The sequence below is a fragment of the Astatotilapia calliptera genome, chromosome 3, assembly GCF_964374335.1.
Source record: "Astatotilapia calliptera chromosome 3, fAstCal68.1, whole genome shotgun sequence".
Taxonomy (NCBI): Eukaryota; Metazoa; Chordata; class Actinopteri; order Cichliformes; family Cichlidae; genus Astatotilapia; species Astatotilapia calliptera.
This window is the reverse complement of record NC_137424.1, coordinates 65,463,857-65,746,257: the sequence shown is the minus strand read 5'-3', so window position 1 is coordinate 65,746,257 and position 282,401 is coordinate 65,463,857. Positions and strand designations below refer to the sequence as shown.

The window sequence follows — 282,401 nt, the reverse complement described above, 5'->3', positions numbered from 1 at the left end:
TATTTTTTCATCTTTTTCCATCTGATGTGACGAACACTTTGTCCCCTTTACTGCCTATTAGGAAAATATATTTTCTAGTGCTTATTTGCTGTGTATTTTGTTTTATGCATTTAATAACAGGCCAGTATATTAGATGCCACCTTTTAGTTATAAACTGTGTCATAGGTCATTAGATTGCTTAGCAAGTCTGAAACTGTGCAGAACAGGAAGCTTTGTGCAGAGTTGCAGAGGACATCGTCTATTTTTATGCTGGAAAATCTAGAGAAATTCGGGAGAATGGTGGCTCCAGGAGATTTTCGGGAGGGCCACTGAAATTTGGGACTCTCCCGGAAAAATCGGGAGGGTTGGCATGTATGCATATTTGGTGGTGTTTGTAATGTGACAGAAGAGACAGAAGCTGGGGGATGTTTGGTCATTTGTTCTTACACAGGCTGTTGGGCAATTATATAATATGTTCAACCAAGTTTCCAAACCAAATTTGTGTAAAGTTGCAAATAAAAATAAAAACTCTATAAAATGCCTTTTTCTGCATCTAGAGACAATATTGTGGTTTCAACGCTTTTACTACATGAATAGTCGCATCCTTGTTTCGACACACCTGAATCAAATGAATGGCTTGTAAGCAGGAAATTGCCACACTTGATAGCCTGCTGACGAGGTAATTCAACCATTTGATTCAGCTGTGTTGGAGTAGGGCTGAGTCTAAAAGCTGCAGGACAGTAGCTCTCGGGGACTGAACTTTTTTTTTAAATTATTTGAACATATGTGTATTGTTTGTGTATTTATACACAAACAATACACATATGCTTTCATGCTTTCAATTGTGTAATTTAAGTGATCTAGGTAGCTCTGTTGTGGAAATTCAGTTTAACGCTAGCAACGTAGCTGTTTAGTTTCAGTTTCAACAATTTACTGGACAAAGTTACATGCAAGTTACATGCAAGACAGAGACATTCCTGCCTCTGTCAAACAAAAGTGGAAAATATATTTGTTTTACATTTAATCATAATAAAGAAATAAACTGTTGGTAGATCAACGTTTTACAACGAATCATCCATCAGTAAAAATGTTACTCAATTCCAATACAACAAATTCAACTCTCATATAAAAAAAATCCAACCCTGCAGTTGGACGCAAACTTTCTAATCTGACATCACAAAGTGTTGGGGGAAAACTCTGTAAAAAACCCAGGAGAAATAAAGACACAATGAGACAAAGTTACTTTCTTTATCAAACGTGTACACGGGTGAGCTGCTAAGAACAACTCACCCCATGCACAGTGGCTTGGTAATTTTTATAGGAAAGACAGTGAGAACAGGATAAGAAAATACAAAACAAATAAAATAAACAACTCCATATGTGGCGCTAGTCTCGTCAGCAGAGAGCTGGGAGAAGGCTGTGAGAGATAAAACAATCTAAAACAATATGTCCCAAAACAGTATGTCTTTGCTGAGAAAGTCTAAAAAGATAATTCTAAACTAATCTAACCATAGACAAAGGGCAGACAAAAGGCATCTTTGTACATTTAAAAGAAGGTAAAGAAACATAGAATCATTTTTCCTGTAACATTCCCTCCTGTTTTAACTTATTTTAAATGTATACAACAATTGTCTGTGAAGGTTATTTATTAAGTATCTTAAGCAATTTTCCAAAATCTTCAAAATGTCAGCATAGCAGAAATGGCAGTCATTTGGTCTAAAGAATAAAACAAAAGAAAATAATAAAAAGAAAAACATAGTAAATGAAAATCATAGTAAATGAAATAACAAGTGGAATAAACAAGAAAAAATAATAAAACTACAAAAAATAAAGGATAAAAACCTTATATTTTAAAACGAAAACTTACAAAAAATAAAAGGATGAAAAGTAAAATGAAAACTTTATATTTAAAAATGATGAAAACCTAATATGTAAAATGAAAACTTCAAAAAATACAAGGATGAAAACCTTATATTTAAAATGATGCAAACCTCAAATTGAAAACTTTATATGTAAAATAATGAAAACTTCATATCTAAAATGAAAACTTTATGTTTAAAAGTCAAGACTTCAAAAAATAAAAGCATGAAAACTTGCATAACCTACTAATGTTTTAATCAGTGCATGATCACTTGACAAGTCATTTTTAATCACCACGTCATTTATTAGCAGCTAGTACAAGTTCTCCTCTAACAGAATTGCAACGGGATGCTGGTCTTCTTCAGGCACGGCAACATAAGCAGTCATTGTAGTTGTTATCATCTGTGAAATCATTACTCTTAGGCATGGCAACACACACAACACTAATATGAGCAGTGCTATCATGATGAGACCTAGAAGAAAAAATGGCTTTGCTACAGCAGCCAGCCATGAACCGCTGAACAGCCAGTCAAGCCAGCCTTGTGCTGTAGCTGCCCCAGGTGTGTGGTCAGTGACATATTTTTGCAGAGCGGTCAAATTCTGCAAAGCTTCATAAATGTCTCCTCCAGTTTCGTATCCATCAGGGATAAAAGTGCAACATGTTTCCCCGATCAGCTTGCAAACTCCTCCTTGTGATGCTGTTAGCAGGTCTAGTGTCAGTCTGTTCTGCAGCACCATCGTTCTGATGGCCTGCTGTTCTCCTGCTAAGGCAGTTCCCAGGGTCTTAGTCAAGTTGATGTGTCGTAGCAGAGCATATCGGTTGATCTCCACGTGATCCCGCACCTCGGCAACTCCAATGCCGGGGATCAAGCTCTGTAAGAATTTCACTCCTCCTCCCCAGATGCGAAACTCTCCCGGCACTCCAGTGTCCACTGTAATGCCGAAAGAATTGGGGGAGGCGATGTCCACTTCACGTCTCTGCCGGCTGCTTGGGTGATGTGCAACATTTTGCATGAAGAAAACGTGATCTGATAATTCCACCAGGGCGCACAGACCTCCCCAACCTTCAGGGAGTGACAGATAAGCCTTGTTGCCACATAGGAAGTACCAGTCAGCCAAAACTCTGGTTCCTCTGCTGCTGGGTGCCGTCCGTGCACATCCTGTCTGGTACTGAGTCTTTGTTTGTAGTGGCATTCGGTAGCTGTAGTCGGAGCGACAGTTTAGGCCCATCAGCGTCGTGTTACTGGCACAGGTGGCGTTGATTGAACAGGCCATACACTTCCTCTCGTTCCTTGGTGGGCAGAAAGTGTATATGGACTTACATAGGTGAGTAGGCAGCTCCCCCACTGCCCGCGAGCCATTGTTCATCACACATACTGGCAGTTGTGATGCGTTCAGTTTGTTCAGTAGAATTACATCAGGCAGCGGGTCTGAGACTTGGGGCCAGGTCAGTAGGTAGGTCTGTCCGGAACAGTTCACATTTATGAGTGATGATGACCTCCAGGTTGCTTTTGCTGGGATGCTGTAGTTGGCTTTGGACCAAAGAGTACCGTAGCCTGGATGTGTTGCCAGGCCCAACAGACACCAACTGCGATCTTCAGGTATGCTGTACGGCCACAGGCCAGACGTTTTCCTTTGTCATACAGTGTCTGCCTTTTCTCCATATAGCGTGACTTGTTGTCCCTCATGGAAGCAAAGGTGAGGAGCCCGGCCATGGTCAGGGCCGCTGCAGTTGATAAGAGCCACCACCTCATGACGACGGAACACACCCTCCTGTCGCGAGTAGACCCCCCGGCCAGGAAAGCTGACCCCTCCACCGGGCGAGATCACAACAAGTAGGCAAGCCTGCCGTCAGCTGTGTTTAGATGGCTTCACTGACACGCCTGCAGTGACTCTGATGGATCCAGGATGGTCGTTCCGCAATTTTGCAAGCGGTCGGTGTAGTGAGGAGGACTTGGTATGGCCCCTCCCACCTGGGTGTGCTCCAGTTTTTCCTTTGGAGCACCTTGATCAGAACCCAGTCACCGGGCTTTAGTCTGCAAGACACTGGAGAAACATCATCAGGTTGTTGATTATGTACAATGATCTCTTTGTTTTCTAACAGCTTAGACATCCATTCTGCTAATGTGTTTTCTCTGATTGCTTTGTCTATTGGTTGACTGGTAATAGGCAGTGGAAACGGCCTGCCATGAATGATTTCAAATGGAGTTAGTTTATGGGAGCCTTGTGTTAAGCGCATCCACATTTTCACTAAACCCAAACATTCAGGCCACGGCCTTCCTGTTTCTGCCATGCATTTCCTGAGCCTTTGTTTTATAGTGCCGTTAGTTCTCTCTACAAGGCCTGCGCTCTGAGGGTGATAAGCACAGTGGTGTTTTATGCTGAAACCGAGTGCTTCAGAGACCTTAGTGATGACATCATTTACAAAATGAGTGCCGTTGTCTGACCGTATCAAAGCTGGGATGCCATATGTGGGTATGAAGTGATTGCACAGGCACTTTGCTACTGAAATTGCATCTGCCTTTTTCACTGGATAGATTTCCGGCCACTTTGAGAACACGTCTATAACCACTAGGGCGTATTTTGACCCTTGACATTCGCTTAGTTCAATAAAATCCATATGAATTGTGTGAAAAGGATGAGGCGTTGGAAAACGGCCTCTTTGTGGTCGCAGGTTACCCTGAGCATTATATTTTTGACACGTCATGCACGTTCTGACAAATTGTTTTGCTGAAGTTTCAAAATTTACAGTGTAGAAATGAGAGTTGACAATACAGGTCATTCCCCCCGATGACAAATGCGTACAGCCATGAGTCACTAATGCCGCCATCTTGTGGAGCGATTTTGGCAACACTGGCTTGCCATAACACATCATTAAATCGTTTGTCAGAACTGCATCGTGTTTTAGCCATTTTGCCTGCTCTGCTGTGCTCGCTGCTTTTTGTTCATTTTTCAACACATCCAGTGGAATCTGATGTGTGTTTACTGCCATCAATGTGATGTTTGCCTGTTGTGCCGCCTGTTTTGCTGCTCTGTCAGCAAAATTGTTGCCTGTAGTAATGAAAGAGTCAGTAGGCGTTGTAAGAGGTTGGCATGCTGGTTTGCCAGTTGGTGTAATCATTCCTCTGTTATGCCAAATTTTTGCAAAATGATGCACAGCAGAGAAAACATACTGGCTGTCTGTATGTATGTTTATTAGTTTGTCTTTGTGTATTTAGCTTTCGCGTATCACAGCTATCAGCTCAGCGCTCTGTGCAGGACATGAAGAAGAAAGTGGTTTTGCTTCTATTATTTTACTATCTGTGGTTACTGCGTAACCTACACAATTTCGGCCTGTGCTGTAAGGTCAAATGCTGTTCTCCTAGCTTCCACACTTGCTGATCATAAGGTGGATCTGGGCCTGGAGTTTGTTTAAATCTCAGAATGTTGTGATACTCGGTCGGTTTCTGGCACTCAGGTGTAATACCAGAAAAGAATGGCATGACTGCTATCGTAAGTTTTGTCAGAGCGTCTCTACCTAGCAAATTTACTGGACACGACGGGTCATATATGCATTTAATAAAGCACCTGCGGCCACTTGCTGTGTGTACTAGTTCTAAAAGGGCAGTTAATTGTTGTACAGTTGTGTGGCCTGAAGCTGACTTTACAACTAATTTGTCCTCTACTCCTACAATCTCGTGGGAAGTGACCTTCCTCTCCACGGTTCTAGCAGGCGTTGTCTCTATGTTATCTGCTGTTTCTGCGTGGCTGTCTGCAGCCTTAGTGTTTGTGACTTTGCTCGCCTCTCTGTTCCTGATAGCCACCTGTGGATTAGTGTTTTAGTCTTTTGTCAACAGTCAGCCTTATTTTGAAGTTACAGAAAGCTTCTTCTTTTTTGTTTGTCTTGGTTTGGGAGAATAGATGCAACACTACATTTTCACTTAAGGCAGTTTTAAATAATTTCTAGTTTTTCAAACAATTCATGGATCTCACACATTTCAAACTTTCAAGTTAGGGTTGTTTCCCATTTATACATATATACATATATATATATCTAACTTTGCATTGCTCACAGCTCATAGTTCACAGCTCTAAACCTAGGCATTTTTCAATCATATGCCTAATCACTATGTGTCACTGTGATTCTCAAGTATTGTCACAAGTTCGTTTAAATTCGTTTCCAAAACCAACAAAATAATCAAACAAAAACAAAAAGCATAAACGTGTCAGGACACAAAAGAAAAAAGAAAAATGCTGCCACCCGAACAAGGCAGAAGTCTCCATATGTTGGCTTGTAATAGCATGCAGCTTGTAACATGGTAGACTAATGTGCCTGTGTTAATTCAGCTCCATATTATTGTGTGAAGTTGCACTGGGTTGGGAGTGGTTTTGTGGTTGTCACATTTTTGGTGAGCCAATGGCTGGAATGGGGTTGGACTAATTAGAGGCAGGTGTACTTGATTGCACTGATACACTGGTCTACATATAGCCCACACTACAAACACTGCTGTGTTGTTTTGTCTCTCTGTGCAGTCCAGGGCCTATTATATGCCACAGCCTAAAGGCAGCAGAGTTGCAGAGGCTTGAGTGACCACTGACTATATGCTTGCAGGGTGGTGGGTCTCCAAGGACAACTTCTAACCCTGTTAAAGGCAACATGTGGAGTGCAACTTGGCTGTGTGGCATAGCTGGCTCTGGCCTTGGGACTGTGTGTTTTTATACAATTCTTAAGTGGGACACTGGACTGTTTTATCTTTTATCTCTTGATATATTTTTTGTCAATAAATTATCTTTTAGAATTTTATTGACTGACATCTTTTTGCCCACGACTGAGACGGTTGGTCAGACCTAGAGTCTTTCTTTGGGTGTGTTACAGCAGCTTCTGCTCTAAAAGAAACAAAAAAGAAAAAGAAAAGAAAATGTGGAACATGCTCATCAGCTTAGCAGTGTCTACATATTTAATTCAGCTTCTCAATCCTGTAGTTTTAGCTGTTGTCTACAGGGTTTTGCTTATTGGTTGTTATTATAGGTGTGCTCTATATCTCAGCAATGTGTCATTCTAAGATGATAAGCTTCAAGCTGGTCAAGTGCCTCTATGCACTTCATTAGTTTAGTTATTCTCTGTATTGTCTTCATCTCACATGTCATTACACTGAGTTTCAGCAAACCTTAAGCTTGATGCAGACTACTGCTTAACAATTATTCACCTCACATCATAACCGATTAAGGTGCCTCTTCATATTAATATTATGTCATTGTTAATATTATCCTCTTTGTCTTATATAACAGCAATAGCATATTATAATATTTTATCAGTGTGTACCATTATACTACTACTGAGCCAATTTGTTAGTTAGGATCATCTTATTCAGCAAACAGATAATTTTGAATTCATCCAATCTGCGGTCACATTTGTTCTCTCTGTTGCATGGCGGACCAGGCAGTTCTATTATAATATATTATTTATATTTCATTTTGTATCCATCAAGGGCTTCAGATGACCTGCAGAATCATCCTTTTCCCAAGGTGGAGACAGTTACCTTTTCACACACTGTCCTTGGCTGAACAATGACACAGCCTTAATATACCTTATGTATTTTAGTAAAATATTTTCGTGTGAATTATTTGCTTTATATTCATTTTATACATGCTGGGCATGGTCATCATTGTTAATATCACTTTACAGGTTGTTATCCTTGCTATTATTAATTTCAAGATTGATAATTTCAAGTACTCTAAAGATAATTTCTACTGTAATTTTCCCTTTGTTCATCTTTATTTCGTACTTTTTATATTTATATCTACTCAGTGGGGTCTGTTTTCAACCCTTTTAAACTACTTCAGACTACCTTGATCTCTAGTTTTCACTTAATAAGGGATTATTAAGTTCTTCCTGATATGGGTGGTGCTGCAGATGCGGCTGCAGGAATGAGTGATGGCTTTCTAAAAGGGTTGTGGGAACTGCACAGTGTCTCGTCTTCTGGTTTTACTAAACTGGTAGTTGAGTTCTATTCTTCTGACTGTTTATATTTTGTTTTCTTAAATCTCTCAGTTTACAGACACTGTTTTTGTCCGGCGTCTGGACTTTTCTTTTCTCACCACTGCTCGTCAGCAGGAGTGAGTTTTAATTTCACTTGCTTGATTACCCATCTTATTTATGTATTTACTTATTTTTGTTTAAGTAATATATACACGATACAGCTGCTATCACCTTCACTGGTATTAGAGACGAGAGTGGTTGCTCACACGCCCTTCTACTTTCGGACTATTTCCAAAAGCGGTGTGAACTTTACGAGACGGAACTCGACCGTTCTCTCAACTCACCAGCACGTCAGTGAATAGCAGTAAAAGAAAAACACAGTAGGAGCAGCTCAGTCTCTTATTGGACCGTGAAAATTCAGCTTGCTCCATTAATTAAAACAATACACACACACACAGAGCTCCGACGCGCGCGACCGGAACCCTTATAATAAGGGGAGCTCCCAGAGCTACTTACTCCCTAGACCCAGTCTAGACCCAGCTGGGGGAGCTACCCAGAGCTCCAAAGCTACCAGTCGACGAGCTCCCAGAGCTACCAGTCGACGAGCTACGCTACCAGTCGACGAGCTTCCAAAGCTACCAGTCGACGAGCTACTTCCGCTATTTTAAATTCCCTGAATTCAAAATGCGCTTTTACGCAAGATTGTGTCAGTGTGTCTGTATCTACCTGGTCAGTGTCGCCGGGTCTGGTCCACCTCGATCGGGTCCCACCACCGTGGGTCGCTTTCTAAGACGTTGGCCAAGACTCGAATTTAACGCTCTTGGTCTTTTATCACACACCTAGTATGTGAGCTGTCGACAGGCGAGCAACGTGGACTGGTCACGGAGATGGGACACGATGGAGGCGCTCCGGCTCCGAAGGACCAAGAAATGTTGGGGGAAAACTCTGTAAAAAACCCAGGAGAAATAAAGACACAATGAGACAAAGTTACTTTCTTTATCAAACGTGTACACGGGTGAGCTGCTAAGAACAACTCACCCCATGCACAGTGGCTTGGTAATTTTTATAGGAAAGACAGTGAGAACAGGATAAGAAAATACAAAACAAATAAAATAAACAACTCCATATGTGGCGCTAGTCTCGTCAGCAGAGAGCTGGGAGAAGGCTGTGAGAGATAAAACAATCTAAAACAATATGTCCCAAAACAGTATGTCTTTGCTGAGAAAGTCTAAAAAGATAATTCTAAACTAATCTAACCATAGGCAAAGGGCAGACAAAAGGCATCTTTGTACATTTAAAAGAAGGTAAAGAAACATAGAATCATTTTTCCTGTAACACAAAGTTATTCTGAAGCTGTAAATCTAATTAAAAACTCCCCAAAACTACTATGAGAAAACCCTTAAAAGGTTCAATGAAAAAAGAAAAATTCTTTACATATAAAATCAACAATCTTCACATTTCAGAAACTGGAACCAGCTTTAAATGTTACTAAAATAATGATAAAACAATCAATTCTCTAATCATTGACTAACTGATGAATCAACTGATGCAGCTTCAATATATTGTTGCATTTGACAACCCACTACAGCAACTACAGAATAAAACCACTAACCAGATTGATTAAAGATTTCAAACATGCTGAATATGAAGAGTAGTATAATTTAACTCACATTATCAGCCATAAGAACAAATTAAGATTTATAATGATGTAAGGTATATAAATGTAAGTACAATTTGAATCAATGGGCCACTGAACTTCTCAGCTTCTAAAATGTAAAGCCTCATTTAGAAACTACACAAATATAGTGATCAGGGATCAACATGAACATATCTTGTCTGTCTATTTGACTTTAATCAACTCTGCACTGTCTCCAACTTCAGAAAGATAAAGTCCAGCATGGAGCGGCTGAGTGAATGTGGTCTGGACTCTGTGCAGGAGAGTCATGGTTTCAGAGACGCTGTAGAAAGACAGAATACCTGCTCTGTGATCCAGGTACACTCCTACTCTGAGGACCTGAGAGGAGAGTTCGGACATCGTTGTGCCAAAATTGAAAAATGTTTTTGTAACAATTTAATACCCAAGATTTCTCATTCCATCCAAAACCACATTTATTGAGGCCCCCTGCTCTGCTGATATTCTTGTATGTGACTGCTATAAAAACCATTTCCCCTCTCCACTCCACCTCCCAGTAACAACGTCCAGTCAGGCTCTCTGTACTCAGGATCTGATGGCATGAAGTGAATCTGTCTGAAGATCTAGTTTACCATTTCCCATCTTATTTCTTTTTTGTTTATCAGGACCAATTCAAGAAAACATTTCCATCGAAGACCTCATTCAGAAATATTTCAGAGACGGTTACTCCTATAATGAAACTTTGGACATTTTGGCCTCAAAACATAAACAGAAGATCAGTCTGACCACACTGAAATGTAGATTAAAAAGTTTATCACTGTCCCGAAAAAAAAACATTACTCACCTCGGTGCAATATTAGAAGAGCTGAAGGGACCTGGTCAACATTATGGATACCGTTTAGTATGGCAGACACTGCGTCAGAAACACCATCTTTCTGTGAAAAGGCATGATGTCATGGTAATGATGGCAGAGCTCGACCCATCTGGAGTCCAAAACGCTCAAGGAAAAAGTTTGTATGAAGAGTTTACGATTCACCTGGACATATGACAAATTAAAGCCATATGGTTTGGCTATCAGTGGTTGTATTGATAGCTATTCACGGAAGGTATTGTGGTGGTTTGCAAAGCAACTAACAGCAACCCAGAAGTCACTCAACACTACGTTCAGTGTGCTTCAGAGTTTGGAGTCATACCAGTGTGACTTCGCACAGACTACAGCACTGAAAATGGGACAATGGCAGCAATGCATTGTGCCTTACGATCATCTCATCAGGATTTTTTTGCAGGAGCTGCCAGTCATATGTATGGATCTTCAACAACAAACCAAAGAAATGAAAGCTGGTGTTCGTACTTCAGAAAACAGCAGTAGGTTTTAAATTGTTGCCAGGAACCACTATATTAACCAGATAAAAGTGTGGCTGTAATATATAATCAGTGATTCAGAAGCCTTGCTGTGTATCACACCGCCTTTCCTTTATAGCTTCAATGTGTAGCCATTATGTTACATAGAAGCATTAGATAGAAAATATTAACTGAAATAGTCAATAAAGAAAGTAAGATGAATAGAAATCTCATGGAAAAAAGAAACACTTGGAGAAAGTGCATGTTAGATGGTCATTTGTGGTATAAGAAAATATAACCTAACTAAAGTATCCAAAATGCACGCACTTTACATCAACTCAAGAAACAATTTCATAAACGTAAGAAATAGTAAGGCTTTGAAGCCTGGTGCTTTGTGAACTGACACTATGTTTTTATGTCTCTTTTATAACCCAGTTCTGGATGGACCTTTTGAGTGACATTAGGGAAATGCACCTCTTTAATGGTAGTCATGAACACACGTGCTTGCTGCGCTTCATTTTCATGGCTTTGTTTCAAAGGGATCTGAATGAATGCAAAAGGAAGTGGAACACGAACCTGATTCCCCCAGTTAGGTTGTCCATCTGGTAAACCGGATGTGATGTATTACCTGCCTCATGTTTGTATCACTCTTGTCAATTAAAAATGTGAAAAATCAAAATTCTGTAATTTAAGTAGTTATCACAAAAATGACAGTTTATACCACCTTTTAATCTATGCACTTGATCTTGGTCTGCTCATACTGTATGGTCAAAGCAGACACCACAGTGTTTGCACCACCAAAAATTTGGACTAAATAGCTCTACTTTTTTCACATGTTGATTCCAGTGCTACAATTTATAAAAAGCTGTTTGATATTATCTCCTTAAATGCATGACAAAAATGGGCCAATGTTTTCAGCAACTCAATTGTTCAAGATGGCACCACGAGAGGCAGCTAGTTACAGGAACTCTGACCACTTTCTATTCTATTAAATTCTATTCAATGGTTTTAAGAAAATGCATATGTTCACTTTAAGCATAGTTTTTGTTCCCCTACAGAGACAAGGATGTTGTAGCATTTTCCTGGTATTTTCATAGTAAAATTTTTTCTTGTACTTTTAGGTTGACGTTGACTGCTTGTGGGGGGGAGGATGTGGCAGCACCTGATGATCCTTTATTGTTTGGTCGTCTGAAGAATTCAAAAACTCTTCAGAACTTGGATGTGCTGTTGGGCCATTTCCCTGCTGACAAACGTGCAGAACTATCTGCATTAATTAAAAAGTATCCAACTTTGTTTAGAGACACACCTTCTAAAACAACTTTGATAGAGCACGATATTGATGTGGGTGATGCCAAACCAATCCGGCAGAGGTTCTACAGAGTCTCTGAGGAAAATAAATGAGCAGGAAGTTCAGTACATGTTGGAAAACAACATTGCAGTGCCGTCGTCATCAAGCTGGGCTTCCCCATGTTTGTTGGTTGAAAAAGCTGATAAATCACCACGTTGTTGCACAGACTTTCGTAAAGTAAATGCAGTGACCAAACCCGATTCTTATCCTTTGCCTCATATTGACGACTGTATTGACAGAGTTGGTGCAGCAGAATATGTGAGCAAGTTTGACCTGTTGAAGGGATATTGGCAGGTGCCACTGACTCCCAGAGATCAGGAAATATGCTTTCATCACGCCATCTGGTCTTTATTCATATACAGTCATGGGTTTTGGTTTATGCAATGCTCCAGCTACATTTCAGCGACTCATGAATATGGTTGTTAATTGGCTGAAAGGCTGTGCTGTTTACCTAGATGACGTGGTGGTATATAGTAGCACCTGGGAGGATCATCTGGATCGTATTCGCACTCTGTTTGAACGACTAGTTTGGGGAAATCTGACTATCATCCTGGCAAAATGTGAATTTGCAAAAGCAACTGTGACCTATCTTTGTAAGGTTGTGGGCCAAGGTTATGTGAGGCCGGTTGATGCAAAGGTGTTGGCTATCAAAGAGTTCCCTGTTCCAGTAACCAAAAAAGAACTCATGAGATTTTTTGGTCTGGTCGGTTATTATCGCTGTTTTTGTCAAAACTTCTCAACAGTGGTTGCTCCTCTGACTGATTTGTTGAAGACCAAAGTAAAATTTATTTGGTCTGCAGCATGCCAGCAAGCTTTTCGGGATGTAAAAGTTTTACTGTGCTCTGAACCCGTGCTCTTAGCACCTCGTCTGGATCAGCCCTTCAAGCTGTATGTGGACGCAAGCCACATTGGTGTAGGTGCTGTTCTAGTCCAAGTGTGACAGCCAGTGGGCTGGCCTTGTTTTGTTTTTTCTGTTACCTGTTTCTTGTAGGTAGGTGGAGCTGACCCAATTATAGATGCAGCACACCTGAGAAGGCAGTCCCAGTATATAAAGACATCATGACTAAACCATGGTGGGCTCTCTCTCTTCGCCAAAAAATACCCTTTGTTTTTCCAAATAAGAATATCAGTTGTGACTGTGAGATCAAATAAATTATTTCTGCTAACAGATATTGTGAAGACTCTCTTAACCTCCACCTTAAATGCTAGACACGTGGTTGTATTATTAGCTTTATTAATACAGGTTTATATAAAAAAAAGGAGTAAAAACATTGTAACCAGGTCAGATTTATTGCTAACCTTAACAAAGAGGTGAAATACACTTTGCACTGACATACAAACTGTGTAAAATGTACAATAGCTATGAATATATCTACTCTAAATGCTGAATAGTAGTAAAAATTCTTTCTCAAGCTAAGGATACTAAAAGTAATCATTTAAAATCCCTGACATTTACTTTAGCATAGTAACTAAAACAAAGGCCTTGACCCAACAGACATCTAGCCAATTTTTTTAAACCAACCCTTTTTTTTATAAGAACAAAGACACCGTTGAAATGACAACTATATTACAGTGTGAGGATCAAACTGTAAGTCAATCAATACAGACCAAAACCAGGAGAGTTTAACATTCCAAAGTCCATATCAGCCTGGAACTGCTTATTTATGTCATGCTAGGCTAAGTAACTCCACACTAGTGATGGGTCGTTCGCGAACGAAATGGCTCTTAGAGCCGACTCTTTGATGTGAACGACGCGAGCCGACCCCTTATCGCGAGCCGTCACGTGGGTTTTTTTTTCCTTTCTCTCACCCTCTCTCTCTCTCGCCCTTTTTTTCCCCGCTTCACTCTGCACGTGAGCCTTGTACTTTACGCTGGGCAGAGGGGGGAGGGGCGGTAGTTACACTCAGTAGCACAGGAACAGAGCCAGAGGGAGAGAGAGAGAGAAAGAGAGCCAGGGACAACAACGTCACATTAGAAAGGTATAGTAATCATCCACAACTATTTTCGGTTGCAGATGATAAAGGATTCAGAAAGTTTATTCATGCAGGTCCATATGACAGAGAATATGCATCTTCTTTTTGTTTTCATATTATAATTTATATTTAATTGTGTTGTGGTTTGCAGTGTTTTGTGTTGTTTTCACTTTAAATTTGTAAAAGGAAAAAGCTGAAAATTTAAATAGTTAAATGTTGAAATGTGAATAGTTGATTTTTGTATTATATGATTTATTTATTACATTTTATGTGGAGTGAATAAATAAAAGTATATTTACGGTGGCTCCTAGAGACAAAGCACATACAAACTTCAAATCACGTACGAACTCTGAAGCATGTACAAACTCAAAAACACGTACAAACTCAGAAGCACGTAAAAACTCAGAAGCACGTAAAAACTCAGAAGCACATAAAAACTCAGAACACATACAAAAGACAACAGAAGTGCTCCAGGATGCTGGGCGCAGTGTTGAGCTTTTGTTATCTTGTGGCTACACAAGCCAGCAAGTACCAACGACAGGATTTGGTGTGTGGTAGTAACAGGTAAATTAACTTTTTTTTAAAATTATTTGAATATTATATGAGTGCCTGTGTATACACAAACAATACACACATGCTTTTAATTGTGTAATTTAAGTGATCTAGTACTTTGGAAGTTCAGTTCATGCTACAAATGTGTTTTGGAGTTTGTACGTGTTTTGTCTCTAGGGGCCACCGCATATATTTATATATAAACATATATAAATAAAACCACTTTTTTTTACGTTAGTAATTCCTTTTGTGCATAATTTTATATTATTGTTAATAATAAATTAATTAAAGCAACAAAACAACCCGAAGAGCCGGTTCGGAGCCGAAAGAGCCGGCTCTTTTTAGTGAGCCGAGCCGAAAGAGCCGGATCTCTAAAAAGAGCCGGAAATCCCATCACTATTGTACTGGGCTGTTTGCATTTTCATTAATAAGAGTTTATCTTTATTTGGGTTGAGTTTATTTGGGTGACCGTGGCTCAGGGGGTTGGGAAGCGCATCTGTAACCGGAAGGTCGATCCCGGGCTCTCTGTCCTGGTCGTTGTGTCCTTGGGCAAGACACTTTACCCTACCGCCTACTGGTGTTGGCCAGAGGAGCCAATGGTGCGATATGGCAGCCTCGCTTCTGTCAGTCTGCCCCAGGGCAGCTGTGGCTACAACCGTAGCTTGCCTCCACCAGTGTGTGAATGAATAGTGGCATTGCAAAGCGCTTTGGGTGCCTCGAAAAGCGCTATATAAATCCAATCCATTATTATTATCGCTACAGTTTTCATCCTGTAGATATACTCTCATTTCTGCTCTGACATTGTCATTTAGAAGACCCGTTCTAATGGACTGAAAACATTGACTTTGAACATGTTATTTCTTGTACTTTAGGCTGGAATGGGCACGCTCAGATGCAAAAATAATTTTTTGACGCAAATCCAGCACTCTAATCAGGAACTCAAGTGGTGTTTCATTTGCCCCCTGTGTAACTTTGGTTAACTGCTGATACAGTACTGTTGCATCCGTTTTTGCATAATGGGTTTTTAGAACTTGTCTCAGTCTGGTCAATGTGAGATCTTTTTCCCTTCCAAATAGCGTTTTAACCCAGGACTGATGGCACGTATGACAGCCTCCACGATCTCAGCTTCAGAGTAGCCCGTTTTTAAGCCGCTTTCCATCTGGTGCTCTAAGCCAGCGGTCCCCAACCTTTTTTGCGCCACGGACCGGTTTATGCCCGACAATATTTTCACGGACCGGCTGTTAAGGTGTCACAGATAAATACAACAAAATAAAACTAGTACCTGTACCGAAAAAAAGATTTATTCATAACACACATGAAAAGACCGCGCCTCCACCAGCAAAACCAGCACATCATTTAGCTCCAGAAGCACCGACACTCCTTCATCCTCTCGTTGCAAAAAATCTTCTCATTCAGAGAACTGGCTAATAAGCTTAACGAGACAAAGTTTGACATTGAATGACATCCACAACAACCACAACCCGTACACAGAGGTCGTATTGACAACAACACTAGATGTTCAGTAGATGTTGAAAAACAAACGTAACCTGTGGGTTACAAAACAACCCTTTCAACGGACCAAAAGTGGACATCCAAAAGAATGCCATATAAAAAAACGTCACTCTGATGTAACTTTGGGGGTTCTTAAATGATGGATGCTGGTTGGCTTGATCAAAGTGCCAATCCTGGTACAAAAGAGCATATGTTTGAATTAGATCAGGTCTGCTCCACTCTACACCGATGATGTTGTTTCTTGGAGCTTGACATGGCAGTTACATTTTCTCCAGACTTAGCTGATGACTTTCTTGTCTGAAAGAGGAAATGACACAGAGCAGAGAGATTTAAGGATCAAAGTACAATTGTTCTCTTCTACAGCAGCCAATCAGAGTGAGAGCACTGTCTGCAGATGGTTTTCCTTTCATCCTTTGTGATTCAGTGTAAGTCCTGCACTCTATCTGCAAAGCATTCATGTATATGTAATCCATCTGCTTTCACTACAAATGCACACTAGATCAAGAGCTTCTGTTATTTGTAAATGAAACAAAAAGGCGTGTGTTGCTGCATCTTCCAAACTTCAAAAATCTTTACAGTATTTCCACCACGCTGATGTTGATAGATGTTACAGTGCAGATGAGCAGGCTGATACACTGACAGCTGCTTTAATGTCCTCAGATATTTGAGTATGAATTCATCTCAGCTCACTACAATCACAAAAACAACAAAGTGCTAAATGTCCCAGAGGATTGTTAAGCGTGGCCTTTCACACAGGAACACATCAACAATATGATTTGTTTTTCTAAAGGTCCAACTTAGGGAAAATAAAAGTTCAAAGCAATTGAGCTGTGGCATCTGTGGAAACTGACCCGAGCTGCTCTCCTCAGGACTAGAGAGCAAAATAAATGGCTGGCTGACCGTTACAAGATCGGCTCACCTCCCTATGTTTCAGATCAGAAAGTATGGTTGTCAATGGCCAATGCTCCATCATGCACCAAGTCCAAAAGATTTGCTCCTTGCTTTATGGGATCTAAAATTATGGCAATAAATAATCTGGTGACTGCCTGATTTAACTCATGTCAAAACATGAGGATTCATAATGTTTTTCAAGCCTTCCCAGTCCAGTATGCTGTGTGTGTGTGTGTGTGTGTGTGTGTGTGTGTGCGGCAGTGTCCAGTTTTTCCTGAAACACCACACCACATCTGGCAGTGGAGCCAGTCACACCTGAGGAATAATCATACTCACCTGTTGCTGATCAGCCTCATCAGGAGAGCTACTTAACAGAGTAGCTGAGCTTCAATCGAATAGTGGTGAGAAACTCAGTCAGCTCCCAGCTAGTGTTTTGCAAGTTTCTTTGTTTACTGATCGTCTGTACTAAGGGCAGCCTGTTGTTGTGGAAATAATTATTACAGACACCGGGAAAGTAACACCACAGAACCGAGGACTAAGTACACGAATAAAACATGCAATAAAACATGTCTGTGTTTACCTCCACACATGGAAGATTATTTTCAGCATTTTTTCATTCTTTTACTTTAAAATAAATCCACTGTATGCGACATAGGAATTCATGTTTTTGGGTCCTGCTTTTGAAACTGAGGACCTACACAAAGGCAGAGAATACTTATTTTTAGCTGTTACTTGGTTCTGACCTTAAAAATCAATAAAGGGTCTTAATGCTTTGTCTTTTTTCTTCACAAAAAAGCCCCCATCACATGTTGAGGAGGAAGACAGGTGAATTGTTTAGGCTGTCAATCTCTGATATAGACCACCATAGCTTGATTTTTCAGATCACTGAGATAAGATCACTAACAGTCACACAGTCCATGTGGTGGGAGTGACAATGTCACCAGGCGTTTATGCACCACTCTGCATTTAATTGTGAGTCATGATTCATCTCTGGCTCTCTTCCAAAACATGTCTTTTTACCTTTCTCCCTCCTCTAACCCCCAACCTGTCACAGCAAATGGCTGCCCCGCCCTAACCAGTTCTGTTGGACATTACTTCTTTCCCACTGTTGCCAACATACTTCCTATTAGGGGTTTTCTAATGGTTTTCTCGCTTATCTTAATGACCTTGTAGTACCATATCACCCTATTAGAGCACTTCGCTCTCGCTCTGCAGGCCTACTTGTTGTTCCTAGAGTATTTAAAAGTAGAATGGGAGGGAGAGCCTTCAGTTTTCAGACCCCTCTTCTGTGGAACCAGCTTCCAGTTTGGATTCAGGAGACAGACACTATCTCTACTTTTAATATTAGGCTTAAAACTTTCCTTTTTGGTAAAGCATATATTTAGAGCTGGACCAGGTGACCCTGAATCCTCCAATAGTTATGCTGCAGTAGGTGTAGGCTTTTTACTAATCTCTAGCTCTCATCCCGAGCAAGTATATTGTCCTCTCTTCCTCCTCTCACCCCAACTGGTCATGCCACATGGCAGCACGTCCCTGAGCCTATTTCTGCTGAACGTTTCTTCCTGTTGAAAGTGAGTTTTTCCGTTCTACTGTCCCTGAAGTGCTTGCTTGTAGGGTCTACCTTACAATATAAAGTGCCTTGAGGTGACTCTTGTGATTTGGCGCTATATAAATAAAATTTAATCGGGAGGGCTGGCTGGCATGTATGCATACTTGGTGGTGTTTGTAATTTGACTTGAGTAGGCCAAATGTCTTTTTGATATTGGTTTAATTTTTTGATATTCTAAAAATTTATTCTAACTTAACTGTGTCAAATGGAATAAAGTCTGTTCCTTTGAATACATGTTCCAAGCATTCAATTTCTTTAAAACTCCAATTTGGGAAGTTTGTCATATTATTAATCTGTACTAAAAGTCATGGTTGTTCAGTAGTGATGTGTCGGTCGCGAACGAAACGGCTCTTAGAGCCGACTCTTTGAAGTGAACGACGCGAGACGCGTGTTTGTTTGTTTTTTCTTTCTCTCACCCTCTCTCACACACTTTTATTTCCGCTTCACTCCGCATGCAAGCCTTGTGCTTTGCGCTGGGAAGAGGGGGAGGGGCGGTAGTTACACTCAGTAGCACAGGAACAGAGCAGGAGGTAGTGATGGGTCGTTCGCGAACGAAATGGCTCTTAGAGCCGGCTCTTTGACGTGAACGACGCGAGCCGGCTCCTTATCGCGAGCCGTCACGTGGGTTTTGTTTCTCTCTCTCTCTCTCTCTCTCTCTCTCTCTCTCTCTCTCTCTCTCTCTCTCTCTCTCTCACTTTTTTTTCTGCTGCACTTCGCACCTGAGCCTTGTGCTTTATGCTGGGCAGAGGGGGGAGGGGCGGTAGTTACACTCAGTAGCACAGAGCCAGAGGGAGAGAGAGAGAAAGAGAGCCAGGGACAACAACGTCACATTAGAAAGGTATAGTAATCATCCACAACTATTTTCGGTTGCAGGTGATAAAGGATTCAGAAAGTTTATTCATGCAGGCCCATATGACAGAGAATATGCATGTTCTTTTTGTTTTCATATTTTAATTTATATTTAATTGTTGTGGTTTGCAGAACACGTAAAAACTCCAAAACACGTACAAACTCTGAAGCACGTAAAAACTCCAAAACACGTGCAAAACACAACAGAAGTGCTCCAGGATGCTAGGGGCAGTGTTGAGCTTTTCTTACCTAGTGGCTACACAAGCCAGGAAGTACCAACGACCGGATTTGGTGTGTGGTAGTAACAGGTAAATGAACATTTTTTTATATCCTCCTGACTACCAGGAAAAAAAATGTTGTCCAATCAAAAAAAAATTTAAATCCCCCAATGTTTGTAAGGTAATTAGAAGACTGAAATAATTTTTTTGGAAAAAAAAGTTCAAATTTTTTAGATATCACATGTCCACTGCAGAGGACATTGGAAGGCCAAACGTGTAAAAATGAACTTTGATGGCAAACATTTTCTTCAACTCTTCACCAAGGAGAAGTTTGAACTCAAGGAACTGTAGTGGTTTCTTCCCCCAAAACTGCAAGTCACTGCTATACTGAAGCCACGAGTTGGTGATTGCCAGATCAAAAAGTAGAAAACTGCACATACTGTCAATTTCTGAGTGTGAGGGACCATCCTGTAGAAACTCAACATTCGGCAACAAGGTCCACGTCACCTATATTGGTAGTGTACTCAGCAATTGCCAGTGGACTTGCTACATGGACAAACCTTTTGTTTTTCTTAGACCATCTTGTGCGTCTGTCCTGAGGTTGATTGCCATAGGCAGAGGATGCCATGACAACTGTCCAACCACTTAATGACAGCAAGTTCAGGTCTGAGTACCATCCCTGATGCTCCTACTTCTTTCTTCTTCAAGGGCTTATTCCCTATGATCTTCTTCATCAGACAACTCAAGATCTGGGTTTCCCTCATCAAACTGCAATAAATTTCTTTCTGCTACTAAAAATGACTCCTTTTCTGGTCATTTAAAAAAACAGAACAAAATGGAGGAAATGACTACAAATGTCCACTATGGAGGACATTTTTTAAACACTTCAATACTATACTAAAATTAAGTTAGAATTAAGCATACTATGTTTTAATGTGTTATTAAGAGACTTATTTAAAATATGCTAACAACATTTATAGCTAAAAATTGCTCAATAAGAAGTTTTATGCACTTACTTTTCTTCTTCCCATAAAATGTGCTTGCAGCGATGGCCGCCATGTTCCTTAATGAAAAAACTAAAGTTCCCAAAGCTCCACCCCTTCACATTTGGTATCATTGGAAAGCCCTAAATGTCCTCTGTAGATACCAAAAGGAGGCAATTCTGTAGTATGCAGTGCATGGGAGATATTCAGGTTTAGAAAGGTGCACTACAGAGGACAAATTTGCATTGCTGGTAGTCAGGAGGATATATTATTTGAATATATATTAGTGCTTGTGTATAAATACACAAACAATACACATATGCTTTCAATTGTGTAATTTCAGTGATCTAGGTAGCTCTGTTTTGGAAGTTCAGTTCATGCTAGAAATGTGCTTTGGAGTTTGTACGTGTTTGTCTCTAGGGGCCACCACATATATTTATATATAAACATATATAAATAAATAAAACCACTTTTTTTTTTTTTACATTAGTAATTCCTTTTGTGCATAACTTTATATTATTGTTAATAATAAATTAATTAAAGCAACAAAACAACCCGAAGAGCCGGTTCGGAGCCGAAAGAGCCGGTTCTCTAAAAAGAGCCGGAAATCCCATCACTACCAGGGACAACAACGTCACATTAGAAAGGTATAGTAATCATCCACAACTAATTTCATTTGCGGATGATAAAGGATTCAGAAAGTTTGTTCATGCAGGCCTATATGACAGAGAATAATTTGTTTTCATATTTTAATTTATATGTAATTGTGTTGTGGTTTGCAGTGTTTTGTGTTGTTTCACTTTAACTTTGTTTAAAAGGAAAAAGCTGAAAATTTAAATAGTTAAAAGTTAAAATGTAAATAGTTGGTTTTTGTATTATATGATTTATTTATTACATTTTATGTGGAGTGAATAAATAAAAGTATATTTACGGTGGCCCCTAGAGACACGGCACGTAAAAACTCCAAAGCACGTAAAAACTCCAAAACACGTGCAAAACACAACAGAAGTTCTCCAGGATGCTGGGTGCAGTGTTGAGCTTTTGTTACCTAGTGGCTACACAAGCCAGGAAGTACCAACGACCAGATTTGGTGTGTGGTAGTAACAGGTAAATGAACTTTTTTTTTTTTATATTATTTGAATATATATATGATTGCTTGTGTATAAATACATAAACAATACACATATGCTTTGTGTCATTTAAGTGATCTAGGTAGCTCTGTTTTGGAAGTTCAGTTAACGCTAGAAATGTGGCTTTGGAGTTTGTAGGTGCTTTGTCTCTAGGTGCCACTGTATATATTTATATATAAACATATATAAATAAAACCACATTTTTTTTACATTAGTAATTCTTTTTGTGCATAATTTTATATTGTTGTTAATAATAAATTAATTAAAGCAACAAATCAACCTGAAGAGCCGGCTTGGAACCGAAAGAGCCAGCTCTTTTTAGTGAGCCGAGCCGAAAGAGCCGGTTCTCTAAAAAGAGCCGAAAATCCCATCACTATTGTTCAGATGGGTGTACATTTGCATGGGATTCATGAAAACTAGGTCATTTTTAGAAACTCCCATCATGCTGTCAGAGAGGAGCCGATGTTGATACTTTTAAAGCATTCATGTCATTTAATGTTTGACCTGATAAATGGTAGGTCTGCAATCTATATTGTTGCAAAGTGCTTGTTCTACATCTAGCCAGGGCTCATCTTAGATGGTATTTTTAAACTATGCTAAAATGATTGTAGCCTGTTGGCTAGGAGGTAGTGTTGAAAGTTAGGCAGATCTAGTCCTCCTTTGTTCTTGGTCCTTTAAAGCATTTTTAGACTGATACACGTTGGTGTATCTTTCTAAAGGAATTTATAAATGGTCGTCGGAACAGATCTAAACGTGTCTACTGATTGTTTATTCAGAATAACTAAGAATAAATAATTGAGTCTTGGCAAGACCATAGTTTTTACTGACACAACCCTTCCCATGAGTGATATGGGTAGAGATTTCCACCTAGACAGATCATCTTCTACTTTCTTTATTAAGTGGGATGTGGTTTCATTAATAACATTAATACCTAAATATTTAATATTTCCAAATTGCAGCGGGGTAGAAGAATTTTTGAAGGAGCAATTAATAGGAAGAACTGTTTATCAAATAATATGAAACACTTGAGAATAAGTTTATTAATGTAATTACCTCAGAGAGTGGTTTGTGAGTGTTGGAGAAAAAGTAACACATCCGCATAAAGACTGATCTTATGTTTTACATTTGTGCATTTTTTGCACTTAATTACTGTAGCCTGTCTGATTGCTGCTGTTTGTGTTTAAATAAAATTTGCAAACAGTGAAGGGGAGACAGAAGCTGGGGGATGTTTGGGCATTTGTGCTGTCACAGGCTGTTGGGCAATTATGTAATATTTTCAACCAGTTTATGAAAGAGTCTCCAAAACCAAAATTGTGTAAAGTTGCAAATATAAATAAATGTATTTTTCTGCATCTAGAGACAATATCGTGGTTTCAGTGTTTTTACTACATGAATAGTCTATAAAATTAAGTATTCTGTGTGTATTTGTTGATGAGTGCCTACCTTTAATGAAACCGGTTTGGTCCGGTAGTTCTTTAAGGGGGGTTTTGTTCCAACACAGCTGAATCAAATGAATGGCTTGTTATCAGGCCATTGCCAAACTTGATAGCCTGCTGAAGAGGTAATCCAACCATTTGATTCAGCTGTGTTGGAGTAGAGATGCATCTAAAAGCTGCAGGACAGTAGCTCTCGAGAACTGGAGTTGGACACCCCTTACTTAAAAAAACTAACAGTCCAATTGTGATGAATCTAGGACTGCGTCCACACGTACACGGGTACTTTTAAAAACAGAGATTTTATGTGTACGTTTTTTTTTAAGTATCCCGTCCACAGGTGCAGTTTTGAAAAATATCTCTGTCCAATTTAAATGCAAAAAACACAGTCAAATGTTGTCAAGAACATGCCAGATCCTAGCCCTGTGGAAATGTTGTCCAATAAGAAGTCTAGAAGCCTGGGAGGGAAACAGTAAAGAGGGTTTTATGCAGTACTTCTGAAAAGTTTTTCTTTAATAACAAAAGACAGTATTTTGGCTGGTGTAGACTCACAACTTAGGAATGAACAAAATCCATACAGCAGGCCTAAATTTAACTTTTAAAAAAAATCAAGTTTGTTAAAAACTGACGACGACATCAGTGTGTGAATGTAGAAGTTCACCCTGACGCCTCTGTCTTTCTAAATGGAGGTACAGTAACTTTGTGTGTATATATAAGCGTGTAAAAACTGTAGATAATCAGATTAAATCTCCGTTTTCCTCGTCCACATGTAAAAACTGAGTTTTCAAAAATCTCCACCCCGGCAGGAGTTGATAAAAATCTCGGTTTTCAGTGATTGAAAATGCAGTTTACGTTTTGGACGAAAGATGCATAGAAAAATCTTTTCAAAAAACCCGTGTACGTGTGACCATATTCTACGAGAGGGTGGAGCTTTGATGAAGGATACTCCCTTTTAGGTTTTACTTTCTTTCTCTCTGCCAGCAGTGGCTGAACACGAGAAAAGAAACAGTTTACAGTCTGGTCAGTTAAATTCAATTTTATTTATAGAGGACCAAATCACAACAGCAATCACCTCCAGGGGATTTTGTATTTAAGGATAAAGACCCTACAATAGTACAGAGAAGACCCCAAAAAACAGATGACACACTGTGACCAAGCGTTGGGTGACAGTGGGTAGGGAAAACCTTCCTTCATAAGGAATGAAACCTCCAACAAAACCAGAGAGGCGCAATCATCTGCTGCGACTGGTTGGGGTGAGGGGAAATTCAAGAAATATTCATGGAAAATGGAGCAAAGCACAGACAATGGTAGATTCAAAGGATCTCGGCTGATTTAAAGCTCAAAAACATTCGGCTTTTGAAGCCTACCATACAGCAGCATTATAAGAGAGACACAAAGCTGCCACCAAGTGGTCAAACTGGAACACCGCCATCCATAAGTAGGTAAAGGTTAATTCTTGGACATGAATTGACCTGTGGTTTGGGGAAGGCCTTGAAAGGGATTGGCGTCGGTTCCTGGGCCTGGTTATGGTTATCAGGGGTTCCATGGCCCCTGATCCCCATGTACCTAATAGAAGTGAAGAAGTTACAGAATTGAAAAAGGGAGGAAGGGAGGGTGAGGCACGTAAATGAGAATCAACAGCTTGCAGAACTGGGGGAACCTATCTAGATGAGAACCGGAAGGAGCGTGTTGGAGACGTGGTCCTGCTCTTGAAATTCCGCTACTTAATATCCAATAATTACTTTCCCACACACTTTCTGAACATATTTAAAAAAGAAAACCTTCGACTCATTTTAAACATTTTGACTACAGAGCATTGTTAAAGACTAAGCAGCACCTTGAAACAAAATACACACGAACACACTGAAGCTCACAGAGCCACTGATAAACACAATAATACAAAAAGGTTTGACAGAGATGAAACACATTTTACATGATTGAAGTCTACAGCTCATTCTCTACTGCGTGCCCAGATTGGTATAAATCTTGACCTTGTTCTTTATCAAAAAACAACAACAGCAGCAGCAATAAGTAGCACACCTAAAAGTGGCAGGCCAACTTTCAGTCCAACAGATCCATCCTCCTTCCCTCCATCCTCTGTGTCTCCTCCTGGCTGACCTGCAGGTGAGAAACAGGTGTGAGGTGTCAGCTGTCAGGTAGGTGATGAGTGAAGAACAGAACAGAATCCATTTCCTCTTCAAACTGCTGTCAGACATTATCTACTGCACTCTGATCACATCACTCAGACCAGCTGCTTTCTACAAAGTCTCATCAACAACATCTTTAGAAACAAACATCAACAACCAGGAAGCAGCTTCACCTCTGATCACACACTCAACTCTACTCACTCACCTGGAGGAACAACTCTCAGGGTGATGTTGCAGATGGGTTTGGTCTTCAGACGAACTTTTGTTGCACTCATGAAGACATGACACTCGTATATTCCAGTGTCATTAATCGTCACATTCTTTAGAATCAAAGACACGTCTCTGTCCTTCATCTGTCTGTCTCGCAGATCCACACGGTTCTTAAAGGATGGATGCTGGTTTTCCAGATCAAGCTTCTCATTCCGATACACAAAAACATATTCTGGTACCAGGTCAGCTCTGCTCCACTCTACAACAATGATGGGGTCCGTGTTATTTGGTGCCTGACATGTGAGATTGACATTCTGCTTAGAATCAGCTGTGATGGTTTCCTGGTCTGAAGGAGGAAACAATACAGAGCAGAGAGGTTAAAGGTGAAAATACAACTGTTCACTTCACAGTGAGGACCAAACAGAGATTCCTGAGCTGTATTTCATGTATTTTTAATCATATTTTACATTTAAATCTTAGGTTTTATTCCCTTCTCAAATCAGTTTTTATATACTTTCCTTATTAATCTCACTGCCTTTACGAAAAAGTACTTTGGGTCAATCCCTGTCGTTTTGTATTCATCTGTTTGTTAATGCAAATGACTAATTAGCCAATAAAATGGAAGCAACCAAATGCATTTAGGCATTTAGACATGATCAAGACAACCTGCTGAAGTTCAAACTGAACATCAGAATGATGAAGAATGGTTATATAAGTGACTTTGAATGTAGGATGGTTGTTGGTGCCACATGGGCTGGGCTGAGTACTGCAGACAGGTCTGATCTGCTCACAGTCATCGCTACAGAGAATAGTCTGAACAAGAGGAAATATTCAGTAAGCAGCAGTTCTCTGGATGAAGTGGCCCCAAGCCTCTTCTTCAACGCCTTTGACATTGTTGTAAGTAAAGAAAATGTGTACAAAAACAAAAATGATTGTAATTTCTTTGAGTTTATTGCAGTTTTTAGCAGTTTATGTTGTTGCTGTCGACGTAATACATACAAATTAATAAAATGTGTAACAACATGTAAAAATGTAAAGATAAGCTGTCGTGGACTTTTTTCTATATTAGGGTTCGCTTCAGTCGCAATAAATATCAGGACTGCCAAATGTGTTACTTAGCTACAAGATATAGTCTACTCCATTTCCACACAGCTTCTTACTTCCTCCAATCAATCAATTGTTCTTAGTGTTATTAGTGAGCTGCTGTTATTTTGTACTTACGGGAAAACATGCAGAAAAAAAGCAGCAGAATGCAGCAGAGCGACTCAGTCACTGCACTCATTTTCTCTTCATCCACTTCAAAGTTCAGCTGTTAAAAATCCAAGAATGCTGATATTGTCAGGAAGACAATCTAACACTGTAAATGTCAGGTAACTGATATAAACAGTCTTGCTTTGACTTGAGGTTGAGGGTGTGTGTGCGGTGTAAAGAAACCAGATAGTGGGAAGAGTGAAGCTGAGAGGCGGGAGACACATGTCTGAGCATGAAAGAGAAATAACAGCAAAATAATGAAGTAATTAAAATTTGAGTAAGTGAGCTTGACAGAGCCTCAATTCTCAGCTCAAATGTTTTACATATATCCTCCACAAGTTTTCTTTAACCCTTTAAGACCTACCATAGAACCAAGGCCGCCAGAGCTTACTTTATATTTTTACAGGCTGTAGTGCCATTTAGGGAGCATTTAAAGTTGCTATACATCAATACAACTGTTATAGCCCACATTTTAATAATATGTATGCATTAAGTCCATAGTAACTACATAAATTGCAAAAAAGTGCAATAAACTACAAAAAAATTTAAAATCGTTTTTGTTTTGTTTTTTACATATATTTCTACTTGGAGAAATTTAAGAGGTTTATCCCTCAAAACTTTAAATACAAAAAAGTTGCAAAAAAAGTAGTTTACAACCACAGGAAATTTATTTTGAGTGTCTTCATAGTTTTATTTTTGAGATACACCAATTTTTATATAATGCAGAAAAAACGAAAAACAATCTTATGATGCAAATTTGCAAAGAAAACAGCATGTGCATCAAAATAAACTATTTAAAGCAGTGCAATTTGAGTTCTTAGCATCACAGAAACTATTCAGAAAAGCATAAAGTCAAACATGACTTATAAAAACACCAGTATAGGCTTTTAAGGCCTACAAGTAAAACACTACATTTTCGGCGAAAATGACGTCACTTCTGGTTTCAGGCAGGTAATGGCGGACATGCGATCGTTCGCGCTTGTCGCTACCTGATCCGTACCGGAAACCCGATCGGTACCCCGCATGCGCAAATCTTACATCACTTCCTCTCTTTGCCAGCATTGCGACATTCAATATATTTGAATGATACGGTTAGCGCCCAGTTAGCTCCTGGCATTTCTCAGCAGCTCTGCCTCCTTTTCGACTACCGGGACATTTAAACAATGGATAATCCGTATACAAACAAATTCATGCTTTTCTTCTCAACAGAGAGCGTTCCCCGATTGAACAACAGCGCCGTAAAATAAGAAGAATGGCGCCTAATTACAGAGTTAATAATACAGACTTTGTAATATGTCACGTGAAGATTCCTCAACCAGATGAAGTGTTTACTGACAATTGACAGTGATAGCAGACATCATCATCAGTATTCCAACAATCCTCTCCACACAGACAAGCATAAACACACTCGACTATCACTAATGCATCCCTTCCGAGCCCTGGGGACCAAAAATGGTCCCGCCCCAAAAAGTGCAATAAAAAGATTATATATTCATATTTTTTTCCACTTTAAATTGGTCAGTCTTTTAAAACTACTTCTCCCTGAAATATTCATATAAAGTTTTAATTATATTTTCGTTGTTTTAACCCTTTAAATCCCAGTTTTATTACATGAGCGCCCTGTTTTTTTTTACAAAAAACTAAATATTTTCCAAAAAAAACATTTGAAGTAATATTCAATTGTTATTATAATTAGGCCTTTAGATGGACTAAAGATTGGCACCAACATTCATTTCGATCGCCTTTTTTTTTTTTTTTTAGGACCAGAAAATTGTCTCCAGGCGGCAAATGCTCCTCCTCTAGGCCGAAAACAGTGCATCTTGCCGGGGTAAGTCGCGACGATTACCGGGGCACGATCACCGGGGACCCCTTTTTCCAGCACACACGTCCGATACCACGTGATAACAAATACGTCATTCCCTGTTGACTAAAAAAAAAAAATGCACCCTCTCACGGCCCTAGGGACCGACAATGGTCCCGCCCGATCAGCGGGCCAAGCTGCTGCTGCACCCCGGGAGGAGTGCCTCTCTCGCGGGTATGTGTCGAGCAGCCCCGGAGCAAAGTGGTTGGGTCGCCGCTATTACTATTTTTTTCTAGGAGCACAGTAAATGTAATAAATGGTGATCATGTTTTCACTTTTTGCTTATTAGCACTTATTATTTACTTATTGCTTATTACCACTATATACTATTACCTTGTTGTGTTCTAAAATAAAAAAAATATGAAAATAAAAATACAAGATCACTTTGAACAAGAAAACATTTATTTTTAGAACTATATAACAATGAACATATACTGGAATATTTGGAATGGGGAAAGGTATGAGTGAGAGTGGGGGCTGGAGAGGAGTGAGGGGGAATCGGCTGGGGGGGGGGGATCGGCTGGGGGGCAATCCTGCTCAGGTGGAGCAGTTCCTGCAGGTGGTCAGGCTGTGGTCCCTGCATGTCACGTTCCCACATTTGTGGCAGACGCTGTAGACCCTCTTTCTTTTTCCTCGGCACAGCTGACATTGCCTCCTGAGCTTTGGTTTGATGGCTGCAGAGGGACCGGGAGAAGGATCTGCAGCATCGGGAGAAGGATCTGCAGCATCGGGAGAAGCAGCGGCCTGCGCCTGTCTTACAAACTCTGCTGTGAGGACAGAGCGGGGAAGTCGCTCTCTCCTAGCAATGCATGGTTGCACTAAGGCTTCTCCAACCTGCTCTATGTAGACCCTCCTCCTGTAACCTTTATTTCGCTGCCAAGCTGGGTCCACCGCGGTCCACAGGACATAGCCATTATAAAGAGAAATGTCAAGCAGATGGTGGAAAAGGGCTAACAGCCACCGTCTCGTCCGCCTCCTACAGCTGTAGTCGTTAACAGCCTAATAAAAACACAAAACACACACACAAAAACATTAAACCTACGTATATTTTACACAAGAATATATGAGCAAGAATGAATAAATTTGTGCGCAACTGATGCTGACACCTACCTGATCGAGTTTGTCCACACCTCCCTTGCATCTGTTGTAATCCCTTATTATGTGCGGCTTTCTCTTGGGTCCGTCGCAGATTCCTGGAGTCCGGTGTTTGGAGCTCAACAGGAGCACATTTTTGCCGCGGCGAGGGACGTATGAGACGGCCGTATGCGTGGAGGTGAAAGCAAACACGGAGGAAAAAACTCCTCTCCCCCTTGTCTGCAGCAGTTCTGGCGGAAGCTCGGGCTTGTTCTTCCGAATGGTGCCAACCAGGGTATTTGTTCTCCTCAGCAGCTCCACTGACAGAGGGTAGGAAGTAAAAAAATTGTCACAGGTGACGCTGTGTCCCTGTAGCCCCTCCGTCAGCTCCAGAACCACTCGCATACCCTGGTTGGTCTCAGCGCGCCCAGTGGCTGCTTTGCCCGTGTACAGCTGCAGCCTCCAGGCATAAGACGTCTCCACGTCGCACACCGCCCATACCTTCAGTCCATACCTCCCCGGCTTTATGGGCATATACTGCCTGAAGCTGCACCTCCCTTTGAATCGGACAAGCTGTTCGTCCACGCAAATGTCTTTGTTTGGGAGGAACATCATTTCGAGACGATGGGTCCACATGTCCCAGATCTTGCGAAATGGACCCAGTTTGTCGTCAGAGTGTGTTGGTCTCGCAAGTCTGTCGTCGAATCGCACAGCTCTGGTGATGTGGCGAAACCTTTTCTCCGACATGGTTGCACGAAAAATCACCCGGCCGGATTTCTTGCTCCAGAGGCTGATCGTGGCTTCGTTTCGGGAACGATAAACACCGGCCAGAATTATTAGTCCGACATAGGCACGCAGCTCATCGCTGTCCACGTCCCTCCAGTCAGCCATAGCACGTCTCCCCTGGAGATTGGTCATTGACACGATGTGCTGGATAATGTCATCCGTGAGGAAAAGGGAAAAGCTGGATAGTGGGTCACTGATCCGGGCCAGGGCGTATAAAGTGGGTCCGGTGCGTCCCGTGGCCGCTGGAACGTAGCGGAACGTCTCAGCGTTCGTAGGTGACCACCGTGTTCCATTTTTTGAGATCCACCCTGCTGATTCTTCCTCTCCGCTCTCACTTTCGGACTCCGATCCATATGAGTCGGAACCGGACTCCTGCTCCTCCGTTTCCTCCTCTGAAGAAGTATACGATTCATCCCCCGAGGATGGGGCACTTTCCTCGCTGTCGGGGTCCATGATGAGTCGCAGGGCTTCCTCCGCGTTGTACCGTCTTGCCATTGTGAAAAAGATTACTCCCAGCTACTGCTCATTCTTATAACCACGGTTTTAGTGCAGCTGCACAAACAACCCGAGCTTGCAGACAAAACAAGTCTAATTTGGCTTTGGTATTCGTTTCATATTTGATTTGTTTACATTGCAGGGTGCACTGAACTGCAGACTTCAAAAGGAGAAAACGTTTGAAATTAGGCACACACTCTTTGATTCTGAGGTTAGACACACACTCCTTTATTTTTTTTAAGACACACACACACACATTGATGATGATCCAAACTCATCATTTGAGCAGAAAGACACTGCTTTGAATGTGGGATTTTCCTCTGTAAAACTTGTATTTTCCAGCAGGCGTCAAATGTGAAACAAGAGCGCCACATGATGGACAAATAAAAAAATTACAATTCTAAGCACACACGTCCGATACCACGTGACAACAAATACGTCATTTCCTGTTGACTAAAAAAAAATGCACCCTCTCACGTCCTAGGGGCCGAAAATGGTCCCGCCCGATCAGCGGGCGAAGCCGCTGCTGCACGCCAGAAATGAGGCTTCGTTTCCCGCAGGTCTGTCTAAGCAGCCCGCTGTTTTCCAGCCGGGATCAAATGTGGAGCAAGGGCGCCACCCGGTGGACAAATAAAAAAATTACAACTCTAAGGCCCATAGACCAAAACGAAACGGAAACACAAGTAATCACCAAGACATTAATGGTAATAATTCTGCAGTGAAAAATAGCGTTTATAATGGAAGTCAATGGGCCAAAAATGGTCCCCAGGGCTCGGAGAGGATGTGTATTGTTAGCTTAGCCACTGAAGCTAATTTAAGGAAGTCAGACTTGAATTTTGAAATGAAATTATGCCAAGTTTTTTTTTAGAGGATTTGGCTATATTCCATTCAACACAGTGCAAATGGCTTGTACCTGAAAACCTAAAGGGACCATTTATGGTCCCAGGGCCACACAGGGGTTGTAATGACGCTAATTCAGTTTACAAAAGGGTTCATTCACTCGGTCAGCAGGTGGCAGTATCCTCTTACACTGGGGAGTAAACTGCCATTAAACGAACAGAAGAAGAAGAAAACCCCTGCACATGCGTGGTACGGATCGGGGAGTCCTGATCCGTAACTATCTTTTTATTTTTCGTTTTTGTCTACATTATATTGAAATTTTTCATTATTGGAAACATTTTAAGAGATACTTGTTATTCTTAACAGATACTCTGACCCGTAACTATCGTAAAACGCAATTAAAAGTCATAATTCCACACTGAGATTTAATCTGATTCATTACAACTTACTCCCAATCATTCCCATCATGCTGAAAATAATGTGGACAATCCTGTAATTTGAACAGCCTCGTCAAGTTTAAGGTGGTCTGGGCACACCTAGCACAAAGGAAAGAGCTGTTTCTGATGTTCAGGTTGCTGTGACATGACATCTTCTGCAAGAGATTGAGGATTTTTCTTCTCTTTAAATATATAGCATATACTCCTTTCCACAGCAGCATTGTCCTCACAGGAAGAACCCTCCTGGGTCATCGGTGATGGGGGGGCTGATGATTGTAGCACATTTGACTGGAAGAGGTCTGTCTGTGTCTGAAAGAGATGCTATTTAGCAATGTGTTTTATGAGGACATGATATTTGTGGCTTTGAACAATGCCAGGTCTTCCTCTGCGCATTGTAAGTCACAAATATCTTTCCAAACTGTATTTCAGGCTTAAGTACAGAGAAACATGTCTGTGAAGAGGATGCACCAAAATCTACCCTCACACAAAGTGGAGCATGTGCCATCTGGGCAACTTTCTGTCTCCTTTTCCATGTCGCAGCCTTGGCCTCTCCAAAGAATTTCAGGATCACCATTTCCATCAATATAGCCTCTTGTGGAAATACCTCTTTCACAGTTTCACAAACTGAATACTTTCAAACTGTGTTGCTCCACTTCACAGACAAGAACAGAACAGAATCCATTTGTTGGATTTGTTCCTGATGGGTGATGGGCACTGCCAGGGCTGCCCTTTGTCACTGATTTTGTTTGCAATTTTTATGGACAGAATTTATAGGCGTAGCCAAGTGGCGGAAGGCTTTCACTTGGGTGGTCTCAGAATCTCATCTCTGCTTTTCGCAGATGATGTGGTTCTGTTGGCTTCATCGGGTGATGGCCTCAAGCTCGCCTTGGAACGGTTCGCAGCCGAGTGTGAAGCGGTGGGAATGAGGATCAGCACCTCCAAATCTGAGGCCATGGTCCTGAGCCGGAAAAAGGGTGGAGTTCCCACTCCGGGTCAGGGACGAGTTTTTGCCCCAATTGGAAGAGTTTAAGTATCTCGGGGTCTTGTTCACGAGTGACGGGAGGAGGGAGCTGGAGATCGACAGATGGATTGGTGCTGCGGACGCAGTGATGTGGACCCTATACCTGTTGTGGTGAAGAGAGAGCTGAGTGTAAAAGTGAAACTCTCAATTTACATGTCAATATACGTTCCTACCCTCACCTATCGTCACGAGCTGTGGGTAGTGACAAAAAGAACGAGATTTTGGCTGCATCCAGACTCTTCTCACGGTCAGAGGATGGGCAGCATGGTAGGTAGCACTGTCTTTCTGTGTGGAATTTTCATGTTAGGTAAACTGGTTATTCTAAAGGTGTGAGTGTGAATGGTTGTCTGTGATGTCCTGTGACAGCTGGAGTAGACTCCAGCACCCAGCCCGTGACCCTAACTTGGACAAGTGTAAGCAAATGGATCATCTGAGGATGTTGCAGGAATATAAGCTTACACAAGGTTTTATCCCACCACCCTGCATCAAAAAATAACAATCCTGCTGTTTTCCAGAATATAATGAATCAAAGCCAATTCAATGATGTTCAGAAGCACCAATAAAATATTCAACTGTGTACAGTTCTGGCCAAAGAAATGTGATTTTCTTTCTCTTTTTTCACTACAAGTCAGTTTTTTATGGCAAAAAGATGGCATTTCAACAATCTGGAGACAAAACCTCATTAGACACATTTCTCTCATTAACTAAACCGGTAAAGCTGGGAAGCGGTGTTTCGTCTGAATGTGGTACAGGTGTCATTGCTGATGAAGGTTGGGGTAACTGACAGAAGATTTAGATTTGCAACTGCTTACAGAAATAATGCCAAAAACATATCCCTTCATATCATATCATATCATATATTTTATTTTATTTTATTGCATTCCAGTGTTTTCTAATTTCTGCTACAAAGCTTTGCACTTTTGCTGTAATGAAGCAAATTTCCCACCTGCGGGACTAATAAAGGTCATCTTATCTTATCACTGGAATAAGAAAATCCAGAAAAATCTCTTTGTCCACACTCGCAGGTTTTCCACACATACAAACTGAATGAGGAGCCCACAGCTCTTTTTGGTTGCCCAGTTTCAAAGCAGAACAAGTACACTAAGCTCTTTTTGTATTTTTTGGGAGTAGAGCTTTACAATACAACCTATGCTAAGATGGTTTAGTGGGGTTATTCACCCACATCAGGTTAACTGATCATTCTTAAACTAAGTGAAACATTTTAAACATTGCAGCAAAATGAGCAGGCTTCATGTGACCTACTGTTTATGAAAAACTCAGACACTGCCTGATCCAAATGTCTGCAGGGGAATGAAAGACTGGGGTATTCATGCATAAGTGAAATGACTTAATTAGAAATAAAAGTGCATATTTCACTGGTGCCTTCAAGCACAGTCCTGTCTGGGCTTGAGCTGAAGTCAGTTACTGTATTTTTACTGTATTCTCCCTCTGGTGGCAAAGGTCAACCTCAGTTACAGACACAGATCTGTGTACAGAAAGAAGTTCAGAGTATCTTCAGAGTAACAACTTTAAAGTCATGTTAGTACCAGGGCTCAGTCTGTTTAACTGAAACAGACTGAAACTGAAATCACAGGAAATAAAACCACACAGAGAGGAGAACTCTGAGCAGAAGGTATTATTTAAATAAATAAAAATGTGTTATAACTCATTACTGCAGGCCTGTGTCTGTCTTTATAAGCTCATGTATTATAAATTTACATTTACGTGTATGCTGTTGGTAATCACTGTGCAATAACAGCCATGCACCAACTGTGACAACCCTCCAGTTAGGCAGTGGTACTCTTCACTCTGTAATAAGAGCTTCCTGGGATTGTCTTTAATCACAGATGGATGTCAGAATGGTGACTTAGAGCCAAGCACACTACACAAACATGATAAGAAGCCAGATTTATAAACCTTTTTCTGTCAGACAGTGATAAGCTGTAATTGTGTTTTTCCCTTAGTACTCATTTTTTTTATGAATCCAGGGTTTAGATCAAAGTCTAAATCAGATTAAACATTCAGACAAAAAAAAGACTTCTCACAGCATTATGCATTATATTCAGCTGTTGTTTTCAGTACACAGTAAAAATGAAATGTTACATTTAAAAAATACAAAATAAATGTAGGACACATGTTACTGCAAAACTTTTCATCTGATTTTTAATGGCTCGTGACATTGCAGAGAATAATGAACAAGCTGGACTTTTGTAGTTCAACAAATAAAGGTCAAGGGTTAAAAGTTACAGTAAATTAACATTTGTTTGCACTGGTGGGAGGGTCCTGCTCAGGTTTGAACGCAGGATCAGTGCTGCTAACCTAAATATTATCAAAACGTGTTGCTTCTCTGAATTAAAACACAATTTGCTATCACTGAATTTTCTATTATAACATCACCTCCTGTTGGTTGATGAGCGTGACGACGAGTGGGTTTGACATTCATTGGAATCTTTCCAGTTGTGGGAATCTTTCAAATCCTGAATGACAACAGTGTTGACTCAGAGTTCAGCTGGAAAATTAAAGATAAACATTTTTTTAAAAATTCCAAGACATTTCAGCTCCAGGCAGGTTTTCTACGGATCAAAACTCACCAACAAGAACAAACAGACCAGCTATAAGTCCAACACATGCAATCATGCTTCCTCCATTGCTGACGCCTCCTTGTAGACCTGGAGGTAAGAAACAGGTGTCAGCTGTCAGGTATGTGATCACAGACCTGAGGCCTGTACTATGACATTCACACGCCATCTTGCAGCTGTCTGCTGATAACTCTGCATTCCTTCACACAGAAAACATCCTACAGCAGAGCCTATAATGAATATAAAGTTTGACATTGAAAAGACATCCACAACAGCCCCTTCAGTGGACCAAAACTGGACATCCAAAAAATACCATATAAAACAACATCACTCTGTTGTTGAGTGGGTTTACTGACGCTGCATGATTTTCAATATTTTCTTTACAAGGAAAGATAAAAATCCCAGTTTGTGATCAGTGCCAACCCCATCCCGTACACCCCCTCTGAACACGCTCTCAGCTGAACTGATAAAACCTGGGTAGATGTTTCAACAGACAGTATACTGGGTAAGTTCAACTTTCTTCATAGTACAGTAGACCCAGCTGCTTTCTACAAAGTCTGATCAACAACCAGGAAGCAGCTTCACCTCTGATCACACACACATACTGAACTCTACTCACTCACCTGAAGGATCAACAACAGTCAGCTGGATGCTGCTGATGGGGGGAGTTGGAATATTAAGACTCTGCCGTTGACGGCATTTAACGACACGACAATGGTACGTTCCAGTGTCGTTCGCCCTCACATGCTTCAGAATCAAAGACACGTCTCCACCTTTGATCTCCCCATCCTGCAGATCTACCCGGTTCACAAAGGATGGATGCTGGTTGTCTGGATCAATTCGCTTCTCTCTGTAAAAAAGGACATAATCTGTCCCGAGGTCAGCCCTGCTCCACTCTGCTACGCAGATGGACGAGGTGTTGTTTGGAGCTCGACATGGCAGAGTGACATTCTGTCCGGGCTCAACCGTGATGTTTCTATGGACTGAAAGAGGAAACAACACAGAGCAGAGAGGTTAAAGGGATCAAAGTACGACTGTTTACCTATCCAGCAGCCAATCAGAGGAAGAATCTAAGAGAAAAAGGTTTTCCTCCACACATGCATGAACTCAAAGCACGGCTTTATTAACAGAAAGGAAAAGGGCGATACAAAACTACACTGGGATGAACTAAAACTAACTCACAAGGAGGCACAGGGAAATCACTGGGAAAAGCACACAACACTGAGGGACGACGCGACATGGAACAGAGGGAGACTTTGACATAAATACACAGAAGATAATGAGAGAAGTGGAATCAAACAGGGAACACAGCTGAGGAATTTACACATGACAGGATGGAGAGGACACGAAACTAAAAACACTGACACCAAGATGCGGACCTTAAATGTAACACAGGAAATTTAGAGAGAATACAAGAAACTCAAACTAAGACACTAAACTAGGGCAACTAAGTGAACTTAGAACAAATCATAATAGAAAATCACAAGGACACAAGAAAACTCAAAGTGTAAGATCCTGACACTGTTAATAAATATACTCTCTCGGGAGCGAGTTGTGTGTTTGATGTGCAGTGTGGATATATTTATATTTCACATTTGAAAACAAAGCCACTCTGTAAAAATACCCCTGCATTCAAAATGTTGCTGAAATTTGGAAACATGCATGTGCTAAATCTTGAATAAAAGTTGTCACTGAAGGAAACCTTTTATAATTATATAACATTATGTAACATTTAAAGGGTCTCATTGATATTTAGGGCCATATTTACAAAGAAACAAAAAAACTTGTAGGCTGTTAAAAAGGTTGGGGTGAGAGAAGGAAGACAGGATAAAGACATGCTGTGGAAGAGAGACAGAGGTTAATAACAGATATGATTCAATGCAAAGAGGTCTATTAACACATAGTGAGTGAGAAAGGTGACTGGTGACTGGACCAGGTGAATTAAGAAGCAGAAAGTTAGCGGCCATCCAAGTCTTTATGTCTTTAAGACATTCCTGCAGTTTAACTAATTGGTGTGTGTTATCTGGCTTCATGGACAGATAGAGCTGGGTGTCATCAGCATAGCAGTGAAACTGTATGCTATGTCTTCTAATGATGCTGCCTAAGGGAAGCATGTATAATGTAAACAGAATTGGTCCTAGCACTGAACCCTGTGGAACTCCATAATTGACCTTAGTGTGTGAAAAGGACTCTCCATTTACATGTACAAACTGGAGTCTATTAGATAGATATGATACAAACCACTGCAGTGCAGTACCTGTAATACCTACAGCATGTTCTAATCGCTCTAATAGGATATTATAGTCGACAGTATCGAACGCTGCACTAAGGTCTAGCAGGACAAGCACAGAGATGAGTCCACTGTCAGAGGCCATTAGAAGATCATTTGTAACCTTCACTAAAGCTGTTTCTGTGCTGTGATGAGCTCTGAAACCTGACTGAAACTCTTCAAATAAGCCATTGCTCTTGACGAAGGCGGTCCCACTTTTCTCCTCTCCTCCTCTCCCTTAGCTTCCCTGCTTAGCCTTTTATGTCCTTGTCTAGTCTCGTGTTTTTTGTATTACTTTACCCTGGAACATTCTCTCACAGTCTGTTCTCTAAAACCTAAAAGAGGAATTATGGATTTGATCAACTGGTCCCTAAATGCAATTGACACCCCTTTCTCAACGAGAAGTTTGGGCTTGGGTGAGCCTAAGTGCTGAAGATATCTACCTATTCGGAACCATGGTAACAGGCGTTCTGGCTGATCAGAGCTGGCTTGGCCCTGACTTATCGAAGATTTAAGAAACCCCCACAAGGCTGCCCGCTGGGATTGAAACGATGGGAGAGGCGTGAGTTTCTCAAAATGGGCTCATTGAGTGCAGCATGGATAAGATCTTGGAAAAGCTACGGCTGCTGCGAATATTCATAATAAGATCTCTGAGTGCAGACTGGATTACACCTTGGGGAGGCTCTTTGAGCACAAGAATGACAACATCACAGAACGCAAGTATGGCGAAGCTCACGGCTCTCCAACGGGAGATTGAGAGACCAGTGTTGGACTGTAGAACTGCTTTAAAATTCATATGAGTTGTTCGCACTAAAGTAAAAACCACCATCACTTCATGCGGATACCCTTTCGGTGCCAGCTGCGGTTGCAAGGCTGGAGCCGAACAAAAAACACCCTGATAACGACTGTGTTTAGACTGTTCCTTCCCATTCCATGCAAGGCCACCTGGGTTGGCTGGCAGACTGTTTACTTAGCCTAGCAGGGCGAAGGACACTGTCTCAGCTGAACTCTGGACACGCGCACACATACATATACACTGATATGCACACACTCATCCCCCCTCCCTTTCCAAGCGCCTTCGATGCTTGTTCCTTCCTGGGAACACGGCGGGTCTGAGCCCGCGGTGGAATGGTAGCGCTGGGCAGGATGGCTGCTGTGTTTGGGTCGGATTACTCTTCACCCCCCACCCGACCCTGTGGCTTGTCACGTGTTCCATACTGTTGTGCTCTGGACATTTATGTGCTTTTTTGTGCAGAGGAGTTTTTTTGTTTCCTGTTCTCATGCTATCCTCCCAGGAGCCCAACAAGAGTAGAGGTCTCTTTTTTTCCTCTTGTACTTTCAAATTGTAGTGTATATTTCAGCGTTTGTTTTCTGTAACGCTACCGATCTCCGACCTGTATCCCCATGTGATGTCTGTGTTGTGTGTGTAAGGTCCGGGGGGGGGGGGGGGGGGTGTCCTATTTCACTGCAGGAAGGTTGGAGATTGGCCTATAATTAGCAAAGACTGCTGGGTCTAGAGATGGCTTTTTGAGTAAAGGTTTAACTACAGCCACCTTGAAGGCCTGTGGTACATAGCCGATTATTAGAGATAGGTTGATCATATTTAAGATCGAAGAATTAATTAATGGCAGGACTTCTTTGAGCAGTTTTGTAGGAATGGGGTCTAAAAGACACGTTGATGGCTTGGAGGAAGTAATTATTGAAGTTAACTCAGAAAGATCAATTGGAGAAAACATCAATGGTACTAAGAGTAGCTGTCACGGACCCGGCTCTGGAGGACTCGGGGGTCCTTGAGCAGTTTTGAATGTTGTTGTTATTATTATTATTATTAGTAGAGATGGACCGATCCGATATTACGTATCGGTATCGGTCCGATACTGACCTAAATTACTGGATCGGATATCGGAGAAAAATAAAAAATGTAATCCGATCCATTAAATATCACAAAAGCACCTCACAAAACTTGCAACACGCCATAACTCACCTCAGAACGTTAGCAGTCGGAGCAGTATGCATCACGTGATAGAGCGGCTGTGGCATGCGGGACCCGTCGGTGGTCTGGATAGCATTTGGAGCTTCGCTAGCAACCTGGCATTTCATCTACGACAAAGTTATCCCCGAGAGAAGTAAAGCAAGTGTGTAAGTCCATCTCTGAATGTTTGTAAAGCATTCCCACGTTAAGCTTAACGAGCGACTGCCTCTCGCTCTCCGGCTGCTACTTCAATCGTGAAACTGCTTAAATGATCAGCTGATCGGCTTTTCTGTCGCGAGTCCGTCTCTCATTTGTTTTTGGTCCACTTTGCACCAGAAAGAGGAAACCAGCGGCTGAACAACAGCAGCACGTTTAAGCTTGATCAGCTGTTGTTAGAATTTATTTATTATTACTTTCTACTCGAGGATCTTTTTCTACGTAGCTGACGGCTGGTAACTGTGCAGGGGCGGATCTAGCAAAGTTTAGCCAGGGGGGCCGATAGGGCATTAACAGGGAAAAGGGGGCACAAAGACATACTTTTCTTTCTTATTCTCATTTAAAATGTCGAGCTTTTAATAAATAATTATCTGACACCCAAAGTTTTAATTTGATGTAAAATGAATAGAAATCAATTACTGTATATAGTGATTAAGTCTAATATATATATACCCTAGTAAGCTATAGTACTTTTTACTTTGGGAAGGTACCATCTGTGCAGTCTGCAGGTTTGTTGAAGAAAGATGTTGAATCTATTTAATATTTCTTGAAAAATAATTGATTTCTGTGCATTTTTTTTCACACTGCATCAAATTAAGGTTGATTACGTCGATTAAGCATCATGAGGTGGCGCGTGAGGGGTGGTTCCCTATTTTTTATTTATTTATTTTTGTTGTTGCTGGGAGTTGGAACCCTATTAGTTAGGTTGCTTAATTTTTACGCTAAGTACTCTTTAAAATACCAGAATAGGGAGGATGGTGTAGGTCTAAGTTTATTAGATTGATCAGTATTGCTGAACTATGAAATATTTTTTTTGTATACAGGTATAACAGAATAGCTTTAGTGTAGTTGTTGTTTTAAACTTGAGTATGAACTTGCAGACTTGCAAAATGCAGCAAGATATTTTAAAAAACAGTTTTGTTGATTAAAAAACACTATATCGGATTCATATCGGTATCGGCAGATATCTAAATTTATGATATCGGTATCGGACATAAAAAAGTGGTATTGTGCCATCTCTAATTATTAGTAGTAGTAGTATTATTATTATTTGGTGATGTGTGTGTTTTTCTGCACAATGCTGTGTTGGTCTGTGTTCCACTCGTATGTATAGGCAGGGTGTGGGTGTGTAGGTGTGTATGTCTGTGGGTGTGGCTGGAGGATGGAGCACAGCCACCTGCAGGCCTGATGGATGTGGCCCTGCGGGAGGACTGGCCACACCTTAAGTTTCTGCCACACCTGTTGGTGATCAGGGCTCGTCGGGGGAGCTACTTAGGAGAGTGTTGGAGCTCCCACCGGTGCGGGATCATTGAGTTATCGTACTAAGTTAGTGTGTCTCAGCATATGTCAGTGCTGTTCATATATGCCCGCCGAAGGTTAGTGTTGACGGCTGCTTCTATGGTTTCCCTGCAGGAGGAAGAGTGGTCCAGAAAGGCAGCACGCACGGGGTGTGCAGAAACACAACAGCGGGGAGCACGAGCACAGACGTCGGGGGGAAGCACGCACACAGGGTTCAAGGGAGCAACGGGGAGTTATTGTGTTTACAGCTTTTCACTGTAAATAAAGAGCACTGTTTGCATCGCAGAGTCTGCGTTTTGGGTCCTCCTTTCCCCACATCCCCACGGTCCACCAGCCAGACCATGACAGTAGCTGTAGACAATATTACATCTGTGGGATGATTGTTGGTATTTTTTTTCTCTAATGATAAAAATTTTAGTTGTGAAAAAGTTCATGAAGTCATTACTAGTTAACGTTAAAGGGATTGTTGGCTCAAAAGAGCTCTGACTTTTTGTCAGCCTGGCTACAGTGCTGAAGAGAAACCTGGGGTTGTTCTTCTTTTTTTTTTTCAATCAGTGACGAATAGTAAGATGTTCTGGCTTTGTGGAGGGCTTTCTTATAAAGCAGCAAACTATTTCTCCAGGCTAAATGATGATCCTCTAGATTTGTGACACGCCATTTCCTCTCCAGCTTACGAGTCATCTGCTTTAGGCTATGTGTTTGAGAATTATACCACGGAGTCAGGTACTTCTGATTAGAGACCTTAGTTTTCACAGGAGCTACAGTATCCAGAGTCGTACGTAGTGGTAAATGGCCTGTATTTATATAGCGCTTTACTAGTCCCTAAGGACCCCAAAGCGCTTTACATATCCAGTCATCCACCCATTCACACACTGGTGATGGCAAGCTACATTGTAGCCACAGCCACCCTGGGGCGCACTGACAGAGGCGAGGCTGCCGGACACTGGCGCCACCGGGCCCTCTGACCACCACCAGTAGGCAACGGGTGAAGTGTCTTGCCCAAGGACACAACAACTGAGACTATCCAAGCCGGGGCTCGGATACCTTCCGATTACAAGGCGAACGCCCAACTCTTGAGCCACGATCGCCAGTGAGGAGGTAAAATTATTAACAAGATAATCGACCTCTGTTGGGGTAGCGTTCAGATAGCTGCTCTGCTCTATGTTGGTACAGGGCATTGAAGATGATAACAGTGGGTGGATTATATTCTTAAACTTAGTTACAGCACTTTCAGAAAGACATCTACTGTGATAAAGTCTACTCTCCACTGCTGTGTAATCAATTATTGTAAATGTTATCAGGAAATGATCAGACAGGAGAGGGTTTTCAGGAAACACTGTTAGATGTTCAGTTTCTATGCCATATGTTAAAACAAGATCTAGAGTGTGATTAAAGTGGTGGGTGGGTTCTTTTACATTTCGAGAGAAACCAATTGAGTCGAATAACAGATTAAATGCCATGTTGAGGCTGTCACTTTTAGCATCTACATGGATGTTAAAATCACCCACAATAATTATTTTATCTGAGCTGAGAACTAAATCAGATAAAAAGTCTGAGAAATCAGGCAGAAACTCTGTGTAAGGCCCAGGTGGACAATAGATGATAACAAAAAAAAAAAGTTGTGTCGCGTTGTTGGGGAGATTTGCGGAATTTTCTAAGTTGTGGCAGGATGCTAGATCATGGCTTTCAATGTCGTTTTGAGCATTAAGGCTCTTCCTAGGGCAGCTGCTACTTTCACTTCACTGTCTGCCTTTAACTGATAGTGTTTAATTTTCTCCTCCTCCAACCTTGCTTTTGTTTCCAATTCCTTTAATTTCCACTCAATTTCCATTTGTCTGATCTTGGTTTCTTGTGCCAGTATTTCTTCTGTGGCTTTTGGCTGCAAGTTCAGCTTCTGCTTCCACCTCATGACTGCCAGTAGAATCTGCCTTTGAGTATGCAACCGAACCATCTGGGAATGATGTTTCAGTTTCGGTATTACCAAACACAGAACCATATTCCCCTTTGTTTAACATCACTTGTACTCTTTCCCTTTCAATATTTTCCTGTCGTTTAGCAATGACTTCACAAATGTTAGTTGTAAGCACTGCACAAGCATCTGTTCGTTTAACAATGTCTGGAATCATGGATTGGCTGCTAGAATGGGTTCATAATGCCGTTGTACTACAGCGTGCTTATGTCTTATGTCATGACTGCCATTATTTAGCTCTTCAGGTGAGCCAAAATTTTTAACTTTGTTCTGATTTCTTTAGCTGCCTTCTTCCAAGTGTCATAAGTCATAATAATGCCTTCTCATTTTTCCCAGGAAAAGTACAGTTTAAAACATGTACCTTAATTTTGTCTTGTATCACGCTGCTTCACGCTTCATTGAGAGCTGCATTGTGGCACATGTGAGCCACAAAATTGGGTCTGAGCTGGAAGTGCAGCTTGTGGCTAACTACGTGACAGGTCCCTCTGCTGGACACTACCCATAGCTATGCAGGCTTATATCAAGAAACAAAAACTGACCTTTACAAAAATTATGTTGCCGTTTAAATTCTTCTAAATATTACAAAAATACTTTGTTATAAATAAATAATACATAAGCTATAAATTATTAATTCAAAACATCATTTACAACTTTTTAAAATGTTTATTTATTTATTTTTTGTGTAGATGCCTCACTCTGCAAACCTGATCTTCCTCTCGCATTATAGTTTTTTTTAGCACAAGTTTTAAAGTATCCATGAACACAGACTGACAGGCATTTTCAAAAGACCGGAAAATATAAAACAGCAGTGTTATCGCATATTCACTCCTGCAGCTTAAAGCCTAACAGTTGCAAACACACTTGCGGAATGAACTGGTTTCCTGTTCCAGACCCTGCTCAGACTCACCTGCAGAGACCAGCAAGACGCAGGCAGACAGCAAACCGCAGCAGAGTGACGCAGATGTACCAGCAGACATCTCTCCTCCTTCAGCCTTGAAAAACTTTTAACTTCCTTGATGACAGACGATTTAACCTTCGAGGGGGCGTGTCCACTGATAGAATCTAGAAACAGTGCATGAGGAGGAACAGATGTTTTACATTGATCGGTTGTTTAATTTCTTTAAGATGTTCAAACTTTGTGCCCTTCACTGTTTCTCTGCATGATTAAAAACCTCTGATATCTGTCACCCTCTATGTTGCTGTCTTGAGCCATATGTCATCTCTATATATTTTGCCTCCAAGCAGCCAGACTTTATTGTGATGTTTTAAAGTGGCCTTGAGGAATAGTTCTTCAATCATTCTTCCTCACCATTTTCAGCTGTTGTTGCTTGTTAAGCTACTTAAGACTGACCCTTCACTAGCACGCTGTCGCCAAAACACATTTTTTTTCGCAGCTGCTTAAAACAGATGCCATGATGTTTGCTTAATTGTCTAAGTACTGATGATAATGCAAGATTTTCTTGATTGGTGCTTGCGTTTCAGTAAAACCATGAAAAAAAAACCAACCTGAAATCAGCATGAAAACACTATTTAAAAAATAGCTTTGTCATTTCTGATTATTACAAAAAATAGTTTTGTTGTCCTGTTTTATTCATTTGGGCTGTTTGCACTTTCTTAGCAAACACTGCAGCTGGTGCAGAGGAACCTGCATTCAGGTTTGATGTGCAGCAGTAGAGTGAAGTGCAGGCCTGCAGGTAACATGTAAAAACATATTTGCAGTGTAGTGTAACACTGCGGTGTCACCAGACTTCTGTAGAAATAAAAAGTGGAATGTGTACATGTTATCAGTGGACTCATTGTTCTGCTCCTTGAGATGAAGTCGTGTCTGAACTTGAGCTGCATTTTTCCACTATGGTTTTAAAGTGACTTTTCACACAAAGTCACTTTAAAAGGAAGCTGGCCCAGGCTCATAAAGGACCAGTGGAAGCACGGTTGGCTCCATCCTGTTGGCTAGTTGATCCCCAAAGCCCAGCAGTAAAGCTCAGTCTGGTGTTCTGAGGGGACCATACAAAAGTATAGCCACCAGGACTCCAACAGGAGCAGAAGAGACAGCTGCCAGTTGGCTGTGGGTTACAAGTGGTGGTGATTGGGTAAAGCTGCTGGGACAGGGCTGGATCATCTAGGTAAGGACGTGTAATGTTGAGAGGCCCGAAACACCCATAGAACCCAGGAAACATCACTTATGATGTGTACCAGTATGACCACTAGATGCGCCTTTCAACAGATCAAAGCTCACTGGTGTCAAGTTTGTCAGTGTGGCAGGCAAGGGTAGGACCCGAACACAGGACTCAGAGGAGGAAGTAAATAACTTAAGCAACAGCTCTATTTGCTGTGAAACGGAACTAAAAAATAAAGTACAAAGAAACACTAAAAGAAGCAAACAAAAGATAAACTAGAAACAAGGACTCTTGTAAGCAAGGAACTTGGCATAAACAAGAGAACATGAAAAATGCAGTAACAAGCAGAGGGAGACTGAGGACTTAAATATACACATGATAACGACAGGATGGGAAAAGTAGAAACACAGGAGACACAAATCAGACATAACGACAAAGGGGAAGCGAACCTGAACAAAGTGCATACAGGACAAGAGACAAATCAAAATAAGACTGGAAACACACTGACAGAGACTCTGACACGCAAGCTGGACAAAGAAACTGGGGAGACAAGAGTAAACACGGGGACAAGACTGACTAAATATAGAAGATTAGACAACTAAGGCCACTAATAACAGAAGGCTAACAGAAACACACTTTAAACTTGGCAAATGAATAACCAGGAACCTAAGAATTATAATATTTTTTTAAAACGAACACCACAATGTCCAGAACTAGAAAATACTGAGTCACAGACGTAATGAGACTGGCAGTTTGTGGCTCTGTCTGCTACTCCCGGCACCCAGCAAGGCTGTTTCAATCTGGGACTGATGGGTCTCGCTCCACCCACCAGCAACCCAGAACACGTGCAGAAGGAAGGCTGAGTAAAGGGCAGAGGTCATCGCATCATGAAATTAATCAAAAGAAAGATCCATAGCTGACATCATTACATTTTTATTGTGATTTCTTCAAGATTCACAAGCTTTATTGTCATATACACCAAAAACACAAGTGGTTACGCAGAGCAATGAAAATCTTGCTTTGCCAGTTCCCTTCACAAAACTAAATAAATAATAAATAACAACTAAACCCAAAGTAAACTTAACTCTGAGCATAGAAAATAAAATCCAAAATTTTCTCATCTTTTTGGGAAGAAGAGTCGTTGATGATCTGCTGTGTGTTATGGGTCCATGTGAGATGCTCAATGAGGATGTTGGTGCCGAGGAATTTGAAGGTCTTCACTCTCACGCTGAACAGTTCATTAGCTGATAAAATTAAATGAATCAAACAGAATTCAAATAGACTCTCACACATTTAAGCAACCCCATAACAGAGTCTATGTTTTCTAATCCTTCTTCTACTTCTCTAATACTGATTAAATACATGTTTTATGACCATTTGTACTTCAAATATAAGGGGATTCAGGTCATGCTGTTTCCTCTGGGAGTTAAAGGTAGACTGTGCCGGTGTTTTCATCTGCAGTTACTTTAACATGGCGCAGTGTGTGTTTTGCTTTCTTTGGGACAGGTTCAGCTGGATTGCAGTGCTGTAACGAATCAGAATCAGAGGCTGACTGAACTGACTGTGGATGAAAAGGTTGGATAAATACAGCCAGCAGGGGGCAGCACTCTGACTTTGTTTATGTTTATGTTTATCCTTGGCAAACATAAATAGAAGAATAATCTATTCAATCTATTCATGCTGACTGTATAACACATTTCTTCTATGTGTGTTGCATCTGTACTTCTTGCACTTGTTATATGCATGCTGTGTCTTCCTACACATTCTGGACACACACACTGCAGCTCTTCTTCATGTTGCTGCTGGATCTAGAACACACTTCTCCTGATCCGGATGAATTTTTCAGTGGAATCTGTGATTAAGAGTTTAATGTCCTGCATATGTTGCCTGCACATGAGTAACCATCATTTGTGTCGGCCCTGCATGCAAAACATTGGCAGTCATGCAGGGTGGATCATTCCTTAAAAAATATAATATAATGAAATCTAAACAGGGACTATCACTTTTCTTTAATATTTGTTTAAGTGATGTCTTGAAGCACAGAATATTATATGCACATTTATATACCCAAATATTATCAGTTCTTTGATCTAAGTGTTCTTTCAGAGCGCTGCAGAATTATTGAAAGTGTCAAAAACAAAACAGAGTAAAAAAGTTTAGCATCATTTCTTCACTCACAGCAGGCAACAGCTGACCCCAGGCCTGCGTCTGAGTGCAATGAGTGAAAGAGGTGTTCCTAATAAACTGGCTCCTCCCTCACAGCTGTTTGCAGACTAAAAGTGAGCTCTGGGTGTTTTGTAAATACAGAGTCTAAGCCCGATTTACTCAGTCCTCCTCTATCGTGCAGACACTGATCACAACCTCAGCAGCAGCTCAGCACTGAAATGTGGATTGTCTCCTGCGTCCTCATTGGCTCTCTGGCCTTTTCTTTGCCAGGTGAGTTCCATGTGTGTTCATACTGCCCGCTTCATCATTTTAAAACTTGAAACATGATATGTATTTTTTTATTTTGAAAATGAAGTGTTTATTTAACCTACTGACAGAATTTAAAATAAAACAATTCTATATTAATTTGCATATTTGAATTTTTATTATATTTGCTAGCGTCTGGTATTTTTTTAAACTCTATTTCCTTAAAAATGGTGTAGAAGTCTCAAAAAAATAACAAAAACTTAACTAAGAGTTAAGGAGTTATTTTTCTGAAGGGCCGGGTCATTGTTCAGGACACTCAGCAATTATTTTTATCAATAAATATCTTTAATAATATTAAGTAAAGAACAAATTCAGGAGACAGAGTCTCCAATAAAAACAGGTTAGGAAGCCAGCCTTTGCATTGTTTTCTAACCAGGTTTAGGATTTAAGCCATAAGATTTTAAAAATGCTGGAATAAAGTTGTTTCTTGCTCGATTTCTTGCTTCCTTGCCCATCAATGTACAATGAAGACCATTTGTCTGCTCCAGTGGTCTGTGGAATCTTACAGATCTTGTTTCTGAAGTACTGATTGATCAGCGAGGGGTGGGTTTGGACCTATTTATCACTGACACGAAGATTAGGTCTGCAGCATTTGTTGTCATGGTGAAAGTATTTTAAAATGCTGACAACACTCAAAAAAAGAAGATTTTCTGCTTCAAACAGAAAAAAATATTAATTGAAGACTGAGACCAACTGAAAACCACATAATTCTGTAAAGGTCGATAACAATGAAAGAAAAGACACCCTGGCTTCATGCTTCACTACTTTAACATGTGGACTGCTTTGTGGATGTGACTCATATTCAGTGCTTTCTGTAGAAGCCACAGTGGTTTCTGGTTATAGCTTTCTTTGTTATCTATGCCTTTATTTTACATTTTCTTTCTTTATTACTTGTAAGTAAACATGAGGAGGAAACTGTGTCAGGTTTATCTCACAGGATGTCTGTTTCTGGTTTGGTGGATGGATGCACATGAGCGATTTTCACAGACACTATCATTTCTCCAGGAACATGAGATGCTGTAGCATTTTGTGAAAGTCGCATGACTTTGATAGAAGTGTCATATGTAATCGACCTAGTCTACTTTTCAAGTAGGTATATGCACTGTCACCTCAGTTCTTTTCCCCTTTCCTCATTTTTCTTAGTTATTTGCATATTTGTCACACTTGAATGTTTCACTTTATCAAACAATTTTAATTTTAATCAAAGATAAAATGGATAAATACAAAATGCTTGTGGAGGAATTTTGGTCCACTCGTGTTTGCAGAATTGCTTGAATTCAGACACATTGGAGTGGGTTTGAGCATGAAGAGCCTGTTTGAGGTCGTGCCACAGCATCTCATTTGGATTTGAATCCAGTCCTTTAATGACTGTGTTTGCTTTATTTTAGACAATCACAATCACACCACCACACCTCCACCTACATCTGCCTCCGTCACTCCATCACTCATTGCTGTGTTGTCATCTATGGGATCAGTGTGTGCTGTGGTTTTGCTTATGTTAGTGGTTCTGGTGGTGAAACGATGTGTATGTGGAAAACCCAAAGGTAAGATTATTACATTTTTTAAAAATAATAATTTTATAGATTTATTTTGAAACTTGTAATAACAAACATGTCCAACACTTTTATGTCCAAGCAGTAAAATACATTGCTGTTCATTTTCTTCATTTCAGAGGATGCAGAAGAAGTTAGAGAAAATGTCATCACAGATGGCGTCATATACAGTGAAATCATAACCTCAAATTATCAACAGCAGCCAGCCAGACAGAGCCCAGGTAGTGTTTTATATGCTGAGGGTCCATGTTGCTATCTTTATGGAGTCCAGTGTCACTTTAAATAAGTTACAGGGAAAGTTAAAGAAAAGAGGAAAGGGAAAACTTGATTTAAACATTTAAAAAATTCTCCCCAGAACTCCAGAGAAACTCAGATTCTCACCAAAACTCTCTGAACATTATAACCAAACCCCATCAAACAGCCAGTTCATTATTTCAGATCATATATTTCCTACATTCTTGTGTGTCTTCCTGCAATGTTTGAAAGCTCATTTCAGCTCTCGCCTGGTCTAGCTGCAGTGATGTCCACTGTGTGTATTTATTGTGCAGAGAGCGATCCAGCTGCAGTCTACTCCACAGTGAGGAGGGACGACGTCACTTATGGACGAATCATCATCAAAGACAAGAAAAAACAGTCAAAGAGGAGAGGTGAGGTACAACCACTCTGCTTTGTCACTGCAGACCCCCACAGCTCACAGTGGGGCTTTATCGTGAATCCAGCCTTAGACGCTCTTGGTCTTAAGCTAAAAATTGTTTATTTTAAGCTGAATCTCTTTAAGTTTCTAACTTGCTGTTCTACATTGAAATTCTGCTGCTGTATTTTAAATGGTATCAGGGCAGCTAGAGTCATGTTCACCACATGACCAAAATGACGTGATCTGCACATTTCTTCTCTAACAGCATCAGAGCTATACAAAGTTGCCGATATAGAATCACCACACTGCTGATACTCTTCTCTTCTTTGACAAGTCTTTGTTTTTGGATGGAATTAGACCGATTACTATCGGGTTAAGGCCACACCAAATGAGAAATATCATAAAAATGGTATATTACCCAACATTTTTATTGATCTTCTTCAAACTTCACAACATTATACTGGGCCCTGGGTCACATGAGTCATGATTTCAATACAACATCACAATGAAGCAGTAAATGCATATACTGTATGCATATATATATATATTGTACATATATTTATTAGTTTCAGATTTAGACATTCTTATATTTTGCTTGTTTTACGTTATTGTATGTTGCACAACTCTGCTGCTTGTGAAGCTCGCACACAAGAATTTCACTCACATGTACTGTACCAATGTACCTGCACATGTGATGTGACAATAAAAAGTGATTTGATTTGATTTGATTTGTAAAGTTTCCAAAAATCGCAGTCTGCATGAACACATGTTAAAATCTCAAGTTTATACAGCTTATACAGGGAGTGCGGAATTATTAGGCAAGTTGTATTTTTGAGGAATAATTTTATTATTGAACAACAACAACAACAACCATGTTCTCAATGAACCCAAAAAACTCATTAATATCAAAGCTGAATGTTTTTGGAAGTAGTTTTTAGTTTGTTTTTAGTTTTAGCTATTTTAGGGGGATATCTGTGTGTGCAGGTGACTATTACTGTGCATAATTATTAGGCAACTTAACAAAAAACAAATATACACCCAGTTCAATTGTTTATTTTTACCAGTGAAACCAATATAACATCTCCACATTCACAAATATACATTTCTGACATTCAAAAACAAAACAAAAACAAATCAGCGACCAATATAGCCACCTTTCTTTGCAAGGACACTCAAAAGCCTGCCATCCATGGATCCTGTCAGTGTTTTGATCTGTTCACCATCAACATTGCGTGCAGCAGCAACCACAGCCTCCCAGACACTGTTCAGAGAGGTGTACTGTTTTCCCTCCTTGTAAATCTCACATTTGATGATGGACCACAGGTTCTCAATGGGGTTCAGATCAGGTGAACAAGGTGGCCATGTCATTAGTTTTTCTTCTTTTATACCCTTTCTTGCCAGCCACGCTGTGGAGTACTTGGACGCGTGTGATGGAGCATTGTCCTGCATGAAAATCATGTTTTTCTTGAAGGATGCAGACTTCTTCCTGTACCACTGCTTGAAGAAGGTGTCTTCCAGAGACTGGCAGTAGGACTGGGAGTTGAGCTTGACTCCATCCTCAACCCGAAAAGGCCCCACAAGCTCATCTTTGATGATACCAGCCCAAACCAGTACTCCACCTCCACCTTGCTGGCGTCTGAGTCGGACTGGAGCTCTCTGCCCTTTACCAATCCAGCCACGGGCCCATCCATCTGGCCCATCAAGACTCACTCTCATTTCATCAGTCCATAAAACCTTAGAAAAACCAGTCTTGAGATATTTCTTGGCCCAGTCTTGACGTTTCAGCTTGTGTGTCTTGTTCAGTGGTGGTCGTCTTTCAGCCTTTCTTACCTTGGCCATGTCTCTGAGTATTGCACACCTTGTGCTTTTGGGCACTCCAGTGATGTTGCAGCTCTGAAATATGGCCAAACTGGTGGCAAGTGGCATCTTGGCAGCTGCACGCTTGACTTTTCTCAGTTCATGGGCAGTTATTTTGCGCCTTGGTTTTTCCACACGCTTCTTGCGACCCTGTTGACTATTTTGAATGAAACGCTTGATTGTTCGATGATCACGCTTCAGAAGCTTTGCAATTTTGAGACTGCTGCATCCCTCTGCAAGATATCTCACTATTTTTGACTTTTCTGAGCCTGTCAAGTCCTTCTTTTGACCCATTTTGCCAAAGGAAAGGACGTTGCCTAATAATTATGCACACCTGATATAGGTGTTGATGTCATTAGACCACACCCCTTCTCATTACAGAGATGCACATCACCTAATATGCTTAATTGGTAGTAGGCTTTCGAGCCTATACAGCTTGGAGTAAGACAACATGCATGAAGAGGATGATGTGGACAAAATACTCATTTGCCTAATAATTCTGCACTCCCTGTAGATTTCTGCCAGTTGTGCTCCAATCATATGGGTAAAGATAATAAAATACACAGTTTTCGTATATAATTCTTCAAGATCTTAGGTCAAAGGTTAGGGTCAGATGAATTAGGAAAAAGCTTTAGTTTCCATTCGGTTATCAGTTTTGTTCTCTGTTATGTTACTTTTCATTGTAAGAATTGAACAAAAAGGCTGCCAGTACAACCTGTAAAAACCTGCAGCCTTTTTTAAAAATTGCTTCATTGTGCAGAGAGTGATCCGGCTACAATCTACTCCGAAGTGTGAACTAGTTATGAACAAATTGGCTTCAGAGCAAACAGACCTGCAGGTACAGTTATTCTTCACTATAAAATGATTAGGTTTTTTTTCTAAAAGGTTGAAATGATCCTTTAAAGTGACCAGGAAATGTATCTGTAGCATAAACACAGAGCAGGTCCTGATCTGCGGTTTCTGGGTGAGTAACTATAAGATAAAGTTTGGGTGACAGAAACACAGTCAGCACTCTGCTGAGGCTCATTGTTTCTTTTCCATGAACTACTAAACCTAAGCATTTCCTGCTGGCTTTCTTTCAAATTAAAAGTTAATTTATGACAGAAAGGCTGAAAAACTTTTAATGTGAAAATGCTGGAGGAAGTACTGAGCTTCATTCATGGTGTTTTGACATTGATAAGGACAATGAGTTTTAGAAAGATGAACACCCTGCCCTAAAAATAACATTTATATTATTTAAACTGTCTGAGCTTTGATCAATAATGTTTCATTTTGATGACACTCAACAGTTCTTTTGTTGTTTTGTTGCGATTTAACTGCATATAGGTTTGGTTTTGTACAGAGCTGTGGGTTGAGCTGTGCATGTTTGTGTGCTCAGATTTCCTGGAGCCAGAGGTCATTTACTCCAATCTCCAAAGTAGTCGACCAGTCCAGCCAGTGGAGTCCAGCTGCTCTTCTCGTGTTGTCCTGTGGGTTTCATGAAGATGACTGATGGAAAATTTGAATGGACTGATAAAACATCTGTCTTCAGTTCAGATAGGAAACAAACAAATTAACTGCAACCACAGACTATAACCAGCATGAGCATCGCTGCATTGTGTGAGTTACAAGCAGCAATTTATATGTCAGTTTTCAGAAACCCAATGAACTGTTTCATTATTAAATTAAAAGCATTCTGTGCTTTCAAACTCAAAATCGTGAAATTTGGTTTGATGAAAAAGAAAACATTTCATCATGTTTAGTCAGTTTAAATGAATTAATTGTTTGATTGAAATAATTCAACTCAGTCAATTCAGTTCCATTTGTATGGCAAATAAAAAGATCACAGCAACAGTCGCCCCAAGGTGCTCAAACTGGACAGCTCCCCTGATCCAGTCCAAAAAATTATAGAACCACAGTTAATCATGCTTCCATCAGATAGCATGTATTTTAAATGTGAAACATAGAGACAACGAACACAAAGAAGAACATAGACATGACGTTAGTTTTGTGGTTTATAAAGGCCTTCAGAGTCTGCTGCCATCTACTGCTAATACTGGGTATTAGCAAATGAAAAACTACTTAATGTCTATATGTTGTGATATGTTTATAGTTAGTTATTCAGAGTGAAAATGTTTTTATTGTTGATGAAGGATTACCAGACTGAAAATACATCATATAAACACACATTTTTCTGTATCTCTCCCACATGTGATGAATACCTGTTACTGCAGCGGTCCCCAACCTTTTTTGCGCCACGGACCGGTTTATGCACGACAATATTTTCACGGACCGGCCTTTAAGGTGTCGTGGATAAATACAACAAAATAAAACTAGTACCGGTACCGAAAAAAAAGGTTTAGTCATAACACACGTGAAAAGACCCAGGAAGACCGAGTTAACGATCAAAACAGTAACAAAATAAGGCTGAAAACCGATAAAAACCCTGAGAACCATACATCACACCTGAGCCTCAACTCTCGCGGCCCGGTACCAAACGACTCATGGACCGGGACCAGTCCGAGGCCTGGGAGTTGGGGACCGCTGTGTTACTGGATGAATCTGAACATTCTTTGTTTAAATGTGACTCTTTGTTGGGGCAAAATAAACAAAAGGAACTGAACTGTTATCAAATGTTGTTCCACATTTTGCTTTAAGATAAGTTTCTGGATGACGTCCTACTGCCTGCTGAGGGTAAGTATACATGTAGGTGGGTTGGACATTCTTTCTTTTATTCCCAGTTCTAGGAATGTTTGAAATCTGGGAATGAAAACTAAAATAACTGGAACAGCAGCAGGAGACTGAGCTGGAGGCTGCTGTGAATCCTAAATCTGTTGTTTTTTTATTTTTTTATTTTTGTTTGACGAACAGCAAGGAGGCCACTATCAATCCAGCAGATCCCTTTAACTCCCCTCCAATATTAACCTGTTTTAATAGGCAGTGTTGGGGATTAAAGGAATACATGTACCAGCGTTATGTATTTAAAACACAAAATATGAGTAACTGTATTCCGTTCCATTACCATTTAAATAGGTGATATTCAGAATACAGTTACTTTGTTGAACTAAATAGAATACACGGTGGTCACTTCCTGTTCCATATGTTAGGCTATCCCCTCTCTATGCCTTCCAATTTTGGTTTTTTGGGGTTTTTTTTGTTTTTTTTCCCTTCCCGTTTGGAAAGATGCCCAACGGATTTACTTTACTTTAACCCAGGAGATGTTACCCTTTCCCCTGAGGTGGAGACAAGCAGATCGCCCCCGGCTCAGTAGTAGCAGAGAGGCTCGCATCCCAGAACCCAACCGGACGGCCAACACCTCCGCCCAGCCCTGATGGCTAACAGAGAATGGGGGTGTGTGAAGACCCCAAACCTCCCTCCACCTGCTCGTATGTAGTGTTGCTGCGTGCTGTTCTAAATTTAAAACACGGGAGAGCAGCAGGTGTCAGCACAGCCCCTCCTGGAAACCCTCAATGTCTACATGGATTTAAAATTGAGAAATGGGCACCAGCGCCAGAGGTGATTTTCAATACACAGACTGTCCTCTGGACGCCATGTAATGTGCCCATCCAAAAGGCCCTATATGTATGTGTTATGAGAGTGTGAGTAATGTGGATGTCTAAGTTGTGGAATAAAATTGAGGCACAGGTGGCCAGAAGGGGACAGAGGGAGGACGCCTCCCCTGCACCCTGGTGACACACCTGCACCCCAAGGCCCTGCATGTGTGGGTGGGTGTGGTGGCGCGGGAAGAGGGAGTCAGTTCTCCCTTCTCCAATTTTGGCGATTAAATGCAGTTTAATGCAGGCACAGGTTTAGCTCAGTTGGCTGAGCATGTATGTAGTCATATATCGCAGGGCTGAGAGCGGCCAGCCCATGTTCAAGTACAACCCAGGACTCTTTCTTTTTTTTAAAAAGAAATTATTTTTAAACTCAATTTCAGTTTGGGATTAATACAGTTTCTCTGATTCTGATTACTGTAAATCCAAACAAAACGAGCAATAAAAGCTGTAATGTAAGTGTCCTGTTAATGTTGGTGGCATCAGTTACACAATGGACAGTGCACAGGCAGGAATCCATTTCCGACACCATTTCATAAGAAGAATGGGATGGGCGAAACTTCAGTATCTTCAATGTATTATTGTTGTGTGATTTTTATTACTATTAATGATGAATGCTCGTCACCGAGCTAACATTGTTAGCTGGGTTTGGTGAGGTTAGTTCATAGACTGCAGACTGTTAGGCCGTTTCTCAATACTCATGTACAAGAGTCCGTACTCACCTTTTCACTATTCCAGACTTCGTAAGTTGACACAGGAGTCCCGACTTCCCAAGAATGCAGAGCAACTCTTCTACAATTGGAACGGGAGTGTACTTACTGACATCACAGCTAATTTTAGTTATTTAGTTTAGTTTAGTTTTTTTTTTATTTCACTGCTTTGGAAGTGAAGACCTTAAATGTTTCAAATGAAATGAAATCAACAACAATCAAAATAAGACAACACAAAGTTATTGCTGAGATTCAGTAATACAGAAAATGTTTTCTGTCAACTCTGTGTGACCTTTAAGCAGGAAGCTTCTACCAGGCTGATGAAGATGAAATTAGGCCCAACATTTAAACAATGATCCCAAACACACAACCAAGGGAAGTGTCAACTGGGAAGTGTTCAGCTGGATTTCAGTGAGATTACAGCTGTAACAACATGTATAGTAAACATTTAAAGGGTTCACAGAAAGTCTGTTAGCTAACAAAAGTGATCAAACTGCAGCTCACTTCTGCCAAATACAAAAAGCCACAAACACCCCAAGTTTCAGTTATTTATTTGTAAAAAAAAAAATGTTTGGAATCATGTATGATTTTCGTTCCACTTCTCACGTGTGCACCACTTTGTGTTGGTCTTTCACGTGGAATTCCAATAAAATTGATTCTTGGCTGTAATGTGACAAAATGTGAAAAAGTTCAAGGGGGGCGAATACTTTTGCAAGCCACTGTACAAACTGTTTGGAGTTCTGAGCAGGAACATGCAGTGTAGTCATAGAAGTTATATATATAGAAGTATTCATGTTATGTTAAAGTTATGTTCATGTAAACCAGTGTTTCCCAACCTGTTGGAGCCACGGCACATAAGTCACAAAAAACTGTGTGATGGAGTTCAATGTCGTGCATCCACACAGTTTCTGACCACATGTTAGTGGTTGAAACAGAGAGAAGTCGACAGTAACAAAACCACCTCCAGCTCACTTCCTGCTGTCAACTACAAGAAGACAAAACTTGTTTCTTTAAATCTGTAACACAATTGATAAACTCAGTCCTTTCAGTAACATAGTCATAGTCATTTATTTTACTCTGTCAAAAAGAGCACATGCCTGAGGTTTGGACAGACAGTGAAGTCATTACACAGGTGCTGATGTTTGCTTTTGTGCATTTCTAGAGGAAACCACAACACTGACAGCCAGTCTACATACAAGAATGTGAAAAAGGACGGTTTTGCTTGATGTGACTGTGAGCTGATCTCAGTGTTGGTCTGATATAATTGAGCAGCAGGATGGAGGAAACGTCTCTGCTGTGTCTGCTCTGTAAGCTCACTCTGTGTTTTTCATGCCTCTGCTGTCGTGTTGAATGTGAAACTCTGAACTAACCTGAGTTTAATTTCTCTTTATGAATGGAAAGCATGTCTCAGTAGCAGCACTCCACTTACTCTGATTTGGAACAAAAATCATACATGATTTTTCACTTCACTGTTGGTGGGCTGGTTCAGGTCTGTGAGCCTCATATTTCACACCACTGGTTTACACTGTAATTGCAGATGTTGTTTGGGTTTTCAGCCACACATTTCTTCGCAGACATGTTCATTTTCTCAGGATAGAGCCAATCAAATGTGGGCCACTGTCAGTATGATGGAAGGTTTCTCCTACATCAAGGTCATAGTCAGAGGAGAGCCACCTAAATCTGAGCTTGACTCCTGTTTATTCTATTAAACAGCTTCTATGGTGATCTTAATGTGACTGATGGTAGATTAGTAATCAGTTTTGTTGTTGATCAGCTCTGAATCCAAACCTTTAATTCAGTGAAATGAGCCCCTTTGTGTTTATGACGTGTTATGTCCCCACCCTCAGTCTGTTTTCTTCCTCAAAAGACAAGCAGCCCTGTCACTGAACACAAACGCATCTGTTTTCACCCTAAATAACGTTCAGCTTTAATGAAAAACTCCTCTTTAAACTCGCCGTCAGGATTAAATTTGGATGTTCTGTTCTCGGTAAATCTCAGTATCCTCTGGATATATAGCAAACTTTGAAGAGTCGGATCATCAGGCGGAAATAGCTGCTGGAGCGTCTCAGCTGGACTCACCGTCTGTGTCTGCAGGTGAGTTTGAACTAACATAAGAGGTTTGTTCGTATTTGTTAGATTTGTAAACTTGTTAGATTTGTAAACTTGTTAGATTTGTAAACTTGTTAGATTTGTAAACTTGCGTGTAAGTAAACCACGTGACCTGTCGGCGCTCTCTGTAGATTAACAGTTTAGGAAACCATCATTTCTGCTCAGATTCTGGAGCGCGTTAACAAAACATTTTATTTTTATTTGCTGGCTCCAGAAACCAAAACATTCAGTCAGAGACGGTGTGAGGAGCGGACGTTAAAAACCTTCCGCGCAGACTTTGTGGTTCTCTCTGTGCGCGCTCACATAAAAGCAGGCGTTTTGTTTTTGTGTTGTGCGCGTGAACGACCGTTTGACCGCCGCACACGTCACTGAGAGACAGGATCACAGAGAGCTACAAAGTAAAGCCTTTAAATATACGAGGAAACTGTTGCACTGGTGGTGCAAATAAGATGTGTGAGCAGTGCTGGGCATTAACGAGCAGCCTAATAAGGCTATTTATTCTAACTGCGCACACACTGGAAGCGAGAAAGCGATGTCCGTCACTTTGAACTGTAGCGTGTGAGTAAGACACGGCGCAGCAGGCTTTAAGCTGCAGAGCGATATATGACGGATTGCACTCATCGAACAGATGGAAGATCAAAAGGGCACTTATGTTCAGCTGCTGAGATGAATAAAAGTCAAGCTTTCTCAAGCTGTCAACAAGCTCCAGACTGCGCACCCGGAAGGATTCGTTATTGTGGCCCGGCGACTTCAACCAAGCAATTCTCACGACAGTCACTCCAAATTCCAAATCCGCCTGAATTAAGTTTACAGCAGCTGTACGCCTGCTAATCGGCTCATCTGATCACGCCACTGTGATGCTGCTGCCCGCGAATACATAACTGCTGAAACGCACAAGGTCTGCCAAAAAACTATCAGTCTGGCCGAGTGGGACTGTCTCAGCGCTTGGACAATTTTTACCTTCAAGAAATCTCATGCTTACAAGCTGTTAGACTGGTCACTTTAAACCACTCTAAACTGTAAATTGTAGTTTCTCTTGATCATTTAGACTTAAGCGTAGGGGAGACCGGGGATAGTTGTAACATTTTTGACATTTCTGTCTGTAAAGTGAAGCTCTTTTAAGGTAGTGGATTCAAAATGTAATCCAAAGTATTTACATGTCTCTGCTATTAAATAGTGCAGCTATTTTCTCTGCAGCACAATTACCCATTGCATGGTATGGCCTCAAACACGAAGAGTGAAATGTTACAATTAACCCCATAGTCTGGGTTAGTTGTAACATATCCTGGGGTGAAATGTAACACAATGAAATAAGGGTACTAACAAAACATTAACATGTAATCTTTGTTTATTCAACACATGAATGCACTTAGAGCCATTTATGTAGCTATGTGTGTGACAGAATGCAGAAATCTAGCTTTTGAACATATTCCAACCCCCCAAAAAGACAAGTTATGGAATTTTCTGCAACTGAATATTTCATTAATTTTGGTTGGTCTTCCTTGAGTTTGGCCTCATTGGCTCAGTGGGCATTATAACCTACAACTCTTGCACCAATTTTGAACATAACAATGAAGCTGAAAAAATGTAGTTGTTCACCAGCATCGCAATTCCATTACTTTTTATCCTGGCTTACCTTGGTGTGGTTTGCAAAGTGCTTCAGAAAGATGAGGAAATCTGTTTCTTGCACCCATCCTGACTTATTTCCACTACCAGTACTTCCTACTGGTCCATCTCTGACACAGTGGGCTGCATAATGTATGTGTGGGAACACAAACAGTGGAGGAATTGTGTCGTTAATGGCATTAACCGCATATACAAATGTGACCAGTGAACCTCTCTCTGCTGATGTCGTTGCCCCAACTTGTTTAATATAAGTTAAAGTAATAGTGTGGTAAGTTGTAACATCTGCATTATTATTACAACTAACCCAGACTCCTATAGCCATGAACTAGCTAGCATTACAGCCAACGGCTAAAACATTAGCACTAAAGACTTACACAGAATATATCCCCATAGACATACAAATAACATAATTTAGGTTTGATGAGTTTAACTGCAAAGCAGATAATGCTATTACAAATTGAAATAAAGTAGAAAAACTTACTTTTTGGCATACAAATTACTTTTTTCCATGTTAAATTATCTGTGTTTGACAAAATGTGCTGATTTTTCACATGTGATAGCAGAACTGAATTGGGCATGCACAGGATGAGTCACATCATTTGAAACTTAGCCCTGACTGGAGAAATTGGAAGTGTTACAACTGACCCACGTTACAACTATCCCCGGTCTCCCTATATTTATTTTCTTACTCCTCTTATATATATTTATTTGGTTTTCTTGCACTGATGTAACCAGAGCCTTGTCGTCTTGTCTCTCTGCTGCACTGGGTATAGCAGAGATGACAATAAAGTTTATTTGACTTTGACTATAAAGTTCTATGAGTCGCCACTTCTGTGGCTTTTCTTCGCTTTCTTGATTAAATGGAGATCTAATCGAAAGAGATTGTAAGGCTTCACAATCACACCTGTGGTCATTTCTTTGAAACAAATGACTGAAACCTCTCTCCTTTCCCGTTTCACCGTTGCCCCATTGTCTCATGCATCCAGGAGCAGCTTCTGCAAAGGACAAACCACCGTAAGTTTTCAACTTTTTTACTAACGCTAGTTTTTACCTGTTAATTCATCCAGACCCCCCCACGTAGACGTACACTCACTCATAGACACAGATAAACACCCAACCTCCGTAAATGCAAAACCCATTTAAGCTGCTTAGCAGTAACATATAGCAGCTGCTGTTTAGTTGTTATTGTTTTTTTGTTTGTGGCCCATGCTGGCAAAATGAGTCGGAATGCACGCAGGCTGATTATCAGAATCGGCGAAAGACAAAAATGTGAGACAGCGAATTGGCCGCAGGAGAAATGTTAACAAGGATAATGCACCACCTGCTAAACGTAGCCGTCGTGGACACTATTACAACATTGTTAAAGTGCTTGCAAAAGCAAAATGACAATGAACTCTTGATTTGTCAAATTTAATGTGTTTCATCCTATTTGAACGCTGTTTTTATACATAATGCTTCTCCAGCTTGATCTTATAGGTCAAAGTTATGCCATCTAATGACTAGAAAGCAGTGCACCAGTAAAAGTGCCATCAGCTATGGCTGTTTAAACGTTATCTTTTCTTCCAGCCATCATGATTACTGCATATCATATGTTCAACATTGGGGATTATTATTAACCTCTTACTGTTATGCTATGAAAGCACATGGCATAACAGTATGTGTGTGTCTATCTATCTATCTATCTATCTATCTATCTATCTATCTATCTATCTATCTATCTATCTATCTCAACCAGATCCTTATCAAATTATTTTGATATTATGCTTTCCATATAATTATTTTGTAATTATTCGAATTCATCTGTGTGCTGTGTGTGATTTATGATTTCAGGAATAAACAGAAAAGTCTGGAGGACTACTGTCAGAGAAGAAGTACACCATGCACCCCCCAGGAGGCGGCTGTACTTACTGAGAGCGTCTTATCTATGATTTTAAAAGACAAGAGACCACTTGCTGTGGGTGAGGGATTCAAAGAAATGCTGACCACTTTCCAACCAGGTTACACTCTGCCGTCTAAGCGTCATTTTACAAGCATGATGGAGAGAAAGTATGAAACTTCAGTGGAGAAACTAAGGAAAGAACTAAAAAAGGCCACATCCAAAATCTCCCTTACTACTGATGCTTGGACAAGTCTGGTCACAGAGTCCTACTTAGGGGTAACTTGTCATTTCATTATTTGTTCAAAGACGCCATTGCTGCTGTTTGTATATTATTAATTTTTTGCTATGATTTCCTTTGTTATATTTGTTTTGCAAAACATTTAATTTTTTGTTAAAAACAGAAGATTGTAGTACAATGTTATTGTGGATTTTGTTTTGTGAATGAAGAGCACTTTTTGGCAGAAAGCAAAGTGAATGTTACATTTTGTTTGTTTAAAGACACCATTGTTGCTATTTATTTGAAATGTTTTGTTAACTTTTCCTTAATTTTATATATGTTTGCACATTTCATTTCTTGTTAAATGCTATCTCTATTGTATTGATTGTACGACCTCTACAACTTTATTTTGCAATTTTTTTTTTATTAAAAGGTCTTCAAATGAATAAATTTGTGTTTTTCATTTATATACATGAATTAGTAAATGTGAAATTGCTATACAAGTCAAATAATGGGGAAAAAAATCGTTAATCGAATCAAATCGAAATTGAATCGGATCGAAAAATGAATCGTTAGATTAATCGATGCATCGAAAAATTAATCTCTACATTCATCGATTAGGAAAATAATTGTTTTGCCCAGCCTTAGATTTGAGAAACTGTTCGTGAAGTACATACAGAGAGAGAGATGTGCATGAAGTGTTATTTTATCGTGGTGATATCAGTGATGAGGCCAACTACTGCAGAGTCTTCAGAGAACTTGTGCAAAAATACATTGTAAGCTATAAAAACTTAGTTTCTGTCTGAGTTTCTTGCTGCTGTATTATGAAGTGCTGGCTCTCCACAAGGCTGTGTACTGAGTCCCCTACTGTACACTCTGTACACACATGACTGTGTTAGTTCCCACCCAGACAACACAGTCATCAAGTTTGCAGATGATACCACTGTGGTGGGGCTCATCTCAGGGGGAGATGAGACAGTGTACAGAGCTGAAGTTCAGAGGCTGTCAGATTGGTGTGCAGATAACAACCTGGACCTCAATACCACCAAAACAAAAGAACTGGTAGTTGACTTCAGAAGGAGGAAGTCCGAGCTGCAGCCTGTCAGCATCAACGGGGAGTGCGTGGAAAGGGTCTCCAGTTTCAAGTTTCTGGGTGTGCACATAGACACAGACCTCCAATGGAGCTCTAACACCTCTGCGGTCTTAAAGAAGGCCCAACAGCGTCTCCACTTTCTGAGAATCCTCAGAAAAATGGACCTGAAGAAGGAGCTGCTGACAGTCTTCTACCGCTGCTCCATTGAAAGTGTGCTGACATATTGCATCGGTGTGTGGTTCTCCAGCTGCACCACAGCACACAGAAAGGCACTCCAGAGGGTCATCAACACGGCCCAAAAAATCATTGGACATCCTCTTCCCTCCCTGAAGGACCTGTACAGCACTCGCTGTCTCAAGAGGGCACGCAGCATCCTACGGGACTGCACACACCCAGGACACCGGGTGGTTAAGCTGCTGCCGTCTGGCAGGAGGTTCAGGCTGCTGAGGTCCCGAACAAATAGACTCAAGGACAGCTTTTACAACAGGGCAATAGCCCTGATCAATGTAAATAGCTGACCTGACTGGATACCTCCCTGAACTTTTTAGGGGGGAGGTAACAATGTTTAAAACGATAACAATAATATTTATATTTATAACAAGGTGCAATAATAATTAATGTGCAATAATAACAGTGTGCAATACACATACACTTATTCTTCTTTTTTATACTAAGTTAATATACTGTGTTGTGTTGTTTGTTGCATTGTGATGTGATGTGTCATATCGTGTCGTGTTATTTGTAGTGCCGACGTAGGACAGTTTTTCCAATTTCATTGTACTACTGTACTTTGTATGACTGTGCAATAACAATAAAGAGTTATCTTATCTTATCTTATCTTTGAAGACAGCAGTTACTATTCTCTTCATTTATTCTTAAAACAGAACACGACGAGGTTGAAAGCACCTAAATGCAGCTTGCAGTTTATCTCAGTTATGTCTCGCTTTGATCAAGCAGCATGTGCTAAATCTATCAGCTGACCTATTTTCATGCAAGCTCTTGCTTAGATAAGATGCGTTGTTACCGCATCTGACATGACTGGTACTCGTTTAGTGCTATTTTTCACCATGTACGACACTCTAACAGAGATCAATAGCAGCCCGTCAGTGTCTGAAATCAACACCAGAGATACAGACTAAATGTTGCTTGTGGTAACCCAGGAGATGTCAGAAAAGATTCTACCAAATATGAGGAGTTTGCCTTTTAAAGTGTGTTTAACATGGTAAACTGTGTTTTTTAACCATAACTGTGATTTTTCAGCTGGACAAGCTAAACAGGCCTAATAAGATGGGGAGTTTTTTAGGGTTTCTGAGGAAATATCATCTGTCCTATCACTGTAATTCCCACTGGTATTGATAGATAGGGGATTTTACTATGCAACGATGAGTTGATGTGAGAGTGATTCATGATAATATGTGGGATTTTCACAGTTATGGTGATCAAAATAATTAAAAAATCTTACTCTAAGATGATAAAACATGTTTTTTCTTAAATTATCATATCAACATTAGTAGTTGTGTTCATGTCTAAAATGTGATCCCTGTGTCTAAACGTGATAAGAGAATACCTAAAAATGAAAACAGAAGAATAAAAAGCATTTCCTCAAAGGTTTAAACGGTAAATGCTGCTGTCAGTTCAGCTCAGGATATCACTGACTGTGTGTGAAATGAAAATCATTGACATCAGTCTGACATCAGTCACTGTCTTTTGTGCAACTGTCTTTTGAACTCAGTGATCAGCTGATAAGATGCTTGAACACAGACAAAAGCTGAGGTTAAGCCTGGCAGGCAGCTAGCGGGCCCAGGATTTTCAAACTGATAGCATAGGTGCATCACCTGAAAGTCTCTTAAAAATGTCAGATAAGGTTGAATGACAGTAAGCTTGAGGTCAGAGGTCATGTTTCACGTGACATTTGCGACACTGTGGAATTGTCTATAACTATTCATCTCTTTGTTAAGACTTGGAAAGAAAAGCGTCTGGACTTCTCTAAGTTGCTTGAAGACGTTTCACCTCTCATCTGAGAAGCTTCTTCAGTTCTGGAGTCAAACAGTGGAGAGTCCCAGATTTAAACCCAGTGGGAGTTTCCCCCCAAAGAGGGACAAAAGACCCCCTGATGATCCTTGTTACGACCCCCTCTGCTAGGCGTAAGGGAAGGAGTAAGGCCTCCAAGGCCTCTGGCCGTAACAATCCTCTACCTAATCACATGAGCCAAGGTGTGAAAACAGGTGTGGGTCACAATCAGCCAGGGTTTCAGGTGAGATGAATGCAGCTCTCAAATGAGAGCTGCTCCATCCAAAGTGGGACGGATGCCATCTCTCCTAACAAGACCAGGTTTCCTCCAGAAGGTTTGCCAATTATCTATGAAGCCCACATCGTTTCTGGGACACCACTCAGACAGGGACAAAAGGACCCCCTGATGATCCTCTAATCACCTGAGCCAAGGTGTGAAATTGGGTGTGGGGCCCAATCAGCCAGAGTTTCGGGTGAGTTCATTGTGAAACCTGGCCCCACCTTATCATGCAAATTCCTGAGGTCAGATGGCCCAGGATGTGAGTGGGCGTTAAGGCGTCTGGGAAGGGATCTCAAAACTGGATTATAGATGGCAGAGAGTTGGTGTCGTAAACCCCCGCCTCTGTTCAAAGATGGTCGCTCACAGTGGACATAGATGGCTTCTTTCACTCCTCTTTCAAACCATCTGTCCTCTTTGTCCAAAATGTGAACATTGCCATCCTCGAAAGAGTGTCCTTTATCCTTAAGATGCACATGGACAGCTGAGTCTTGTCCTGTGGAGGTGGCTCTTCTATGTTGTGCAATACGCTTGTGAAGTGGCTGTTTGGTCTCTCCAATGTAGAGGTCTGGGCATTCCTCGCTACACTGTACAGCATACACCACATTGTTAAGTCTGTGTTTTGGCGTTTTGTCTTTCGGGTGAACCAGTTTTTGTCTGAGCATGTTGCTGGGTCTGAAATGCACCGGGATGTCATGCTTGGAGAAAACTCTCCTGAGTTTTTCTGATACAACAGATACATAGGGGATGACAGTGTTGTTGCGTCTGTCTGTCCTATCCTGGTGTCGGATCTTTTTTTCTGTGCCTTATTGCTGACTTTATAAACACCCAATTAGGATAACTTATTTGCTGTTGTCTGTCTGTCCACCTACAGGTACAAAGAAAACATATTCACTCTAAATAGGCTATTTATGCATTTAATCATTCAGTTATTCATTACCATCTTTACTTGTATGAGACAGGTGGAGTGAGACAAGATGAAAATATAAAACAAATATTTTGTGTCTCCGTCTTAGGAAGCAGCCTTACTATGATGTGGATAGCTAACAAATAGAAAGCATCTAGTTCTGCCTTTGGGCCTCATGGAAAAAATATAATTGTTACTTATATAAAAAATATGTGTTCAGATTACCCAATGCAATAGTCCTGTTGTTCTAAGACTGTTCTAATTAAAATATGAGCTCGAATTTGTTGAAGGTGATCCAGCTGAAAAACTTTTCCTGAAAACATTTAAAAGCAGTGGCAAGATGTATTTAAAATCTAATGAAATACAGGATTCGGTTGTTGAACACAAGATTTGAGTAACTAATCTCATATATTTAATTGAAAAAAGAGACTAGTTATTGTTTTTGACTATGAAGATGAAGAATGCTTTTTTAAAATTTGCGAACTCTATTCAGAGCAGACTTGCAAACTTGCACAACACCACAGCTGTTTTACTTTGAAAGAATGTGGGAAACAACACAAACAACTGTGTTGAAACATGAAGAATATTAGTCTATAAAATTGGTTTTAGTAAATTGTGTCATTCAAGGTCCCAGTTGGTTATTTCTTTGTAATGTTTGTCAAGAAAGTCTATAAAAAAACTGTATTTGTTTTGAATCAAATTCATTATTAAAAAGTTGGTTTCAGGAGAAGCAACCAAAACACTACAGATATACATAACACTTTGTCAAAGGGCTGTAAATTAGATTTTGGTCTAAAATTGTTTTAAAATGATGCCAAGGATAATTCAATAATCTTAATTCAGCTCAGCACTGAAAGATGATGATGATGGAAACTATTTCAGACGTGTTATCAATAACAATCTGAGTTTCTCAGACAGCTACAACAAAACGAAAATATGAAACCCGCATGGACTGTTCTTGTACTTTGGCATGTAACAGCAAGACTAAGGTTTGATAAAGAACTTGAAAAGAAGCCATATGAATACTGTAATCAAGAGAGATTTGCTTAGCTTCAGTAGGTTCCAGCATATTTGGTATTAACTCCTCCAGATATTGAATCTAGGAGGTGGCAGCGAGTTTATAACTAGCTGCCTGAATACAACAAGCGCACTGTAGTATACCAAAATAAATACTGACGACTGCCAGTAACTTCCAGTTTTGAGTAGGTGGGGTTAAGAGGGAAATTCTAGTATGGCTTCAATCAACAGGACACCGTGAAAAATCACTAAAGTTTCTAAAAAAAAAAGAAAAAGAGAACTATAATGTGAATTGTGTGACTTGAACACACATTCACATGTTAGCAGGTAGCTCACCTGTGTGTTAACGTCTGGGCGGTGCTTCTCTGCTATATAACAGATGGTTTTGTCTTTCTTTTTCATTCACTCCTTTGTCTGAAGCAACAAGCTTTCAGAGCATTTTAAGCTGGTTTTCTATCGAGATTTCAAAAAAACTAAAAGGTAAGCTGCTTGTCTTGTTCTGCTCATACACAGTGATGACTTTATTACATTTGTTGGTACTTTTGTGGGTGGTTTGATTGGCTGTTTTCAGCTCATATCAGACAGCACATGTGCCCTGCTTCAAGCTGCAGTTGTGATAAAGCATTGCTTTATTTTTTAGGTAGGCTGCCTCTGACTGTGCTTCACTGAGTTTGTCATATTTGGTGAAAACAAAATTCCAGGTTTGTACCTGCCTTGGACTTTTGTGCTACACCCATTCAAGCAGAGGCGCGTCTAAAGTGTGGGCTGAGAATCCTGTATTTCCTTAAAGTGAATTCAAAAACTGACAATAAAAGACAAAACCTGAAATGCAAAGGAAGAAACACTTTTACAGTCACAGTTTTAAACTGTGATGATTTGACCCATAGATTTCTAAAGCTAAGTCTGCAACATCTCACTTTATGACACTTATTGTCTGTAGTGTGTACGTGTTTCTATGTGTCGCTATTCACTACTCTAACAATTTTCACAAGATCCCCAATTCTACTAGCTAACATGTGATCCAAGATTATGACAGGGTTATTCCTATTTCACTCACTTCAACGTAGAAATGTTAAGTTTTCTACAATTTTTATTTATTTCACAAGTGGGCTTATTAAAGTATTAGGAACAATATCTTGGTCCAGCTCAGGATATTATGCTATTACAACTTGTCCAAGTCTCCATTTCTTCAATTTTAATTTTGAAAAAACTGAATCAATACAAACAACAGCGTGGACAGGACGTAACAGTGGTGACAACACAACAGGGAAAGTTTGCTCCTTCAACCACACATTCATCTCCCAATTGTTAGTAAAATACTAGCAAACTTTAGACAGACGTGTAATGAAATGGCACATTATGAAAATAAAGAAAATCATGAGCAGGAATAGTTCCAGATAAATATAACATGGGCAATCGTGGCTCAAGAGTTGGGAGTTCGCCTTGAAATCGGAAGGTTGCCGGTTCAAGCCCCTGCTTGGACAGTCTTGGTCGTTGTGTCCTTGGGCAAGACACTTCACCCGTTACCTACTGGTGGTGGTCCCCATAAGGAGAATCATGTGCTATCGGCTGTTTAAATGACTCGGGTAAAGTTTGTAGCATGCATGCTTGTTGTTTTTGTCTGCTTCCACTTGTCTTTGCACTAGGATGATGTCGGCGTAAATGTGCAGTCATATTCGTTGTGTTCCCACTAGTGCTGTCAGCTTTAAACTCGTTAAAATGACATTAACGCCATAACGCGGCAAATCTCTGTTAACGAGTTACCGCGGATCGCCCTGTGCGTGGGGCTGGACGGCGTCAACACGTTAACAAGCTAACTGCGCTAATGCACTAGTTCCCACAAATTGAGCATTGCGTGGCACATCCGACATACTGTTTTACTTTTGTCCATGACGTGCTTACCATCAGGGTCATACTCCACATGAAAACCAAGATAGTTCCAAACGCCAGATCTGAATTAGGGTGGGGGAGGTTCAATTTCAGGTAGCGTTGAGGCAGTTGCCATGTTGCAACGAGCTTAGCTTCTGTCTTGCTAGCTTGTGCTGCGTTCAGTGGATCTGCGCTCAACAGTGCAGCCTAGGCGGAGTAGTCGAATGCAGATCCACTGAGCTCTCAACACAGACAGCATCATCAGAAGAAAAGTTGATAAAATAAATAAAACATTTTGTATTGTTCGATACATATGCGTACCGAACCGAAAGCACTGTATCGAACGGTTCAATACCGATACGAGTATCGTTGCACCCCTAATATATATATATATATATATATATATATATATATATATGTATATTTGGTTTGGGGTATTTTTGATGTAATGTTGTTATTCTTAACAGGGTATAATTATCCCATTACTTTATAATTCTTTGGCTGAGTGCATTAATAGAGTAAATTCTGTATGATTTGCATAGATTATGTATACCTTTCTCCAAAATAGCTTTCATCAGTGTATAACTTCTCTTTCTTCTGCATTATTTATGCAAAGTAGAAAACCTCGAGATAAGCTTTGTATCAGAAAGCAGCAGTGATGGACATGAGCATGAGACACACTTTGCTGGGGTTATTTTGTAAGTATTTTCTACGAATGGCAATAATTAAAAGAAATGTTTTTCTACTGTGAGAGATGAAGTGCAGAAGTGCTGTTCAAGTGCTGTGTGTGTGTGTGTGTGTGTGTGTGTGTGTGTGTGTGTGTGTGTGTGAGAGAGAGAGAGAGAGAGAGAGAGAGAGAGAGAGAGAGAGAGAATGCGGATTATGATTTTCAGTTTCATAATGTCTCAATTTAATCTTTGCTCTAGTGCTCGCATCACTCTTCTCTGGCAATGCTCAAGGTAAGAAACTGCTTTCTTTTATTTCAGTCTGAGTAACACTCAAATTAACATTTTCTTCGTATTTATATTTTACACATAAAACTATTAATTCTATGTTTCTGTACTATATTTTAAGTTCACATGTTGTTGGTCACATGAGAAAATATTGCACTCAGCCATGAGGTTTGGTGCAGAGGTTTTAGGTTATCCAGCAGAAACCACTGGTGGAGAAACAAGTGCAACCACAGACACATACTATATTCCTAATTGTAGTGATTATCTCACAAATTTAGATTAGGCCTACTGGTATTTCTACAGGGTTCATTTTTGAATAAGAAATACTTCTAACACTGGCTAAAGTGTGCTATTATGACAATGAGACCATACAGTAAGCCTCAGGAAAGATTTCTTCCTGACAGGTAAAGGCTAATACTTGGGCAAAGTAAATATGACATGGAATAAAAAGAAAATAAGAACTATCACAAAATAAAGACTATAAATTTAAGTTGCTTTCATAATAGTTTGTGAATGTGTTGTTGTGTTACAGTTTGTCCTTGACCCAACTAGCCTTCTTACATTTACTTTATTCATACGTTATAAAGATCAGATTTTTTTTTTTATCTCCTAAATGGATGTTTTAATGTGAACAGTTCATATTGAGTTTATTGTTGTCTTTGAGCCTGGCTAGGCTCAGAAACGATGAGGTGAAACGTCCAATGAACACAGGATATTCAGTGTTCATCTGATGTTGCATTGGTTGGATTGCATAATTTTTAAAATGTTTATTCAAGTTATTAGTTTCAGCTCAATGAGTTGAACATTGTGTTTTGTGCTGCTCAGTGTTACTAGCTATTTTTGTTCAAAAACAAAATATCTGAAACAGCTTTTAAAATACAATAACACATCCCAGACATATCAGATTAACTTCCTATTAGTATTAAACTCAAAATGCGGCATGCTGTACATGTGTAGTATTATTGCAAGAAACATTATGATACACGTTTGTCATGTATTTTTTTTCTCCTAATCTATGAGCACATGTGCATGGTTAATTAGTGTGGCAATGCATTTTCTGTAGTTTAATTGTCTTAGTATTTATATTATATTTTCTATATTATTTATATTTTATTATATTTTTTATAGTGTTTAAAAAGAGGTTTCAGATTTGTGAAATTGTTTTCATCAGTAAATAAAACTCACTCAGAAACAAAAAATAATGCGTTATATTATATATTACAATAATATAATATTATAATAATACCACGTTAATGTTCTCTCTCTCTCTCTCTCTCTCTCTCTCTCTCTCTCTCTCTCTCTTGCCCTTTTCCCTAAATACTACTGGAAAAGTGAAGTACCTTTTTGAAACACCCACTGCCATACTGAGACCAACAAGGTATCAGTTACCAATAGGGGGCAGCGTGACACTGAGCTGCTCTGTGGAGGGCTCTGGCAACTGGACGATTTTGTGGTACAGTGCTGCTTCATTTGGTTCTAAAGAAGAGCCTATGACAGAATATGAAGGGAAGAAAGCTATTATTGTATCACAAAGAGGTCTCTACTCCTGCAGAGGAAGAAGTGATTCAGGTCGCCACACATACAACAGTGATAAGGCCATCATTAAAGACACTCGTGAGTTTAGCTATTTATATCGTTGTTATGAAAGTTAAATTCTCTGTCCTTCTTTTTGTCTTTCTGTCAGTAATATTACATTAGTGAAGTATGACATGGAAATAACAATGATGACTTGTGCTTGAATTTGCTATTTAAATTTTTCACTTGTTTCACAGAGTTTGTTTGTAAATTGAAAGATAGAAATTTAAGTACTGTACTGTATGTTCCTGATACATCGGGCTTTCAAGCAGAAGAAATTAAACCACAGCTAACAGATCATCTGCAGAGGAATGGCTTATTTGAAGAGTTTCAGTCAGGTTTCAGAGCTCAGCACAGAAACAGCTTTAGTGAAGGTTACAAATGATCTTCTTATGGCCTCTGACAGTGGACTCATCTCTGTGCTTGTCCTGCTAGACCTTAGTGCAGCGTTTGATACTGTCAAACATAATATCCTAATAGAGCGATTAGAACATGCTGTAGGTATTACAGGTATTGCGCTGAAGTGGTTTGTATCATATCTATCTAATAGACTCCAATTCCCATGATGCATTGAGTTTTTCCTTTCAAGTCAACTTTCTCACTCAGTATGTATTAACAGACCTCTCTGCATTGAATTATATCTGTTATCAACCTCTGTCTCTCTTCCACAGCATGTCTTTTAGCCTGTCTTCCTTCTCTCACCCCAACCGGTCACAGCAGATGGCCGCCCCTCCCTGAGCCTGGTTCTGCTGAAGGTTTCTTCCTGTTAAAAGGGAGTTTTTCCTTCCCACTGTCGCCAAAGTGCTGCTCATAGGGGGTCATATGATTGTTGGGTTTTTTTCTGTATCTATTATTGTTGGTCTACCTTATAATATAAAGCACCTTGAGGCGACTTTTGTTGTGATTTGGCACTTTGGCGATTCTTTAGTGCCTCCTTTATTGCCTACTTCAGTGGAGTTAAGATGCTGACACGCATTTAGACTAGCATGACACTTCACCTGAAACTCAAAGATCAGGCTGGTTATTTATCCCCACAGGAGAGGATGTTCACTTTTGGATGTATTAGTGAGTCTAGGACTTTTTTTGAAGTGAAGAGATTTGGGTTTCATATATCACCTCATAATATAAAGTGCGTTGAGGAAATTGCTGTCATGATTTGGCATCAAGTAAATTAAATTTATTGAATGATGCTTCTGTCTCTTAATTTAATATTTTCTGTGAACAGTTCCTATTACGGCCATTTTGACTATACAGCCCAACTGGACTAGGATATACATGAGTGAAGCATTCACTGTCAGATGTGAGATCCCAGGAGGAGAAGGGACTTACTGGAGCTATGACTGGAGACCAGAAAGGTTCACCACATATTACACAACCAATGAAAGAACATTCTACAATGTTGGTTGGGAAGACAATGGAAATTATCAATGCAGGGGCAACATGGGGCTTTCCTTGACAGAATGGAGTAATGTCATTCCAGTCACTATATCATGTAAGTTGGACAGACATGTCTTACCCATATAAACTGTTTCATCCAAATGATCCTGTCCTGTTTTTACAGTCTGTTGTCCTGTGAGCATGTTGAGTTCTTCTTCACTCGTCTCATTAGTCTGATCTTGTTCACTTGTGTTCTCCAGTGTGTTCATTTTCCCTGCTTAGCTCATGTGTGCCACACACAGGGTACTGTGACATGCTGTGGTTCAAATAACATCAATAAATTTAGTCTTATGTATAACAATGGCAGTTTCTAATTTTGTAGCAATTTACTTCCATCCATCCATCCATCTTCATCCGCTTTATCCGAGGCCGGGTCGCGGGGGCAGCAGCCTAAGCAAAGAGGTCCAGACCTCCCTCTCCCCAGCCACCTCCTCCAGCTTGTCCGGGGGAATACCAAGGCGTTCCCAGGCCAGCCGAGAGATATAATCTCTCCAGCGTGTCCTGGGTCTGCCCCGGGGCCTCCTCCCGGTGGGACATGCTTGGAACACCTCACCCAGGAGGCGCCCAGGGGGCATCCTTGTCAGATGCCCGAACCACCTCAGCTGGCTTCTTTCGATGTGGAGCAGCAGCTGCTCTACTCTGAGCCCCTCCCGGATGGCCGAACCTCTCACCCTATCTCTAAGGGAGAGGCCAGCCACCCTTCGGAGGAAGCTCATTTCCGCCGCTTGTATCCGCGATCTCGTTCTTTCGGTCACTACCCACAGCTCGTGGCCATAGGTGAGGGTAGGGACGTAGATCGACCGGTAAATTGAGAGCTTCGCTTTCACACTCAGCTCCCTCTTCACCACGACTGACCGGTGCAGCATCCGCATTACTGCAGCTGCAGCCCCAATCCGTCTGTCGATCTCCGGCTCCCTTCTCCCATCACTCGCGAACAAGACCCCGAGATACTTGAACTCCTCCACTTGGGGCAGGAACTCATCCCCGACCCGGAGTGGGCACTCCACCCTTTTCCGGCTGAGAACCATGGCCTCAGATTTGGAGGTGCTGATCCTCATTCCCGCTGCTTCACACTCGGCTGCGAACCGTTCCAGTGCGAGCTGGAGGCCCTCACCCGATGAAGCCAACAGAACCACATCATCCGCAAAAATCAAAGATGAGATTCTGAGGCCACCAAAGCGAAAGCCCTCCGCCACTTGGCTGCGCCTAGAAATCCTGTCCATAAAAATTATGAACAGAACCGGAGACAAAGGGCAGCCCTGGGGTCCTTAGGGACTAGTAAAAGTGCTATACAAATACAGGCCATTTACCATTTATGTTCAAAAGTGAACACAGGCCAAACCAGAGTGATGATAAGCTGGCTGTTCACCTGATTTGTGAACCCATCACTTAGCAATGTTATTATAAAAAATAAAAAAATAAAAATAAAAACCTGATTTAAAAAAACCTCCTTCAACAGTTAAACTGCAACCTGTCCTCACCGTGTCCCCTTCATGGCTGAGTCCCGGAGCCTCAGTAACTCTGAGCTGTGAGATTGAATATCCTTCGGAGGGATGGAGCTTTTACTGGTATAAAGCTATTCCTGATTTGGACATAAAAGAAGAGGCCTACAAGTACGAGCTGCTACCAGATGGCAGCGAGACTGCTCAGACTTTGTACATCATTACTGGACAAACACACACAGCAGCATATGTGTGCAGAGCGCAAAGAGGAAGGAACTACTACTACACCTATTACAGTAAACCAAAGTTTGTCTGGTCTGCAGGTCAGTTTGTTTCTGTCTCTTTTTGATAAGCTGTATTTAATGTCATTAATTATTTATATAACCATAAGATCAATTTGCATTTGTGCTCCCTGCATACAAGGACTAAATGTAACATTTTCCCTTCTCTCTATGATCAAGTAAGAATTTCCTTCTTTGGTTCTTTTAACAGATCCATGTGCTTTTACTTGCATTTAAGCTCATGTCAATGCTTGATACTTAGTTTTTATGTGTTGTGCCTGTGCTTTCACTCTTCTATCCGTGTTGTTTTTCAGATCTTTATTCAGCAGCATCTCTCACAGTCGGCCCTGTAGAGCAAAGATTAAGCTTTGACTTTGTCAGACTGACCTGCAAGGGAAACTCTACTTGGTGGAGAGTGAGGAAGTTCCCTGAGAATAGCGTGCCGTATTGCAGTAACGTTTGGAATCTAGGAGAATCCGTATGCACACTCTACACAAAAGCTTCATATTCAGATGATGGAGTTTACTGGTGCGAGTCTATGTCAAAACAGTTCAGCAATGCAGTCAACATCACTTTACAGGGTATGTAGAATATTTTTTGTATCTTATAATGTTTCTTAAATATTTCTCTCAATATTCTGTATGTTAAACATTTTTTTGTGAAAAAATAGGCAAAAATGTAAATGTTATGTTATCTGTGACACCAAAGTAATATTCCTGAAGATTATCATGTAAAAGCTGCAAAAAGGACCATCTGCAGTAAAAGTATTCACAGCACTTGCTCCACATTTCGTTATGTTACTCTTATAAACTTTCCAAAAGAACAACCAAGCAAAAATGTCGGGCCCGATGTCGAGCATTGTGTCTGGAAGAAACCAGGCACCACTCATCACCTGACTATTACCATCCTTACAGTGAAGCATGGTGGTGGCAGCATCTGTGGTGAGGATGTTTTCACCACCAAGAACTGAGAGACTAGTCAGTGTTGAGGGAAAAATGAATGCAGCCACGTACAGAGACACCCTTGATGATAATCTCCTCCACAGTGCCACATCTTCCAACAGGCCGACGATCCTAAGCACACAGAGTTGGATTCAGGACAACTCTGTGAATGTCCTTGACCTCGACAGTTCAAAGGGCTCTGTGAGCTAAAAGAAAGCATGATTAGTTATGCCTCACTTACTGTTTTGTCCAATTTAGAGCAATGCTGGTGTTATTTTATTAGACATATTCAATAACATCTGTATCATTATTTTCTCTTGACGTTTTAGTACTGAGTATGGCTACTAATATATTTTTTTATGTTTTTCATATTTTACTCTGGGCTTGTAATTAGGAAAAGAATGTTTTGGAATTTAAAACAGTGTTGTTTCCAAAAAGGCAGCTGGTTACAGGCTGAATCAGGCGAAATGTAAAAAAAAATTCCCTGGAGCTTAGAGGTTCGGTTTTTATATCATTAGACACAATTGGCCAGAGGGGCCGATGGCGCGATATGGCAGCCTCGCTTCTGTCAGTCTGCCCCAGGGCAGCTGTGGCTACAACTGTAGCTGCCTTCACCAGTGTATGAATGTGAGAGTGAATTAATAGTGGTATTGTAAAGCGCTTTGAGGGGTCCCGAAAAGCGCTGTATAAATGCAATCCATTATTATTTCATTATTATTATTATTTAAAAGCTCTATATAGTTCATAAACCTGCTGTTTATTTGGAAATTATTATTTTTATAGAATAGTTATTAAATAAGCCAGGTCACATATCACATCTTCATGCTACAAGACATTTATGAAATCTATTATTATTATTGCAAATAAGCGTTTTTTGTTTTTGTTTTTTTTTCTGAAAGCCGGCACCAGCTGATCCAGTTGAAACAATATATTCTGACTGTTTTTCAGATTTTTATTCAGGTCCTCTCATGGTGATCCCTGATGATCCTGTGAAAAAGGGAACTTTCGTTAGTCTTAGCTGCAACTTGAGAATAAAAAAAAACTTCCCCAGTGTGGCTTTTTACCACAATAACAAACTTATCCAAAATGATTCCCGAGAGGAGCTGAACTTCTTGGCAGTGTCAAAATCTGATGAAGGTTCCTACAAGTGTCAGTACTCAGGAAAAGAGTCGCCATCACGTTACATGTCGGTTAAGTGTGAGTAGCATTGCAACGTTATTTAAACATGACTTTTTTAAAAACCATCTTAATGTTTGAGAAGGAACTCAGTCCTCATGTATTGCGTTAGCAAATATGTATAGCAGATAGAAATGTGTGCCTGTTTAAGTAAAGTAAACTTACTCTGTTTTATAGTTTATTAAATTATATTTTGTAAAAATGTCTCATATAACATCTTTCAATTCTGTTTGTTATCACACTAGCTGCTGTCGGACCTGAAAGCTCTTCATTTCCTGTCAGAATGAAAGTCATGAATGCAGTCGCCTTCATCCTGGTCAGTACTGAAACCAGTTATTATTACCATTTTAATGTGAACTGAGATGGAGTTAAAAGCCAAAAGTAAAAGTACAGAGAATGTCAGGAGTCCTTGTGGATCTAAATAAAGCATTTGAGAGGGTGCCAAAAGAGGAACTGCGGTACTGCATTTTCTTTGCATGAGGAGGTCAAGACTGATAGAGTGGTATGTGAGAGTGGTGGAGGACTTGTATGAAGACAATGAGCGAGGTGAGCAGTAGTAACAAATGGGTTTAACAATGAGGTGGAATTACATCAAGGATCAGTTCTATTGTTTGACGTGGTGATGGACAGGCTGACTGATGAGGTCAGGCTGGACTCTCTGTAAACTATGTGTGGAGTGAATAAGGCACCACAGCACCACTGATTGTAATTATGAGCCATTTATTTGCATTGGCTGACAATCCCAAACTGCCAGCCGCACATCACACCACAACACACAACAACCCCTTGTGTAGGTCGGTGGGCGTAATTGCCGCGCAGGTGCGTGGGCCCTCCCTGCACGGCACCCCAGACCACGCCCTACCATATACCCCCTTCGCCCGATTGGGCTGGAGAGCCATCTGGCTGAACCTACTCCCCCTGTGACACCGTGATCTGCAGTGAGAGTTGGGAGCAGTTGGAATAGAGGAGAGGTAGAGGTATGGTTTGGAGAGAAAAGGAGTGAATGTCACTAGAAGCAAGACATAGTAACTGTGTGTGGGAAGATGAACATACAAGGAGTAGAGGTCATGAAGGCAGATGGGTTTAAATCCCTGGGGTCAAACATCCAAAGTAACTGACACAACAAAGATCAATCGGTGCCTGTATCGCTTTAAGAAAAATCACATGACCAGGCACATGACCAATAACCCAAACTGAATAGAATTTCTGATGAATCAGGAGGAGAGGAGACTGCTTTTGGTGTTGGCTTATTTATCCTGTACTAAACAATGAAACTACAGAAAAAACAAGATTTTCTCCAGTCTGGGATCATCTGGGATCACAGTGGCCTGAAAGGATTTTTTTCTCAGAGGGTTGGTGTCACTGTGGAGGATAAGAGGGACAGGCTGAGAGGGAGGCAGATAATCTGCTGTGGTGATCCCTAAAGAAGATGATTTGGACTTGCCATTAAGCCTTTATCAACCTTAATGTACATGCAACTCATGGCTATCAGTATTGGTCCACAAACCATGTTCTTAAAAATCAGTTGCTGAGCAAGCAGTCAAACAGCCAACTGACAAATAGATCAAAGTTAAACAAAATTGTAAAGACTTTAAATAATCCAAATGTTAGTGTTTCACTTCATATCAACAGCATGCAGACTCACAGTACGAAAATATTGCATAATTCTGGTTTTAGTTATATAGTTTCCAAATACTTGGTCTTTGCAGTGTATGACAATGTGATATTTATTGAGTCCAATAACATTAAATTAATTGTTGCTGGATGTTTCTTTTATGTAGGTAATGATGCTGTCTATGAATCAGTAACACAAATGGAAGAAACTGGAGAAGGTACTGTATATTTTTTCGAATATTAAAGAGCAATACAAGATGTGAAAGCTTTTTGATTGAAGGATATCAGATTTTGGAGGATTTGGCTCATCATGACAACTTTAAACTTTCTGTCTTTATGTGGATGTTTTACAGGTCAGTGAGGAGAGCTGTAGCCACAAAGCAAAAAAAGAAGCATTTTATGAATCACTGTTGCTCCTCTGCTACACAAATATCAGACACATATCAAACACATGCATATTTTCTACAGTTCGTTTGTTTGAAGATAATACAACTAAATACAGACTTCATAGTCTGTTTCAGCACAAATAACACCATAAATACATTATTCGGGCTCTATAATCATTTGTTTTTTACAATTAAAAAGTATAAATATAATCATTTGTAGTAAGAAAAATCTGAAATATGTGATCTTCAGTGACTGATAATGCATCTGAATAATCTCTGTATAGATTGTGTATAGAGGGTAGTAGCATGCAGTATGAAAAATCTCCTGTGTCTGTCCTTATGACAGCAGAGGTGAAACTGTACAGTAAGTGGTACTGAGGCCAATCAGGATTATCCATGATGATTACAGTTTTTTTTACTAATGGTCCATATTTGATTTTCTACATTTCTGTACCAAATAAATGTTTAAAGAAATTCAGTGGGCACATTCATTTGTTTGTTTATTAATATTGTCTTAAATTTCGCATAGATTAACATGGATTTTAGATTTTAGATTAAAGCCAGTTAAAACAGCCAACAACAACAAACGGAGAGGGAAGAGAGTAAACATTCAAAACAAATTTGCAACCACATTATGAGGAAAGTTTAAACAGAAAGCGTTGTGTAATAAGCAGAGCTGTATTTCAATTTCAGTGATGAAATTGCCATAGCAACTGTTAAGGAGGAGGAGGCTCAGAGGAAGTTGGAGCTTGTTACCATTATGGGCTCATCTGGTCAGAATGTGAATGAAGAGTTATCAATTACTTACAGGCTTCTCGTTTTATTCGAATAAACAGTATTAAAGGACACACATGGACTGCCAACTCTGAAAAGAAACAAAATGTGATTTAAGTCACTCATTAACTTAAAATAATGCGTGAACTCAGGAGACCCAAACAAAAACTCACCTCAGTTGCCGCCCCATGTGGGAGTGAAGAAGCAGTGAGCTCTAGGTGGGTGCAGTCCTTTTATAAGATGTGACAGGTGAGTGCAATTAAGGACAAGCACCACACCCGGTCAAAGGTGAGAAAAGGAAACAAGGCAAACCTCCTTCTCCTACTACAGATTAAGGAGCAAACAAAGACCACTGAGCTGTATCATATGATATATATCATCTTGTATTCATTCATTCATTTGTTATCGTGTGTTGCATTTAAATCTCAATCCTGTTCATAGGATTTACTCTCTCTTCAAAGCACATGGTAACCATGTAGGTATCACAGTTGTTATAATGTATTTAATAATAGAAAACAAAGACAAAGATATTGTGAGCAAAGTGGTAACAACTTGATTACAATAGTCTTAGAAGTATATAAATATAGCACTGCATATGTCATATGTGTTTATAAAACAAACTTTTGTGTTTGGAGTATAGACTGCTAAATTTATGAAGTGAACCTAAAGGCACCAAGAATTGCGTCCACATATTGAAGCACAAATCAGGGAATTTAGTCTTTTGCACTTTGCCCTCTTTCTGAAGCTGGTACACTGTCAGAATATGTGAAGAAATAAAAGAGGTCGAACATGTCGATATGTTGAATATGAACTCAACCCAGAATGCAAATCTGCTAATCAGGCTCCACAAAAAGTATATTGGCGTGTGTTTATTGAATGAGCTGTACCTGCCTGATTTCTCCTTAACCTTAAACACATGCATGCAAAATCAGCGTGAAAAGCATCATTATTGCGGTGCTGTTATTATGTGCATTTCACTTACTGAACAAACAGGTAAAAATCAGCAAAGTCCAGCAGAGCAGCACAGGTACAGACAGCAGTTATCTCTCTTCCTCCAAGTCTGCTAATCACAAACTTTGATTGTTACAAAGTCCTTTGATTCTAGTTTGCAAGAAGCTGGGCTGAGCACAGATCAAGATCCAAAGTGAAATAATTCTTGGAAACAGAAATCACCTGTTTTAGAGAAAACAGGTGATTTTCTCCCTGTAGAGTGTGACTGTTAGATAAGTCGTTTTAAGAAGTGGGTTTGAGTGGGTTAAAGGAAAAGTGGAGGATAGAGAATAAACAATGCTGCCACCTACAGACCAGTTCAAATAAAAACCAGCAATCAAACACTGATTCAGTTTGTGTTGTTGTAGCTTCTGTACAAAAAGTTATTTAATACATTTGCTCTATGATTGGTTATGACTGGAATCAAGAAAATATCAAAGCTGACTCTGTATTTCACTCGGCTCCTGCTGCTCTAGAAAACAGTGATGGAGCCCTGAATACATGTAAGAAACAGATGTGAATGTTTCCTCTCTCAAAAGTCAGCCTGAGCTTTAGACACTCATCCAAGTACATTCGATCAGACTGATTTATAAATAAAGACAAATAAAGTTTCTCAGAGTTTCATCCTTTAAAATTGCCGAGGTACTAATAATAAGTAAACCTTTTTGATTTGTTTATGCTCAGTTTAGCTTGGCACACAGCCAAACCCCTCAAACAACAGCAGGAAATAAAACCGCAAAGGAAAGCTCTGATCAAAGGTCATGATTGCCTTTAAAAGCTGACTAACATCTACGTGGATTGTATGTGGAAAGAATGATGATGGAAAAAATAAGTTATGCAATGTTAGAATTAGTGTGAACTGTATAACAGTCGGGGAGACACTCGGTACACCTAGTGCCTGGAAATACACCAACAAGTTTCGGATTGACAAAATGTAATGAAAGGTCACTAAGGACTTTTCCCCTCGAGCACTTGCTTGCAGTTCTTCACCGTTTCTCATTTTTGTTCATTTTTATTCTGACAAGTGAATATATATCTACACTCAACAAAAATATAAACGCAACACCTTTGTTTCTGCTCCAATTTGACATGGGATGGACATAAAGACCTAAAAGTCACTCCAGATACACAATATTGTTGTGTATCAGACCCCCAATAAAGCAAAAAACTGCACATTCCAGGGTGGCCTTTTGTTGTGGGCAGTCTGAGGTACACCTGTGCACTACTCATGATGTCAGATCAGCATCCTGATGTGGCACACCTGTGAGGTGGGATGGATTATCTCAATATGGCAGATGTGCCCACTACCACACATTTGGACTGATTTGTGACCACTGTTTGGGAGGGATGGTTATATTGTGTATCTGGAATGAATTTTAGGTCTTTATGTCCATCCCATGGGGAATGGGAGCAGTAACAAAGGTGTTGCGTTTATATTTTTGTTGAGTGTATGTAGTCATATATCGCAGGGCTGAGAGCGGCCAGCCCATGTTCAAGTACAACCCAGGACTCTTTCTTTTTTTAAAAAGAAATTATTTTTAAACTCAATTTCAGTTTGGGATTAATACAGTTTCTCTGATTCTGATTACTGTAAATCCAAACAAAACGAGCAATAAAGGCTGTAATGTAAGTGTCCTGTTAATGTTGGTGGCATCAGTTACACAATGGACAGTGCACAGGCAGGAATCCATTTCCGACACCATTTCATAAGAAGAATGGGATGGGCGAAACTTCAGTATCTTCGATGTATTATTGTTGTGTGATTTTTATTACTATTAATGATGAATGCTCGTTTGGTGAGGTTAGTTTATAGACTGCAGACTGTTAGGCCGTTTCTCAATACTCATGTACAAGAGTCCGTACTCACCTTTTCACTATTCCAGACTTTGTAAGTTGACACAGGAGTCCCGGCTTCCCGAGAACGCAGAGCAACCCTTCTACGGGAACGGGAGTGTACTTACTGACATCACAGCTATTTTTAGTTATTTCGTGTAGTTTAGTTTTTTTTTATTTCACTGCTTTGGAAGTGAAGACCTTAAATGTTTCAAATGAAATGAAATCAACAACAATCAAAATAAGACAACACAAAGGACTTTAAGTTATTGCTGAGATTCAGTAATACAGAAAATGTTTTCTGTCAACTCTGTGTGACCGTTAAGCAGGAAACATGCTTTAACAGTCATCAAAAAACTGATTTATAACCATTTTTGTTTCAGCTATAAAGAGACCCATGTCACACCGTCTTATCTGAACATTATGGGGAGATACTCACTGACTGTGGGTGTTTTCTACAGTTACACATGCTCTGTGTGTGTGATGTGGTTTCTCTCAGACACATTCAGCTGGATTTCTGTCATATCAACCGTAACAGCATGCAGAGTTAATGTTTTGAGGATTTGCAAAAAAATATCTGGTAGTTTGAGAGCAGAAAGAAGAGATCTCATAGCAGCACATCAGCCAGAGCATGACATGTGGTCTGATCTCGCGTATTCACACAGTGTCTGTCCACGTTTCAGAGATTAAAACACAGAGAAGCTGGAACTTCTTGGTACTGAGACCAGGTCAGTTAACCGATACAGAAAAAAATGAAATACTTGCCTCTATCAACCTAAAAACATTAATTTATTTATTTTAATTGGGAAATGGGGTGGTTGATAAGACGTTGTCAACAAAACTGTCAGTTGTAGATTTTGCTTCAATCCAAGTCTTTCTGTTTCAGCATTTAAATTTTCTTTCTGGTTTGTTTTAACCAAAAACTGAAACTTTCTCATGGTGTTCAGTGGAGAAGAAGCCACGACTCTGAGACAGTCAACGAGAAAGAGGAAGATGAAAAGGAGAAGGAGGAAGATGAGGGTTTTACTTGATGTGACTCTGAGCTGATCTCAGAGCTGGTGTGATGTCATTGAGCAGCAGGATGGAGGAAACGTCTCTGCTGTGTCTGCTCTGTAAGTTCACTTTGTGTTTTTCATGCCTCTGCTGTCTTGTAACTAATAACTATTAAAACTATTAACTGTTAAAACTATAACTGAAAAACTATATTGTATCCCAAGTAACATAAATGTTTTCATGAATAATAATGTATTAACTTAACTGACAGATAGATTCTGAGGAGAAACACAAGATTTGTGATCTGTGTTGTCTCTGCAGGTACATGAACAAAGCTCACTGTATGCAGCACGTCTCCTCAGACCTTCACAAACATTAACCAGGGCGTGACGTGTAGTCTGATGTTGTGCAGCCATTCAAGTTATTTAGTCTTTTGGACCACAAGTCAGTGGTTGGAACAGAGAGAAGCACAAAACAACTAAAGTTTGCACAGTTAACGTGCAGTCAACTACAGGAAGTTTGTTTGGCTCAATCTGTGATATTATTAATTAAATCAATAATTACTTTAATGCAGTCAATATAATTATTTCAAAGAGCTGAGAAAACATCCATTAAAAGAGGTCAGAGAGTCAGTGAAGGAATCATACAGGTACTGGTGTTGCATTCAAGGTCAAATGTCAGTCGTAGATATTGTTGCTTTTAATTCTTATTCAATAATCAGTTGAAACGTGTAAAACTTTGGTTTCAAGGAAGCAGAGAAATAAACACACAAAGCTTTTTCACACAAGGTTTTTTCTAACCACAAGTCTAAGACCCAGAGACAGAGAAAGAGGAAGAGGAGGGTTTTACTCAGTGTAACCATGATGGAGGAAACGTCTCTGCTGTGTCTGCTCTGTAAGCTCACTCTGTGTTTTTCATGCCTCTGCTGTCTTGTTGAATGTGAAACTTTGAACTAACCTGAGTTTAATTTCTCTTTAGTTCTGATCTCACTGCTGAGCTGCACCACAAACCAAGGTCAGTAACCTTCTTCTGTCACACTGTAAACCTGACTCACTCTCTGAAGAGGCTGCAAGAGGCTATTAAAACATGGTGAAAGAAAATGTATAAAAACAGATCAGTCTCACTCCTGCTGACTGTCTCCATTATTTATATTTTATTTAAATAACCGACTTAACTTGTATCCTTGATGGGATGTTGGAGAATTCATCATCCAGATACTCTTTTGTTCTGAGGGTGCACTGGGAACATCTGTCAGAGCCCTCACTCCACGAAATTTCAACTCCCACCTCCAGCATTGGTTTGATTGCTTTGTAATGGAGGCTGTCTGCACCACATTGCCTTCTTTTTGCCCAAATTTCAAATCTCCCTAAAAAAGGAAAGTTTAGAGGCTCATTCATTTACTGAGATGAACAGATATTTGGAATTTCAGAGTCAATAAATTTGTGAACTTGGCTCTGCTCTGTAATGTGTTTCAGCTTCGCCATCATGGGCCACAGGATCGGGTTCTCGTGTATTGATTCAACCAAGCAAATCACATGCAAATATTATATATTCTCCCCCTTTCCTCACAGCTCGTCTGACTGTGAGTCCCAGCAGCTCTCAGTTCTTTAACGGAGACTTTGTGTCTCTGAGCTGTGAGGAGGACGACAGCTCTGCTGGATGGACTCTGAGGAGAAACACAAGCAAACAACAGAGGACTCAGTGTAGGGCTGACTGGGGAACATCAGCTGGTTCTTCCTGTGACATAAACTACATCTACCCGTGGGACAGTGGAGTTTACTGGTGTGAGTCCAGAGAGGGTCCCATCAGCAACATGGTTAACCTGACAGTCACTGGTAAGCTGAGTGTGTGGAGTTAGTGTTGATGAAGCTGTGTGTAAATGGATGAAATGCTGTAGTTTGTCTCTGTGTTGAGGTGGATCAGTGATCCTGCAGAGTCCTGTCCTCCCTGTGATGGAGGGAGATGACGTCACTCTGCTCTGTAAAACAAAGACCACTCCCTCCAACCTCCCAGCTGCTTTCTATAAAGATGGCTCCCTCATCAGGGAGGAGCCTACAGGTCACATGACCATCCAGCATGTTTCCAGGTCTGATGAAGGCCTCTACAAGTGTGACATCAGCGGTCATGGAGAGTCTCCATCCAGCTGGATCACTGTCACAGGTGAGGAGCTTCACTCTGATTAAACCTCTAATTTAATGCACATATTCACACTAACAACTACGATTTTCTCTTCAGATAAACCTATACCAACAGCTTCACCCACCACAACAACTTTGCTCACATCCACATCCCTGTCCACCACAACAGCTCCAAACCCTGGCTGCTCCCGCTGCCATCCTAATTTCAGACTAGTCCTCCACCTGCTGGTGATCTGTCCACATTTGATCTCCACTCTCCTCTTGGTGTCTTTATATCAACACAGAGCCAAAGGTAACTCTGTGAATCATTCACTGATCAATCAATATGCTGATGATAAATTCCTCTCTTTGTTTAAACTCTGTCTTCTCTTGGCCCACCCCACCAGGCTGAGCAGGGACTGGATGATGACCGTAATTACAACATCACTGCCATCAACAAAGAGCACCACATCTGAACCTCTACCTTAACTTAAAAAAATTAAATGTGTTCTGATGTTTCGAGCTGTGAATCAATTGGTTGGTCATATGTGGAGGAGGTGGATTAAGTGAATTAGAGTCTAAAAAGGAAAATGACAGAAGAGCACTGAGATTTAAACCGTGCAGAGCTGATTGGCTCAAAAAAAGGTTAAAAAGAAGATGATTGAACTAGAGTCATGATGTCAGTATTGAGACTATGGCTGTTTGCATGCAGAAGTTGCAGTAAGCCGCAGTACCAGCAGAGGGAGATATTTTATTTCAAGCCAACATGAAAATAGTCAATGGCAAATCTTTAAACAGACATTATCAAAACATTAAATATAAACACATATTAGCAGCCTAGCTTAATTGTTTCTGGCAAGTAAGGTCCCTAAAATGTAATCGTGCATTATTTGCTCACTTCTGACTACTTTTTTATTGTAAACATATTCTTCTCCTATCTGCATTGCAAGTTCTGCATGTGTGTCCATTTCACGTTTTCTCCCGGATGCAGTTGGTGGGTTTAGGTTTGTTGGTGATTCTAAATTGCCCACAGATGTAAATGTGAGTGCAAATTTTTAAGCATTTAACCTATATGTTTAGGTCAAGTATTAGCCACAGTTATATCATAAGTTTATGCCACTTGTTGTTTGAGCATCTGTTCATGCATACTGCAGGGTTAATGTGTGTGTTAGGATGTGGCTGCTGCTGTTATGTAAGTCACCTAAAGGAATGGTTGTAAGGAAAGGTGGAGAAGATAGAACTAATGCTGCCATCTACAGACTGGGTGACTTAAACTCACCAATCACACACTGAGTGTGGATGTAGCTTATGCACAGTTTGAGGGTATTGTAATTTACTTCACTGCATTTTCTAGTTGTTCAATAAAGTTTTTGAGTTTTTGATGGTGCACCACTGAGCACATGATGAAACCTCAGATTCAGGGATATGATGGGGCCTCATAATTCAAGACCTTTTACTGTATGAGGCAAGAGGGGGGGATTTGGGAGCACATTTTTTTGAGGAAGGAAGCTGTTGTAATGGTGTAACTCTGAGAAGCAGATGAGTGCAGCTGCCTTACTGAAATAGGGTTTTCTTTACAGCCGTCTTCACTACTACAGTTAGTAAGATCATTCTTTGAACAGAAATAAAGAAAAGTACATTTTCACATATAATGACTTTTAAATGTAAATACAAAGACTTAACATATCTTTCCAGCAGCTTTGACAAACAAACAAATAGTTTAAAAATATATCATAGAGCAGCAATACATCACATTTTATTATAGTCACTATTGGAACTTAGGATGCCAAAGTCAAAGCCTTTAGGTATGTATGTTTATGCACTAATTATATGTTGTTAACATCATTACAGTGCCCAGTAGATTTATTTAAAAATGAAATAACATTAAATTAAATTTAAAATTACATTAATATGAAAAAAAATACTATTAAGATCACTAATAAAAAAAAGTCCTCTCTCAGTGTACTTCCAACCAAAAGGCAAATAACAAAACCACATGTACATCTAATAAAAGATATAAATATTGAAACACTCCTCACAGGTGTGATATACTTATACAAATACTTAACAGCATTCATAGAATGGCTCTTCTCTGTTATCCAATAATGTAAAATGCACTGTAGTTTTCCATATGCTTGGACAAAGGACTTATAACTGAATTTGTTCTCAGTGGAAATAACAATAACAAATTAAATGATTATCTACTAAAATTTGAACATCTGTCCTCATCAGCAAGTATTACCAGGAAAATTAATTATTTCAGTCACATAAAGAAAACACAATATAGTGAAAACCACAAACACATTACAATTCCTGATGGTTTGGGATGGAGTCAGCGTCCCGACCTGTGTTGTTCAACAGTTTGTCCCTGAGCGTGATTTTCCTCTGAAGAGGCTGTTATATTTATATTCAGAGGGTGGGACATGTTAATATTAATTTTTCGCTTCAGTAAATAATGACTGTGATTGTTCTCATATTGTTTTTACTGTACCTGTAACAGCATTAATTAAGATCTGTAATCTACATTTTGACGCAGACAAATACTAAAGTGTTTCTTCTGAGGGTTTGGAGACCGTCTGACACAGAGCTGCTCTTACACAGAAGAAATGTGCAGATGTGGAATTCGGCTGTCGTTCAGCCTGTAGATGCACGAGTGTGGATTTACGTCATGTACTAAATATTTGACTTAACAGCCTCCATAAAAGCACAGTTATCTTCACGAACGTTATTAATCTTCTTGGACGTCAGCAGCTGTAAAGTGTCCCAACTAACAAGAAACGTTCCCACAACATTCTTAAATGTGTTTGGGAACATTCAAGGTTAAAAGAGGTTCTATTATTAAAAAAGAAAAATAAGTGTTACACAGTGTTAGATGACATCAGTTAAAGAACATCATCATTTTTGAAAACCTGTCTACCTTGTGTTGGGATCCACATTAAGGAGCCTCTGGCTCACTGGGTGCGTCAGCACTGAGGAATGTTTTTCTTTGACGTCTCAACACGTCATTCAGACATTTCTGCACCAAGTTCAGTTCCTGCTGCTCTAAAATATATTAATGGAGCCTTGAATACATGTTAGAAACACAGGTGAATGTTTCCTCACTCAAATGTCAGCCTGAGCTACAAACACAGATCTGAGTGCAGAATGAGATCTGATTGGTTTATACAGACATGACAGTTTGGCAGATTTACTTATGACCTCTGAGTAACAGCCTTTAAAATGCTGCATCACTAACAATAAGTGAACCTTTCTAAATTGTTTAAGCACACATTCAGAGCCCTGAAAACACAGCAGGAAGTAAAACCACAGAGAAAGACGAGATCTGATCAGAAGACATGACTAACATCTCTGTGGACCAAACTGTGTGTGGAAAGATTGAATCTATGTCTGTTTAGCTCAGCTCTTAAATGAAGCTGGAGCAAGTTCACATTTAAAACATGTAACACATTACAGTATTCCTGTGTCTTTATAAATTTGTACAGGTTACAATGTCACTTTGTAATGGAGCTGTAAACCACATCATAGACACAGTGCCAGTGTTTACAGCATCTGTTTGTAGAAGGAAGCTCCTTGTGCTTCAGTGAAGTTGAGTCTAATCTTTAATTTTCAGCTGCTTTTCTGCTTCCAAGTGGTTGAAAAAATACACAAACAAAAAAAGACAAAAACAAACAAACCATGACAGTACTTTAATGTCAGATATCTGAACTCAAACAGAATCACTTCAATACAAAACACCACATTAATACATTTGCAAACATTTCAGGCTTTGTACAAAGAAAATTTCCACGTTGTAAACATATACAGTATAATAACTTCTAAGTTTTGTGCTTCTCAATCCACTAAATCAGCAGTTCTCAAATATTTTCTCCTGTGTCTCATTTCAGGAACTGAATCATTGTCAATTAATCTTAAAAAAAAAAAATAATGATGGAGATTAAATTTTATTCCCAGGTCACAGCATCAGCAGATACTTGTTTGTTTTGCACAAGCAGAGACTCGATGTTTGAAAACTGCTGGACTACAAACATGTGGAGTTGCAGATTAAAGGTTTTTATCAACAGGAAGCTGTTTTTGGACAAACTATGAAAAAAATCAGCCATTTTTATCCTGGTTTCCAGACTCTGTCAACTGTGAAGGAGTATAAGCTTATGCTAACAGGCAGCTGGCATCAATAAGTGTTTGAGAGAGGAGCTATTAAAAGGAAAAACAGCTTCCTGTGGACACAGACCCTTACTCAGACATAATACAATCACATTAAAGATAAAAGGTAACCGACTGAGAGAAATGGCTGTATTTTAACCTGTCTATACAACCAAAATGTACAAAAACAACGTTACAGAAAGCCTAATTTGATCATGGTTAAATGTTACTGAATTGCTCTTAGTCTGGCTCATCACCTGGGACCTGTTTGTCATGGGAGACCCTACCAAGAGCTGAACGCTCCAGACAACTCAGCTCCCAGGATCGTCTGAGCTCACAAACCCCTCCACCACGATAAGGTGGCAATTCAAGGAGGGGGACATGCCTTGAATCCAACATGCCAAACACAGCTCAGCTAATCACACGTGGGCTAGCTTAATGAGTGTGGCATGTGTCAGAAAAAGACATGTAAAATAAAATTCCCAGCTTGGGAAGAAATTACTGAAAACAAAAAACAGTGAATCAGGACAACAAACTCTTGTCAGGTGAGTCACAGTCGTCTGGTTCGTTTGTATCCTGATGTTTTTGTGTTTTGTAGTAGATTAATATGCCAGTGATCGCAACAACAAGCAGCACAGCGGTGGCTATTGGCAGAACAATCTCGAGTCCAATACGCTGACCTGCAGGTGAGAAACAGGTGTGAGGTGTCAGCTGTCAGGTAGGTGATGAGTGAAGAACAGAACAGAATCCATTTCCTCTTCAAACTGCTGTCAGACATTATCTACTGCACTCTGATCACATCACTCAGACCAGCTGCTTTCTACAAAGTCTCATCAACAACATCTTTAGAAACAAACATCAACAAGCAGGAAGCAGCTTCACCTCTGATCACACACACACTCAACTCTACTCACTCACCTGGAGGATCAACAACACTCAGTGTGATGTTGCAGATGGGATCACCGCCCAGATATGCTCTCTTCCTGCGCTTTGTTTCTGGAATCTTACGGACTGCGTATATTCCAGCATCAGCAGTCATCACATTCTTCAGAATCAGAGACACGTTTCCATCCTTCATCTGTCTGTTCTGCAGATCCACCCGGTCCTTAAAGGATGGGTGCTGCTTGAATAAGTCCAAGTGTCCATCCCGGTACAACAGGACATATTCTGTCTCCAGCTCAGGTTTGCTCCACTCTAGGCCATTGATGGTTTTGTTACCATCCAAAACTCGACATGGCAAAATGGCATTTTCACCGACCACAGCAGTAATATTTATCTGTCCTGAAAGGGAGACAAAAACGGAGCAAATGAAATGTTGATATTTACCCCAGCCAAACAGCGCAAAGATCAACAGTCAGAAACCCCTGAGCTCAGCTGAACGGGACCAGAGTGTCCATTTGATACACTTATAATAACCCCAGTTTATATTAAATAAAATACATAATACAAGTAAATTTCAGGTGTAATTGAGGTATATAACACATTTTCACTACAAACTTCAGTGTTTCAGGTGATGTACATTAAGCCCAGCATCCTGCAGGCCCCTAAAACCTCCTGTAATCATTAGTAAGTGTCTATTGGTGACATTTTTAAAAACAAAAATCATGAAAACCTTTTAGGAATGGAAATAAAGACCCAAGCAAATGTCACTTAATACATTTCAACATGTTGAGCTAATATCCATCCATAAAATAATATGTATATACTGTAAACCCCCGATTGCTGCCTAGTTTGAGCTTTCTTTTTTTTAAACATGTTTTTGTCAGTGAGATTGAACTTGCTGAAGTCTAAACATGCTTTACTTATATAAGACGAACAGACAGCACTGAGTCACTGTCTTTGCTTTAGCTATGTACTCACACCCTAATGGCTTATTTTAAGTAGGAAAAAACCTCCGTCCTACATATAATAAGTTATTTCATCATTAGAGTCAAACATAGGCTTAGTGACAGTGTTAAATTATAGTAAAATTGGCTCATAAATATAAAATTAAATATTTCAAACTCTCACTTCAAACTGAAGCGCTCAGGCTGAGGCATTACATAACAGTGAGGTGACGTCGACGCAATAGGGAATAAGGAAGTGGTTCTCAACTGCGCTTATTAAATAAGAACTACTTTAACACACGTACACTGACATTTACCGAACTAACCTAAAAATATTTCACTCAAGTGGGTCCACAATCATTTCATATATCAGGAAACAGCTGAACTCACCAGCCGAGGAAGACTTGATGAAGATGGCGAACACCAAAATCAACCAGAGCCAGACGGAAGACGTCGCACCAGACATCTCAGCTGTTCTAAAAACTGAACAGAAAAAAAAAGAAGAGATCAAACCTAAAACATAAAACGATCTGTTTTCGTGTGTTTCCAGTCACTTTACTGTCTTTTTAAAAGAATCATCTAGAAAAACGTCACACAACAGGTGTCACGTTGACATAAGGTGTAAAAACGCCACAAGTGACACAGAGGTTTTCACCATGCGTCAAGTCAAATTAAAACTGTCAGTAAACCAAGAACAAACCTTTCATCGAATCCATAAATGCCACAATGACTGAACGAAGTGTTCCTTAGTTTTTATTCGCTCACACTTGGCCGTGCTCGTGATTTTCTTGTAGGCGGGACCTACCGCTGTCCTCAGGTAGCGATCCCGTAGCGTCCTTACCTGAATGTTCTGGAATCTTCCAGGTGAACGGTGAACCAGCAGACTAGGCAGACAAACTGACTTTTATCTTTTGTTTAATAATTGTACTATAAACTAAACATGTTTCCACTATAGCAGCCTATAATCAATTACTACTTAAAAATGTATAAATGAAAACTGTAAGACAAACAGAAAGTAAACAAAGCTCAATAAATGACTACCAAAGTAAAACAGGAAATCATAGCTGGGGGAACAGATAATCAGAGTATTTTATTGATCCCCAGCATGAACTTTTGCATAAGTATTTCCTAGTTTGGTCAAATTTGCCTGATGATGGACATATTCATTGAAACTTTAGGTATCTAAATACTGGGAACCAAGTGCTTTGAACAAGTTCTGTGTTTTTATAAGATAAGATAAGACTTTATTGACCCCACAGCAGGAAAATTTGTGCATTACCTCAGCTCAGGTACAGATATCAGAAGAAAATAGAAATAAAATACAAACAAATACAAAATATTAAGATAATACAGTATATGAAACGATAGCATAAATATGATTATGGACAGAAGTTTGTGGAAATGCAAGAAATAAATTTAACCTTTCTTCTTCCTCTCTTCTTCAACTACTATTATTATGTAAGTAATAGATATCTATAAGTATCTATAAGTATATACATGTACATGCACACACTAATATACATATGTATACATATACATATACCTGCTCAGGCAACACGTCCATACATATAATAGGTGCATTATGCATGGAGAGATGACCGTGGATGTCCACAAAGTCCAGTGACTCATAACATCGTGATTGAGGAGTTAAAGAGTCTAACTGCTGTCGAGATGAATGATCTGCAAAAGCGCTCCGTCCTGCAGCGAGGGTGTTTCAGTCTCTGACTAAAGGAGCTGCTCAGCACACTCACACTCACAGATTCATGCAGAGGGGGATGTGGGTTATTCATGATGGATGTCAGCTTTACTAACTTCCTCCTCTCACCAACAGCCTCCACAGACAGAGGACAGCTTAGCATGGAGCTAGACCTCTGCACCAGTTTATCAGTATCGCTCCTGTCCCTGTCCACGCATCCACTCCCACAGCAAGTCACTGGATAGAAAAAGGCAGATGCTACCACAGTGTCACAGAATGTCCTTAACAGACTCCTGCAGACTCCAAAGGATCTCAGTCTCCTCAGTGGGTAGTGTCGACTCTGCCCCTTCTTATACAGGACGTCTGTATAAGAACTCTTGAGCCACGATGACCCGACAAGTTTCAAGAGGAGTTTCTTTTGGTATCTCGGGGGGGAAAAAAGCCCCTTTGGATTTCTCTTTGACCCACTGTCTTATTTGTAGAAATTTGAAGGAACTTTGTCCGGGAAGTTTGAATTTTTCCTTTAGTTGTTGAAAGTCAATAAATGTGTCATTATTGTATTAATCAGCAGCAGTTCGAATATTTCTGTCCTTCCATCTCCCCAATATTGGGTCGGCAATGTGATGAAAGAGATCAGGGTTGCCCCATAAGGGTGTCCTTCTAAGAAAAGAGATATTTAATTTCAGAAGCGAGTGAGATTCCTGCCAGGCGCTGAAGGTGTTAAATATTATCAAATTGTTTGTAAACTTGGATAGACATTTTTTTGTACCTAAAATGGAACATATTTTAATAGTATGGGGTTCACCTCATGTTGTTCTATTGGAACCCATCTAACCTCACTCCTCTCTGCACGTAGCCAGATCCAAACTGATCGGTACTGGGAGGCAAGATAAGTTCCTAAAGTTTGGTAAATTAAGTTCTCTCCTTGAATATGGGGCCTGCAGAGAGGTGAGTATAACTCTTGGATTTTTCTTTTGCGATATAAAAGAAGTTATATGTTTATTAAGCTGTTTGAAGAAACTTTTGGGAACATTTGTAGGGAGACATTGAAATAAGTAAATGAACATATTGGAGAGTTTCAGTCAGGTTTCAGAGCTCATCACAGGACAGAAACAGCTTTAGTGAAGGTTACAAATAGTGATGTGTCCTGTGTGTCGAAGCGTCGAATCGTGTGTCGGGTAATCTCGGGGGCGTTTTTGTGAAGCGCGTATCGAGGCTTGCTTTGATTACGTATGCAGTGACGTTCGAGATCTCGCGGGCAGTCCGTACCACGTGACTGATTCAGGGACTGGTTCACTGGTTCGCGCCAGATTCTAAATAAAATGGGCAGAAAAACACAGCTGATTTCCCATCACACTGTGTTGTGGAATTGGATTACGTACGTGTTACATAGTTACTTGAGCATTTCTCTCGCCAGGGCGGAACTCATGGTGGGTTCACGCCCTTGGCCCACGCCCCTCTGAAGAGGAAACACCTGGGCCTCATCAGTGCAGCCAGCATTTAAGCCAGGGAGTGGCTTCTACTCATCGCTGGATCGTTGTGTGTGACTCGCGTCAGTGCAGCCCGACTCTGAGCAAGTTCTCTTTTGCTTCCCTGTGCAAAACGTCTAACGTTTGTTTCCTTCTGTACATAGATCCCCTGGACCCGACCCTGCATTCCCCGAGTGGATTCCCTTTTGTGTGAGTGTTTGGTGAGAGAGCCAGAAGAGGAGCAAGTGTCTTTTCCCTGCCTGGATTTCCCCGGAGCTCTTTCCCTGTCACCGCTTTGTATATAGCACTATCCCCTGCACTGTTTGTATATACACCTTGTGGAACTGTAATAAATACTGACTGTGCCTCTGAGTCCTGCGTGTGAGCCCTCAAGCGAACCGTGACAGTTATGCATAAGACCTCCGTTGTTTACAGCGCTGTCAGCCGCTGTTTTTTCCTTTTTAAATACTTCCGAAAAGAAAACCTAATTTCTGCCGTTCAATAGGCTACTAAAATAATTTAAACTTTTTAACATTATGCAAAATTGCAAAACGCTAAGGTGTGTCTCTAATAAAACCTCTGTAATTTGCTCTGCTTCAATTCAGCAGCATCAGGTAATGTTCATTTGTTGATTAATGGTTCGTTCTTTCGTTTTTTTGATCTACTGCAGAATATTTTTATAAAACCATTTTTCTGTTTTATTTTACTTTGACACAAAGGCATCTGCAGTGATGCTTACACCTTTTATAAAGTCTCGCAAGTGTCAGCTTTCTTTTTATAGATATAAAAATATGAAAATGTACTGATCCATGATCTGAATTATAATATTTCTGACTGTGTGAGGCAAAATTTCCCCGGATCGAATTGAATTGGAATCGAATCGATTCTAGAAATCAGTGACGATACCCAGCCCTGGCAACGGTAACAGTTACACAATCATACCAAAACTGTCCTGATAGTTTCCACTTTCTCTTTTGTATCAGACATACTGAGACAATATTCGGGATAAATAACCATGAAAACAATTTATTTATTCAGTTTACACATAATGTTATTATAATCATTTAGCCTGTTTCACTTGAATCGTCCACTTGATGGCGCAGTAGAGCAAATGACCATCACAATGCTTCGAACCATGAGTCAACCAGTTGGATAGAAAGCTTTAGTTCATCACGAGGCTTCATCTCACCATCACTAATTTTCCATTTAATTTATTAAGACAAATTAACATAACTGTACAAAGACATACTTAAATTTAGAATACTTTCCATATCATTTAGATGAATAAATTACACAGTTTTTACAATGTGCAATGATGAAGCCTTATTTTTTGTCACTTGCAGCTGCCTGCAGCGAAAAATTAGACCTCCAATCATACATATATTACACAAACGTCACATTGGGGAAACCGGTCAGAACAGGTAACGTAGAGAAAAACAATGAAATGTATAGCACAATAGGGGGTGGAGGAGAAAAAAAGAGAACTCTACTCAGACTGAGCTCCTGGTAGGAGATCAGTATGAGAACATGAAACAAAAAAAACTCCTCGCCACAAAAAGCACATGACTTCACACCATAACATGAAATGATAACAGCAACAGGGGTGGGTAAATGGGGTGAGGGTTTAGTGATGTAGACAGCAGCATCCGGTCCTGCAGCATGACTCTGCGCTGGTCCAGTAGACCCATGAGCCCTTCCCTCTATAGCGGCTTGCCTTGTGGGGTTTTGAACAGCTGTAACCGCTTTCTTTAATCTTCGATATGCCAGGGCCAAGCCAGCTCCGATCGGCAAAAACCCTGTTATCATTCTTCCAAATAGGTATAAATCTTCTAGGTCCTCAATAGACAGTCCCTCCAGGCACACGATGCGCCAATGCTGCCACCCAACCATCATGCATCTGAAAGGTAACGTCCCTTGAACATGGTTGAACTCTCCTGAACATGATTTTCTGTGTCCCTGCTCCAAATCAGGGCATCCGATGTAAATGTTGCAGTCAGGAAAACAAATTCAATATTATTACTATTTCTTGAGCTTATCAGAAGTTGAAAGCTGCAGACAAGTCAGCTCTCAGGATCCTTTGCACTCACAAAAGAAGGATTCAAGGAGGGAGCTGAATGATTAGTACAGACATGTGGACCAGACTCTATGAACTCTGAGCAGATTCAACAGTTTTTGACCAGTTTTTTCCTTATGTGATTCATAAAGCTGACTCACACAGACAGACGTCTGTACTGCTGCTGTTGTTTTATAGTGTTCACAGAAGAGGATGCTGCTGCAGGAAACTCTGGTTTGGTTGTTTGAGATTATCTGTTGGTCAGCTGCATCATCAGCATGTGAGTTAAAACGGGAAAAGTTCTGAGGTCTTTCAAACTGGCTGAAGTTCAATTGGAGGCTCGTATGAACCCTGCTTCTGCTGTGCTTTACATTTTCTGTAGATAAGAAAAAAGCCAGCAGCAACCAGCACAGACGGTCCAGCTATTAGTAAATACAATTTTTCCTCCTTCCCTCCTGCCTCCTTCTCTTCAACTTCCTTCCCTCCATCCTTTGTCCCTCCTCCTGTCTGAGCTGCAGGTGAGAAACAGGTGTGAGGTGTCAGCTGTCAGGTAGGTGATGAGTGAAGAACAGAACAGAATCCATTTCCTCTTCAAACTGCTGTCAGACATTATCTACTGCACTCTGATCACATCACTCAGACCAGCTGCTTTCTACAAAGTCTCATCAACAACATCTTTAGAAACAAACATCAACAACCAGGAAGCAGCTTCACCTCTGATCACACACACACTCAACTCTACTCACTCACCTGGAGGATCAACAGTCAGTGTGATGGTGTTGCTGAGCCTCATTTCTTTTCCGACTAACACTCGACACTCGTATGTTCCAGCATCGGCAGTCGTAAAATTCTTTAGAATCAGAGACACGTTTCCATCCTTCATCTGTCTGTCCTGCAGATCCACCCGGTTCTGAAAAGATTGATGCTGGTTTCCTGGAACAAACACATCATCCCGGTACAAAAGGACATATTCTTCCCCCAGGTCAGTTCTGCTCCACTTTACATGGATGGCTTTGTTGTTTGGAGCTCGGCACGGGAAAGTGACGTCCTGTCCAGAATGAGCTGTGATGCTTTTCTGGCCTGAAAGAGGAAATAACACAGAGCAGAGAGGTTAATGTAAAACTACACTAAGGATCAGAAACCAGTTAGCTCTGTTGAGCTGAAAAAGGGAGAGAATATTATATGAGACTCTGTGTGTGCTGTTCAACCAGGACAAAAAGTGGTTCTAAATAAATTATTTAAAAATAAAATTTGTAAATAAATTCAGTTCTATGGTTTCTAACGTGAACCTTTTTCCTACACATTTCAGTGTTTTTGCCAGTACATAAAACCCCAGAGCCCTGCAGGGCCCATGTGTTTCACACGAAAAATATACAGAGGGCAATAAAGAACCAGACAGAAGTCAACCCTTCAAACAATTTGGCATGTTCAGCTGACATCCATCCACTCGGGATGAAGATGAGCTCAGTTATTTATGTGTGGAGGAGGCTAGCTGTGTGAACTTCAAGCTCTGCTGATGGTTTATTAATTTACCAACATTTCCCTGGTAAATGCTGTTTAAATGCTGTTTTCTTATTTAAGAAATAAGAATTTATGGTTTAAGTTTTTAAAGCGCCATCTTGTGTCAATACAGAAAGTTACATCACTGAGTTGGTTGATTGGTTGTGTTCAATAGACTTACATTAGTTCATGTTAGCTAACTAGTAACAGAACCAATAACTCAGAGGAAAATAAGGACACTAAAACAAAAAATCAGTCAACAGGGGGTCACTTTTGTGCTGCTCCTGGCTGTAAGTTTAAGTCTAAGTTAAGAAACCGAGGATATACTTTCTCTCTCTTAACAGTAAGTGGTGCTTTTTAGTTTGACAAGCTGCACTGACACAAGAAAATCCAGCTGTTAGTTGTAATGTTGGGTTTGTAGAGCACTTTATGAATGTGAATTGTGTGGAGGAGAGTCTGATCCGTCGGCAAAAAATGCACTTTCTAGTGTTCATTAATGTTGATTAATGGTTTTCTTTTGTTTTTGATCTACTGCATAACATTTTTTTTTATAAAATCCCAGGCCAGGAAAATCACCTTTATGTTTTTCTGTGTCCTATCCTACTATCCTACAAAGCTGCTGTGATGCTTACACGTTTTATAAAGTCTCGTAAGTGTCAGCTTTCTTTTTAGAGATATAGAAATATGGAAATGTACTGATGCATGATCAAAATTATAATATTTCTGTCTGTCTGAGGCAAAATTTCCCCAATTCAAATTGAGTCAGAATCGAATCGATTCTAGAAATCAGTGACGATACCCAGCCATAATCGGCACTGTTTTATGCAATTAAACAATTTACAACATAACAGCCCACTAACCACTACACACATATCACCCCATCAGCACATCTGTAGGAAAAACAAGTCAAGGTAGATTCCAATTCATTTCCTATGGTGGTCACTTTTGACTGGAAAGACCACAGATGTAACAAAGTTGATTAAAACACACAAAATTCAATGAAAGAGGTGCTCATCACTTTAATATATTCAAGTACATAGTGTGGAGGATGTCATAAGGCCTCGAGGCATTTGGATGTAAAACACAGCTTCACAGACAGGGTTTCATCCATGTATATTACAGGTACTGCGCTGCAGTGGTTTGTATATCTAAGAGAGTCTAATTTGTTCATGTAAATGGAGAGTCCTCTTCACACACTAAAGTTAATTAAGTTTTCATCAGAAGATATAGCATTCATTTTTATGATTTCGTGATTTACTTTCCTGGATGATTGAGAATGCATCAAGAAATTACTTGAAAAGTAACTATTGCGTTACTTAAAAAAAACTGTTTAACCCTCTGGGGTCCAGGGTATAATTGGCCATTTTTCACTACTTTTGATTTTCCCTCCACATTTCACCTTTAAAAATTATTTACTTTGCCTTCTTTGGTATCATCATTTTCAGCACAACCTGACGTGTCTGAATTTACAGTTATGTTTTCATTTTGACATACTGTATTAACACAATTGATCCAAAATCAGACAAAAACCATAAAATCAGAGTAGAAAAAGTTATATTTTTTTACTGTAACAACCACAAACATTTTATTGAATCATATTTCATAACTTTAGATGCAAATATTAATTGTCAATTTCAAAATTTTAAAAAGTTTTGCAAACAACAAAGTTATTTGAATCCATTTACCTTTTACCATTTTTTTAAAATAACCATTTCAAACTATTTACAGAACAATCAGCTGTTCTGCCTTCAATAAGATGCCTCACAAATTATTTGTGCCACTCCAAAAATATAATTTCTGTCCACTATGAAGGAGAACATCACAGCCTGATACCTGCAGGTCTGAGCAGCAGGTGTATCACGCCTGTTTCTACCTGGAGACAGCAGTCGCCTCATTGTTCTGATACACAACACAAAACTATCCACAACACTACACGTGAACTACACAAGACGACACATTAACTACACACTCCAAACACGCTAAACGTCACAAATCTCTCACATCTCAAAACTCACTCTCTCTCTCACTGTCACTCCTAAAACTTCCCCTAGTTTTGTTTGGTTTTTAGCTCATAAGCAGAGAGTGCTTGCTAGCGCTAATGTGGTGAAACTATTGAGGAAAAATATTGTTTATCATGACTCTGGTTTTAATTGGCCTATCAATTTAAAAACTGGTATATCTCACCTTGTTGCTTTGTCTTTAAGTGGTCATGTGACTGACTTACCACGACTACTTTATTCTTCCTCAGTCAAACAGCAGCTCTCATGCGATTGTTTTGCCCATGAGCTCCAGGTGTTGTGCTAGACAGTGATGTGATTACCGTCCGCGGGAGCGCGCAGCTGCTTAAAGCTGTAGCGTCCAGATTACTTACAGCTACTTCCTGCAGCTGATATAAGATGTGGTAAACTGAACACAGCTTCAACCGTCTGTTTGTTGAAAAATAGTAACAGACTGCATTTTCTTGTTAGTAACTATAATGGCGTTGTAACGATAGGAATAGTAATTAGTTAGATTACTCGTTACTGAAAAAAGTAACGCCATTATTCCCATCACTGAACACACCAATTAGTTAAACTGCAGGAATGTCTTAAAGACATAAAGACCTGGATGGCCGCTAACATTCTGCTCCTTAATTCAGATAAAACTGAGGTTATTGTACTCGGCCCTGAAAATCTTAGAAATATGGTATCTAACCAGATTCTTACTCTGGATGGCATTACCTTGGCCTCCAGTAACGCTGTGAGGAACCTTGGAGTCATTTTTGACCAGGACATGTCCTTCAATGCACATATTAAACAAATATGTAAGACTGCGTTCTTCCATTTGCACAACATCTCTAAAATTAGAAATATCCTGTCTCAGAGTGATGCTGAAAAACTAGTTCATGCATTTATTACTTCCAGGCTGGACGACGGTAATTCATTATTATCAGGACTCTCTGAAAAGCCTTCAACTGATCCAAAATGCTGCAGCAAGAGTACTGACAGGGACTAGAAAGAGAGAGCATATTTCTCCTGTTTTGGCTTCCCTTCAAATCCAGAATTGAATTCAAAATCCTGCTCCTCACATATAAAGGTCTTAAATAATCAGGCCCACTTCGCTCTCGCTCTGCAGGCCTACTTGTTGTTCCTAGAGTATTTAAAAGTAGAATGGGAGGGAGAGCCTTCAGTTTTCAGGCCCCTCTTCTGTGGAACCAGCTTCCAGTTTGGATTCGGGAGACAGACACTATCTCTACTTTCAAGATTAGACTTAGAACTTTCCTTTTTTCCAAAGCATAGTGCTTGCTCATTGGCGGTCTTATGATTGTTGGATTTTTCTCTGTATGTATTGGTGTAGGGTCTACCTTACAATATAAAGCACCTTGAGGCAACTACTGTTATGATTTGGTGCTATATAAATAAAACTGAATTTAATCCATGCCAGTTTTTGTGAGCAGGGCTCCATGATGTAAATTAGCTAATTACCTTTATACATGTAGCGTTTTGTGTATTCCAGTCGTGCCTTTGGTTATCAATAAAGTAGCAGGTGTTTTAAATAATGCAGTTAGCATTCAGACCACGGGTATGCAACATTTAATGTCAAGAAATGTTTTGAGCAAGTTTTGGCCAAAATTTATCTTAATGGAGCCATAAAACATTTCAGTCTCACGTTTTCACAGCCTGTTAAGTCTAAATCACTCCTGCATCCCAAAAACAGTAGTATAAGAGTTGCTTTTTTGGAAATTTAGTTTTAAAAAAGAAAGGTAATTAATTACATATTTTCATATTTAGTGAACATTGCAATTTCCCACTTGTGCTTCTGCAGTGCCTACTGATTTCTTTTGTGTGTGTGTGTATTTTTTTTTCCAACATTTTAGTTACACCCTCTACCTGTAAGGAGTCTAACACCTGAATTTTAATTACCTGGTGGTGAATGTCGCTGAACCTCAGTACTTGTGGTTAACATGAATGTAAACACAAATGTCTAGTTTTTCGTGTTTCTATGGAGTCCAGATCCATATAAGAAGAGTGTAACAATATCTATTCAGATTTATTTGCTTTCACCACCAACACTGATTACTGTATGCTTCATCTGCTTCTGCAATTCAGTCAAAATGACTGAATGAATTGGCCCTTTTTTAAGCAAATATGTTTAGACTGCCCACCCATCCATCTTTGGCTACTAATTCTAATTCAGATCACAGCAGCAGTCTAGCCCAGATTAGCCCAGACCTCTCTCTGCAGAGCCACCTCCTCAATCTCTTCAGGGGGGACACTGAGGTATCCCCAAAGCAGCCAAAAGATGCGATCTTCTCCAGTGTATCCTGGGCTGCTGGGGGCCTCAACCCAATGGGACATGTCCAAAACATTGCTTTCGTAGAGTACCTTACATTTGCCTGAGCTCCTCACCACCACCCCTCCCACCCCTTTTTTAATACAATGCAGCTACTTTTGACTCTTTTGCACAAACACAGGTAGTAATCAAAATGGTCTATCAAAGTAAGCTTAAATAAATATCCACAGTAATATTTTTTTCTATTTAATTCAATCACTGTTTTGTTGGCTTCAAAAGAAAATTCTCTAATTTCATAAATGACAAAAAGGAAAAATCACAATAAAAAGGCAAATTTAAAGTATCAACTAATCACAAAAACCTGCTGCAAAGTCACATGATGCGATTATGATTAACCATTTCAGAATATGAACAGGCTCAACAGGCTGTGAAAACTATGTTACAAATATGAGTTATGATCTTAAACAGATTTGGTCAAACACTGCTTAGAAATTACTCTTGATAGCAAATTTGCCAACCCTAGCTCTAGGTCACCCTGGCAGGCAAAACAAGTTCATTTGTTTGGATTTTTTCTCCTCTTTTATATGAACTTGTATGGAGCTAAATGAGGGTTTAAAAGTTTTACGTGATTTGAAACTGAAATTCTTAGTTTTGATATATTTTTAAAAAACTCAAATGAATTATTTTGTTTTGAATACATTTATAAAAAAAATGTTTTTCCATACAAATCTTTCTTGGATTTTTTTTTTTTTTTTTTTACATTTTTTTCCAGCTTTACACCCTTTTTATTTTTAGTATTGCCTTGTGGGCCTGTATCAATGAAGAGCAGTGGGGCTTTGACTAATGACTGAGTACTAAGTTAATCATTAAGCTAATGTTACAAACATTCACCCAGCGATATAGTCCATCAGGACAATCAGAAACAGTGTTTCCTACCTGTTGACTGGTGTCTGCAGTAAACTGTGACGGAGCGGTGGCCACCTTTAACTAAAATGTTTATTTTTAATTTGTAACAAATTGTCAACTGTCAATCATTAGTCCGCACTCTGCCCCACGATTCATTCCTAAAATACAAAATCGGGATCTGAACATCTGATCTGAAGTCTGAAACTCATCAAAATACCTGGATTATTGAGCATGCACGAAGATATCAAAACTTAGAATTTCAGTTTCCTATTAAATTAAGAAAACCTTTAGCTTCAATTTTGCTCCATAGGCTCACTTCTACTGTTGAAGTTGACTTAGATCAGACACCTGTCATGTAGCCATAGTAGGTTTATGGATGGATGAAGTCTTCTTTATGTAAAGTGCAGGGTTACTATAGTGAACTAAAAATAAAATTCAGATATTTAAAAAAAAGACTTCAGGGTAAAAAAGGGTATGAAAATAACAAACAGAAACCACTGTCACTTGAATGTCTGCTCTGTGGGCCCACAAGAAAACCAACTGAATTACTTTATTTAAATCTGTTAAATTTACCTTTTCTATCAGATCACAAATATGAGAAGAAAAGCTCCTACAGCTGGCTAGAAAGTGACGAGTTTGCAGAAAAAGACAGAACATGTCTTTGTGTGCATTAACATCCAGAATGTTAACATTACTTTTGTAAGTTTATTTAGACTGACTAATGCACAGCATGTGGGCAGTTTATCTTTTTCTTGTCCTTTTTAATTAAATATTTAAAAAAAGTAAAGGGGAAAAAATAAATAAAAATCAGGCATACTACAGCTTATTGTGGTGTGAAGTGCCTTTTCTTGCTCCAAGAATTAGCTGCCCAGGTCACTCTGCTTAAGGACATTTATAACCATTTTACACAGAGAAATGTAGAAATTCCCACAGTAGGTCACTGCTGTCAAATTAGTACATGCACAAACAGGTAATGCAACTTAAAAATCAAGGTTAAAAGAGGCACAATTGAAACCGATAAAGAACTTTTGAAAGCTGTCTGAATTTTTTTTAAATATGTTTTTTCTTTAATATCATCTTAGAGCAGGGGTGTCTATCTCCAGTCCTTGAAAGCCAGCATCCTGCTTGTTTTTGAGATATCCCTGCCCTACCTGCCGTTGATTACCTGGATCTGGTGTGCTTTGCCAATAAGAAGCTACAATGGCAGGTTAGTTGGAAAACAAACAGGACAGCGGCCCTTGAGGCCTGGTTCGACACCTGCGATTTAGAGCATAACCATGCAGACCAGTCAAGAGCAGCTGATAGTTCTGAGATAAGGGGGGGGGGGGGGGGGGGGGGGGAAGAAACAATCACATTGACACTTTTCATCATAACACCATCTGACTATCTATTTGCTTTGTTTAAACAAGTATATGCTTTATTCACAGTAAACAACCTGTTGCAAAAGTAACTTTAACAACATTATTTTGGAACTATGTGTTCCCAAATCTTTATGGAAGTATTTGATCAGATGGATGACTAAGGTGCAGTGTGAAACAGATCATTTGCTGCCCTCTGCTGTGAGATTTCCATACATGTAGAACATACAAACTCTTAACAGAGTGGTAGTAAATGTGGCTCACCCCTGACAGCTCTTTTCCATTAGTAGTACCTACTCAGATCAGTGCAACTTGAGTTGTTTTCTATTATATTCAAATACCACCTAATGTGCATGGGATCACTATAGCCATGCGGCTGAAAGTCCCATGACATCATTTGTATGCAACAAGAATGTCACAAGGAGGATGTTGAGGCGATGGTATACCTGCTCCTCTATCAGTAGCTTTTTGTCAGACTCGGGGACCATAGATGTGTTTTTTGTGTAGCCATTTCCCTCACTGCCAGGTTTCAAAAATATGTGCTCTATATGTCCCTCTTCACTATGATGTACTCATTTCTAATCCTGTCCTTTGTGGTCATGGTGAGCTCTGCCTTCCATCTTTCTTTGCTTTTAAAAGTATCCACAAGGGGGGTTAATGAAGACTCTTTGTTAGGAATTTAATGTGAAAAGGCCCACCAGTGAGTGTCCATTTCTTCACAGATGAATGAGTCACCTGTAAACAAGTTACTAACACAAACTTCTTCTACTCACCCCAGGCCATTGGATATGTAGAACACAGCTCATAAACTAATTAATCACCAATCACTACCTACTTGATGAGGAATCAAATGTATTTGACAGTTAGGACAGCTATGCGACCGCTGCCAATAAGTGATGCCTTTCTATTGTAACTGTACCAGTCTGAACTTTAAAATACCCTCCACATCACTGTTTAAAAAAGAAAAAAAAAGAAAAACACTCAATACAAAAAAATAAAGTAGAATGAACAGCTTAAAATTAATTTAAAATGTACTACAAAATACCTACATATCACATCTGTTTTAAACAATATAAATGACCACATGTTGTGCTTTGTGTACTTTACTGTGCAGGTAAATCAGGTTGCTCTGTTTGGGATGGCTGGGGGGGGGGGTGACACGACTTTGTCAGAGGACATTCAGAAGCTTCAAACGATAATCCATCCACATACAAGAATAGTCATTAATTTACTGCTACGTGGGCTGGGCCGTAGATACATGGTAAGGTTTTAAAAACTGAGCTTTACAACGTGGTGCCGATGAAGTGGTAATAAAAACCGAGAGATGTCAACAGTGATCACTCGATCACTAACTTTCTCTTTTAAATAGTAAGTTGTTGAGATTAAACAGAACAAGACACCAGAGCATTAAAACATGTTACAAACACAACAGCCTTAATAAACTCAGAGTATTCCCCAAAGCAGGGTTCACACGTAATCACTTAACCGGAGAATAGAAATTAACTTTAAAAGAAAGGAAAAAGACCTGTTTGCTGAAATGAGCAAAATATATTTTATAAATGGGCTTCAGGCAGAGACCGGTGCAACCATGTTCTGTATCATACACTATCACCACCTGTAACGAGTTTGGGTTATCATTCACCAAGTTAGTACATGAATAAAAATCGTCCTAACCTCATTAACTACCTTTGCCTGTATACAATATGGCGGCCGCAATGACGCATCATTTAATAAATCGCTGCTACCAGAGCGCCGTATTGACGTACCGGCACAAATTTGATTTGTGGGCTACTTTTAACCAACACAAGACACCGATGTTTTCAGAGCAGAAATGGAAAGATTTTTTACGGGATTCATTCATTTCGATTAATGAAGCTTATTTTAACCTCACAGCGAAATCTCACCGGGCACGACAGCCGAGGGAACGACGACGACAACGACAACGAATAGCGAAATCCAGGTAGTCAGCGAGCACGCAGCCATTGTTGTTTAACTGAAAACTGCAGACAGTAGGGGAAAACCGATCGTCAGAATAACATTAATCGAACACAGTCAACTTAAACTTGGAGTAAAAGTTTCCGTTTACTTACTGTTTTTACACCGCGACAGGAACCTGAACCGATACGTCGCAGATCGTAACGTAGATCAATTTTATAATTAGGCGTTTACAACATCCAGCTTATTTAGACGGGAAATCATCCGGTATATAGCGGAGATGAGTTGTCGCTCGATTAAGGACAGTTTAATCGTTTCCGTTACTCACGAGCTGGCGGGCGCCGACGTCCACGGTGTAAACGCTACTCGTAAATGAACACAGTGATCCCGTGACGGGAGCTTACGTAGCTTCCTTACTTTTCCAGAATGTTCTGGAATCTTCCAGGTGAACGGTGAACCAGCGGCTGCAACTAGATAGACTAACTGACTTTTATATTTTATTTAATTATTGTACTATAAACTAAACATGTTTCCACTTGTTAGCAGCCTACAATAACTACTTAACAAAATAAAAATAAATAAAAACATTAAAACATACAGGAAATACCTGTTCAAACAGGAAGTAAACAAGGCTCAAGAATTTTTTTATTCTCTATAAGCTTTATTTAGAACAATGACAATCTCAAACAGACAAGCGACACACACACACACACACACACATATACATATATATATATATATATATATATATATATATATATATATATATATATATATATTTAAAAAATCCCTTCAGGCTCAGGTCCTCTACCACAGGCCTGGGAGCTTGAGGGTCCTGCGCAGTATCTTAGCTGTTCCTAGGACTGCGCTCTTCTGGACAGAGCTCTCCGATGTTGTTCCTGGGATATGCTGAAGCTACTCGCTTAGCTTGGGAGTCACCGCACCTAGTGCTCCAACTACCACTGGGACCACCGTTACCTTCACCCTCCACAACGTCTCGAGCTATATATATATATACGCATTTCCAAACCAATCCACACGTGCAAAGAAAACCATAGATGTCCATTGTCCATAAATGAAGTGTAATAATTAGAAATAACACAGGGAAAACTTTTTGAGCACATGAAGAGAAGCAGGTGGAAAAAGGCGTGGAAAGTTATGACACCAGTTGAAATCTATCAGTAATTAGTAATTTGCCACTTGGTGGAAATTGATATCAGCTGATTCTTTCCCAACTGATCGTCTATAAAAAGGTAACTTTTTAGCAACTTTTCACACAACACACATCTCATGATGATTTTTTCAAAGAAAACAATAAGCAATGCACTCATCCGCCATGGCCCATACGCATGCTCACCATGCAACACTCCATTGCTGAAACAAAAGCCTGTTGAAGCACGTTCCAAGCTCACTGAACAACATTCAGAGAAACCTTTGAAATACTGGAATTACATAGTCTGGCAAGATAAGACCAAAACTGAACTTTTTGGATGCCATAATACACACCATGTTTGGTCAAAAGGCACTGCATATCATCCAGAAAACACCAAATCAGCAGTGAAGTTGGTATAGTGTTGCTACCAGCCTGACGAAGATGAAATGAGGGCCAACATTTAAACAAGACAATGATCCCAAACACACAACCAAGAGAAATGTGAACTGGAACGTGTTCAGCTGGATTTCAGTGAGATAAGAGGTGTAACGACATGTATGGTTAAAGGGTTTACAAAAAGTCTGTTAGCTGATAGAAGTGATCAAACGTCAGCTCACCTCTGCCAAATACCTTTAAAATCTTTAACCACAGCCTGATGCAGTTTGATGTCGTGCATCCACACAGTTTCTGACCACATGTTAGTGGTTGGAACAGAGAGAAGTCAACAGGAACAAAACCACCTCCAGGTCACTTCCTGCTGTCAGCTACAGGAAGACAAAACTTGTTTCTTTCAATCTGTAACAGGATTGATAAAATCAATCCTTTCAGTAACATAGTCAGTAATTTTACTCTGTGTCAGCTAGAGCTATAACACATCCCTGTGGTTTGTTCGGACTGGCAGTGAAGGCATTACACAGGTGCTGATGTTCACTTTAGTGCATTTCTGGAGGAAACCACAACACTGAAAGCCAGTCAACGAGAAAGAGGAGGGTTTTGCTTGAAGTGACTGTGAGCTGATGTCGGTGTTGGTCTGATACCATTGAGCAGCAGGATGGAGGAAACGTCTCTGCTGTGTCTGCTCTGTAAGCTCACTCTGTGTTTTTCATGCCTCTGCTGTCTTGTTGAATGTGAAACTTTGAAATAACCTGAGTTTAATTTCTCTTTAGTTCTGATCTCACTGCTGAGCTGCACCACAAACCAAGGTCAGTAACCTTCTTCTGTCACACTGTAAACCTGACTCACTCTCTTGGGACACATTAATTAAGAACATGGTGCCAAACTTCAGTCAAATCAATGTTATCTTACTCCTGTCAGTCTACATAATTTCATGTTGAATTACAATTAAACAGATGTCTTACACTCTAATACATCTGCACCTTAACAACGACTCTTATGTAAGAAATAATATCTGATTTATTATCATCCAGTAACAATTGATAGTGAATGAAAACAAGGAATATGGGACTAGAAGTTAAGATATGAAATGTAATATGGGCCCTGGTCTATATATCCTCTACTACTATATTACTCTATTACTCACAGCTCGTCTGACTGTGAGTCCCAGCAGCTCTCAGTTCTTTGAAGGAGCCTTTTTGTCTCTGAGCTGTGAGGAGGACGACAGCTCTGCTGGATGGACTCTGAGGAGAAACACAAGCAAACAACAGAGGACTCAGTGTGGGGCTGACTGGGGGAAATCAGCTGGTTCTTTCTGTAACATCAGCTACACGTACAAATGGGAGAGTGGAGTTTACTGGTGTGAGTCTAATCAGAGTACCATCAGTAACATGGTTAACCTGACAGTCACTGGTAAGCTGAGTGTGTGGAGTTAGTGTTGATGAAGCTGTGTGTAAATGGATGAAATGCTGTAGTTTGTCTCTGTGTTGAGGTGGATCAGTGATCCTGCAGAGTCCTGTCCTCCCTGTGATGGAGGGAGATGACGTCACTCTGCTCTGTAAAACAAAGACCACTCCCTCCAACCTCCCAGCTGCTTTCTATAAAGATGGCTCCCTCATCAGGAAGCAGCCTACAGGTCACATGACCATCCAGCATGTTTCCAGGTCTGATGAAGGCCTCTACAAGTGTGACATCAGCGGTCATGGAGAGTCTCCATCCAGCTGGATCACTGTCACAGGTGAGGAGCTTCACTCTTATGTTACCTTTTATTTCATCCATATATTCACCTGAACAGGTGGGATTCTCTCTGCAGAAAAACCTACAGCCACAGTGAAGCCCATCACCTCTGCTCTTCCCTCTTCCACAACACTGGCCTCTCACTCCTCCACCCTCCACCTTGCTATCAGAGTGGTCCTCCACCTGGTGGTGTTCTGTCCATATTTCATTTCCACTCTCTTCATGGTGTCTTTATATCGACACAGAGCTAAAGGTAAAACTGAATCATTTCCTCACTTAGTGTGCTGATGATGAACTCCTTTTGTTCTGAAATCTTCATTGTCTCACATCTGATACTTTTTCATATTTTTTGTTTGTGCAGGGAACAAACTTTCCGTCTCAATCCCTCCCACTCATCCTGAGCAGGGATTAGAGGATAAACATGAGGATGTAATTACTGATGTCACCACAGAGCATCGCTTCTGAAACAAACTTCTGTTGTGTCTCTGTGGTCCTCACTAACTTTGTCCTCTTCACCTCTGACGTCATTGGAGGACTCTGACGTTCATCTCTGGATATTTTCATGCAGATAAACAACAAATATTCATCCTAAGATGAGGATTTCCATGATGTACTGTGTATGTTACTGCAGCTCTGTACCTAAGGTATTTTTCACCAAGTATTCAGGTTATTTCTGAATCAAACCTGCAGATGTTTTTAGATCTGATATTGGAGGAAAACCTAAAAACTGTTACATAGATAATGTTCATGTTTTATGTCCCTGTCCTGCATGATTAAATAGCTGGACTGTTCATGGGCCGGAGTCTTTTCCCCAGCATGTTTTAACTTGAAATTTAATTTATTTATATTATTCTGTCTTGTGCTTGGTATCTTCTTTTTTTAATTCTTCTCATGTTCTGTTTTGTATTCTACCTTAACTCTCCTTTTTTGTTTGTTTACCACTGCAACTCTGTAACTACTCTATTGTAGGAAGCATTCAACTCATTTCTAAATGAAACCTACAACTGTTTTCAGATTAGGTTTTAGAGGAAGATGCTATTCTACATCCTGTTTTATTTTGGTAATTCTTGTTTTCATCTCCTTTCTGATGAGGATATTACACTCCTGATGTGTGACTGGAATTATAACTACCAGGCGGTGACTCCATCTGAACCTTTTCCCCTGAAACTACCTGGACTTTGGTTCCCTGCTTTTTCAAAAATGTAACTTTTGGTGTTAGTTGAATCATTCCAACTTCATCCTCAATAAAGATTAACTTTTGTTAATTTAGTCTGCCTTCGAGTCTGTATCTGATTCTTGATTTACATTGTATGTCAGAGCACTTGCCCAAGAAATGAACCCAGGACTAATGGACTCCTGACTTGGCTAAAGGATTTTGTTGTTGTTACACTTCATGTCCCTTCACCTCCTTTGCTGTGTTTCTTACCAGCTACTTCCTTGTGCTCCCCTCCTCTTTCAAAGAGGAAACTGGACACTGCAGCTCCCTGAACATTCCTCTACCAGGGTAAGGTGATTCCAGACCTAAACGCATCCTCCCTTTGAGGACAATGGTCACTAGACCTCCACAGAGGTCTAACAAACCAGCAGACGACTCCAACAAGGTCATCTGCTGGTCGACCTTCTGAACTGTTTTCACCTTCAGACCATTCCCCTTCTGAACTGCTCCCTACAGCACTTGTCCCACTGACATTTCTACAACTCATTAACAGAGTTAAAGGAGATCAACATCCATGTTTTCTATCAGCTCTGTATGATCCTTAGGCAGGATGTCCTTTATAAGTCTTCAAATCACTGATTTATGCTCATTTGCATTTCATATATAAAGAGACCTACACACTTTTTTCCTCTGAATATCATAAGGAGATGAAGGCCGATTCTGCCTGTGTTTTCACTGCAGTTATATTAACACAGCTCTTTGTGTCTGATGTGCTTTTCAGACGTGTAAAAACATGTAGGATCAAGACTAAAGGAACAAGGATTTTCAAAATGTGAAGGCAGAAAGAAGTAGGCACACAGTTTATTTCCTCTCTTTCTGACCAAAAATCAGTGGTTGACGCAGGGAGACGTTGCCTTGTCCAAACCACATCTATCTCACTTATTGTAGATGAGTGAGATAGATGTGTAGTTATGTTGCCTTCAGTTTCTGCTGTTAGTTTGTTGTCTTTATTTTATGTCCTGGTTTATTTTGGTCAAACAAAGAAACTCCTCTCATGATATACAGTGGGGATGAAGTTACAAAACTGACAGACAAAGAAAGAGGAAGAGGGTTGTAGTTGAAGTGAACTATGAGCTGATGTCAGTGTTGGTCTGATACCATTGAAGAGCAGGATGGAGGAAACGTCTCTGCTGTGTCTGCTCTGTAAGCTCACTCTGTGTTTTTCATGCCTCTGCTGTCTTGTTGAATGTGAAACTCTGAATTAACCTGAGATTTCTCTTTAGCTCTGATCTCACTGCTGAGCTGCACCACAAACCAAGGTCAGTAACCTTCTTCTGTCACACTGTAAACCTGACTCACTCTCTCGGGACACTGTGGGACAGATTAATTAAGAACATGGTGCAGCTAACTGCAGACAGACCTCTTTTTTGTTGAATTTGTTTTTACTAGTTACACACACATGCATTTTTCCTGTTAGTGTGTAAGTTGTTATTTGAGTTCATAGTTGCATTAGTTTTGTTCCTCTTTCAGTTCCTTCCTTTGTCTTGTATGCTTTGATTTACTTCAATTGTTTAGTTGTCTCATTCTCTCAAGTTTCCTTTTCTTTACGTATACTCTTTGTCAAAGTGTCTGTTCTCCCAGTTATAATATGTCCAGCCTTAGCACAGGTTCCAGTTTTTAATTGTAATGCTTTCGGTTTCAATAAGTTAATATTTTTTGCTTCACAAGTTTGAACTTTATATTTTACCTTTTGCACTTCCTACCATCAGCCGAAATAAACGGCTTGCTTTCAGTTAAACTTAGCCTGCCTCTAGGCCTCTGCATTTGGGTCCTCACTCCTCACACTCAACTCCATGACAGTAACTGACCACTTTGGACCCAGCAGATGCAGATGTCGTTTTTATGGAGGAGAACAATGTGGAGTGTCACGGTTCAATTCTATTCTATTTATATAGCGCCAAATCACAACAACAGTCGCCTCAAGGCGCTTTATATTGTACAGTAGAGCGTACAGATCTGCTGTACTATAAGTATGTACAGGCTGTAGTGAGTGTACAAGCTATGTACAGGTATAAACAGGATATAAATATGAAAACTATACAGAAATATGAAATATGAGCTATGCAAGTTATAAACAGTTGTAAACAGTTGTAGAATTATAATTATCCTATTGTACAGAATGATTGTGTCTACAGCATTTACAGTAGTGCAGTTTAGAGCAGTGAAATATGTAGATAATTCCTACAGAGGCTATATAAAGTGCTAGTGGTTTTGAGTGGTGGTTTAGTCCATGTTATTATTGTGTGTATGAGGGTACAGTTGTCCATTTGTTAGTTTTTTTCCTAAGGTCTTGTTTAGACTCCTGTGGGAAATCTGTGTTGCAACCTATGAAGTAACCGGAAAGTCTATTTTAACCTCAATGTCCTAACTTTCCAACTAGCCCGATGGACACCTCCAGAGAACTGTGACTTCAAGTCGGGTCAATGCAGCTCACGACTATTGTAATTGGCCAGTTTAGCACAGTCGATTTGTCCTGTGCTTTTCTGGCTACTTTTTTTCCTACAATTTTTGAATTTATCAAAATTATCAGAATTAGACTAGGAATGCTAAAAATGTTGCAGATGAAACAAACCAAAGGTCAGCAGAAATTATCTTCCATTTGTACGAGGTTAAGGGTTGTAAAAGATAGCGAGGCTTTGAGAAATACTGAAACCAACTAGCTAAAATTATACTGATCTTTCGAAACAACCTGAAACCCATGTCTGTACAAACGGAGAAATCCCTGTACAACAAGGAAAGAAACATTGAGACTGTTAAAGTAAACAAGCTGACAAAAACAGTGTACTTCAGCAAATACTATTTTCCCCTGTGTTAACATATGTGAGGCTGTTTCAGTTGCTTAGTAATCCAGTACAATGCACAATAAACAAATGTATGAATATAGTGAGAAAAGATGGGCATGTCTGGATGACTGGTTCTCAGTCATCCAGGTCATCGTAGTCTGAGGAGCTTGGAAAGAAAAGCGTCTGTATGTTTCACCTCTCATCCAAGAAGCTTTTTTAGATCATGACAGATTCAGATTGTGGCCTACAACTGTTTTCACACCTTGGCTCGTGTGAATAGGTAGAGGATGATGAGGGGTCCATGACCCTCTTGTGGGACACACCCACAGAGCTTAAATCTGGGACTGTCCACCCTTTGACCTTAGAACTGAAGAAGCTTCTCAGATAAGAGGTGAAGTGTCTTCAAGCAACTTAAAGAAGTCCAGATGCTTTTCTTTGCAAGGTCCTTAGAAAAGATGAGCATTTTTATTTTAATAACCACAAACGTTTTTAGCTGTTTTGGTGCTGAATCATTTGCCTGCCCAGTCTTTGGTGTCAAAGTGTGTTTTTGTTTGGCCTTTCAACTTTCTGGTAGTTAATGTCATCGGGTTTGTTGTACACACAGTCAAACAAAGCTAGAAGCTCCTGTGGCTTTGTGCATGGACCTAGGCGCCAGAATCCAAACACTTAAGCAATGGGCCGATCAACTTTCTCAAGTTTAATTTTGAAAATAATATTTTTTTAAAAATAAAAATAGTTTTCCTTCGACAAGAAAGGACATATTTTACAAAAGCTATCACTGGCTAATTCTGGGAAACTGTAATAACTGTAAGTCCATTTCAAACTGATAAATACCTATTTTCTTTAAATCGGAAGAAACAGAACTTTTTCAGCAAAGAATGAAGAAACTTTCCTAAAACTTTATTTGATATGCATGCTGCTATGGATAGATGACATATGCATTATTTTTCATTTAGTCTGAGTTTGACGTTTTGGTTAAATAAATCTGCATGACTTTCTCGGTTTTTGAGATATTTTCTGTCAGTAAGAAAAGGAAAAACGAAAACAGATGAAAGTTAGAGCTGGAAATTGTTCTGTCTGATTTTCTGATATAATTTAATACAATCACAGCACAGAGCCGATCTCTCTCTCCTGTAACTCTTTGGAGCTCATCCAAGAGTCTCTTTCTTTCCCTCTATATGTCAGTAAATGTTTGATTAAAGCAACTTTTATGAACACTTTTGATCTCAGTGTTTAAGTAAATGACAAGCGTATATTGCTCTTCACAGCAAAAATAACAATGAATCAGATATTATCCTCTTTATTTGTCCAAGTGTATATGCTTCCACAGAAACCATTGATTCGAAGGAGCTGTTCACCATAGTGTCAGAATTATTGAAAAATGGCTATAATATATTATATATCATCTCCTGTTCCTCACAGCTCGTCTGACTGTGAGTCCCAGCAGCTCTCAGTTCTTTGAAACAGACTTTGTGTCTCTGAGCTGTGAGGAGGACGACAGCTCTGCTGGATGGACTCTGAGGAGAAACACAAGCACAGAAACCAGGACTCAGTGTGGAGATGTGTGGGGAGAAGGACCAGGATATTTCTGTAGCATGAAAGTTATTCCTGAATGGGACACTGGAGTTTACTGGTGTGAGTCCAGAGAGGGTGCCGTCAGCAACATGATTAACCTCACAGTCACTGGTAAGCCGAGTGTGTGGAGTTTGTGTTGATGATGATTATGATGATGACAAAGCTTTTATTTGTCACTTGCAGTTGCCTGTAGCAAGATTGGACCTCTTCCAACCATACATATATTACACAAAAATCACATTGGCGAGACAGGTCAGAACAGGTAGTGGAAAGAAAACAAATGAAATGTAGGACACAAGAGGGCAGTGGAGGAGAGAAAAGAGAACTCTACTCAGACTGAGCTCCTGGTAGAAGATCAGTATGAGAACAGAAAACAAAAACCCCTCAGCACAAAAAGCACATGAATCTTCACAACATGACACGAAAACACATCACATCATCAGGAAGCTAAAGGGGTGGGTAAATGGGGTGAGAGTTCGCCGGTGTAGACAGCAGCATACGGTCCTGCGGCATGATGCTGCACCCTTCCCATCGCTCAATGAAGTATACATTATTATTATTATTCCAACCATAAACTTATCCCTAACTTTAACAACAACCTTAATCGTGTTTGATAGAGTTTTCCAAAACTATTCATGAAGAGAAAGTAAAATAAATATACATGTGTTGATTCAGTCCAAACAGTTCTCATGTTTCCTCCTGTTTCTGAACGTGTAGCATAGAGATGTGTTGTCACATAGCGTAATATGTTACGTTTTGGGATCGGGCACTAATGAACCCAGTTACCAGATGATCAAATCCATCTTCTTTAGGTTTTAGAGAACAAGACTGAAAGACTCTCTGAGGGTTAAAGTTACACGAGACGAGACAAGGCCATCAGAAGCCAGGCATTAAAGTGTTGATGAAGCTGTGTGTAAATGGATGAAATGCTGTAGTTTGTCTCTGTGTTGAGGTGGATCAGTGATCCTGCAGAGTCCTGTCCTCCCTGTGATGGAGGGAGATGACGTCACTCTGCTCTGTAAAACAGAGACCACTCCCTCCAACCTCCCAGCTGCTTTCTATAAAGATGGCTCCCTCATCAGGAAGCAGCCTACAGGTCACATGACCATCCAGCATGTTTCCAGGTCTGATGAAGGCCTCTACAAGTGTGACATCAGCAGTCATGGAGAGTCTCCATCCAGCTGGATCACTGTCACAGGTGAGGAGCTTCACTTTTATGTTACCTCTTTTTTCATTATATATTCACATGTGGTTGAAATAACCATATATTCTCTCTGCAGAAAAACATATAACCACACCTCTGCCCCTTGACTCGTCCTTACTCCACTTTGTGATTAGACTGCTCTTCCACCTGGTGGTGTTCTGTCCATACGTCATCTCCACTGTCCTCATGGTGTCTTTGTATCGAAAGAGAGCTAAAGGTAACACTGAATCATTCATTAATTAATCAATATGCTGAAATCTCTATAAATTAATGGCTGAAACACTTCATACATTTTTACAGGAAAAATCCTCCGTGTCCCGATCCTGCCCACTCAGCCTGAGCAGCGACTGGACGATGAGCATTATGATGTCATCTCTGATGTCACCACAGAGTATCACTTCTGAATCAGAGCTTTGGTGCTTCTCTTTAGGTCTCACTAATGTTGTCCTCTCCACCTCTGTTGTGAATCTTATATGAATAAAAGGACTCTGATGTTCATCTCTGGATATTTTTATGTAGATAAGCAGCAAATGTTCCCAAGAAAATCTACTGGAGCTCTCAATAGAAATTATGATTTTATGCCCTACACTCAGTCACTACAATCAATTTTAGAGTTTCTCCACCTACTGAACCCACTTTAACCTCTGACTGTGCACATTTTACTGTTTACAGGCAAAGTCACCCTCTACAATGTAGGTGACTGAAAATAGAGCTAATTTCTACTTTCTTACTTTGAGTACATTTCAGAGCCTGCACTTTTCTACTTATACTTGAGTAAGGAACTTGAATCATTACTTCAACTTTTACTGGAGTATTTTTTTACAGTAGTGTTTGTATTTGTACTTAATGTCTGAACTTTTGCCAACTCTGCTTGCTCTGCCTCCTTCGCGATCATCAGTTTGAACTACCTGGCGTCCTATTGTTGACGTTTCTGACTGAATTCCAACGGCAGGTTGTTGCTGCTGCTCACTCACAGATACTGACAGAGTGTAAAAGTGTTGAAATTGACTCTTTCTTATTGGTGCTTTTGCTATTAAAATGATATCTTGTGAAACTCTTTAAACTGTTCCTCTCGTTCGTGTACCTACAGCTCATTTGGTTTTAGCTGTGATACCCCCTGCACTTTTTCTCCATCTGTTTTTGTCATAGCCTCGTATGACAGGTTGTGAGAGGTCCCAGGTCTGAATCCCACACAAGCCTTACATTGTCACAGCCTGGCTCATAAGACCCACAGTCAGTATGAAAGATTAGTTGGTGTTGGATCATGCAATTTGTCGCTAGATACAGATAGAGATACCTGCAAAATAGTGAAAAGTATTATACTAGCTTCTTCATCTACAGAGGATGCTACTTGGGCATTATATGGTCATGATAATAACAAAAATGAGAAATTAATCAAACTGAAATACATTCAATAAAAAATTTATTGGAGTCTAGAAAACAGCAGAATTGAAATCATATTTATCATTCATGACTGTCAGACATTTCTAAGACTCAGTAACAGAGTTAAAGTAGGTCCATGTTTTCTATCAGCACTGTGCTTTAGTGCTGATAGGTAGGATGTTCTTTAAAAGCCATCAGTTTGTGACGTGCAGTCTGATGTTGAGCAGCCAAACAGTGAACTCACTGCCTTTCTGACCACAAGTCAGAGGTTGAAACAGAGAGAAGCTAAAGCTCACCTCCAACTCAAAAACCTTGCAGCTAAACTACAGTCAGCCACAGGAAGACACAGCAGGTTTGTAACAATCTGCAACATGACTGATAAAATCATTATTGTCAATAAAACACTTAAGAATTTATTTTAATTTAATTGTGAAAATGTATTTCAAACAGTGCTTGATGCATTTATTTCACAAGTAAAGGTCAGAGAGTCAGTGAAGGCATCACACAACTGCTAATGTTGCCTTCAGGTGCAGTTGTAGATTTTGTTGCTGTTGATCTTTACTTCATGTTCTGGTTCAATTTTTTTCATTTAAAATTTTGTATTTCTGCTTTATTTCCACCAAATAATTTAACTTTTGCGTGAAGTTCAGAGAGGAAACCACAACACTGGCACCGAGTCACAGCTGAGGAGGAAGAGGAGGGTTTTACTCTGTATGAGAGTGACCTGAACTCAGTCTTTGTCTGATATCAGCGAGCAGCATGAGGAAACGTTTCAGAACTCTGAACTAACCTGAGTTTAATTTCTCTTTAGTTCTGATCTCACTGCTGAGCTGCACCACAAACCAAGGTCAGTAACCTTCTTCTGTCACACTGTAAACCTGACTCACTCTCTCAGGAGACTGTGGGACACATTTATTTAAAAAAGAAAAAATCCTTTTCCTGTTGCATCACCAAACCTGATTTTCTGACAGTCTAGATGATGTCACCTGTTTTTCTAAATTAAACATCCACACATAAGGAAATATATCTGTGCAATAGAATATTTTTATTCAACACCCAATTGCAGTTAAAACTGAATTTATAGAAAAGAAATGTGTCATTTACACTTCAGGTATAAACATCAGCTCATGTTCTACTGTGTAGTTCTTCAGTGTTTGAGCCAGCTGGAGCAGTCAATAAGAATAAAGCTGATTTTCTGTCAGTGTTTATTAGGACCACATGTTTGTGTTTGTGGGGTTAACTCTCATATAAAATTGCTTCCTGGTGGAGAAACGCACACTGACCCTGTGACATAATGAAGAAGAAGAAGCAGAGAGACGCGTTTACTGGCTGTCAAACTGCTGCTGATCTCAGTTACTTCTTAGGATTGATGTCAGGGAGCAGACACCATTTATAGATCTGAGATCATGTGAACATTATTGTTACGTTAGGACTCAGACTGCACATGTTAAAGTAGATGTGATAATTGGTTCATTGCTTCTTGTTTTAGGCTCGTGCAGGTTTTAGTTGCACTGAAGCCAGTTTATGACGCTTGAGCTGAACTAAAGTCAGTGTGTTGTTGGTGATGCAGGGTGCAGTCGCAGCCACACAGTTTATGTCTCTCTGACATCAGAACAGAAAAGCAGCAACAAGTCTCAGCTGACCTGCTGTCACTAACAAGAAGATCAAACTTTGTGTTTAACATCGTCCTCGTCTCTGACAGCTTCAAAGAAAACTCCTCCATCGTCCTGAAGAAAAGGATCAACTTCATCTAACAGAAAGTTTGAGGATTTAAATGGAGGAAACATCTCTGTTATGGCTGCTCTGTAAGTTCACTCTGTGTATTTCTGGAAGATTCAGATGATGAAATCTTTAAAAAGCTCATAAAACACTCTGTAGTTTGTTTTCAGTGATGTTTGTCTGTAATATGAATCTTCATCACATGTTTGAATCCAACAATCTTCCTCCTTCCTGCTCTGATTCTGTTTCAGTCTTTCCTTACAATCAGCTCACAGAGATGTTGTGTCTGCTCTGCTCTCTGATCACTTCATTAAACACCACAAACTCTAAACTAACCTGAGTTTAATTTCTCTTTAGTTCTGATCTCACTGCTGAGCCTCAACACAAGCCAAGGTCAGTAAGTTCATCATATGGCGCTGTCACGCAGTTTAAAGTCATTAACATTGTTAGTTGTTACTGCAGCCAATGATGAATCAGGACCACAATGTGTTTGAATTTAGTCCTCGACTACTTCACGCATCTGTAATCTGACAGTTATGAAATATTAATACAATGAGAGTCACATTTTTCTCTCATTTCTGTATTTATTCATCCATTTTTACAGATAAAAAAGACGAACTAACCTGACAGATCATTAATTTTATGAACATTTCACGAAGGCTGTGAGACTAACAGTTCATTATTTAAAAAGCCTATTTACTGCCTTTAAAAAGTAACTAATTACACACAGAGATATGTTGTGTTGCAACTGTCAGCATAAAATCATGATGAAAAAACATAGATGATGACATGTTAGTGCAGACTTATGCAGACTTGGAGATCACACTGTGATTTTTGTTGTGACTTTTGATAAGCTGAGGTGAAGTTAAATAAATGTGATGCTTAAAAAAACCCTGAAATATTCCTGTGATTGTTATCTAGATGGTGTTGGTTGTTTGCAGTAGTGTTCTTAAGAATAATAATTCATTAAATTACTAATTAGATACAAATGCAACGTAATTACCTTAATGTATGCTTATGGTAATGTCTTCCTGTCATCCATTAATGAATTGTAAAAGTCAGCAGGTCAATTAATTTTAGTTAAAATACACTAAATTCCTCAAAGCTCGTCTGACTGTGAGTCCCAGCAGCTCTCAGTTCTTTAAAGGAGACTTTGTGTCTCTGAGCTGTGAGGAGGACGACAGCTCTGCTGGATGGACTCTGAGGAGAAACACAAGCAGACACCAGAGGACTCAGTGTGGAGATGGGTGGGGAAAACCAGCTGGTTCTTCCTGTGATATTCAGAACGTGTACCCACTGGACAGTGGAGTTTACTGGTGTGAGTCCAGTGAGGGTCCCATCAGTAACATGGTTAACCTGACAGTCACTGGTAAGCTGAGTGTGTGGAGTTAGTGTTGATGAAGCTGTGTGTAAATGGATGAAATGCTGTAGTTTGTCTCTGTGTTGAGGTGGATCAGTGATCCTGCAGAGTCCTGTCCTCCCTGTGATGGAGGGAGATGACGTCACTCTGCTCTGTAAAACAAAGACCACTCCCTCCAACCTCCCAGCTGCTTTCTATAAAGATGGCTCCCTCATCAGGAAGCAGCCTACAGGTCACATGACCATCCAGCATGTTTCCAGGTCTGATGAAGGCCTCTACAAGTGTGACATCAGCGCTCATGGAGAGTCTCCATCCAGCTGGATCACTGTCACAGGTGAGGAGCTTCACTCTTATGTTACCTCCTATTTCATCCACATATTCACCAGAACAGGTGGGATTCTCTCTGCAGGCAAACATACAACCACACCTCCACCCACCACCTCAGCACTACCCCCTGACTGCACCTCTCTCCAGCTTGCATTCAGAGTGGTCCTCCACCTGCTTGTATTCTGTCCATACGTCATCTCCACTCTCCTCATGATGTCTTTACATCGACACAGAGCCAAAGGTAACACTCTGAATCAATCCCTTAATATGCTGATGATTATATTCTTTTCATCTGAACTCTTCATTGGTTCACATCTGATACTTTTTCATATTTTGTATGTGCAGGGAACAAACTTTGCATCTTGAACCTGCCCACTCATCCTGAGCAGGGATTCGATGATGAACATGAGGATGTAATTACTGATGTCACCACAGAGCATAGTTTCTGAAACAAACTTCTGTTGTGTCTCTGTGGGTCTCAATAAATTTGTCCTCTTCACCACTGGCATAGAGATCATCTGAATAAAAGGACTCTGATGTTCATCTCGGGATATTTTCATCTAGCTAAACAAATAAATTGATCCTTTTTTTTCTTTTTTTTTCCTGTTTGGTTCTTTTGCCATCAGAATTGTTGTCTAAGGGCAAAGAAAGATGCCCAACAGATTTACTTTACCAAATGGACCATCCCAGCCTTGCCATAATGGTCTATTTGGTTCACCTTTTATTGTTTATTTTATTCTATTTTCACTTGCTAAATACGGGACAGACTTGACTGGGAAAGGAAAAGGGAGAAAGAAAGAGGGAAAGAAAAACAGCGGGAAAGAGGAACTGTCATAGAAGGCAAAAAACATAAACCAACAAAACAAACAGACAAAAAATCCATCTATCGATCACCTGGATCACCTGGATCACCTGTTGAGAAAGAAAAAAGAGAAAACAGGCAAAAAAGAGAGCAATATAATATACAACATCATCACAATGATATATGGGAATATAACAGTAAATACAAAATATTAAACATTATTGTGCCGCACATAAGATCAACAGAACACAGTGTGCTTTGAGGTAGGAGCCAAAAAGGGTGTAGTTTGTGTGTGTGATCACCCGTGTGTACACCTGTGAGCATGGACGCGCTTGTATTTAAAAGGTTCCTTCATGTAATGATCTGCTAGAGGGTGTGGGGGGGCCACAGCCCCGTCCTCCAGGGCATGAAGCAGGTATGGAGGAGATCAAAACTCCAGACATCCAGAGGCCCCCAGAACACAAGAGACCAAGGAAGACCAACAGAGGGGCAGCCGCGCCACTGTCTCAGAAAGAGCTGAGGAGAGTCCCAGATGGGGGCTCACTCAGCAGCCGCGGAGCAGAAGCCAGGGGGAGTTGCAGTGACGCGCCCGTCTGGCAAAGTTGGGTTGCAGCCAGCTGTGCCAGAGTGACCGAGCCCCAGGCCGAGAGGGCGAGGGCACCCCACCCCTGAAGTGGCCCGAGTGAGCCCCAGGCTCCAGGCCCCGACAAGCAGCTACCAGGAGTGAGCCGGTGTGTACCTGGACGCCCACCCCCAGACACAAAGAACCACCAACGCAGCGATGTCTGAGGGCGTCTGCCACTGGCAGGGGAAGATCAAATAAATTGATCCTAAGAGGCGGATTTTCATCATATACTGTGTGTGTTACTGGAGCTCTGTAACTAAGGGATTCTTCAAAGCATTCAGATTATTTCTAAAAATTCAAACCTGCAGATGCTTTCAGATCTGATGTTGGAGAAAAAACACCAAACATCTGCTATATAGATAATGTTTCCTCTGGATATTTCCTCAGTCCCTCTCCTTCCTTCTCAGGTCCATGGACTGTTCTCAGGCCTGGGTCTTTGCTCCAGTACTTTTTAACTTGAAATTTAAGTCATATTTATTATTCTTGTCATATTTTGTTTTGTATTCTAGCTTAAATCTCCTGGTTTGTTTGTGTGTTTACCACTGCAGCTCTGTAACTACTGTTTTGTACAAATAATCCAACTTATTTCTAAATGAAACCTGCAGATGTTTTTAGATCAGGTGTTAAAAGAACATGTTTTGGTACATTCTGTTTTATTTTGGTATTTCCTGTTTTGTCCTCTTTTCTGATGAGCTGATTAGACTCCTGGTGTTTCCTGAAACTACCTGGACTTTGGTTTGCTGATTCTTTTTTTATTTAACCTTTGGAGTTAGTTGGATCTTTGCAACGTAACCCTTAGTAAACATTCACTATTTGTTAATTCACTCTACCTTGGAGTCTTTATTTGAATCATAATGTACAGCACAGTGTTTTGAACAAGAAATGGACCCTGAGGACTCGTGTAGAGGATGACAGAGAGGACATGATTTACACCACTCTGGTGTTCACTAACTGCTTTCTGGCATAGCTCAGCTAATGGACTCGTTACTAAACAATCTTTATACCTTGATCCTATCTGCTCGCTCTGAGCAGGGATTGAATGATACGCATGATGATGTTGGCGTCTCACTAACTTTGTCCTCTCCATCTCTGTTGTGGAGATTATTAGAATAAATTGAGTCTGATGTTCATCTTTGGATCATTTTATCTAAATTAAAAACCAAATATTCTTTCATAGAGGAAGATTTCTATCATCATTATGTGTACGACAGCAACTCTGTTACTAATTATTGACAGTAGCATCCAGTTTATCTCTAAATGAAACCTGCAGTGATATTTGAGGAACACATAAAAGAGTTATTGATAAGGACTGTTTTATTATAGTATTTCCTGTTTTGTGATTGAAATCAATGGACAATCTGGTTGCTCAGATGAGGATATGCATCATGCACTTTCCCTCACAGATACTGACATGTTACTTTAAATAGTGTCCAGTAGATGGTAAAAATAACATCATGTGACTGGGAGTGGATTCAGGGATCGCTTCTTATCTTCCTGACTGAGCACAAACCTCTGAGAACATTGAGGATTAAAATACAATTTTAAAAAGCTAATGTTAAAATGTACGATTTGCTAATGCTGACATCTTACAGCTTTCTCCGTAATTCGCACATGGAGCTTTCCTTACATTGTCAAACTCATGTGAAAGAGGATTCTATGTGGATATTGTTGCAGCAAATGCATGCGTGTCTGTAAATGTCATTTTGTGTGTGCACTAAAATCCATGTCTGTACTTGGATTGCTAAATGTGTAGAGGATTTCACAAACGTGTGACTCAAAGTAAGTAAATGTCCGTGTTTTTTACTGTCTCTATTTTTTGTTTTTAGGCAGAAAGTCAACAAATCACTGAGTTGTTAAAAATCTTTATTTTCAGATATAGACACTGACAGTATGCTGATGATGATCCTCTCCATCTGTAGTTTACATCTGATATCTGTAGAGGAATCCACAAATGTGTAAGTTTACGTCAGGTAGTGTCCATGTTTTCTGTTACCTCTGTGTTTTTTAGGCATTGTCCTTTGAATGTCAACAAATCAGTGAATTTTTAGCCCTTTTCGTTCATGTCACAGCGTCTCCTATAAACATTATTGGTAGATAATGTTTGACTCTGTGTTTTCACTGTAGGTACATGAACACAACTATCTGTATCCAACACATGTCTGCTTTACACCTTTCTAAATGTTAACTAGAGCATGATGTGTAGTCTGATGTTTTGCAGCCACTCAATGTGTTTACTCTTTTTGACCACAAGTCAGTGGTTGGAACAGAGAGATGCACAAAACAACTAAAGTTTGCACAGTTAACGTGCACTCAACTACAGGAAGACACATTACATTAGCATAGTCGATATATTTAAAATGTAATTGTCAAGAAAGAGCTGCGTAACTTTCCCTCCAAGGAGGTGAGATACTCAGTGAAGACCTCACACAGGTACTGATTTTGCATTCAGGGTCAACTGTCAGTCGTAGATATTGTTGCTTTTAATTCTTATTCAATATTCATTTGAAACGTGTAAAACTTTGGTTTCAAGGAAGCAGAGAAATAAACACACAAAGCTTTTTCACACAAGGTTTTTTCTAACCACAAGGGAAAATGTGGAAAAAATGATGCTGCCATCAGCGAGAAGAAAGAAGAGGAAGTTGAAGCAGAAAAGGATTGAGTAAGAGTGTTTATTTCGAGGGTTTCCTTTTTTGCTCTGCTGTTTAAGGAAAAAAAAAAAGGCGGGGTGAAGAAAAAAAGCAAGATGTCATGAATTCTTTGTCAGTATTGGTCATTGGTCAGCATATTTATGTCTAACTGCCTGATCAATTTTTCATAAGCACTTTGTTGTGATATTTTGATACCATGGTAGCATTTACAGGATATTGTTTTATTGTGATATTATACAGAAAAGAGTTACTCAATAAGGCCCATTTAATAGTTGTTTTTCTCTTTCTCTCTGACCCAAGAATTAATGTGTAAGACTCACAGGCTGGTACCCCAAGGTTGAAAACACCACAGAGACGAGACCACTTCCTTACTCCCATCCTCCCTTTTTCTTTATCTCTTAGAAAAAGGCTCGTTAAAGGCCAGGTGGTTTGTTTCAGAATTCACTAATGAAAGAACTCTGTATTCTGTGTATTTTGCTGGGATGATCATAAATTGTAGCTGAACTGATAAACTACACACAGGATACTTCTTTGCTCACAAGGCAGGAAGACGTTTCCTTATTTGGTCTGTACCGGTTTGAACTGAGAACTTGCTGACACACGAACCTTTTTTTCCTCTATATAAGCTGTTATGTACTAAATAAACCTTTGAGTCGATTGGGAAGGCAACCTAAAGCAGTCTCTGTTTTCTTGTTCTCCCAAGCTGCTCCCGACGTCGTAACTAACCCAGCTGAATGGCATACCTGAGTGTTACTTTAAATAATTAGGAATCTTATAAGGAAAGGACAAAACTCTGCTTATCGCTCGTGCCTTGGAGGGAAAACCGGGATGGACATTTTTTCCTTCACACTTTTTAAGTATGTCACCCAGAGACAGAGAAAGAGGAAGAGGAGGGTTTTACTCAGTGTAACCATGAGCTGATGTCAGTGTTGGTGTGATGTCATTGAGCAGCAGGATGGAGGAAACGTCTCTGCTGTGTCTGCTCTGTAAGCTCACTCTGTGTTTTTCATGCCTCTGCTGTCTTGTTGAATGTGAAACTCTGAACTAACCTGAGTTTAATTTCTCTTTAGTTCTGATCTCACTGCTGAGCTGCACCACAAACCAAGGTCAGTAACCTTCTTCTGTCACACTGTAAACCTGACTCACTCTCTTGGGACACATTTATTAAGAACATGGTGCAGCTAACTGCAGACAGACTCCTCCTCAGTCATTGTCGGTGTATCTAATCATGTTATTATATCAGTCTAAATGATTAGATGTCATATAAATGTGAGGTGCAAGAACGAAAGTGATAATTTCCCATCACTGAAAGTCAGCATAAAACAACTCACAATGTGAATTCAGTCAGTGTAAAATATGCCTGATAACAATGTAATGTATGTGTCTCCTCTTCTTCCTCACAGCTCGTCTGACTGTGAGTCCCAGCAGCTCTCAGTTCTTTGAAGGAGACTTTGTGTCTCTGAGCTGTGAGGAGGACGACAGCTCTGCTGGATGGACTCTGAGGAGAAACACAAGCAAACGACAGAGGACTCAGTGTGGAGATGGGTGGGGAAAATGGTCTGGTTCAATAATTTCTTCCTGTAACATCAGCTACACTGATCCACAGGATAGTGGGGTTTACTGGTGTGAGTCCAGAGAGGGTCCCATCAGTAACATGGTTAACCTGACAGTCGCTGGTAAGCTGAGTGTGTGGAGTTAGTGTTGATGAAGCTGTGTGTAAATGGATGAAATGCTGTAGTTTGTCTCTGTGTTGAGGTGGATCAGTGATCCTGCAGAGTCCTGTCCTCCCTGTGATGGAGGGAGATGACGTCACTCTGCTCTGTGAAACAAAGACCACTCCCTCCAACCTCCCAGCTGCTTTCTATAAAGATGGCTCCCTCATCAGGAAGCAGCCTACAGGTCACATGACCATCCAGCATGTTTCCAGGTCTGATGAAGGCCTCTACAAGTGTGACATCAGCGGTCATGGAGAGTCTCCATCCAGCTGGATCACTGTCACAGGTGAGGAGCTTCACTCTGATTTCACCTCTTATTTCATCCACATATTCACCTGAACAGGTGGGATTCTCTCTGCAGACAAACCTACAACCACACCTTCATCCACCACTACAACTATTCCCACCGCTCCAGATCTGACCGCTGACTCCTCTCTACAGCTTGCATTCAGAATAGTCCTCCACCTGGTGGTTTTCTCTCCATATATCATCTCCACTCTCATCGTGATGTCTTTATATCAATGCAGAGCCAGAGGTAACACTGAATCATTCACTGATCAATGAATGTGCTGATGATTAAATCCTGTCTCTTCATCAATAAACAGCCGATAGATATTCTACATTTGTTTTGTTTTTTTCAGGAATTGGCATCAGTGATTCAACCAAGCCCACTCTTCCTGACCAGGGATTGGATAACGAGCATGATGATGTAATCACTGATGTCACCACAGAGTATCACTTCTGAATCAGAGCTCTGTTGTGTCTCTGTGAGTCTCACTAACTTTGTCCTTTCCATCTCTGATGTTGAGATTATTTGGATAAATGGACTCTGATGATCATCTCTGGATATTTTTATGTAGATAAACAGTAAATATTCCTGCTCACAGGAGGAGATCATCATGTACTGTGTGTGTGTGTGACGTTTTCAGCTTATTTTTACATGAAAGACATTTTCAGGTCAAATATCAGAGAAAAAGACAAAGTCACGCTACTTCCTGTTTGATTTTGGTATTTCATGTTTCCACATCCTACCTGATCACCTCACTGGAGTAGCAGGTGTCCTGATGGTTCTGACCGGAATAAAATCTACCCGTCACACACAGATGCTGTCATAGCGTTTTGGTGCCTGACTGTAAACACATGATCACATGACTCAGACTGGACTAATGCAGTTTTTGTCTTTTCACCTCTTCCTGGATCAACACAAACTGTGAATTTTTCAGTGAGCCTTGAAATTGACTCTTTCTTGTTGGTGCTTTTTTGTTATTAAAGCCACATCCTGTGAAACATTTCACACTGCTCCAGTTGTTCGTGTCACTCTTTAGTATCTGTACGTACAGCTCATGTGGTTTGTGCTGTGATGGCCCCCTGCTCTCTTTGTCCCAACTCTTTTTGTCATAGCCTCATATGAAATGAGAGGTCCTGGGTCTGAATCCCAGGTGAGCCCGCACATTGTCACAGCCTGGCTCATAAGACCCACAGACAGTATGAAAGATCGACTGATTTTGGATCATTTAGTTTGTAGCTTCAATTATTTCACAGCAGTGTTTCTTGTTGTTGTTGTTGTCATAAGTGATCAAATGTGTGCAACAGGGTGGAGCACGCATTAGCTGCAACATGCTACATCCATAGAAATATGAGTGAAAGTACAAATCAAAGCGAAGCAGGACTGAAATCCTAATTTTTACTGTTCATGGCTGTCAGACATTTCTAAGTAGGTCAGGGCCAATGTTTCAGGACCACCACATGTAAATCACATTTGATTTGATAACAAATCATTTGTTATCAAATCACTGATTAATGAACATTTTATTTCAGATATGTAGAGACCCATTTAACACTGTTTCTTTTGAACATTATGTGGAGATAAATACTGACTCTGTGTTTTCACTGCAGTTACATCAACACAGCTCAGCTTGTGTTGATGTGGTTTCTGTGCAACACATTCAGTTGGATTTCAGTGAGATTAGAGTTCTGACGACATGGAGAGTAAACACGTAGAGGATTTACAAAAACTCTGTTAGTGTGAGAGCAGAAGTGATCTGACAGCAGCTCAGCTCAGCTTCTCTGCGCCTCAGAACAGAGGACGCCATCATCTATCTGCTCAATCGTGTCTACACCCACCTGGACCAGCCGCGAGCACTGTGAGGGTCATATTTTTTTTGACTTCCAGTGCTTTCAACACCATCAGGCCGACCCTCCTGGGTGATAAGCTAACAGCGATGCAGGTGGATGCTTCTCTGGTGTCCTGGATTGTTGATTACCTGACAGGAAGACCACAATATAAACTACAGTCTTCTTATACTACCGACACTTTATTCACTTTTAGTCACTTACAGTTATTTATTCACCTTTCAGTCACTTTACTTTTAAAGCTGTGTCATTTTATAAGTGTATATACTGTATATTCTGTGTATTTATTATTTGTCCTTCAACATTATGCTGCTCTGTTGTTTGTTAATTGCCCCTTGGGGATAAATGAAGTCTTCTGATTTTGATTCTGAATATGTACGTCTTCCACAGTGTGTGTCTGACAAGGTAATCAGCAGCATAGGGGCACCACAGGGGACTGTCCTCTCCCCCTTCCTCTTCACCCTCTACACCACAGACTTCAGCCACTGCACAGAGACCTGCCATCTTCAGAAGTTTTCTGATGACTCTGCGGTGGTTGGATGCATCAGCAGGGATGATGAGACAGAGTACCGGGCTGTGGTCGACTCCTTTGTCACGTGGTGTGAGCAGAATCATCTGCAGCTCAACGTGGCAAAGACCAAGGAACTGATCGTGGACTTCAGGAAGACCAGGAAACACTTGACCCCTGTTTCAATCCAGGGGGTCAGTGTTGACATTGTGGAGGACTATAAATACCTTGGAGTTCACATTGACAATAAACTGGACTGGGCTAAAAACACCACAGCACTTTACAGAAAGGACCAGAGTCGTCTCTATTTTTTGAGGCGACTGAGGTCCTTCAACATCTGCCAGAAAATGCTGAGGATTTTCTATGAGTCTGTGGTGGCCAGTGCGATCCTCTATGCTGTTGCATGCTGGGGGAGCAGGCTGAGGGTCGCAGATGCCAACAGACTTAATAAACTGATCCGTAAGGCCAGCAATGTTGTGGGGATGGAGCTGGACTCCCTCAAGGTGGTGTCGGAGAGGCGGATGCTGTCCAAGATAAAGACAATGTTGGATAACACCTCCCACCCACTCCATGACATGCTGGTCAGTCACAGGAGCTCGTTCAGTGAGAGACTGAGATTACCGAAAAGCACCACTGAACGACACAGGAAATCTTTCCTGCCTGTGGCCATCTCCCTGTACAACGCATCCACATAACACACTGTAAACACTGCAATAGCTACACCCTTTTTGCACATGCTCTCTCTCTCTCTCTCTCTCTCTCTCTCTCTCTCTATATATATATATATATATATATATATATATATATATATATATTGTATATATTGTATATATTGTGCTATTTTTTACTTCTTGTATTGTCTGTTTTTGTTACTGTTTGTACTGAAGCTCTGTAACCCACAACATTTCCCCTACAAGGATCAATAAAGTACTCTGATTCACATCTTTAGTGTTTCTTTCAGTCTGATGTTGTGCAGCCAAACATTTATTTACTATCTTTCTGACCACAAGTCAGTGGTTGAAACAGAGAGAAGCTAAAGCTCACCTCCAACTCAGACCTCACAGTTGACCTACATTCAGCTACAGGAAGACACAGCTGGTATCTAACAATCTGCAAAAGGTCTGAAAAAAATCATTGAATGTACTATCAATAATATATTAAATAGTTGAATTTTATTTTCTTTGTGTGAAAAGAGCTTCAAACACTCCTTACAGGAGGTCGGAGGGTCAATGAAAGCATCACACAGATGCTCATGTTGCCTTCAGGTCCTGATATCAGTTGTTGTTAATCGTTACTGTTTCAGTTTGAATCTTTAACACTTTATTTTTCCAATTTTTTTCAGTCAAAGAATAAAAGTTTCTCGTAATGCTTGAGGGAGAGAAAGCCACAACACAGTGAGTCACAGACTGGAGGAGGAAGGTTTTACTAGATGTGACTGTGAACTTATCTCAGTGTTGGTCTGATTATCAGGAAGCAGCAGGTCGGAGGAAACGTGATCTTTAGTTCTAGGAGACTGAGACACATTTATTATGGTTACAAAGCCATTTCTAATGTTTTGAGATTCAGGTGAAGGACTTCACACATTAAAGTGTTATTTTTTCAGTGTTTGTGTCAGCTTTTCACCCAGTGTTTAGTTGGGTCACGTTTGTGGGTTTAACACTTGTATCCTCAGAGAAAAGCACACTGATGCACTGATATGTAACAGTGCAGAAAGAGGAAGAAAGACTCTTATCACATGTTAGCTTTCAGGGCTGCTGCTGCACTGTCAACAGTCATACCAGCAACAACCAGTAACGACTCATCACAGTCACAGGAGACTGTGACTCTGAGAAGAAGTGGAGGAGGAGGGAAAGCAGTCACAATAAGGCTACGTCCACACTAATCCGAATTTGTTTGAAAATGCATCTTTTTCTCTCCATTTTGGTCTTCGTCCGTCCACACTGAGACGACGTTTTTGTTCAAGGAAATGTGAGCTTTTTGAAAACGCAGATAAATTCGAAAACAGCGTTTTCACGTCGCAGTGCGGACTGGAAAAACAGAGGCTTTCGAAAATGATGACACATTTTAGTCATATGATGCAGTCATGTGACCAATTCAACTAAGATGGCAGATGGCATTGTACAGCAATAGGCTGTATCCCAATTCAGGGTCTGCAGCCTTAAAGGCCGCATTTTAAGCCCGATTACGTCACAGCGATGCGACGAAGGCTGTGCCACTTCGAAGGCTGCTCGAAATGCGTCCTTCATTTCCCTGAATTTTAAGGATGTGGCGGTGTAGACTTCATTGCCCAACATATCCCAGAATGCATAGCGCAGCAGTGGGTGTGGATAATTTTGCCGGAAAAAAATGGCAGATGAGGGGCGCCCGAAGAGTACACATTTAAAAGTAAGTACTGAATATTATGTCACTTATTTGTGTGCAAATGTTTAATAACGAAGAACATTAAAACATTACTGTTGGCCACATGTCGGCAAAGTTATGTGACATTAGTGACGTTTGTACTTATTTGGTTTTAAAGCCTTTACTTTAAAATATACGCCGTTCAATAGCTGAGCTTAATCTTACAGAGAATGATCAACACTCATGTAGAAACAAACAAACAAACAAATGAACAAAAGATTCTCTCCTTCTTGTCTGTCAAACAAAGCTGTATGAAACGTTTCCAGCTGTTAGTATTATGGTTGCTAGGCAACCTGGGCAGCCCAGCGGAGACTAGACATAAAGTCAGCCCTGGCTAAAATAAGCCAGGGCTGATTTTATGCCCCAGTCATGTCTGTAGTTTGATTTCATTGATGTTTGTCTGTAACATGAATCTTCTTCATATCTTTGAATTCAACAATGTCCCTACTTCCTGCTCTGGCTTTGCTTCATTATTTTCTTACAATCAGCTCACGGAGATGTTCCTGGCTCTGCTCTCTGACCACTTCATTAAAAACACCACAAACTCTAAACTAATCTGACACTCATTTCTCTTTAGTTCTGATCTCACTGCTGAGCTGCACCACAAACCAAAGTCAGTAACGTCATCATGTGACAGTCTGAAGTCATTACTACTGCAGCCAATGAGGAAGCAGGACCAGAATGTGTTCAAATTTATTGCTCAGATACTTCATGCATCTCTAATCTGACAGTTATGAAATATCAGTATGATAAGGATCATCTTCTTTCAGTTAATTCTGCACATATTTGTTTGTTTGTACAGCTTTAAAAGACCAACCAAAGCTTGACAGATCACTAACTTTCTGATGAACCTTCAACAAAGACAGTATGAGTAGCAGTGTTAGTATAATGGATTACTTTACTTATTTACTGTAGAACTAATTACACACAGAGATGTTTTGTGTTGTAACTGTCATCAAATAACACACTGAAAAATCCTTCATATGAACACAAACTAGAATCATAATCCTGATGCTCTGTTCTGTGATTTTGTGTTTCCTTCTAGATGAGCTGAGATCACGTGAGCGCTGCAGCAAAGCACACTTAATGTTTATCTGACCTTTGTGCTGATAACTGAAAAACTATATTGTATCCCAAGTAACATAAATGTTTTCATGAATAATGTAGGAATAATAATGTATTAACTTAACTGACAGATAGATTCTGAGGAGAAACACAAGATTTGTGATCTGTGTTGTCTCTGCAGGTACATGAACAAAGATCACTGTATGCAGCACACGTCTCCTTCAGACCTTCACAAACATTAACCAGGGCGTGACGTGTAGTCTGATGTTGTGCAGCCATTCAAGTTATTTAGTCTTTCGGACCACAAGTCAGTGGTTGGAACAGAGAGAAGCACAAAAGCAACTAAAGTTTGCACAGTTAATGTGCAGTCAACTACAGGAAGTTTGTTTGGCTCAATCTGCGATATTATTAATTAAATCAATAATTACTTTAATGCAGTCAATATAATTATTTCAAAGAGCTGAGAAAACATCCATTAAAAGAGGTCGGACAGTCAGTGAAGACATCATACAGGTACTGGTGTTGCATTCAGGGTCAAATGTCAGTTGTAGATTTTGTTGCTTTTAATTCTTATTCAATATTCAGTTGAAACGTGTAAAACTTTGGTTTCAAGGAAGCAGAGAAATAAACACACAAAGCTTTTTCACACAAGGTTTTTTCTAACCACAAGTCTAAGACCCAGAGACAGAGAAAGAGGAAGAGGAGGGTTTTACTCAGTGTAACCATGAACTGATCTCAGAGCTGGTCTGATGTCATTGAGCAGCAGGATGGAGGAAACGTCTCTGCTGTGTCTGCTCTGTAAGCTCACTCTGTGTTTTTCATGCCTCTGCTGTCTTGTTGAATGTGAAACTCTGAACTAACCTGAGTTTAATTTCTCTTTAGTTCTGATCTCACTGCTGAGCTGCACCACAAACCAAGGTCAGTAACCTTCTTCTGTCACACTGTAAACCTGACTCACTCTCTCAGGAGACTGTGGGACACATTTATTAAGAACATGTCAGAGTTACTCTTGTTCAGTCTAAATGTTGTCATGTCTTATTTAGATCAAACACACCAAAAATTGCTTGTTGGCAATTAGTCTAATGCAAGAAACAACTGATTTATTGACCATACAATGACATCTGGTATGAGGACTTAAGTGGTTGTATAAGACTGCACTGACACTGTAGTTCTATATGTTTTCAGCTCGTCTGACTGTGAGTCCCAGCAGCTCTCAGTTCTTTAAAGGAGACTTTGTGTCTCTGAGCTGTGAGGAGGACGGCAGCTCTGCTGGATGGACTCTGAGGAGAAACACAAGCAAACAACAGAGGACTCAGTGTGGAGATGTGTGGGGAGAAGGTGCTGGTTCTTCCTGTAACATCACTGTGTTCCCATTGGACAGTGGGGTTTACTGGTGTGAGTCCAGAGAGGGTCCCATCAGTAACATGGTTAACCTGACAGTCACTGGTAAGCTGAGTGTGTGGAGTTAGTGTTGATGAAGCTGTGTGTAAATGGATGAAATGCTGTAGTTTGTCTCTGTGTTGAGGTGGATCAGTGATCCTGCAGAGTCCTGTCCTCTCTGTGATGGAGGGAGATGACGTCACTCTGCTCTGTAAAACAAAGACCACTCCCTCCAACCTCCCAGCTGCTTTCTATAAAGATGGCTCCCTCATCAGGAAGCAGCCTACAGGTCACATGACCCTCCAGCATGTTTCCAGGTCTGATGAAGGCCTCTACAAGTGTGACATCAGCGCTCATGGAGAGTCTCCATCCAGCTGGATCACTGTCACAGGTGAGGAGCTTCACTGTGATTTCACCTCTTATTTCATCCACATATTCACCTGAACAGGTGGGATTCTGTCTGCAGGAAAACCTACTACCACACCACCACCCACCTCTACACCACCTCCCACTCCATCAACTCTGCATCCTGACTTATTTTCACCTGAGCTTGTAGTTATCCACCTGGTGGTGTTCTGTCCATACTTTGTCTCCACTCTCCTTGTCGTGTCTTTATGTCGACAGAGAACTAAAGGTAACACTTTGAATCGTTCTCTGATTAATCAATATGCAGAATTCTCTATAAATTAACAGCTGAAACACTTCTTACATTTTTGCAGGAAATAACATTCGTGTCTCAATCCTGCCCTCTCAGCCTGATCAGGGACTGGATGATCATCATGATGTCATCACCGATGTCACTACAGAGTATCACTTCTGAATCAGAGCTCTGTTGTGTCTCTGTGAGTCTCAGTAACTTTGTCCTCTCCATCTCTGATGTGGAGATTATCTGAATAAATGGACTCAGATGTTCATCTCTCAAATTTTTTTCTGTAGATAACCAGTAAATATTCCTGCTCAGAGGAAAAGGTCATCATGTACTGTGTGCACCACTGCAGCTCTGTCACTAATTATTGTACAAACCATTACATTTATTTCTGTTTCCAACCTGTCTTCCCAATGTGATGTTTGTGCAATGTATGTATTTTCAACGCAGGTATGTGTAACATTGCATGTGACAAATAAAGGCCTGTCTGATTGATTCACTAATTGATATAATGTCCCATAATGGAGATTTCTTTTCACTGTTGTCGTGTCCACTGTGGGGACATTTTATGAAATAACATTTTACAGAAACATTAGTTGGAACTTCCTTCTTTGAGAGCATCACTAGAACTTGTTGTGGAAATGTTCCCTGATAGCAGGATTGTTGGACGACCAGTGTGGATCATGGATTCTGTCAGGTACTCCGACAGCCCAGACACATGCATGTCAGGTTATTCTGCTCATTCTCAAACCACCTTAAACCACACTATGGAAACCTGAAACCTGAAAAAGGTTTCACAGAAATCTTTCCAGAGCTCATCCTGTTTTTCTGGGAATAACATAAAAACCTGCAGTAAGAAAAGTTGGTAAAAGCTAAAGTAGTTCTAATAAAGTTGTAGAGAAAACATTTTCTAGCAGACTCAGATAATTATCTTTATTCAAAGTTGACCCACCATTGCATCTCCTGATTATTTACTGTCCGGCCTTTCTCAGCAAACAGTGAGCCAGGTGTTAATCCAGTGAGACAGAAAGTATGTAAAGCATAAAGACCACCGGCAGGCAAAAATGTACTGCTGCCTCCATGCACAGGCCTGAGCTGAATTCTCCTGTGATGACATCCAAAGAAGATACATAAAAATGTTCTGCACACCTGTACTCCAGAGAATTAAGTAAATAGTGAACCATGTCAATAATCAGTTTTGCTGGTTTACATATTTATTTATATGAATAATTAAATGATAAATGTAAAATAAATAACTTGATATCAAAGGAGCTTTCAAAGAAAAGTGTCTGGACTTCTTTAAGTTACTTGAAGACGTTTCACCTCTCATCCGAGAAGCTTCTTCAGTTCTAAGGTCAAATGGTGGAGAGTCCCAGATATAAACCTAGTGGGAGTGACCCCCCACAGAGGGACAAAAGGACCCCCTGATGATCCTCTAATCGCCTGAGACAAGGTTTGACCTTAGAACTTAGTCCAGACGCTTTTCTTTGCAAGCTTCTTTGACTACGATGACCTGGATGACTGAGAACCTTCACAGACAAATAACTTGATGCACGCTCAATCATTCAGGTAAGTAAATCTCCAAAAGTTGATTCTGTTCATCTGGACGTAGCGTTTTGTAGGAGAAACGTTTCATCACTCATCCAAGTGACTTCTTCAGTCTCAGCTGACTGCAGGTTTCCCCAAATCTTATAAACAGTACATTTGCATAATGACTGAAACCAGCCCACTGAAGGGACAATGAGCTGGGAGGTCAGTTCCTTAATCTTTACTGTGCAAATTCTCATGACCATTGATCAACAACCACTGACCAAAACCCACCGATTTGGGGAAACCTGCAGTCAGCTGAGACTGAAGAAGTCACTTGGATGAGTGATGAAACGTTTCTCCTACAAAACGCTACGTCCAGATGAACAGAATCAACTTTTGGAGAGGTAAAATAAATATCTGTACATTTCCTCCAGACACACCTCATTAATGCGTTTCTGCACCTAGTTTGGTTCCTGCTGTTTGAACAAAGACTGATGGCGAGCTGAGTAAATGTTCTAATGTGTCATTCTTCTGGTTCAAAGGTCAGTCTGAGCTACAGACACAGATAAAGCATGTTTAAAAAACTGTGAGTCTAATTTAAGCTCCGACTTTTTGTTCCTTGATCATGCTGTTAATCATTTCTGGGTGTGTTCACACTGAGTTAAGCCTTTGTCACTGTGTGTTTTCCGTGTTTCTGAGAGCAGCTTTAGGCTAGCTCTGAAAACCAGAGTTATGGACAGATGACACACCCATATGGAAAAGGTATATATAAATCTTATATTTCTCATTTGGCTCTCGGCAAAGGCAGTCACACTTTTCTCCTCTCCCTTATCTTCCCTGCTTGGCCTCTTGTGTCCTTGTCTTGTCTGCATTACTTTCCCTGGAACACTCTCTCACTGTCTGTTTCTAAAACCTAAAGAGAATTATGGATTTGATCAACTGGTCTCTGAATGCTATTGACACCCTTTTCTCAACGAGAAGTCTGGGCTCGGGAGAGCCCGAGTGCCTGGACTTTCCCTGCCAGATACACGATGGACGGGTGGCAGACATGGAGGATCATGTGCCTGGCGGGACTGTCGATCGAGGACGCTGAAGATATCTACCTATTCAGGACCATGATAACAGGGTTCTTGCTGATCGGAGCTGGCTTGGCCCTGGCTTATCGGAGAATTAAGACAGCGGAACCGGCTGTTCAAACCCCCACAAGGCTGCCCGCTGGGATTGAAACGATGGGACGAGGTGCGACTTCTCAGAATGGGCTCACTGAGTGCAGCATGGTTATGAGCTTGGAGATATCTGTTTGTATCTGTCTTGTGTGAAACTTGTATGAACAGCATACAAGAGTGAAAACAGATATAAGATCCCTTGAAAAATTATATAAATGAAACTTGTATGTTTTGGATACTTATTAAAACAATATATGAAAGTAATGAGAAAGTGGCCACTTTCATGAGTAAATCATTTAAGCCTTATATGATTCACTGTATGAAGTAGGCCACATCTTATGCAAGTCTTTTATAATTTTTTTTTATCTATTTCTTTTCCATATGGGCAGTTACACATCTGTTTCTGTCTTAGTCGCCTGTCTGTGTTAAACAATCTTCTATTTTCCTTGTTTCTGCACTCACTTCTCTGCTCTGTGTTGTAGTTTTTAACCATCTTTGTCTCTATTTCAATGACTCATGGAGAAATGCTGGATTCTGAATCCAATTTTACATCCTAAATTGCTCTCTAAGGATACTGAAGAGGTGATCTGCTGCCACCTGCTGGCTGCTTCAAGAAGCTACTCCTTTACACCCATCAGGAATTCTGATTAGACTTTGAATCTGATCTAGGATAGCCTCTTTTCCTGATGTGACCTGAAAGACTTTTCCCCTTTAGACTACAGCTGTGTCCACCTGTAGTCTAGTATAGAGGACACAGCAAGAGTTTACTGCCTTTTGTTTCAAGAGTCAATGAGAAGCTTGGGATGGACTACATGATACTAATAACAAATACTTTCTACAAAAAGACCAATATGTGGTCAGTGTGTGAGGCAACATGTCTCTAATCTTAATGTCTTCTTTAAATGCCTGAGCTCAGCGTTTTTCTGTCATAAGAGACCAAATAAGATGTTTGATTATTGTTTGATTTTTTTATAATCCAGCCTGTAAATGTTTCCCTCAATTCTCTTTGGTCTGTATTGTCTGGTTATTAATTAGCAGTTTTTTAAAACCCTTTCACAGTAAAAGTCCCAGATTCAGACGTCTGATCACTAATCACCATTTCTATGTCCGAGTAATTCTTTGCTTTGGATTTTATGTTGCATTTACTGACCTTTGACCTTTTGTTGGAAGAGCGCTCTATACTCTCTCCGTTTTTCATGTCTGTGCGTTAGTAAAACTGCATGTCTGAGGACAGCACCCTGCACTCCTGGGCATTAGCCGTCTTTACTTAACTGATCACACCCTGATCTGCGTCTGCCTGGAAGGAACATACAGCTCAGCACAGCTTCTCTGAGTTTTAAAACCTTTTCCTCCTGAAACTTCCTTCTACCAGAAAACAACACAGTCAGCACAGAAACATTGATTTAACACAGTTTTTATTCATGTCTTTAAACACAGTGAAACATTTTACCACAAAGATAAAGTGGAAGCTTCTCCTCCTCCTCAGCCTCTGATGTCACATTAAGCTAACCCTGTGCTCTCAAGATAGGAGCTCTGACTTCATGAAAATACTTTTTCAAAGTCTTAAACATCATAAAATTAAAAAGTGCATAAATTATCTGTGTTAAAATCACAAGTTTTAAACCCCATTCCAGTTTCACTACAGCAGCATACATCATATCCTGTCACCTGTCAATCTGTTAAAGTTTACATAACGACATCTTTACAGCCTGATAGAAAAACTTTGTAAGCTAAGAAGACTTTTATGTAAGTAATTAACGTAAATGTGTTCACTTGGACGTATCCCATGTGTTACACTAAATCCCTGCATTGTATTTAAAGTGGACATGAAACATTACATGTGTAAAGGTTAATTTACACCTCTGTCTCTTTAGCAGCAAGTGATTCTTCAACATCGGCTAGCTGAACTGAAGCATGAAAATCCACCTGTTTTAAGAGTGAGGAGGAGAGCCAGTTTGAGTCAGGTACATCTGATCTGTCACTAGTTAGCTAACATAAATGAATAGAAGTCTATTAGCCAACCAACCCAGTAACATCACATGCGGTACTTGCACAACATGGTGCCAAACATACTCTAAAAATAGAAACTTTATTCCCAGCTTCACAGTGTTAAATCTGTGAAAGCTTTTTAGAGCGAGGCTTTGTGGTGTAAGGTAGCCTTTATACATGTAGCGTTTCACTTGATGTTATTCTATTTAATGAATCCTTCCAGTAGCATGAATGTACAGTGATATAGTTTAATCCTTAATTATAATCATTTTTTCTTATTTGGATGTATAAAAAATATCCATCAATTCATCCACCCACCCTCCATCCTCTGTCTACCAAATCATCTTTACCGTTTAGACCCCGTTTTTAAATGTGAACTTCACACGAGACGTTCTTGTGAATTTCAGTGAATACAAACATGTCTATACAGCATCTGCTTCGATCACTCACACATGGAGGTAAAGCTTTATCTGTGCAAAGAGTCATTTTACTGTAATAGCTACATTAATCTGACAACTTACAGGATATCTTCACATTCACAAATGAAACAGTTTTTGTTAGCATTAGCGTATAAAATATAAAGCTTTGTTTACAAAACTGTAAAAACAGGACATTTTACATTATAATTCATAGAGAGGAAAACTAGCTTCACCTTTAAGAGAAAACACTTAATGGAGAGAAGAAAAAATAGTTCCATGTCTATTAATTACTTGATATAATCTGACTTCATGTGATGACAAATTACTCAGTTTCTGTCATAAACTCTTAACAGCTCAGTTTGATTCTTGTGTTTGTGTCTTATAACCAGCTTTGGTGTCATTACACCGAGTCCCACACATCAACAAAAATCCCTGTCCTAATGAGGACACACATATATGATCTTTCTTTTATTATTCAGGTTTCAACACAAAGCAAAGATGACTTCAAAGTGATCACCACAGCTGCTCTACTATAGAAACACGGACAGGTAGAAACACCAATTTCAAGTCTGACTGATCATCTCTGCCTTTGTTACCTGTGCAAGTTCAGACTCTGGCTGCTGGGCTGGGGTCAGCATACACCCACTTTCAGCAACACTCTGTGTTATTGGCTAACTTAGTGTTAGCATGCTGTCTGTGCAAATGGTTGCAAAGAGCCAAAGTTCTGTTAGCAGGATACTGTTTAGCATTGCTCTGTTGTCCTTCTGTGCAAAAAATAAATAAAAGTAATGGCCACATCTCCACTGTAAACCGCTCCACCATTTTCCTGCTTCATGTAGTGCAACAAAGAGTTTCAGTTCACACATGATAGTACAAACCGTGACGCCTGCGTTTTTTATGTTTTCGGTAAATTAAAAATACACCAGCAATGATGAACATCACAGGAAGAGGCAGACCAGCTCTCAGTCCAACAAATCCATCCTCGTTCACTCCATCTCCACTCTGTCCTCCTGACTGACCTGCAGGTGAGAAACAGGTGTGAGGTGTCAGCTGTCAGGTAGGTGATGAGTGAAGAACAGAACAGAATCAAACTGCTGTCAGACATTATCTACTGCACTCTGATCACATCACTCAGACCAGCTGCTTTCTACAAAGTCTCATCAACAACATCTTTAGAAACAAACATCAACAACCAGGAAGCAGCTTCACCTCTGATCACACACACACTCAACTCTACTCACTCACCTGGAGCAACAACTCTCAGATAGATGCTGCTGATGGACTTCCCATCTAACAAACGACACTCATATGTTCCTGTGTCCTCAGTTTTCACATCCTTCAGAATCAAAGACACGTCTCCATCCGTCATCTGTCTGTCCTGCAGATCCACCCGGTCCTTAAAATTCGGATGCTGGTTTGTTGGATCGAGCTGCTCGTCTCGGTACAAAAGGACATATTGTGTCTTCAGGTCAGCTCTGCTCCACTCCACACCTATGATGTCGCTGTTTGGACCTCGACACGGCAGAGTGGCAGTCTGTCCACTATCCGCTGTGATGATTTTGCGGTCTGAAAGAAGAAATAATTCAGAGCAGAGAGTTTAATGGGTTCAAAGTATAGCAGCCAATCAGAGTAAGGAGCTAAGAGACCACTCAGTGTGGGATTTTCATGTGTTTCACACGGCAGCTCAGGTAACTTTATAATCTTATGAGCCCCTTAAGTCCTTTTATGATCTATCTTTTAATCTAAATTGTTTATTTTCTTGTTTTCGGTGCCGTTTTACTATTAAACTGTTTGGAGATTCTTCATAATCCTTCAAAGATCAGCAGGTCTCCGTCTCTGTGGGAACACTGTGGACAAATGGAACAGAGGGAGTTCTCATGACAGTGTTACAGTCCCCTACAACTACAAATGCATTGGTAACAGCAAACAGTCTTTAAGTGAGCCTAACACAGCCACACCACATGTGTGGATTGTCAGAGCCCTGTCAATGCTTTCCTGCACAGCTGAAGTCCATGGCTGGCAAAAATGATCCCAAGGCCACCGGGAAATGTCCCTGTACCCTCCCTGATAGAACTCAGCTCACCTGCACTGAGCTATCTGGTCTTGGGACAGGTATTAGGAGCACATCGGCCTCTGAACCCTTCCTATAGAGGTGGGCAGATCCATGCAAATATCAGTACAGTGATGATATTGGTATCAGATTGAAAATGTGTTCAGAATTTTCAATTTGAGGATGACTGAGCCCATAAATCACAACACACTGCTCACCCCAACATAATCTGCCTTTATGACTTAAAAGCTATACTGCTATTTACTTGATATTGGATGAATACAAGAATATGTAGTATTGCACAGCATTACTCTGTGGTAAAATCCTGTTGTAGGCTATAACATAATGTTCCAAGAAAGGGGAACAAAATAAACTGTTGGTGGTAGTAAAAATGCACAACTTTTGCAATTAATTATCCAAAACGGGTCTAGTTTTATGCAGGTTATAGGAAATTATAGGTTATAGTAAAAGCTGTTTTTTAAAATACATGAATCACTTGGAAACATGCAGTCCATATAGTCTCCACCTCCTCCTGCACACCTTAAACTCCTCCCTCAGTGACAGCGCAGAGCAACATCATTTCTCCGGACCTTGTCGTGTTAGTGAAAAGAAATTGTTGGGAACTGAGCCCAGCACCCCGCTGTGCGTATTTCAGAAGAACTGCAAATAAATCGGGTTGCGTGCTGAGTTTCCACAGCACAGGTTAAACAGACACTAATGACACAGATATTATAGGCTCAGTATTACGGACTTTTCAGAGTAATATAAAGTGAACTCTCATACTTCATGTTGCTTTAAAACAGCTTGAGTCTCACCTGCAGAGACCAGCAGGACGCAGACAGACAGTAAACTCCAGCAGAGACACGCAGACCTGCCAGCTCTCATTTCCGTGTTCGGACTTTTCCTTCTTCAGCTTTAAAAAAACTTTAAACTTCCTTATCGATAGATCCTGGGCGTGAGATTATCTGAGTTGTACTTTATTAAAAACATTAACATTTAATGTTGTTTAAATATCCGTGCTCTTCCGCGTCTTCCGTGATCGTGTCAACGCAAGCAGGGGCGTGGAAGCGGTGGAGGAAGAGTAGGACTACCCAGGGCCCCTGAGGTGGGAGGGGTCTGTCCAAACCTGAAACATTTATTTTTTTAGTTTGCATTTTTTTTGTTTCTTATTATTTAGTGTCATATTTAAATTTCATGAATAAATCAGTCAGGTGACTAAACTTTGATTCCTAACTAGCTGTGATAACACTAGGTGTGATGCCATTTCACCCCTTACAGATAAAAAAATGGTTTAGTCCACCGTGCTGTGGGGCTTGCAGCAGCAGCCTATCTATATGAATGCTAGTGCACACAGTGAGTCATGTCTTTAAACAAGAAAGTAAACTGAAAGAACCAAAATAAACAAAGGAGCGAGAAAACAAACTGAGGACAGTCGACTGCTAACAAAACCCCGACTTTCAGCAGCCACAGTGCAAAAAGCTGTCAGAACTGCTGCCTCTCACTAAAAACAGGTGATTTCGTGCATCAGAATAAGTAAAAGTTTTGTTCTTTCAGGAAACTTTCATACTTACTGTTCAGTTCTCATCCCGCCACTAAATTTAACCAACTCTGTCATGTTAAGAAAAAGGTAAAAAAAAAATCAGTGTAGCAGAAACATGTGAAAAAAAGTTTTGTTTCAGATATTTTAACTGTTACCCGGTTATCAAGGAACATTCCCACAACCTCAGTAACATCCCCACAAGACCCTCAGAATGCTGCAATCAAAACTTTTAGTCTTAATTTAACTTTTAACCTCACATGAACTTTATTTCATTTATTCTTGGTGACAGAAACCTGGCGATGACTCCAACCTCCTTGGTTTCAACAGAGGCCGTTCCTTCCTGCTGCTGTCAGACTATTTAATTCAACCACGTGGTCAGACCCACACATCCTGAACCACAGTAAACACACCTCACTGCAAAGCGTCACTTTTTGTACACCACAACGTACATTTGCATACCTGTGCAGCTATAATACCTGTTAATATCCCACTAACATTACTGTTAATATGACTTTCCTTTTATATTTTTATCTCTGTTTCTACAATTCTTTTTATACGATTGCTCTGCTGTCTGCTGTATGTGTGTATTCTGCTGCTGACAGCTTGGGATTCATAAAGTTTCTCTGATTCTGATTCTGAAACGATCATATTAAACGGTTTCTTGATAACTTCACTGTAACTTGTTTATAACATTTGCTATGATTGTGTGGCCAGGTGTTTATTCAGAGAGCAGCAGCAGAGTGAACGAGGCAGGTCTACAGATAAAGTGTAAAGATCACCAGTTTCTCTTAAGTCACATGACTTCAACTGAAGTCTTTTACAGAAGTCATGTAATTCAAAAGTCCCGGCTATCTTTACACACAGGACCATTTGCACCACACTTAGAAAATTCTTTGTAAATGTCAGAGATGTGCTAATGTTTCCTCCCTCTGGTGTCAAAGGTCAACTTGGGCGACAGATGAAAGAGTTAGTAAGGATTTAAACAGGGTGAAGTCTCTTTGTGGACCAAATTGTTTGTGGAAATATAAAAAAAGAAGAAGAAATGTGGACTCAGACTCTTCTTTCAAGCAATGCTGCCACTTTGAGGTATAATTTAATATTTCAAACTCTCAACTTTTCTGCAACAGCTTGGGGATGGCCTCTTCCTGTTCTAACAGTGCACAAAAGCAAGTTCCATAAAGACACGGATGATGGTGGATTAATGAGTTTGGAGTGAAAGAACTTGACTGGCCTGCACAGAGACCTGACCTCAACCCAACAGAACATCTTTGGGATCCATTTGAGTGCAGACTGTAAGTCAGGCCTTGTCATCCAACATCAGTGTCTGATATGACACTTCTGAAACATGATCGAATATTCCCATTAGCACTCCTAAACCTTGTGGAAAACCTACACAGAAGTGCAGAAGCTCCCATTGCTGAAAATAGTGGGACAACATTATATTAAACCATATGGATTAAGAATGAGATGCCACTTAAGTTCATATCCGAGCAAATACTTTAAAATGTATCTGGCCTGTCTGGTCTGATAATGGAACTAATCTTGTTGGTACTAAGAAAGAGGCTAGGGGGGAAGAGTTGACATCAGTAAAACACCATGTTTGAGGGGAGTAAGCTAAGGGTCACTGATTCCTCTTTTACACGGCAAACAGGTGACAAAGGTCTCCAAATCCTGTTCAGTGAAGCTGAAGCAATCCTCAATAAATTGCCCAGCACTTCTATATCCTCTGAACTCTTTTGATGTAGAACCTTCTACACCAAAAACTATACTTTTATTCAACCCTCAACCTGTTTTCCCTCAGCTGTCCAAGGCTGGTGGAAACAAGTACAGTACCTGGCTTAAGTTACATAAAAGCATTTCATCCTTGCCTTGTTGCTTTAATCTCACTCACTTTGATCTGTTCTTAAAACATTATGTTTATTTCATGTCTTATTGTGTGAAACAGTGCTGGATGTGTTTGATGGTAATGAGGTGTCTCAGGCTAAGGGCCAACTTGAACTGGCACTACAGAAAGCTGTAGAGATGCAATTCTGGAGACAAATCAACTAAATGACTTCTCTGCAGCTCAGTTCAGTCCAAACAAAAGTGGTTTAAATAACGGAGACATGTTGTTCTTTAGCTTTGGGTGGTGAAAAAATGTGGCAGGTGACAAAGATGAGGAAGCGGAGGATTTTTGCCATTGTTTGTGGTTTTATGTACTCCAGATTCTCTTTGGTGGTGGATTATTAGTTTGTGAGCAACTCTTGACCAAAGCAAAACTGACAAGGAGCTGACCTTATAACGTAGCAACAGCAACAAATAAATTTATTTTGTTTTTCATTTTCATCATTTTAATTTGCTGCTCTGTGAGGTCACGACAAAAAGGTTGGAAACACAGTTTTTCCAGTTTGCAAGAAGACAAATCGTGTGCCTGTCAACATGAAATATGATCGATAATCATGAATATTTTCAGTAACTCAGTCAGTAATTTTAGTGTATCTGTGAAAAAAAAGCTGAAAAACATCCCTCTGATTTATTTGAAGTGTAAGCAAAGGCACCACATTCAAGAAAAGGAAATTGGGTGGTTGTTACATTTACAGTTTACTAACTTAGAATTTGAACAAAACAATTTAATGTTTCTATGCTCAACATAATTAAATCATGTGGGATCTGCATGAAATTCAACAACTTAATTTGATCTTGTGTCGATGACATGATACAATCTAGTAAGAATAGTTTATTGCCTGGACTTATGAAATTCACAAGATCACACGAGATTTCAAACCACAGGAAAATCACTGGGGTTATTAGAGGAAGACAACTATGTGTATGCTGTTGCTATTTATTGTGGTTTAACCTGTCAAGGACAAAAACGTAAAGAAAATTCTGCATCAAGCCTTGTAACCACAGATTTCCTACTTTTGGGAAGTCAGGCTTGACAGCTTGGTGGCGCGGTTACTTCACAGTAAGAAGGTCCTGGGTTCAAGTCTGCAATCCAGCTAGTTAGCAGTGGGTTCCCTCTGGGTACTCTGGTTCCAACAGTTAAAAGTCATGCAGTTATTGGGGTTAGGTTAGTTGGGAAATATTCTCCAGCGTTAGCCCTGCAATAGACTGGTGGCATGTCCAGGGTGTGCCCCGGCTCTCGCTCTATCACATTTGGGATAGGCCCAAATGACCTGTGTGATTTAACTCAGTTGTTTAAGGTGAAAAACCTCTGTGTGCAACCAATGTCTACTACTGAATTAAGTAAATCCAACATGTTCTCTTTTCATTGCAGAGAGGTTCTGCTTTTTTAAAGTTTTGGGGAAACAAGAATGCTGACACCAAGTCAAATAGAAGGAGGAAGAAGGTGAAGAGGAAGAGTAATGTTTTTATTTGAAGAAACAGTGAATTGATTAAATACAATTTAGATTAAACAGGTGGGATTCTCTCTGCAGGTACACTTACAACCACAGCTACAGTGCGAGCCACCATGGAAACAGTGCCCCCTTCCTCAGCTCCACTCCCTGATTGCAGCTCCATCCAGCTTGCATTCAGAGTGGTCCTCCACCTGCTGGTGTTTTGTCCATACTTTATCTCCACTCTCCTCGTGGTGTCTTTGTATCGATGCAGAACCAAAGGTAACACTGAATCACTGACTCATCACTCAGTGTGCTAATGATGAACTAGTGTCCCTGTGTAAACTAGTCTTTCTACATATTTACAGGAAATTTCCTTTGTGCTTCTCATAATGATGAGAATAATGATGTCATCACTGATGTCACCACGGAGCATCACCTCTGAATCGCCTCTATTGTGTCTCGGTGATCTCTGCAAACTTTATATCAGTAATAAATAAAGCTGTGCATTTATTGTCATTTCTACAAAGAGGTCTTCTGTCATCTGAGTGTTAGAGATGATTTATTTCTAGTAACTTTTGTTTTTCAAAGTAGGAGTCTAGAAAGAGTCTCACTGTGAAACAGACTGAACAGCTGATTGTCTTTGTTTTAAAACTGACTTCACAGCTAAAACACATTTAAAAACAATATTACTGTAAAAGTAGAACAGTGAAAGTTTATCATCTCGGCCACATCTGATCACCAAACCTGCTGCCTTTCATCCACCCTCCACTGTGCTCCGCCTCAGTGGTCAGCTTCACCTCCTCAGCTCTCCTGCTCAGACCTGATCCTGGATTTCATTCTTTATTTGCTCAGATCAGTTCTCCACACTCTGGACTCTCTGCTCAGGTCCACTTCCCAGCTGCTCTGCACAGTCAGTGTCACGGTCCTGGCTCGGTGACCCAATGTTTTGACATTTGTATCATTATTCATCTTTATTTTCCTCATTGTTTAGTCTGTTAGTGTTTTGGTTTCTATTTTGGATTTCTAGTTCTTAGGTTTTGGTTCCTCTGCTTCTCATGTCACTCCTGTCCTTGTACTCTGTGTTCCCTTCAGTGTCTAGTCCGTGCCTCTGCTGTTTTACTTTGATGGGCCCTTGTCTCATGTCAATGTTTCTAGTTTTGCTTCCCCTTGGACTCCTCAGGTGTGATTACTCCCTGCTGTGTCTCATCTCCTTGTTTGCCCTCAGGGTATTTAAGCCCTGTGTTTCTTTCTGTACCCTCATGGTTGTGTTTCCCTGTGTGCCATTGTGTGTGTTTAGTTTATATCATTTCCCAAAGTACTTTGTATTGTTTTACCAGCCAGCAAATAAAGCTGGGCTGTTTTGAGTTTACTCTTCGCCTCTGTGAGTCTGCATTTGAGTCCTCTCCTGCCTGCACACAGCCAGGAGCCTGCCCAGTTTCCAGACAGTCGGTCACACACTCCCCACTCTGACCAGCTCTGCTCTGGCTCAAAATCCTCAGCTTAACCACAAACCCCTATATATTTATGAATCATATCTAGCCAGCTTTGCCTCGTGCAACAGCAGCCTTCAAGTTAAAATCTGTGTAAACAATAACCTGGCCCCAGAAGTGGCTCCATATTCATTTCTATGAGGTGAAATGACTTCCTTTTTTTCCTTTTTTTTTTTCCTTTTGACCCCACTCACCCAAACTTTCAGTATTTGATGATTAACCCCATTTTTGGAAAAGCCATGAAATATGGGATCATTAGGTTTTGTTTCTTAAAGAGTTGCAGGAATTTTAAATTTCCAATGGGAGTCTAGTGTTAACAGAGTGGACAGACAATACAGACACAAACAACATGATGCAGACACTAGCAGCATGTCGGAGGACTACAGGGAGGGTGTGAGACCTTTACAGGATGGTGCAGTAACAGAAACTTGTTCCTGAATGCAGAAAAGACCCCAAACAAAACTGGTATTCGACTTCAGAGGAAAGCGGCCCATGCACACCCCGATATGATAAGGACACTGCTGTGGAGGTTGTGTAGCATGTAAGATTCCTGAAAGTCTGCCCTCGACCCCGTACGCCTCCTTCATTGTATAATTTAAAAAAAGTTTGCCATTACCTGAACGTCCTCATAGAAGAGCTCATCTCACCTGTCCTTTCTACTTAACTTTATTCCATATTTTACGGCCTCAGATCACATGCCAATGAAACATCTCAGTAAAAGTAAAAATGAGACAAAAGGAAGATTTCTGCCTTTATTTCTGTCAATAATGGTGCACAAAACAGCTAAAGTGTCCAGATGTGCCGTTGCAGTGCAGGAAGGGTTCTGCGTGGGAAAGAAGTTAATATTTACTCTATGAAATCATGATAACATCCACTGCTTGATGGAAAAATCTCACATTACATGGAACGTATTTTTCAGATTTAGAGATTCTCTACAAAGTGATTACATCTGCGATATCCGTCAAATGTTTAGATAATTTTAACAAATGTGTGTCCTTATTCTTCATGAATGAAGTTTTTTTTTTTTCAAACACTCTGCGGCTTTCTCTTTAATAAATGAATGGTTTCCTTTTAAAGGTGGCTGCCCCCTGTTGCCCAAACATGTGCTACACCAACACAAAGAAGCAGGAAGAAAAAGCAACATCTGTCTGTAAAAACTATTTCAACATGGGAATGATCCACTAAAGAGACAGACTCTGTCAGTCCAGAGTATTTTGTAAAACTGGCACAGAAAAGACATCTTTGTATTTGCATAGTATCTATAGAAAACCCACTCAGACATGGAGACTGAAAGTGGAGAGCATGACATGTCCACAGAGAGACCCCAACTGAGGACACTCATATCAGGATCCTTCTACCTGTGATGCTGCAAAAACCTGGAGCAGAGAGTAAGATGAATGGATCTAAACTGCCTGATCCGAATCCTGAAGGTTCCTCAAATCTGTCATGACCCGTCTGTTAAGGTCCACAAACATTTTAAAGATGGATGCAGCATGTGTGATGACACTATCTGGTTTTGGTCTCCACATTTTAGCATCAATGATGTCACCACGTTGTTGTTGTTTTTTTTTGTTTGAAAGCAGAAGTGACCATATTTGGACAGGGGTGGGTGGTAAATTATGAGCTCACGGTGCCAAGCTTAGTTGCTTAGCATGCAGATTGAACAACTTTTAGAGACAGCTTCTAGTGGACATGAGAGGAACTGCAGGTTTTGGCACTTAGGTGCAGGCTTCAGTTTACAGCTCTGCAAGTTGCTGCTGTAAATGCTGGTAAAATGTTCTGTGTAGATTTCATGATGTGGATGACTGATTTATAATAAGTTACATAATTTCATGAATATGTATATAGTTTGTGTTAAAATGTCTTTATTTGAAATGTGCATGTGTACAGTGTAAGAGTTAGTCTCTCGTGAGAATACCCTTAAGGAGAGTACACGAGACTTTTTATGGACTGCAAGGGAGCAGATGTCTCTCATGAAGCCTGTTAAGCTAAAAGTTTACTAAAAGAAAAAGCAACACAAGGACTTAAGGACCTCTTTTCAGGACAAGCAGTCAATGAGGTATTTGTCATTTGAGAAATGTTTTTATTTGTGTTTGGACTTAATATGTGTACTGTAACGTTGCTAATTGGTTTGTACTGTTGACTGTTGACCAGTTCTCACGGCGTATTGATGTAGTGGCGTATCGGCATACTGGTGATGGTGAAGCTGAGGACAGAAAGCCCAAGTAATAAACGCCCGTTTCAAAGAACCGACCTGTGTCTGTGTTGTCGTGAAGAGAGCTACAGCTGCTTTGTGAGGTAATGACAAAAACACTTTTTGCAGTCTACAGGAAAATGAATCTTGTGTCCGTCAATATGAAACAGGATTGATAAAGAAATCAAATATTTTCAGTAATGCAGTCATTAAGTTCAGTTTATCTGTGAAAAAAGAGCAGAAACACATCCCTCTGACTTATTTGAAGTGTACGTGAAGGCATCACAAAGGTTCTGCTTTTGCAGGGTTTCGGGAAAACAAGAATGTTGACACCAAGTCAAACAGAAGGAGGAAGAAGATGAAGAGGAGGAGCAATGTTTTACTTGAAGTGACAGTGAATTGATATCAGTGTTGGTCTGATATCAGTGAGCAGTAAGATGGAGGAAACGTCTCTGCTGTGTCTGTTCTGTAAGTTCACTCTGTGTTTTTCATGCCTCTGCTGTCTTTGACTGGGATGGAGATCCTATGGGCTGTTTTAAGGAGGAGGAGGAGCCCAAAAATAGGGACAGTGGGTCCCAAGAACCGCTATGTTTAGCAAGTTTGAATGTATTTCTTTGAACTGTGTCTCAGGGTTTGCTTCTGTTTTTAATTCAAAGCTGAGATTTTTGTTGAATTTTTTTGTATTTATTCTGTTCTTATTCTGATGAAATAGCACAATTCAATGCATATATACATATTTCATCATACAGTATTCATTTTCAGTCACATGACCAACTCACCACCGTTGTCCAAAACATTACTTCATTGTGACAGTCAGCAGTACTGCAGTCTTTTTCTTTATCACCTGTCCTGAGCCAAAACTACTTGGATCACCTATCCATGGAAGAAAAACAAAGATATGAAGAGAAACTATAAATTTGTTTTAAATCCGGAACCTCTCCTGGTACTAAAGAGCTGATCTGTTTCAAACTGCTGTTTCGTTTCTTGTAGAATAAATTATTTTTTTTCTTACTAATCTTTAATAGTATCGTAGTGTTTCACTGCCAAACATGTTGTACTGACCAGAACTGACCATGTTTGGATAAATGAGTAACATGCTGTGGCCAGCTAATCCTTACTAGCTCAGCTAGCATATTGCCTCTGTAACCAGGCTCAATCACTTTGCTGGCTGTTCAAAAAACATCACTTGTCTCTGTGTTGTGTAGTAAATGATGAACGAGACTTGCTTATCCTTTAGTTCTTATTAACAGTCATCAGTGGAGATTATTTTATTAAAAGTCAGACAATATACAGTGGTCATATTCTCCATATAGTGATAGCAATAATACCAATATGTAATGGTCCCAGAAAGTGTACTGTGATGCAGAGTGCTGTGATCTACAACTCACTTCAACCTTGTCCCCTGTAATCTGGCAATGTTTTAATGCTGCCAGTGGCATTTATTCACTGCTTATGAGAGAGGGCGCTATTGAGCCAATAACCCTCACAATACTGTGGTTAACCTGGCATACACTATAAACATACGACATAAACACTGTTACACGTCCATAGAAAGTGTAAGCCCAGCATACAGACGCCTGCTGGTCAGTGGTAAACAGTAAGTACATCGGCTTCATCATTCATCTCCAGATCTCACTGGTAAGGCTGTAACACAAAGAATGAAAAAACAGGCTTTACAGACAAATGATAAAATCAACACTTTCCATAATATATTCTACATTTTTAAATTGATTTTTAAAAAACATTTCTAAAAAAAAAGAAAAATGCAAACACTCCCTTCAGGTCTGGTCAGTGAAGGCATCACACAGGTGTTGATGTTGCCTTCATGTTTTGCTGTCAGTTGAGAATTTCTTCTCACTGCAGACAGTCTCCTCTTCAATTATGTCCTGATCTGTTTCAGAAACACAATCTCCTCTGAATGTGTGAAAATCTCATACTTCCTGTCACCTTTACACATTCAAATAAACGTTCTTCTTTCTTCCACTGGATGTATAATATTCACATAAACCTTGATGGTAAGAGAAAAATGAAAGCTGTATATTATTGCTTATTAGGTCTTCTTTTTCATACAGTTACATTTGATTTTCTTTTCGTGACTCATGTGTTTTATAGAGAAAAGCTTAGATTTGAGCCACAAACAATATTATATTTATATGTGCAATGGTGGAGAGCAAAGACATTGTAATAAAGTATGGATAACTGGTTAATATACATATGTAACCCTACCTCTTTTGATAGTTTTGCTGGCTTTGCTGGTGTGTAATAAATATGTATATTTTGTGAAATTAAAGATTTTATTTATCTATTTGATTCGATTTTAATTTTTCCACTTTGTATAACCACATTTTGATGTTTGATTCATGGCTGACAGAAGTGTCGAAGCAGATAGTTTGAGTCCAATGTGACGTTTCCGTAGAGATGGTTTAACCCCTCTCTGCATTAAAAATGATTAAAAAGGTCAAATAAGTAACATTTTAAAATGAAAAGAACCAGTACAGGCATGATAATCACAAATAGAGTAATTAAATGTCACAAACATAGCTTGGCAAATTAAAGAGTTAAACTCTTGAGTAGCCACTTTTTTATAACATGCTGTGTGATGACAAGGGGTCCAACATGAGCCTGGAAAATGTTTTTCATTATCATAATTTTACACTGCATTTATTTCTGATGCGACATCCTGAGCGGTGTTTTATGTGGATTCATGTCTACTTACCAACTTCTTTAATCGCTACATTAAGATATATTAAAGTCCACAGAGTTTTTTAAAATGGTTGTGAGTGCCTTGAGGTAAATGTTGTCATTTGGTGCTAAATACAATAAATACATAAATAAAACTGAATTGAATGTTACTAATCTCTTTCTTGTTGATGTATTTGGGGATTTAGACCAAGACATTGAAATCAGATGAGGAATTCCCCCACACGGTCATAACTAATGGACTGACTGGACTCATAACACAGACTTGCAGGATTAAGTTCAGTGCGTTTATTTACAGTGAAGTAACAACAGAATGTGACAACAGAAGGATTTCCAGTTAGTGAATCCAAAGCTTCAGTTCAGGCAGGTCCACAGGAATTCTCTCTCTCAGTGGGTCCCAATTTCCTGCAGAGAGGGTAAGATGAGGTGAATGAGCCGAAGCATGCAAAGTTTTAGACTGAAAGAGCCGACTTCCATAACTGTTTCTGAGCCTAATAATGCAGCATCTGATGAAATCCCTCCTCCATCATAAGTAGTGGGCAACTGATCAGAGCTTTACCAGTATGTGAGTTAATGAACCCAGGTGTGCGGAGCTGAAGCACGAGAAGCAGAGGAAGAACCTGCCCTTTGAACACAGGGTGTCTCAGCCTCTTAATATGCTGGTTAGATAAGGTAGAGTGCAATGTTATTCAAGTGTAGTCCATGAAGGGAGATGAGTGAATTCATTTAAACAGGCACCTTATCAAGTGTTAAAAAAAAAAGAAAAAAAGGACAAATTCGAAATTATTGACCCACAGAAGGATGAATAAACAGAATGAAATATAAGACAAAAAGAAGGCCTGTCATTTATTTTTAGAAGCCACCCATCTCACATGAGCTCTTTAAAGTTTTCTCTAATTGCTTCTCAGAAACAGATTAAATATTGAGACCTCGTCTGTCATTGCCCCTCTAAAGCTACATCCACACTAGCCCGGACAGATTTGAAAACTGTTTTCATCTGAAAACGCTCCACATCCACACTAGCATTTTCAGTTGTTTTGACAGATTTGTGCGTCAACATTGAAACAGACGAAAACTCTTACGTTCCAGTACTGCGCATGCGTGAAACGCAAGAAGATTCGACCTGCCTCATTTCTATCTGCTGTTTATTTACTTTCCGGCTCTCTGAAACGTTGCGGCAAACGGTTGAGGAAAACCACCAAGTTTTTTTAAATGGACAAACAATGAGGTGGAGTTGCTGTTGCGAGTAACGCAAAAGCAAAAAGTTGCAAAAGCGAGAATTAAAGAATTTGAAGAAAAGCTATCTGAAGCATGTACAAACTGATATTAATCTTTAATAGGGCTGTCAAACTGAGAGCAAACAAAACAACTAACCTACTCTAAGGCTACGTTCACACTGCAGGTCTTAATGCTCAATTCCGATTTTTTGATCAAATCTGATACTACGGGTACTCTAAATGGACCTATCTTCTGTAATGAAATTACAATTACTCACAGGGTTCATACGCCTTTTTCAGGGTCAGGTCTAGGTTAAATTAAGCACCTTTGTTCCCCCTTTTGTTAAGACATAGAAAAAACGCACCACACAAAAATTCTGCAAAAGGAAACTGTCACCTTATATGCATATAGTCTATAAACTCAAAATGCACATTTCACTTAAAAATTAAGATGTGAAAATGTGAACAAATCAACTTGTTAGAGATATCCATCTCCTGTTGCTGCTGCTTCTTTCCTGTATGACACAAAAAAATAGGACAGAGATGTTTGTTTGTTTTTTAAATTAATTCCAAATAAAACTGTTTTATTGCTAACTAGATTGCTGTCTGTATTATTGCTGAAGTCCTAACTGATCCCCTTTAAAGTGTTTGTGCTAATAACATCATGTACAGTCAGACAGGCATGGAGAACAGCACTGACTGGGAGGCTCTGAACTGATCACAAAGTTCAATTCAACCTATAAGACTTTAAGAATGCACAAGCATCTACTTAAAATCTATTTAATTTATCATCTGTGATATTATTATGTACAATTCAGTCCAAATTCGTAGACTCTGACAAATGCATACTCCTTTTCCTCCAATTTGAAGGATGGGTCGGGTGTGTCCTTGGTGGCCCACCATATTCCAGAATTCCTAGCACGGCCCAGCTAATTCCAGTTTCCGCCAATGTCAGCAGCTACTAAGTTTTAATATTACTCCAATTACTCTTTCTGAGTCACAAAATAAACTTTTAAGATATTTTTAGGCAAGAATGTAGCTGTGTAAACTTCAAATATCTGCTCGGCTTATCAAGACATCACATATTTTCAGAAGTGCTGCGACATTTTCGGAGACGTCTGTTAACAACCAGCTCGACAGCTAGCCGGGGCAATAACAGTGAACCCCCCCGCTGTCTTTCGCTACTCAGGTTAAACATGATATAAGTCACTTAGAGAACTTAAAAATGTTAATTTGGCTTTTTTCAGTGTTTTATTTGTTTGTGAGTAAATCGGTTTGGCTGAGATTAAAGTTATAGTTTTCACACAGCTGAATAAAAGTCAAATGGAAAACTGATTATCAGAAATGTGAGATGATCGAGAATTATGCCAGTATCCTGTTATATTTTAGACAGAAATGAGCAGACGGCCGAGTTTATTAAACTCCACCAAGACAGCTGGTGATGCAAATCTGAAGTCTAGACCGTCCAGTTTCACAGCCGCTCACTTCTGGCCTACCCGACCTTCTGAGGACCCGGCCCACGTAGACCGCGAAGGCCGGGTCCTCAGGAGGATGCAGCCTATGAATCTGGACACCCCTAATATCATACATTATCCAGGTATTGCAGTATAGTATGCTGCAGCATATTTATGGGTGGAGCCTAGTTAGTGCTCTGTGTGTGGCTTATTTAGTGATTCAAATACACAACAACGCACCATTAAACTTTGAGGCGCTGATGACTCTTGTTGATTTCTCAAGACACAAAGGTGAGGCCTCTTCACTCCTGTGATACCAGCTAGTCTGCAGAAAGAGCAGGAGAACACATATCTTTAGCAGGGCCATGCAGAAATGTTTAAAAGGGTTGATGCTTAAAGTTAAAAAGGGGCACAGATCCAGGCTGGAGAACAACAACACACATTTATCAAGAATCTAATATGGAATCATATCATACTATATCACTGTCATCAGGTGGGAACAATGCAAAGCAAACGCAGTTTATGTTTTACCTGATGGGGTGCAATGTTGCTGTTGAGGGTTTGCTGCTGCTGCTGATGGTGCTGGAGGACAGGGCTGTGTTGATCTGAGGCATTAAAGAGTCCATAGGAAAGATGGTAGCTGATTAAACAAGTCTTATGACATAATAATAAAATCCAAAGACTGGTGACACTGCTTGGAACCATAAGGCTTGTTGCCTAATGGTTCCAAGCAGTGTCACCAACTGTGAGAAATAAACTAGGCTCTGCTTGTGAATCACTCATTGCCTCTCTTCCTCCTTTCATCTCCTCGTCTCATGTATCATCTCCACTTGCTGTCCATCTGATAGTTATAGTAATAGTTAAATATTATTGTTGAGGGCACAGGCAGGACTCTACATGCACACACACATAAAAAAAACATTTGCCTCAAGAAAAGGGCACTTGGGGCATCCATCAGGAAAGGGGCAGGTGCTTAAGCCCGTCCCCCCCCACTGCACGTACCTGATCTTTAGTAAGGCTAAGCATTTGCATTTAGGTAAAACTAGTAAAGGTACATACTGCCTTACTGTTATTGGAAGAAAAAGGAACATGTTATGTGACCCCTCCTTACACAGATTTAATACGATTATAAAGTCTTACACTTGTCTTGCCTGCTAAATTATGCTTTCAGCTGTTAGGTGGCTCTAGGCGGTGTACCTGCACTCCAAGCTGACCTGGCCCATCTGGTGTCATGGTTTGCATGGAAGCCCACGTCCTCAGGAAACCCGTTTCATTATTTTAGCCCTGTTGAGGTTCTAGGATTTAACTACATACAAACTTCACTGTCATGATTTCATGTTCTAGATGTTGTCAGATCTGAAAGAGACTGAAAAACAAACAGGTAGTTTTACCCTTTTCTTTTCCAAACATTGTTTACTAGCAAGCATAAACCACTGCACACACAGAGTTCATGTTTTAAGTCTAGATGAAATTACACATTTGAGTGGTTGCATCTAGCCACTTCTTCCAGATCATATGCGGGACACACAGTCACTCGCAATCTAGCCATGATACACAATCTCCTCTGTCAAACCCGAGGCCTCCTTCTGGTTGGACAAGGCTGGAAAAACCTTAATGGGCTCCTTTTTATGTGAAGGAGCAGCAACTTTACTCTCAATTGACCAAGCTCCTCACCCCATCTCTAAGGGAGAGCCCAGCTCCTTTATGAAAGAAGCTCATCGATCCACATCACTGCAGATGTGTGCATCAGAGCACCAGGACCTCTGCCCGATCCACAAATCCCAAAGTAGTGTCCCACAGAAGAATTGACCCATATAGCTTCTTCAGCTTGAGCCCGGCTGGGCCAACTGATCATCGCCCTTGAGCCTCTCTCCAGGCTTGGCTCCAGGTTAGGACCCTGGTAGCCATGTTCCAGGCAGGGTATGCTGGTACCTTGATTTTTCTTGGCATTGGAGTTATCTAAATCACTTTTCCCTGCATATTCTTTTGATTGGATCATGATGCCCAACATTTCAACATATGACAACAGATAAGTCGAATACACAACGCATTTAAAATAGGTATTTATTTAAGTTTTCCACACGGGCAGGTTGGGGCCCGCTTGTATTTCCCCATCCGCAGAAATCCCAGGTTGGGGCCCGCTTGCGTTTCCCCATCCGCCGACATCCCAGGTTGGGGCCCGCTTGCGTTTCCCCATCCGCCGACATCCCAGGTTGGGGCCCGCTTGCGTTTCCCCATCCGCCGACATCCCAGGTTGGGGCCCGCTTGCGTTTCCCCATCCGCCGACATCCCAGGTTGGGGCCCGCTTGCGTTTCCCCATCCGCAGACATCCCAGGTTGGGGCCCACTTGCGTTTCCCCATCTGTCGACGCCCTCAGTTGGGGCATGTGCTTGCCTTCCTCATCTGCCGACGTCCCAGAACTTTGGTGGGTTCAGATGTAGTGGTCACCCCACTTTGCTAGAGACTTGTCTTCACTCCTATTGTTTCTTTTCATTCAGATGCACTGGGTTCTTTCAAATTGCATAAAGAAAAAATGTTGGGGGGACGGGCTATGTCAGGTGACATAAGGTAAAAGATGGGGCACCAGTCATCAGACTCCGACACAGAGACAACCTCACACTCACATACACGTCTATGGCCAATATAGGACTGCTATTTAGGCGAGCATGCAAACCTTTGGACTGGGAGGAAGCTCGAGTACACAGAGAGAAGATATGCAGGGACAGACAGAACGACCAAACTGTATCTGTCACACGGATCTCTATGCTGTGAGGATGCAGTTTTTAAAGCAGTAAACTCAAAATCCCCTCCACTCTATTGCAGTGGAAAGGTTTTTGTAGAATTTGAGCTTTGGACAAGAATGTGTTTGTGGTCTCACTTAGAATTGTTAGATTACTGAATTATTTGCAGATTATTAATGTTATTTGCTTTGTTTCTCTGTCAGATTCATTATTAGAAGGAGGAGAAAAGGGTGAATTCTTTTTACAGCAATTTGTAAGCCACTTTATAGCAGCTGGCGCACATACACAACCACACACAACCACACCAAAACAAAGACTGACTGCCAGCCCAGGATGTTCTCTACTGGCTCCATCCTCCTTCCCTCCATCCTCCTTCCCTCCATCCTCTGTGTCCCCTCCTGTCTGACCTGCAGGTGAGAAACAGGTGTGAGGTGTCAGCTGTCAGGTAGGTGATGAGTGAAGAACAGAACAGAATCAAACTGCTGTCAGACATTATCTACTGCACTCTGATCACATCACTCAGACCAGCTGTGGCTCAGAAGGTAGAGTACGTCAGGTCGTGATTTAATCCCTCTCGGATATATGTCAAAATATTCTTGAGCAAGACACTGAACCCCAAAATAACCCATGCTGCTTTCACTGATACGATGATATTCTGATATTCCCCACCATGTATTATCCATTTGAATCATTTCAAATTATGGAAAAGACTTTCATTTACATAGTGCTTTTTATTTAAACACGGCATTCAGTCAGGTTTGTAGTTTTGTCTCTGTATATCATCTGCCATTTTTAAACAATATTCTATTTTTCAGTTACAGAAAATATTTTGCTTGTCCAATTACTTTACTCTGGCAAAAAAGGAGAAAGAGATACAAGTCCCCTTCAAAATATATTTCAAGAAATGAAAGTAGGGGTGTTTCTAGATTTATTGTACCATTTAGCTTTGTACTACACCCACCCGGTGGTATACCCAGGGGAGGTAATGTTGTGAATAAGCCTGTCTCACCTGGGTCAGTAACGTTGAGGAAGACCGTTTTATTAAAGTATCTTCCACTATGGTCCACCCCTTGAAGCTCGTATGTCCCACTGTCGTTGCTGGTCAGGTTCTTCAATGTTACAGAGACTGTGCCGCTGATATTGCTACAGTCCATCCCCTCCACCCGACCCTTGATTGACTCCTCCTGGTCACTGGGACGTGTTGGTGTTGAGTCTTGGCAGTAGGAGATATATTTATCATTGTTTTTATATTTTTCAAGTCTTTTTAGCCATACAGATATGGTGTCAGTGGGAACCTGAAATGTCAGATTGACACTCATCCCAGGATGTCGTAAGATCTGCTGGTCTGAAGCTGAGGAAAAGAAAAGAAAACAGAGTGAGGACTCATCACCTTCACAGCAGCCAATCTGCTTCTGTTCAGAACCACCCACCAAACTACTGAGCCAAACTTTAACACTAGAAGTGATTCGCTCGCTGTAAATCACTTTTAAGCAGACATCTGATGACCCTCTAATGTACTTGTACTGAAAAATGCCCACTTTATGTTGCCAGCACTGCACAACCAAATATTGTTCACCGTGTGTGGTGTAAGTCACCATGTTGTTGGGGATCACTTCCAGTGTGTATAAGGCTTCAGTGCAGGGTTAAGAGACAGGATGTGCTTACCCTGTGACCAAAACGCATTTCCAAAATAGTCATCTACCTCCCATTTAAAACTCTGAATTAGAATCCCAAAATTCCTCACTAACCAATAAATCTCCTACTATTCACATTTTTAGGCCCAATAGCTGTGTTTTACACAGGAACAGCCACAGACTCTAAACGTTTTCCGTGACTCGCCGTCAGGAGCTGTCCACTGAACCAGTGACATTAGAAACAGGACTGTAAACAATGTACATAGTGTTTAGTGATCGTGTGTTGAGCCACGGGTAACTTTGCGGATTTTACCTGTTACCACATGTGGGGACCGGTCTATAGTTATTTTTTCTAGACGTTTCCTTTTCCACTAATTTTAGGAGAACAGTTTGATACGTTTTAAAGCCTGAGTTTACTCCTCAGATTTGCATACGTTTCTAATCGGTTCAGTCCAGCTTTACCTTTGACGTTAAACCTGTCCGGTCACCAACACACCCATCGACATATTTACAGAATGTGAACTTATTTATCTGTGAGTTTCTGTAACTTCACAAATCATTACAAAACAGCAGCATTTAAAACCTGCTCAGCCTTACCTGCAGAGCCCAACGAGACGTGGATGACCAGTAAACTCAAGCAGAGACCCAAATATGTCCCAGCACTCATGGCGTTGTTGTGAGTCTTTCTTCTTCGACAATAAAACGTTTTATATTTTATATGCGATAGATCCCCCGCGATAAATAAGTTTAAAAGAAAATACTATTACTAAAAAGTGGAAAAAAACTTCCCTGCGTCTATCCTCCGTGCGTCGTCCTTAATGTCGATGGGTCCACTGAAAACCGGTGAAAACTGGATCTTCACAAGTTCCGCATACTTACACTTAAACCAATCAGCAGGAGGACCTCTATCAACTTATACTACCTGTGAATAAATATTGGTTGAAAGTACACGTGCATGTCTGGGATTGGTCAGTCATCACTGTGCTCTCTGCAGAGGCGGTCCTAGGCTGTTTGGTGCCCCGGGAGAACATCTATCTATCTATCTATCTATCTATCTATCTATCTATCTATCTATCTATCTATCTATCTATCTATCTATCTATCGAGGGAGAGAGAGAGAGAGTATGCAGACGGCTAACAAACAGTCCTTTTAATTTGTTGAGAATAGCAGACAAATCAACAATACATCTCTTCCAATTAATGAAATAATATTATTATGCTGAACACAGTCCAAAAGATCCAATAAGCCACATCAGCGTCTACTCTCTGTCTGTTCAGTATCATAGCCAAGTAGCTAACAAAGATAAACAGAAATTTTCACTATCCCTACCAATAACTGTTATCTTGTTTCAGGATGCATGTCATACATAATACCTGCCATTATCCAGTGACACATCTGCTTACCTGTATCTTTTGCTCCTTTCTCCTCTTCTTTTTTAAAGAAGAAACTGAGCAGCTGTTGGCTTTGACGTTCTCCTGGCTTGGATTTACAACGTTACATTACATCACATTACACAAATATATTGCACAGGTTGTGTATGAGACTTCAGCACAGCAGCAGCAGCAAGCAGGTGCACCGAGGACCCTCACGCTCACTTTTCACGTATATGTTTGTGATAGAATTTACAAAACACATCGGTGCAAATTATAAGTGTATATCATGATGTGTGGCGTTTTTGTGTTTGTTGGCCCCCACCACGATGCCACTCTGGGCAACTGCCCATGTTGCCCATGTAAAAAACTGCTATTACTTATTATTACTTATACTTATTTTCCACCCTAATTTACGAATAAATTCTTTACAAATCCTACCATGTGAATTCATGGATTTTTTTTTCACATTCTGTCTCTCACAGTTGAAGTGTACCTCTGGTGCAAATTACTGACCTCTGTCATTATTTTAAGTGGGGGAACTTGCACAATCGGTGGCTGACTAAATACTTTTTTGCCCCACTGTATAAGAATAATGATGTGGTGACATGAGATACTCTGTGGTCTCATGTCATCACAGAGCATCACCTCTGAATCAGAGCTCGATTGTTTCTTGGTGGGTCTCATTTACATTGTCCTCGTCACCTCTGTTGTGGAGTTGATTTGAATAAACGGACTCTGATGTAGTTCTCTGGATGTTTTTATGTAGAATAAATAACAGTAATTGTAAATATTCCAACTCAAAGGAGGATATTCATCATGTGCTGTCTATGTATCACTGCAGCTATAATGTGTTGTGCAAAGCATTCCTTTTACTTCTCGACTGATTGATGGGACTTTGTTTTCTCTTTGTTGCTCTAGCTTCTTTACCTTATGATATGAAATGCACTGAGGCAACTGCTGTGGTGATTTTTTGCTATATAAATAAAATTGAAAAAGTACTGGATCGATACTATCAAGAGCAATACTTTTTTTCTATCCTTTAAAATCAGTATGTAGCCCATTGAATTGTGTTATGTTTTTAAATGAAAATATATACTTCAAACTTTACTATGACAAATGTTTGAACCTTTTTTGTGTTGACTAACATGTCTATTTGATTTATAGCCTGTATGAGATTTAAACAGAGAAAGTTGACCCAAAGTGCATTAAAGACAGATACATTTACATTCCATATAACTGCTCTCCCTAACGTAAGCTCCCCTAATGGGTTAAAAATATCAGTATCTGCAATACTGAAACTGTATTTACTTGGAATCATTGTTCTATAATCCAAATCTATAGTATTGCACTACTCTTAACTAAAATGCTCATGTAGGCTATAACAAATTTTGGTTGCAATAAAAACTCTAAAACTCATGGACACAACTATCCAAAATTGATCCAGCTTTTTGAAGGCTACGTTTAAAAAAAATAAAAATAAAAATAGCCTAGCTACATAACAGTACAGGTAATGACTTGTTTATGTTGCATATATGGTTTGTGTCACGGCTGCCGAGGCGAGCCGTGTGGAGTTGGAAGAAGGACCCAAGATGCAAGCAGTGGATGAGATGCTAATGAGGTTTATTTACAAAGGTGTAGTGGCAGACAAGCAGTGGGGCATGACAAATAACTGAAGACACCTAAACTGGGAGAACTAAAATAACAGACCTGGAAGCATACGACAAAGGGATGAGACGCAGCCAAGGACCAGGACACCGTTGACCACAGGGTAACAGACTGACACGGAGGAACACAGACGAACCAGCAACAGGCAGGAGAACACACAGGGCTTAAATACACACACCAGTAATCAGGGGATGAGAGACAGGAGGGCAACACAGCTGGGAGGAATCAAAGCTGACGGGACAGGGGAAACGTAAACAGAACACACTCACATCAGACAGAGACCTTCACAATAAAACAGGAAACTCAGACACGGGGAACCAAACAAGACACAGAACTAAACAGACAGATTCACAAACAGATGGGGTGACACCATAGACAGAGACACAGACGCAGACTCAGAGGCAGACCAAACATAACACATAGAACTCAAACAATAATCATCATCATCATAATAAACTAGAAAATGATAACAAACTAAAAGCGCTGGGTAACCGACCCAGGACCATGACAGTTTGTAAACTTACAGTCTGTATAGCAGGATGCAGACAGACAGCAGAGAGACGCAAACCTCCCAGCACCCTCTTACTTAGGACATCAACATCAACATCAACATCCTCTTTGCTGTTGCATGCTGGGGCAGCAGGTTGAGATTTGCAGATGAAAAGAAACTCAATAGACTGACCCACAAGGCCAGAAAGTTGTCAGGAGCTGGACTCTCTTAACGTAGAGACAGAGAGGTGGATGTTGTCCAAGGTAAGGACAATACCTCCCACCCACTCAATGACATGCTGGCCAGTCACAGGAGCACGTTCAGTGAGAGACTGAGATTACTGATAATGTACGAATGAACGACACGGAAAATCCTTTCTACCTGTGGATATGTTTCAGTAGAACTCTTCCATCTAATGTACAGGACACATTCCGATAGCTCTACACCCTTGATATTTGCACATCCCCTTTTGAGAGAATTAAGTTTTAAAGTTTGGTAAGAGGAGTACTAGAGGGTAATGGTCTTCAGGTGCTGCAACTCTGGCCCTTTAGATAGAGAGAGCAGGTTGGGTTATCTGTTCCACAATTATTTAAATTAAACAATCATCAATGGAGCTGTGATATAAGGATTCCTGGTGCTCACAAGTACAACAACAAAGCCAGAAATTCAAAAAGACGTTTATCCATGCAATCAGTACCTACCTAGCTTACATTTTCAAGTTATCAACAATAACTCTGGATTATGGACAAAGCCAAAATGGACTTTTTGAGTAAGAATGTCATAAAGTTTTTATGTGTCAGTTAGAATGATTATTTTCTTTGTTCCCTGATTAGACTAGAACAATTAAATAAATATATAAAAAATACATATGGTGATTGTACAGGGTTCAGGATGGGGTAAACCCTCATGAACAACAGTAACATCCTGTAATAGAGTCACAGAAACAATTTTTAGCTGATAAATCCAGTGATCGCTGCCTCTGTCCCCATTCAGATTAGTATATTTTATTACAAAAATAATGAACTCTTACCTAACAGACTTCAGTGTCTGTAAACACCCACACTTGTGTAGATTAGAGATCCGATATCAATTGTACGATATAGGACATTAGAAAGTCTGACTTGACAGGAGGATTCAAAGAAAACCTGCCTCCTTCTCTACCGTGTCTCCTTCATCCATCCTCAAAATTAAAGCCTGTCTGCTGTGAGAGACTGAACCAGCAGAGTTCACATTAAATGGTCACACTTATGGCTATATAGCATCACACAGACTCTGACATTTTAAAAAAAGACAAATACATCAGAAAAAAAACAAATATTTACTTCAATCATTAACACAATTAGACAACATGTAAAAACAAATAATTTGATTAAAAAAAACAAATTCCATATATTAGCATGTTTTTAGCATCTTAAATACTGCACAACAGATTTCATGATTAGATGTCTCCATAAATAAATACATGTTCAAATGTCCACCTTTGCACAGGTATAAAAACAGGTTCATTCTCTGTTGACAGTTTCTTACTTTATACAAACTTTACAGGGGTGATTTTTTTAACATCCACCTGGATGCTGGAGATAAACTTATCAACCCACACATGGAGGCTTTAAAATGTGGAGTCTAGCCAAAGGTTGGTGTCACCGTGTCCAAGTCCTTCATTTATACAGTTTATAATTATACCAGGAAAGTGAAGCTCTCGCCACGACCTGAGCATGTGTTTTATCCACACTAAAAGTTGAAGTTACAGGAACTCTGAGATGTGTCCATCCTGCTGCTGTGGTCATCATCTTAATGACAGGATGACGCTGTGGGAAACTCTGGTTTGTCTGATGTTCAGGGGTCCAAACCCAGAGTGCAGTTCATGTATTCATGAAAAAATAAAATAATCTGTCTCCGTCTCTTTCCGTTACACGGAGTTAAAGGAAAAAATGGTTTGCTTCAGACAAACATCTTGATCAGCAGGAAGGTCATGAGAATTCTTCTCCTTGCATGTAACGAATTTATAAATTATCCCAGCAATGACTGCAAAGAGCAACAAAGTACAAACTGTCAGTCCAACTTTGAGTCCGACAGATTGATCCTCCTTCCCTCCATCCTCTGTGTGTCCTCCTGTCTGACCTGCAGGTGAGAAACAGGTGTGAGGTGTCAGCTGTCAGGTAGGTGATGAGTGAAGAACAGAACAGAATCAAACTGCTGTCAGACATTATCTACTGCACTCTGATCACATCACTCAGACCAGCTGCTTTCTACAAAGTCTCATCAACAACATCTTTAGAAACAAACATCAACAACCAGGAAGCAGCTTCACCTCTGATCACACACACACTCAACTCTGCTCACTCACCTGGAGGATCAACAACAGTCAGGCTGATGTTGCTAAGTGATTTCCACGAGACTGTTTCGTCCTCGAAGACAAGACACTCGTATGTTCCAGTGTTACTCCTCGTCACATTCTTAAGGGTCAAAGACAGGTCTCCATATTTCATCTGTCTGTCCTGCAGATCCACCCAGTTCTTAAACGATGGATGTTGCCCTTGTGGCTGAGGTTGCCCTCTGCGGTTCAAATAGACATATTCTTCCCCCAGGTCAGCTTTGCGCCACTTTACACCTATCAAGTTGTTGTGTGGAGCTTGACATGGCAGAGTGACGTCCTTTCCAGATTCAGCTGTCTTCGTCTGGACTAAAAAAGGAAACAGAGAAGAGTTTACACATTACATGAATCCCTTCCCTCCATCCTCTGTGTGTCCTCCTGTCTGACCTGCAGGTGAGAAACAGGTGTGAGGTGTCAGCTGTCAGGTAGGTGATGAGTGAAGAACAGAACAGAATCCATTTCCTCTTCAAACTGCTGTCAGACATTATCTACTGCACTCTGATCACAACACCCCGGCTAGCTATCGAGCTGGTGGGTAAAATATGTCTCCGAAAACGTCGGAGTGCTTTTGCAAATATGTGATGTCTTTAAAAACCGAGCAGATATTTGAACTTTACACAGCTACATTCTCGCCTGAAAATATGTTAAAAGTTTGTTTTGTGACGCAGAAAGAGTAATAAGAGTAATATTAAAACTAAGTAGCTGCCGCCATTGTTCGAAACTGGGCTGGGCTGCGCTATGAATTCTGGGATAGGTTGGGCCACGAACGATACACCCGACCCATCCTTCAAATCCGGAGAAATGAAGGACCCATTTCTGGGCCGCATTTGTCGGAGTCTTCGAAATTGGACAGCCTTCGTCGTGTCGCATTGATGTAATGCGGCCTCAGGAGGATGTGGTTCCTGTATTTGGACACAGCTAGGATACTGGACACAGCTGCTTCTTCTTCTTCTTCGAGGTTTAACGGCAGCTGGCATCCTTGTACATGCAGCGCTGCCATCTTCTGTTTCAGTCCGTTATTACACTCTTAAATCCTGCTACTTATTCCAGCGTCTTTTGGGATCTTACAAAGCTTCAAACGACTATTAAATTAGTCGTCGACGATTTTGATAGTCAACGTAATCGTGACTAGTCGACTAATCGTGGCAGCCCTAGTTTCATTTTAATAGACAACTTTTGTACACAAACGTCAACTCGACACCCACTTGATATAAACACATAGATCCTGCATCGAGCTTGTAAGATGTTCAGGGTGTCAGACTGTGGGATGCAATTTTTTCATTCAATGAGGAAAGATTCTAAAAGAAAACATGGCAATACAATTGAAACATGGCAAAAACAGGTAATTTTCTACAGGTGACACTAAGTTAAACTATAGCTTAATGAACAATGTTTTAATTATAATATATCATATATACAGTATGTTTAGTTTTTATTTAAAAGTGCATCATAAATACACTTATAACATCTGTAAGCACACTTCTGGTTAATAATGCAGCAAGTTATTATTGGCTCTCTCTGTCTGGACAAATTAATTTGAGTTAAGGGTATAAACTCACACCGTCATCTTCATCCGGGTTACCACACACACAAAATAGATTAAGCCTTGCCACACTCGTCTATACAACTCCTCATTCAACAATCATTTTCAGTGAGCCAGCAGATCACACACAAGTTACAGTACGAGCATAAGTGCTAACAATATGTCATTGTTTTACAAAAAAACCCAAACTACTCACCCATGACACCTTCATGTTTCACACCCACCATTGGCTTCAATGCCCAAATCCCAAGTCCTGGGGGGTGTACTCATCCTCCTGTCTGCTCTCCTTCCGCTCTGGAGCACCAGTTTTTTGTTTGTTTGTTTTTTGGTTGACAAACCCAAAGAAAACAAAAAACCCTTCAAAATGAAAATATTTTTCTTCTACTTAGTGTGTCCCTAACACTCATTTTCCTCAGAGCTCCTCTTTTGCAGAGTTGGTTCAAGTGATGTATTTCCCAAAAACATTTCAAAAATGCCTTTTTAATCAGTGGAGTGTAAACTCCCCAAGTAAATATTGCAGTTTGATATTTGGACGTGTCAGTAGAACTCATGTGGCACCTAGTTTACTGGAATTCTGCGAATACGAGCATCCAGTGTGACGTTGTAGAGGCGGCCCTCCTACTTTTTCGGCCGTGGGGGGATTTGATACACTACAATGCATCAGTCGCGTCATCTCTATTCACTCCAATGGATCAGTTTTGTTTTTTGTTTTGTTACAGCGATAGCAGACGGAGCACAAGAGAGAGGATTTTATTATGGATTTCAAAATCTTATCTGGTTTTCTTATTCAGTTCAATTTCATTTATATATCGCCAAATCACAATAGTCGCCTTAGGGCGAGCCCCCATATGGCTAAGAAAATGTCTGGAGGCGGCCCTGTTTGCAAGCATATTTGTGCCTGCGTCTTTTTTACCTTATAAAAACATCTGAACAAAATTAAAGAAATGTTATATATTGGCACTCTTGAAAGGCGTTTTTTGTATGTCTATTAAAGTTATTAGCAGAAAATTGATTGCAGCTTCTCCCTTTTGACAGGAACGTTGTTTGTGGCTCAATGTTTGACAAGTAAGCGCCGCAGGGAACAATCTCAAGTCTTCATGTTTAAACTCGCGACTCTCCCATTCAACAGCTCCCAAACCTCCGACCAACGCGCCATCTACGATGACCTGACGTCGCCACAACTTTAAGATTTTGGAAAAAAATTTAACCAATAAAAGGCTTCAAATACTTAATCACACAAAATGACGTTTTCACAGTCAGCGGGGGTGATTTGTTTTGGAGTGTTCAGTGATGTTATGAATAACAGAACACGGTTCGGCGCCGAGGCGAAATCTCACCGGCGAAAGTGGACGCGGTGGCGACGACAACGAGCATCAGAATCCAGCAGGGCCACGAAAACGTTACAACAGCCATTTGCGCTTAACCTAAAACAGCAAAGAATGAGGAGGGAATAGACGCAGGGTTAAAGTCACGGAGTCCAGTTAGTTTACGTACACAGTAAAGATTTACTGAAATATCCGTTTGTTTACCGTCGTTTTAAACTACGGCAGAAAATGATGTGACGTTGCTGTACCAGCTCGTACCGTGAACCAGTTTAAACGTTAGCGCTTTACAGATTAATGGTGAATAACACGGTAAACATCGACGGTCACGTTCAATGTGTCAGTAAAAACAGAGACGCCGGTAAACGTTTCTCTTTTAAAGGTTTTCCGTCAGTTACTCACGAGCTCTCAGCCACGTACAGCCAACACGACCACGGTGGAAACTACTCTGAATGAGCGCACCGGATCCGGTGAAGCTTCTTTACCGGTGTTGTGCCAAAAAGTGATTGTCTGCCAAAAAGTGATTTCCAGTGTTTCTGTGTATTTTTTATGTGTAATATCTTTACGTATGTTCGTAAATAGACTTCAGTGAACAGGGGATACAAAGGGGTTACATAAAGAATTAAAAAATTATCTGTTTTTTAAGTATCTTTACAACTTGTACTTACATTATAACCAATCCGGTCCTTTATCCCCACTTAAAATATTTTTACAGAACTATTGTAATATTTGCTGCCATTTCTGCTGTCCTGTTGGGCAACTTACTCTTACAAAATACATTTTTAATGTTAATGAGATTTTTTTTACTGCATAAATAAAGGTTATATAAAAGTCGCTGCCAAAAACTGATTGCGGCTTGTATCTTGTTACACGAATGTTGTTTGTGGCTCAAGATGACTTTATGTCATCCATAAGGGATGCATTTGACATATGTTTAACATATTATAGCCCAACAAGTTACTTATAGCACTTTAAATATGAGCAATCGCTTTTTGGCAAATACCGGAAATCAGTTTTTGGCAGACAATCACTTTTTGGCACAACACCGGCTCCAGAACTTTCTGGAGTTTTCCAGACCAGCGGAGGAGCCGAGAGTTCTGCTAGATACATTAACCGACATTTGTTTATTCGTTTAGATTTTTAAGGTTCCGAAATTACATTAAAGTAAACATGGTTCGTTTAAATAGCTGATTGATGTCGTTCTTTTTTTCCCAATAAAAAGCTAAACTAATCACGTGGAAATGGTTCAGGAAGTCTGTGGGCGGTTCCCGTTCGAATAGGAAGTAAACAAACCGCTGTTTTTTCCTCTTCAAACTTTAGTTATAAAACACGCCGCCCCCAAAACAAACAAAACGAACTAGAAAGCACTTACAGAAAGGTACCGCACTAAGAGGATCACTTATAAGTAAAAAAAAAACAAAAAACAATTCTACCAAAATATGTAATTTACATAGACAGGGAAGAGTTTCATCCATCCATCCATTCGCTTCCGCTTATCCTTTTCAGGGTCGCGGGGGGCGCTGGAGCCTATCCCAGCTGTCATAGGGCGAAAGGCGGGGTACACCCTGGACAGGTCGCCAGTCTGTCGCAGGGCCAACATACAGGGACAGACAACCATTCACATTCACACCTAGTGATCCAATAGTTGGGTTGCGGTCACGTGGTTCTGATGACGTGCGGAGGCAGCGCGATTTTTGAGTGGAGGGCGGAAGTAAACATGGAGGACACTGTGGAGAGTCAGGAGAGCAGCTATTGTGCAACTTTAGACCCCGTTTCTCGGGAGAGATATAAACAGATAGTTAAAAAATATATCGGACGTGATCCGTATTCTTTGAAAATGTCCGAATACACCACAGCCTACTATCGAGGCTGTGGATATCACCAACTACTTGGTCCTCCAGACTTCTTACTACACTAGGCAGCAAATGAAAGCTTTCAAGAGTCTGGAGGCGTACAATTTTTTTGTCAGCGGGTGGGTCCACAACCTTGGAACAAAACGTCTCCGTGATGGATACAGTTTGGTGTTTGCAAGGGTGAGTGTTTGTTCTTATATTGCTTTATCTTAAACACGCTAACAGTTAGCGGTAGCGGCTTTAACGTCAACAAACATGCCACATCCTTAGGACTTCGTTAGAGTGACAGTTGTTTGTTTCAAGGTAAACCATTCTCAGAGGTCTAACGAGACACCTCTGAAGACTTGGGTAATTGCAAAGGAGGATGGAGAAGTGATTGCAGCTCATTGCAATTGTATGGCAGGGTTAGTAGCCTAATTAAGTAGGCTCAAATCCGGGCTCTCAGCCGTCTGTTGCATATCCAAAATCGCCTCTGCACATCGATGCTGTTCTGCCTTAAGCTTCATTCTTTTCTCTCGTTTGAGAACTGATTCCGATCTGGGTTTTCGTTTGTAGCCGAGATTGACCGTCGGAGCCCAGTCCTCCGACTCTACGTCATCCAAAGCACTTGGGCAGCCTATAGTCCCAATCAAGTCAATATTAGACTACTAACTTAAAAGCACTAAGTAAACGAGAATTTAACGACAACCTAATGCTAATAAGTTCGTTTGCAAACATAACATTACCTCTGACGAAGTGGTCGCTGCAGACACGGGCATTGGCAGACTCTGCTCCTCCCGACTGTAAACGTAAATTTAAAATCCATTTTTTCCTACGTTTTTCGGTTAGAATTTTCCATTTTTCTCCTCTTCGTTGGGCTATTTTTGGTACCCTAAAATACCGTTTATCAGTTTCTCGGGTCGACCTACTGGAGCATCCGTAAACACAACAGGACATAGGCATTTTGCGTACTGTCTGTCTGTGATTTTGCGCTTATCTTTTTCACTTCCGACCGCCAGTCAAATTTCGCGCTTTACGTCGACGTCACGTCTACGTCAAATGAAACCTAGCTATTATCCAGTTATCCAATTAACCTATCCCCTAGTGATGGGCAGATGAAGCCCCATGAAGCACTGGAGCTTTTCATCCAATTGGTTCACCCCAACGCGAAGCTTCATGAAGCTTCATTTGCTCTAGCAGGACACCTACTGGACGTAAAAATAATAGCTGGCATGAATTTGAAGAGTGTGGCATTTTGCACACAGCCTGTAAATGTCAACAACAAAAGGAGTGTGTAAAACATGTATATTGTAGTGATGGCAGTATACTGTGTATATTTATGCTGGCAGTTGAAGAAAATATAATTTGATCAAACATTATTCAGCTTTAAATATTGTTCAGCTTTAAAGTTACTGTGCAACTGTGTAATAAAAATGTGTGCTCACGACTTTGGCCTTGAGAGCGATAAGAAGCGATCGCCTCATCCTGCAGGCGAAAGATATCTGCAAGCGAAGAGACTAGAACACCCAAGGCCGATTTCCTTTTATGGAGTTGTTTTTCTGCTAATGCAGCACTTTCCTCACAACCCCCTCCTGTAAGTTTTAGAGAATATATACCCATCCTCACAGCAAATATGAGGAATCTCCTGATGTGAGCTGTGTTGAGAGGTTGTCTCTGTCTCAATAAAAGTTCACTGATTCCCCCATCTGCTGCAGGTGTCCGGTTGTCTTCATTCTCCGCCAGCCTGGTTAAGTCAATTCCTCCTTAACATCTAAAAGAACCTATTTAATGAAGGAAGACGGGTTCACTTTGTGTTTAATATTATTCTATTGCTGTTGTTTTTTTTTATATCCTTCAATTGGCGTCACGAACAGGATCCGCTCCAGGGCAACTGGAACGGATGGGAGGAAATCGGCCGTGGTCTGAGTGAACGGAGTTTGGACAAAAGCTGTGTGCACACAAAAACAAGGTAAGCAGACCTTTTATTTCTGCTATATTGAACATTATAAAATACTTAGTGTCCAAACTCCTAGTAATTCATAACCAAAATTGTCTGGCTTACTTAAGGCTTGTTGAGAATCAGACAAGTGAATAAGAGATAAGTGAATAAGAAATAAGTGAATAAGTGAATAAAGATAAGAGTGAACTGAGGTCTGACCACGGTTGCAGCCGACGGGTTGCTCTCCGGTGTCGGATACATACCTCAGTGCAGGTCTGGGACCTTGAAAGGGTTTATTAGTAACGCCTTTCTAAACAAATTAAAAGGTTAAAGGCCTTGAGAATATTTTTTAGTAATATTCTCTAAACTACAGAAGGGTTAGGAAGGCCCAGAGGACTTTATTAGAAAAGATCCTCTAAAACTTAAAAAGGAGAAGTACTGGTTGGAGTCCAAAGGAGGGGTCCCTTTGATCAATAGGAGAAAACGGATCTCTTCTTAAAACCCCGATGATTTTAGTGTTTTAAATGTTTTGATGTTCTGTTTGATATTGGACACACATAAATACACGCTGAATGCTTGCTGTGGAACACTGGGCAGGACAGTTTGGTTCTCCGTTGTTCACAGATTACACAATTAAAGGAACTAGGTTCCTCTTTTGGTTAAAATAATACACCACACATAGAATTTTTTTACACATTTATTACATACATAAGGAGGGTAATGAGTGACTGCAGGTAATGTATGAAGTGTGAATGAGACGTGTGAACAAGGTGACAACCAACTAGCACCCCTATCAGGAAGCTCTAGGCAAGGTTACCCGCCAGACTCCGGTTTGGTAGAAGCCTGGTAACACCTGAAGGGATATTTCAGTGCTGACTCACCTTTAAAGCAGCGCCCCAGCTGTTAGTGCCTAACAGAGGCAGAAACCCAGCTGGCCCAAATTCTCCTTTAAAATCAATAAATAGAACATAAATTACCGGTGTGTGTAAATAAGTTGTATAAATCTGTTAGATCTGAAACTCCTGCTAAAAAACTTCCTCTCTACAACTCTTTTCTCTTCTCTCCCTCTTTCTCTCAGTTGGGATTCTGTGTGTGTATGTGTGCTGGAGAAATAAAAAAAAAAGGAAAAGGGTCTCTCTCTGTCTCTGTGAGAGGAAAAAGGTGGGGGCCGAGTGAGCCCGCGGGGCCGAGCGGGTCCGCGGGAGCGAGCGTGTATGCTGTATGAGGAAGAAGGGAGTGAGAGGGAGCGAGTGAAAAGAGTAATCGAGTATTTGGTGATTTTTTTATTATTTCAGAGGCACTGGGTAAGAGTTTTGACTTTAGCTGTGAGAGTTGTGAAAAGAGCAGGTTTTTCTTTTGTTGTAGACTGTGAGTAATCGGTGTTTTTCTGCCTATTGTGCTGCGTGGAAGACACAGAAGTGTAGAAATGTTTGTGGTTTATCTTTGTTTGACGTTTTATATAGAGTTGGTTGATTCAGGGTGATTTCTCCCGTTTAAGGGAGGAGTTGCATTGTGGTTATGTTAAAGCTTTGCTGTAGGGGTATGTGTGTGATTTTGTGCTGGCTTCGCATGTTTAAATGGATGCATAGAAGTTTGTCAGTGAGAAATTGTTATGGTGGGGTTTTAAAGTTAGTAAAGAGTCAAACAACGCCCACTGTTTTAAAAAGGCCCAAAACATCATAAAAGACACCTCACATCCTGGCCACTCCCTGTTCGAACTGTTGCCCTAAGGCAGACGGTACAGGGCAATCAGAGCAAGGACTAATAGACTCAAACACAGCTGTTATCCAACTGCAATAACACATCTGAATACTACAAAAATGTCCACCATGCCACTCTTGTGTTAATCTATGCACGGTCTGAAGCATGACGGTGGGAATACTTAGTATTTTAAGTATTCTATCTATTTTATTGATTGAATTTTATTGTTTTTTTATATTTGATATTACTAGGGATGATGCAATGATCAGGGACCATTCTTAATGTCGTCGGTCTCATGACAATGACAATAAAGTTTTTGATTTTGATTCTGATTCTGAAATACACCCTCCTCAAGAGTTCAATGATTTAGGCAGTTATGTTTATACAAATACTAAATGTATGTTTAGTGTCTTCATACAGGTGTTTTTTCTTAACCTGGAAGCCTGAGTACGGCAGCAGAAGACAGGCCAAGCTTTGGCTAAAATTCACGGCTGGACACCAGAGTTGTCCTCACCCCTCCCGGTAAAACAAAAAAGAGAGAATGTAGTTTGAGGCAGGTTTTTCTCGCTGACCTGCTCTGGGTGCTGTGTCCCTGAATCTCACCAGTGTTAACCTCTGGCGGAAGACATGGAGAAAAGGAAAAGATGTTCCTGGTAAATCACTGAAACAAATAAAACCACACACAACCAGAGAAAGATATGAGAAGGGTGAGGAACAGACACATGTGCGTGTTAGAGAAATGCCTCGTTTGAGAAAAAGTTAAAGTAACCCATATACAGACGCACCCATACATGCAATGAAGAAACAGCTTACATACATGTGCACGTACATGCAAGGTTAAAGTAGCGACACTTAACATACACCTGTTTTTAAATGATATAGTTCATACATTACTGACAATTAAACGCTTTGGGTTGCAGGACAACAACGTAACATCAAAAGACAAAGACACTGGTCTGAGGATTAAGTGAGGACACGACAAATTTAGTGGTTAAAAGGGTCGACTTGGGACATGTTTTTGTTGATTGTTTAAGACAAATGACTACTGAATGATAGGAAATTCCTTTTTAGGTTTCTAAACAGGATCTTAAGAATTTTAACACGTACCTGTGTTGTCCTGTCAACTTGAGGGGTTATGAGTTGATTATATGGAGAAAAAAAAAAAAAAAAAAAAAAAAAAAAAAAAAAAGGGGGGAGACGAGATCTCGTTGTTTCTCCCCTCTCGGGATAACACAGCCAACACAGCACAGCCAACACAACATCATTTTCCTGTTCGCCTGTTTTGTTTTGTTTTTGTTTTTTCTGAGAGCCGAAGCTGACCTGGACTCCTACCCTCCCCTCTACCATCGTTGCCCTCTCCGCGACCATCTTTGACCCTTTGACCCCTGAAGGCCACAGCAGCTGGACTCACAACAACAACTTGAGGATGTCAACAGTGCTGCAAAAGAGTGATCTCATGCAGCAGAGACGGAGAGCACTAAACCTAAAGCCCGTTTCACTACACGGGGGAAATTCCCAGGCTGCGTCAGCTGACAGAGCTGTGACGAGACGCGCATTAAGCCCGGAGGAAAAGGGACGGTGAGCAGAAGGATGCTGACCTCTGAGAAGAGCCGAACAGCAGAGCTGCAGAAGGCCGTGGAGCAAAGTAAGGAAGATGCAGGCAGCTGCAACAACGGATGAAAACAGACCCAAAGAGGAGGGGAGGACCCTAGGCCATGCGTCAGGCCGCTGGTTTACCTAAACTACAGAACAGGAAGGTGATGAACACAAACATATACCAACACACGAACACACACTTCTGCATGCGCCTACTTAGAATGAAGGGAAACACACACATGAACACTTATGCACTTGTTGAGGGAGTAAAAACTGATACATACCCATGCACTAAAATCAAAATGTTGATTTAATTTACTAAGAAGTGACACACAATGCTCTAGCTGCTGCAATGAAGAATGCTTTACTGACAAAGGCTCAATGCTGCACACAACAAAGTCAAATACAGAATTTGCTATAATAATAAGCCCAGAGGGCATTTGTGTGGTCTGGGGAGCAGAGTCCGGAGCGGTTTGGTTATGAAAATGATGCCCGTGCGAGATATCTGGGGCTTAAGGCCTCGACTTAATTGTTTACTCTACACTAAAAAGAAAAGAAAACACTCTGAGCAGTGGTGCAGAGTGAAAACGAGGAATTAACAGTGTGAGTTTTATTTCAGAGCGCCACGTCATTGTGATGGAGATTTAATAAAGGAGGAACACACGGACAAAGAAGAAGAGAAGGGGGGGCAGCCCTTGAACGCGATTGCCTGAGGCATTAAAGTTCTGTACTAAATTCTGGTTTCCAGTGTGAGAAAAGTCACGCAGTGCCAGTAGTAGAGCTAGGTTGAGTGATGATTCTAAATTACTGTAAGTAAATCATCGTACACCGTTCAAGTTTCATGATAACGGGGATCTAGACTTTGTTGAACCCTAGGCAATTTGAACAGGTAAAAGTCGAGTGACCAAGTAGCAGTTGAATAAAAGTCATTGAATAAGTGTTGAAATAAACTGGCAGAATTAAGAGAATTAAAACATTTCAAGAGCTCAACTTACTTAATGGTTCAATTTTGTTTCACGAACGCAAAACATATAGGTTTATGAATATGAAAAGGTTGAGGTGGTGTTGATTTGACTCTGTGTAGGTTTAGGTTGGTATTTTTATTGATGGGAAGAATATTCAGTGACAAGTCCTAAGACCCGGGCGTCTGCATTTTGTTTTTGTTATTTTTCATTTTATTTTGTTTTATATTTACTGATTTTTGTTTGTGAATCTTTTCTTTAAGCAGATCTGCACATCGGAAATTACAAGCATTACACGTCGGCGAGAAAATTGTTGTAAGTGAGTTTCTCCGCATTGAAATGGGTTCTGGAGGAAACACTTGTGGGGACAATTAGAAACGAGAGTCCCTGTTTAAAAAAGGATTCAGCGAGGTAATCCAAACTCAAGTTCTTGTTTCTTTTTGAGATGACGTCATTTTGCTGAGTGTGGAAACTAGATGCGACGACAGGTTTCACTATCAGCAAAGAACGGATGAATGGATGAAAGACTGGGAATAAAAACAAACGGACTGACTGGTAAAAGATGACAAGACTTGACCATGACTCAAGGTTAACCACCTCCACCTAGATAGGATAAAAGGGTGGATGAATTTATGTGGGTTTCTTTTACAGGAGTAGAAGGATGACAAAATATTCGAGGATGAGTGAACCTGTAAATGCCATTTTTGTGTCTTGTGTTGCTTACAGAGGTAACTGCGCAGCGTTACCATTTACATTTTCTTCCCTACAGGGTTACAGTTTTAATGTTTTTCTATTACAGGATTTCTGGGCGGATGTGTGAAGAAACGGTGTTTATGGGTTAGGAGTTGGGGATGCTATTACACTGTATTTACAGGAAATGTTTTATAGCACCTATGGAATGAGGATGCCTGACTACGGTCAATGTGCTGCTAATGTTTGCTTTGCTTTGGTGAGAGGGGTGCAGTAGAAAACAGACAAGTGACATGAAAACAAGTAATAATAACAAATAACAAATTTGGGGACAGTTTGACCTAGAGCCCACTAACTGGCCATTAGGGGCTCTCTCTCTCGCTCTCTCTCTCTCTCTCTCTCTCTCTCTCTCTCTCTCTCTCTCTCTCTCTCTCTCTCTCTCTCTCTCTCTCAGGTTGTTGCTCTTTAACTCCTAGAACACGCCCTTGGCGAGGTGGGGGGAACTGGACCACCTTTCTGTGCCCCATCATCCTCTATTAGACGACATCCAAGCTAAGTAAACATGTCTTGGCCCTTTCCCCCTGAAATGACAGGCAGGCAAAGATGTTGCGTCTTTGTTTGCTTCCTGGCCCTGGGTCTCATTCCCATTGGCATAATCCTGATCTGTGAAGGGCCCCCGACACTTCTGACACCTTCAAGTTCAAAAGCTTCGCCCCCTTCTGACAGTCCCAATCTGACAAATGTAGCCCCTAGGGTCTTGCCCACCACTTCCTCTCCAGTTTTGCCCACGCCCGATCCATTTAGAAAGAAACGAGACACGGTTACCTCCTCGCCAACGGATGATGAAAACTCTGATCGTGAGGGTGACGAACATTATCGTCTTTCTCTTGTTTAAATGCTTCTAGAATGGTTGTTTCTCTGTGGTGTTTTGTATTAGGCTTGTTATTAATTGTTTCCCTCACCCACTTCCTCTTGAAGGATATATCTGGTTGAACTGTGTCTGGTCGGGTTGTGAGGGTTAAGCGATGTTCTCAGGGTCTCCGGACTTAAGCCTGAGCGAATGTGTACTCCCACCACTGGATATAAATTGTTTTATTCCACACCCCTTCCTCACGTTTTACCATATTCACTTTTGAATGTCCGTAGCAGTTACCGTTCTGAGTTTATTTTACGGTTGATTTATTCTTTCACATTTTCACGTTTATATCTCTCATTATTATAGTATACTCTGTACTCTCCACATTTTTATCATTACTTATGTTTTTTGGTTGCTGGGTTACAGGAACTGTTAATTTTGTGTCACTACCCTGGTTGCACTAACTCGTTGTATCCGTGTGTGCAGGACAGCTGTTACTGCTTTCGTCGGGAACCGAGACTGCTTGCAGCCGACCCCTGGGCAGGGTGGTGCCTGGACTCTTTTCTCCTCATCTGCAATGACAGATAAAGACAAATGATAAGACCCGAGGAGTTTTTCGAGCCAGGCTTCGACACGTCTCTGTGTTCCTTTGAATGTTACTTATTTTTGTGTGTTGACCCATTTAAGATGGGTCAAAAGGGGGATTTGAAGAAAATATAATTTGATCAAACATTATTCAGCTTTAAATATTGTTCAGCTTTAAAGTTACTGTGCAACTGTGTAATAAAAATGTGTGCTCACGACTTTGGCCTTGAGAGCGATAAGAAGCGATCGCCTCATCCTGCAGGCGAAAGATATCTGCAAGCGAAGAGACTAGAACACCCAAGGCCGATTTCCTTTTATGGAGTTGTTTTTCTGCTAATGCAGCACTTTCCTCACAACCCCCTCCTGTAAGTTTTAGAGAATATATACCCATCCTCACAGCAAATATGAGGAATCTCCTGATGTGAGCTGTGTTGAGAGGTTGTCTCTGTCTCAATAAAAGTTCACTGATTCCCCCATCTGCTGCAGGTGTCCGGTTGTCTTCATTCTCCGCCAGCCTGGTTAAGTCAATTCCTCCTTAACATCTAAAAGAACCTATTTAATGAAGGAAGACGGGTTCACTTTGTGTTTAATATTATTCTATTGCTGTTGTTTTTTTTTATATCCTTCACAGTATGGAAAATGATTATTTGCGGCAAAGTTCGAACCGCTTCATGAACCAGTCACGTGGCAGCGAGGCTTCGGACGTCATCATTTTCAGCTCCTCCCATAAATGAAGCAAGCCTCGATACGCGCTTCGCGGAAACGCCCCCTCCATTACTCGACACACGCTCCGAAGCCTCGATACAGAACGTCCCATCACTACTATCCCCATAAGCTGCATGTCTTTGGACGGTGGGAGGAAGCCGGAGTACCCGGAGAGAACCCACGCAAACACGGGGAGAACATGCAAACTCCACACAGAAAGACCCCGGCCTGATGGTGGATATGTATATCCATATATGTATATGTATGTATGTATATATATATACACATATATACATATATGTATATGTATGTGTATATATATATATATATTAGGGGTGCAACGATACAGAAAATTCACGGTTCGGTTCGGTTCGATACTTTGGTGTCACGGTTCGATATTTTTTCGATACAAAAAAAAATGTTCATGCCTTTTTAATTTGTCATTTATTAAAATTATAAATATATATTTTAACACAAAAGTACAGTTTTTAAATTTAACCCTAACCCTTGTGCGTGTTTTTTATTTTGACAGCGAATACGCACCTGTGGACCACTTATATGCAGCCCTGGTTATTTAGCTCATCATATTGCAGCCACAGAAATTCTTTTGTCCATGAAACCATAAAGCTTATAAAAAACCATACAAAACCATAAAACCATATATATATATATATATATATATATATATATATATATATATATATATATACACATACATATACATGTATGTATATCTTGTTGGGTCTGTATAACTGCTAACTGCAATTCCTTCCTCTGCTTCGCTTTCCCTGTTTTACCTGCTACACTTACAGCTATTCTTTCTACCAGCATTTTACACTTAACTTCCACTAATGTCCTTTCAAATCCACATTTCTTACGCCAACAACCTACATACTGCGTGCTGCCTGGTAAAAATTTCTCCATAAATTTTACATCTCCTTCTAAGGCAGACTTACACATTTTATTCTCCATTACAAGACAACAATCAGCCACACTCACGCAGACCACGTCTGGCCCGCACACACACAACATAGGCCTATCGCTTGCGTCTGCACGCACAGCTAGCGCTCTCTGTTGAAAACTCTCCAACGCCCCAAATGACGGAGATTCCGGACTCCTTCACGGCGGAGACGCCGAACCTAGGTTATCTCCACGCCCCAAATGGCGGAGAAGTCTCTACGCCCCACACGGCGGAGAAGCCTGCGTCTCTCTCATGCGGCTAGCGCGCTCCCGTACCTGCGGTCAACGCAGGGTCACGTAGCCGCTCTCTAAGGCCTTCTGTACTCACTGTTTGTTTACGTTCATGGGAAGAGTCTCTGGATCCCGTCAATCGTCACCCATCCCGAGGGGAGGTCAGGCGCAAACTTCCCGGCCTGGTGACAAGCCAAAAACACCAGGGCTTTACGTCAATCATCCCAGACGTTGCGGTGGCGTCCTCTCCCTCTCCTCGGTGGATGCAATGTGTTAGGCTCCGGCTCCAAAGGACCAAATAAATGTTGGGTCTGTGTTTCCACAAACCCCGCTGATTCTAGAGACTTATTCATGATGAAGAAAACAAGACAGTCGATCGATCCATTACTTGCGCAAGGGAGGCCTCGTCTGTGTCCAGCACGACAAAGAACCCCATGATGGCCTCCTCTCGCTGCCTTTTATTGACAAACTTCAAACAATAGTTTACAAAACACCTTCCCTTGCAACTCCCTTTGGTTACAAAGACAAGGCACTGTATGTAAATGTATATGTGTGAACTTCTGTAAGAGTGTGTGTGTGTGTGTGTGTCAGACCTCCTGCTGACCAAAGGGTCATAAACCCAGAAAGTTTACATCAAAAGAAACAGATCTTTCAGATAGGATGTATCTACAATAAAACCTCCCCCAGCACAAAGTGGCTGGAGAGGTGGTCAGGATCAAAGGGATGGCTTTGATCCTACTGCTTAAACTAAGACTGTACAAATTTAAGAAACACAATGGCAACATTCAACAATTAGACTTAACAAGGCCTCTGGAGAACTTCAAGACATGTTGAGGAGCTAATTTAGCCATTTAAATCTAATAATAAACTAATAATAATAATAATAAATTTAAAACAGCTGTGATGGATCAAGGACACATCTAAAACCTGCAGGACACTGGCTCTCGAGGCCTGGAGTTCCCTACCCCTGGTTCAGAGAGATTCAGATCAACATAATGAACCCTCACTTTACAATATCACAGGCTTTACTGTGATATATGAAACACGTGCAGAGTCTCAGCCTATCCTACCTGCTTCCTGTCACAGAAAATGATTTCTAATAATAATAATTACTAATTTAAGAAAATACTTGTTCTATTAAATTGATTGACAGTGCTCACACATGTTCACTACAGTTCTTGTTTTGAACCACTAGATGTCAATAAACCTTCATTTTTATGGTGTGAAGAATGAAACTATATTCCTGATGTTTCACAGTTTAACATTTTTTCATATTTCAGACTTCCTGCAAGTATTTCACAATAAAAAAAAAAAACTTTTCACACTTTTTTCAATTTGAAGGGCTAAAACACTTTCCATGTGAAATGATGCAGAAAAGTCTTTTTTTTTTAGCCATAAAAAGAAAACAGAATTATTATACTATTATTCAACTTCTATGGATTTCTCATTCATTATTCTGCCATAGCTCAGCCTAGTAGTATTCACCTGTAGTAATAACTTATTGATTTATAAATAATAAATCAATAAATAATAAATTGAAATTCATTTCAATTTTATTAATGCATAGCCAAATCACTACAACAGTTGCCTCAAGGTGCTTTATGTTGTAAAGTAAAGACCGAACAATAATACAACCCAGCCCAACCCCCTGTGAGCAAGCACTTGGCAACAGTGGGAAGAAAAAACTAGCTTTTAACAGGAAGATATACCTGACAGATTCACACTCAGTGGCAGCTATTTCGTGTGACTGGTTGGGGGTGAGGGGAGGGAAACAGGACAAAGACACACAGTTATTAGATGCTGCTTCAGCCAGTCAGAGAATCCCCCGCCGCCCCGCCCTCTCCTCCCTGTGCAGCAAGCAGCAGGCGCACTTCGCAAACGGAGGGCGCCCTTACTCCCAGCAAATGGGCGGCAGAAAACCGATCGGTGCCTATGCCATTCCCAATATGCGCTGGCATGACATGGGGGCAGGATGAGTACAGCAATTTTAAAAATTTTTTTTTTTGCCCATGTCGCCTGTATCAAAAACCTCTACTGCATAAGGGCATAAGGAAGTTTGTCTAATGACACCTGTTGTGGATAGGCATAGCTTTGGGTCACGTGGTGTCTGTAATAGTGATTGCTATATGACCTGTTCACGTCCCGAGGGAATTTTTGTGAATGAGTGGGTGATGGGGGAAGTCGACTTTTGCTGACTGTTCAAGTTTAGAATGTTTTTGATTGTTTTTTCTACGGATTTTAAGGATTTGATAACAAATAAAGGAGTTTTAACCTGGTACTTTGACTTACGTTTTAAACAGTGGGCGCGTCAACATTATTCCCCTATTCAGCTGCTCGGCGACTGAAAGGCTTGACAGTCGCCAATAAAACCTTTACAAACCACCCGATTGTGGTTAAAAGAGAGAGAAGCACAACACCACCTCCATCTCACTTCCTTTCATGTGAACTGCTCTCACTATCAGGAAAACAAAACCTAATGTTCTGACATAACAGGTCATCACCTCATCAATCATTGTCCATTAAAGCTCTCTGATTCTCCCCATGAAAGGGAATCAAAGAGCTCATGGTTAATAAAATCACATTCATATTTACTTCATATTAGATATTAGAGCTTTGATTTAATAGAAAAGCCTCGTACTGATGAGTGAAGAGGAAACCACAGTCACAGAGGAGGAGGAAGAGGAGGGTGTGCATAGAAACTGATCACTTATAAACTTTTAACTTACCAAGTGTGAAGATGGGGGAAGTTTCTGTGCTGTGGCTGCTCTGTAAGTTCCCTCTGTTTCTACAAAGTTTAGTTAAAGATACTTGCAAAAGGGAACAAAAACATTTCTCCGAAGAATGCTTTTAGGGATGTTTGGCTTTGTTACGATTAATTTGTGAGACTTACTCAGAAAGGTCGTAATGATACTCCTACAGGAAGTTTGCATGTTTTTCATTTTAATACATTTTAATACTGTTACATCCTGCTAGGGCCGTAACAAATACAAACGTTGAAATTGTATTTAAATTCTCTTTACGTTTGAATCAATTCCTTGTTTTCAGCACTTTTTCTCCTTCCTTTGCTGACTTTTCTTCAGTGGTTTTTTTTTCACTTTGCCCTCTGATCACTTCGTTAAACCTCTCAAATTAAAAACTAACCCAAGTGTCATTTGTCTTCAGTCCTGACCTCACTGCTGATCTACACGACAAACCAAGGTCAGTGAGCTTTGTCTTTGTTAGTAAAAACTTAATTTAAGCATTCAGGTGTTGGTTTAAGGAAAAGTTTTGATTATTATTACTCATTGATGACATGCTTAAACTCTCATTTCATACAATCTGCTTCACCCTGATGCTTCACAGGGCAACATGATGGTATAAAACATGAAAAAGGTCAAACTCGTGTTGTACCAAGAGAAAAAAATAAAATAAAAGGAAAGGAAACAAACAGCTACAAAGGGAGGAGATGGTTTTAACAAGAGCTCCCATTGGTGGCCTCACTGATAATGAAAGCAGAAAAGGAGGAAGTGACGCTGTTACAGAGACAAACAGGCAGTGATCGGAGCATGAGAGTAGAAAATTCATCAGCAGGTGACCAGAGCTTGTTTATCTGTGCAGTCTGGGACTATAAACTGTATATAAAAGATGGCTGAAGTCAAATGGAACAACAGTATGTTAATGATTAGTGAACTGTTTAAAGCTTTAGCTTCAATCGGGAACATCGTACTTTGAAGTGACCGTACTTGGGTGAGAGGTCAATGCTAAGCTATTGGCTAATGCTAACTGTATGCAATATTTTCTTTATATAAATAAGTTTTTATTCATTAGAATTATAAAGACAAACTGTTAACTGTTTGGTAAAGTCAAGACATTCATTTAAAAATGTGTTATGAATTAAGTCATTCAAGGGTGCTCACAAGTAGATTAGAGTTGAGATAAGAATCTGTTCATATGGTCTTAATGTTTACAGCCAGTGGAGTAAAGGCATGAAGACAAAAGCCTGGAAAGATTGGTGCTTCGAATTGGAAGCATTTGTTATTTATTAGCTCTTCTAGCTAACAGCAGCAGGCAACTTTTTCTCTCCGACTTGTGGCTTTTGTGGTCCTACAGGCGATTCTGTGTCACTGTGTATGCAAGGTAAACATGGCTGTGTGTAAAAAAAAATTAATGCCTTGCTAATGAAATACCTCTTAGTTTTAAACCTAACACAGGTAATTAAACATTGTTTATTTTGAATGAATTTCGGCACTGCCAGTAATCCCAAATAGAGTCCTGCTAATCCAGATTTGATAAACCTTAAAAGTCTGTACCTGGATCAGTGTGATTGCCAAAACTGGATCACTTACATACTGTTAAAAATTCAATATTTACGGTGGAAACTTGCTTGACCTTTGTGATCAGTGCTCAGGTTGACAGTTTCTCATATCCAAGTATTTTTTCCCTGTTTCGTTCAGTTCGTCTGACTGTGAACCCAAACAGCTCTCAGTTCTTCAAAGAAAAGTCTTTGTCTCTGAGCTGTGAGGGGGCCGAAAACTCTGCTGGATGGACTCTGAGGAGAAGCACACTTGAAGGAAAGAGTCACTGTGGAGAAACGTGGGGAAGATGGTCCAATTCTTCCTGTAAGATCAGCATGACGCTCCCATGGGACAGTGGAGCTTACTGGTGTGAGTCCAGAGAGGGTGCCATCAGTAACATGGTTAACCTGACAGTCACTGGTAAGCTGAGTGTGTGGAGTTAGTGTTGATGAAGCTGTGTGTAAATGGATGAAATGCTGTAGTTTGTCTCTGTGTTGAGGTGGATCAGTGATCCTGCAGAGTCCTGTCCTCCCTGTGATGGAGGGAGATGACGTCACTCTGCTCTGTAAAACGAAGACCACTCCCTCCAACCTCCCAGCTGCTTTCTATAAAGATGGTGTCTTCATTGGGAGTGAGACTACAGGTCACATGACCATCCAGCATGTTTCCAGGTCTGATGAAGGCCTCTACAAGTGTGACATCAGCGGTCATGGAGAGTCTCCATCCAGCTGGATCACTGTCACAGGTGAGGAGCTTCACTCTGATTTCAGCTCTGATTTCATCCACATATTCACTGAACAGGTGGGATTCTCTCTACAGGTAATCCAATAACCACAGTCCTGCCTACATCTACACCCCCACCACCCACTTTTACATCCCTCACCCCTGGATCAGCTTCACACCCTGATGCCCCCTCCCTCCAGCTTGAGTTCAGACTGCCTTTCCACCTGCTGGTGTTCTGTCCATACTTCATTGCCACTGTCCTCATGGTGTCTTTATGTCGACGCAGAGCCAAAGGTAACACTTTGATTCCCCTCGAATATTTTTAAAGCTCGATCTGGGGTTAACTTATTCAACAGGCGCTCCTTGTTTCTTTGGTAACAGCACCACCTACCTGCACTGGACAGAAGTTGCCTGACGACTTGTTTGACTGACCACTGAGCATCAAGTGTGAGATGCAGCTTAGAAAAGTCAACATAGACTCTTTGTACAAAGATATGTCTGCTTCCTGATCTTCCCCTGTTAGGTCTTAACGTCAGGCTTTTTCCATAAATCCTTTTAAAAACATTAATAGCAGTTGTTTTTGTTGCTTTTCACTCGTAAAATTTCTTAAATACATTCTTAGGATCAATATGTGACTCACCAAAGAGAGAGAGTTTTGTTTTCTTCTTTTTATGTCCATGAGTGTTTAATTGATGAATATTGTGCTCACTTCTGGTGTGCCCAAGTTTCAGTCTTCGGCCCTCTTCTCTTCATAATTTACATCCTCCTTTTTTGTACCATTTTCCGCAAATTTGATCTTCACTTTCACTGTTTTGCTGATGACATCCTGCAGGTCTGTTTGCTCCCTCCCACCTTCTCCTCTTACAGAATGCTTATCTAAAACAAAATCCTGGTTCAGCTCTAATTTTCTAAAGCTCAATGAGGATAAAACTGAAATCCTCCTTATTGGCACAAATCCAACCTACTGAAGGCGAATCATTTCTCACTCACCATCGATAACTCCACAGTTTTCCCTTCTCCTCAGGTTAAGAGCCTTGGTGTCATCGTAGACAGTTCACTTTCCTATAAATCTCACATCAGCAATCTCACCCTTTCTGCCTATTTCCATCTACACCACATTAACAGATTACGTCCTTCTCTTTCTACCCAGTCTACGTCCATTCTAGTCCATAGTCTCATTCTCTTCCTTCCTCCTTCATTTACTATAGTAATTCTCTCTTACATGGTCTCCTCCAAAAATCCCTCCAGAAGCTTCAACTGGTTCAAAATCCCTTCTACCAGCACATCACCCCCATGCTCCAGGAATTTCACTGGCTCCCAGTGAAACTCCGGATGGTGTACAAACTTCTTCTGCTCATCTTCAAGGCCTTTCATAACCTTGCTCCTCCTTATCTTTCTGACCTGTTAAGCACCTGACCTGCCTTTTTTCCGCCTCACCTCCATGGGAAGCAGAGCTTTCAGCTGCTCTGCTCCCAGGCTGTGGAACTCTCTACCCCCAGATATAAGAAACATTGGTTCTTATATCTCAGCTCAGAACCCGTCTGTTCAAATCTGCATATTCACTGTGAATCCACTGTTTGTTCATTTTATCTTGTGCTTTTATTTTATTGTTCTTCATTGTGTCATTGTTCTATTATGTGTTTTATCCTATTGTGCAGTGTCCTTTGGTGTCTTGAAAGGCACATTTTGAATAAAATGTATTATTGTTATTATTATTATTATTATGAATACTTAACCGTTGGGACCTCTCTTTTCTTTAGGATTTATATTCAGTGCCCTTTATTGGCATAAAAACAATTACGTTTTCAATTCAGTTTGATTAATGCAGCACCAAATCACAACAAAGGTTGCCTTTAGGTGCTTTATATTGTAAGTACAATGAATGTTCTCTGTACAATAATACAGAGAAAAGAGAGAAAACCACAACAATCAGATAACCTCCTATGAGCAAGCAATTTGGCGACAGTGTCGCTGAGGTTAGTTCATAGACTGCAGACTGTTAGACTTGATGGATAGGATTAACAACCTGTTAGCTGCAAATAATCATGTGCAGTTCTGAAAGCGGTCTATGAACTAACCTCAGCAAACGGCAGCTAACAATGTTAGTGGGGTGGCGAGTAGCCTTCAATAATACTAATAAATCACACAGCAGTAGTACATTCATGTCGTTGTAAAAAGCATGACAGTATATTAAGTAATCCAAAGTCTTCAGAATATGTTACTCTCATTGAGTAACTTAACCAAATACGTTACAAAATACATTTGTGTCACAGGCTGGGTCTCTGACCCAGCGCTCTGAGTTCATGTTTGTATTTGTCTCATTTTGTTATGTGATTAGTTTTGTGTCATTTCCTATCTGTCTTTAGTTTGGGCAGTTATTGTTTATTGTTCCTCTGGTTTTCTATGTTTTGGGTTCTTGTATTATTCATCACGCATTAGGTTTGTTAAGTTTGTGTTGTCATGTCTAGGTTTAGTGTTTCCTGTTTTATTCTGACAGTGTCATATGTTCTTTGTTCATTGTATTTAGCTTTCCTCTCCTGGGCCCTGTTTCAGGAAGCCGGTTTGGAAAACTCAGAGTGAAAAACGACACTCACGGTTGAGTAACCCCGAACTGTCCAACTCGGAATATTCCGTTTCAGAAAGGCTGATAACAATTAGTTCAGTCAACGCGGAGTTGCTTTAACCCCAAGTGAAGCGCGCGGACGAGGATACATAAAGCCCTGATAAGCGGAGCACAGATTAAGCGAGTCACCATGGAGACGGAGGGAAAGAAGGCGCGGTCAATGTATTTCACAGCGCTTGAGGCCGAAATTCTGATGGCAGCATATGCCGATAACATGCAAATTCCGCGGAAAAAAGTAACACAGCCACAGCTGCAAAAGCATGCATGGCAAAACATAGCCGACAGAGTCAATGCGTGAGTGTTAATTTAAACATTGATCGAGGGATTTCCACCCATTTAACACGTTATTTTATCATATGTTATTTTATTTGTTATTTTATACATTTTATTTTGTGATGTGATGTGAGCGCAGGTGCAACCCAACAGGCCCCAAACGTGCCTGGCAGCAAGTAAAAATGAAATATAAAAATATAGTCCAAACAGGTAAGGTGTAATTGTATTATGAGCCATAGTGCTTGGTCTGTTTGTCCCATGTAAATCAATTGCAGTTAGAGGCTACATTAATTTTCTTTCTGTAAGCACTTATTGAAATTATCTGAGCACATTACAAGTACATATTTGCTTACTCTGTATGCTCAAATGTGGCCCGTTATAGCCAACAGAAAAAAAGCGGAGGCCCGAAAAACAGGTGGGGGTCCTCCACCACCACCACTCACAGAGGCTGAGCAGTTGGCCCTCAGCCAAAACAGTGGGCGCCCTGTGGCCGAAGGCATCTCTGCGGGGACATCCTCTGAGTCCTACATAGGGGGTAAATTCAAAATAATACATGATGTGCATACATCCTTTCTTCACAGTCACCTTTGCAGTGCTACTCATTCATTTGATAAACTCTTCACCATAATGAATTATTTTGTAGTGAAGTTATTTTCCGACTGATTTTGCCTTCCCTCAGTCTTGGTTGTCTTTGAGAGCATAATGACAATGAAGTGTAAGGTGCTTGGTATGTTTGTTAATTGCCATTTGGTCCCTTGTAAGTTATAAGTGACCTGTATAAACCTCATATTCTATCAGTTGATGGTGATGGTGTACTGCATCTGGTGCAGCCTCCTGTTGAGCCAGACCAACATGCAGTTGTGAGTAATACTCCACAGATTATATGAGTTTACAGTAGAACAGCAATGTTGTCTATTTCTTTACTACAGGAAAATAATGAAGAAACATTGACAGCTGTTACAGAGGAGGAAGCAACAGAGACACTTTATGAGGTTTACATCTTTTAATACTTTGTGTACAGGAAATACAGGCGACCAATAAAGCCAGTTGAACAAAAAATCTGTTTATTCTTCTTTCAACATGTTGAGGTGATGGGTCAAAGGAAATGATTGTGACATATGGTGTCTCTGACTGCTCTTCCATCTTGTATGTCCGTGGGAGGGTCAGGATGTTCATGGTTTGGATCACTGCTGATGTTTGGTTCAGAAGGACAGTGTTCTCCTCTAATTGTGGCAATGTTGTGAAGAATCACACATGCCACAATAATGTCACATGCCCTTTCTGGGGTGACCCTGAGTCTTTGCAGGCACTGGAACCGGGCCTTAAGCATTCCGATAGTCATTTCAATTCTGGCTCTTGTCCTGCAATTAGCCAGATTATATCACTGCTGTGGGCCCGGTTCAGGGTCAGGGTAAGGGGTAAGCAAATAGGGTAAACATGGATACCCCCTATCACCAAGCAAGTAGCCAGTGAACTCTCCTAAGACAGAAGGATACACTTCAGTTCAAATGTCCCTGAAGCAATTGGTCTTTATATATTTTAAAGTATTCTCAACTCACCATGTCCAAATTTTGTGCTCAGTGTACATTCACGGAATATTTGTGAGTCATGGACAGAGCCTGGCCACTTGGCTTCCACATTTGTGATAATGTTGGCAGCATCACATATGATCTTCACAGTGCAGAGAACACAAATTAGCATCCATTACTATAATGAAATAATTTGTTAGTTTGACATGCTACAGGGAACTATGTACCTGTACATTAATGCTGTGGAAAGACTTCCTGTTCACATAGTCTCCTTCATTTACTGAAGGAGCAATGATTGGAATGTGAGTACCATCCATACAGCCAATCACGCCTGGGAACCCAGAAAATAAATGTAAAATTTAAGTAGTAGTTCAAGTATCACCACATCATAAATTAAGTTTTGGTCATCCTGATACCTGCAATTTTGTGGCATCCCTCTTTGATAAATCTTGTGGGTCTATGACCGGGGAACACCACAGACGAGTACAGGAGACGTTTCAGTGCAACTGTAACATTCCTGACTGCCCGACAGACGGTAGCCTTGGAAACGTGCTCAGCGTCACCAATATTATACAGAAAGCTCCCGTTTGCAAAAAACCGAAGTGCAATACAAATAATATGTAATGAACTGAGAGCATGTCCGCGATGTGTCACATGCGTAATATATGGCCTGAGGATGTTATTCAAATAAATTATAGATTGTGCTGAGAAACGGTAACGTTCACACAGGAAATCATCAGGAAATGATAAAATGTCCAAACGCGCTCTGATCACTCTCTCCCGGCGGAGAGCTCTGCGGAGAATTTGGGCTTCACGATCTACTGGCTCTTCAAGGAAGTGGCACGCCATGTCCGACACTTCCTACTGTCAGGTTTCCGACAAAGGGGCGGAGACAGTCAGGGTTAGTTGTAGTAAACCTGCTAGGGGGCAGGTTAGCTTCACGGAGTGTGTCGTCATAGTGACTCACTCAGGCTGCAGCTGAACTCGCTTTGTGAAACCGAACACCCAGAGTTTTCGTTAACTCAGGGTATACTTACTCAGTTTTTCCACTAAACCGGCTTCCTGAAACAGGGCCCTGGTCCTGTCATTAGGTTTATGTCAGTCAGCTGTTCCCCCATGTGTCTTCACTTCCCCTGATCACCTCATGTATGTATTTAAGCCCTTTGTTTTCTGCATGCTATTGTCGGGTCGCCTGTTTACCTCACCTCAGTCATAGTTCTAGTTTTTGGTCTCAGTACCGTTTTAGTATTTTGTTTCTTAGTGTCTTGTCAGTTTACTTTGGTTTCCTGGTTTACTTCTGCAGTCATCTAATAAAGCCTCACCTTTCTGTTAAAACCTTACTACTCTTCGTCGTCATCTGCTTTTGGGTCCTGTTTCATCACACATCGGCGCACCCCGCCGTGACAATTTGGGTGCATGAATTCTGTAATCTGCAGTGGAATACATTTTAAAAGTAACCTTCCCAACACTGTACATATATATGTATATGCTATATTTATGCTTTTATTCATCTAATAAATAAAGTTTTGTTTTTTCAATAAAGAGGCACTCACAGTGTTTTTCCACTCATCAGTTAGATGGAAAGTCCGTGTGCTTATTGTGGTCTGGCTGTGGTTGACAGGGCGACACATTCTCACATCCTCTTTGAGTTTGTTTTTTTGTTCTTTTGCTTACTTTTACTGAACACTGCAGACTCAACACACTGAGCCCGTGAAGCCGAAGTCTGGGTTTACGCTTCAGATCTCCTTTACATGATGCCTCTGTCCTCCTAAATTGTAAAACAAAGACTATATGTGCTCCTTTACGCTTGTGGAGAGTTTCAGGCTTTCAAAGTACGGACATTGTGACTCCTCCTCAGAACATCTGCTGTGGTTTCTGTGGTTTTTGCTCCTCTACAGGCTTTTCAGAAAAATGCTTTCTAAACTTGGCTGCAGGTTTAAAACTGCCCCCCTGCTGGGCTGGGAGTCCTGCAGCTACGTTACTTTAAATAAGCACAATCATCCTCTGTAAAAACTCTTCGAAGTAGAGCCTGTGACTGTCCACTGTGCTCGACAAAATAAGCCGCTATTTTCCACTGCCATAATTTTTTAAAATTCCTTGGCTCTGCTGGAGTAACTTTGCATGACTCAGAACTGAAAATAATCCTCCTTTATTTTGTACTGGGCATCTGTGCAGAACCTTAGTTCTAGAGTTCAACCTTGTGAACTCTCCACTAGGAAGAAACAGTCACATTATTTACTTATGAGTGCTAAAACACTGCAAAATGCTCCAGTAATATCTACTCATCCCCAACCCATTGAGTCAGATGGCCGCCCCTATGGGCTCAAAATGTGGTCATAAATATTTTGTACTTGTAAAAAAGATTTGTGTAAAAAGAATTTGTGTGTGCGTAAAAAAAAGCATATAAAAGGACATTTATTCCCTTCAAAGACCTGCAGTTCAAAAAAGCGCCCCTCCGACAGTCAAACCCATCTGTTCTCTGATTGGATTGTTACATTTGTGATTGACATGACATTGACCAATCAGATGAAAGGCAGAAAAATAGGGTCAAAATTCGCACTTGTAACTTGCAGGGTTTTTTTTTCTAAGTCCACACACAAATCTCTTTTACGCACACACAAATCTCTTTTACGCACACACAAATCTTTTTTACACACACAAATCTTTTTTACGCACACACAAATCTTTTTTACGCATACAAATCTCTTTTATGCACACACTAATCTTTTTTACACATACAAATCTCTTTTACGCACACACAAATCTCTTTTACGCACACACAAATCTTTTTTATGCACACACAAATCTTTTTTACACACACAAATCTCTTTTACGCACACACAAATCTCTTTTACGCACACACAAATCTTTTTTACGCACACACAAATCTCTTTTACGCACACACAAATCTTTTTTACACATACAAATTTCTTTTACACACACACTAATCTTTTTTACACATACAAATCTCTTTTACGCACACACAAATCTCTTTTACGCACACACAAATCTTTTTTACACATACAAATCTCTTTTACGCACACACAAATCTTTTTTACGCACACACAAATTTTTTTTACGCACACAAAAATCTTTTTTACACATACAAATCTCTTTTACGCACACACAAATCTTTTTTACAAGTACAAAATATTTATGACCACATTTTGAGCCCATATGCCCCTCCCTGAACCTGGTTCTGCTGGAGGTTTCTTCCTGTTAAAGGGGAGTTTTTCCTTGCCATTGTTGCCAAAGCGCTTGCTCATAACACTAATGATTAATCAAGATTTAGGAAGGTCAGAGCCAAACTGGTACATCTGTTTCACAACGGATGTGATCATTCTCAGTCCGAAGGAAAGGTTTATGTCCAGGGATTGACCTCCTCAGACTCATCAGATGTATTTTTGTCCACTAGTGGATCTGTATCGTCCTCAGAAAGATGCTCATCCATATTGCTTTGCTGTTCTGGTTCTTCCTCATCTTCAGCAAAGATATGATCCCCATTTCATACTCATCACAAACATCATGACTTTCACCAGAGCATTTTATAATTTAGTGAAATTCTATTTTTTTGTGTCTTTCTGTCTAATTAGAGATTCCTGACAAAGTCAAATAAAACCTTGGTCCAATAAACAAATTTAAAAGAGACGTTTATGCATCTAAAAACTAAAAGCTGGGCAGGGTTTTTTAACACAACAGGAAGGTTTTTGTTTCACCAGTTTCTTTTTTTTTTTTTTTTTTTTTTTTAAATGACATCAGAAACAGCAATATGCGACATTACATGATGGCAGAGCTTCAGTTCATCCTTTGTCATTTTTTTTTTTTTTTTAAATAAATAGGACAGGGGGAATGAATGAGAGAAAGAAAGAAAACCAAAGGGGAGAAGAGACGGTGAGAAGGGGGGGGAAGAGAGAGAAAAAAAAAAAGAACTCCTGGGTCACCTGTATGGAGAAAAAAAAAAAACAAACAAAAAAAACAAACAGAGGAGACAGCAAACAACAAAGAGCAACATAATAATAGAGAAAACAAAGCACCATCACAATAAACTAGCTAGTCATAGATATCAATATTTACTAAATAATAAATGATATTGTGCAGCACGCAAGATAGACAGCGCACAGTGTGCTTTGAGGCAGCAGCCAAGAAAGCTTTAGTCCGCGTCTGTGAATACCCATGTGTGCATACCTGTGTGGATCAGCATGCTTGCATTCCAAAGGTTTCTCCATGTAATGATCTGCTAGGGAGTGTGGGGGGGCCACAGCCCCGTCCTCCAGGGTGTGAAGCGGGTATGGAGGAGATCAAAACTCCAGACATCCAGAGGCCCCCAGAACACAAGAGACCATGGAAGACCAACAGAGGGGCAGCCGCGCCACTGTTCCAGTAAGAGCTGAGGAGAGTCCCAGATGAGGGCTCGCCCAGCAGCCGCGGAGCAGAAGTCAGGGGGAGTTGCAGTGACGCGCCCGTGAGCTCCGCCGGCCCCCAGCTGCGCCTGAGTGACCGGGCCCCAGGCCGAGAGGCCGGGGGCACCCCACCCCCAAAGGGGCCCGAGCGAGCCCCAGGCCCCGACAAGCGGCCGCCAAGGAGTGAGCCGGTGTGTACCCGGACGCCCACCCCCAGACACAAAGAACCACCAACACACCGACACCTGAGGGAGTCCGCCACCGGCAGGGGAAGTGGTGGTGGGTGGAGATAGGCCTCCAAACCTTGGTTTTACCAGTTTCACCATGAAATAGACATGAAATTAACAGCCATCACATTGCCAGCTGTGTGACACCTGTTTTTGACTCCACTGAAGCTCCTCTGGCACAGTTGTTTTTGTGTGCTGCCACCTCCTGGCAGCTTCCTGTCACTGCTCAGTTTGTCCTGAAGCTGAGCAGCTCCACAATGAACACAGGTCAGTGTTTAAAGATGGATATTTATTGAATAAACTGGAATTCATTTTATTAGTCATAATGCTGATTTCCGCTCACACTGGGAATAAAGTGGGTAAGAGTTTGACGATAGATAGATAGATAGATAGATAGATAGATAGATAGATAGATAGATAGATAGATAGATAGATAGATAGATAGATAGATAGATAGATAGATAGATAGATAGATAGATAGATAGATAGATAGATATACACACACAACTTCTTCCTCCTATCTGCTTATCATCTGTATTTGTGATGGACCATCACCCTGATCCTGGACTGTCAGGCTACAGACAACCAACCAGGACATTTCACTCACTCAGCAGCTCACGTATCATGTCTCACGTGAAGAAAGTTGGAAACAAAACTCAATGGACTGTTGGCAGTTAGCTGACATACTTTTAAAGTGAGAAAAAATGATTTGAAGAAACAGAGGGATAATCTGGGAACAAGACACAGGAGGAGAGCACAGCTGGGAGCAATCACAAACACCGAGACACAAAACTGAAAACACTAACATAACACACAAGACTGTATCCCCAAGGACACATGGTGTAATGCCTTTATTTTTCAGGGCTGTGCCCACTTATACTACACTATATAACTTTATAATACTTATTAATAAAAAGCATAGCATTATTGAGGCACTGCAAATGATCTAATCTTAACAGGATCCACATACGTATTTGAGCAGCTATTCCCCAGCAAAAACCGCTCACGCCTCACAGACGACAGCTTACAGTCCTGCGTAGGGATGGGCACCGGTGTCCGGTGCCATGATGGGACCGGTTCTGACATAAACGGTAGTAACCAGACCGAAAAGCAGCGCACATTTCGGTGCTTTATTTCGGTGCTTTTTTTTCCTGAGCTGTGATACACTTTAGATTCTAGCCAATAATTTTACATTTCCGAGGATAGTAGGCGGGTCCAGGTACCTACGTTCTTTTAGAGCAGAGCTACAGATTAAAAATGCCCAAGACGAAGCGGTCAAAAGTCTTGCTGTACTTCACAGCAAAATATGCAAACTCAGCAGCCTGCAACAAGTACTTTAAGCTGATACTGTGATACTGTCAAAGGAGGTAACACCTCAAATCCGATGAAACACCTGGCGACGCATAGCGTTTTTGTTTTTTTTAAAGCCGAGAAATGCGCCATATTTGATAGCTTGCTGCGAGACCTCACACCGTGCACATCTACTGCGGTTGTCCTGCGTAAAGATGAAAGTGACTTCGTACAGCCCCGGTCTGCTAACACTGTGCGTAGAGGTTCATGAGCAGAAGTCCCACTGTAAACATATCACGGCAGACCCGACGATGTTTAATAACGAAGAACATTAAAACATTACTGTTGGCCACATGTCGGCAAAGTTATGTGACATTAGTGATGTTTGTACTTTCAGCGTCAGCTTGGTTTTTAAAGCCTTTGCTTTATACGCCGTTAGATAGTCGACCTCAATCTTACAGAGAATCTGACGATTTTGTGGATAATTAAAGTCAGTCATACATCCACAAACACAACAAGCTGAAAGTCAGTGATGCTGCTCGGTTTGCAGTCCTGAATATCACGGCACAAGCAGGATCCACTGCACTGTTAATGTTAGCTATGTTATATTGCTGCCTCTGTTCGGTGGTGTCGAGCCAAACGGACTTTAACGTGTGTTTGAACGAGCTGACGGTTCAAACTTAATACAGTATGCTCGGATATAAAGCCTGACGGATAGCAGATGGTCAAGATATTAGTGGCACATACGACACGTGTACGACATGGGTATGCTGATATACTTATTTCATACATTTATATCTCATAAATTCTTTTTATGCATCTCCCACATTTATTTTGCTGAAGGTGGCATTTAGACTTTTAACAGTGGTTGCACTTTGTGTTTGTCTGTGTAGGACAAGTCCTTCGAGAAATGTCAAAGGGTATCATCACGTTGTTTCCATACCTGGCTTATCCTAGGAGAAGGTTTGGCTATGTAAGTACAAGCTTGGCTATGGGTTGAGTAATACTGAAGCTGGGGTTGTTTTTTTTTTTGCATGTCTTCCATCTGTGCTGCATTTTATATTAACTCTGATAGTGGAGCTATCAGGTAGCTCAACTGTAGATGCCGCCTCTGTATCCACCCCTCCTGGGTGTGGAGAGTGGAGCGGATGTACATAAAGAGAGACAGAGTGGTGTCCTCACAGAGACACCAACAGACAGATCTGTCCAAGTACTGCAGATCCACCAGATAGTCTCCTGAACATCAGCTTTCATCCTCCATCAGAGCTGCAGAAGGTAAGACGAGCTGCGCACTTGTACTCTTATTCTTCCTCTAACACAGGGGTCTCAAACTGAAGTCCTTGAGGGCTGGTGACTTGAAACATATCCATGTGTCCCTGTTGCAACACACCTGAATGTAATTAGTAGGTCATTGGCAAGAGTATAGAACTTGACTGCATGCTGAAGTGGCAACCCCTAACGCTACTCAATTAAATTTAAATAAATGTAAGTGTTTGGAAAATTGTACTTCTAAAAGTACTTTTATTGCACCATGTTCATTCACTCATGAGCTGCTGTAACGTGAATCAAATGGCTGAATTTCCACCTCAGCATGCAGTAGAGTTCTATCGAGTCTGCTAATGACATACTAATTGTATTCAGGTAAGTTGCAACAGGGACACATTGAAAAGATTCAATACACCGACCCTCGAGGACTGGAGTTTGAGACCCCTGCTCCAACAGGACTGCTCAGCTGGCATAGATACCACACATCAATTTTATGCCTGTTAACAAGCTGCATAAGCTGGACAATACACATACAGAAACAGTTTGAGATCAACATGCAGCTCTGAGGCCTTATCAACAGATATAACAGATAAAGTTAAGGAAACACGAACATAAACTTTAGATTTTTTTCATTTCATTTAACTATTTATTTTTATCTTCATTTAAAAAATAAATTCAGTGTTTTTGGCTCATAGTAATCACTCCTCTTGTGCTTTTGTCCTAATTGGATTGACTGTAAGATACTCAAAACCTGTTATTGTGATGACGTCCTGATCACTTTTAAATCACCTTATACTTATTCTCATATGGCTTTAAAAGCTAAGACCTTTTTCTTTCTTCTTTACCCAAAAACTAGGTTTGCAAGTCCTTGAATATCAATGGCGTCTCAGATTACCCACATTTTTCTTTACAAAAGACATCAACTTATTCCACGAGTGTCTGGTTACCAAGGTTTTTCAGTACCAGGAATCCCTGTCTCCTTTGTTTTGTGCCATGTTATTACTTAATAAAGACATGCTTCAGAACTCTTAAGCTGCATCTTTCAACACTTACTAGAGCATAGGGCAAACGGTATTAACTTAATTCTTTACTTGTGAATAGAACACCTTAAATTTGTGCTGAATTCATATAGAACATTTATTGTGTGAATATCAACATTGCTATTTTAAATATTATAACAGCATATTTTTACTACGTCTCAATCATCCAGGTAAGTAAATCTCCAAAAGTTGATTCTGTTCATCTGGACGTAGCGTTTTGTGGGAGAACTGTTTCATCACTCATCCAAGTGACTTCTTCAGTCTCAGCTGACTGCAGGTTTCGCCAATCGTATAAACAGCACATTTGCATAATGACTGAAACCAGCCCACTGAAGGAACAATGGGCTGGGAGGTCAGTTCGTTAATCTTTACTGTGCAAATTCTCATGACCACAACAACCACTGACCAAAACCCACTGATCAATGGCCACTTATCAATGACCATGAGTACCATTCACAGAGAGTTGGGGAATGGCCGCAATCACAACATTGATTGTAACATTGTAAGATGGTGAAAGATGTACCCTTAGTCCCCCTCCTCAATTCAGAGATGGTGATCCCGCATGTGTCAGGAGGATCAGAGCAGTTGAGACGCATTTTTCTAAACATGCATTCTGTAGCTTTTAAACCCCAAAACACGCTGCGCCAAAAATTGGTCCACCCCAAGGATCGGGTCCCCCGACACAAACAGAGCAACATAGTGTACGCTGTGAAGTGCCAGGTGGATTGCCAGAATTTATACATTGGGGAAACCAAACAACCTCTGGTGAAGCGGATGGCACAACACAGAAGAGCTACCGTGTCAGGCCGAGACTCTGCAGTCTATTTACACCTAAAGGCCAGTGGACACTCTTTCAAGGATGAGGATGTACACATCCTGGACAGGGAGGAACGCTGGTTTGAGTGCAGAGTTAAGGAGGCCATTTAAGTGAAAAGGGAAAGACCACCTCTGAATCGAGGAGGGGGCCTAAGGGTACATCTTTCACCATCTTACAATGCTGTGATTGCAGCCATTCCCCAACTCTCTGTGAATGGGACTCATGGCGATTGATCAGTGGACTTTGATCAGTGGGTTTTGGTCAGTGGTTGTTGATCAATGGTCATGAGAATTTGCATAATTAAGATTAACCTCCTAAGATCCAAACTCTTCCATGGCATACATTTTTAATTTCTCTTTGATATTTGGGCATATTGGGGCCCGATGAATGTAAAAACAAAGAATTACCAGATCATTTTTTTTACCTTATTTTTGTTTTTAAGAGAAATCAGAGCCACATAAGGATATTTGATTAAAATTTTGATAGAACAGTAGCAGTATAGTGTCCTCGTAAGTGGATATCAGGCCCTTGTAGAGCAAAATTGAGTATTTTGGTCTAAATAACCCAAAATGTGATGTCCACGTATGTGGACGGCAGGTAGGAGGTTAAGGAACTGACCTCACAGCCCATTGTTCCTTCAGTGGGCTGGTTTCAGTCATTATGCAAATGTACTGTTTATACGATTGGGGAAACCTGCAGTCAGCTGAGACTGAAGAAGTCACTTGGATGAGTGACCAAATGTTTCTCCCACAAAACGTTACGTCCAGATGAACAGAATCAACTTTTGGAGATATTTTTACTACATTGTTGTCTTAACCAAATTTTGGTTGTTGGGAATCTTCCACATTTCCATTTTTGTTGGTACCAAATTCTTCAAAAATAAACAGGTTTGTTCAAACTTTAGATGTCCATTAAATGACTCAATAAAACTGTAATACTTTTTTAAGCAGAATTAAAAAGTGACTCCTATCACCCACAACCGCACTGTATCACAAAGACACACACAAGTTATTACGCTCGAGGCAAATAGCAAACTGTACATATCAAAAGGAAATAATGTATGGTATTTATCAGTCCATATATCAAGTCACAAATGATTATATTTTCTTCTTTGGATGGTGAGGGTTTCAAACATTTAGATAAACAAATGGAAACTTACAGACATCTCATCCACCTTGTGGGATGATGTACAATATTAGGATGAATACCAAGTTTTGATGATGGGAGAATGGGATTGTGACTTTCTATCCAATCAGAGATATCCAACTACGTGTGTGGTGTGTCTTACAGCTCCGTCGCCTGATTGGCTCTCTGCAACATGCTCCACCCCCTGCTCATCCTGTCTCTTCTCAGCTTGCTGACAGCAGGTAAGCTAAAACAGCTGGCAGTCAATTAAAAGCCATTTGGGGGTGACATTTAGTTTTTGACCGGCATTTTTTTTCCTTAAAAGAATATTTGATCTTTGTGATAAAATAGGTTGATCAGGACCTGACAATAATGTGTGATATTTTGCATGTGTGTCTGTTATGATTATCTGGGTCTCACACAAAGACCAAAATCACTCCTCTTCAGAAGGAAGTTACCTCGATCATTTACCTTTGATCATTCTCCATTTGAATTTATACTGAAAGTCATGTCCTATTCATGTATTTAGGAGATCTTCATTTACCCTGAAAAAAATCTTAGTGTCTTCTCTTCAGCACGGTAACCAAACTGTCAAAAAGTCATTTATGTTGAGCAAACCATTCCTTTAACATTAACTAGCAAGGACTTCATGAATTTCTTCACACATAAAACCAATCAAGGAAAAAGTATTTGTGACAATTATGTACAGCTGCTTTCAGTACCATTTACCATCCACTGACACTGCTCTGTTTTGTGTGGTCAACCACTTCATGGCTGAGTTGCAGTCACTCCGTATCGCAGGTGGGATCCTGTCAAGGTTACATGAAACAACCAAACAAAGTACATTACAAAGACCATAAATAGCAACCCTTAGGCCTGTGAGGTCATTCAGCCTTTAACCCCAACCATCCTGCAAATTTTAAACAACAACTTAAGTCCTTGGTAAACAGTGTTGGGGAGTAAGGGAATACATGTACCGCCGTTACGTATTTAAAATACAAAATATGAGTAACTGTATTCCGTTACAGTTACCGTTTAAAAGGGTGGTATTCAGAATACAGTTACTTTGTTGAAATAAATGGATTACACTGCGGTACTTTCCTGTTTCATATTGTCGCGGGTCAGGACTGTTTGGGTTTTGTTTGACAGCTACAGCGTTACGGTTTCCATGGTTACAGGGCGACGCTCTCTCTCTCTCTCTCTTCGACTGTGTGTTTCCTGGGTGAGAGAGCGCCTTTTCGTTGTCGTTGTTGTTGTTGTTGTTGTTGTGCTAAGCTAACAGGCAGAATGCTACAAGCATAGCTCTAAAGAATGTAGCATCATGGGCAGTGTAGTCCGTGTTGCAGGGAGAATGGACTGCCATACACGTTATGGGTCTGTGAGCGCGAGGAGGGAGAAAAAGGGGAGTGGAAAGGTACGAGTTGTCGTCAAGGAAAAACGGGAGCTGGAAGCATGTAAATATAATAATAACCACTGCAGCCAAGAAGAGTGCCTGACGAGCCCAGTTGTAAGTAAGCTATTAAGACTCGACTGTACACCGTGTTCGTGTTTTCCTCCGAAAACAATAAGTTCTGTTGGAGCAGCCTTTCAACGCCTCTCTCTGTCTCTCGCAAGAAAAGTTGACCCACACAACAAAGTAAAGCTATTTTTCAGCTACGAGCCGACAGGGACCCCGCCGTATTAGTCAGAGGTCCCTTTACTACAGTTCGGAGTCGCGGACCTTCAGTAATAGTAATAAATCACACAGCAATAGTACATTCACGTTGTTGTAAAAAGCATGATAATATATTAAGTAATCCAAAGTATTCAGAATACGTTACTGTCATTGAGTAACGTAACGAGATACGTTACAGAATACATTTTGGGGCATGTATTCTGTATTCTGTAATGGAATACATTTTAAAAGTAACCTTCCCAACACTGTTGGTAAATACAATGCTGGACACCGAATGACGTTAAACAGATATATAAATACAATATAACCTAGGGCCTAGGGTATATTGTATTTATATACCTAGGGCCTAGGAGTAGTGATGGCCAATTTAAAGCTGAAGCTCTGGTGTAAGTGTCAAAAAAAATCAACTCATTGTTTCAGAAACACTGTGTTGAAGCTTGGTTTGTCTGAACAAAGTGATCAATGATGTCCGAAACTTCATTCGGCACGTCACTGTCAATTCAGCTGTATAGAGTGGGAAGTCCTTTTTTTGGGAGGGGGGGGGGGGGGGGGCAGTCCTAATAAAGCAGTGCATTCCAATTTGTAGGTTCAAGCTGCTCTTCATATTTGTGACCACCAGATGTCACCAAAGACTGTACTGAACAGCTTCTAGTGAAGAACTGTTTTTCAATACAAGCTTAAATGCATCAGAAAACTTAATTTGGCCATCACTACCTAGGGAATATATATAAGCAAATTACATAATATTTTACCGGGGTAAAAAAGTATTGTGATCAGACAGAATATACTCTATCTGATCACATTCTGTCTGAATATGGTCTATCCTTAAAGCATAAGAAAAAGGGTTGTATGACTTGTGTAAATTTCACGTAAATCAGTGGAATTTGCTTGAAGTAAAGATGACTTCTTTTCATCCTTCAGGATATTCCCAAAGTGTCGATCCTTGTTACAACTACACTGTGCTGAATGATCAATGGCGTTCAACAAACAACACAAATACTCAGGACCTACACTGTGATCAATCTATTAACTGGCAAGGCTGGTACCGCCTGTTTCTGGGGAGCTCCAATGCTCGTATTCCCGAGAGGTGTATAGACTCAAACAGGTGTGGAACCCATGCTCCTCTGTGGATAACACAACCTCATCCCTCACAGCCAGGTGAAACTGTAACTCGCACTGTGTGCAACAACTGGTCTGGAAGCTGCTGCCAGTTTCCATCACACACCATCCAAGTCAAACTATGCTATGGAAACTACTACGTCTACAAACTTGAGAGGCCATCTGTGTGCCACCTTGCTTACTGTGCAGGTATTGTTGCCCTCTAAGCATGATCACACTGTAACAAATTCATCTTTTTCATCCTGCTGCTAAATTCAACTGTTCAGAAGGAAAATGCTCTCAGCTTTACCGCAGTACTCTCACTTATTCATTTATGTATTGACTGTAAACAGAGGTGAACACAACAACATCTGCACTTTCTTCAACCACACCTGCTCCAATACCACAGACCTCTACAGCCAATCAGGTCAGGCTCACTTCTACAACAGCAGTGAGCAACAGTGCAGCAGTGGAGGGGCACATCCGCCTGGTTGGAGGAAACAGCTCGTGTTCTGGCAGGGTGGAGATCTTCCACAGTGGGCAGTGGGGGACGGTGTGTGATGATCTATGGGACCTAGTGGATGCTCAGGTGGTGTGTAGACAGCTGGGCTGCGGCAGGGTCGTCTCAGCACCAGCAAATGCTCAGTTTGGTCAGGGCACCGGACCCATCTGGCTGGATGATGTCAGTTGCTCAGGCAGTGAATCAAATCTCACTCAGTGCCAGCACTTAGGATTTGGATCTCACAACTGTGGACACTCTGAGGACGCTGGTGTCATCTGTGAAGGTAAATTTGTGCAGCTGCAGACACTGAAGTCCCACTGCTTGATTATATGTCCAGGATGTTTAGCTGACAGGTTTGCAGTCAACGATTATGATAGCTTTGACTTATGCTACACTGTCTTGCCCACAAGCTCTTTCACATTGAATATTTTATTTACAGACAATATCTTGGAGCCTTACTGTAAACCCAACAAAAAGTCCATCATTTTCCATTTAAAATGCAAATTTGGATGATTTTTTACTCTTTACAGGCTTTGCACTTGAACCACCTCTTCTTTCAGCTCTTTGTGATGGTAAATTGGGAGGCTTTTCAGTTTTCAATGTGTTTCCACAGCACTTGATATTGCTCCACTCAAATATATGTTATCCAACATGTACCTGCTTTTTAGGGGTGGGGGAAGAATCGATACTGTGTAGTATCGTGATATTTTGTTTGCTAATAATGTATCAATACATGGACAGCAGAAATCGATATTTTGTTACAAAAAAGGTTTTTGTGCTCAGAGCATGTTGATCCTTTTTCTGAGCAAGAATCCTGACATTCCTTCACTGTCAAAATGTGTTTAACTTTTTTTTGGCAGCAATAAACATGACAGTTTACTTATTTTAATTTAAGACATGTTTTATTTTAATTAAGTTTAAAACTTTTTTATTTAATCTAAATTTATATTTTGTTTTAATTTACTTTCAAATTCTTCAGTTGCTGAATGGGCCTCATAGTTTTCATAAATTGCTTAGTTCAGAATAGCTATAATTGTACCAGATGGTTGCATTCAGTTAAGTTGGACTAGACTGTAATACAAACCGTTCACTTTGTCAACGATAAAACTGACTGAAATGAGAGAAAGACTGAGTGCGAGACTTTGATATTAGATAAAATGAATATTGATAAAGTTTAACTTTATGTACAGAATCTGAATATTGCAAAATATTTTTTTAAAAATCGCAATAATATCGTATCGTGCGTTAAGTATTGTGATAATATCGTATCGTGGGACGTATGGTGATTCCCACCTCTTCTGGTTTTACAGGCTCCATGAGAATCATATTCTGGAGACGTCTAAGTAACAATATTTGGTCACAATCATACTTGCACCTGGTAGAAACAGGACTTCAGGATTAAATGCTTAAACTTCATCCATTCTAGACTACATTTTCACTGTGGGTTCCGCAAACGATATACAGCTGCATGAAACATAGTTAGTGGGTCCTCTATAACCTTACCTTATGTCCACAGGAAGTCCCTCTTTCTGACTGTGAGCAGCAAAATAATATCCAAGACTTGAAACAGCCATATGACTGCATTAAATGCCCTGATTGCTGGACATGTGACATGCACTGAAATGTTATGGCCCTGTGTTGTGTCCACATACTATTGCATTTTGTTCTGTAGATGCATTTACTAGAAGCACTGGAGGGCGCTAATGAATATCCTTGTTGTTGTGGTACTTGGGAAGGAGAAAAATAAAAAAGGAGTTTTCTCAGGTGATCCTCTGTTCCTACATGCTCATGTGTGTTCATGCCTGCTGAAACAACACCGTGTATGCAATACATAAATTGTCTGTCTCACCAAATCTAACAATTTTATATCCAGCAAAAAGTCTTTTTGATTTTGTTTTGAGACTAACAGGGTAAGCAAGAGCACGATGAATGAGATCATTAATCTTCTTTTGAGAACATAGGCCTTTTATTTTTTATTTTGTTTATAAATCCGTAAATTGAGCACTTTACATGCATATTAGACTAATTCATATGGCCACACTGTTGGAATTTACATTGTATTTTACAGCCATTTTTAGCTGTGGACCCTGGTTTCAAGGCCTCTCCTTGTGGGTTTTCTCTGGGTAATTCGGATCCCTCCCACAGTTCGATGACTTGCTGTTCCTGAAGATAGGTGAACTGGTGATTCTAAAATGTCCGTGTGTGAGAATGGTTGTAAGCCCTGTGACTGACTTGTGACCAGAAGAATCATCTTTTACATTTGCTGTTGTTTTAAGATTTTTTTTCTCTTAAATTGAGGAAGAGGCGATGCGGAAAGAAGCACCGACAGGCTTGTTTTGAGTTTATTTGACACAATAAAGTGGGTGGAATGAATGTTTCAACTATTCTTTTAAGATATTTCTCACATGTCTAAGATCGAGACATTATGTCACTTGATTATAGTCTGGATTTTTTTTTGAAATTAAATACTTTTTTCATGCCAAATATTTAGATGTCAAATCTTTGCAGTGTTCATACCAAATACTGATTGTATTGAACAAAAAAAGTTTGGAAACTAAAGAGACAATTTAGTTAAAGATATGCACAACAGAAATCTTTAAGACCGGTACAAACACGCTGTTTCATCCCTGCTCCTTCAGTCTGCATGTCGAAGCTTTCTTGGCCAAGACATTGAACCCAATTTGTCCCCAATGCATCTATCAGTGTGTGTGATTGTTTAAAAAGATGACTTCTTTTCATCCTTCAGGATATTCCCAAAGTGTCGATCCTTGTTACAACTACACTGTGCTGAATGATCAATGGCGTTCAACAAACAACACAAATACTCAGGACCTACACTGTGATCAATCTATTAACTGGCAAGGCTGGTACCGCCTGTTTCTGGGGAGCTCCAATGCTCGTATTCCCGAGAGGTGTATAGACTCAAACAGGTGTGGAACCCATGCTCCTCTGTGGATAACACAACCTCATCCCTCACAGCCAGGTGAAACTGTAACTCGCACTGTGTGCAACAACTGGTCTGGAAGCTGCTGCCAGTTTCCTTCACACACCATCCAAGTCAAACTATGCTATGGAAACTACTACGTCTACAAACTTGAGAGGCCATCTGTGTGCCATCTTGCGTACTGTGCAGGTATTGTTGCCCTCTAAGCATGATCACACTGTAACAAATTCATCTTTTTCATCCTGCTGCTAAATTCAACTGTTCAGAAGGAAAATGCTCTCAGCTTTACCGCAGTACTCTCACTTATTCATTTATGTATTGACTGTAAACAGAGGTGAACACAACAACATCTGCACTTTCTTCAACCACACCTGCTCCAATACCGCAGACCTCTACAGCCAATCAGGTCAGGCTCACTTCTACAACAGCAGTGAGCAACAGTGCAGCAGTGGAGGGGCGCATCCGCCTGGTTGGAGGAAACAGCTCGTGTTCTGGCAGGGTGGAGATCTTCCACAGTGGGCAGTGGGGGACGGTGTGTGATGATTTATGGGACCTAGTGGATGCTCAGGTGGTGTGTAGACAGCTGGGCTGCGGCAGGGTCGTCTCAGCACCAGCAAATGCTCAGTTTGGTCAGGGCACCGGACCCATCTGGTTGGATGATGTCAGTTGCTCAGGCAGTGAATCAAATCTCACTCAGTGCCAGCACTTAGGATTTGGATCTCACAACTGTGGACACTCTGAGGACGCTGGTGTCATCTGTGAAGGTAAATTTGTGCAGCTGCTTACACTGAAGTCCCACTGCTTGATTATATGTCCAGAATGTTTAGCTGACAGGTTTGCAGTCAACGATTATGATAGCTTTGACTTATGTTACACTGTTTTGCCCACAAGCTCTTTCACATTGAATATTTTATTTACAGACAATATCTTGGAGCCTTACTGTAAACCCAACAAAAAGTCCATCATTTTCCATTTAAAATGCAAATTTGGATGATTTTTTACTCTTTACAGGCTTTGCACTTGAACCAACTCTTCTTTCAGCTCTTTGTGATGGTAAATTGGGAGGCTTTTCAGTTTTCAATGTGTTTCCACAGTACTTGATATTGCTCCACTCAAATATATGTTATCCAACATGTACCTGCTTTTACGGGCTCCATGAGAATCATATTCTGGAGACGTCTAAGTAACAATATTTGGTCACAATCATACTTGCACCTGGTAGAAACAAGACTTCAGGATTAAATGCTTAAACTTTATCCATTCTAGACTACATTTTCACTGTGGGTTCTGCAAATGATACACAGCTGCATGAAACATAGTTAGTGGGTCCTCTATAACCTTACCTTATGTCCACAGGAAGTCCCTCTTTCTGACTGTGAGCAGCAAAATAATATCCAAGACTTAAAACACCCATGTGACTGCATTAAATGCCCTGATTGCTGGACATGTGACATGCACTGAAATGTTATGGCCCTGTGTTGTGTCCACATACTATTGCATTTTGTTCTGTAGATGCATTTACTAGAAGCACTGGAGGGCGCTAATGAATATCCTCTCCGGTGATCCTCTGTTCCTACATGCTCATGTGTGTTCATGCCTGCTGAAACAACACCGTGTATGCAATACATAAATTGTCTGTCTCAGCAAATCTAACAATTTTATATCCAGCAAAAAGTCTTTCTGATTTTGTTTTGAGACTAACAGGGTAAGCAAGAGCACGATGAACGAGATCATTAATCTTCTTTTGAGAATATATGCCTTTTATTTTTTATTTTGTTTATAAATCCGTAAATTGAGCACTTTACATGCATATTAGACTAATTCATATGGCCACACTGTTGGAATTTACATTGTATTTTACAGCCATTTTTAGCTGTGGACCCTGGTTTCAAGGCCTCTCCTTGTGGGTTTTCTCTGGGTAATTCGGATCCCTCCCACAGTTCGATGACTTGCTGTTCCTGAAGATAGGTGAACTGGTGATTCTAAAATGTCCGTGTGTGAGAATGGTTGTAAGCCCTGTGACTGACTTGTGAACAGAAGAATCATCTTTTACATTTGCTGTTGTTTTAAGATTTTTTTTCTCTTAAATTGAGGAAGAGGCGATGCGGAAAGAAGCACCGACAGGCTTGTTTTGAGTTTATTTGACAAAATAAAGTGGGTGGAATAAATGTTTCAACTATTCTTTTAAAGATATGCACAACAGAAATCTTTAAGACCGGTACAAACACGCTGTTTCATCCCTGCTCCTTCAGTCTGCATGTCGAAGCTTTCTTGGCCAAGACATTGAACCCAATTTGTCCCCAATGCATCTATCAGTGTGTGTGATTGTTTAAAAAGATGACTTCTTTTCATCCTTCAGGATATTCCCAAAGTGTCGATCCTTGTTACAACTACACTGTGCTGAATGATCAATGGCGTTCAACAAACAACACAAACACTCAGGACCTACACTGTGATCAATCTATTAACTGGCAAGGCTGGTACCGCCTGTTTCTGGGGAGCTCCAATGCTCGTATTCCCGAGAGGTGTATAGACTCAAACAGGTGTGGAACCCATGCTCCTCTGTGGATAACACAACCTCATCCCTCACAGCCAGGTGAAACTGTAACTCGCACTGTGTGCAACAACTGGTCTGGAAGCTGCTGCCAGTTTCCATCACACACCATCCAAGTCAAACTATGCTATGGAAACTACTACGTCTACAAACTTGAGAGGCCATCTGTGTGTCACCTTGCATACTGTGCAGGTATTGTTGCCCTCTAAGCATGATCACACTGTAACAAATTCATCTTTTTCATCCTGCTGCTAAATTCAACTGTTCAGAAGGAAAATGCTCTCAGCTTTACCGCAGTACTCTCACTTATTCATTTATGTATTGACTGTAAACAGAGGTGAACACAACAACATCTGCACTTTCTTCAACCACACCTGCTCCAATACCGCAGACCTCTACAGCCAATCAGGTCAGGCTCACTTCTACAACAGCAGTGAGCAACAGTGCAGCAGTGGAGGGGCGCATCCGCCTGGTTGGAGGAAACAGCTCGTGTTCTGGCAGGGTGGAGATCTTCCACAGTGGGCAGTGGGGGACGGTGTGTGATGATTTATGGGACCTAGTGGATGCTCAGGTGGTGTGTAGACAGCTGGGCTGCGGCAGGGTCGTCTCAGCACCAGCAAATGCTCAGTTTGGTCAGGGCACCGGACCCATCTGGCTGGATGATGTCAGTTGCTCAGGCAGTGAATCAAATCTCACTCAGTGCCAGCACTTAGGATTTGGATCTCACAACTGTGGACACTCTGAGGACGCTGGTGTCATCTGTGAAGGTAAATTTGTGCAGCTGCAGACACTGAAGTCCCACTGCTTGATTATATGTCCAGAATGTTTAGCTGACAGGTTTGCAGTCAACGATTATGATAGCTTTGACTTATGTTACACTGTTTTGCCCACAAGCTCTTTCACATTGAATATTTTATTTACAGACAATATCTTGGAGCCTTACTGTAAACCCAACAAAAAGTCCATCATTTTCCATTTAAAATGCAAATTTGGATGATTTTTTACTCTTTACAGGCTTTGCACTTGAACCAACTCTTCTTTCAGCTCTTTGTGATGGTAAATTGGGAGGCTTTTGAGTTTTCGTTAAAGTGGGACAACACCAAAATAAAACACCAAAATGCAATGCGTTTCCACAGCTCTTGATATTGCTCCACTCAAATATATGTTATCCAACATGTACCTGCTTTTACAGGCTCCATGAGAATCATATTCTGGAGACGTCTAAGTAACAATATTTGGTCACAATCATACTTGCACCTGGTAGAAACAGGACTTCAGGATTAAATGCTTAAACTTTATCCATTCTAGACTACATTTTCACTGTGGGTTCTGCAAATGATACACAGCTGCATGAAACATAGTTAGTGGGTCCTCTATAACCTTACCTTATGTCCACAGGAAGTCCCTCTTTCTGACTGTGAGCAGCAAAATAATATCCAAGACTTAAAACACCCATGTGACTGCATTAAATGCCCTGATTGCTGGACATGTGACATGCACTGAAATGTTATGGCCCTGTGTTGTGTCCACATACTATTGCATTTTGTTCTGTAGATGCATTTACTAGAAGCACTGGAGGGCGCTAATGAATATCCTTTTTGTTGTGGTACTTGGGAAGGAGAAAAATAAAAAAGGAGTTTTCTCCGGTGATCCTCTGTTCCTACATGCTCATGTGTGTTCATGCCTGCTGAAACAACACCGTGTATGCAATACATAAATTGTCTGTCTCAGCAAATCTAACAATTTTATATCCAGCCAAAAGTCTTTTTGATTTTGTTTTGAGACTAACAGGGTAAGCAAGAGCACGATGAATGAGATCATTAATCTTCTTTTGAGAATATATGCCTTTTATTTTTTATTTTGTTTATAAATCCGTAAATTGAGCACTTTACATGCATATTAGACTAATTCATATGGCCACACTGTTGGAATTTACATTGTATTTTACAGCCATTTTTAGCTGTGGACCCTGGTTTCAAGGCCTCTCCTTGTGGGTTTTCTCTGGGTAATTCGGATCCCTCCCACAGTTCGATGACTTGCTGTTCCTGAAGATAGGTGAACTGGTGATTCTAAAATGTCCGTGTGTGAGAATGGTTGTAAGCCCTGTGACTGACTTGTGAACAGAAGAATCATCTTTTACATTTGCTGTTGTTTTAAGATTTTTTTTCTCTTAAATTGAGGAAGAGGCGATGCGGAAAGAAGCACCGACAGGCTTGTTTTGAGTTTATTTGACAAAATAAAGTGGGTGGAATAAATGTTTCAACTATTCTTTTAAAGATATGCACAACAGAAATCTTTAAGACCGGTACAAACACGCTGTTTCATCCCTGCTCCTTCAGTCTGCATGTCGAAGCTTTCTTGGCCAAGACATTGAACCCAATTTGTCCCCAATGCATCTATCAGTGTGTGTGATTGTTTAAAAAGATGACTTCTTTTCATCCTTCAGGATATTCCCAAAGTGTCGATCCTTGTTACAACTACACTGTGCTGAATGATCAATGGCGTTCAACAAACAACACAAACACTCAGGACCTACACTGTGATCAATCTATTAACTGGCAAGGCTGGTACCGCCTGTTTCTGGGGAGCTCCAATGCTCGTATTCCCGAGAGGTGTATAGACTCAAACAGGTGTGGAACCCATGCTCCTCTGTGGATAACACAACCTCATCCCTCACAGCCAGGTGAAACTGTAAATCGCACTGTGTGCAACAACTGGTCTGGAAGCTGCTGCCAGTTTCCATCACACACCATCCAAGTCAAACTATGCTATGGAAACTACTACGTCTACAAACTTGAGAGGCCATCTGTGTGTCACCTTGCATACTGTGCAGGTATTGTTGCCCTCTAAGCATGATCACACTGTAACAAATTCATCTTTTTCATCCTGCTGCTAAATTCAACTGTTCAGAAGGAAAATGCTCTCAGCTTTACCGCAGTACTCTCACTTATTCATTTATGTATTGACTGTAAACAGAGGTGAACACAACAACATCTGCACTTTCTTCAACCACACCTGCTCCAATACCGCAGACCTCTACAGCCAATCAGGTCAGGCTCACTTCTACAACAGCAGTGAGCAACAGTGCAGCAGTGGAGGGGCGCATCCGCCTGGTTGGAGGAAACAGCTCGTGTTCTGGCAGGGTGGAGATCTTCCACAGTGGGCAGTGGGGGACGGTGTGTGATGATTTATGGGACCTAGTGGATGCTCAGGTGGTGTGTAGACAGCTGGGCTGCGGCAGGGTCGTCTCAGCACCAGCAAATGCTCAGTTTGGTCAGGGCACCGGACCCATCTGGTTGGATGATGTCAGTTGCTCAGGCAGTGAATCAAATCTCACTCAGTGCCAGCACTTAGGATTTGGATCTCACAACTGTGGACACTCTGAGGACGCTGGTGTCATCTGTGAAGGTAAATTTGTGCAGCTGCTTACACTGAAGTCCCACTGCTTGATTATATGTCCAGGATGTTTAGCTGACAGGTTTGCAGTCAACGATTATGATAGCTTTGACTTATGTTACACTGTTTTGCCCACAAGCTCTTTCACATTGAATATTTTATTTACAGACAATATCTTGGAGCCTTACTGTAAACCCAACAAAAAGTCCATCATTTTCCATTTAAAAAGCAAATTTGGATGATTTTTTACTCTTTACAGGCTTTGCACTTGAACCAACTCTTCTTTCAGCTCTTTGTGATGGTAAATTGGGAGGCTTTTGAGTTTTCGTTAAAGTGGGACAACACCAAAATAAAACACCAAACTGCAATGCGTTTCCACAGCTCTTGATATTAGCTGACAGGTTTGCAGTCAACAACTATGATTTTTTTGATTTATGCTACATGTTTTACCCACAAGCTCTTTCTTTTTTGGACATGAATTCAATCATTGTATCTGTTCTGGTTTTTTGATAATTATTTACAAAATAATACAGATGTTTATTTTTAATTAAAATTTTAAGGCCTTTTTGACATTTACAGGCATTATATTTGAACATAAATTGTATCTTAAGAGATAATGATTTAATTTAATATTAGCTGCATGAAGAGAATTAAAATCGATCATACTGAAGTTGTTCAAAATTTTCCAGTACCCAGTTCCATCCACTGGCTGTAAGGAACAATCTTTCCACCCCAGTAAACAGAAAACGACACAACAAAAAATGCCCAAACAAGTCTGCTTCATACCACCTGTCACTCACTTCTGGTCATTTCTGCAAAAGACAAAGTAGATTGTGTGCTGAGATATTTTGAAATGTTATCTTAAAGATAATCCAAGAGACCAGTCATTTCCAGAGGTTATATCATCCATACTAAAAGTGTGACCATGGTTAGATATTCACATATGCATCTCCTGAACTTATCATGATATCTTGTGAAACTGTTCAAGAAGTTCTAAATAACTTAGAACTTCCAAAATCCAGAAGACTTGTAGAGCTGATACTAAGACACCCTTTCCCCTCTGTTTTTTAAGAATTTCTACCTGAGATGCCCAGTGTGTTGGCCTCAACCTGCACTGTGACCGGCCCCACTATCATTGACGTCCACAGCCAGATTAACTCCATCCAGGATCGCTGTGCGTACTCTCTGTTCTCGACTCCGTCACTCCCAGACTTCCTTGTTCTGGGGAACTTCAGGGACAGACGTCGTAAAGATGTGAGCTTTTTGGACAGTGTGACGCTGCGTGTGGGCGGGCATTACATTCACCTGGAACAAGGTGGGAGAGTTCAGGTAAGCGACCTACAGCCACAGTTCATGTGTCAGAGTGGAGTCTGATCCAAAGTCCTCCCTCATCCTCTGCTGTGTCTCCTCTCATCGTTCTTCTCAGGGCTGTTAGAAGCAGTTCTTTCAGATCTGCTAAACTCAGTGGTTGTTGCTGTGAAATCAGCCTGTTTGTGTGTTTGACATGTTTCACTCAGTGTTTCCTCCACTTTGTCTCTGCTGTGATGCAGCTGGACGACTCCACACTGACCCTCAGCAGCTCATCTCAGCTGGTTCATGGTGTGCAGCTCTCTAAGGACCAAACTGGAGTCACTGCCAAGCTGTCGCTCTCCAACCTCATCATCTCTGTCTTCTTTGATGGCAACACCGCACAGATCCTCTTAGAAAGTACAGAAGATAAAGTTTACTTCTTGTAACGTAAACTGTAAACTGTGCTGTTATTTATTGAGCTGCTGTGTTCCTCCAGTTTGAATATTGATGCTGATCTGACTCATTCTGTCCTGATCCTCTGCAGGACCTGCTGGTTCATCTGTGGAAGGTCTGTGTGGAAAATCCAGCAGGTCTCTGAGTGACCTGAGGCTCTCTGAGTACAGCTCCACCAGGTAAGACCTCATCACAAGCTCAGAGTCCCTCTGACTGCTGCTGCTGATGTTGCAGATATTCTGTTTGTATGAATGAGCCTGAACTTTGTTGTTTGTCGCCCCCTAGCTGTGAGATGCAGTACAGTGAGACTGCTGACAGCACGATCGACTGCACCAGTGTGACTGAACGGTGAGCAGATCCACACAGTAGGGAACATCTGTTATATTGTTGGATATATAATTTTTGTGGCAGTTACCTTGTGTACTTCTTTAGAAGTTTGCCTTTGCAGACCACCACATTAAATGCCACACTTAAGCCTTGAATGTAGTCTAGATTTATAGCATTAAGCAAAGGTGTTCAGCAAAAGTCTTGCATTAACTGTTTAGGAATTACAGACATATACACAGTTTGATGTTTTCACAGGCTCAGAAATAATTGGTTCCACTGAAAGGCATTCATGCCCATGCTATAACACTGTCTCCATTATGTGTGAGTCATAATGTGGTGCTTCAGATTATGAACTATTTCTCTCCTCCAAACTTCATCATTCCGCTACTAAAGTCAAAATCAGCCTTCTTGTTTGTAATTGTATCCCTTAGTTTGTTATGAATCCTCTGTATTTACATTCATGAAGGCATATCTTCATTGCCAATTTTGGCAATGATACTGTGGAATACACTTCACACCGACAACAGTTGTGCTCACAGTTGTCAATTTTATTGGACATTCATACAACAACCCACAGTCAGGGCAGCGCTGGTCTCAGCTTTCCCTCTTTCCATCTCTCGCCTCACCAAAAAGAAAAAAAGGCCGTCCACAGTCTAAGTGCAGTTATGTTCTCACTTTCCTTGCTTTCACGTTTCTGTCCAGTTCATCCCAAAACAGCTCAATGGGGTTTACGTCTGGAGTCTGTCCCGGCCACTCCATGTTTTCAAGCGTATCATCTTGTTCTTTATTCCTGATTCTGGCATAGCTTGGACTTGTTTTTTGGGTCATTATCCTGCTGTGGGATGACCAACCCCAGATCAACTAGGCCAGAGGCTGTTGCATGGCGCAGGACAAGGCTGTGGTAACTTTTGTGGTTCAGGGTCCCCCTCATTCTGTATAAGTCACTGACTCTGGATCCAGCAAAACAGCCCCAGACCATCACACTTCCTCCTTGAAACTTGATGCCATGGAATCTTTCACCTACTCAACAGCATACGAAAATCCAGCATAATGAAACCAGGATTTCAATTTTTGATTCCATTATACTCCTTTCCAGTGTTCAGTAGCCCAAAGGTTTTGTTTCATGGCCCAGGCGAGCCTTTTATTCTTACGTCTTAGCAGTGGCTTTCTTGCTGCAACTCATCCTGTCAAACCTGTAGCTCGAAGTCTTCTCTTCACAGTTGAAGCTGAGACTTGGTTGCCATGACTACTATTAAGCTTGTGCTTGAAGCTGTTGTCCTTTGAGCCGCCTATCATGCAGGCTGTCCTCTGATTCAGTTGTGGTATTGGGTCTGCCCGACATCTTCCTGTCACTTTGCTGCAGTTTCTGAGTAACTTTTGATAGTGAAAGAAACTGTACTCTCTGACACCCTGACTCTCTTTGCAATTTCTCTGTAGGAAAAACCTACATTTTTAAGTGTTACGATGGTCTGTGTCTCTTCCATTGTTAATTGCTTTTTTCTCACCATTTTTGTAGCAACACACTTCTTTCAGCAGTATAATACTGATCAACTGATGCTCAAGAGGGTATGATACTGCAGTGACGCAGACAAAGGGGGTTGTAAGTAATCCAAAAAATTGGGATCACCTGTTGGAATTTGCAGCACCAGCTTTCAAGCCTTGATCAACCTCCTACAGAACAGTTTTGAATTGTTAACCCATTTTGAGTTCCCTGAAAAAATGTCATGAAGAGGCTGTGTGCAGGCAGAGAAGCACCTAAAATGCAGACTTCACAGAGCAAAAAAGTGAACTCAAAAAGCAGCTTCATTTCTGACTCAAGGGTAAAACAATAAAAACTACACTGTGGAAGTAATAACTAAACATAGAGTGAGGCACACAGGGAAACACAGCCATGAATGAGGGAGATCGCAACACAGACCAAGGAAAACACAGGGCTAAAATACACAGAGGGATAAGGAGGGAACGAGAGACACAAAGGGAGCACAGCTGGGAGTAATCAAACCTGAGAAGACCAAGAGGAAGCAAAACGGTAAACATTAACATAGGACACGGACTGTCAAAGTAAAACAGGAAACATAACACAGATGCAGACTTGACAAGGGGATACAAACCAAGCAGTCAAGTCCCTTGAAACTGATGAAATGAAAATGAAAAGTGAAAAACTGCAGATCAGTCACATCTTGATTGATTTGCATGATTTTATTTAACAACCATTATGGCAGTGTAGAAGCAAAATTACAAAAACAGAGACTTCATTTAATTTTGATCTACCATAAAAAACCATTAGATTTAGAGAAGCACATACGCAAGATAAGTAGTGTTTGATAAGCTATATTTAGACAAATGATTACAGTTGATCATTTTCTTGTCTTTAATTTTGTTTTCTCTGTGGTGAGCAGCTGTGATCTCCTGAAGGAGGCGCCCTTCTCCTCCTGTAACACTGACATTGACCCAGAGCCCTACATAACCGCCTGCACCGACACTTTGTGCAAATATCCTGCAGTGGACGGACTCAACTGTCAGTTCCTGAAGGCCTACGCAAGAGCCTGCAGTCTACACAACCACACTCTGGATGGCTGGACATCAAAGACCGGCTGCTGTAAGACCTTAATAAGACCTTAATAAGCTCTCCTTTGTTAAACACCTGAACTCTGGAGTTTTAGAGCTCCCATGTTTTCAGGATAATACATCAGTGTGTTCCTCTGTAGCCTCTGAGGCCTTCTGTCAGGACAGGACCTGCAGCGATCACGAGTTCTGTGGTGAGAAGACAGTCGGTGGTGACACTCGCTGCTTCTGTCGGGACATTTTTGCCTCCAAGTACCAAGCAAACAACTCTTTGGGTACGACAGCTGTGACATCACCATGACAACAGGGCTGAATAATGGAGGAAAACTTCTAACTGTGATTTTTCTGACTGATATTGTGATGTTCAGGTGATCCAACAGTCTGCATGCAGGACTCTGCTTCACTAACTCTGGTCGGTTGTCTCCTGGAGGACAAAGGCATCGACTACTCTGCCTTACACCTCAACGACCCGACCTGCAGGGGTCAGGTGGACGAGCTCACCCACATGGTGACCTTCAGCTTCAACAGCAGCAACAGCTGTGGGACGGTGGTCACGGTGGGTTTCATCTCCTCCTCTTTACCTTCTACAAGCTAGAATTGGATGTCCCGAAAACCGGTCTTGGTCTCGAGACCGGTCTCGACGGACTTTTGTCTTGGTCTTGTCTTGATCTTGACGGACTTTGGTCTCGGTCTTGTCTTGGTCTCGCTGTCTCGGTCTTGCTGTCTCAGATCAACATAGTGGTCGGGAGATTTGGAGTCAACAGTATCCATGACACACAGCATAACATAAAGTTTGCGTTCATAGAACACAAATAGTTTTTGGTAAATGCAAAAAAGAAGCATTCGGCAAAGTGCAGTTTTTGCAAAGTCTCCTTGACCGAGACAGCCGGGACTACCTCAACCTTCACCAGGCACCTGGAGCGCAAACACCCTCAAAGGTAACAAACACCTTCAAACTCTTCTAACTACCTTTCCAACCTCAGATGACCTGGTCATGTTTATGTAATATTGTTATTTATAATGTGTTCTTCAAACATTCTAAATTATGTAGGGACAGTTTTTTTGCAACCGTCCCTGCAGACTTAACTTTAACTTAACGTTACATTACATGCTATGTACAGGTAGCTAGCGCTAGCAGTGGCTTTCAGCTACTTAAACAATTTTCATTAACTTTAGGTATTTTGGTGAATTCATTGAGCAGAAATATATCGAAACCATTTCAGTGAGCACTTTAAGGGCTGGTATGGTGTGGTTTGTTGTCGACTTTAATGGGCATATTTATGTGGTTGCTGACTAGAGTTGGATGTCTCGAGACCGGTCTCGAGACCACTTTTACGTGGTCTTGGTCTCGTCTTGGTCTCGATGGACTTTTGTCTTGGTCTTGTCTTGGTCTCGATACCCTCTGGTCTTGGTCTTGTCTTGGTCTCGGATTAGGCGGTCTTGACTACAAGTCTACTACAAGCAGCCAAACATCTTCCAGCATCTGCTGAGCTTCTGCTGCTCTGCTCTGTTATATTTAAAAAAAAACAAAGCAAAACAGAGGAAGCTGGTTAAAGTGAGTTGAAATGACTAAAAAGATGCAATGTAATATTTTTCTCTTGTGCATACTCATCTGCTTACGAATTATATGCTAGGCTGTTGGTTTGCCAAACCGGTTTCATACGCTTTTCTTATATTTATGGTAGTGTGACATCTTAACAGCAACTCAGTTAAATATTATTTGATTCCAGTTGTCCTTTATCAAAAAGCAACACTGTAAATAACAGCTGTTTACAGAAGCCTAATGACTGTCACATGAAAAAGATTTATTATCATTAATTAACATTTGGTGCAAGATTAATAACATTTATTATCTTAAGATAGTAATTCTCAGAAGGGAATCACTACCTTACCGTAGTGGAAGGGTTTGTGTGTCCCAGGGATCCCAGGGGCTATGTTGTCGGGGGGCTTTTGCCCCCTGGGAGGGTCACCCGTGGTAAACTAGTCCTTAGTGAGGGACCAGACAAAGAGCGATTCAAAAGATCCCTATAAATAGAGCATCAAGGGAACAGTTCACCTTGCGCGCTTAGGGTTATCAGGGCCCTGCCCTGGAGTCAGGCCCGTGGAGGGTGCCCGAGGTCGAACGTCTGGTGAACGCGCCTTAGTCTATGGGGCCCGGCCGAGCACAGTTCGAAAAAGGTCTGGAGATCAACAGACAAATTGATGCTGCTGCAGTGATGACGCTGTACCAGTCCATCGTGGTGAAAAGAAAGCTGAGTGTAAAAGCGAAGCTCTCAATTGCCCGAGGGCAAACATCTAAACACGCATTGAAGCACACAGAGAAACATACAACCATGAAGCAGAATGTGTCAAGGGACAGAGAGAAACAGAGGGCTTAACTACACAACACAATGACGAGTGAACAGGAAATACATTGGAAACACAGCTGAGACAAATTAATGTAATGAGACAGAGGCAGCAAAACTAAACACACTGAAGATGGAACTTAAGACTGTCAAAATAAAATAGGAAACACAATGGCACAAGGAGGGAACAAGCCAATAGGAACATAAACACAGACGCACAGGGAGGGACACAGAGGACAAAGACACAAGGGGACCCTATATGTACAAGAAGCTTGTGCATTTGGAGTTAGATGTTGCATTGAACATGGAGAACAATTCCCAATCTCTTCATCACCTCAGAGTTATGAAAAAAGCTAATTAATTTAACAATGATATCAGGAGATATAAGTATCAGGTCAGAAATAAAAGTTGGATTGATGCATTCCTATTTCTTTGTGTTGACCAAGTAATCATAGTACCTGGTAAGTTGTAGAAACATAACAGATCTCTGTTGATTCCTGATGTCCAGCATTAAAAAATTATACATATACTATAATTTTAAAATGAACCGACTTGTTTAGCGTCATCTGATTGTGTGACTCCACAGACCAACAACAGTGAACTCATCTACAAAAACACCATCATGACCCAGAACAGCTCCTCTGACATCATCACTCGTCACGACCAAGTCTACATCGACTTCTCCTGCGTCCAAACTCAGCCGGACATCAAGACTGCCACCTTCAGGATCAGAGACAGGTGTGTGGTTGAATTACTTTAAGATGTGAAGCTTCTCATGAGGTTTGTGAGTCAGAGAAAGCTGAAGTGTGTTTGTGTTCTGCAGCTCTGTGATCCAGCACATCACATCTGGAGTTTGGGATTACACTCTGACCATGAAGGCTTTCACCAACGTCAGCCACACACAAGCTGTGGAGTCCAGCATTGAAGTGCAGCTGAACCAGAAGATCTGGGTGGAGCTGAAGACTGACGGGCTGGACGGAGACGTGGTCGTTGTGGTGACCGACTCCTGCTGGGCAACAGACCAGCCATCACCCGACAGCACTCCGAGATACGACCTGATCATAAACGGGTGAGACAGACTCAGAGAGTCATGTGGTTTTGATCTCTCTCATGGACTCCTGAACAAAGTGTGTTTTCCTGTCTGTGAGCAGCTGTGCCAACCCTGCTGACCAGACTGTGCAGGTGGAGGACAACGGACTGGGAACCTCCAACTACTTCTCCTTTAACATGTTTGAGTTCACCAGGGGTTCTGGTGAAGTCTTCCTGCACTGCAAACTCCACGTGTGTCCCAAACAGGAGTACAGCTGCCTCCAGGTACAGCATTCTGCTAACACACTAGCAGCATGTGTTAAGCTCTATCAAAACATACCAAATTTGCATCTCAGAGTTTTATTATCGGTATTTGCATGTAACTACTCCTACATTACTGAATTTTAAAGATGTATTGATCTGGCATACCTGTACCCACAGGCAAATTAAATCTCTAAAATTCTTCCACGGCTTTGATGTTTGCATCACATAGTGACGAATGATGACCCAAATGCAGTTCAGTAGGCAGACAACATACATAACATAAAGCGCTTCATTAACGGCTGTTCAAGTGATCAACCAGGAAAACATAAACAGAATCCACAGTAACAATGAAATAAGGAAAGGTTAACACACAATTTAAAACTGGAACTACTAGACATGCATAGACACAATGATTGCAATCTGAGCACTCACCACTCTTCCCACATTTTCGATCAAAGCAGCCAGCCTTGTGGGCTTTTGAACAGCATTCACCGTTTTCTTCAATTTCCAATAAACCAGGGCCAAGCCAGCTCAGATCAGGAAGAGCCCCTTTATCATGGTGCTGAATAGGTAGATGTCTTCAATGTCTTCAATAGACAGTCCCGCTAGGCACATGATGCACCACTTCTGCCACCCATAAATCGTGTATCTGGAAGGAAAGTCCCTCCAGAGCACGCAGGCTCTCCCAATCCTAGGCTTCTCGTTGAGAAAAGGGTGTCAAGTGCATTAAGGGACCAGTTAATCAAAGCCATAGTTCTTCTTTACTTTTTAGAGGACAAGAGCAAGAATGAGAGGCTCTCTCAGGGTTAGAGTGAGACAAGACCAGACAAGGACATAGAAGCAGCAGCAGGGAAGATAAGGGTAAGGAGAGGGTGAAAGATGCATCCGCCTCCTCCAAAAGCCAGAGCAAAAAGACTGCAAGGGAAGTAAAACTTATACAAAACACTGGACACTGGGAATTAAACTGGTCCAATTAAGGGATTCTGACACAAAAGCTATAATGTTTGCTCTCAGCAGATTCAGTCCTGAATGAAAGGATCAGCGTTGATGTTCTTAAGTCTGGACTTTGTCTCTCTTTGTCTTTAGACTTGTCCTGGAGCTGCTCGCAGACGCAGATATGCCAGGCCCAAATATGAAGGTGAAGCCTTCATCAGCATGGCCTGGACTCATTAGGTAAGACACAGTCTGCTGTTTTAGATGATATCATTCTGAGACCTGTGCTGATAGTTAGTGCTATTCATTAGCACAATGAAAAGCCTCAATATAATAGAAACATCTCAAACCTCACTGATGGAGGGTGAAAGAAAAACTACAGAAATAATACTGATTCCAGCTGAACTATGATTTCAGGTTCTTGAATTGAGTTAAAGCAAATATAATGTCTTTATTATTCCCACTAAAAGTCTATAAACTTGACATCTGATGAGTTCGATCTTCTAAGTCAGTGAAATGTTGGTTGTCTGTAGCCTGACAGTCCAGGATCAGGGTGAAGGTCCATCTCAAATACTGATGATGAGCAGATAAGAGGAAGAAGTGGGAGGAGAACGATAGATACAATTTGGTATGACACCAGAAACAGGAAGATTTTCCAGCATTCAGTGTCGTTCATCTTCTCAGGTGGTTTCCATGGTGACTCGGACTGACTGACAGGCTGCCCACCTCCATGATGATCCCTGTCTTTTGATGATGATCCGGATGCTGGTTGTATGAAAGATTGAGCTGTCTTCTGGCTGCTATGGTGTTGTGATCACTACACAGCTGGAAAAGGCAGCAGTTTTATTGGAAGTATTGTAAGGACAGGACCAAACAGAGAGATAATGATTCTGTTCCTTATGGGTGGAAGTAGCTCAGGAGGTAGAGGAGGTCATCTACTAACCAGAAGGTTGTTTGTTTGAACCCTGGCTGCTCCAGTCAAAACACTAACCTGAAGTTGCTCTCTGATGCAGCCATCGGAGCATTTACTACATTTTATTATTAACATGGTGAAGGGAAGTGTGTCAGGTTTTTTTTATTTATTTGAACAAATTGATATATTCCTCAAATGTCTCCAAGCAAAGCTGGTTGCACTCTAGAACTTCTGGGGACCAGTAGGGTGTCAAATGTTGGATTAGAATTGAGACTAACGACTTGTTGGACTTGTGCCCTTCTGAATATAAACACATCTTTGGTAACAGGTCTCACAAGCAATAAAGAAGCATTCCTTCTTCTCAAGTTGTTTTAGGTGAAGATGTTTTACCGTACTCATAAAGATGTGAAAGTATCCATTTGAGAGGAAAATGAAATGAAATGACAAGAGGAGAGTTTGAGAAACATATATTTTGGGGCCATAAAGTCCCATATAGATAAATGGAAATTGATTCTTTACCAGGGTGAGTCATTAAAAGGAGAGCAGTATCATTTATTCCCTTACTCCTTGTTTTCTAGCTGCTTTTGTTTTAATTTGATTATGTATGGGTTGACTTTTGAATTTTGCCTTCAAGTGATCATTCAAGAGTTATTGCTGTGTTCTTTTTTCTTATTCTGTCTTACTGTTTGCATGAAAGACCAAAAATAAAATAAAAGGTCAGGGTAAAAATGAAGCTTCAAGCATTTTTTTGTTATTTCCACTGTCTCACTAAGAAACTGTTTAGCCCGAACTCCATTAACTACAGTGGTTTTCTGAATGACACGGGGCTCTATATACACTGAGAACAGTGCATGTTTATGCAGGCTTCATCTATTTAACACCTGTTAAATCAGAAAGAAGAAGGCAATGACCTGTTTTTTCTTCTGTTGAGTAACATTTTGTGGGCTACCAATAAGTACTTTGTACTCAGCATAACTCTAAACCAGAGTTGAAGTATTAAACCACAATAAGTCTCTTTCATATATGAAGAGAGATTACAAGACAATAAGCAACAATCCATATTAGAAATAGAGAAAGAGATGAGATAAAACATGTAGCTTCAACTCAGTGATGTTCTGTGAGGGCAAGCACTCAAACAGTGCTTGTCCAATGAAATCTAAATATAGATTGTACCAAAGTGAGAACAATCTCTCTTCTTGTATTTCAGTATTTTGACACATAAAACTTTCTCCACTGCCTAATTGCATCCATCCTACACATGACTCCACTGCAGTTAATGATTGTATCGGGCATCAGATTTAACTCTAAGCCTTCTTGATTTACTATTTTAAACAATACTTTTTTTTTATTAACAACATAAAACAACAATGTTAGATAACGGTGAAGAAGATGTACTGATAAACTGGATTACAGGACATTTTGCAGTGAAACACCACATTTCCCTGAAAAATGCCGAGTTAAATGCATGGATCTGTGAAAAGAGACTAACTTAATGCATATATAGATTCAGTGTAATGACTTTTGTGTTGTTCTGACAGACAATATGACGTAGCTTGGCTGTAGAGTGGAGTTGGTTTACTTTGGTGATTGCGGTGGCTTAGAGATTAACGACAGGTTTCACTCTCCACAGTCACGTGTCTATAAACCAATAAATCTGCTGATCTAACAGGAAAGTAGCAATCAGCTTTCTGGCTGCTCCACCCATCTCTTTGTGTGCGCCCTCTGAAGCAGATGCTCACCAGGCAAATCTCTGCCCTCCTCATCCTCTCTTCCTGCATGTGAAGTTGCATCTGTCTCCCAACACAGAAGATTTAGAATGATTTCTTACTCATGATTTATATGATCGATAAAGTTTATTACAACGTTACAGTGAAACAAAAAATATGGACCTAAATATTTATTACACTCTCACTGCAGTATTTCTATGAATCGAAATCCTTGTACAAATCAGTGAAATCAGTGTGAAATTGTAAATCTTTGTAACGATATGTTACTTTTACTACATTGATTATAAATGATAATTAATGATAATAAATCTTTGCACTCATTAACATATAAAGTAAACAGTTAAAGTAAATCTGAAACCTTTCCAAAATGAATTCTGAGTGTTTCCAAATCTTCAGTCCGGCTCATAAACAGGAACTTCTACTGTCACGCAGCACAAAATTTAAACTGAAGCACTGCTGCTGTGGCTTCACCACAAACCCACATAACTTCCTCTTCCTCTGAGGGGGCAGAAATCCTGATGCTGGGATTGCAGCAACATTGGTCCTTTAAATCATGTGACCTGAAGGTCTATATTTGGTGTCATCGACACGGCCCCCGTCTCAAAGTGACATCGTCAACAGCGATCTGTCCACTTCGTCCAATCCTCCGCTCGGCCTTGAGCAGCACCTGCACGCACACACATCCGTCATCATCAGCTTCACAAACTCAGCTCAGCAACAAATTTGGGTCATGTACGTCTGCCTCACCCTGTCCAGAGAGTGTGTTGTCAAGGTAACATGCGTGTGTCTCCAACCGTGCCCACCTGTCCTACTCCAGAGGGCGGGGCCATACCTGCAGCAGCAAAAAGTGTTACAGAGGCGACTCCAGCAGGAGTTAACAGTCGTGGCACTTTGACTCGAGTACCTTTGGTCTCGTCCCTTTTTCCTGACGAACAGCTGCAGCACGCCCACGTGATGCCCCGTCAACCAATGGGAGAAGGAGAGACACAGGTCGCCATGGCTCCAGGAAGGGACTACCTGGATGGCCAGTCGAGCACCACGGATGCTTGTCTGTCCCGCCTTCAGCTCGGGGACAGATAGGTACCACCCACCTGAGACACATACGATCATCAGAGCAGAAACTGAATTGAAACTAATTCTACTTTTCACTGGGAACACATCATGTCAATCAGACATCCTTACTATGACATGAAAATGTGTGTGTGTGTGTGTGTGTGTGTGTGTGTGTGTGTGTGTGTGTGTGTGTGTGTGTGTGTGTGTGTGTGTGTGTGTGTGTGTGTGTGTTACCTGCAGGACTTTGAACCGTCTCCCAGTGTAGATCTCCCTCACTGTCAGACATCCAGTCACAGAGTCTGTGACTGAAGCTGCAACGGAGCTCCCCGACCTCTACGATCAAAGAAGGGAAACAGGAATGCTACTAAAGTCACCAGCTGGGGGAAGTTTGATATGACCCTGTAATCTCCTCTTTTAAACAGGGGAATGAGATGTGTCTGCTTTTTTAAAAATATGAATATTAACCTCCTTTATCACGCAGTGTAACCGGTGCTTACCAGGATCGTCTCTGGCATCTTCCGCGATGTTTCCCAGCTCGATGTCAAACTCCCACACGTGGTTGTGACCGGGATGTCGAGGGACTGCAGAGCACACACACAAATAAGTAAACGATCAGTTTATCCTAAATGTATTATTTGGTTCATGCTGATATTCAGTATTTAAAATGCTTCTAACCGCCCATCAAAGACATTCAGTCTATAAACCAACAAAAGCAAACACACCAGCACATATATAAACTGTAAAATGTTAGTCCTCTTCAACCAACACGCAGGCTTTGTATACACACATGTGAAAACCAGACTGAAGTCCAAAGTTTGCAGTTTTTACTTTCTTACATATCCTAAAAAAAATTTAAAATCTAGATTAGCATGCAAAAACTGGTTTCATTTTTCTACCTTTGTTTATTTTCATGAATCTTTAACTGGAAGACATCAATCTAAGTCACTTCTTTGAATTATTTTGGCTTAGTAACAACGCAATCAGACAAAAACTTACTTCAAGACCTCCCAGTAACGATTTACAAAAGGTAAGAATACTGGAGCAGTGATTAGCACTACTGCTTCACAGCAACACCATCCTGGGTTCGACTTCACTGTGTGCCTTAGAAGAATCATCTTTTTTCAAGATATTTTCTCTCAAAATGAGAAAGAAGCATTGACAGGCTTGTTTTGAACTTTTTTGGAAGGAGTGTTTCAGCACTTCCTTTAAGATATTTCTCACATGTTTAAAAAAAATCTCATTTTAAGAAATCTTACCAAGTGAAATCATCTTACTGCCAGATTATTTTGCTTGATTATAGTCTCGATCTTCTTAATTTTTTGTTTCTCATATTAAGTAGCTAATTTTTGCGTTTTGAGAGGAGGCTTCACATCCACCATGATCTTGGTGGAGCTGCTGAAGCTCTAACTGACAGTGTGAAGCTTTATAAAACTTTAAGTAGACCAAACATACTGAAACATGAAGGTTAGCTTTAACGCTATTGTATCTTCTGCTTGACCTTATTTCATTTTTGACTGTTTTTGATATTTTTTACTTTGTTGCATCTTCTTAATCGAGCATTGAAGTCCAACGAAAATAGAAATTTCTTTATTTTTGTAATCAAGTATTTCATGTTAAAAAAGTACTCTAAGTGTTTCATTTGACATTACTGTGAAATTCAACAACACACCAACTAATTTAATTAGTTTTCTTTTTCTTTCTGCTTTAACCTCCTAAGACCTGAACTCTTCCACGACATGTATTTTTAATTTTTCTTTGATATTTGGGCATATTGGGGCCCGATGAATGTAGAAAACAAAGAATTACCAGATTTTTTTTTCAACCTTATTTTTGTTTTTAAGAAAATTGAGAGCCACATATGAGGATATTCGTTTAAAATTTTGATAGAACAGTAGCAGTATAATGTCCTCGTAAGTGGATATCAGGCCCCTGTACACCAAAATTGAGTATTTTAGTCTAAATAACTAAATCAATAATAATGTGATGTCCACATATGTGGAAGCCAGGTCCTAGGAGGTTAATATTAAATGGCCTGCATTTGTATAGCGCTTTTTTAGTCCTTAAGGACCCCAAAGCGCTTTACACTACATTCACACACTGGCAATAGCAAGCTACATTGTAGCCACAGCTGCCCTGGGGTGCACTGACAGAGGCAAGGCACAGGACACAGGTGCCACCGGGCCCTCTGACCACCACCAGTAGGCAAACACGGGGTTAGTATCTTGCCCAAGGATATTTGGCATGCAGCCAGGATGCAGCCTGGGATCAAACCACCGACCTTCTGATTAGTGGCTGACCTGCTCTGCCACCTCAGCTATAGCCACCCCAATTAGAATTTACACAAGTGTTGGACTTTCTTTTCCATCCATCCATCTTCTTCCGCTTTATCCGGGGCCGGGTCGCGGGGGCAGCAGCCTAAGCAAAGCCCAGACCTCCCTCTCCCCGGCCACCTCCTCCAGCTTATCCGGGGGAACACCAAGGCGTTCCCAGGCCAGCCGAGAGATATAATCTCTCCAGCGTGTCCTGGGTCTGCCCCGGGGCCTCCTCCCGGTGGGACATGCCCAGAACACCTCACCCAGGAGGCGCCCAGGGGGCATCCTTGTCAGATGCCCGAATCACCTACTCTGGCTCCTTTCGATGTGGAGCAGCAGCTGCTCTACTCTGAGCCCCTCCCGGATGGCCGAACTTCTCACCCTGTCTCTAAGGGAGAGGCCAGCCACCCTTCGGAGGAAGCTCATTTCTGCCGCTTGTATCCGCGATCTCGTTCTTTCGGTCACTACCCACAGCTCGTGGCCATAGGTGAGGGTAGGGACGTAGATCGACCGGTAAATTGAGAGCTTCGCTTTTACACTCAGCTCCCTCTTCACCACGACGGACCGGTGCAGCGTCCGCATTACTGCAGCTGCAGCCCCAATCCGTCTGTCGATCTCCGGCTCCCTTCTCCCATCACTCGCGAACAAGACCCCGAGATACTTGAACTCCTCCACTTGGGGCAGGAACTCATCCCCGACCCGGAGTGGGCTTTCTTTTTTCTTTTTCTATTTTTACTGGTCAACATTCAGATCTGCATCTGCATCTGTCCCATATTACAGACACTGAGTCACTTTTACGTTGGGGTCCGTGAAAAGTTCAGACTTTAGTCCTTAATAGTTTTTGAGAAACTGATGATTTTAGTGTTTGAAAAAATGTCCTGAAAGTTGATGAACTGGCTTTAAAAATAAAAGTATTTGATACATGAAGCTAACATTTCACAGCAAACATTTTATAACATTAACTTTGTACCTGGCCATAATGAAACACAGCAACAAGAGCGACTTCTTCCCAATTAATTAATAAACAGTGTGATTGGGCGAGCTCATACTCGGCAGGTCCGTGGATGTGTGCTGTGTTTGTGTGTCCTTACTGTGCACGTCTCCTCGCTGCTTTTGTGTCACGTCTTTGTTGATCTTGTTGTTCACCGTGGTGGTTTGCAGCGAGGTACTCGGCAGCACTGTAGTGATTGCTGGTGTTGTTGTTGTTGGAGGAGGAGGAGAAGAAGGTGTCGTCTGGGTTGTAGTTAGCAGAGTGGTGGGTGTAGTTGAACTTGCAGTGATGGTAGTAACATTTGTTGTTGTACTAGGAGTAGTAATAGCAGAAGTGGTGGACGGAGGAGGCGTTGTGGGAGTTGTCGTATCCATTTCAGTTGTAGTAGTAGCAGCAAGTGTTGTTGTTGTCACAGTAGTGGCAGTAACTGGTGTAGCAGTGGTATCAGTTATAGGTGTTGGAGTGGTGGTCATAACATCAGTGGATGTAGACAGGGAGGTTGTTGGGATGGGAGCAGTTGTGGTGGTTGGAGGAGATGTAGCGGTAGTGATGATGGTGGAGGTCATGGGAGTTGTAGTTCTTGGTCTCTGCGGTTCTACCATCACTTTGGGGATGGCTATGAGTAAAACAAAGAAAGTAAACTTTACTGCTGCCTCAGAGTTTGAGGCCAAAAACAAAACTTGCAGTCGGGGGAACTGCTGACGTGCTTAAAAACAGTGTAAACCTCAGGGAGGACAGGCAGGTGAAAAATGAGTGGTTGTTAGGCGATATTTGTACAGTCTGGATAAATTGTGTGCCATTAACTGATACACAAGAGGCATAAGACCAATAAAACAACTGGAACAAGAACTAGTGTGCTGGGACGTAAAGAAGTGAACTTAATCTTCCCATCAGCTGTAAAGAAGAGAAAGAGATTCAGGTTTCCTTCATGTTTCCATGCTGTTGATCTACACAGGCTGTTCTCAGACCCAACTTTATATTATATAATCTGTTTGTCTGTCTATTGTTTGTCTGCTAAGACATCATATTTAGACTTTGTGTGATGTTAGTCCAATGACAGCATTTCAGAGAGAATTTAAATAGTTTTAACTTGTATCTTTTAACACAGGTTCTCTCCTGTGAAATACAACTTTTTTTAAAAACCTATATATTAATAGGTAAGTGTACACTAATATATAATATATATTACTGTTGGCAAACAATTAAAATATTGAATCAGATTCATCACTGGGTTACTGTGGATTAATATTGATTAGTCACGATTAAATATCCTTCATTTTCATTCTATATTAATCGCATTTCATTTTGCATGAGCAAACAGACTCAAGAAAAAGGGAAAATATACGCACTTAACATGTTTATTGAACAGCTTGAACATTCACGTTAACAAAAAACTCTGTAAACATTTATCCCCTCTCTCTCTCTCTGTCACTCTTGGCGAGGCACTTCAAGTCCTTGAAATGAGGAACCAAAGCTATGTAAAGAGCGTGTTCTCATTGATATTAATAGGTCTGCAGTTTGTTGCAATCCACATGGCATTGTTTCAGTCAATATGTCCGAGGTAGACTTACTGAGTCCCCTGCTCCGTGAGTGGTTTGTCGCAAGCTGGGTGACGCATTAGCCAAAGTCCTAGCACCATCCCAGACTAATGTATGCTTTGGGTCAATGTGAAATTTTAAGCTCAAAGTGCTTCGGTGAAAAGAAAATTCCTTCTGGCACAATGTGCATAATGCTTTATGTCGGTCGACTGCTCCGTCTTGTTATTTTTTAATACTCAAATTTCCCATTGAGAAATCATTATCATCTTCCATATAGAGTTGATTGGTTCAGCTGCCCGTCACTACCAGATCAACTGCCTATTTGCGAATGTGCATAGGTAACTCTACTTGGACAAACTGCCCGAAATGTGTTAGCTGAAATATTTCAGGGATTTTGAGTCATTCTGTGCTCCAGATGCGTTAATTACATTAAAAATTTTAATCGCGTTGACCGTGATGGCGGATTAATTTGCTTTAACGCGTTAGTTTTGACAGCACTAATTAAAACATAATACTATAAAAGATTATGAAATCCAACCTCAAAGGAAAAAATTCACATGGCATATTGCACTGTGTCATTATTTATTTAAATCTAAACCAGAAGCAGTGTGTGAAGATATGACAAAGCCAGTGTTCATTATGTTGTTTCAGCCCAAAGTGGAGCTAATTATAAGCTCAACACCTTTTTTAAAGTTTTGTGTTTTTGGTGGGGAAATTTACAGAAGCAAAGCTGAAGTTCAGCTCAGACTTTGAAGCAGATTTTATCATTGAAATGTGTCTGACTGGTGCCTGCAGTTCACCAACACCTGCCTCTCATCTGTCCTGAGTAGCAATAAAAGAGTCAGAAGACAGAGACTGAAGGAAGGTCTGGGACACTACCGAATCAACAGATCTAAACTTTTTTCCATCATTTTACTTTACCGTGCTGATTATATGATTGTGTGAAATGCAGCATACAACTTCAGAACTCGACAGATTTCTCTTTTTATTTGAAACGACAAGAAAAGTCTAAAGAATAAACCCTAACCTAACCTTTTAAGAGATGGACAGGTGTTTGTGATAAAGAGCTGTTTTTACCTTTGCAGCTGCCGTCTTTACACTTGCACTTTGGAGACGATGGATTCAGAGAGCAGAACGGACGAGTGTCCTTATCTGGTAACAAAGAGAGAAACGAGGAAGAAGCGCCTTCTTTTCTTTTTTCTTTTAACTTCTAACAAATTAAACTTCATTCTGATTAAGTCTGAAGAATAAGTTATTTACATCACCAGAAATCCGTCTAAAAAAATGAATTCGACTAACAAAGCATATTTTTATGGCTAAAACAGCAGATAAAACATTCCATTAAAACAAGCAGCAACCTCCAGAACTAAAAATAAAGCCAGCATGGATTTGATAGACTGCAGTCCCTCTAATGTCCACTTGAGGGCCCCCCAAACTCAGTCAGTCCCCACAGACTCAGATGTCAAACTGGCCAACTTCACAGCAGACTAAACATGTTTCCAGCCTGATACAAAAAACGAAAACCATTGTGGTCTTTATAGATCATTGGAAACAGGCAGATGTCGCTGCTAGCTGTCTGCTAGGCTCCACCTCAGGTAACTAGAGTCCCTGAACTGGACCTGTGGCATGTTTGTCATATTATGCTGTTATCGGAACATTTTACATGTAATTGTCTGACCGCTAATATGGCTGCTGTGAAGTTAATTGCAGTAAACCTATCTAACTATGGGTTAGATATTTAGATAGGTGTGATGCACCCATACAGTCTTGTGATGCTGCTTGCAAACCAAATACGCTAGCATTAACTGATAAGTTAAAACTTCACCTTCTTGTCCAAATATGGTCACTTCCCCCCCAAAAATTAATTAATTAATTAATTAATTGAAACAGCAGGGCAGTGGCTAAAATGCTAAAGAGTCTATGTACAGCCACAGTGACTTAGCAGGGAGTTTTGTGAATAGTTAAGACATTTTATGTATAAGAAGAAATGAAAGCTCTGTAAAATCACATTTTATTTTATTTTACTTTAATCTCCAGGGTTTTAGCCTCACCGATGCAGGTGTACCGCCCGTTGATGTACACGAGTCTGAAGCCCAGGTGACATTTACAGATGAAGCTCCCGAAAGTGTTCACGCACTTTCTGCGACGAGGACACACGCCTCCACCCAAGAAACACTCGTCGATGTCTGAACAGAAAGAAAAAGGTGGAGGACGAAAGATGATCCTGCACTTCTTCATCCAGGAATTTAAAAAAGCAAGCTAACTTACCGACGCAGGTGCGTCTGTCTGGACCGAGGCGTAACCCTGGCGATGGACAGGTGCATCGCACTGCCCCTTTGATCACCTCACAGCCATACTGACAGTTGGCATGGTAACAGGTTTGGGCATCTGCGAGCGTACAGACACCGAAAAAAATCAAAGTATGACTCACAGAGAAAAATAAACAGGACAAAAAGGATTATAATGTTTGTCTTTACTAAGAGACAACTCATAAAACACTCTGCACAAGAAAAACAAGTAGGCCTCATAAAGCTGGTGACTGCACTGTGTTTTAGCTTATAGCTCACACTGAACACGTGCATAAATACTTCTGCGAAAGGGAATCGAACGCTCGATGAGTAACTCACTCCTGCAGCTGCCGTCCGGCTGCAGCACGTACCCGTCCACGCAGTAACACTTGTAGCTGCCTGGCGTGTTCATGCAGCGGTGTTTGCAGGGCCGAGGCTTCACGCCACACTCGTTCAAATCTGAAACTCACACACACAGAGGGGGTATTAAACATAAAACTCCTCCCTGTTTTCACTCATCTTGTCAGCCTGCGGGATTAACCTTTGACCTTAAGCCCTGAGCATTTTAAATAAGTGTGTGTTTGTAAAAACACCTCTTGCTCTGAGACAAAAAGTGCATTCCAGGTGGAACAAATCACCCACTCCTCAGGTAAACACCTGGTTTAACCCTTTATTACCACAGGCTCAGTAGCAGGGCCATTTTACAAGTGCTCTTTAAATTTCCATTTGTGCTACAGACAAACTTGAATCATCTTTGGAAAGGAGAGAAGACGGGCTTTATGCTGACAGTTGATTTATCGTGGCAGCACAGAAGAAAATCAGCTCCAAATAGATTTTGCCATGTGCGCTTCACATTTTGGGCTCGAGAGAAAACTGAAATGGTTCCTGAAAGAAGAGAATTATTTTATAATTTTGCAATTTTGTGTGTTAAAGGGTTAAGTTATCTAAATGAAAGGAAGACAGAGCGGTGTGCTCTGAAGTGTTGGAGAAACATCTGAGTTTAGATAAACTCAGGACTGAAACCATCATAAGCAGGACGGTCGTCATGGCTTCAAAGGGCTTTTTGAGGTCTCTCAGTGAGTGTCCTCTCAAAGACAGAAGTCCAAACACACACAGCTTCTGGGGGGGTCTCCAGATGCTGTTTTATGGTCAGGATATGAGTCATAATGAAGCCTCTAATCAGGACATTAACACTGTGTGTGGGTGGAGTAGGCCTAAGATTAGAAACAGTAGTTAGAGTGTGTTTGTGTGTTTTGGGGGTCTTCAGGTAAAACACGCCCTTGCAGGTCAAACAAACATGACAGGAATGCATCTGTTTTGTTGAGGCAAAACAGATGCATGATGGGCAATCTGATCTCTGTGAAACCAGGAGTCCACATCTGGACCAGCTCCCTGCAGATGTGCTGAAGAGTTCTCACTTTGTGAGCTAACTTTATGAGCAATCTCCTATTCTGTCAGGTTATTAAAAGGCAGTTTTATATCTATCTTAATTTAGAAACACACCTGTGAGGTTCACTGCTGCACTGCTCATGCACTGAGGTTAATTTAGAAGCAGATCCACAGTCAAGTTTTAACATGCATATATATTAACATACAGCTTTCGTACTTTCTTCTCTGTACCCACACACACTAGCAAAAATCACACTAGCAAGATGTGACTGAAGTACAGACTTCCGGCTTTAATTCAAATGGGTTTAACAAAAGTGCTCAGGAATCACAGCCATTTTTACCCAGTTGATTGACATCAACTGCTTGGAAGGCAGCTATGCTAACCACTATACCTCCAACATTCACAACCACCAAACAAACATGAATGAATGACTAAAGGCAAAGGCTTCACAACAAGGTGCAAAACACTGGTTAAATTCAAAAACATGAAGGTGAGATGAGACATTTTTATCAGAATGATGGAGGATAGAAACGGGCAATGATCCAAAGCACCACAGTATCTATCTCTGCCATGGTATGGCATGGCCAGTTTAAAAAAATGTGATATTCCTTATTAACAGCAACACAGCATCTGTGCATCACTCATATCTAAATGTAACACCTCCATTTAATTACAAATGCATAAAAATAGAGAAGTTTGAATAGGTACGTCTGAACCTGGTGTACTCTGTGCTGAGTAAAAAGACATACCTTGGTTACACGCCTTTCCCGTGTATCCTGGGTGACATTTGCACTGGTCTGGTTTCACACACTCTCCATGTTTACAGCCCTGCTGGCAGTGAGCTGCACACACACACACACACACAGAGGGTGTTAACATACACTGAATCATGTACAAACATATGTCAGGCTGACTGGCTGCAGATCAGTTTTCAGTCCTAAATAAAATAACACACTCCGGTCTCTGCAGCTGCTCCTTCAGTGTTTAAACCCTGAACAGATGCACAAAAACACAGTTAAAGCTGATTTCCTTCCTTCCAAGCAGCTGCTGGTTTAACAAAGAACCATCAGTCAACACAGTCCAGTTTATTTGTCGACTGGTTTCCATCACCAGTCTGACTGTGGTCCCCCATTGAAACAAATGTAAACTTTCTCTAACCAACATGCTGGTTTTGCTGGGGATGCTAGCTTGCTAGCATTAGCTGACAGCTGATCACTGAACCCTAGGGTTGAAATACCATCATGTCTGACCTCACAAACCAACAAATGCCTGATCACAAAAGCTAAAACTGAAGCTTAAAAATATGCAGGTTAAAAAAAAAACTACAAGTGACATCACTGTATCTACTGCCTTCTTCTATATACAGTCTGTGTCTTTAACAGCTATCAGCAGTCGCATTAAGTAGGTTAAAAGGAAAGTCCACTGGCCGATCAGTTGGTTAGGGAGGATTTTAGCCTGACTTCACTGAAAAGACGTATAAATGTGTGTCCTTACGTTCACATCGCCCCCAGTCCAACTGTTTCCAGCCCCAGCAGCACTCCACGCTGTTTCCATAGCGACAGAGTCCACGGGACAACGTGGCCTGGTCCGCCCAGCTGCAAACACACATGAACACACAGCATGTTTGAGGATCATATCATGTTGTTAGGATTGGGGCGTTGTGGGGGGGGTGTTGCTGCCTGCACGGGGTCATGTGACCCTGTGGATGAACAAAAATCCAATGAACTGTTAGGACAACAAGAAAAGACACAGAAACAATCTGAGGGAGAAACATGACTTGAGGCTTTAAAAAACTACTCTGTGGCTCCATGACTTTTTTATGTCGCCTGTACTAGTTGAGACCGGCTGGAGAGAGAGAGAGAGAGAGAGAGAGAGAGAGAGAGTGTGTGTGTGTGTGTGTGTGTGTGTGTGTGTGTGTGTGTGTGTGTGTGTGTGTGTGTGTGTGTGTGTGTGTGTGTGTGTTATTGACATCTCCTGTTTCCTGGTGCCTGTCTGAACATGAAATATATCAGCCATAGAGGAGGGGAGGGTGCTGTGCGTGCCTTTTTTCCACTCCCTCCACATACTTTCCCCTCTTCATCATGTCCTCCTCAGTGTTCCCATCATCATTCATTGCTAGTTATTTTTTAACTCTGGATTTTCTTCTTCCTTTCTTCCCAGGTCTCTCCCCTTAGAAATGAATTCACGGTTTTAGTTGCTGTCTTTTAGTTAAAATGTTCTTTAATTGCACAGACATTAAAGTGTTTGACTTGTTTGCCTTTTCTTCAGCACTGCTTCTGAGCCAAACCCTTTAATTAGAAACAAGACCATGCAGAAAGGAAGAAGACGCTCGTGTTTTGCACAGGTGTGCGTTACTGTGACTGTCACTGAAAAGCACCAGACAGTTGAAATGTATCATTGTGAGCAAGATTATTTAGAATTATCTAGTTACATTTATTTTTAAGACATGTTTTCAATGAAATTGCCTTAAAAAAGCTTAACCAGCTAAAACGAAAAAGAAATTCCTGACCTGTCGTGGTCCAAGCGCTGGCCCCGTGTCCACAAACAGAAGCAAGACAGGAGAACTATGGTCAACATCCTGCGGTTTTAACCCGGGACACTAAAACTAGCACGGCCCGGGTTAGTCAAACAGTTCGCTCCAAATATCTCGGATTTCGGCAGGGAACCGGTACCCGTGCAAACTTACACAGTGCGTAAAATAAAAAAAACCCGAGACATTTAAAACATGCAGTTGGTTAAAAAGAAGGCTCATCAAAAGTGCAAAAAGCCGCTGAATCCAGTGAGTAAAACATAAAAATAGATCAAAAACGACATGTAGAATAACACAGCTGCGATGCTAAATGTGAGAAAAATGAATTAAAAGCCGCTAAATCATTGCGCTTCTCACTGCCCTGCGCGCGAGCAGGCGCGAGAGAAAGAGAGCCGGGAGAGTGTCCTCGCGCGCTTGAATTGGACTGTGTGGAGTCGCGTGCCGGGGAATAACCCGACAGACATTCGGACAGCGCGCGAGCAGGAAGTTTATAGTCGTTAACACGAAGACGGATTTGTTTCTTTAACCCCCCACGCGCTCTCTGTTGATGCATAAACACAGATGGAGCGTAGGCGCGTGGGGTTATTCATTCACGTCCGTTTTCATGAACATCTTGCACCAATCAGAGCCTTTCACTTCATGAAGCTGTGACGTCATGTTCTTAGGCAGTCAGGAACGACCAAAGTTACAATGTTAATAAATAATTACTGATACTTTTTTTCTCACTATTATTATTGACGGTAGTACTAGTAATAACAACAAGAACAATAATAACAGTGTTATTTTGTCATCAACATTTTAACTGCTGTAAAAATAATTTAGGCAATATGGAATAAATAAAATACGGTTGACACTGTGTTACTCTATATCAATATTTAAGATATTAACATAGATGTTTAAATTCTGATAAGAATATATAGTTTGCAGTTTATGACCCTCGTATATGTGTTCATGGATAAATAAAAACAAAGGGATAACTCAATGAAAGCATGGCAATTTTATAACAGTTATATTAGAAGTTAAATGATCTCATTAGTGATAATTAAGGATGTGGTTCATGTTTACAAGTAGCTGGCACAGCTGTCAGGAGCTGGCTGATTTGTTGTTTTCTTTTGGAGATTACAGTCTTTGTAAAATCTGTGAGTTATATAGGAACCAAAAATACCAGAGCTACAGCAAACTTTATATGTGTGCGCGTGTGTGTGTTAACATCAGTGATTACATTAGCTACAAATATGCCGTTATGTATGTTACAAAGTTTCCTCAGTTGTCTGTATGATGAGCAGATAGAAAGAAAAAAAGCTATTTAGTGCTACAATGAGCAGATTTCAGCTTGTGTACAGGTAAATGGTCTGTATTTATATAGCGCCTTACTATTCCCTAAGGACCCCAAAGCGCTTTACACATCCAGTCATCCACCCATTCACACACACATTCACACACTGGTGATGGCAGCTACATTGTAGCCACAGCCACCCTGGGGCGCACTGACAGAGGCGAGGCTGCCGGACACTGGCGCCACCGGGCCCTCTGACCACCACCAGTAGGCAACGGGTGAAGTGTCTTGCCCAAGGACACAACGACCGAGACTGTCCAAGCCGGGGCTCAAACCGGCAACCTTCCGCTTACAAGGCGAACGCCCAACTCTTGAGCCACGATCGCCCCAAGGTAGGACACAGAGGTCTGTAACCTCTTTGGAGTAGACATAAGGACACTTTAATTTGTATTGTTCAAATGGACAAGAGTGGGAAAACTATTGAGTAATTACATAAGGAAAGGAATGTAGCATTCATTTTTTAGAGTAACATCCTGAACACTCACAATAAGTCATAAACCTTCAAGCAAGGGGGTGGACCATCAGCTGCATACAGACCAGTTTTGGTCTGCTTTCGGCTAGACCAGTAAAAAAAAAACTTTATGCAAACATCTTGGTTGGTTTGCGAAAAGCATCTTTAAATATTTCCTACAATCTAAAATTAAATGCAAAGTCATCAATATGTCTGACTTTTTCCACATTCAGTACTGGGAACAACCCAAGGAGAGCCATCAGCACAGATCCCTGCAGTGTGGTGCAGCAGATCATGGGTAAAGTCTGTCACAATATCTTAACAGTTCAAAAGATCCATCCAGTGGGCTGGTTTACTTCCTGTGGGCTAAATGTTTGACACCGCTGCCTTACAGGGTTAAACTGTAACTGACAAGTTTTTCTTTGTTTTTTTGTTTTTTTGCTTTAATCCATCATTACAAAGTAAATAAAGCAAGTGAAGTCAGCGCATGTTGACTCTTTAAAAAAACCTGCAAGAAGTTTGAAGAAGAATTTGTCTTTTAAATATAAAAAAAAAATATAAAAAACTCCAAAAGACCACACATAGAAAACTGGGTTTGCATAGTGAATAAAAATACAATATTTCTTAATTCTTTAAAGCCTTTATCGGTAGAGAATTAAAAATGTAGAGAGGGAAAAACTCAACTGAGCTAATAGTAAATGTTTAAAGATCAGTGCAGTAACAGCAGCCACCACCAGAGGGCAGTGAAGTGTAGCCATCTCTAGGTAAAACATTGAATTCAGCTTTGACAGCGCACGGGAGAAATACGGGATCCAATCTCTCTCTCTCTCTAGTGTCTCCTGCCTCGCTCTACCTACCACCGCTCCATCAGCTCTGACTCCACAGCGAGCGAGCAGCTCAGAAGCTGCAGATGTCCGAGACTCTCAGTCAGTCTTCCTACCTGTCTCCATCCTGTCCACCTGTCTGTCTTTCAACAGCAACAGTATGAAGAAACAACAAAGACTTTGGTTTCTGTTCTGGGTAAGACATCATATATGAAACACCTTTTTTTACAGGCCTAAAGTTTAATATATTTAAATTCAAAGGAACGAGCTCAGGTCCATAGTTTTTAATCATGTGAGCACCTCGGATGATTCTCTGGATGCTTTTTCCTTTTTTATTTGTGGTGTAATTTTGGTCATTGAACACGTGTCATGTGGTTTCCAGGTGTCTGTTTGTGGTGTTGGTTTGGTGTTTTGCTGGCACGATTTGGACAACAGCGAGTACGACTGTTGGCCTCTGGACAGGCCCAACGAGTACAACATGATCGACTGTGGAGGTGAGAAAACAGACGGCAGTTACAATACAATCATTAACCGTAGGTCTTGAAGAGAGATTTTGGTTGGTCTCGGGATTAAATAACAAGTATTACAGCTCCCCAGTGAAGGCTGAAATTATTTATTTTAAAGATTGCAGTCTAAAATCTCTGTCTGTCTATTATCCTGTGGCTCTTGTCCAGGTCTGGAGATGGCTTGGGTTCTTCGTCCTCCAGAGTTGATAAAGAGTGGTGAGGTATTCAGTGTCATATACTCGGTGACCGCCCAGGACTCTTTCTACCACTGGGCCGTCCAAAACCGCGTCTTCACTCAAAGGTAAACTGGTTAAACTGGGTATAAAGCAGAATAATTTTAGACTGAACAAAATAAACTAGATAAACTGGTCTGCTTTGTCTGTGTGTTCAGTGACATAGAAGACGCTGAATCAGCTCGGAGGTTCTGTGAACATCACGAATGTCCGGCCAACTGGAAAGATGCAAATGGCGAGAACTGCTGCATTCACCACGCTAACATCCACTCCTGCCCGCTGGGATACATGGTGCACTGCTTCTTCTTGTCTTCATCACTCCTCTCTGTAACACAATCCACAGAGAACTCCAAAATCCAGTTGCAAAACGTAGTATGGCAAATTTTGTCACCAATCCTCACACAATAGAGTATTATGGAGATACAGGTTAATCCCAAGGTTGGTCAGCTCCAAAACTTAAACTGTTTACATAGTTTAACTCAAAATTGGGACCATAATTTACTAAATTATGCTGATTTCAGTTAAACTTTAAACTCGCAACAGAGGCCATAAATAAACCAGACTAGTGTTTAATGAGGTCACAGATTACATAAGCAGTGGGATCATTTTCTATTAGACTTCTTGACATATTCACTTATTTTCTACCCAAAGTAGTCACCCCTTAGTGGTGAGAAACTGCAGGTCTAAGACACCTTAGGATCCGTTTACTTTTCCCAGATCTACTTTCTAGATGTAGTCCATCTATGTAATGTCTGACAGATAAGTAAACAGATAAAAAGCTCTCTCATAAAAATAAAGTTTTCTGTTTTTTCCTCACTAACAGACAACAGAGAGCATTTGTGGCCCCTGGATTCCTGATGATGGAAAAATCTTCACACATACCGTCTCGACCTCTGGGAAGATGACCCAGACCAACTGGACTGCGAAGGTAACACACATGCCAGTTTATCTCAATAAGTCCATATCTCACATAGTTCCTCTTCAAAAGTGCAGCAGTTTCTCAATGAAACAAAAACTTAAAATAGGAAAACTAACATTTTGGGAATATATTAATCGTCATACATGAGAGAAGTACAAAGACTGGAAAACAGCTAATGTGACTGGGTCCAAGGCAAACTAAATAAATATAACTCCACCACTGATTAAATTGATTTAGGTCAATTAATTCAAAGAATAAGAGTAGAGCCACATTGGAAGGAGCCAGTTCACCCAGTTGATGCCCCCTGGATGCCTCGTAGGCGAGGTATTCCAGTTATGTCCTATCAGGAGGAGGCACCAGGGCAGATCCAGGATTTGCTCAAGAGATTATATCTCACAAATGGCTTGGGAACAACTCGGTGTCCCCTCTGGATAAACTAGAGGAGGTGGTGAAGGAAACCTGGGCTTTTCTGCTCAGACTGCTGCCCCCACAACCCTAACCTGGATAATCGGTAGAAAATGGCTGGATGGAAGTGTAATAGTGAACATTAAGCCTAAATAATTGTTTAAAATAGTTTACATTAATCCATACACAACACACGATTGGGCATATCCAGCAATGAGGTCACTGAGGTCTTCAAAAGTACAGCAGTTTCTCAATGAAACAAAAACTTAAAATAGGAAAACTAACATTTTAGGAACATACTAATACACTTACTGGACCTACAGGTCATCTCATTGGTTGCATTTAGCAATTTAGGTTGATGCATAACTCAGCAGGAATGATAACTGTCTGGTTTAAGCACAAAGAGTGTATCACAGGATCACTAGAGCCAGAGCCATTGAAAAATTAACCTTTTCCCTCGTGCTGTCATTTCAAGTGAATGAATAATTCTGTATTTTGCTATTCTTTTTTATTCCATTGTTTTATACAGACAGTGTTCTTCTTCCTTAATTCTAGTATTTACACCCTACATTGTTTCTGCAAAAGAGGAAGCTGTCCAAAAAGCATCTTTTACAGTTTTCAAAATTTCTGGTTTGACTGTTATTTCAAGTCTAGGACCTAGTCTCTTCAGAAATGAAGCCTTTTGTACTGGTGACTGGAGCCCAAGTGGAGCCCAAGTTTCTTTAAATACAGAACATTAAGCAGAAAAAAGATGTAACATATGCTTCTGTACAGACAAACCTATTTCATTCAAAGTAGGGCAATACTACAATATTATAATCAATCAATCATCAATCAATCTTTATTTATAAAGCACTTTTCATACAGAAAAAATGTAGCACAAAGTGCTTTACATAGTTAAAAGCAGCCCAGCCCACCCTCCAACTCACTCCCCACACTCTCAATACACATATATCCCCCAACCCACACACACATACACACACGCGCACACTTAAAGAGTAAAAATTGGGCTGGGCTCGCATGAGCCAAGTGAGGAAACATTATAACAGAGAGCCGTCTGCACCGGGAGCCGGTCACAGACCGCAGCCTCCGGGCTGGGCACACAGCCGGAGGGAGGCAAAGGAGCCCCCCAACCAGGCTGAGAGGACCCCAGAGACCCAGCAGCCACGGTCAATAACTGTCCCAATGACAAAATAATATAATTGCATGCAGATGCTACACTCAGTTACTATTAAATACTCACATTCTGATTCTTTGCTGATGTTTTGTCTACAGCCAGTTAATCTAACATGTTGATTTGTAGGTGGTTCTGTTTCATCCTGGCTTAAACTCACTCATCGCTCACATTCGGGTCGGTACCATGCAGGTTGCCCTGGAGGCCAAAACCACCGTGTTGCCTGCTGTGGGTATGTTTTTCCCCTCTCAAAATCCTGACTTGACTATAAGAAGTGCAACAAGGAGTGCACAAAAGCTTCTGTATTAGATCATATTGTCATTGTTATGTGAACATTTTCTGGCCACTGATGACAGAGATTATACTGATAACCCAGCAGCAAAGATGTCATAAGGTTCCAGCAGTCAGTCAACCCCAAACATAGTGTTGCCATAAAAAAGTAAATAAGTCACAATTTCATCTTTAAATTTCACCCTTGAAGTCTGTGGTGATGGTGTCTGTGAGGAGGCGGAGTTTTGTTCCACCTGTCCAGCTGACTGTGGTGAATGCCCTATGTCCCCTTCCACGAAGATTGCCATCGGTCTGCCACTCAGTCTGCTCTGCCTCTCCTTCATAATGACTGCTGTGGTAAGGACTCACACAACAACACACATATGCTCAAAAAAACTCTGCCAGTTAAAAATAAATAAATAAATCTGTCTCTTGTAGTGGCTAAGGTACCAGAAACAGAAAATGTTGTGGGACGAAAGCTGGATCATCGACTTCTCTACAATAAAACAAGGTCCTTTTAACAGTCTACATAAAACTCTGAGAGTAGCTTAGTAAGTACTGAAAGGCTCTGAGTGTATGCTGGAATTGCCTAAAAGCTGCACAAGAGAGATATTACTGCAAAAAGAGTATGAACCAGATCTAAAACATTACAGTGCAGAGCAGGACACAAAGCACCACAAAAAAACTTAATTAACAGCACTGATTTAGAATGATTTGAAATGGACCCACATCTGTAAATTTGTATACATTTTATGTACATGAAAGAAATCTAAAACTTAACTCTGTTTTTCTCTGCAGATCAAGAGGGGCACATGACCATGGGCAGCATAATGAGTGTACCAGTGGGGAACAATGACAGTCATACTAGCTGTGTATCAGCGCTAAGCACCTGTACAGGACAACTGGGAACCCGAAAAACAATGTTCACCTGCACTGGCATATAGTACGCCTACCTATGTAACCACTAGGGGTGCAACGATACACAAAATTCACGGTTCGGTTTGATACTTTGGTGTCACGGTTCGATATTTTTTTCGATACAAAAAAATGTTCATGCCTTTTTAATTTGTCATTTAATAAAATTATAAATATATATTTTAACTCAAAAGTACCGTTTTTAAATTTAATGTTGCTGAAACAACAAAATAATAAAAATAAATAAATCTGTCTGATCAAGAAATCACTCATCTTTGGAAAAGAGAGTTTATTACAGAGAAATGGCTCTTTCCAAAATAAAAGCTATACTATACGCTTCTTCTGGGCTATATTCTCAGCAGCATATTAAACATATCAGGTCCCCATAAGGAGAATCATGTGCTAACGGCTGTCTAAATGACTCGGGTAAAGTTTGTAGCATGCGTGCTTGTTGTTTTTTTTGTCTGCTTCCACTTGTCTTTGCAATAGGATGATGTCGGCGTAAATGTGCAGTCATATTCGTTGTGTTCCCACCAGTGCTGTCAGCTTTAAACTCGTTAAAATGACATTAACGCCACAACACGGCAAATCTCCGTTAACAAGTTACCACGGATCGCCCCGTGTGTGGGGCTGGACGGCGTCAACACGTTAACAAGCTAAGTGCGCTAACACACTAGCTCCCACCAATTGAGCATTGCGTGGCACATCCGACATACTGTTTTACTTTTGTCCATCAGGGTCATGCTTCACATGAAAACCAAAATAGTTCCAAACGCCAGATCCGAATGAAGGTGGGGGAGGCTCAATTTCGGGTAGCGTTGAGGCAGTTGCTATGTTGCAACGAGGTTAGCTTCTGTCTCACTAGCTTGCGCTCCGCTCAGTGGATCTGCGCTCGATTAAATTTGATAAAACAAATTAAAACTTTTGTATTGTTCGATACATATGCGTACCGAACCGAAAGCACTGTATCGAACGGTTCAATACCGATACAAGTATTGTTGCACCCCTGATAACCGCCTGTCTGTCTTTATATAAAACTGTACTGTGCTATTTCGGATACTTTGATAGGCCACCAGGGCCAGTTTCAAGTATCTTTTCCTGATTCCCAGAGGTCAAGATTTTTGTTTGTCAAAGCCACAAGTTGTCCTTTGCCACTTCTGTGTCACACACTGGTTATAGCACCATCCATACCTATCGCCAATAGAAATGTCTCCAGCTTCCTGGTATATTATTTGGAAATGTATGTTAAAAGCCACTTTGTTTTCCAGTGATGGGCGCACCGTGGCTATCAAAAGGATTCACACAAAGACGTTCTCTCTGTCCAAAACCATCAGACAGGAAGTCAAGCAAGTCAGGTAAGATGCAAATACAAACTTATCCCCTTCATACTGCAAATACACAGCATGTTAGTCTGACTTTCTGTCTTTATGTTTGTCTCCAGGGAGCTTGATCACCCCAACCTGTGTAAGTTTATCGGTGGCTGTGTTGAGGTGCCAAATGTTGCCATAGTGACAGAGTACTGCCCAAAAGGAAGCCTTAACGATGTCCTTCTTAACGAGGAGATCCCACTTAACTGGGGATTCAGGTACTCAGATAATCACACAGACTCTTGCTTATGGTACAATGACATCTTGAGGTAATTAAGGCATAATGCGACTACACATAAAGTGTTTGTCTTTGTAAGTTAATTGGTCACACACATTTCCAATTCATTTGGGGTTCTCATAAGGTCTGTTTAGATGCATGACTGTTTGTGCCTGCCAGGTTTTCCTTCGCCACAGACATCGCCAGAGGGATGTCGTACCTGCACCAACATAAGATCTGTCACGGCCGACTGAATTCTCTAAACTGTGTCTTAGACGACCGCTGGGTCTGCAAAATAACAGGTGATCTGAGCGTGCAGAAAGAATGTTCCTAAAAGTATTAAAACTATACGTGTAAATAAAAAAAACCCAGTAAATACTTGTTAAACTTACCAGATATAAACTAGCTTTGAAAGTGAACGTTTGCTTTATTCCTAATTTAGTGAAGATCATTTTCTATAACTGAAATCTCTTTCTGAATTGTTCTAATCTCCGTTTTTTATTGTCATTTTAATTAAACCTAATTTTTGTCATCCTAAAATAGATCTGAAAAATAATCTAGAATGCAGCAAAATTTTTGATTATATATCTACAATTGTTTTTATTTACATATAATCTCCAATTAGATTACGGTCTGGGAACCTACCGCACGGGCGATGGGGCGGAGCCTCTTTCCACCTATCAGCAGAGGCTCTTGGAAGTGTACTTGCCGCCTGAGTTTCAGGACTCTAACACGGAGCCAACGCTGGCAGGAGATGTGTTCAGGTCACAGAGTTAACTTTAAATTTCCTTCACTTACTCACCTCAGTTTCCCGAAGACTTCCATCTGCCTCCCTCACCTTTACACTAAACCAAAGCAAAACTGTAGTTTTAGCTCAGTCTCCACAATGTGATAAATAAATATAGATCAGTTGATACTCTCTGTATGTAAATTTCCCAGTTATTCCATCATCCTGCTGGAGATTGCAACTCGCAGTGATCCGGTCCCTGTAAGTCAGTCTGAGTGTCCTTTCCCTTCACTGTAACTGTGCTGCTTTCATGGTCTCCCTCAGTAAAATTCGTAAAATGCTTTGGTTTACAGGCAGAGGAGTCAAACCTCGAGTGTTCCTGGTGTCCTCCTCTTCCTGAATTGATCTCCAGTAAAGCTGACAACACCTGCCCCTGTCCCGCTGACTATGTAGAGGTATGTCATTCCCTTTAAACTGACTGTTATGAAATGGTTGAAAGCAGGCTGTATGAAATGTGCTATCATTAATAAAATAAATAAAAATTTATAGTGTTCGTATGCTAGGTTGTTATAAGCATACTTTTGTAGGAAAAAATGTGTTCATTTATATACTCAGAACTTAGTTATAGTTCTTTTAACACAAATTACTGCATCAATAATTACAGTATTCGTACCATGAAGGTGATCAGCTTGTGGCACCTCAGCTTCAACTTCCTCATCTTCCTTCTCTCAGCGAGCTGTAGAATCTGTCAGGTTGAGGTTAGGTGAGTTAGCTCCCCAAATAAGCATAGTCATAAAATGGTTAGCAAACTGTTTGGTAGTAGTTCTGGCACCACCAAACAATTTATTAACTACTTAGTAGTGGAAGTGTTAAGTCCTCTCGGAAGAGGGAATCTGCATGTACATAAATATCGTCACCAAACTGAAGCATGAAGAGTTCTAAAATCTCCTGGTAGAGGGCTGTGCTGACTTTGATAAAACACGTGGATGAACCACCACCAAGACCAGGAGATGATAAAGTACCCCAAATTATCACAGAATGCAGAAACGTCACATCAGACTTAAAACATCATGGATTCTGTGCCTCTACACTACTCCTTTATACTCTAAAACCTTGCTTTCCAAGTTAAACACTAAATTTACTTTCACCTGAAACGAGTGATTTGGACTTCTGAAGAACAGTCAAGTTAATGTTTTGACTGGGTGAAGGATGTCTGTAGCTGACAGCTGTCAGGTGTTCCTTGCATTTGTGGTCGTGTATACTTGAACTAGTTGATGTTTTGTTTAAATTATGTTTTCTTCTTTGAATGATCCTCGATGACTGAATATTCCATCTCAGCTGTTCTGCTCTTTTGACCCACCTGTGTTTCCGTAGCTGATTCGGCGATGTCGCTCTCATAACCCTACCCACAGACCTACCTTTGAACAGATCAAGAAGTTTGTGCATCGAATTAACCCCATCAAAACCAGCCCAGTGGACATGATGATGAACCTGGTAAAAACAAACTCTGTCAATACAGTGGACAGTCCAATAATCATTATATGTTATTACTATAGTAACAAACTGTGCACTGTACCATGTTCTCATGTAATATCATATGTTAAATTACATCAATGCTATATACTGTATATGTAAAGCTTTTTTCTTTTGTCTGTTTCAGATGGAGAAATACAGCAAACATCTGGAGGTGTTGGTGGCTGAGCGGACTCAGGATCTGATGCATGAGAAACAGAAAACTGATAGGCTGCTATACAGTATGACCCACAAACACACACACATACTAATGTGTTACTAGGTTAGTAGGATGATTCTGTTTCACATTTATTACACACATTTTCATCCAGAAAACATTTATTTGTATGCAGATTATACAATTCTCTATATCTCTGACCAGTTAAAACTCGCCTTTTACTGACATTTGTATGTTTGTGGTTCAGGTATGCTTCCCAAACAGGTTGCTGATGACCTCCGTCAGGGAAAACCTTCCCAAGCTCAGAGCTATGTCAGTGCTACCATCTACTTCAGGTAAAGATAGACTAGAGTTGAAAACCTTGGGGTCTTTAGTCAGATGAGGCTAATAATGCTGGTTTGTAGCAACCACATGAGCTAAATAAATTTCTATGGATTCTATTCTACTTTTCTATATTTTTACAGCCACCACAATAAAGGATGGTATGTGTGTGTTTGTGTAGTGATATAGTGGGCTTCACCCAGCTGTCCAGCAGCAGCACTCCTTACCAGGTCGTGGACTTCCTTAACAAGCTCTACACAACTTTCGATGACATCATTGACAATTACGATGTCTACAAGGTAGAAACCATCGGAGACGCATGTGAGTGACACACATGGTAATATATAGCTATATAAATATATAGCTCATTTCCGGGCAGCCTTTCCAAACAAGCCACACTTGTTTGGTCTTTTTTCTAATTGTACTGCCATGAACTAAAAGATTTAAAATGCTAACTGAAGCCGGTAGAGTCAAAGATGTAGCTCTTTCGGTTTTGTTAATTTCTCTCAAAACTGACCTTGGTCCGACCTCGTGGTTAATTTTCTGGGATGTTGCTCTCTTATGTTAGCAGCATCTGGCTCCGTCTTACCCACTTGCTCATAAGTGGAAGCAATAAAGGTGTACTTGGTTTTTCACAAGACTCTATAGTGTCCTGTGAAATCTTTTTACTTGATTGTTGTTTTTTGTTTGTTTGTTTTTGTGTAGATATGGTGGTCTCTGGTGTTCCACAGGAGAACGGGATACTCCACGCCTCAGAGATCGCCAGCATGGCTCTGGATCTGGTGGGCGTCTGTCGCACCTTCAGGATCCCCCATAAACCCAACACTCAGCTGCAGATACGAGCTGGGATACACTCCGGTATACAAGCTACTAAGCCACTGTAATTAAAAAATTTTGTTAAATCATTTTTCCACCCGTGACTCTTCTGAGTCCTTTTAGGTCCAGTGGTGGCAGGGGTGGTTGGGACAAAGATGCCTCGTTACTGCCTGTTTGGAGATACAGTGAACACAGCATCGAGGATGGAGTCAACAAGCGTTGGTAAGACTGCAGGACCTAATAAGAGTATGACTAATTATTACTGGAACAAATGCTGGTTACTGGACACAGACTTAACTTTCTTCTTCTTGGGGTGAAACAAGCTGGTATGTTCCATTTTTGCAGCCCTGAAGATCCAGTGCAGCTCCAGTGTCTTTTACCTACTGGAAGAGATTGGTGGCTACGTGTTGGAGTGCAGAGGAACACTTCAGGTCAAGGTGAGCTGTACACTCCCATTGGAGTCCAGTTAAGGTAAAACTGGGAGCTGCCCAGTTAACACTCTGGACCTGATTAATTTCTTCAGGGTAAAGGTGACATGGTTACTTACTGGTTGGAAGGGAAGAAGACTTCTCTGGTCTCCAAGGACATCATTGCAGACCCAAAGACAGCCAAACTCATCACCACGGAGACAGAAGAGGAAGCAGAGAAGAAGCAAGAGCTGTATTCATCAATACCGGGGTATCTGAATGACGATCTTCTCCTGGACCCAGCCTGAACCGCAAACTGTGGATCTATCTTTTGTTGTGATGTCCTCACTGTTAGCCTAAGAAGAATACATTACTGTGTTGTGTGCTACATTTCACATGTATGGTCACCCGGTGGATCTCAATAATCCACCGAGGAATGTTCAACGAAACTGAAAAACAGAATAATCTTAGTCTAAATTTTGCCATTTGCTATGTTTTTCACTCCAGTCAAATCTTCGCCTGATAGTTTATGTTTTACTATATTCTATGCTGTTATTATGTTTTTGTGAAGAAGCACTTTCCCATTAGTCGACTATGAGGATGAAAAGTTTATGTATAGAATTTTAATGTGACACCAGGGATGCTTTTAGATGAAGACAGCACCTGGTCTGAACCAATGAGTTACTTTGTTTCTTCTTCGATGTTTTGTCTTAAATTTGTTTACAAGTGAAAGGCAGAATACTGCAGTTCAGAATACTGCATGTATATTTTAATGCTATTAGTTTGTGTTGTTTGTTGGACTGTGCACAAAAACTCAAACTGACATTAATGCTGAATAAATACATCCTGTGTTCACGGGAAGTTTTGCTGAAGTTTCTGCATATTCTTTTAATACATTCAGTCCCTCTTGTGAGACTAGAGCAACCCTGTCATAATTTAAAGAACTGCTGGAGGAAGTTCTTGAACTCTTTTGTGTCTAGACTGCAGTTACTCGTTTTATGGACCTTTCTAGGTCACTGTTTACCTTCAAATCACAGTCACACAGATTCAAACACAATCAAAGACAATCTGCAATCGACTCGCTGGGGCTTTCGCAATCATGGCACAAGGTTTTGCAAAACCAGCCCTTTTTGTAAAGTTCCATTCATGATCTCAAACACTGCATATGCTTCATGAAAAACAGGGACTCTGTGATTTCAAACCTGAAAAGCAGACATTTTGACTTCAAAGACTTTTGGTGGTACTTGCCAGTGTTTTCTTTAGCGCCTGTGGTTCATGAACATTTAACATGTGGCCATGTTGGTTTTATGTTTTGTCCCGTTTGCCTGTTTCAGTTTTATTTTTATGTTTTTAATCAAATCTTAGATTTTTTTTCTCCTATTTTTTTCTGTAAAACACTTGGAATAATAGAAATATTATTAGAAACGAGACACAAAAGTCAGCCCACAAACATACTGGAGTGAACATAATTATAGTTTAGTTTTTAGTTTTTATAGCATTTGTGTAATATTTCAAAATAAAATAGGTCAACAGTTAAAATGGTGATATCCATGAAATACTCAACAATAAACCAACACAGAGGTTTTTCTCTAAAGGCATTAATAAAATCAAACCAATTATATTATTCCATCCATTTCTTTCTCCTCCCAGTTAGTTTCATACTCAGACACTTCACACCGGCTGGTTAATCAGCACCTTTTGTCACGAATGTTCTGTGTGAATATTCATGTCACGTTGTTGAGCAGATGGAAGACTTAAAGAGATGGAGGCGATGTGGTCTGTTTACTTTTTTGTGTCAAAGATGGCTGACATGACAACTGGCGGACATGAAGAAGAAGAGGCTCTGAGGGAGAATAGATGAGTTCCCAGTTCCAGACTCTCCTGTCTACAGACATAAAGTGACAAACTGCATTTTACTCACAGCTGTTGGGTTTTGTGGCTTTGTTCAGAAATAATTTTTATTTTGGCCAAAAATATAGGTGGAGAGTTAAGAAAAGTAGATTTTTAATATTTAGTAAGCAGAGATGGGCAGTAACGCGTTACTGTAATCCGATTACTTTTTTCAAGTAATGAGTAAAGTAAGGGATTACTATTGCAAAAACGGTAATTAGATTACCGTTACTTTCCCGTAGGAACGCTGCGTTACTGCGTTACTAAAACCGTGATTTTTTTGCGAGAATGTCTCATGACAGTGATGTAAGCGAGTGCGACGTTTGTGGCAACAGCTGTGTGCAGATCAACAATGGATAATATATCGAGTGCGGAGAGAGTATGAGCGTGCAGCGTTTAAAGTGTGGAAGTACTGAAATTACTTTAAGTTTGATTCCATAAAAAGTGACAAAAACATTAGCGTCCGTTGTGCGTGGGAAGAAAAACTTCTTTTTACAGTGAAAAAAACCCCTAAACTTCCAAGCAAGCACCGAGTGCGCTACCATGTAATGGGAAACTCACAGAGAAACTCGCGGATTCTTCCACTGACCTCTGCGGCTCACCTGCACCAGGGTAAACCTCCGCCTACCCCACTCCTGCTTTACAGGTGAAAATAGAGCAACAGGACCGCTGAGTCTTTGACTTTATTTATTGTCTGCTGTGTTTTACTTGCATCTATTTGAAAGAGTGAGTGTAAACACAAAAAATATTTTATTTTATGTGCTGGAATGTGCAGAAAATAGGTTTAAATGTTAAACAAATTTCAACGTTGCATATAATTAAATTTTTGCTTGATGCATAAAGTTAAAAGATTAAAACTGATAAAACAAGTTTTAAAAAGAGACTTTTCCATTTGATTACATTTTGTATGATGGATTATGCAGAAAAAGTAGAATTGGGCTGAAAGATCTATCGCTTTATCACCTCTTCAGGTTGTAAATCGTGTTTTTAAAAAGTAACTAAGTAATTAATTACTTTTGAAAATAAGTAATCAGTAAAGTAACGGGATTACTTTTTTGGGGAGGTAATCAGAAATTAGTTACTGATTACTTTTTTCAAGTAACTTGACCAACACTGTTAGTAAGTGCATTTGACCCTCCCAAGATTACCAAATTAATTACTTCATTAAACCTGGTCAATGATTGTACTTAATTACACTCTGTTTCATTATATAGCACCAAATCACAACAAGAGTCATCTCAAACCATCCTGTATTCTAAGGTAAGGACCCTACAATATGAGAGAAAACTCCAGCAATAAAACAATCTCCAATGATCAAGCACTTGGGAAGGAAAAACTCTCTTTTTGACAGGAAGAAACCTCCAGCAGAACCAGGCTCAGGGAGGCCATCTGCCTTAACTTGTTAGGGTTGAGGGGAGGAAGACAGGACAATAATTACACTGTGTAAGAGAGCCAGATTAATAATTACTGATGATTTAATGCAGAGAGGTGCATAAACAGAGTGAAAGCAGCCTAAGCCTATGCAGCATAAAAAAGGGAGGATTCAGGGTCACCTGATCCAACCTTAACTATACTGTTCCAAAAAAATATATGAACACTTTGAAAACATGTCACATCTCAATGGGGAAAAAATCTTTCTGCATCTCCATACTGATAAGGGTAACATGTTAGGAACACAAGGATGCCACATTGTTTGCTGGGAATTAAAATTCGTCACCTAGCCTGTAGAGCAGGGGTGCCCAATCCCAGTCCTCGAGAGCTACCGTCCTGCAGCTTTTAGACGCACCCTTCTTCTGACACACCTGAATCAACTGAATGGCTTGTTATCAGGCCTTTGCCAAACTTGATGGCATGCTGAAGAGGTAATCACACCATTTGATTCAGCTGTGTTGGAGTAGGGATGCATCTAAAAGCTGCAGGATAGTAGATCTCGAGGACTGGGATTGGGCAGCCCTGCTGTAGAGGACAGTGCGTTCCTCCATGGATATGCCTCACCAGACCATCACTGACCCACCACCAAAACAGTCATGGTGATCAATTTCACGCACACCATAACATTCTCCACGGCCTCTCCAGACACTTTCACATCTGTCACATGTGTTCAGGATGAACCTGCTCTCTGTGAAAATCACAGTGCACCAGTGGTGGACGTGCCGATTCTGGTATTCTGTGGAAAATGCCAATCGGGTTCCAGGGTGTCAGGCAGGGAGTCCAGGAACCACTAGAGGATGTTGTGCTCTCAGGCAACACTCATGAAGTCTGTTTGTGATTGTTTGATCAGAGACATTCACACTAGCAGCCTGCTGGCAGTGTTCATCCTGCTACTTACAGTGGGGCAAAAAAGTATTTAGTCAGCCACCGATTGTGCAAGTTCCCCCACCTAAAATGATGACAGAGGTCAGTAATTTGCACCAGAGGTACACTTCAACTGTGAGAGACAGAATGTGAAAAAAAAAAATCCATGAATCCACATGGTAGGATTTGTAAAGAATTTATTCGTAAATCAGGGTGGAAAATAAGTATTTGGTCAATAACAAAAATACAACTCAATACTTTGGAACATAACCTTTGTTGGCAATAACAGAGGTCAAACGTTTACTATAGGTCTTTACCAGGTTTGCACACACAGTAGCTGGTATTTTGGCCCATTCCTCCATGCAGATCTTCTCGAGAACAGTGATGTTTTGGGGCTGTCGCCGAGCAACACAGACTTTCAACTCCCGCCACAGATTTTCTATGGGGTTGAGGTCTGGAGACTGGCTAGGCCACTCCAGGACTTTCAAATGCTTCTTACGGAGCCACTCCTTTGTTGCCCGGGCGGTGTGTTTTGGATCATTGTCATGTTGGAAGACCCAGCCTCGTTTCATCTTCAAAGTTCTCACTGATGGAAGGAGGTTTTGGCTCAAAATCTCACGATACATGGCCCCATTCATTCTGTCCTTAACACGGATCAGTCGTCCTGTCCCCTTGGCAGAAAAACAGCCCCATAGCATGATGTTTCCACCCCCATGCTTCACAGTAGGTATGGTGTTCTTGGGATGCAACTCAGTATTCTTCTTCCTCCAAACACGACGAGTTGAGTTTATACCAAAAAGTTCTACTTTGGTTTCATCTGACCACATGACATTCTCCCAATCCTCTGCTGTATCATCCATGTGCTCTCTGGCAAACTTCAGACGGGCCTGGACATGCACTGGCTTCAGCAGCGGAACACGTCTGGCACTGCGGGATTTGATTCCCTGCCGTTGTAGTGTGTTACTGATGGTGACCTTTGTTACTTTGGTCCCAGCTCTCTGCAGGTCATTCACCAGGTCCCCCCGTGTGGTTCTGGGATCTTTGCTCACCGTTCTCATGATCATTTTGACCCCACGGGATGAGCTCTTGCGTGGAGCCCCAGATCGAGGGAGATTATCAGTGGTCTTGTATGTCTTCCATTTTCTGATGATTGCTCCCACAGTTGATTTTTTCACACCAAGCTGCTTGCCTATTGTAGATTCACTCTTCCCAGTCTGGTGCAGGTCTACAATACTTTTCCTGGTGTCCTTCGAAAGCTCTTTGGTCTTGGCCATGGCGGAGTTTGGAGTCTGACTGTTTGAGGCTGTGGACAGGTGTCTTTTATACAGATGATGAGTTCAAACAGGTGCCATTCATACAGGTAACGAGTGGGGGACAGAAAAGCTTCTTACAGAAGACGTTACAGGTCTGTGAGAGCCAGAGATTTTCCTTGTTTGAGGTGACCAAATACTTATTTTCCACCCTAATTTACAAATAAATTCTTTACAAATCCTACCATGTGGATTCATGGATTTTTTTTTTTTTTCACATTCTGTCTCTCACAGTTGAAGTGTACCTCTGGTGCAAATTACTGACCTCTGTCATCATTTTAAGTGGGGGAACTTGCACAATCAGTGGCTGACTAAATACTTTTTTGCCCCACTGTATAGCGGCTTACAAAAGTATTCGGCCCCCTTGAACTTTTCCACATTTTGTCACATTACAACCACAAACATGAATCAATTTTATTGGAATTCCACGTGAAAGACCAACACAAAGTGGTGTACACGTGAGAAGTGGAACGAAAATCATACATGATTCCAAACATTTTTTACAAATAAATGACTGAAACGTGGGGTGTGCATAATTATTCAGCCCCCTTTGGTCTGAGTGCAGTCAGTTGCCCATAGACACTGCCTGATGAGTGCTAATGACTAAATAGAGTGCACCTGTGTGTAATCTAATGTCAGTACAGATACAGCTGCTCTGTGACAGCCTCAGAGGTTGTCTAAGAGAATATTGGGAGCAACAACACCATGAAGTCCAAAGGACACACCAGACAGGTCAGGGATAAAGTTATTGAGAAATTTAAAGCAGGCTTAGGCTACAAAAAGATTTCCCAAGCCTTGAACATCCCACGGAGCACTGTTCAAGCAATCATTCAGAAATAGAAGGAGTATGGCACAACTGTAGACCTACCAAGACAAGGCCGTCCACCTAAACTCACAGGCCGAACAAGGAGAGCGCTGATCAGAAATGCAGCCAAGAGGCCCATGGTGACTCTGGACGAGCTGCAGAGATCTACAGCTCAGGTGAGGGAATCTGTCCATAGGACAACTATTAGTCGTGCACTACACAAAGTTGGCCTTTATGGAAGAGTGGCAAGAAGAAAGCCATTGTTAACAGAAAACCATAATAAGTCCTGTTTGCAGTTTGCCATAAGCCATGTGGGGGACACAGCAAACATGTGGAAGAAGGTGCTCTGGTCAGATGAGACCAAAAGGGAACTTTTTGGTCAAAATGCAAAACGTATGTGTGGTGGAAAACTAACACTGCACATCACTCTGAACACACCATCCCCACTGTCAAATATGGTGGTGGCAGCATCAGGCTCTGGGGGTGCTTCTCTTCAGCAGGGACAGGGAAGCTGGTCAGAGTTGATGGGAAGATGGATGGAGCCAAATACAGGGCAATCTTGGAAGAAAACCTCTTGGAGTCTGCAAAAGACTTGAGACTGGGGCGGAGGTTCACCTTCCAGCAGGACAACAACCCTAAACATAAAGCCAGGGCAACAATGGAATGGTTTAAAACCAAACATATCCATGTGTTAGACTGGCCCAGTCAAAGTCCAGATCTAAATCCAATCGAGAATCTGTGGCAACATCTGAAAACTACTGTTCACAAACGCTGTCCATCTAATCTGGCTGAGCTGGAGCTGTTTTGCAAAGAAGAATGGGCAAGGATTTCAGTCTCTAGATGTGCAAAGCTGGTAGAGACAAACCCTAAAAGACTGGCAGCTGTAATGGCAGCAAAAGGTGGTTCTACAAAGTATTGACTCAGGGGGCTGAATAATTACACACACCCCACTTTGCAGTTATTTATTTGTAAAAAATGTTTGCAATCATGTATGATTTTCGTTCCACTTCTCACGTTTACACCACTTTGTGTTGGTCTTTCACGTGGAATTCCAATAAAATTGATTCATGTTTGTGGCTGTAATGTGAAAAAATGTGGAAAAGTTCAAGGGGGCCAAATACTTTTGCAAGCCACTGTATAGAAAGGTGAAGAAACCCTTCCTGCTAAAGGGTTTAGGGCAATCTATGGCTCTGTCCAGCTCTCCTAGTGTGGAAAGAGCCTGTCTCCTGGAATCTCCTCCATGCTCTTGAGACTGTGCTGGGAGACAGCAAACCTTCTGTCAGTTGGACAAATTGATGTTCTGCCCTGGAGGACTTGGACTACCAGTGCAAACTCTGCAGGGTTCAGGTATCAACTCATGCTATCAATAGTGACACTGAGCCTACCCAAATAGAAAACTAGTGAAAAAACAGTCAGAAAAAATGAGGACGGAGAAATTGCCAGTGGCCTCCACCTGTAAAAGCATTCCTGTTTTGAGGGATGCCTCATTGTTGCCCCTCTAGTGCACCAAAGCAGCTGAAACTTGCCAGACCAGATCAATATCCCAGATGTTTCACTGACTTGATGACATATCTGATTAAAAAGTGTTACTTACAGATTTTTAGCTTCTATCTCCTGAGATGAATTTTAATTTGATTTTGGATTTAACAGGGAGCCAATAAAGACAAGCCAATATTGGAGATATATGCTCTCTCTCTGTAACCTTCACTAACGCTGTTTCTTGACTGTGATTAGTCCTGAAACCTGACTGAAATGCTTCAAATAATTTTGACCTACAACTTGTGAAGACATCCTACTCCCGTGTGTCTTATCAAAAAGGAATATATATTTCATGATTTACTTCTACATGCTGTGTGTGTATACAAAGTGCCTGATAGCGAGTGAATAAACAGAGTCCTGCAGCCTCACACGAGTGCTTGTGTGTTTTATGGCTCATCTGCATGTGAGGTTTGAATACAAGCACAGCTGCAGAAGGCAGCTCGCTTTTTCTTTCCAGCATGCAGAGCAGTGACCTCTCACTTCAGAGGACATCGTGCTAATTTAACAGGTATTCATCATCCAATGGACTCAGTGCAACCATGTATTATTTTTTTTTTAAATTAAATAGAAACAGTGCACGTTAATGGCCATCAATATCAAAATATAAAATGTAAAAATGCTGTATTTCAAAAAAAGATTTTTTGGAGATGCACATGAACTGACTACAAAAATCAGGAAAAGATCAAAACAGTAACCAAACCTCAAAAACATAACATGTCCTTACAAGGTGTCGTTTCATTTCTGATTAATTCCAAACAGGTTAAGGAGATAAACTGGATTTAATTCTATGTGTTCAATTTAAAAATTCAACACTTTGATTTAAATCCATAATCGAATGGGTGGCTAGTTTTGCATTCACAGTAATGCTGTATGGAGTTCAAAGAGGCATCATTACAGGTGAAAGATGAAATCAACAGGCTGCAAGAGCACCAAGAAGAAGGGAATACAAAAGTGGTGGACGATCACAGAATCTTTTCCATTGTAATAAAATAAAAGCCTTTTATAACATCCAGCTAAAAGAAGACTTGACATGTCAGTAATGTATCATGAAGACTTCATAAGAGACAGTTGAGATGCAAATCATACAGGCTGGGTTAGACGGACAAAAATCCCCTGAATCAGCACTCTGAAAGTGAAGACTATTGGAAAGCAGCTGAGTACACCAACTGATCTCAACATGCTGTATTTCACTGCTGAACACGAAAACTAAAAAGCACGAAGGGCTGCAAACACATGTGAACACACCAACACTTCAGTACTTCTTTTCTTGATTTCAAATAGATTTTTGGTGATGTAGAAGGAAAAAGAAGCAAAACATTTGCCTCTGTCCAAATACGTTTGGAACTATACCACCTTGGTTAATTAATAAGTAGGTCAACAAGTGTTTTACCTAACTGAGAAAGACTCTGTTTAGACTCCAGACGCCACTTGTAGTTCCTAGGAGACCCTTATGCACCCCCCTCACATTTATCACATATTTCCAGTGGTTTCCAGAGGGCTCTGGATCTTTCTGGCAGGTGGGATCGTGCCCACATTCCCATCAATGTTTTTAATTTTCCATGAAAAGGTCTCGGGGCCCTAAACACGAGAGCAGATGGAGACACGATGAGCAGGATTTTAATTACAGATGACAGAAGGTGTGTGTGTGCTTGAAGTGGTTTTTGATAACAGAATGAGTATTTACATAAAGAGAACCCCCTCTCTCTGCTTCTCATTCTCTCCTTACCTCACTCACCCATTCTGTTAAGAGCATTTACATATCTGAGGGCACACATCAAAGAGCAAACCTCTTCCTTCCAAATCAACCTCCTGTGTGTGTGTCTGAGGTTTATTTACTGAATACATCAGAGGACACACGTCTCCATTATTATCCCTGCTTCTGTTTAACATAAATCTGTTCAACCCTGGTGGCATGAAAATGAAACATCTCAACACACATGAGCTGAAGAAACTAATCTTTAATGTTGAAATATACAGAAAAATGACCAGATACTCGTTTTTCATTGCTTTTACATTAATTTAGAGGTAGATCAGGTAATATTAAACTACAAACAAAGCATCAGACCATCAGGTTTCCCAATGTTAAAGACACATTTAGACCTTAGGGAAGTTCACACTTGGGAGTTTAAATTGAATTTTAAAAAACAAACATTAAAAAAAACTGCAGAAAACTTTTTGGTGATTCAGCCGTAGTGTCTAGTTATAGAATTACAGGTACTGAATAAATAACTTTGTGAATGTAAAGCCTGCAGTTCCTCTAATGTCCACTAGAGTGACTGTGTTAAAACATCTGACTTTACAAGACAAACAAACATATTTACACCCTGCTACAATAAAGGTTTTGAACCCTATAGCTAATTCCCCTCTTCTTAACAACTCTAAGGGAGGGTGAATTTTTTATAAGTCATCTGTTTAAATTATATTAAGGTTTAAAGTTTGCATTATTGGGGTGTGGCCTCTTTGACTGACAGGTGGATGATGACACAGGCGGCTAAGCTTCACCTCAGCTAATTGGAGTTCCTGAATTGGACCCCTGGACCCTGTTTATGTTGTTGGAGCATTTTTATTGTGATTATAAGACAAAAAAAGTACAGATTCCTGATTGGCTGACCAGATCCCAATAAATGATATGTGTAAGTGTGGGACAAAGTGTTAAAAATGCTGGGAGGTAATCCAATATATGTGAATGCAATTTTCCCAATTCTTTTTTTAAGTAAATATAATAAGATTTAAAGGGCGCTCATGTGATAGTCTTTACATACTCCTGCTGTTCCAACTGAAACTGTCTGTGGGTGTCAGTAGTGATGTATCCATAGATTATGTCAATAAAAAGTACACAAGAGTTTAGCTATCTTTAGTCAGTTGTGGCACAGCATACTGTGTCACCTCACACCAGACTTGCTTCCGTGCAAAATCAAAACAACTACAACAAAAACACTATTTTGATTCTAAAATACTGACACTCCATTTCATTTGTGGTGGTTCCAATCATAATCACTAAAATGTGAAAATCTTATGACTTTCTGGTAATTTGTAATATTCGCAACATTAAACAGGCTAATCTTTATTTGACACATATAAAAAAGCCTTCCCTTGATATGCACTGGGTAAAAGCCACACTTTAGAAAAAGTGCAGAAGAAGTCAAAATGTGAGACAGATGTGGGACAATGTATAAAAGTCTCAATTAAAGAGAGAGATCTGGTCTGACTGCCCAAGAAGTCATTAATCCAACTTCAATTACTCTAAGTTACTCAGCAGTAATTACAACATAAAGTATCAGAGTGGATGTTGTGGGTTTTACTGTGTTGTGGGCTAAACGCAGTCCCCATAGAACCCGCTCAAGTTCGGAGCTCGTCTTCATTGTTTCTCTCATTACGCCGTCTTTTCCCACTTTTAAACCAGTTTTTGGTTGTTGTGTCGTCTCCTTTCAGATCTGACCTCCTGGAAACCTCTGGTGCTTTCAGCCGCTTCTGTCCTCTCCTACCTGAACAGTCACCATATGTTCAGGTCTGAACCTCTGGAACGAGGGCTCAAAGGGGTCCATCAGCCTGAGACCAGAGCAGGAGGAACAGGTTTAACCTTCTGAAACCAAAGAACTTCACTTCAAAGAAAGTCCTTCCAGACACACTAATACATCCACAACTAAACAAACGACTGTAGACTTTAGGAAAAAAAATCCTACAACATCCTATCGTGCGGGGACAAATGACCAGCCTGATCTTCAAGCTTCAACTCCACTAAAGGAGGCAAGCACTAAAGGGTCTTTTGTTATGTACCTAGAGAATCTAACCCACAACCAGGCTCATATTTAGGGTCATGTCATTCAGTTAGGAACTTTAATTAGCAAATTTAAAAAGTTAAGCAAAAATCTGACTGAAGCCTGAGATCTGCAGCAGATCACAGTTCATATACTGACCCCTGGTGGTGCTGCAGTGACTTCAACCTGGCTGGGTTTAAAGGGATGTGAAAAGAGCAGTGAGGTGTTCATATGAGCAAGGAAACAGGGTCTGTTTCTCCCATTTGTACCAGCAGCTAAAAGAGCTCTTCCTAACATGCTTTGTCTTTTATGCATGACGCTCACTTTGTGCTTTGAACAATACCACAGTTTACACCCTTTACACTGTGCAGGTGTCCGTGGAGATGACTTTATTTATGATACCACATGTCATCATGACCAGAACACAGACCTGTACGCTTGCACTCTGACGCACGGTCAGTCTTGCCTCAACGACGCGTCCTCTGTTCCAGCAGCCAAACGGAGGCGATCCTGCTGGCGTAGATCACATAAGACCAGGACAAAACCACAACTGCCAGCAATACCTGAAGGCCGGAGAGAGACTTGATTCAGAAGGACTTCAAACCTTGGAAAGATGGTTAAACGTGCTCTAAGCAGCATTTTTAAACACGTTTTGGACAATTGAATCTGTTCCACGAAGAGTTAAAGCAGCTCATGTCCAACCAGCAAGTTGTACCTAATATGAGTTGAGGCTGATGAGTGTATAAGACCACACACAACTTTTCTGTGACAAACTCAAATGATGCTGACATTCAGACTATGACTGTTTTCCTGTCGTACGTAATAAACAAAAACTGAACCACAATAAACGCACACGATAAAGCAATTTGTTACATGTCGGTAATTTTGTGTTTTCACAATCAAACAGGCATTCCAATGTTCTACGTGTTCTATTTTTGATGTGAGTGAAAATTTTTATGCATTTATTTTTGGTCTTTATGATGTTAAATATCAGCTTGTTAGTGTCTTCCTCGCTAGCTTTACTGTTTCCAGGCTGTAGCTTGTTGCTAACGGTTACCGCGTCTAGTCCCGGTGACTGAGAAGTCAATAGAATAAATAAAGAAAATTTACCGCGGAGTAAATCCGGTCCAGAGCCCGCCTGCTGAGTGCCTCCATCTTCTGTTAAAACCTAAAAACTAAACACAAACGCCGCCTCACTTTAGTTTGTTTACAGTTCTTCTTCTTCGACTGCCGCTGCTTCTTCTTCTTGGATTTCCGGCAGACTCAACAAAAGGCGTATTGCTGCCCCTTCAGGTCCTTCAATCAATCAGCAGGAGATGTCAAATAAAGAAAATCAAATAAATTAGATAAATAGAATAACGGATGGTTATAATAGGTTATAAAATAATAGGAATATAACATTTTAAAAAAATATATGCTATTTTTATATAAATATATACAAATCAAATCAAATACTATGTAAATATCAATCTAGAATGCTACCTCAGCTGCACGTGCAGTAGACAGCAGTGAGTGTGCAATTGCATGTGTGCAAACAGAGGAATATAGATGGAGGTAAAACAAGTTTACAAACTCCTGTCAGGTGTTTAGGAGTCTGATGGCAGGAAGAAAGAGTTCTTCAGTCACACACTTCTACACCTCCAGCAAGAGGCTGGGAGTGTGAACACAGTTTGTTGGTAGTGAGTAGGGTCTTTAAGGGAGGAGCCAGGTATCCTGTGGACTCTGCAATGGTAGATAGAGATGTAAAGGACCTTCTTTTTCTTTCTTTTTGCAGCCTAATATTGGCCTCTGTCCCCATGAACAGAGATCAGATTCAGGAAAATGCTTGTTAGTGTGCAAACTACTTTACTGAGAATTCAGGGGCTGTGTAAGAAATGACTGAAACTCATGAATAGTTGTTGTTAAACATCTTAAATTTAGGCTAAAGATCAGCACTACAGTAGTTCTACAGTTGATTTCAAATATAGACTGGGGGTATACAAGTCATCTAGATTGCACTTATCAACATTCTTTTTTCCAATACATCCACTATCCTTCCTGCACACATGCACAATCTCAGCCTTGATCCTCTCTAACCCAAGTGGGATAATATGCCTACTCCCCGGAGAGTCTTCTTCTCTTGCTCTGAAGTAATTTTTCTAATCATGGAAACGATCTTGCGATCCCCTATGGGCTCAAATTGTGGTCATAAATATTTTGTACTTGTAAATCAGGATTTGTATGTGTAAAAAAGAATTTGTGTGTGTGTGTAAAAAAGATTTGTATGTGTAAAAAGAATTTGTGTGTGTGTAAAAAAGCCAAACCCATGTGTTCTCTGATTGACATGACATTGGCCAATCAGATGAAAGGACGAAAAATAGGGTCACAATTCGTACTTGTAACTTGAAACTTGAGTGCAGACTATCTCACGTATTTTTTGGCTAAGTCCACACACAAATCTTTTTTAAGCACACACAAATTCTTTTTACACATACAAATCTTTTTTTACACACATACAAATCCTTATTTACAAGTGCAAAATATTTGAGCCCATAGATCCCCCCGTGCTGTCCCTCACACCCTGTGCTGCAGATTGCATTCAGAATCCTCGTACCATCACCCCACCCAACTAGGTGGCAGTGATAAACTGATTGTGGGGGCTGACCACAGAAGAAGACGAAGAAAACTCGACTGTCATTGTATTTCCCATCATCCATCGCGGCGTTTTTCTCGTTCCAGCTGTGAGGAGCGTCGCTTCTGAGGACAGTGACAGGCAGATGTGTGTGTTTCTCACAGCAGTCGGTTTCTAAACGGATCGATACAGTGTGTGTCCGGGGCCATCGCTGAGCTCGGTGACGGCGGATGCCGCTGAAAGCGCGGAGCTCGACCCGGAGGAGGAGAAAGAATCCGGATGAGGAGCAACCCGCGGAGCCTGCTGCTTCCTCAGCTCAGGTACGAAGCTAACAGGCATGCTAACAGGCTGGGGGAAGCCGTTTGTTTGAACCCGGCTAGCTTTGGTTAGCATGTTGGTCTGGTAGCAACCTCGGCATCGGTCCTGCTAGAATATGTTGTAAGTAATAAAATAAACAATATAATGTTTTAAAACATCATTGTTGTTATGGAGAAAGAATTAAAGAGTAAAGCCAAGTAATTAAACGCAGATTTTTATAATGACCGTAGAAAATAACAAATGTGGGCTAAATGCTAACAGGCAGGGAGCTTCTGTTAGCCAGAGATAGCATGTAGGGTTTTTAAGCAACGATGAGCATCCCTAGCTTGAAAATCTTTAAACAAAAAAAACATATTTAATTTAAACAATTAGATTTTTCGCGAATAATCTTTGCAAAATTAAAGGTCTTTATAGAATTGATAGAATTAAACAAAATGGAAGGCTTAGGTAACAGCTAGCTGGTGTGTTAGCAGGCTAACAAACTCAGGGGAGTCCTTCCGTGTCGGTAATTGGGTGAATAATTAGAATAATAATCAGTGTTAATATTAATACAACTGTGTGAAGGGTTTCCACAGACGGAGGGTTAAACAGACGGATGATTTAAACAAACAGAGGCTCTGACAGGTGCAAAGTGTTTACCGCAGTGTTCAATCCTGACTGTGAGCTTCAGTTAGTCAGTGTTAGCACGCTAACATAGTGGCTACAAGGAGCATCAGTGAAGTATAAATCTATAAAGAACAGCACCACAAGAGGGGCTTTGATTTACAGTTAAGTTATTTTTCAATAAAAAGTCAAATATAAAAGCAGAAAGTCAAATGGGTAGCGAAATTTAAAGAGTGACAAAGAAGCAGTAGCTGCTAGCTGTGTTGGTGCCACAGCTTTCCTGTGTTTTTAGATCAAAGTGAAGCACTGGGGAGCCATGTGACCTGATTAATTTGTAATCCAGGACTTTGTTTTTGTTCTCAGCAGGTGTCATTTCACCTGTACTCAACAGTTCTGAATCCTGAAAGCTGAATAAGGACACATTTCTTCCTGCGTTGTTTGTTTTCAGGTGATGGCACCGACGCGAATGAAGCTGCGCGTTCGCCGCCGTGACAATGCAGCCGCAGGTGCTGCAGGACGTGGTGCTGCGCTGGAGGAAGATGAAGAGCAGAAGAGTCGAGAGAGTGGCAGCAGGAGGAAAAACGCTAGCAGATCTTCTACTGCGGCCACATCCTCCTCGTCCTTGTCTCCACCCGCGTCTTCCGCCTCAACGTCAGCACGCCCCCATCTGATGGCAGCAGAGGAGGCGTCGCCTGACTCCAAGTGCCCCATCTGCCTGGACCGTTTCAACAACTTGGCATTCCTGGACCGCTGCAAGCACCGCTTCTGCTTCCCGTGCATCCAGGAGTGGTCTCACAAAAAGCCAGAGTGTCCGCTTTGCAAGCAGCCCTTTGCTTCAATCTTTTACCGGAACCAAGCTGAGGATGACTTCAAGGAATATACGCTACGCTCAGCGCCCCCCAGCAGCAGCGTGGCCGCTACTGTGGCAATGGTGGCAGCGATGGCGTCAGCTGCAAGAAGCAGCCATCAAATGAGGCTAATGCTGAGGCGGCACCGGGTGTCAGAGGCTGGCGAGACAACAACAAGGAGGCGGCGGAGGGAGAGAGGGGCCAGAAGGGCGGAGGAGAGGGCAGGGAGTTGGGAGTGGTACCTCGATTCCCCTCCCCTTCCACTCCCTCCTCTTCCTCACCCTCCAGTCGTTGCTGAGGACAGTGAGGATGGGGAGGAACAGAGGATAAGAGGAGGTGCTGATTTGGTGGAGCGCGGTGTGATATTTGAAGGACTAACAGGCCTTGGAGGGGCAGTGGCACCCATTGCCCCCAATGACCGGGCATCACGGCGACTGATGACTCGCTTAGCGGCAAGGCAGCGTTTGCAGCGTGAAGGTGGAACCGTGCGTCGACTTAGGGAGAGAGAGACGGTGGCTTTTCGCCGTGGCCTCTATCGCTGTGGCATTCGGGTCCGTGGGGTTGCCGGAGTACACGGCAACGAGGGACAGCGTGACATCACGGCAGATAGCTTCCGTCGGAACCCTGCCCACTTGAACAGGCTCCGCCCCTGGCTGCGGAGGGAGCTCACGGTGCTGTATGGCTCGCACACCTCGTTGGTTGACATCGTTCAGCGCATCATCATGGCAAGGCTCGCCCGCCACGGCCTGGAGAATACACCCAACATAGAAGAAGAGTTGCGGCCATTCTTGCTGGCACGCACTGAGCACTTCCTGCATGAGCTCATCAGCTTCGCCCGCTCGTCGCTCAGCCTGGAGAACTATGACCTGCAGGCGGTGTACGAGCCACCGGACGCTGCAGTGGAACTGGATGGGATGAGCAGCTCGTCCGATGGCAGCTCTGTCATTGCCATCTCCGAGGGGGAGGATGAAGAGAGGGGGGCAGGGGGAGGGTCCGAGGAGAGGCTGGGGAGGGAGGTGGGAGCTCAAGATGACCCCATCCAAACAGCGAGTGTCCTTAGCCTTTCGGGTTGGGACGATGAAACCCCAGGCCCCTCCTACTCCACCGCCGAGCCTTCATCTTCGTTCAGTCCTGCCCTGCCGGAGGCAGCCAATCAGGATGGAGGAGAAAGGCAGGGAGAAGAGGATGAGTGTCTCATCGTTGGGTACAAGAAGCCGATTGCAGAACGGACGCCAGAGTTGGTGCAGCTCTCCTCTGACACAGAAGAAGAGGAGGTAGAGAAGAAGAAAGAGGAGGAGGCTCCTCCTCCCCCCTCTGCAACACCTCCCCTCTCTTACCTACCAGCGATCCCTCCCTCCACATCAGGTACTTACAGAGAGGAGCAGGACAAGGGGCAGAAAATTGGCGAGGTGGCAGGACAGCGCTCACGTGCACGCTCATGGTCAGGGAGCTCTGGTCGGAGCAGGAGCTCTGTGTGCACGCTCAGCCCGGCGACGCCTGGAGAGACTGAGCGGCAGCAGGAGATGGGGAGCTGGAGAGACAGGAAGTCCACCAGTGAGGCAGCAAGAGAGAAGAGGAGGAAGAGAAGGCAAGAACGCAGCAGCAATCAGCACAGGAAAAGTGGCACTCTGTTCAACCCAAATCGCTCCATTTATCCCGCCATGATGCGGCACCGCTCCTCGCCTCCGTTTGACTCCAGCGCTGACTCCAGCTCCCCGCCGTCGCCCAGCCCGCCGGACTCCAGCTGGGAGTACCCCTGCGCCCAGGTGTCCCCTCTCACCTCCTCTGCCTCTTCACCATCCCTCTCCTCGTCCTCACCACGTCCTCCCCCACCACCACCGCGGACGCCACCGACGCCCACGCTGTCCCCCAGCGACAGCGCTCATCACGGAGAAAAACCCGGCGGGAAAAGGAAATGCAAGAGCCGCCACCTGGACAACAATGTCAAGGATCCCACATGGAGGCCGAGCGGCAGTGGCGGTATTCGCAAGGAGAAGAGGAAAGAGAGGAGGAAGAGGAAGGAGCGAGACAGAGGAAGGAGAAGGGAGAGGCACAGGCGGGCGAGCAGTGGCTACGGTGGCGAGAGGTAAGAGGCCACTGGATTTATTATTATTATTATTAGACTTTCCAGAAGAGTGTAAATTATCAGTGGTCTATTATTGACTGCTTTTGACAAATTTTGATTTGCAGGATAAGCCGGTTTCACCCACCACCCTCACCTCTGATTTGGGTTTCATTTGACTTGTACCGTATTTTTCGGACCATAAGGCACTCTGATTTTCTTCAAATTGACAAAAAGGTTGTTTTAAAATCACAGGACAGTGCTTTGAGTGAAAAACTTGAGCTACTAAGTTTTTCGGTAATTTGACACATTTATTTTGCCGACTGAAGCTACCACAAAGCGCGACTTGCACAAGCAGACATGATGTCACTGGTTGTATGGTGAAACTAAGAAACATTTCCTACCTGGGATGTTACCTGTTGGTTCTCATCGTTTTGACCTCTTGTGATTTTCAAAATCATGTAAATGAATTCCCCACAGGGGATGTGATTTTGAACCCATAAATATTCATGTAAAAGCGTTCCCGCAGGCCAGTGGTGCCTAGCAACATTGTTTATACATTTTGATGTGATGGCTGCTTCTAGCTAGATCTGATTGATAGGTAAACAGAAGAAGCAAGTGTTTAGGTTTTGAAAATGATTATCTTTGGTTAATCACTAAGCTGCAGCTCTTTATTCAGGGGACGATGCACGAAAAATGAATCCTTTACCACGAGAGATCAGCATTAACGTATTCCTCTTTATTCTGGAAACAGACACAGTTTTGTTGTATTTTCTTAAGTTTAAATGAACCTCAGTCTAATATTAATGTTTGGGATTTTCTTTTCAGCAATGAAAAGGCTTCATGTTCGCGTGTTGTTTCTCCTCTTACTGTTGATTTCTTTTTTTAGAGTTGCTTTCCTGACTCTAAAACTGTCAGCTGAAACATCTCACCAGCTGTTGTGTGAAGTGCTCAGCTCAACAGATGAGGAAGACCTCTCAATAGCTTCCTGTGGTTCAGGTGTTTTAATGACGTTTCCAGAAGTTGCTCACTCCATGCTCTCCCTCTGCAGCAGCCGGAGGTCCAGACAAGACCGCAGCCCCAGCGTGGAGATCATCTACGAGGGCACCATCACCGCCGACGGGGCGCAGCCTCCTGCCCACAAACGGCGCCGGAAACGTCATCGCAAGGCTCAGCAGAGCAGGTACGAGGTGTCACACTGCTGGGAGGGGAAAAAAAGGTTTGTTTTAGCACGTTACACAAATTCATACAGCTGACAGTAATTAACACGTAAAGAAGAGTCTGAGACGAAGCGAAGTGGTCGTCACCTGATTAACTGTGAAATCAGTTATTTTAAATGAACACAGTGATGAAACACTTCTGTTGATCATTATCAGGTGTACCGTTTGCACAGGTGATATCAGTTTTTGAATGTGAGATGTTACACATCCACTCTACAAGTCTTTGTCAATCCCTGCATCACACTTTGCTCACAGACGGGGAACAGAAATGCTATTTAGAAATTACAGGCTGCTACATTTCCGCTGCTACATTTCCAGCCTAAAGGTGGATTTTTCTGCCTGTATTTCTCTGGTTTGTTTAGGATATATTACTTTCTTTCGAGGAGGGGGCCTAAGGGTACATCTTTCGCCATCTTACAATGCTGTGATTGCAGCCATTCCCCAACTCTCTGTGAATGGTACTCATGGCCATTGATCAGTGGGTTTTGGTCAGTGGTTGTTGATCAATGGTCATGACAATTTGCATAATTAAGATTAAGGAACTGACCTCCCAGCCCATTGTTCCTTCAGTGGGCTGGTTTCAGTCATTATGCAAATGTACTGTTTATAACAGGGGTGGGCAATTCTAGGCCCTGAGGGCCGGTGTCCTGCAGGTTTTAGATCTCACCCTGGGTCAACACACCTGAATCACATGATTAGTTCGTTACCCGGCCTCTGGAGAACTGCAGGATGTAATTTAGCCATTTAAATCAGCTGTGTTGGTTCAAGGACACATCTAAAACCTACAGGGACACCGGCCCTCGAGGCCTGGAGTTGCCCACCCCTGGTTTATAAGATTTGGGGAAACCTGCAGTCAGCTGAGACTGAAGAAGTCACTTTGATGAGTGACGAAACCTTTCTCCCACAAAACGCTACGTCCAGATGAACAGAATCAGCTTTTGGAGATTTACTTTCCTGGATGATTGAGAATGCATCAAGACATTACTTTCTTTGTTAGTCCAAAAGTGATCTGCTGCACTGCATCTTCTTTTCAAGGGAACCCCGGCTATCAAGACATGTTTGCGTTAAAATATGTACTGTGCTTTCAATAACACATGTGGTATTAAAATACGCCAAATGTTTTCCTTTTAAACACATTTTATATAAAACCATTTACCAGTAGGCTGCCATTGTTATTTACTTCTCAATACACTCTGGGTAGTGACGTCATATGGTTGCACCGCATCGAGTTCACAGTTAGCAGTGCACTGGAAATGGCTTCTGTTCAACCTTTCCAGTTTGAACCAGATCAAACCAAGAGAGCGAATGAAAATAGTCAACAAGTACTTAGTTTAGATGAAGATGAAAACAATCCGTCACACGAGGACGAGAGAGTGAGGGAAAACTACTGGTGTCTATGCGGCTACTGCTTGCCAATGGCAACGGCGACTGAGAAGGTTTGTTGTAAAGTACCAAAACTTTTTTAAGCCGTTTGTCTTAAAATCCAGATGTTCTTTGGGCAGCCATGACCGGTATCTGGTCTTTAAGTGATAACATGATAAATCGTGCTTCCAGGCCCAAAGTTGTCTGCATTTAATAAGACTGTTGTGTTTTTAACATGTTTTAATGTTTTGTATCTTGTTCGATTTAATCTCAACAAGCCCCTAAAAACAGTCAGTGATCACTGTCGGCTTCGCGTAGTTTTTATTACCGCTAATCATTTTAAAGCTCAGTTTTTAAACCCTTACGATGTAACTACAGACCAGCCCATGCAGCAGTATATTAATGACTAACCTCGTATTGTGGATGGATTATCTTGGTGGTTCTCCTGATGTTTGGTTCGTTTACAGCATCCTGCCATGAGCTGTGTCGCTAGCGGCATGTAGCACATCATTATATACCAGCTAGCCCAACTTCAGTAACCCTACAAACGTCACTGCTGTTTAGTTTTCTGTCTTCATTTATGTTGGAAGTGATAACAGAGCTGTACGTTTACGTTTTTTTTTTTTTTTTTTTTTCCAGAAATCTCTGTCAGAACATGATCTATCGTGTTTCACCTGTCTATCCAGTCGTTAAGTGATGACGTGATGAATCCTACTTCCGGGCCTAAAGTAGTCTGCGTTTAATATGGCTTTTGTGTTGCTAACATGTTTAATGTTAAGTATTTTCTTCTATTTAAGAAAAGCTCCTAAAACAGTCAGTGATCACTGTTGACCTCCCTCGGCTTTTATTACCGCTAATCATTTATTTAAGCTCAGTTTTTAAAACCTTAGGATGTAGCTACAGCCCAGCCCATGCAGCAGTATAAGAATGACTAACCTCGTATTGTGGATGGATTATCTCAGTTGTTCTCCTGGCTAAAGTTTGGTCCTTTTACAGCATCCTGCCATGCGATTACATTTGTTCCTGACCACCGAGAACACTCACGGTAACTTTTATCCAGTGAGAAAAAAAGTTAGCTTGTTTATATTATGCTAACATAGCTGTGTCGCTAGCGGTCACGTAGCACATCATTATATACCAGCTAGCCCAACTTCAGTAACCCTACAAACGTCACTGCAGTTTAGTTTTCTGTCTTCATTTATGCTGGAAGTGATAGCAGAGCTGTACGTTTTAATTTGTTTCCAAAACCCCGCAGTCAGGACATGCTATATTGTATTTAGATAGAAGCTAGCGAGCTAACTTCCTGCTAACTTCTAACTCCGTTAAATGTAATAAATTCCGTTTTCATGGATGCCTGGATGTTAAACTCAATTAACTCAATTGTTAAACACCTGGTAGAGCAGAACGCTGATCATTTTATTAAATATGAAAGACTTTGGACAGTTTTTCTACTCTCAGTAATGCCATAGTGATCGTTTGATATATGGACCTGCAGCGGAGTTTAGACCCAGACACGGCTAGTGACGTCAGACTTGACGGGATTTCCACCCTGCAATGTTAGTGATGACGTCCAATTCCAACAAAGTGCCAGCAGCAGCAGTATTATACTGCAACAGTTGTAACACAGGCATTATATCCAGTAACGCAGTCTAAGTTTAAGGACCTGCAAACGGTGACATCACCGCAGCTCTGTAACATTTACACCAAACTTTGCAAACATAAGTCCTCTGTTCGTTAGCGTTCGTCCTCCAGCTTTACTGTTTATATTATGCTAACATAGCTTGTCGCGCTAGCGATCACGTAGCACATCATTATCATTAGCCCAACTTCAGTAACCCTACAAAAGTCACTGCTGTTTAGTTTCCTGTTGTCATTTATGTTGGAAGTGATAGCAGAGCTGTACGTTTTAATTTGTTTAATAAATCTCTCGGTCAGAACATGGTATATTATATTTAGATGGAAGCTAGCAAACTAATTGCCTGCTAACTTCTAACTCAGTTAACGTAAATTCCGTTTTCATGGATGCCTGGATGTTAAACTTAATTGTTACACCTGGCAGAGCAGAACGCTGATCATTTTATTACAGATGAGCAAATTTAGACAGTTTTTCAACTCTCAGTAATGCTGCAGTGATCATTTGAGTTTGGGCCCAGACATGGCTAATAACGTCAGACTCAAAGACCAGATAGTGCTGGTCTACCAAGTCGTAACCAGGTCACTAATAGGCAAGTTAATTAAAACTGTTGTTACACTTTAAAAAACAAAACAGGTTAGCTGAACGAAAGCACCGATGGAAAACTGCCGACAACCAATACACGTCCTCGTCCCAGAATGCATTGTGTGCGAAAAAACATGGCTGGCATGGCATGGATGGAAACCCGAACAAAACACGCATTAGCAGGCTCTAATGCCTGTGTCTCAATCTCACGGCCCATGTCACCTCTACTTGCGAAAATTATTACTCTAAAAATTTTATATCAAGGCAATAGGCAGAGTGTTACAGGCATAGCCCTAAAGAATGTAGCCTCATGGGCAGTTTAGTCCATGCTGCAGGGAGAATGGACTGCCATACCTGTTGTGTGCAAAAAAAGGAGAGTTGAAAAGTACAAGTTGTCACCGAGCAGAAACGGGAGCTGGAAGCATGTAAATATAATAATGACCACTGCAGCCAAAAAGAGTGCCTGACAAGTCCAGTTGTAAGTAAGCTATTAAGACTTGACTGTACACGGTGTTCATGTGAAACAATAAGTTCCAGTGGAGTAGCGTTTCAACGCCTCTCTCTGTCTCTCGCTAGCAAAGTTGACGCAGACAACAAAGTAAAGCTAGTTTTCGGCTACAAGCTCAACACGGAACCTGGCGTATTAGTCAGAGGTCCCTTTACTACGGTTTGGAGCCACAGACCTGTTTTATATACGCGTGGAATAGTTTTCTATACAAGATTGCTGCAAAAAGTGCAGTCTTACCTAATGTCCACTCTACTGTTACTCATTTATATTAAGATTTAAATATCTAGTTGGTATTGGTATGGCGAGTAACCTTCAGTAATAGTAATAAATCACACAGCAATAGTACATTCATGTATTTGGGTCATTAATATACTGCAACAACATGGGAATAGAGCAGCTGCGAGAGAATTCAACATTAATGAATCAATGGTACGGAAGTAGACAAGGCAAGAAGAATGAGTTGAGTAAAGTTTAAGTTATCTGACTGTTTTGTTTCCCTTAATGCGCCTCATGGTCTGAAAAATACGGTAATTTTTAAGGTTGCAGCAGCGTGGCGTTCAGAGTTCAGCTGTTTAAGGGTCAACATCAGGTTGTAGCGTGTAACGGATGGTAAACATTAATATCATCTAACACTTAGCAGGTATTTTGTTTGTCTCAGGGAATTTTGTGATGTCATTATCTCTTTTCCTTTCATGAATGATGCTTCAATGTATCCTCTGCTAAATGAGGCAAGTAAGGAAGCATTGAAACTCCTTTCCTTTGTGTTTAGAGAGTTCATCCATCTCTGATGATGGCTCCACTTCTGTTGCCTTCCTGAGGAAATCTGCCTGTTTGACTTAATATTTTATTGGCAGAGCTTCCATCTTTTGTTTCATTATTAACCTTCAGACACTGTGTCTGCAGAAAAGCTTGATTATAGCCATCTGCGGGGAACATTCACGTAGGTGCAGAGACTGCAATTTTCTTGTCCAATTTCATTTTTGTTTCTGGTGATGCAAACATGAGTAGAATCTACTTTTTTGTTCAAAACGTTACTTTAACCTCCTAAGACCCGAACTCTTCCACGACATGCATTTTAATTTTTCTTTGATATTTGGGCATATTGGGGCCTGATGAATGTAAAAACAAAGTTTTTTTTTTTTAACCTTATTTTTGGTTTTAAGAAAAATAAGAGCCACATATGAGGATATTCGTTTCAAATTTTGATAGAACAGTGGCAGTATAATGTCCTCGTAAGTGGATATCAGGCCCATGTAGAGCAAAATTGAGTATTTTAGTCTAAATAACCCAAAATGTGATGTCCACATATGTGGACGGCAGGTCCTAGGAGGTTAATAACAAAAGAAATGGCTGAACTTTACAATTTCCCCAAATAAAACGTCCAAATTTGAGGTTTTTCACCTTGTAAAGCCTGAACAATTAAATAAATGCCAAAAAAAAACCTGTTTGTTGAACCTTTTACTAGGAAGAAAAAAGGAAAATAAATATCATTTTGCAGATACAAATTTTAATTTAAATGAATAATTTTTGCTATTTGTGCAGATGGTTTCTTAAAAGTTTTATTTGGGTTTTTCACAGATACGATACACATTACAGGATTAAATATGTATTATTTGTAAGCTCCGTAAGTACAGTAAAAATTTCCAGGAAAAAAAAGCAGTTTTAACCTCTGCTAAAAATTGACACCAACTCAGTTTTGTGCTTACTGCAGAGTTAAAATGTGTTCACCAGTCCAACAAATGTCATGTGGGTGTCTTCTGCACTAATAAGGCTATAAATGCTCACAAATGCTGAATAAAATCTTTAATAACGTTAAGATAGGCAGCACGGTGGTTAGCACTGTTGCCGCACAGCAAGGTCTTGAGTTCAATTCCACCATCAGGCCGGGGTCTTTCTGTGTGGCGTTTGCATGTTCTCCCCGTGTTTGTGTGGGTTCCCTCCGGGTACTCCGGCTTCCTCCCACCGTTCAAAGACATGCAGCTTGTGGGGATAGGTTAATTGGATAATTCAAATTGCCACTAGCTGTGAATGTGCGAGTGAATGTGAGTGCGAATGGTTGTCTGTCCCTGTGTGTTAGCCCTGCGACAGACTGGCGACCTGTCCATGGTGTACCCCGCCTCTCGCCCTATGACAGCTGGGATAGGCTCCAGCGCCCCCCACGACCCTGAAAAGGAGAAGCGGAAGCGAATGGATGGATGGATAACGTTAAGATTTTTACCACAATATGTACTTCAGGTGGGATTGATCTATGTATTGATCCCTTTGTAGAAGAACACCATTATTGATCACAGAAGACTCAAGTGATGAGGGTTGTTGCTGTTATTTATTTCTGATTTTATTCTGATTTTATTTCTTTGTCTTTCTCTCTGTCAGCTCTCCGGTCATCATCACCCTGGACAGCGACAGCACCCACGACGACGCCAACAACAAAAATAGCGGCAGTATCAGCAGCAGCCCACTCAGCAGCCAGCAGACCGTCGACTTCTCAGACCTTCCTCCGCTTCCATTGGTGCATTCGGCCAGTGTGGGCGGCGTTTTGGACGCTGAAATCGGAGAGCTTCCCGTTGACATTCTGGACCGAGGATACGATGGGTCGGACACAGAGCTGGCGGGCCGTTCCAAGGCAGCTAGACTGATCGCCATTGACAACAGCGATCACGAGGTGGACGTGGAGAACCTGGATGTTGATGTAGAAGGACCAATCAAAGCGACAGATCCAAAGACACCCAACGCCGACAGTCACAGAAACATGGGCTCTGTGAGCGTGGGCTCTCGACCAATGGGAGACCAGGATGCTGCCCGCGTAATGACTGATCTTCTTCATAAAAGACATACTGAAGCTTCAACCTCTGACAGCCACCTCTTGGCCTCCATCCTAAGTGACCTGGACAGGATCGCTGCACCTAAACGTGAAGCCCCGTTGGACATTGACGCCAGCTGTTCCCCAGACTCCAAAAAAAGGCGCTACCGAGATCCGTGTGGCGTTAGTCAGGCTCATCAACAGCAGGACAGCTGGAAATCCACTTTCTCTGAGGAGCAGCCAGTCCAGAATCAGGACGCTACGTCCATAAACTCGCCATCTCAACTCAAGCAATGGAAGGAGGGGAGGGATGCCCCTCCGCTCCTCAGACAGGCCAGCCCGGTTCGGTCATACAACAGGAACACGCCGCCACCACTAAAACACAAAGATGCTGGGAGTCCACGCCGCTCCCCTATCTTTAACAAAGACCTCCACTCAGATCACACCTCTGCCGGACCAATTCTGCATAGTTTAAATCCCACCGACTCCTGTTCGCCCGCGAAGCTGCCTGACAACAGCGAGTCCATCCCGCCCATTTCTGCACTGAAGAGACATCTGACCAGCACGTTCGCACTGAGCAGCAAGCCGGCCAACATGAGCAGCGTTTCAGCTGCTCTCTCTAAAGTCCGAGCACTAACCACTGACTTCGATCGCTCCGGTCACAAACCTCCTGTCGCTCCCTCTTCCTCTTCTTTTGCGTGTGATTCGACTCCCACGGCTTCTCGTTATTACTCCTTAAACTCCTCAGCTTTACATTCCACCAGGGAGAGCACGATGGGAATATCTTCCATCCTCTCACCCGTCGACTTAAATCCTGTGAATTCTTCATCGGACATTGATTTCCACTCAGCTGCTGGCTGGTCCAAAGAGAAGCCAGCTCCTGCTCACTCTACCTCCGCCAGCTGCAGGAATAAGACTCACAACTCCTTCTGGGCATCACCCGTTGACTTTCATCGATTCAGCAGTGCTGCTGGAGGTCCCCCGGCACGTAGCGGCATGTACTCAGGAGTCAACTCTCACGACACATCACTTCCCGTTTCTGTTAGTGATTCCAGGACTCAGAATGATGTCTCACCCCCTAACTCCCCCTGTTCCAGTAATCTGACTCTAATTGGCTTGACAACAGCTGCCACGCCGTCCACCGTGAACCTGCTTCCAGTTGACTTCCACTCCTCCAGTCCGGCCTCGGGAGGACGGACAGGCGAGGAGACGGCGTCGGTGCTGAACTGCGAGGGAAAGCCACTCTCGGTGGGTCTTGTTGCACCTGCTAACTTGCATTCGTCTTGTTTGATTGACGGACACTTGAACCACACAGCCTTCTCCTCCTCCTCTACTCCCTCTGAACACAGCATTACATTCAACGCCTCGCACAGAAAGTCCGAACTCGGCATGGACCCGAATCTTCTCCGGCCCCCCAACCACGTTGATCCTGATTCAAAACATAACCTCCCCCCTGACTCTGAGCCTCCACCACCAAAATACGCTCAGAGGGACTTTGAGCCCCACATGGACAATCACATCATCTCGGAGTATAACTCCACTTCTACCACTGACACCCATCCATACGAACGCTCCGCCACGTAGGACACGATGAAACGAGAGATTTAAATGTTCGGAATAAATGTCAGGGACAAACTGTTGCATTATACTTTTCGCATCATTTTTCATGAACCATTTATAAACTTGTTTATTTAGAATTTAACTCGAGTACAAACACATTCCTAGTGACTGATTTTCAAAATAAACTTGTTTTCTGAGGCAGCACCAATAAACTGATTGTTTAGACATGAGCACTGTCATGTACTTTTGTATTACTTTTATTATTTTAATCGTTGAGGCAAGCGGGTGAAACCCCCTCCAAACCTCGCTATCAATTGGTTGGTTTTTGTTTTTTTTCCCATGTTCAAACTGCTTAAGAAAAAAAAAAGTGTAAGGATGAGTCCAGAGTGAAGCGCTCTCAATCACATGTAGTCCACAAAACCGGTAGCTCTAGACTAAAAGTAAAAGACAAGGTGTAAACCTGAACAAAACTGGCCTTTTCAGGGGAATGATGACTGAATTTGGTAATGACACTCGGACACATGCTTGTGTAAGTGAGTGGATGTTTGTGCGTTTACATGTTCTGTGTGCAAAAAAAAAAAAAATCTGAATAAAAGTTTGGTTTTAAAAAAAAAAAATCTTTTACAGTAATGTAAAAAAAATGCTTTTTTTACTCAAATGTATGAGCAATGTTGGCAGTGGCTTGTAAAACAGATGGAGAAGTAATGACTCATTAAAGCTTTCTGACTCATCATATATTTGAATGGAATTTGGATTTATGTACTGGGGTCCATTGCTTAAAAATACGTGACATTAGCTTATCGTGGTAACGGATCTTTTTTTCTTTTCTTTTTTCAAACTGGTTACACTGGTGTGTTCCTGCGTTGTTTGACAATGAAAAGTAAAAGAAACACAGACCTCCAAATCACTAACTTGCCCACTCCAGCTCCTCTCCCACAGGGGATTTGTAGAAAAGGGCGGCTGCATTTATTTTCACATTAAACATAAAGTACGAACTTACATGGAACAAATTTGACTTACGATTTAAAAAAAAAAAAAAAAAAAAACCAACAACACGAAATCTGACATGCCTGACAATGAAAGGTAACAAAGACATGCAAGTCATTAACTTGCCCACTCCAGCTCCTACAACCAAATGAAAACAGTAGGGAAGAGGGTTAGCTCAACCCTCCACAACTCCCAAGCTAGCAAAAAAAATAGTTTTTTGGGGTGTTTGGGGTCTGGCCCAGTCTAGTAGCAAAATGTGGGGGGGTAAAGTCACAAATAGCTGCCTGTGCATTTGTGTTCACGGATATGAATCATCGGGTTTTGGGTTTGTTTTTTATTTGCTTTTTATACCAGTCAACAGACTGGAAGTGCACATCTGGTCTAAAGTTGCATCATCATATTATGAAAGCAAAGAAGTGGTAGTCAAAGGAGCTTGCAAAGAAAAGCGTCTGGACTTCTTTAAGTTACTTGAAGACGTTTCACCTCTCATCCGAGAAGCTTCTTCAGTTCTAAGGTCAAATGGTGGAGAGTCCCAGATTTAAACCTAGTGGGAGTTTCCCCCCACAGAGGGACAAAAGGACCTCCTGATGATCCTCTAATCGCCTGAGCCAAGGTGTGAAACTGGGTGTGGGTCCCAATCAGCCAGAGTTTCAGGTGTGCTCATTGTGAAACCTGGCCCCACCCTATCATGTGATTTCCTGAGGTCAGATGGCCCAGGATGTGAGTGGGCATTAAGGCGTCTGGGAAGGGATCTCAAAACTGGATTATAGATGGCAGAGAGTTGGTGTCGTAAACCCCCGCCTCTGTTCAAAGATGGTCGCTCACAGTGGACATAGATGGCTTCTTTCACTCCTCTTTCAAACCATCTGTCCTCTCTGTCCAAAATGTGAACATTGGCATCCTCGAAAGAGTGTCCTTTATCCTTAAGATGCAGATGGACTGCTGAGTCTTGTCCTGTGGAGGTGGCTCTTCTGTGTTGTGCCATGCGCTTGTGAAGTGGCTGTTTGGTCTCTCCAATGTAGAGGTCTGAGCATTCCTCGCTGCACTGTACAGCATACACCACGTTGTTAAGTTTGTGTTTTGGCGTTTTGTCTTTCGGGTGAACCAGTTTCTGTCTGAGTGTGTTGCTGGGTCTGAAATACACTGGGATGTCATGCTTGGAGAAAACTCCCCTGAGTTTTTCTGATACACCGGCTACATAGGGGATGACAATGTTGTTGCGTCTGTCCTTCTTATCTGGGACTCTCCACCATTTGACCTTAGAACTGAAGAAGCTTCTCGGATGAGAGGTGAAACGTCTTCAAGCAACTTAAAGAAGTCCAGACGCTTTTCTTTGCAAGCTCCTTTGACTACGATGACCTGGATGACTGAGAACCTTCACAGACACAAAGAAGTGGTAATTGTGCTACTTCAGGCCAAACCATGGGATTTTTTTTTTTGTAACTTAAACGTTATTTGTAATGTCTAAACAGGTAAACAGGTAAACCAGGTAATGTATTCTGAAATTACAAAGCATTAAGGAATCATATTTGTGTCCTCTGGTTTTTGTGAAAGGTGGCCCAGTGAATTTGCTAAGCCCATATATATATATATGTGTATATATATATATATGAAAAAGAATATAAAATGACTGCTTACAGACATTATATACACACAGTACGTTTAGTGCGTTATAAACGAATTTATCAATACTGGAAAAATGTATCTGAAGCTGTGTGATTGTTATGATTAACAGGTGGGAGGCCTCTCCAGATCTCTTTCATCTGAGTAAATTTTAATTATTTTATGCAAAGGTGACATTAAAAAATCAGTAAAACAGAATAGGTGGCAACAACATAAAATGAATAAAAATCAAAAAGGAAAGGAAAATAAAAACGAGTCAGGAAATCAGAGTGAAGGACAATTAAACCAACAATGTGGAAAACAGGAGAATAAAAACACATAAAACTTTTCCTTTTTAGATCTCATTTATTCCTTAATTTTCAATTAATTATTTTTCAGAGTAGTAGCTCTTGGAAAACATAAAAACAAAAAATATAAGGCAAAAACAGAGTTTGTCAACGAGCTTGCAAGTCTATATTTGGTATGACCACCTTTATTCTTCAACACAGCCGGAACTCACTTAGCAAATCTTTCTTGTAATTCCTTTAAGTAGTCTGCGGGACTAGTTCTCCAGGCTTTTTGAAGGACATTCAAAGCTCTACATTAGATGTTGTCTTTTGTCATGTTCTCTGTCAGGATGAGCCCACACTTCATCAGTAATATCTGGGCTTCAGAAAATCCATGACTGATAGTGGTCCGCTGTGTGTTTTTGTATCATGGTGGGCTTTTACTGCACTCGCAGTGTGTTTGGGATCATTGTCATACTGAAAATCTCCCATCGTCTCCCCAGCTTCTCTTGTGATTGCCTCAGGGTGTTCTCCTTGTTGGACATCAGCTAGGAGGCTCCCAGAAGGGCATCCTAGCCAGCTTGCTCCTTTTGATGTGGAGCAGCAGCAGTTCTCTGAGCTATTCTCACTCTAAGGCTGAGCCCAGAAACTCATCATAGGAACATTTCTCCACTTAAATCCATGATTAAAAAATTTTCAGTTAAAAATAACAATTTATTTGACATGAAAATAACCACATGCAGATACAGGTAGTACCTCGGCCTGCAGTCTAAGGGGATAAGTTGACTCAACAGTGACAGAACCTCCAGATCCCTTCACTGTGAAGGACTAGTGGATCAGTTCCCCCACAGTTCATCGCCCGTCTCATCAAATCATTTAATAAAGTTAGAAAAAATAACGTTTTTCTGTGATTTACATTTTTACAAGAAAAAAAGAGTAACAGAAAAGTCAGTGCAGTTTATGTTTCTCACCACCAGATGGAGCCAGAGGAGTGGTTCCCCCCCCCTTTTCCTCTTCCTCATCATGTCATCACTTTCTCACCACATCCTCATCTTTCACTTTCTCCTTCTTCCTCCCAATTTCCGTGTCCTCCTCTTCACTGGCCCTTAGAAGAGAGCAAGAACACTAAGTGGGATAATGAGCCCCGAGAGAGACCGAGCCAGCGACAGCGGTTCTCCCACACTAATTAAAGCCGCTGGGGTCCCACTAAATGGCTGTTAAATACACACAGTTACACACTGTGATGGATCAA

The 282,401-nt window shown here is 41.0% G+C and overlaps 20 protein-coding genes and 4 long non-coding RNA genes across 47 annotated transcripts; 14 read left to right on the top strand and 10 right to left on the bottom strand.

Annotated features, from left to right (window-relative positions):
* Positions 1-1,218: 1,218 nt before the first annotated feature.
* LOC145425594 (syncytin-A-like) lies at positions 1,219-9,163 on the bottom strand. The gene is made up of 2 exons (XM_080298769.1): positions 8,525-9,163; positions 1,219-3,885 (listed from the first exon to the last, which is right to left on the bottom strand). The coding sequence occupies exon 2, from the start codon at positions 3,205-3,207 to the stop codon at positions 2,152-2,154; it is 1,056 nt and encodes a 351-aa protein (XP_080154895.1). The 5' UTR covers positions 3,208-3,885; positions 8,525-9,163; the 3' UTR covers positions 1,219-2,151.
* A 15,123-nt stretch (positions 9,164-24,286) lies between these two features.
* On the bottom strand, positions 24,287-27,288 carry LOC113013268 (uncharacterized). The gene is made up of 4 exons (XM_080298781.1): positions 26,849-27,288; positions 25,623-25,973; positions 25,311-25,388; positions 24,287-24,836 (listed from the first exon to the last, which is right to left on the bottom strand). The coding sequence occupies exons 1-4, from the start codon at positions 26,907-26,909 to the stop codon at positions 24,634-24,636; spliced, it is 693 nt and encodes a 230-aa protein (XP_080154907.1). The 5' UTR covers positions 26,910-27,288; the 3' UTR covers positions 24,287-24,633.
* Positions 27,289-48,009: 20,721 nt separating this feature from the next.
* On the top strand, positions 48,010-56,865 carry LOC145422538 (uncharacterized). The gene is made up of 5 exons (XM_080294018.1): positions 48,010-48,249; positions 49,674-49,829; positions 49,958-50,059; positions 50,387-50,485; positions 53,708-56,865. The coding sequence occupies exons 1-5, from the start codon at positions 48,198-48,200 to the stop codon at positions 53,809-53,811; spliced, it is 513 nt and encodes a 170-aa protein (XP_080150144.1). The 5' UTR covers positions 48,010-48,197; the 3' UTR covers positions 53,812-56,865.
* A 1,565-nt stretch (positions 56,866-58,430) lies between these two features.
* On the top strand, positions 58,431-79,859 carry LOC113013249 (vascular cell adhesion protein 1-like). Of its 4 annotated transcripts, XM_080294010.1 has the most exons (12): positions 68,108-68,187; positions 68,348-68,408; positions 70,196-70,274; positions 70,503-70,535; positions 71,862-72,143; positions 73,330-73,596; positions 75,001-75,306; positions 75,579-75,845; positions 77,154-77,402; positions 77,627-77,697; positions 79,163-79,213; positions 79,349-79,859. In XM_080294010.1, exons 3-11 carry the CDS (start codon positions 70,235-70,237, stop codon positions 79,187-79,189), a joined length of 1,542 nt encoding a protein of 513 aa, XP_080150136.1. In that variant the 5' UTR covers positions 68,108-68,187; positions 68,348-68,408; positions 70,196-70,234; the 3' UTR covers positions 79,190-79,213; positions 79,349-79,859. The 4 variants fall into 4 exon arrangements, with proteins under 4 accessions (XP_080150134.1, XP_026009776.1, XP_080150136.1 ...); XM_080294008.1 differs by lacking the exons at positions 68,108-68,187; positions 68,348-68,408 and adding an exon at positions 58,431-58,666; XM_026153991.2 differs by lacking the exon at positions 68,348-68,408 and having other exon boundaries at positions 68,064-68,187.
* Positions 79,860-83,911: 4,052 nt separating this feature from the next.
* On the top strand, positions 83,912-87,475 carry LOC113013240 (Fc receptor-like protein 5). 3 transcript variants are annotated; one of them, XM_026153979.2, is made up of 7 exons: positions 83,912-84,090; positions 84,778-84,865; positions 84,950-84,985; positions 85,543-85,806; positions 85,886-86,131; positions 86,207-86,401; positions 86,496-87,475. In XM_026153979.2, the coding sequence occupies exons 2-7, from the start codon at positions 84,832-84,834 to the stop codon at positions 86,498-86,500; spliced, it is 780 nt and encodes a 259-aa protein (XP_026009764.2). In that variant the 5' UTR covers positions 83,912-84,090; positions 84,778-84,831; the 3' UTR covers positions 86,501-87,475. The 3 variants fall into 3 exon arrangements, with proteins under 3 accessions (XP_026009764.2, XP_080154906.1, XP_080154905.1); XM_080298780.1 differs by having other exon boundaries at positions 84,293-84,865; XM_080298779.1 differs by lacking the exon at positions 84,778-84,865.
* Positions 87,476-89,759: 2,284 nt separating this feature from the next.
* Positions 89,760-93,008, bottom strand: LOC145425597 (myelin-oligodendrocyte glycoprotein-like). Its single transcript, XM_080298782.1, has 4 exons — positions 92,755-93,008; positions 92,445-92,537; positions 91,147-91,509; positions 89,760-90,908 (listed from the first exon to the last, which is right to left on the bottom strand). The coding sequence occupies exons 1-4, from the start codon at positions 92,768-92,770 to the stop codon at positions 90,751-90,753; spliced, it is 630 nt and encodes a 209-aa protein (XP_080154908.1). The 5' UTR covers positions 92,771-93,008; the 3' UTR covers positions 89,760-90,750.
* Positions 93,009-96,225: 3,217 nt separating this feature from the next.
* LOC113019502 (uncharacterized) lies at positions 96,226-107,631 on the bottom strand. 3 transcript variants are annotated; one of them, XM_026163261.2, is made up of 4 exons: positions 107,399-107,631; positions 107,213-107,308; positions 98,023-98,352; positions 96,226-97,784 (listed from the first exon to the last, which is right to left on the bottom strand). In XM_026163261.2, the coding sequence occupies exons 2-4, from the start codon at positions 107,289-107,291 to the stop codon at positions 97,585-97,587; spliced, it is 609 nt and encodes a 202-aa protein (XP_026019046.2). In that variant the 5' UTR covers positions 107,292-107,308; positions 107,399-107,631; the 3' UTR covers positions 96,226-97,584. The 3 variants fall into 3 exon arrangements, 2 of the variants coding, with proteins under 2 accessions (XP_026019046.2, XP_026019045.2); XM_026163260.2 differs by having other exon boundaries at positions 107,213-107,609; XR_013906315.1 differs by lacking the exon at positions 107,213-107,308 and having other exon boundaries at positions 96,226-98,352; positions 107,399-107,609.
* A 479-nt stretch (positions 107,632-108,110) lies between these two features.
* Positions 108,111-111,795, top strand: LOC113019500 (Fc receptor-like protein 5). The gene is made up of 6 exons (XM_026163257.2): positions 108,111-109,478; positions 109,563-109,598; positions 109,939-110,202; positions 110,282-110,527; positions 110,603-110,779; positions 110,888-111,795. The coding sequence occupies exons 1-6, from the start codon at positions 109,448-109,450 to the stop codon at positions 110,989-110,991; spliced, it is 858 nt and encodes a 285-aa protein (XP_026019042.2). The 5' UTR covers positions 108,111-109,447; the 3' UTR covers positions 110,992-111,795.
* A 1,007-nt stretch (positions 111,796-112,802) lies between these two features.
* Positions 112,803-118,367, top strand: LOC145425596 (putative high affinity immunoglobulin gamma Fc receptor IB). Its single transcript, XM_080298778.1, has 6 exons — positions 112,803-112,885; positions 112,966-113,001; positions 115,948-116,211; positions 117,053-117,298; positions 117,381-117,521; positions 117,605-118,367. Exons 1-6 carry the CDS (start codon positions 112,855-112,857, stop codon positions 117,706-117,708), a joined length of 822 nt encoding a protein of 273 aa, XP_080154904.1. The 5' UTR covers positions 112,803-112,854; the 3' UTR covers positions 117,709-118,367.
* A 1,125-nt stretch (positions 118,368-119,492) lies between these two features.
* Positions 119,493-124,340, top strand: LOC113014582 (Fc receptor-like protein 5). The gene is made up of 7 exons (XM_026156220.2): positions 119,493-119,534; positions 120,390-120,492; positions 120,764-120,799; positions 121,512-121,775; positions 121,855-122,100; positions 122,176-122,334; positions 122,439-124,340. Exons 2-7 carry the CDS (start codon positions 120,462-120,464, stop codon positions 122,540-122,542), a joined length of 840 nt encoding a protein of 279 aa, XP_026012005.2. The 5' UTR covers positions 119,493-119,534; positions 120,390-120,461; the 3' UTR covers positions 122,543-124,340.
* Positions 124,341-125,456: 1,116 nt separating this feature from the next.
* On the top strand, positions 125,457-130,540 carry LOC113019501 (Fc receptor-like protein 5). Of its 5 annotated transcripts, none has more exons than XM_080298771.1 (7): positions 125,486-127,154; positions 127,239-127,274; positions 127,572-127,844; positions 127,924-128,169; positions 128,227-128,418; positions 128,525-128,650; positions 128,744-129,182. In XM_080298771.1, the coding sequence occupies exons 1-6, from the start codon at positions 127,106-127,108 to the stop codon at positions 128,626-128,628; spliced, it is 900 nt and encodes a 299-aa protein (XP_080154897.1). In that variant the 5' UTR covers positions 125,486-127,105; the 3' UTR covers positions 128,629-128,650; positions 128,744-129,182. The 5 variants fall into 5 exon arrangements, with proteins under 5 accessions (XP_080154900.1, XP_080154897.1, XP_080154896.1 ...); XM_080298772.1 differs by lacking the exon at positions 128,744-129,182 and adding an exon at positions 130,407-130,540 and having other exon boundaries at positions 126,824-127,154; XM_080298774.1 differs by lacking the exon at positions 125,486-127,154 and adding an exon at positions 125,457-125,475 and having other exon boundaries at positions 128,525-129,182.
* A 3,561-nt stretch (positions 130,541-134,101) lies between these two features.
* LOC113013230 (Fc receptor-like protein 5) lies at positions 134,102-136,522 on the top strand. 2 transcript variants are annotated; one of them, XM_080298775.1, is made up of 7 exons: positions 134,102-134,787; positions 134,872-134,907; positions 135,175-135,435; positions 135,515-135,760; positions 135,836-136,003; positions 136,089-136,211; positions 136,306-136,522. In XM_080298775.1, the coding sequence occupies exons 1-6, from the start codon at positions 134,739-134,741 to the stop codon at positions 136,187-136,189; spliced, it is 861 nt and encodes a 286-aa protein (XP_080154901.1). In that variant the 5' UTR covers positions 134,102-134,738; the 3' UTR covers positions 136,190-136,211; positions 136,306-136,522. The 2 variants fall into 2 exon arrangements, with proteins under 2 accessions (XP_080154901.1, XP_026009753.2); XM_026153968.2 differs by having other exon boundaries at positions 134,103-134,787; positions 136,089-136,522.
* Positions 136,523-140,109: 3,587 nt separating this feature from the next.
* On the bottom strand, positions 140,110-144,932 carry LOC113019499 (butyrophilin subfamily 1 member A1-like). Its single transcript, XM_026163256.2, has 3 exons — positions 143,985-144,932; positions 142,365-142,685; positions 140,110-142,138 (listed from the first exon to the last, which is right to left on the bottom strand). Exons 1-3 carry the CDS (start codon positions 144,052-144,054, stop codon positions 141,978-141,980), a joined length of 552 nt encoding a protein of 183 aa, XP_026019041.2. The 5' UTR covers positions 144,055-144,932; the 3' UTR covers positions 140,110-141,977.
* A 9,754-nt stretch (positions 144,933-154,686) lies between these two features.
* LOC113019497 (uncharacterized) lies at positions 154,687-170,709 on the bottom strand. Of its 8 annotated transcripts, none has more exons than XM_080298785.1 (7): positions 170,243-170,709; positions 160,835-161,176; positions 160,131-160,232; positions 158,282-158,450; positions 157,616-157,689; positions 157,325-157,409; positions 154,687-154,818 (listed from the first exon to the last, which is right to left on the bottom strand). In XM_080298785.1, the coding sequence occupies exons 1-4, from the start codon at positions 170,316-170,318 to the stop codon at positions 158,425-158,427; spliced, it is 546 nt and encodes a 181-aa protein (XP_080154911.1). In that variant the 5' UTR covers positions 170,319-170,709; the 3' UTR covers positions 154,687-154,818; positions 157,325-157,409; positions 157,616-157,689; positions 158,282-158,424. The 8 variants fall into 8 exon arrangements, 6 of the variants coding, with proteins under 6 accessions (XP_080154911.1, XP_080154913.1, XP_080154912.1 ...); XM_080298787.1 differs by having other exon boundaries at positions 160,147-160,232; XM_080298786.1 differs by lacking the exon at positions 170,243-170,709 and adding an exon at positions 162,057-162,342.
* Positions 170,710-171,271: 562 nt separating this feature from the next.
* Positions 171,272-173,141, bottom strand: LOC145425601 (uncharacterized). Its single transcript, XR_013906319.1, has 2 exons — positions 172,806-173,141; positions 171,272-172,696 (listed from the first exon to the last, which is right to left on the bottom strand). It is a non-coding gene; the product is annotated as an uncharacterized LOC145425601 (long non-coding RNA).
* A 257-nt stretch (positions 173,142-173,398) lies between these two features.
* Positions 173,399-180,864, top strand: LOC145425599 (uncharacterized). Its single transcript, XR_013906317.1, has 2 exons — positions 173,399-174,028; positions 179,402-180,864. It is a non-coding gene; the product is annotated as an uncharacterized LOC145425599 (long non-coding RNA).
* A 3,011-nt stretch (positions 180,865-183,875) lies between these two features.
* Positions 183,876-188,990, top strand: LOC145425595 (low affinity immunoglobulin gamma Fc region receptor II-like). 2 transcript variants are annotated; one of them, XM_080298777.1, is made up of 6 exons: positions 183,876-185,052; positions 185,447-185,482; positions 186,718-186,978; positions 187,058-187,303; positions 187,378-187,575; positions 187,663-188,990. In XM_080298777.1, exons 1-6 carry the CDS (start codon positions 185,022-185,024, stop codon positions 187,710-187,712), a joined length of 822 nt encoding a protein of 273 aa, XP_080154903.1. In that variant the 5' UTR covers positions 183,876-185,021; the 3' UTR covers positions 187,713-188,990. The 2 variants fall into 2 exon arrangements, with proteins under 2 accessions (XP_080154903.1, XP_080154902.1); XM_080298776.1 differs by lacking the exons at positions 183,876-185,052; positions 185,447-185,482 and adding an exon at positions 185,515-185,854.
* A 2,229-nt stretch (positions 188,991-191,219) lies between these two features.
* On the bottom strand, positions 191,220-192,723 carry LOC145425600 (uncharacterized). The gene is made up of 2 exons (XR_013906318.1): positions 191,737-192,723; positions 191,220-191,656 (listed from the first exon to the last, which is right to left on the bottom strand). It is a non-coding gene; the product is annotated as an uncharacterized LOC145425600 (long non-coding RNA).
* Positions 192,724-202,064: 9,341 nt separating this feature from the next.
* On the top strand, positions 202,065-211,045 carry LOC113014567 (scavenger receptor cysteine-rich domain-containing group B protein-like). Its single transcript, XM_080295970.1, has 4 exons — positions 202,065-202,113; positions 204,998-205,429; positions 208,423-208,854; positions 210,450-211,045. Exons 1-4 carry the CDS (start codon positions 202,065-202,067, stop codon positions 210,851-210,853), a joined length of 1,317 nt encoding a protein of 438 aa, XP_080152096.1. The 3' UTR covers positions 210,854-211,045.
* LOC145423455 (scavenger receptor cysteine-rich domain-containing protein DMBT1-like) lies at positions 210,856-224,888 on the top strand. The gene is made up of 15 exons (XM_080295954.1): positions 210,856-210,866; positions 210,980-211,179; positions 213,621-214,052; positions 215,113-215,369; positions 215,591-215,747; positions 215,875-215,962; positions 216,069-216,131; positions 218,510-218,709; positions 218,819-218,950; positions 219,044-219,231; positions 221,607-221,758; positions 221,844-222,089; positions 222,172-222,334; positions 223,400-223,486; positions 223,931-224,888. The coding sequence occupies exons 1-14, from the start codon at positions 210,856-210,858 to the stop codon at positions 223,484-223,486; spliced, it is 2,376 nt and encodes a 791-aa protein (XP_080152080.1). The 3' UTR covers positions 223,931-224,888.
* Positions 224,889-225,993: 1,105 nt separating this feature from the next.
* Positions 225,994-238,418, bottom strand: LOC113019469 (nephronectin). Of its 2 annotated transcripts, none has more exons than XM_026163209.2 (13): positions 237,968-238,418; positions 236,953-237,053; positions 236,208-236,300; positions 234,408-234,527; positions 234,049-234,168; positions 233,832-233,966; positions 232,858-232,932; positions 230,343-230,858; positions 227,437-227,520; positions 227,174-227,272; positions 226,791-226,977; positions 226,634-226,718; positions 225,994-226,553 (listed from the first exon to the last, which is right to left on the bottom strand). In XM_026163209.2, exons 1-13 carry the CDS (start codon positions 238,033-238,035, stop codon positions 226,467-226,469), a joined length of 1,770 nt encoding a protein of 589 aa, XP_026018994.1. In that variant the 5' UTR covers positions 238,036-238,418; the 3' UTR covers positions 225,994-226,466. The 2 variants fall into 2 exon arrangements, with proteins under 2 accessions (XP_026018994.1, XP_080154894.1); XM_080298768.1 differs by having other exon boundaries at positions 234,408-234,533; positions 237,968-238,382.
* A 2,208-nt stretch (positions 238,419-240,626) lies between these two features.
* On the top strand, positions 240,627-251,438 carry LOC113019459 (atrial natriuretic peptide receptor 1). Its single transcript, XM_026163190.2, has 23 exons — positions 240,627-240,795; positions 240,982-241,093; positions 241,274-241,406; positions 241,497-241,629; positions 242,162-242,266; positions 243,966-244,068; positions 244,318-244,463; positions 244,545-244,617; positions 244,905-245,049; positions 246,290-246,376; positions 246,463-246,606; positions 246,786-246,907; positions 247,231-247,369; positions 247,545-247,593; positions 247,686-247,787; positions 248,707-248,826; positions 248,993-249,086; positions 249,270-249,357; positions 249,525-249,664; positions 250,049-250,201; positions 250,283-250,381; positions 250,505-250,596; positions 250,683-251,438. The coding sequence occupies exons 1-23, from the start codon at positions 240,760-240,762 to the stop codon at positions 250,872-250,874; spliced, it is 2,607 nt and encodes an 868-aa protein (XP_026018975.1). The 5' UTR covers positions 240,627-240,759; the 3' UTR covers positions 250,875-251,438.
* Positions 251,439-260,348: 8,910 nt separating this feature from the next.
* LOC113019494 (uncharacterized) lies at positions 260,349-263,431 on the bottom strand. The gene is made up of 3 exons (XR_003272018.2): positions 263,274-263,431; positions 262,594-262,726; positions 260,349-261,954 (listed from the first exon to the last, which is right to left on the bottom strand). It is a non-coding gene; the product is annotated as an uncharacterized LOC113019494 (long non-coding RNA).
* A 1,439-nt stretch (positions 263,432-264,870) lies between these two features.
* LOC113019454 (uncharacterized) lies at positions 264,871-279,008 on the top strand. 3 transcript variants are annotated; one of them, XM_026163181.2, is made up of 4 exons: positions 264,871-265,094; positions 266,144-268,629; positions 269,657-269,788; positions 276,287-279,008. In XM_026163181.2, exons 1-4 carry the CDS (start codon positions 265,005-265,007, stop codon positions 278,295-278,297), a joined length of 4,719 nt encoding a protein of 1,572 aa, XP_026018966.2. In that variant the 5' UTR covers positions 264,871-265,004; the 3' UTR covers positions 278,298-279,008. The 3 variants fall into 3 exon arrangements, with proteins under 3 accessions (XP_026018966.2, XP_080154891.1, XP_080154892.1); XM_080298765.1 differs by having other exon boundaries at positions 269,657-269,824; XM_080298766.1 differs by having other exon boundaries at positions 265,074-265,212; positions 269,657-269,824.
* Positions 279,009-282,401: the final 3,393 nt, after the last annotated feature.

What these genes read in the sequence shown, in the direction of transcription:
- LOC113019469 (XM_080298768.1), bottom strand. Translation starts at nt 238,035, where the DNA reads ATGTTGACCATAGTTCTCCTGTCTTGCTTCTGTTTGTGGACACGGGGC. An exon ending in AGACAGACGCACCTGCGTCG is followed by an intron (nt 233,967 to 234,048) that starts GTAAGTTAGCTT and finishes CTTTCTGTTCAG; the next exon opens with ACATCGACGAGTGTTTCTTG. An exon ending in TAAAGACGGCAGCTGCAAAG is followed by an intron (nt 230,859 to 232,857) that starts GTAAAAACAGCT and finishes TTTTACTCATAG; the next exon opens with CCATCCCCAAAGTGATGGTA.
- LOC145423455 (XM_080295954.1), top strand. An exon ending in AACAAGGTGGGAGAGTTCAG is followed by an intron (nt 215,370 to 215,590) that starts GTAAGCGACCTA and finishes GCTGTGATGCAG; the next exon opens with CTGGACGACTCCACACTGAC. An exon ending in AGGAGTACAGCTGCCTCCAG is followed by an intron (nt 222,335 to 223,399) that starts GTACAGCATTCT and finishes CTTTGTCTTTAG; the next exon opens with ACTTGTCCTGGAGCTGCTCG.
- LOC113019500 (XM_026163257.2), top strand. Translation starts at nt 109,448, where the DNA reads ATGGAGGAAACGTCTCTGCTGTGTCTGCTCT. An exon ending in GTCTCTGCTGTGTCTGCTCT is followed by an intron (nt 109,479 to 109,562) that starts GTAAGCTCACTC and finishes ATTTCTCTTTAG; the next exon opens with TTCTGATCTCACTGCTGAGC. An exon ending in GAGCTGCACCACAAACCAAG is followed by an intron (nt 109,599 to 109,938) that starts GTCAGTAACCTT and finishes TATTACTCACAG; the next exon opens with CTCGTCTGACTGTGAGTCCC.
- LOC145425597 (XM_080298782.1), bottom strand. An exon ending in CATCAAGTCTTCCTCGGCTG is followed by an intron (nt 91,510 to 92,444) that starts GTGAGTTCAGCT and finishes TCTCCCTTTCAG; the next exon opens with GACAGATAAATATTACTGCT. An exon ending in GAGTGTTGTTGATCCTCCAG is followed by an intron (nt 90,909 to 91,146) that starts GTGAGTGAGTAG and finishes TCTCACCTGCAG; the next exon opens with GTCAGCGTATTGGACTCGAG.
- LOC113019499 (XM_026163256.2), bottom strand. Translation starts at nt 144,054, where the DNA reads ATGAGAGCTGGCAGGTCTGCGTGTCTCTGCTGGAGTTTACTGTCTGTC. An exon ending in CGTCCTGCTGGTCTCTGCAG is followed by an intron (nt 142,686 to 143,984) that starts GTGAGACTCAAG and finishes TTCTTCTTTCAG; the next exon opens with ACCGCAAAATCATCACAGCG. An exon ending in TCTGAGAGTTGTTGCTCCAG is followed by an intron (nt 142,139 to 142,364) that starts GTGAGTGAGTAG and finishes TCTCACCTGCAG; the next exon opens with GTCAGTCAGGAGGACAGAGT.
- LOC145425594 (XM_080298769.1), bottom strand. Translation starts at nt 3,207, where the DNA reads ATGAACAATGGCTCGCGGGCAGTGGGGGAGCTGCCTACTCACCTATGT.
- LOC145422538 (XM_080294018.1), top strand. Translation starts at nt 48,198, where the DNA reads ATGTGGATTGTCTCCTGCGTCCTCATTGGCTCTCTGGCCTTTTCTTTG. An exon ending in TCTGGCCTTTTCTTTGCCAG is followed by an intron (nt 48,250 to 49,673) that starts GTGAGTTCCATG and finishes GCTTTATTTTAG; the next exon opens with ACAATCACAATCACACCACC. An exon ending in AAAACAGTCAAAGAGGAGAG is followed by an intron (nt 50,486 to 53,707) that starts GTGAGGTACAAC and finishes TTGTGTGCTCAG; the next exon opens with ATTTCCTGGAGCCAGAGGTC.
- LOC113019497 (XM_080298783.1), bottom strand. Translation starts at nt 169,175, where the DNA reads ATGAGTACACCCCCCAGGACTTGGGATTTGGGCATTGAAGCCAATG. An exon ending in TTTGGGCATTGAAGCCAATG is followed by an intron (nt 167,672 to 169,129) that starts GTGGGTGTGAAA and finishes TTCCTTTTTTAG; the next exon opens with TCCAGACGAAGACAGCTGAA. An exon ending in GACTGTTGTTGATCCTCCAG is followed by an intron (nt 167,110 to 167,335) that starts GTGAGTGAGCAG and finishes TCTCACCTGCAG; the next exon opens with GTCAGACAGGAGGACACACA.
- LOC113013230 (XM_080298775.1), top strand. Translation starts at nt 134,739, where the DNA reads ATGTCATTGAGCAGCAGGATGGAGGAAACGTCTCTGCTGTGTCTGCTC. An exon ending in GTCTCTGCTGTGTCTGCTCT is followed by an intron (nt 134,788 to 134,871) that starts GTAAGCTCACTC and finishes ATTTCTCTTTAG; the next exon opens with TTCTGATCTCACTGCTGAGC. An exon ending in ATGTCGACAGAGAACTAAAG is followed by an intron (nt 136,004 to 136,088) that starts GTAACACTTTGA and finishes ACATTTTTGCAG; the next exon opens with GAAATAACATTCGTGTCTCA.
- LOC113019459 (XM_026163190.2), top strand. Translation starts at nt 240,760, where the DNA reads ATGAAGAAACAACAAAGACTTTGGTTTCTGTTCTGG. An exon ending in CCACTTAACTGGGGATTCAG is followed by an intron (nt 246,607 to 246,785) that starts GTACTCAGATAA and finishes TGTGCCTGCCAG; the next exon opens with GTTTTCCTTCGCCACAGACA. An exon ending in AACTGATAGGCTGCTATACA is followed by an intron (nt 249,087 to 249,269) that starts GTATGACCCACA and finishes TTTGTGGTTCAG; the next exon opens with GTATGCTTCCCAAACAGGTT.
- LOC113013268 (XM_080298781.1), bottom strand. Translation starts at nt 26,909, where the DNA reads ATGAGTGCAGTGACTGAGTCGCTCTGCTGCATTCTGCTGCTTTTTTTC. An exon ending in TTTTTTCTGCATGTTTTCCC is followed by an intron (nt 25,974 to 26,848) that starts GTAAGTACAAAA and finishes TTCCTCCTTCAG; the next exon opens with ACCAGGAAACCATCACAGCT. An exon ending in CCTGAGAGTTGTTCCTCCAG is followed by an intron (nt 25,389 to 25,622) that starts GTGAGTGAGTAG and finishes TCTCACCTGCAG; the next exon opens with GTCAGCCAGGAGGAGACACA.
- LOC145425595 (XM_080298776.1), top strand. Translation starts at nt 185,770, where the DNA reads ATGAAAGCAGAAAAGGAGGAAGTGACGCTGTTACAGAGACAAACAGGC. An exon ending in GGTTAACCTGACAGTCACTG is followed by an intron (nt 186,979 to 187,057) that starts GTAAGCTGAGTG and finishes CTCTGTGTTGAG; the next exon opens with GTGGATCAGTGATCCTGCAG. An exon ending in ATGTCGACGCAGAGCCAAAG is followed by an intron (nt 187,576 to 187,662) that starts GTAACACTTTGA and finishes CTTTGGTAACAG; the next exon opens with CACCACCTACCTGCACTGGA.
- LOC113019502 (XM_026163261.2), bottom strand. Translation starts at nt 107,291, where the DNA reads ATGGCTGCGTGCTCGCTGACTACCTGGATTTCGCTATTCGTTGTCGTT. An exon ending in TCCCTCGGCTGTCGTGCCCG is followed by an intron (nt 98,353 to 107,212) that starts GTGAGATTTCGC and finishes TTCCTCTTTCAG; the next exon opens with GCCAGAAAAGCATCACAGCT. An exon ending in ACTGACTGTTGATCCTCCAG is followed by an intron (nt 97,785 to 98,022) that starts GTGAGTGAGTAG and finishes TCTCACCTGCAG; the next exon opens with CTCAGACAGGAGGAGGGACA.
- LOC113013240 (XM_080298779.1), top strand. Translation starts at nt 84,042, where the DNA reads ATGTCATTGAGCAGCAGGATGGAGGAAACGTCTCTGCTGTGTCTGCTC. An exon ending in GTCTCTGCTGTGTCTGCTCT is followed by an intron (nt 84,091 to 84,949) that starts GTAAGTTCACTT and finishes ATTTCTCTTTAG; the next exon opens with TTCTGATCTCACTGCTGAGC. An exon ending in GAGCTGCACCACAAACCAAG is followed by an intron (nt 84,986 to 85,542) that starts GTCAGTAACCTT and finishes CTTTCCTCACAG; the next exon opens with CTCGTCTGACTGTGAGTCCC.
- LOC113019454 (XM_080298765.1), top strand. Translation starts at nt 265,005, where the DNA reads ATGCCGCTGAAAGCGCGGAGCTCGACCCGGAGGAGGAGAAAGAATCCG. An exon ending in AGTGGCTACGGTGGCGAGAG is followed by an intron (nt 268,630 to 269,656) that starts GTAAGAGGCCAC and finishes CTCCCTCTGCAG; the next exon opens with CAGCCGGAGGTCCAGACAAG. An exon ending in TGCTGGGAGGGGAAAAAAAG is followed by an intron (nt 269,825 to 276,286) that starts GTTTGTTTTAGC and finishes TCTCTCTGTCAG; the next exon opens with CTCTCCGGTCATCATCACCC.
- LOC113013249 (XM_080294008.1), top strand. Translation starts at nt 70,235, where the DNA reads ATGGACATGAGCATGAGACACACTTTGCTGGGGTTATTTT. An exon ending in CATTCCAGTCACTATATCAT is followed by an intron (nt 73,597 to 75,000) that starts GTAAGTTGGACA and finishes CTCCTTCAACAG; the next exon opens with TTAAACTGCAACCTGTCCTC. An exon ending in ATGCAGTCGCCTTCATCCTG is followed by an intron (nt 77,698 to 79,162) that starts GTCAGTACTGAA and finishes TCTTTTATGTAG; the next exon opens with GTAATGATGCTGTCTATGAA.
- LOC113019501 (XM_080298772.1), top strand. Translation starts at nt 127,106, where the DNA reads ATGTCATTGAGCAGCAGGATGGAGGAAACGTCTCTGCTGTGTCTGCTC. An exon ending in GTCTCTGCTGTGTCTGCTCT is followed by an intron (nt 127,155 to 127,238) that starts GTAAGCTCACTC and finishes ATTTCTCTTTAG; the next exon opens with TTCTGATCTCACTGCTGAGC. An exon ending in ATATCAATGCAGAGCCAGAG is followed by an intron (nt 128,419 to 128,524) that starts GTAACACTGAAT and finishes TGTTTTTTTCAG; the next exon opens with GAATTGGCATCAGTGATTCA.
- LOC145425596 (XM_080298778.1), top strand. Translation starts at nt 112,855, where the DNA reads ATGGAGGAAACGTCTCTGCTGTGTCTGCTCT. An exon ending in GAGCTGCACCACAAACCAAG is followed by an intron (nt 113,002 to 115,947) that starts GTCAGTAACCTT and finishes TGTTCCTCACAG; the next exon opens with CTCGTCTGACTGTGAGTCCC. An exon ending in GTATCGAAAGAGAGCTAAAG is followed by an intron (nt 117,522 to 117,604) that starts GTAACACTGAAT and finishes ACATTTTTACAG; the next exon opens with GAAAAATCCTCCGTGTCCCG.
- LOC113014582 (XM_026156220.2), top strand. Translation starts at nt 120,462, where the DNA reads ATGGAGGAAACATCTCTGTTATGGCTGCTCT. An exon ending in GGTTAACCTGACAGTCACTG is followed by an intron (nt 121,776 to 121,854) that starts GTAAGCTGAGTG and finishes CTCTGTGTTGAG; the next exon opens with GTGGATCAGTGATCCTGCAG. An exon ending in CAGCTGGATCACTGTCACAG is followed by an intron (nt 122,101 to 122,175) that starts GTGAGGAGCTTC and finishes TTCTCTCTGCAG; the next exon opens with GCAAACATACAACCACACCT.
- LOC113014567 (XM_080295970.1), top strand. Translation starts at nt 202,065, where the DNA reads ATGCTCCACCCCCTGCTCATCCTGTCTCTTCTCAGCTTGCTGACAGCA. An exon ending in TCTCAGCTTGCTGACAGCAG is followed by an intron (nt 202,114 to 204,997) that starts GTAAGCTAAAAC and finishes GACTGTAAACAG; the next exon opens with AGGTGAACACAACAACATCT. An exon ending in CGCTGGTGTCATCTGTGAAG is followed by an intron (nt 208,855 to 210,449) that starts GTAAATTTGTGC and finishes TTCATCCTTCAG; the next exon opens with GATATTCCCAAAGTGTCGAT.